The sequence below is a fragment of the Bos javanicus genome, chromosome 19 (assembly GCF_032452875.1).
Source record: "Bos javanicus breed banteng chromosome 19, ARS-OSU_banteng_1.0, whole genome shotgun sequence".
NCBI lineage: Eukaryota > Metazoa > Chordata > Mammalia > Artiodactyla > Bovidae > Bos > Bos javanicus.
The window spans coordinates 20,873,450-21,155,968 of NC_083886.1; the positions used below are offsets into that span (position 1 = coordinate 20,873,450).

The window sequence follows — 282,519 nt, forward strand, 5'->3', positions numbered from 1 at the left end:
CAGCTGTGGCCATCTCCCTCGTCCACCTACAAAATGCACGGTCAAGTTCTGGTTTACTTCACCTAAATAGCTCCTGCCACAGTCTCAGCTTCTTCCCTCTTCTACTTTCTCAGCAGAGGTCATCTTAAAGACTCTCTGAGGACGCCTTGTGAAGCTCTGGCCAGATGATCATTAGTAGGGAATAATCCTCTTTGTCAGGCAAAACAATCTCTGTTCCTTTATAGACCTATCCATCTTCAAACCCTCTAGTCAGAGCACTTTGGTTTAATACTAACAAGCTGATTTTGAAACCTATCTGTTTATGTTTCTATGACATGGAACTTCTTGAAGACAGGCATTTGCTATATTCATCTTTGTGTCGATTCTATTTCTTAAGCATCAAATATGTGCATATAGCCCAGTGTCTGGCACATACTCTGAGCTCATGAAGTTAACTGAATATATAATTGAATCAAGGAAAGGATACACAGATGGAAGAGCAAAATGCCCAGAGTGGTCAACTGAGGGTTGACAGGCTGAGGGTCACCCAGCGATGGCTGGATTGCAAATAACACTGTCCCCAGAAGTCAGCATCCCCTCTTTTCCTTGGCAGGCTACAGCCACACCATAAAACTTCCTGTCTATCCCTTTGAAGAGGTGGGTTTGATTTACATCAGCCATCAGGCAACAAAAATATGGCCTTCAAACTTTTACTGCCTTTTTATTATTCCCGGTGATGCACAGAAACATCATCCAAAACATTAGCAATTACTTTGAAGGTGCATGTTCCAAAGGCTTGGGGCTGAGGGGATTTTCTAATTTGATAAGTCAGGGTATTTCTGCCAGGCAGGCCCAGAGACATCAGCAGAACTGGAGCTGAGTCAAAAGCAGAATTGATCTTTCAAGCCTCATTCTCATTTCCATCAGCACCCCACCAGACACCTTATGCTGTGGCCTGTTCCCATCCATGTATAATTTATACATTTGATTTCAGTAGATCCATCTCTGCTTCATTCACAGGGAGGTGGAACAGGGAGAGCTCCTCTACTTTCCATGGAGAGTGATCATGTATATTTCCATAGACTGCGTTTCTATTTCTGCCTGGAGAATTATTTTTTTAAAGAGTAATTCCAAACTCACTCTCATATTTATTTAGTCTTTAGAAGCAGGTGGAATGGTGTGGACTTGTGTGGTTATTTCTGTTTATGCAGGTGGGAGGCTTGTCCCAGGCCTATCAGAGAGGAGACCAACCTAATGCCTCCCGATGCTGAGGAGTAGCTAGGAGAAGGCTGACGCCACCTTATCTGGAGCCAGAGTCAGTGCCCACTGAACTCTGACCCCAGTGTAGCTCTCCATCAGGCGAGTCGCCAGGGCCTTCCTCAAGTAGCTTAAGTAGCGTCCCCTGGAGGAAGACCAGGCCATAAACGGGAAAACATGAGATGCTCTTTCTTAAACCTAAGTCCTAATGTCAGGCTCTGTTGTTCTTCCTTTCCTCCTTTTCTGCTCCACTGCCCTGTGGGGAAATCTGATCCAATTCTGGAATCCCAGAGTTTCAAGAATTACCTTGGTAGTAATTAAACTGCCCCCCCCCGCACCCTCCCAACCCCACTGATCTTATACTCAAAACCTCTTCTCAAGGGACCTGTGCTTGTCTGTGCACCAGCAACTTCACCCCCGGGAGCCCAGCCACAAGCCTTCCTTCTAAATACCCTTCCTGGTTGGGCAGTGCTGCAGACTGTACCTCCAAGATGACTGCCACAAGATCTCCCATCCCACATGTTCTTACAACTTGAAAGCTGATCATTCCCCTACTGAGAAACAGGGTCTCTAATTCCTCCACTATAATCTAGGCAGACTTGTGACTATGGCAGAAGTAACACTGTTGCTTCCCCCTGGTTCTCTTGGAACCCAGCTGCCATGCTGTGAGGAAGCCCAGACCACATGGAGAGGCAACATTATAGGTGCCTGGGTGACAGCCCCCGCTGAGATCCTAGCCAACAGCCAGGATCAATGCCAGTCATGAGAGTGAGAAAGCCTTTGAAATGACTCCCGATCCTGCTACTATTTGACTGCAGTTGTCCAAGGGATCCTGAGTGAGAACCACCTTTCCAAATCTAGTTCATCTATAGAACCATGAGATGTTATAATAAAATGACTGTTGTTTTAAGCCACTGCTTTGGGGGATGATTCATTTTGCAGCGATAAACAACTGAAGCAGGGACTTCCCTGGTGGTCCAGAAGTTAAGAAAAGCCTTGCAATACAGAAGACACAGGTTTGATCCCTGGCTGGGGAACTAAGATCCCACGTGCCAGGAAGCAAGTAAGCTGAGGCACAACCAGAGAGTCCACGTCCCACCACAAAGGGTCCCAAGTGCCACAGTTAGGACCCGACACAGCCAAAAAAATAAATTAAAAAAAAAAAAGGTAACTGAAACAGACACGGTTAGCAGAGGAAGTAAAGACAAAAGTGAGCCTCTGGCAGCGGTTCTACCGCCCCAGCTAAAAGACATGCCAGATTTATACAAAATCACATGTAAATGAGTGCTGACGGCCTTGGGTGCTCCCTCTCTCAGCAGACATTTGGGAAGGAAGAGGGCGGTAGAGGGAGAAAGAGAGACAATATTTATTGAGTACCTGCCACATACCAGGTAGGTGTCTTCTTACCCATCACACAGCTGAAAAAAAACTGATGGCCAGAGAAGTTGAGTTGGTGAAGGCCACGCTGCTAGTAAGTGCGCTGTTTGTGAAGTGAGGCTTCTATAAGTAGCCTTATGGCCTGAGACACATATGGAGGAAAGAGGTGCTTCATAAATGTTAGTGGAAGGAGTGAATGAATGAATGAATGAATGCATTCCATCTGCCTTTTCTATGTAGCCTTTTTCTTCCCTGGTGGCTCAGGGTGCAAGTTGAACATCTTATGGGATAACGTCACTGATTTGTTTTTTTCCAGGGAAGGAAAGAGAAGGTAGGGAGTGGGCTGAGCCCAGGACCCCACTGCTGGCTGCTGCCCAGGGAACAGGCTGGCCATCCTGCCAGGTGGGGGTCACCATCCTGTCCTCCTCTGGTCTCAGCCCTCTTGAAGGTGCCCGGGGTCCCAGATGTTCTTCAGGCCCCCCTCAGTGCCATTCTGACTGTGTGTAGTCTCTAGTGCCAAGCCTTGGGGCAGAATCCATGCCACGGTGGTTGTGACCACATAAGGGCAGCCAGGCGGGGCCAGTGGGTTTCTGTTTGTACTCTGGTCCTCCCCAAGCACAACTAGGAGCAGAAATCATTTTGTCCTTTGCCATAGGCATCTTTTTAAAAATTATTCATTTATGTATGTATGTATGTATGTATTTGGCTGTGTTGGGTCTTAGTTGCGGCGAGCAGGATCTTTCTTTGTGGTGCGCAGGCTTCTCTAGTTCCAGCAGGAGGGCTCTTCTCTAGCTGTAGCTTGCAAGCTCAGTAGCTGTGGCCCATGGGCTTAGTGGCCCCACCGCACATGGGATCTTAGTTCCCTGACCAGGGATTGAACCTGAGTCCCCTTTATTGGAAGGTGATTCTTAACCTTGGCCCAGCAGGGAAGTCCTGCCATAGGCATTTGAGGAAGACCACAGGCCCTGCAGCTGCACTGCCCTTTTCTTGCCTTTTTTTTTTTTTTTTAACCACAAAGAGCCATATTTTTCCAGGAAAGAGGGAGAAGAAAGCAAGTGTCAGGGTGGGGGGGGGGGAGTACTTACACTAAGCACCTACCATGCCCCAGGCACTGTATAATGTGCATTCATCATCTCATTTAATCTTCATAATAATGCTATGAATAGTTAATCAGCTGCTTGTCCATTTAAAAAATAACACTATGAGGTACATATTACTATCCCTGCTTTACAGATGAGGCTCAGAGAGCTTAAATAACTTTGCCAAAGTCACACAGTTACTACAGTTTAGAGCTGGATTTCAAGCCCAGCCAAGCTGGTACAGTTTTAAAGCCAGGGCTCTTTTCCTCCTTCCCGGGAACTAGAATCCTCTTAGCCATGAAGTGCCTGAGAGCAGGTACAGGACCAGGAGAAAAGCTTACCTCCATCCCCCAAATATCATTCATGAAGCTGGGGCAATACATACTGGCAAAACCAGAGGCAACTTACTCAGTAACATATATCTGAGCTGTTTCTGTGGTTCTTGGCTTCAGTCTGTAAGACCATAGAACTTAAGGTACTCAGCTCTGGCTTGATCTCATTCGTGAGCCAGCTGCCCACCACAACCCTGTCTCCCAGAGCTCAGACCAAGCCAGATGAGGAGAGCATACTTTTTTCCATGCATCTCACCTCACCCACCACTGAATTCCATTTCTGCTGAATCCTATGGGAGTGCGGTGCTTCAGCACCTAAACTCTGGAGCTATACTGGTTGGGTTCACCAATAGGACCTCTAACAAGTGACTCAACATGTCCTTGGCTCAGTTTCTCCATTTGTAAAATTGGGTTTATGAGAAAACCTACCACATAGGGTTATTAGGATTCAGTGAGTCAGTATGTGGAAAGGTTCATCAATGATAGGTTGGCTATTGATGCTATTTCTGGTTTGATTTGAGCACTGCCTGACCCATATCTTGCAACCCAGAAAGAACCCCTTTGAGTATGCCCCTCTGGAGACCAGACTAAACAGCCCAGCCAGCCCCCTCACCTCACCTATTGCCCCTCAGAGAACCAGGCAGGGATTGGCCAGGAAGCCTTTCTATATCAAGGAGGATGCTCTTAGAAATGGGCTGGGTGTGACCTTAATCACTCACTGCCCAGCTCCTCCCCTGATTCCTGTCCTGTAGCTCAAGCAGCTTCACCACGTTCAGGCCTCACCTGAACCCTCAGATCATTTCCTCAAATTACCTGTGCCTGGCCTGGAGGCGATGCCACACACAGAGAGGAGGAGAAGCAGCTGCTTGTCACCTCCCCTCCTCCCCCCATTAGGATGTGAGTCACCTCCGGAGATGGGACTAGACAGCCAGAGGGTGAATAGCTGACCTCATGGTTTGGGTTACTAGGTTCCAGGTATCCTAAAATGCCACTGACATTTTATTTCCCTCTGATGAGTTGATGCCAGCCCTCCAGTGACAGGGACCGCACCCCAATTCCCTAGCCCAGCTGCAGAACCACCCTGGCAAGTCAAGGGATTCTAGACTCCAAATGGCACAGGTCAGAGTGGACTATGTATGTCGATGATTTTCTCCCATCTGTACACTGACCAGTGATAGCAAAGCCAAGTTGAAGCCAGGTCAGCGCAAGTTGCAGAAGCAGAAAGCTAATTCTATACACCTCTCTCCTTCAACTCACCCATCCTGAGTGCACCAAGGTAACTCCATCCAGTCATCCACCCATCAACACTATTCTCTGCCTGCTTCAGTGTACAGCAGTGCACATCCGTTCCCTAGTCCCTTCTGTCAGCGGACTTATTTCTCCCTCTATCAGAACTTTTTATTTATTTATTTTTTGGCTATAGTGGGTCTTCTTTGCTGCACACGGGCTTTCTTTAGTTGTGGCAAGCGGGGGCTACTCTTTGTTGCAGTGGGCGGGCTTCTCATTGCAGTGGTTTCTCTTGTTGCAGAGTATAGGCTTTAGTCGAAAGGGCTTCAGTACTTGCATCGCGTTGTGGATCGTGGGCTCTAGAGTGCAGGTTCAGCAGACGTGGCCCATGGGCTTAGTTGCTTCATGGCCTGTGGGATCTTTCAGGACTGGCAGTCTAATCAGTGTCCCTTACATTGCAAAGCAGATTCTTTAACCACTGGACCACCAGGGAAGCCCAGAACTTTTAAAAAAGACATTGGTTGAGCTCCTGATTTGTAGCTGGTCAGATATTGGTCAGGTACTGTTTCATTTATTCCTTACAAATACCCTGGAAGGTAGATCTATTATTAAACCCGTTTCCCTAGTGGCTCAGTTGGTAAAGAATCTGCCTGCAACGCAGGAGACCCAGGTTCAATCCTTGGATCAGGAAGATCCCCTGGAGAAGGAAGTGGCAACCCACTCCAGTATTCTTGCCTGGAGAATTCCATGGACAGAGGAGCGGGTCAGGCTACAGTCCATGGGATTGCAAAGAGTCGGACATGACTGTGCGACTAAAAAAAAAAAAAAAATATGAAAACAGGTTCAGAATGGTTAAGAAACTTGCATGACTTTCACATCCAGTGAAGACTTGAGCAAGGGTCTGAATGAGGTCTTGCCAACTGTAGAGCCCGGTTTGTTATAGCTACACCTTGCTCCCTCTGACTCTGGCCTGTGACAGTGACTTTGACCTCTCTGCAGGCTCATCTCCACACTGATTCTGCCCTCTCTACTATTCAGGTCAGAGGTTATTGCCACAGAGGCATCCACCACAAACACAGGCAGGCACCTCTTAGCTACTCCTACTGCATGACCTCACCTTCCCAATTGGGAGCTAAGCAGCTTAAAATCTTCAGTCTTGGGGGCAGGGGCAACAATTGCTGTTGTTTTAATGTTTATTTATCTATTTGGCTGCACCTGGTCTTAGTCGCAGCATATGGGCTCTTGAGTTGTGGCATGCGAACTCAGTTGTGGCATGTGGGATCCAGCTCCCTGACCAAGGATCATGTCAAACCTGGGCCCCCTGCACCAGGAGTGCAGAGACTTAGCCATTGGACCACCAGGGAAGTCCCTCTTTAGTCTATTGTTAATGTCAAGAGGTCTGGGTTCCCAAGAGAATCTCTCAGATACATTGATATTGCACAACTGATATTGCAAGAAATACCAAAGTTAAAGGCCTAGAATTGTAGCCCCACCAATAACTGGATTCAAAATCCACCACCCTGGTACCAGGATCTCAGCACCCAGCCTGGTCACATAAACTCAGTATGCAAGGAAAGCATAGGCAGTGTTTCCCAAAGCATGGTCTAGGGAACCCTCCCCACCAAGAGATGCTACAAGAGAATTTTCACAGCCAAACATTTTATACCCTAATCCCTGCCTAAAGGTTTACTCTAGTCTTTAGTAAATTATAAGTTTGAGCAGTTTTTCAGTAAAGAGATTTCCCTTTAACTCAGTGTTTCTTCAATTTATATAATCCCAGAATGCTTTCACCTTTTTTAGGTTATATGAATGTCCAGTGGAATGGGCTTTGAGAATTGATGGTCTGGTACCTCCACCCTCATCTGAATCACACCAGGTTCAGCTGCAGATCACCAGTCTTCCAGCTATAACAGCCCACTTCACAGGCAGGGCCAGTGAGGCAGGGCACGTGGTCTCAGCCCGTGGAGCAGAGTTCACACTCCCGCTGCTGGCAGCACCCTCCAACCCCCTCTCTGACCCCTGGACTCTGGGGCCTGCTGCCAGCCCAGCCCAGAGTTGACCTCCTGTGACTTGATCCCTCGATTCAGGTACTTCTGCATCCCTGGCTCCTGGTGCCAGCGCTATCAGAACAGCCCTCGCCGTCTGCATGCCTGCTCCCTGCCAGAAAGTGCATGATGGAGAGAGAGTCCCAGGGGGGCCAAGCCTGGTTGCAAGGGGCACACTTCCTAAGGCAGCACTTGAGCAGAGCCACATGCTGGGGAATTGGCCTCGGTTGGAGCAGAGGCATCCAACAGCTTGCAAGGCGAAGACACAAACAGCTCCCAAGCACAAAACGCCTTCACAAAAGCTCAGCATGCGAAAGAGCCCACCTGTCTCTCCACCACCCCACCCACCAGGTAACACCCGCACCAGCGGCAGCAGCAGCAGCCACTTCCACCCCCGCCCCAACAGCCCAAGTCATGTGAAGGCTGCCAGCCTTTGCCTGTCGGCTCCTAAGAACAGGGCCGACATCACTAATACATTCTGTCCATATCAAAACCCAGGACAAGAGATTAAGCAATAGTAATCACTACAGGAGTCCCAGACAGAGTGGGGCAGGGGTGTGGGGTGTATGAAATCAATAGTTATCTACTGCCTCCTGAAATTTGCTTCTTCAAGCCGGGTGTCCTCTTTTTCTTTTTATTTTATTCATTTATTTTTTAACTTTTAATTTTGAATTGGGGTATAGCCAGTTAGGGTTTTCCTGGTAGCTTAACCGGTAAAGAATCTGCCCACAATGCAGGAGATCCTGGGTTTGATCTCTGGGTCGGGAAGATCCCTGGAGGAGGGCGTGGCAACCCACTCCAGTATTCTTGACTGGAGAATCCCGATGGACAGAGGAACTTGGTGGGCTATAACCCCAGGAGTTGCCAACAGTCAGATGCGACTGAGTGATTAAGCACAGCACAGCACATAGCCAATTAACAATATTGTGATAGTTTCAGGTGAACAGCAAAGGGACTCAGCCATACATATACATGTATCCATACTTGCCAAACTCCCCTCCCTTCCAGGCTCAGGCAACCTCTTTATAGGACTTGGACTAATAACGTCCAAGTCTACAGACCCTGCGGGCATACAAGCATCTAAAACAATAGCCAGCCCAAGGTTTTGTAGACTGGGTTCTCCCGTGTGGATGCTGGCTGATGGGGACATGTGACTACGTGCAAAGGGAACTGAGAGCACAGGAAGAAGCCAAAATGGAAGGAAGGGTGCTGCTAGACAGCACTGCCTAAAAAAGCGCATATTTTCCAGGATTGATAATTAACCTTGGCATCAATAACTGCTTGCCTTTCCTGCCTCAACCCCACCTCAATATAGGTTCTCCCCACCCCCGCCCGTTATGAAATTTACAGCCCCTCTCTTGGAAGGCTACCCTCTGCAGTAAGCATAGGATGGAAACAATAACTAGAGGGCAAAGCAATTAACCATTTCCCCAGGCTGAAGTTTCAGCCTCTTATTGCCTTGATAATTTACTCTGTAAAGTGGCAGGCACCTTGGCTCAGAGCCACTTTCCAAATCTATTTAAAAGTCCCTGAATTCTGCTGAGTCTGATTTTACTCTATGAACAGGACCAAAAGCAGTAAGGTCTTCAACACCTCATTGTTTGCTGCTAAATATCACCCATGATGCTTATTGAAAAGCCCATAATTATAATACAACTTGGTTTTCCTGCAAAGCTTCCATTTCCTGGTGTACCAGGAGACAGAATTAGTGGTTGTATTGTTTTAGTGAGTCTTTGGAGCAGCGAACCAAGTGTCATCCCTTCTCCAACCAGATCTTCCTATTTCTACAAAGATCTCGGGGCTTTCAGCATCATGGTTCTCGTGGAAAAGTCATGGAGGTTTCAAGCTTTCAGGGCAAGTACAAGAATAGGGAATGCCAAGACCAGAAGGAGCCAAAATTATATCACAATGTGTTTAATTCTGAACCGACGATCTCATCATCTACTCTGATCTCTGCTTGCCCCCAACTACACTTCCTCCTGTCTCCTGTTCAGTGAATGGTTCCACCATCCACCATTGGTTCAGGTCACAAAAGTGGGGGTCACCTGAGTCTTGTCTGTTTCCCTCACCACCACCCTCATCCCACGTGCAACCAGCTCCCTATGTCCCGTCAGGGCCATTCATCCTTCTCCAGCCCCACCAGTTCCACTTTCATTCAGACCACTTTCTCTCCTCTGATTTAACAACAGGCTCCTAAGTGGCCTCTCTGCCTCCAGCCTTGCTCCCTTTTATCTGTTCTATCTATAATCAGAATGAGTTTGCAGGAAGAAAAACAAAATAAGATCATGTCACTGCTCTGTTTAAAGTCCCTCAGACATGACCTGCCTTCTCCAGGACAGAATTCTAACCCCAACCTTGGCACCCAATGCCCTTCTTGTTGGTGCCCCACTCCTCTCACCAGCTTCTTTTCTTGCCATTCCCTTTCTTACCAGATATTGAAGACTTGTAGTTCCCAGAACACAACATGCCTTCTCATGTCTCCAGCCTTTGTGCATACTATTTCCACATTCTGGAATAATTTTCCATCTACCTCCTGGCCAAGTCTTATTCATTCTCTAAGACTCAACATATGCATGCCTTCCTCTGGAAACTTTCTGGAAAGGGAAAAAAGCCCATCTTGCCAAGTGTTTTTATCTTAGTCTTATCCTTCTGATATGCAGCAGAGAGCAATGAAGATCTGAGCTACACCTGACCCACAGCACCTGAGGGACTATCCAGCATCCATTCTCCTCTCCCTCTTTCCTATCAGAGCCCAGATTTGTCCTCATATCCACTCTGCTCCAAGTAGCTCCATGCCTCAGGGAAAGCTGACCATGGGCTCTGACCAAGAGTGGACCTGACTGATCCAAGGTAATTCCATTTCCCTTCACAATAATTGGCTCAAGGATGTCATGTGATCCAGTTCCAGCCAATGAAATGCACTATTTCTTGAGAGAAACACCAGAAAGATAGGAGGAGATGGTCTCATTTCTTCTTCCACAGTAGGGATTCTCCAACTTTAAAAAAAATTTTTGGGTTCCAGGATCCCTTTGGCAGTCAGGTGAATTTTTTGGACCCCTTTTTAGAACAATATTTTTAAATACATAAAATAAATCACATGCAAACAATTATAATGTAATGTTATTAAAATATTAAAACAGTATTTATGATATATGTGATATTTTATTAATATATTCAATATCAAGATCTAGTGATGGGTCTGATGACTACTATAACTTCAAAGTGGGGTTAAAATAAATAACATTTCACAGTATATTCACAACTATATGTGAAAATACATGTGATTTCTATTGATGGCAAAGCCACAGTCCACTATGCTACTATAGTTTGTTGCCTACACTCATAATTGAAGGAAACATCAAATTGCAGTTAGAGGTTAGTGATGTGATTCTTTTCCCACTCAGTTCACGGCTCCCTGGGTTTGTCCATAGAGCCCAGTCAGTAACCCCCGCTCTGGAGTTTGTGCTCTCAGTGTGATGGCTGGAACCACTGCACCCATCTTCCTAACAACCTAAAGGTGGACCGATGTGGAGACTGGCCTGGCAGAGAGAGAAAAAGAACTTGGGTCCATGATGCTGATCCTGAGCCTCTAAACCAACCAATTCCAAAGCCCATGGACTTCAGTTATGAAAAATAAAATTATTTATTGTTTATGTCCACTTCACCCTGGATTTCTGTCACTTCAGCTCATTTACAGGAAAGGAGGAATGTTTAATTTTATATCAGAGTCAGTGTCATGGGACAGCACAAGTGGGGCAGCTACATTAAGCCCCCAGTCAAAGCAGAAAGCCCTGCTCCTAACTAAAAGCAATTTTAAGTGCCCGGGCTTGGGACTTCCCTGGTGGTCCAAAGGTTAAGAATCTGCCTTCCAATGCAGAGGACAGGGATTCAATCCCTGGTTGGGGAACTAAGACCCCCACAAGTGGTGGGCCAACTAAGCCCTGCTGCTACAACTAGAGAAAAGCCCATGTGCTGTAACCAAGAGCCGCTGCGCCATAATGAAGACCCAGCACAGCCATAAATAAACTAATTAATTAAATGAAAATAAACTGCCCCTGCTGTGTTCACAGCACCAGAGAATACTGATCACCGAGATCATGTAAGCACTGAGCCCTGGGGTACAGAAGCTAGAGAAACACCTGTCCCACTGCACCATTTTACAAAGCATATTGGATGGAGGTGTAACCTTGCGTGGGAACCAAGTGACGATAACTCTTTTCATAATCGCTTTGCTTTGAGCACACCAAGAAATAACAAAGGTTCTGAACTGAAAAGCTGAAACTCCATCATCAACAATATGGGGCAAGAATAATGTGGGACACACCAAAGAGCAAGACTCCTCAAACCGTAGTCCCCACTTCCTCCTCCAAGGGATCTTCCCAACCCAGGAGTCGAACCTACATCTCTCACGTCCCCTGCATTGACAGGTGAATTCTTTACCACTGTGCCACCTGGGATTCCCATTGTCCCCAGAAAAGAACATCAAATTGAGGGTACATCAGAAACACCTGGAACTTGCATCTGACACTTCAGGAACAGGTAGCAGGGCAATATCCCCAGAAGCTCTGAGGATAGTTCAGTTCGGTAGGTTGGCAAGGGCCCTGAAAATTTGTATTTCCAAAATGCTTGGGGTTATGCTGAAGCTGCTGATGCAGGGCTGGAAACACTGGCTTGGAGGATGGACAGCTACTCAGAATGACCCCTTCAGCCACATGGCTAATAATATCACCCAGGAAAGCAGAACGGGCCTTAAAAGTTCATCTGGTGTTAGTATGCTGAGCGATTGATCTAGTTCTCTTAACCAAATGTGGTTTGAGCTAGGAGTGTGATCTGCCATTCTCCTTGGCAGTGGGGTGACAGAGCCAGCTTGTATTGGTTCATAAAAGCCAATTGTTAAATTTTCAGGAATTTTGCAAGCTGGTTATTAAATACAGCCATTATTAAAAACTAAAGTATAGGGGACTTCCCTAGAAGTCCAGTGGTTAGGACTCTGCATTCCCACTCCAGGGGGCTCGGATTTGATTCCTGGTTGGGGAACTAAAATCCTGCATACCGTGTGCTGTGGCCAAAAAAAATTTTTTTAATTATATATATTGATAGTGAAACAAATTACATAAAAACAAAGGTAGTATATACTCAAAACTCACCACTTTCTAATTATTTTACTACATTTTATAAGCACCTATGCTCTTGAGGTTACTCATGTCTCTTGAGTCTGTTTGGTGGAAATATACGTAATGTTTTCCTATCTTGCATCCCTTCCCATTCAGTGACTTAAAATTGGAAAATTGAAATCAGCCATGGTGGGAGGATTTATACCGAGGAAACTGTTGATTGTATAGGCAAGAATATGATGGAGAAAATGTTAATAATGCAGATTCAATTTAAACCCATGTTTTATTTATAATCGAGACATTGTGATGAGTACAAAAAGTAGGGGACATACTCATCCAGCATTCAAAAACTACTACCTGATTCAGCAAAGAAGTCTCTATATCACTGATGAACAGAAGTTCTGATATATGTCTTTGTTGTTTCTCTTTTGTCTTACTTCTTAACATAAGTGAAAATATCAACCAACGTTCATAGTGGAATTATACTCACTTGTTTAGAGACATGAGTGCCTTCTTTGCTGAACTGGATAATAACCAAGCATTTATACATAGTCTGATTTTGTCAAATCACGATTGAATTGCAACCATAGTTGGACTATGGACTATGGATACAAGACTTCAACAAAGGTCAATAAAAGCATTGTGAGATTCAACAGACTATATGGAATTTATAAAGAAGCATTGTGTATTTTATTATTTATGAATAGTGTGCTACATACCCTTTCTAGCAATAAAATTTTAGAATAAACTTATACATCAATTATACTAAATTATACCAAATTTATAAGAAGCATATATATATATTTTTTCTGAACAGCCAGTTTTTAAATATGTACCAGCACCACCTTTGAATCACCTTTGTATCCTGAATGGGGTGGACCTAACTCATTATTAGAACTGTGAGGGACTTCCCTGGTGGTTCAGTGGTTAAGACTCCCTGCTCCCACTGCGGGGGGCACAGATTCAATCCCTGGTGGGGGAACTAAGATCCCACATGCCACTCAGTGTTGGGGAAAAAAAAAGCAATGGAATGTGATTTCACCGCCCAGAGTTTCAAAACTGGGTTAGCATCTCCCTGGCAGGATTTTGTCTTACCAGGCTTATTTCTTTTGAATGTGCTGCCTGCAACAAAGCATCTTTCACACTTGCTGAAGCTGTCCTGGAGTGGGGACACTGGCTCTTTCCTCCTATGTGTAGCTTGGTGCACGTCCCTAGGCAGCGAGGTGCAAGGAAAGTAATAAAACTTGCATAACCAGGGCCTCATCGAGCCTCCCAATAGTTCACAGCCTGGCTCTCTTTTCCTATAGGTTTACCATGACCTGAAAAGCACACAACTCCCTGGAAATTCTCTCTATAAGAAACAGGAACAGGGGACTTCCCTGGTGGTCTAGGGGCGAAGACTCTGCACTCCCAAAGCAGGGGGCCCGGGGTTTTTTCAGGAAACTAGATTCTAACTGCCTTGGCTAAGAGTTCAAATGCCACAGCTAAAGATCACACCACAACTAAGACCCAGCACAGCCAAATAATTTTTTTTTTAAGGCATGGAGAAAGGACTTCCCTTCCTCATCAAAGGTGCAGAGCAGTGGGGTAGTACACGCCATGGACTGAGGGAGCTCTAGGCAACACGATGCCCTGATCTGGGGAAGCAGAGGGTCTTTCCAGGAAGCTGGAGATGGTATAAGACTGGGCTTGTTCACAGACACCCTCGAGGACTCCCAGATACACCAGCGAGAGAGGCCCAGTTCTGCAGTTATCTGGGTGGGGCTACCCAGAAGTAACCTTCAGGCTTAATGATTTATGAGATCTCATTTGTACCTCATTTGCCAAGCTTCATTGTGCAGATGAGAAAGCCCATCTCAGGAGGGAGATGACTCAACCAGAAAGGTCACATGGGGAGTCGGAGTCCAGCGCTATGGATATATCTCTGACTGTTTCATCCAGCCTCAGCTCTAGGCAAGATTTTACCTTTACATAAGCAGGGAAAGAAAGCATCAGCTCCTTGCGTAGAAACACACCGAGCCAGCTGGCATGTCTGTGAATCAGCATTTGTGCTTCTCCCAGATCATTTACAGATTCTGGGGAGGAGAGTGTGGAGGGAAAGTGCTCCAGAAGCCCTTGCCCACAGCTTTTACACAATGGCTAAGCTGTCCCCCCATGGCACATCGTCCACCTATTTCATCTGTCTCTGTCTCGTTCCCAACTATGTGCAAGTTCCTGTCTCAGGGAACATGATATACATGGCCTTTGGGGCCAGAAACAGGTTTAAACACTGTCACAGTGTCAAATACTGTGACACTGGGCAAGTCTATTAGATGAAAAAAGAAAAGGAACAAAATATTACTGAATGCCTTAATAAATTAGGATCATTTTAGTTGTAACTGAAACCCAACTCAAACAGTTTAAATTTATTTTATTTTTTTTTTTTAAAGGAATATATCAGTAAAGCAAGCAAACTACTCTGGAACAGATCAAGTGGGCTTCAGGTGTAGCTTGACCCAGGGGAATAATATCTTCAGGACCCATTTTCACTCTCTCCATCTCTGTGTGCACGCGTGCTAAGTCTCTTCAGTCATGTCCAACTCTTTGTGACCTGTGGACTGTAGCCCGCTGGGCTCTGTCTATGGGATTCTCCAGGCAAAGATACTGGAGTGGGTTACCATTTCCTTCTCTAGGGGATCTTCCTGAACCAGGGATCAAGCCCACATCTCTTACGTCTCCTGCATTGAGGATTCTTTACCACTAGTACCACCTGGAAAGCCTGGACTCCACATTCTCTTGTTGGCTCCATTCTCAAACGGACTCTCCACTCAGAGAAGGAAGAGGTATGACTGCCCACACTCCAATCATACACATGGTCAGGCTCTGGGCCTAGCAATAAGGAAAATAATTCTCTTTTCAATAATGCCCACACAAATCCTAGAATCACTTTAATTGGACCAATCAGAGTCACATGGTATAGTCTTGAACCAATTACTGTAGTTAGGTAAATTCAAAGCACTGATTGGCCATGCTTGAGTCACATGCTCCTTCCCTGAAGTGAGAAATAAATCCTGGCACAGAGCACAGGAACTACAAATGCATTAGGGAGTAGAGTTCCCCCCAAAGAAATAAAAAGGTAGTCCTTGGTGGCTCAGATGGTAAAGAATCTGCCTACACTGCAGGAGACCCAGTTTCAATCCCTGGGTTGGGAAGATCCCCTAGAGAAGGGAATAGCTACCCACTCCAGTATTTTTGCCTGGAGAATTGGCTCCTCTGTCCATGGGGTCACAAAGAGTCAGACACAAGTGAGCAAGTAACACTTCCACTAACATTTTACTAAAAGAAATGAAAATGGATTCTGGGTAGCCCAAAAGACCTCAAATGCCCACTGTACCTATATCTGCCAGGCTCTTGGTTCATTATTTTCATTAAACTCTCACAACAATGTAATTTAATCTTTCAGAACTACAGTTTCCTCTTTTAAAATGAGAATAATGATACCTAATAAGAAGAATAGCTGCCACTTATTTAGAACTTACTGTACCAGGCACTGGGCTCAGTGCTTTCATGTATTCCAACTCACTTAATTATTTATGTCGTAAGATTGCTGTTGAACATAAATTGAAACAGATGACATGAAAGGTCCCAGGCATAGTACCTGGTATATGATAGGTGATAAATCTTCAAATGTATTTTATTTGTATCTGCCCCTCATCTACTATAGTATTAAGCCTCTAACAGGTGCTGATTTTAAAGGCCGAATTAATTAATGAAAGCATGAATTATTTTTGCTTTTAATTACTTATATTCTACCTAGTTGTACAAAGGATTTGCTATAACAAACAGGATATCCATTCGGCAACACAGTGCAATTTAGATAGGAAAACAAAAATGAGATAAAGGAAATATGTAAATTAGAATAGAATAACAAGCGAGGTGGAAAAATAAAATGCATTCACAGAGACTGGGGAATTACTTTGCGAATTTGGCTCTGAGCTTCCTGGCCAACAAAGAGAAAAAGGAAACCCCATTCATTACAGTTCTACTATTCAAGAGTGCAGGGGAGGATTCCTCAAGGAAGAGAATTTAATAATACATTGGCTTTTGAGGCAAAGGAATTATTGCTGGGGGTGGCACAGATACCTCTAGATCCTATATTGGGAAAGAACTGGAGCATCTCTAGCACAGAAAATAATTGGCGAGGTAGCACTTTGTCTTTTGTGAGGCAAATACCTGAGGTACTTTTTAAATTATTATCTATTGACTTGGCTGCACCAGGTCTCAGTTGAGGCATGTGGAATCTAGTTTCCTGACCAGGGGTGGAACCCAGGCCCCCTGCATTGGGAGGGCGGAGTCTTAGCCCCTAGATCACCAGGGAAATCCCCCTGAGATACTTTTGATAACAGGATGAGGTGCCTCTGTGGGGCACTGGTAAGAACTCAATTTCTTGAGGCACAAATCCTCCCCCAGGCTTAGGAGGGACTCCCTCTGACAGAGCCCACACTCAGAGGGAAAGTAGGAGCCTTGTGTCTTGGAAGAGGATGACCCTGAGGGCCTGAGCTCCCTCCGCAAGGAAAAACCTAGGAGATGATCTCCAGGAAGCTCAGGAAGGAGAAACCCAGGGGTTCTCACCTAGCTCCTCCCTGAGGCAGGACGCCTCCTCTTGACTCTGAATCTCCACCCTACAGTCCCGAAAGAGTTAATTTGCGGTGACCCAAATCTGCAGTCCCATTTTGGGCACGCTGAAAATTACTTTTTAATCCTGGCTTTCAAGGCTTGCCCGGGGAGCCATCTGCTCTGCCCTCCCCCACCTCAGGCACATGGGATTACTCCCACCTGCCCCGCCTAACTTGCTTCTGTGGGGACTAATTCCACTCCTGCCCATCCAGAGAATAATAATTTGTAGGATGATGGTTTCATGTGTGGGGTGGGAAGAAATCCTAGATTAAAAAAAAACCAAAAACACAAGGTTTTCAGATTAAATAGAAAACAATCTGAAAGGTCAGAATCCATAAACAACTTGTAGGTCTAAGATAATCAGACGTTCCAGCCTCAGTGATACAAGGCCATCTGTTGCAGGCTCCTGGGCTGGACAATATGGAGCTTGGGGGGTTTTCTGGGCTTTAATACTTGGGTGCCAGAGGGTTACGAAAGCAGATTTGCACCCATGACTCTGGGTTTGTTCCACCTAGGAAAAAGCAGAAGTCCCTGAACTCCCACCAGAATAAGACCCAGAGCTTATACCCTAAACTCTCAGTCCTTCAGCACCTCAATGGACCAATTCACGTAGACCACCTACTTACTGCGTGCCTGGGACTACACCCTCAAGGACCTCACTAACAGTGGAGGAGAGAGATGAGTCAGTAATGAGAAACCAGTGTGAAGTGTGATGTGTGTTGCAAAAAGGGGATTTCTGGGAGCACAGGGTGAGCGTCAACCCAAAACCCTGGTAGGGAGCTAAGCTTAGTCATGAACAGGAGTTCATCAGATGGACAAAGTGAGATGGGACATCCACAGACATCCACAGAAAAGGCAATTGCACAGACAGAGGTCTGAGAGGATGGTAATGCTTCTGAGAAGGGGACAGACAAAGTGTTCTCAGCCACATGGCAGATGGAAGTATCCACTGAGTGGGTACCACCTCCATCAAGGATGATCCACCAGTAATCTTTGCAGTTACTAATACATATATCCTTTCACCCCAAAATTCCACTTCCAAGAATTTATCTTGCAAACATACTCCCACATGTGCAAAGTGACATACTTACAAGGTTATTCAATACAGCATTGTTTATTAATATAATGGCAAAAGGTTTGGAGTGATCTAAATGTCCACTATCTGGAAATTGGTTAAATGAATTATACTACAGCCCTACAAAGAATACCCTGCAATGGAAAAAAGAACAAAGCCATTCTTTATGTTCTGGTATGAAATGATCTCCGAGAGTACTGTCAGGTGATAAAAAGCAAGGAGTCAACCAAATACAATGTGTAGACCTTCTCTGAATTTAGATTTGAACAAACAGAGAGAGACCACTAGGGAAACCTGAATACTGATAGATAGTTTGTATTTTTTTACATGACATAGATATTATATTTTAAGTCTTTTCCTTTAGTGATATATGCTGAAGTATTTACAGATGAAATTATATGATGTCAGAGATTTGCTTTAAAATAATCAAGGGGAGAGGGGACAAGGCTGGCATGTGCAATAATTGTTGAAGCGAGCTGCCAGCTATATGGGAGTTCACACTACTTCCTCTGCTTTTATATATGTGTGAAAATTTTCTATGACAAAAAGTTTTCAGAAAGCAAGAAATAGAATACTGTATTCAAAATACTGACACTTAAATAAAAAGATCCCCACTAAATATAGATAGACAGATTAGATAGATGATAGGTGGACAGACAGATAGGTAGATGAATGTTTCCTGAGACCTATTGGGCTATTTGAGAATATAATAGCTTATTTTAAAAAATAATTATAAAAAAGTGTGGGAAATGTGAGGATAAAAGGAAATGAAGAAACTTCAGTGGGGAGAGGGGGTAGTTGAGGAAGGTTTCTCGAGAGATGACGTCTGTGCTGCATCCTGAGAGATACCCAGGAGCTTGCCAGATAAGGAGCATGAGTGAGGAGTCACACATTTGCACTGAGGGAAAAGCAAGAGCAGAGGCAGGGAAATGGAAAGAATATAGCGTGTTTAACTAAAAATATTACTTGGCATTAATATGAGCAAAATCAATACAGTACTGTTGTCATATATATATATATATAACCTTACCAATAGTTCTTCAGTAAAAAACCAAATGAAAGGATTTATGCACTCACAAAAAGAAAAAACCAGGAACAACAGACTTGCCCCTTTGTTTGCATATATATGTATATATATAAAACAAGTCTCTGTAAGACAACACACGGAGCTGGTAACATTTATTGCCTCCAGGAAGGTAGACTCGCTAGCTGGAAGAAAGGGAAAGAAAGAGACTTTTCAGTTTTCTTTTTTTATATCTTTTGAATTTTGAGCCAAGTGATGCATTATCTATGTTTCCCGAAGTTAAATATATATATATATATGTTTGGACTCAAGAAACGAGCCTGTCTAGCTTGGATAAGTTATTTAGCCTTTACCTCTATAGATCTGTTTTCCTCTAGTTGGAACGGGAGCAATAATATTAGAAATCTGCCTCGTGGCAGTGTTGCAAAATTAAGTAAAATAATGGACTAAATGAAATAGTGTAATAAATTAGGTTCTGGATGGAGAATCCCCTTATGAACACCGGCAGACATTGATGGCAAGGCTAGGGTTCAACCCATGAGTATTTGATTCCGCGGTCCGTGCTCTTTCCACTACAAAGTTAATCACCAAGTTGAAGAGGGGCTGTCCATAGAGGGACTGGTCTCCAGGCTGAAGCTAGGAATGGGGTCAGTGGGACCTCTCTGAAGCTTGGACACTATGGCCTCATAGGTCTTTATGATTCGTGATCAGTCCTTCCAGGAAGTACACACAAGTGCTCACCACCTACTCTTAGCTATTTTCACTGCCTTGTCTCCCCCACGGAGGGTCACTGAAGATCAAATGGATGAAAGATGTAGTCTTACCTGTGTGACCAAGACCAAGTCTTCTGGGAGAGAAGTAGTTCTTCTCAGAGTTGCTCACAAATGTCTGAGCCCGACAGCAGAGAACTCCGGAAAGAAGTCTCGAGACCCAGGGTTGGGAGTCAAAGGGTCTTGGACACTGTTGACAAAGCATATAAATTAAATCATATTCCTTCACCTCACTGGGTCTCTGTTTTCTCATCTGTAAAATGGGGGGGGGGGGGGCAGGTAGGAAATAACCTGCCCTAGCTACCTCTTAGGGTTGATATGGATAGTTAATGAAAAGAGATATGAGAAGACTTCCCTGGTGATCTAGTGGTAAAATATCTGTCTGCCATTGCAGGGGACACAGGTTTGACCCCTGGTCCTGGGAGATTCCACATGTCACAGGGCAACAAAGCCTGTAACTGCTGAAGCCCACGTGCTCTACAGCCCGTGCTCTGCAACAAGAGAAGCCACTACAATGAGAAGCACCACAATTAGAGAAAGCCCGCGCTCATCAACGCCCCCAGCACAGCCCCCAATTTTTTTTTTAATTACATTCAAAAAGTTTTTTCAAAAAGAAAAGAGATGAGAAATTATGTCTTCTAAATCAGACACTAAACTATTAGGATCTTCTTCAAGCCTCTTTACCCTGGCAGATTCTGTGGCTCCATAGATATTTTCTACATAAGTTAAAAAGATGATCAAAGGGAAGTTGAAAGGCTGACCCTGAATTAGCAAGCCAGAGCTGTCACCTTGAAGTTCCTAAACCGTCCTTCTCCCCTGTGTCAGAGAGATTACAACACATACACAGGTGGGTGGGAAGGATACTATGCCCCATAAATACACGTGGGCAGTATCCATCTACTTCAGATGTTTGTCCTTGATGAGAGCAGCAGCTGTCTCGATGTGGCTAAACAAAGTCGGGAAAAATCAGAAAAATGCAAATAAGATTCTTATTTTAGGCAAATCAATCTCAGCAAGGCTCATATCTGATCACGCTTATCTTTAGGATGATCATTAGGATAATGGATTAATGCAAATGTTTATTTTTGCCCTGTCTGCTCTCATCACTTTAAAAGCCCTCAGATCACATCTTGACTGTGCCAGACACCCCCAGACCTGTTACAGATCAGTCTGGAGACAGAATCCCCAGCATGAGTGCTGGACGAGAACTGGGTAGTCACAGAATCCAGCTCACCACAAGGTCACCAGCACCACACTGCCCCCACCTCTCATTACATGACACGAGCCACCTGCAGCCGTCCTCAGATGGTGGAGGTTTCCCGTAGGAAGCCCCAGAAAGGGAGGAGGAAGACACATGCGACTTTCTCTATGAGAAGGTCTTTGAGGGAAGGTGCAATGAGGAGGTTAAGAGCAGGAGCTTTGAAATCAGGCAGTCCTGGTTGAACCCAAGCTCTTACATGCTGTGTGACCCGACTTCCATGAGCCTCAGTTTCCTCATCTGTAAAAATGGGGATAAAATGACTTCTACTTCACAGGGCTGTTGTGTGATCCAAATGAGAATTGTGTGTGTAAAGCATTTTGTGAAGTCTCTGATGTGGGGTAAAAATGAGAGCAACTGAGCACTGAGTATATATTTGGCACTGTACTGAGTCCTTCGTGTGTATTGATTAATACCAGCAACAACCCTAAAGGGTTTCCCCAGTGGCTCAGCGCCACTTGCAATGCTGGAGTTACAGGAGATGTGGGTTCGATCCGTGGGTCGGGAAGATCCCTGCAGGAGGGCATGGCAACCCACTGCAGTAATCTTGCCTGGAGAATCCAAGGGATAGAGGAGGCTGGTGGGCTACAATCCATAGAATCGAAAAGAGTCGGACATGACCAAAGCGACTTAGCACACGCACGCACAACCCTAAAATATAAATGTTATTAGCTCTTTCTTAAAAAAAAAGAAAGTAAAAGAAGGAAACTGAAGTCCAGAGGAGGTCAAGTGACAGGGCACCGTAGCTGAACCAAGGTTTGAACCCATGGCTGCAGAGCCCAGTTCTTACTGCTTCCCTTCATCCATTGTCAGCTTACTGTTTGTTTGCTTGTTTGTTTAATATTCATTTATTTATTTTTGGCTGTGGCCACAGCTTCTCTAGTTGTGGCACCCACTCCCCGTGGCATATGGGATCTTAGTTCCCCGTCCAGGGACCAAACCCTCATCTCCTGCATTGGAAGGTGGATTCTTAACCACTGTACTGTCAGGAAATTCCTATCAACTCACTGTTTGAACTGGAAAGATGGAGAAGGGGTCTCCCAGCCTGGCAAGGAGCTGCACCTGTAATGAACCCTTCTAGAATTCTGTATAATGAAGATAAGAGGGCACTGGTCAAGAATGAAGAAGCAGTGAAAGGAGAAGGCACAGGGGTTTCCAATGCAGTGTGGAGAGAGAGAAACAGCAACCTCCCATCCACAGGTAGACACCTTCTGGTGTGAGGGGGCAGTCACCCAGCCAGTGCCCGCACGCCGACCCTGAGCCTGAGGCCTTAGCTGAGGCTTTCTCTCCCCTGGGTGTTGGGGACACAGCTGGAAAAACATCCTAGTCTCTCCGGAGGTGAATTTCACAGCACATTCCCAAAGCCCTTCTGGCTTCTTGCCTTAGATTGCTTTGAGCCAGAGCCACGATGGACTGGAAGGGGGGAGTCAGCCCTGGGGGAAATGGTGTTTGGAAATATCCTCCCTCTGAGTCCAAAAACGTCTGGCTATGAGAAACCCTGAGACCCTGATGCTGGGAAAGATTGACGGCAGAAGGAGAAGAGGGGAACAGAGGATGAGATGGTTGGCTGTCTTCACCAATGCAATGGATTGCAATGTACTTGAACTTGGGCAAACTCCGGGAGATGCTGAGGGACAGGAAAGCCTGGCATGCTGCAGTCCATGGGGTCTCAAAGAGTCAGGCATGACTTGGTGACTGAACAACATGAAAAACCTCAGATTCTTAGAAACACCACAATGATTAAGACTAGAGACTCAGAATTCAGGTCTATTTCAGAGAGCTCTAACATTAACTTGGCCCATGACCTTGGGAGATCTTCTTCACCTGGGGTCTCAGTTTTCTAGTCTGTTCAGTTAAGTTCAGTTCAGTCGCTCAGTCGTGTCTGACTCTTTGCGACCCCATGAATCGCAGCACGCCAGGCCTCCCTGTCCATCACCAACTCCCGGAGTTCACTCAGACTCACATCCATCGAGTCAGTGATGCCATCCAGCCATCTCATCCTCTGTCCTGCCCTCTGTCCTTCTCCTCCTGCCCCAATCCTTCCCAGCATCAGAGTCTTTTCCAATGAGTCAACTCTTCACATGAGGTGGCCAAAGTACTGGAGTTTCAGCTTTAGCATCATTCCCTCCAAAGAAATCCCAGGGCTGATCTCCTTCAGAATGGACTGGTTGGATCTCCTTGCAGTCCAAGGGACTCTCAAGAGTCTTCTCCAACACCACAGTTCAAAAGCATCAATTCTTAGGCACTCAGCTTTCTTCACAGTCCAACTCTCACATCCATACACGACCACTGGAAAAACCATAGCCTTGACTAGACGGACCTTTGTTAGCAAAGTAATGTCTCTGCTTTTCAATGTGCTATCTAGGTTGGTCATAACTTTTCTTCCAAGGAGTAAGTGTCTTTTAATTTCATGGCTGCAGTCACCATCTGCAGTGATTTTGGAGCCCCCCAAAATAAAGTCTGACACTGTTTCCACTCTTTCCCCATCTATTTGCCATGAAGTGATGGGACCAGATGCCATGATCTTCGTTTTCTGAATGTTGAGCTTTAGGCCAACTTTTTCACTCTCCACTTTCACTTTCATCAAGAGGCTTTTTAGTTCCTCTCCACTTTCTGCCATAAGGGTGGTATCATCTGCATATCTGAGGTTATTGATATTTCTCCCAGCAATCTTGATTCCAGCTTGTGTTTCTTCCAGCCCAGCATTTCTCATGATGTACTCTGCATATAAGGTAAATAAGCAGGATGACAATATGCAGCCTTGACGTACTCCTTTTCCTATTTAGAATCGGTCTGTTGTTCCATGTCCAGTTCTAACTGTTGCTTCCTGACCTGCATATAGGTTTCTCAAGAGGCACGTCAGGTGGTCTGGTATTCCCATCTCTTTCAGAATTCTCCACAGTTTATTGTGATCCACACAGTCAAAGGCTTTGGCATAGTCAATAGAGTAGAAATAGATGTTTTTTCTGGAACTCTCTTGCTTTTTCGATGATCCAGCGGATGTTGGCAATTTGATCTCTGGTTCCTCTGCCTTTTCTAAAACCAGCTTGAACATCAAGAAGTTCACGGTTCACATATTGCTGAAGCCTGGCTTGGAGAATTTTGAGCATTACTTTACTAGCGTGTGAGATGAGTGCAATTGTGTGGTAGTTTGAGCATTCTTTGGCATTGCCTTTCTTTGGGATTGGAATGAAAACTGACCTTTTCCAGTCCTGTGGCCACTGCTGAGTTTTCCAAATTTGCTGGCATATTGAGTGCAGCACTTCCACAGCATCATCTTTCTAGTCTGTAAAATGGGACTAATAACATCTACCTTATAGGATTTGAGAATGAAACAAGAGATCCTAGATAGGGTCCGGCATAGGGTAAGTTGTTAAGAAGCAGTAACTAGTTGTTATACATGGTGGGTTTAAATTCCTAAAAGACAAAAATACATACATTTAGTAAATTGACTACAGTTGGAGATGTGTAGACACATGTATTTAAACATGCATTGATACATGTTTCCCTAGACAGGTCACTGAAAAACCAGCACATGTTTGAGTCAACATGAAGTATCTTTCACCTTCTCCTCAGTCCGGTGAGGTGTGGTTATTACCCCCATTTTAGAGATCAGGGAACAAAGGGACTTAGCAGGATCTAAGTAGCTTGCTCAAGGATTCCAGGCTAATCCAGTGTCCTTCCTACCCTTCTCTTAACCTTCATGACAATTTTTGCTGGCCCTTCCCCTCCCACACAGATTCTCTGTCAAGCTACAAGATTATGGATGTCTCCCCAAACACAACCTGATTATAGGAAGGAAAGGCCTGAGAAGAGGTGAGAGGGAAAAGAAAGGAGAGGAGGAAGATGGAGGGGGAGAGATGAAGGGATGGGAGATCCTTGCACCCGCCCACTCTGTCTGCCCCACCCCCAGCCTTGTCTCCGCCCACATTTTCCTGCCTGGTCTTCCAAGCGTTGCTGGGATGCTCCAAATGCTCCCATTACAGTGGGGTCCTTGTGCTCCTGGACTCCTGAGCCCCTGGGACCCCTAAGAGCTTCTGTCCCACCCTGATGCTGGCTCCATGCATGCTTGCCTTAAGGCTGTGGAGTGAAATTCCAGGAGGGAAGCAGCCCTCTCGAGAGCTCACCTTGGCTGGCTTCTGCAGCACCTCTCTCTTTAGTACCCACAGGGGCTTTGGCAGGAAGTGTCGTCTGTTGTGTTTGATTTTCCACCTGAAGGAGTGTGCAGAAGCTGAACTCTGACAGTAAAAGCAAAAGTGAAGGCACTAGATTGGACTTCCCTGGCAGTCCAGTGGTTAAAACTCCACCTTCCAATGCAGGGGATACAGGTTAATCCCTGGTCAGGGAGGTAAGATCCCACATACCTTAGGACCAGAAAACCAAAACTTAAAAAAAGAAGACAGAAGCAATATTGTAACAAATTCAATAAAGACTTTAAAAACGGTCCATGATCAAAAAAAAAAAATCTTAAAAAAAAAAAAAAAAGTGCAGATGCTGGAGCAGAAAGGTCAGTGTGAGGATTTTAAGAAATTGCATGGTGCAAGGGGCCCAGAACAGTGCCTGGCATACAGTAGGGCTCTGCAAGCAAGGACTGTCCTCCCTGACCCTGAGGAGTGCTCAGAGGTACCTCCTACCCCCGCCCCCCACCTACCCCCCTACCCAAAGCTGCATTTCAATTTGTCTCGAACGCTCAGGCTTCACTCCATTACACAGGGAAATTTAGCTTCATTGATATGAAGGGGCTAATTACTACATGAGACATAATTACAAGACAGGAAATGGATTTATAGATGCTGTCAGTGGGAGGGGAAGCTGCTATGGCTGCACAGTGCTTTACAGGACTCAAAGCTGCCCAGAGTCTTGCCCTGGGAATACTTGCCTTTCTGAGAAGCGTCCTCCTAGAGAGGTCAGTGGTGCTACAGATTTCTGGACATCAAATCCATGTTTCCCTCTGAATTTGCTCCAGCAACAGTGATATGCTCCACAGGGTCCCTCAACACAATAAAAATCATACTTAAGAATGTAGTTAGTCTTAAAGGAAACATATGATGAGATGATCTATCTTAAAACTAGTGGAGCTTTCTGACTCTGCTGCCGCCATGGTGACTGTGAGAAAGCTTGTGGAGAAGCTGGGGCAAAAAAAGGAAGCAGTTCCTGAAGTTAACCCTGGACTGTACTCATCTGTAAAAGATGGATAGCACCAATTTTGAGCAGTTTCTTCAGGATAGGATCAAGGTGGATGGAAAAACTGGCAACATGGGTGGTGGTGTCCTAACCATCAAAAGAAACAAGAGTAAGATCTCTGTAACTTCTGAGGTGCCCTTTTCCAAAAGGCATTTGAAATACCTTACCAAAAAATATTTGAAGAAGAATAATCTACATGATTGGTTAGCCGTAGTCACCAACAGCAAAGAAAGTTATGAATTGCATTACTTCCAGATTAATCAAGATGAAAGAGGAGGAAGATGAGGATTAAAATTCAATCTGGAATATTTGTATAAGTTCTTAAATAAAATTTATCAACCAAAAAAAAAAAAAAAAAACCGAGAGGGAAGGAGAGATGCTGTCTAGAAACTCTAGGATGCTAGTGCCTGCTTTTCCTTGGGATTAGATGAATTTTGACAAAGAGTTATCTGTCCAGGGGCTTGCCTGATAAATAAGCACTCTTAGAGTCCCTTATGGCTTAGTTTTCTTCTATCCAAAATAACATATCTTGATGGGAAGGAGGCTCCAGAGAGATGGGATATAAGTATGTGTATAGATGATTGATGATGTTATACAGCGGAAGCTAACACAACATTATAAAGCAATTATTCTTCAATAAAAAGTAGATAAATAAAATAAAATATGTATCTTGGGAATTCCCTGGTGCCCCAGTGGTTAGGACTCTGTGCTTCCAATGCAGAGGTTATGGGTTTGATCCCCAGAGAACTAAGACCCCAAATTCTGTGCAGTGTGGCCCCCCAATTTTTTTAATAAAATAATCAAATACTATATTTTAATGCACACACACAAATATACACATGCACAGAAATATAAACAGATAATGAGCATATGTGGAAATTTCCATCCTTGTTGATAATCAAAGTTAACAAATTAATTCTTGCTAGTATCTGTGGAGGGGTTTCCCAGGTGGCAGTAGTGGTTAAAAAAAAAAAAAAAAAACTGCCTGCCTAAAAGATGCAGATTTGATCTCTGGGTCGGGAAGATCCCCTGGAGGAGGGCATGGCAACCCACCCCAGTATTCCTGCCTGGAGAATCTCATAGACAGAGGAGCCAGGCGGGCTACAGCCCATAGGGTCGAAAAGAGTCAGACTCAACTGAAGCGACTTAGCACACGCACACACACAGTATCTATGGAACACACTCCGTGCCAAGTACTGAGCTTTGCATATATTATTGTTCATCTTCACAATAGCCCATGAATAAATTGCAATCATCCCTAATTTACAGCTAGGAAACCAAGACTTGAAAAGGTCAACCTAGGTACCCGAGTTCACACTGGTTAATGCCAGAGCAAGGATTTGTACTCAGCCTGTCTGAGCCTAGATTCTCAAAAACAAAAAGGAAACCCCCCAAATAGCAATGATACAGACTCAAGACTCTCAGGAGTGTCAGGAATCTCTCTGGGATCTAGTATTCAATTCCTGATCCCCTAGTTAAGGAAATTATCTTAACTATAGAATAGGTTTAATGCACAAAGATCTTCTTTGCAGAATTACTTATGTATGGATGTGAGAGTTGGACTGTGAAGAGAGCTGAGCGCCGAAGAATTGATGCTTTTGAACTGTGTGTTGGAGAAGACTCTTGAGAGTCCCTTGGACTGCAAGGAGATCCAACCAGTCCATTCTGAAGGAGATCAGCCCTGGGATTTCTTTGGAAGGAATGATGCTAAAGCTGAAACTCCAGTACTTTGGCCACCTCATGGGAAGAGTTGACTCATTGGAAAAGACCCTGATGCTGGGAGGGATTGGGGGCAGGAGGAGAAGGGGATGACAGAGGATGAGATGACTGGATGGCATCACCAACTCGATGGACTTGAGTCTGAGTGAACTCTGGGAGTTGGTGATGGACAGGGAGGCCTGGTGTGCTGCGATTCATGGGGTCGCAAAGAGCTGGACACGACTGAGCAACTGAACTGAACTGAACTGAATAAAGAAAAAATTGGAAATTAAATGATCAACAATAGAGGAACCGTTGCATAAATTCTGGTACATCCATAAAATGGAGTATAAGTCAACGACTAAAAGTGAAAGTGAACATTGCTGTTGTGTCTGTCTCTTTGGGACCCCATGGACTATACAGTCCGTGGAATTCTCCAGGCCAGAATACTGGAGTGGGTAGCCTTTCCCTTCTCCAATGGATCTTCCCAACCCAGGGATCAAACCCAGGTCTCTCGCATTGCAAAAACTGATATGTACAGAGTTTATAACAACTCAGAGAAATGTTTATGTTATGTGGGATAAAAAGTAGCAAGATTCAAAAAATAAATATGCGTTACAATAACTCCAAGAAAGAAATATGTGAAAAAAGATAACTGGAATTTCAGTTCAGATCAGTTGCTCAGTTGTGTCTGATTCTTTGAGACCCCATGGACTGTAGCACGCCAGGCTTCCCTGTCCATCAGCAACTCCTGGAGCTTGCTCAAACTCATGTCCATTGAGTTGGTGATGCCGTTCAACCATCTCATCCTCTGTTGTCCCCTTCTCCTCCTGCCTTCAATCTTTCCCAGCATCGGGGTCTTTTCAAATGAGACAGTTCTTTGCATCAGGTGACCAAAGTATTGGAGCTTCAGCTTCAGCATCATTCCCTCCAATGAATATTCAGGACTGATTTCCTTGAGGATTGACTGGTTTGATCTTCTTGCATCCCAAGGGACTCTCAAGAGTCTTCTCCAACACCACAGTTCAAAAGCATCAATTCTTCAGTGCTCATCTTTCTTTATAGTCCAACTCTCACATCCATACATGACTACTGGAAAAACCATAGCTTTGACTAGGCGGACCTTTGTCGGTAAACTAATGTCTCTGTTTTTTAATATGTTGTCTAGGTTGGTCATAGCTTTCTTCCAAGGGGCAAGCATCTTTTAACTTCATGGCTTCAGTCACCATCTGCAATGATTTTGGAGCCCAAGAAAATAAAGTCTGTCACTGTTTCCATTGTTTCTCCATCTATTTGCCATGAAGAGATGAGACTGGATGCCATGATCTTTGTTTTTTGAAAGTTGGGTTTTAACTGGAAGGAAACACACTAAAATGTTTTGTTTTGTTTTTAGCATAATTATGACTGTCAGAAACAATTTTCTGTCTTTTGTGACAGTCCTGCACTGTTCGGATTCTTAAAAGCCTTTCGAAGGCTCTGCCCACAATTGTAAGGCCTTTATTTTGAGGTCTTGCTTATCTTTCCTCACAGATGTCTGGAAAGAACCAACCATCATCACAATTTATTATTCTTAGAACTGTAAGTTTTCACACCAGGGGCTTCCCTTAAGAAGGAAGTATATGTGCCAAAGTTTCCTCGTCTGTCCTGGCTGATGACATCAGGTGCAGAGTACGGCAATTTTTTCTTTTTAAATAATTTAATTAATTTATTTATTTTTGACTGTGCTGCGTCATCACTGCTGCTCAGACTTTTGTCTAGTTGTGGTGACTGGGGCCCCTCCGTAGTTGTGTACCCAGGCCACTTTTTGCGGTGGCTTCTCTTGTGGAGCATGGCTCTAGGGCACACTGCGGCACGGGTCTCAGTGGTTGCAGCTCCTGGCTCTCAAGCACAGGCTCGGTAGTTGTGGTGCACAGGCTTAGTTGTTCTCCAGCATGTGGAGCTCCCCGCATCAGGCATCGAACCCCGTGTCTCTTGCATTGGCAGGCAGATTCTTTACCACTGAGCCACCCGGGAAGCCTCTAGGGAACTTTTTAAGACCAGAAAGGGGGATGCCCAAGGGGGCAGAACGATGGATGCATGAGTCTCCTCCACACCTGGTCATTGGTTCATTCATTCAGGCTGTCAACGAACTTGCCCTGGACGCCTATTGTGTGTCAGGTGTCACACTAGGTTCTGGGAAATAAAAAACAGAAATAAAAAAGGTCTAAAGTTTACATCATGTTGGCTTGAGAAGCATCCCTGCTGATCACATAAGAAAAGGGGAAGAATCTAAGGCCAAAAGAAAGAGCTATCTGGCCAGTGGGTTGCCTGAAAAATGTGCCCTGTTAGAGTCCTTATGGCTTGGTAACTGAGACTGTAACAAGCCATGGGCCGGAGAAAGAACTAGAAACCAAATCATCCAGCACTTTGCATTTACTCCTTTCTTAGTATTAATAGAAGGAGGAGAGTTGTGCAACACGAATTCTCCTTGCTGGTCTGGGATGGCAGCCTCTGTGATAATTTTCTACTCAATTGCTAGTTTCATGTGCCTGCTAGGATGATTGGCTTGTCTTCTGTGGGCCAGGCTTATGTTACTACCTAAGTACTCACAGACTGGGGCAACTTATGCCCCTGACGTGTTTCCTAAGACAGATGCCTATGGCCACCCAAGGTGGTTGGTAGGCTTGGTCTCCCTGTTGGTGCCATCCTGCTCCTGTACTTTCAGTCTAGTAGGACATTCACACCCCCTCTATGCAAGCGTTTTCATACTCAAGTGAGGATCAGACAGACCTGAGCTCTGTTCCCTACTCCACCACTTACTATCTGTGACCTTGGGCAAGTTGCCTTCTCTGCTATTCAGCATATTCAAGATAAGATTTAAGGAAAATTCAGCCTGCCTATGGGTTCCAGGGCTTTTGCGAAAGCCTAGTGAATCAAATCTGTAGGGAGGGGCTCAGAATCTGTATTTAAGTGAGCATCCCAAAGTAGTTCTTATGACCTCAGGGTAAGTATTCAAAACATGGTAGCTTTATACAGTTGTAATTTACATTATCAATATCTACAGTCAGTTTAACAATGAATGACATCACCATTGCCTACAAGAACGATAAGTATAACATTATACATCTAGATAATTAAAGGGCTATTCTGAGATTTCTCTTGAAGCAGCAGTCTTCCCCAAAGGTGAATTAAGGTCTCTAAATCTAAAACACAAAATGATGAACTGTAAATTGCAAATGAGCACTTTTCCTTCTTCTATCTACTAACGTTTCAAAAACTTCAGAGTCTGGTCATATTTAAGCAACTCTATCAAGTCATGTACACTGTAGGACTTTGTATATATTATTTCACCTTCAGAATTATGTTAAATTCACACATGCAACTTCAACACAGGTATACCTTTCTAAATGTAGTAGACTCAGGAACATAACCCCTGCAAACCTTGGGAAGTGATAACATGTTTTTATCACTCAATTTATTCACCCTTTTAAATATTTATATCCAACTGTGATCAATCATGTCTATTTTATAATTATGAATTTTGTATAATCTTTTTCACAAATACTTTGGTGTCATTTCTGAAGCATCACTTCTCTTCTAATATTATCTGGTTTTCCAACTCGTTAAACTGATACTTTCTCCTTAGTATAAAATTGCCGACATCAATGAGGTGTGAATTCACCCTCCTGGGTTTCGCTGCTGTATGAATTCTCTGGAGCACCATGAGTCATGACTTCTAGATGAGAAACTTCCCCATTTTTGTTCATTGATGTCTTAGAACAAGCTGTCCTTAAGAGTTTCTCTGTGTCAAATGAGGGTTGTGCCCCATCTGAAGGCGTGTCCATGTTCCGTAGATTACTGGGCTTCTCCATATGAATTGTCCTGTGTTTTGGTTCCTTTTTGAGGTGGCCTCTTGGTATCGCCATTGGCCTTTTACCCGTGCATTTATTTTTCAGGGAGAGACTCATCACATGGCCTTCCACAACCTTGCTTTGGAAGATCCTGCTTGTCCCTACCATGAGCCCAGGTTCCAGCAGAAACAAGCTAGCCAGGACCCCCAAACTGGGCTCCTTCCAAAGGAATAATAACAATATCAACTATTCACCTGCATTATGTTAAACACTTTGTGTACATTAACCCATTTAATCTTCAAAAGAACCTTTCAAAGTGGGTTATTATAATCTCTATTTTAAACATTTGGTTCAGAGAAGTGAAACAGTTTGTTCAGTGTTACAAACCTCTGGAGTCTAATGACAATGCGTCCGATTTCTATACCCCTGTCTCCATTCCCTGTCACTTTTCATCCCGTTCCTTATGACCCGATGGGAGCCCAAACCTTGCCATGGGGACGTCCACAGTTACTTTCAACACAAGCTTAGCCCTAAGGCCGTCCCCAGCCCAGCTGGACTTGCACCACAGAGAGGCTTTATTCTCCAGCCTCTCTGTTCCTCCATAACCATTCTCTGAGAGATGAGATCATCATGAAATTACTTTCTGCTGCTCCAGGCACTCTCCTGCAACTCCAGTGCCCTCAACACACTACAGTCTCCCAGTTCTAATTATCACCAGGCTGAGCGGGGCTTTGGAAAAGTCCCAAGGCAAAAGATAACTAAATTAAAAGCCACGATAGTAAAGACATATTATCTCTGTATAAAAAAAAAATGCCCAAAGTTTACAAGTTTAAAATAAAAACATTTATTCTATCACAGTTCCTAAGGGTCAGAAATCTGAATGTAGCTTAGCTGAGGGCCTCTGGTTCGAGTTATCTCATGAGGTTGTACTCAAGCTGTTGTCCAGGTATGTGGTCTCATAGGCTTGACTAGAACTGGAGGCTCCAATCCACGCTCGTGCACATGGTTATAGGACTAAAGACCTTAGTTTCTTGCCCTGACATATGGGTCTCATGGCATCTTGCAACCCACACTGCAAGCGATCCAAGAGAAAGAGGAAGAGAGAGCACATTTAAGGTGCAAAACAGTCTTTTTATAACCTAACCTCGAAAGTGCCACTTCTGCTGGATTATTTGCTAGAAATGAATCACTAGTCACTCAAAGAGAGGGAATTACACAAGGGCACGGACACGAGGAGATAGCAAACACCGGTGGCCGTCTGTGAGGTGTACTGGACAGAATCAGTTACTGCCACCAGCCCCCATAAAATCGTACACACTGGGACTTCTCAGTGGTCCAGTGGTTAAGAATCTGCCTTGCAATGCAGGAGACATGAGTTCGATTCCTGTTCAGGAAACTAAGAGGGGCATGCCGAGGAGCAGCTAAGCCAATACACCACAACTACTGAGTCCACGCTCGGTGTGCCTTCAAATAAGACCACATCCCTGGCCAACAGCTCGCCTGCAATCTCATGAGAGGAAGCCCACACCACAGTGAAGACTCAGCACAACAGAAAGAAAACAACAGAAAAAGCCCATACACGCTAACTTTGTTCTCTTCCTGAAGTTTAATTTCCTTCTGGGCAATAACTCTTACTATATCTCCTGATTAACTTTTGGAGTCCCTTACCAACAGGATAGTATAATAGTTGACATCCATCAGTTGCTTAGCCCCTTCTAAATGCTGGGTCAAACACCTCACAAAACTTGAAAGATGCAGAAACTGAAGCTTAGAGAGGAAAAGTAACTTGCCCAAGATCTCATAGCTACTAACAAGCAGGGGTGTGATATAAAGCCAAACCATCTGACTCCAGAACCTGGTTCTCTTTAGCATGTTGACGTGTGCACACTCCTGGTTTCTGTCTCAGCTGTGTCCCACTTTGCAATGACCATGACTCCTGTGACTTGGGAGTGGTGGCAAATGCTTTGGACAAAAGGCAAATATGTTTCATTTTAGGGATTCTCTCCACCTGCTGTGTAAATCGGAGGGAAGACATTACTGGAGACTAGATAAGTGGGTACCTAAACTAGCAGGAAGTTCCACAGAAATTCTAAGTATAAAAACAAATTGAAGATGGAAAAGGAAATAGTCTGTCAAGATCCCTTGCTCCTTCACTTCATTCCTAGCCAGCTGTGGTTAGGCTGGCTCACCTGTTTCCCAGGCTCCCGAACTATGCTTCCTACAAGCTAGATGTACTTGAGATTCCCAGAGCCAATGCTGAACAAATTGATTGATTGCTCCCTATTATCTCAGACACCTTGCAAAAAGCTTTACCTACACTGAGTCATTTAATTCCTACATATTTTTCTGCTCATGTGCACACATCATCTTGAGGTGGCTCACTGGGAATAATCCCTGTAATAAGGGCAACAGGGCTCCTGGAATGACCTTGGTATAAGCTAGAAAGTCTCATTCTTCTCCCCCAGAGAACACACGCAAGATTGACCACCAGGCAAAAGAGGATAAATGGGTCAGGGAAAATCCATCTTGGACCTCATTCAAGTAGACTCAGTCATATAGTGAGCTGAGACCACAGTCACATGACTGGCAAGGAGCTGGTGGAAGTGTGAGCAGGCAGGGACCAAGCTGAGGGAGATGAATCCCTGGAGCGTTCCCTGGAACAATCACATGGCTGGATGCAAAATGATCAGCTCATGCTCATGGTGGTTTAGCTGGTGCAGGCATCAAATCTTCCCAATCTATAGATTAGATCATGGCGGAAGCAATCCAAGTGGGTTCAGCCTTCTTGGCTTCAAATAACTGGTCTCTTCACAGCAAAACTCAGGCCAGAAGGATCTAGTATCTCTTTTCACTATCCCAGAAGAGCAAAAGAGCTGCTAATAATTAAATAAACCCTAGGCAGTTAGGACCTCAGTCACTTAAACTGGACTTAGGGCGGTGCTTGAATTCCCACAGAGAGCTAGAGTCCTCTGTGGGCCCCCCAGGCAGAAGCCTAATCATCAGAATGGTGCCAGCCTAGGGGGGTTGGGAGTGGGAAAAGAAGGGAGGGGAAAGAAAAAGAAGGGAAGAAAAGGGAAATGAAAATGTGTTTTTCTGAGAACTCAGGTTTACCCCTAAGCACGCCATATCCAAGTCTAAAGAAGCAAGACTAATCCCAGGCCGCACTGGCCTCAGACTGCAGATGGAGGAAACCTTGACCAGCAGTATTGGTTTGAGAGTTTGGAGGAACTAAGACTCCACATAGAAAGCATCAGTGAGTCTAATTCAGAGGAGCAAGGGTGAAGGGGCGTAGTCAGAATCTGTTGACCCCACTGTAGGAAAAGCCCTTGTCCCTGTACTTGTATCTCAAGATATCAAGCTCAGAGATCATGAGCTCAGTAACCAAGTCGTACAGAGAAAAATGAAAGGGGATCTTGGTTTCCAGTTATGGGTTTGCCACTACTTGCTCTACAGCTCCTGGCAGATCACTGGTCTGATCCTTGGTTTGCCTGTGAGGAACAAACCCCTAGACTACAAGGGTCTTGTCTGATGTACTCATTCTCTTTATATCAAAGACCTAGCAGAGGGACGTCCCTGGTGGTCCAGTGGTTAAGAATCCACCTTGCAATGCAGGTGACAGGGATTCGATCCCTGGTCACGGAACTAAGATCCCACACGCTGTAACTACCGAGCCTGTGTGCCACAACTACTGAAGCCCACGTGCTCTGAAGCCCACACAGCACAACTAAAGAGTCTTCATACTGCAATTAAAGATCCTGCATGATGCAATGATGATCCTGAAGGGTGCAACAAAGACCCTAGGCAGTCAAATAAATAACACTCTTTAAAAAAAAAAAAAGAAAGACCTAGCACACAGTAAGAGCTTAATAAATATTTGCTGAATTAATTAATTAATTACACTCCTTGGAAAGGCTATGAGAATCAAGCATGAGACTTGAGTGTTATAAGTCACAGAGATCTTAGTTAAGATAATGCTACAGAATCTTAACCACATGGAGGTCCGATCATCAAACTGAAATGGACTAAAGCCTGCCAATGGGCAGGAAGCTACCGTCCTGCCTTCTCTCTGGGTCTGAAGCAACGGATTTGCCTTCCTTCCCCAAGGTGGACATGGCCCTAAATTACCTGTTGTTTGCCATTTGCTGTTTAGTTGTTCAGTCATGTCCAACTCTTTGCAATCCACCAGGCTCCTCTGTCCGTGGGATTTCCCAGACAAGGATACTGGAGCGAGTTGCCATTTCCTTCTCCAGGGGATCTTCCCAACCCAGGGATCGAACTTGGGTCTCCTGCATTGGCAGGCAGATTCTTTACCACTGAGCCACCTAAAACATAGTGAAGGACTTAAGGGTGGTGAAAACCTCTGGAACTGAGAGTAAGCTTAGTGGCGCTCTCTATTGTGAGGAGTCAAAAAGAACATAAGGGCCAACAAGGGCACCATTGGATATCTTTTTTATTACTTTTCATTATGGATTAGAGATTTCTATGCGACAGAAGAGACTGATAAGAGGTGGAAAAAATAATAATAACAATTTCTTTTCTATGGTGTCTTTGTTAAATCTCTTAATCAATGAACTTGAGATGTCACATCACTTGCTCTTGTGGGGCCACTTGGCTTCATGAGGGTAATAAATTTCCCAAGTCTCTGCAAGCTGAATTAATTTCTCGATATGACCTAGAAGTCCATGTCTAAAGGCAAAAGGATCACAACTTCCCTGGAGGTCCAGTGGTTAAGACTCCAGCCAGGCTCCCAATGCAGGGGGCACAAGTTTGATCGCTGGTTAGGGAAATAAGGTCCCACATGCCATGCATGCCATGCCAGCCAAAAATAATAATAAAAATTTTAAAAACAAAGGGAAAGGGATCCTTTGACAAGTAACAGAGATAAGGAAGAGAACATCCATGGAAGCTGTGAAGAAGTGTGTTTGAATGCTTGATCCATAGACCACCTGCACCAGATCACCCAAGGTGCTCATGAAAATGTCAATGGTAAGTCTTCACCCCAGCTCTACTGAATCACACTTTCCAGGGAGAGGATAAAGAAAGAGTAGGAAAGATGTCCAGTGCCCCCTTGGTAGAAAGTCAGGAAAAGGGTCCAGAAAGACCTGTGCATAAGGAAGTTCCAGCCAAATAGAGTGCTATCTAAAACAGACTAGAGATGCAAGCCTCTCTTGAGCCCACTCTAGGTCCAGCAGAGATACTGAAGTGAAGTGAAGAGAAAGTCACTGAGTCGTGTCCAACTCTTTGTGACCCTATAGACTATAGTCTGCCAGGTTCCTCTGTCCATGGGATTCTCCAGACAAGAATGCTGGAGTGGGTTGCCTTGCCCTCCTTCAGGGAATCTTCCCAACCCAGGGATCAAATGCACATCTCTTATGTCTCCTGCAAGTGGTTCTTTATGACTAGTGCCACCTGGGAAGCGCACTGATTTCATAAAGAGGCTTCTTATTCGCCATGTTGATGGGGTCCATGGGTGGGTCTGCTTAGTCGTAAGGTTTTTCTTCAATTGCTACAAACTCAAGAGGAATGCGCTCTGGGCAAGCTTTCCCTTGCTGTCGCTTCCCACAACTCTAACTCAGATTTGCTGAGACTGACAGAGCTGCCGGAGGAGCCAGCCCAGCTGTCTGGTACCTGTAGTTTAAAATAATCTTCAGCGTTTTCCAAGCTGACTTCTGAATATCTGCAGCTCTAATTGATGGGTAATCTCCATGTTGTTATATGAATGTAAAAACAACTACCTCAAGAATGCATTGGGTCTGGGACTTCCCTGGTTTCCCAGTGGATAAGAATCTGCTTGCCAGTGAAGGGGACACAGGTTCAATCCCTGGTCTGGGACGATCCAGCAACCAAGCTCCTATGCCACAACTACTGAAGCCTAGAGCCTGTGCTCCAAAACCAGAGAAGCCATCGCAACAAGAAGCCTGAGCACTGTAACTAGAGAGTAAACCCTGCTTGCCGCAACCAAAGAAAGCCTGAGCACAGCAATGAAGACCCAGCACAACCAAAAATAAATTTAAATAAAGAATATGTTTGGCCTTCCCTGGTAGTCCAGGCGTTAAGACTCTGCACTTCCTCTGCAGGGGGCTCGGGTTCCATCTCTGATCAGTGCACTAAGATCCCTGCAGGCCAACAGGCATAGTTAAAAAATTAAATTAAAAAAAAAAAAAAAGATTATTGCCCCAGCTGCTGTCTGCAAAGCCTGCTCATGTTGTCCTTGTCGCCTGCTGACCCCAGCTCATCCAATCTCTCACCTCCAGGGGCCACAACCTACCTGTGCTTTGAGCCACTAGGTACCACATCTTTGTGTATTTACCAAAAGATACCCTAAAAAACAGTTTGAACCTAGAGAATAACAAGGGGGTTTCATCACAGCTGCTTATTTTCTTTATTTCTTTTTCTTGGGGATTTCTCTGCTTCAGCCACCTCAGGGGGCAGGTACAACAAAATGACAGAAATGAAAACACTGAGCCACATTAAAATGCTGTACCAGCAACTGCCAAATCTTAAGCCTTTGGAGAATAAGCTGATGGAAAGTACAGCTGTCTCTCTGCTAGCGACACGGAGTGTAGGCTCAGATTGATGGTTCTGGGCTTAAGCCCAGGAGTTTAATGATAATGATGATGATAATTATTATAATAATAACTAACTTTTATTGAGTGCTTTCTATGTGCCAGATATAATACCGTGCATCATGTGTGTGTATCTATAGCTATAAAATCTCATTTAGTTCTTTCTGAAGTCCTGTGATGCGGTAATATTATTACCTCCATCTTACAGAGGAGGAAATTGAGGAACAGAGGGTTTCAATAACTTGAAGAGAAACCCAACTCAAACTTGCTTCCTCTAAGGAGATGTGTTGGCGCATAGAACTCAGAAGGATGGAGTGGAGTCATGTTACAGATGGTTTCAAGCACATCTGGAATTAGGGGCTCAAGTGATGTCTCTGAGGAACTTTGTCAACTTCTCTAAGTTCTACTTCCCTCTCAGTATTGACTTCATTCTTTGTCCCTATGGTTGGGCTTCCAGATAAACATGTTGAACTCCAGGTTTACCTAATCCAGAACCGTTGAAGCTATGCCTGACAATAGGCAAAGTACTGACAAACTTAGAAGAACCTGTCCCTTTAATCCTTGCTCTCAAGTCAGAACCACACGCCCAACCATGTCACTTCCTTCCTTCCTTAAAACTCATCCTGTCCTTCTGTTGTATAAAATCGAATCTCTTTAGCAACCTCACCCCCACCTCCCGACCTGGTCTTGTGGGTCTCTTACTTCACTCTCCGTGACCCTCCCGCAGATGCTCTGTGTTCCTGGCAGGCAGTAGTACTGACACCTCCTGGATGTTCTCTTTGTTGGGGGGCAGCTGTGCTGGGTCTTCCTTGCAGGGGGCAGGTTCTCTAGTTTCAGAGCACAAACTCCAGAGCACGTGGGCTCAGTAGTGGTGGCACTCGGGCTTAGTTGTCCCACAGCATGTGGGATCTTAGTTCCCTGACTAGGGATGGAACCTGTGTCCCCTGCTTTGGAAGGCAGATTCTTAACCACTGGACCACCAGGGAAGTCCCTGGATGTCCTTTTACACCTCCATGCCTTTGTTCTTGTTGTTTCATTGACCTGCAGAACTGTATGAAAGTGTTAGTTGCTCAGTCATGTCCAACTCTTTGCAACCCCACAGAGTGTAGTCCATCAGGCTCCTCTGTCCGTGGAATTTCCCAGGCAAGAATAGTGGAGTGGGTTGCCATTTCCTTCTCCAGAATCATATACCTACTTCTGATTCCTCCTGGAAAATGCTTATTCATCTTTAGAAATTCAAATCAAGTCTTTCTTCCTCCATAAAGCTTTTCCTGGAACCCAAGGTATGGGTGGTCTCTTCCTTCATAGCTCCCTCATTGCCCCTTGTTTGTACCATTTTATAGCCGAACTTGTTTAATTGCATTGAAAATGATCTCCTGTTTCTTCTATCAGATTAGAGCCCCTCGAAGGCAGGGATCATGTCCTCCTTATTTACAGAACCCTAGCACCTAGTACACAGCCAGCACACACCATGGTTACATTCAGTGAATGTTTGTTGAATTATTGGATGGATGGGGTAGGTGATTAACATGATATGATTATCAGGGTAACTGCTCTTGTGATACAAGGAGGTTAAATCCTGATCTAAGAGTACAACCCCTCCCAAAAGAAAAGGAAGGAAGGTTAACACATTAGTTAAGAGCATGGGTTTGGGAATAAAAATCTGGATTTGAATTCTGTCTCTGCTGCTTGCTGTGCCTCAGTATTTAACTACATACATGTGTGCTAAGTCCCATCAATTACATCCGACTCTTTGCGACCCCATGGACAATAGTCCGAAAGGCTCTTCTGTCCATGGGATTCTTCAGGTAAGAATACTGCAGTGGATTGCCATGCCCTCCTTCAGGGGATCTTCCCCACCCAGGCATCAAACCCACATGTTCTACATCTCCTGCATTGACAGGTGGGTTCTTTACCACAGCACCGCCTGGGAAGCCCATACTTAACCACGTGAATCTCAGTTTCCAAACGTGGAAACTAAGAGTAGGAATATCTGCCACATGGGTCACTGTGTAGGTTAAGCAAGATAATATACACTTGAAGGAAACTGTGCTATTTAGCTGCCACTAGAAATTCTATTAAGATGAGAATTGTGTTTGCTCAGAAACTCCCCTGACAAGGAGCTTAGGGTAGGAGATGGGACCATGAGAAGTGAAAGTTGCTCAGTTGTGTCCGACTCTTTGCAGCCCCATGGGATTCTCTAGGCCAGAATACTGGAGTGGGTAGCCTTTCCCTTCTCAAGGGGATCTTCCCGACCCAGGGATCGAACCCAGGTCTCCCGCATTGCGGGCGGATTCTTTACCAGCTGAGCCACAAGGGAAGTCCAAGAATACTGAGGTGGGTAGCCTTTCCCTTCTCCAGCGGATCTTTCCGCTCCCGGAAATCGAACTGGGGTCTCCCACATTGCAGGCGGATTCTTTACCAACTGAGCTATAGGAGAAGCCCAGGGACCGTGAGAGGTGTTGCTGAAATATCAGCAAGGAAAAGGAAAATTTTTTTCAAATGAAACTGTGTATTTTGGAATAACTTTAGATTTAGAGAAAAATTGTAAAGACAGTCCAGAGAATCCCTGTACACCCTTCACCCAGTTTCCCCCAGTGTTTACATCTTACACGAGGCATTTGTCAAAACTGAGAAATTAACACAGTACACTATTCACTAAACTTCGGATTTTACTCAGATTTCACCAGTTTTCCACTAATGGCCTTTTTCTGTTCCAGGATCCAGTCCAGGCTACCAGATTGCATTTGGAAATTACTTTTCATACATAGAGGAGAGGAAAATTATGGCAGTTTCACAGCAAGCCAGGATGGGTTGGGGAGGAGAAAGAGAGAGGGGAATGGGAGTGAGAGATGGAGAAGGAGAGAAGAAAGGGGGAGGGAGAGGAGAGAGAGCGCTTCTCCAATCTCACTGTGTGGGCCGCTTGCTCTGAGTCCCTCTGCATCCTACACTCTGACTGTGTGAATGCTGATATGAGAAGTCACAGCTGTGGAAATGGAGGAAGTGCCCTGAATTTCAGGTCTGGGATGATCTAGTGCAAAAGGAAGGACAGAGAAGTCTGAAAGCAGATTTGACCTTGGAAACACACATCTCCAGATGCAGAAATCTGCAGAAGGAGTTCAGATTTCTAGAGGCTGCAGAGTAGGCTGGGTGGGGAGAAACCAATTTTATCTATATCTCGAAGGACAGGAAGACCCCCTCCCTGTTGGCATCTGCCTGATATGGTAGTAACTCAAAATGCTCATTATTAGTATTATTAATCTAATGCTCACATCCCTTCATTTTTTTTTTTTTTAATTTTTGGCCACGCAGCATGTGGGATCTTAGTTCCCCAGGAATCAAACCCAATCCCCCTGTATTGGAAGTATAGAGTCTTTACCACTGGATTGACAGGGAAGTCCCTCAGATCCCTTCTTAAGGAGTGAACCTTAGCTATCAACTCAACCCCTCAAAGCAGACTCTATTAGGTAGGATCTCCACTCTTGATTCAGGCTCTTCCACTTAATATCACCTACTAAGACTTCACGAAGACCACAATGGATTCACCACCAAGAGAAGCCACTTCAAGTTTGAATCATGTCCAGGTTACTGATAATGACCATGAGGATAACTTGTGGGTCCCCAGGGCCCAGCAACAGTGGGAAGGATGAGCTAGTGATGTGGGCAGGGTAACCAAGAACCATGATAAAGACCACAAAACCTGAACTTTCACAGAAAGATCCTGAGTTCCCCTGCCTCCTCCCTCCTCCTAAAAGACATTTTTTTCCCACCCTTCCTACATCCCAAGGTCTTCCCTGATAGCTCAGTTGGTAAAGAATCTGCCTGCAATGCAGGAGACCCTGATTCGATTCCTGGGTTGGAAAGATCTGCTGGAGAGGGCTAGGCTACCCACTCCAGTATTCTTGGGCTTTCCTTGTGATTCAGATGGTAAAGAATTCGCCTGCAATGCAAGAGACCCTGGTCCAGTCCCTGGGTTGGGAAGATCCCCTGAAGAAGTGAAAGGCTACCCACTCCAGTATTCTGGCCTGGAGAATTCCATGGACTGTATAGTCCATGGGGTTGCAAAGAGTCGGACATGACTGAGAAACTTTCACTTTCCTACATCCCCACCCTTGCTCCAGGACCAGGCCCAGGAGTATCCTGAAGGGCTGACTAACTCTCTTCACCACAGTGATGCAAGTGAGGATTTAGGCAAAGGACGCTGCCAAAGAGGCCAATGTAAGAGACTGAATTCCAAGAGCAGGAGCTGAGGGCACCAGCTCTAAATCAATTATTCTTTTTTCTTTCACTGAATTGATCAGTATCCTGAGTATCATGTAAAAATATTAATAATCCTTTGCACTCTGAAGTGCTTTTACATCCATTATTCCAAGAAGTATGCAGGATGTGCCCATTTTACAGATGGAGAAGCCATGTCTCAAAAGGGTAAGGGGGGACTTCCCTGGTGGTTAAGACTCTGCACTTCCACTGAAGGGGGCATGGGTTTGAATCCTGGTCAGGGAACTATTAATAGATCCCATATGTGAAAACTAAGAGTTCACATGCCGAAACTAAAATGATCTTGCATGACTCGATGAAGATGGAAGATCTTAAGTGTCACGACTAAGACCCAGCACAGCCAAATAAATAAGAATTTTTAAAAAGACTGCATTTCCACTGCAGCCACTGTAGGGGGATGGGTTCAATCCCTGGCTGGGCAAGTTCTGCATGCCAAATGGCAAGGTTACAAAATTTTTTAAAAAGGTTAAGAGATTGCTCAAAGATCACCCAGTTTACCGAAGGATTCGAGACCTTCTAGAAGTTGGTCACTCTCTCTTGGACCCAGGTACCCCTGTGAGCTGCCATTCCCCGAAAAGAGTGACTCCTAGTCTCTCAGCAGAAAGCAGGAGAGCTCAGAATCAGAACATAGAAACGTTCACAAATGTCAACATTTTAGCTTTAACAAATTTATTTGAAAGCACATTTCTCCAAAACAATTTATTCCTAAACAGTTAAAGCAACGAAGGGGTGGGGAGAGACAGTTGTCAAAAAATGAATTGAACAGACGGGATAACAGACAGGTTAAGGGGAATAATTAGAGGCTTTTTTTCTTGTTATTCAACAGCTTCTTTTTCAGGCCTGTCAATCACTGTTTATCACACTTGAACCAAAACAATGATTTTTTTTTTTTCCTCTCTGAGGCCAAGAGGACCTACTGGGGAGATAGTCACTAACACTGAGGCAGAACCAGCATGACATATAGGCTGGAGTTGGGCAGCTTAAAAGTGTTCACAGCAACATGGAAACAAGGAGGCCTATGCCAGTGGGAATGGCCCATGCCAGTCGCCAATAATACACCTGGCAGAAGGGGAAGCAGACATTTTTCAAGCTCCTACTATGGGCTGGCATTCTTCATTAAAATTTCTCGGCAACCCCGACAGACAGACATTCTTATTCCCACTTCACAGATAAAAATGCTGAGGCTCAGTGATGTTAAAAAGCACACACACAAAATAAACTGCACAAAGCTAAATGCAAGAAAATGCAATACCAGTGAAACTGCATGTCCATTTTTGCAACTAAGATGAGTGTCAGAATCCCAATAGTAGGCTGTGGGTCAAGCAAGTCCCTGTCCTACTGGGACTCTGGGGACTAAGGCCGAGCAATCAACCTGGTTCCGGATAAGGGATGAGGCAGAGGAAGAGCAACTATTGAACTCAGGGGCTGGGGGCTGGGAAGGGGGCTCACTCTTAGCAAACTAGGTACCTAACTCAGGTGACAACACAACCACATCCAAATCCTGCCAAATGAAGCCCTGGACCTTTGGATGGAGCTTAGCCATTGACCCACCTTGGAAGAACTGAGCATAATAGAGGAAGAGCATAGAGTGTTAAGGGAGCACAGAGGGGAAGAATGTGATCCAAGATGAGCAGAGAAGACTCTCTAGAGGAAGGAATAACTGAGTTGAGTGGTAGCCATGTAAGTGAAAGTGGAGGAGAGGAAAAGAGAAGAGAATCCCCAGCAGGGAAGACAATAAGCAAAGACACATGTGCCAGTAACAGCATGAGGGAGGGAGAAAACTACAGTTGGATGTAACCTGAGTGATAAACTAGAAGAAAGAAATGATCACTCATAGGCAACAGCTTATCACTGTTAACTTTGACGGGATGCTTACCACATGCCTGGTATGTCTAAGATCTTTACATATATTATCCACTCATTTGTTCCACAGATATTTATTGAACATGACAAGCGTGGGCTATATAACATGCAGGGCTCAGTACAGAGTGAGAATGTGGGGGCCTTTGTTCAAAAGCAAGATTTTTACTTTCTTCTGTGGCTTCTCTCTCCACCATAATGGTATCTTTTTTACTTGCTGTTTAATGTTGCATTCTTGAAGCAAAGACGTACTACCAGCGCAAGCATAGATCATTGTAAGTGCCCCACACCCCATCCTGTCGTAATAGAGGCAGCGCGAGCACGCAGCCATTATAGCACTGCCGTTATCTCGAGGTTGGAGGTCCTGCTCTGCCAACAGTGAGCCTGGAAGTGGTCCTCTTGGCAGAGGGTGGGGTGAGAGGTAGATATCAGCCTTCTCCCTTGAGCCCTTCAAGCCCTCTGGTGTCAAGCCAGCCTGTGAACTTCAGGGGCGGGCTACAGGCTAAGGGCTGTATCCTGCAGAGGTCCAGACCTCTCACCACAGCTGCCCCTGGGCAGGCACAGGCCTTGAAGTAACAGTGAACCTCTCCCCCGTCCCCACCTCCAAGACATAATGGTAGCAGTAGCGGCAGTCTCCATGGTTTGCAGTCCATGGAGGCCTCAGTAACTGGAGTATATGGACACTGCCATGAAGGCAAAGCTTCAACCAGCTTCAGTCTCACTGTACAAGTTTCAAAAATTGATCCAACTTAGATCAACTGTGGCCAAGTGCTAAAGAATCCGCCTGCCAATACAGGAGACTCAGAAGACATGGGTTTGATCCCTGGGTAGGGAAGATCCCCTGGAGTAGGAAATGGCAGCCCACTCCAATATTCTTGCCTGGAAAATTCCATGGACAGAGAAGCCTGGCAGGCTATAGTCCACGGAGTCACAAAGAGTTGAATGCAACTGAGGACGCACATGAATTCAAACACTTAAAGTGCAATATTGCTAGACATTAGACAGAAGGTGGCCAGAGGTCAGGGTTAAGTTGCAAGGACATTACACATTGTTTCTTCTGAACCACCTCTGTGGTTGGGGCTAGTCTCAAAGAAGGGCAGTTGTTGTGAGCTGGGAATTCACCTGATTGATATTTGTTTACAACATGTATTCCTATAGATCCCCTACAAATGATTCTCTGCAGTTTAAAAACCTGAGGGCCAGCTATATCCTGGTTACCTGGCTCCCTCAGTGATGACGGCTGGGCAGGATCTGAGAATGGGCTCTGAGGATGTCACCAGCTGAGATCTGCCTCTCTAGCTGGGCCTGGGCACTGCTGGGAGGATCCAGACTGCCTGCTGGACGAACACCCTCAGGCAGGGTAACCAGCCCAAGTTGGGATCTCCCTTCCCTTAGCCAGAGCCTGGACCTCAGAGGGCAAAAGTTGAGCCTCCTCCTTGTCAGAACAGAGAACAACATCTGTCTTGGTGGAGATTTACAGGAATATGGTGAACTGACTGTGACCTGACTTCAAAAGATCTGACACCAGGAACACTGCAACAACTAACCCTGCCCCTCTCTCCCCTTTCCTATAAGAGGGCTTTGCTTTAAGCTTTCAGGGAGTTGGGGGGTTTTTTAAGGCATGAACTGCCCGTCTCCTTGCATGGTTCTGCAATAAACTTTCTCTGCTCCAAACTCTGACATTTTGATATGTTTGGTCTCGCTGTGTCAGGCACACAGACTTGCATTTGATCACACTGAGACTTGGGCCATGGGCACATACCTATTTGACTCTGACCTTCCCTGTATCCATGCCAAAATCTCCTCTGGGGCCCAAGGTGGCAGTAGTTGCTGGGTAGGGGAGGAGGAGCAGGTAGGTAAGAAATCATTCCAAAGACGTGGGGAGCAGCAGAGGTGGGATCACATGTGAATTGGGGTTCCAGACTCCAAGAGCAGGTCCCATAAGACCTGACTTATAAAAAACAAGAATAATTTCAGGACCGCAACCACAGAGCACTAAACTCCAGTTGCACAGGCTCTCCCTTCTGAGAGTGGGCCCTGTGAAACTGTACTGGTTTTAGCCTGTGAAGCCATCCTTGAAGTATTATTATATAGCAGTGTTAGTTGCTCAGTCGTGTCTGACTCTGCAACACCATGGATTGTAGCCCACCAGGTTCCTCTGTCCATGGGATTCTCCAGGCAAGAATATTAGAGTGGATTGCCATTCCCTTCTCCAGAGGATTTTCCCAAACCAGGGACTGAACTCAGGTCTCCTGCGTTGCAGGTAGATTCTTTACTGTCTGAGTGACATATATGTTAGTTCTATTCTTGACTCTAGGATATAGCAGTGGACAGAACAGAATAGATATAAGTTCCACTGTCCTGCAACTTACATTCAAGTGTGTGTTGCGGGGGGTAGAGGGAGGAAACCAGCAAAACAAATGAAGCAAATAGACGGTATGTTCAATGGTGATAAATACAATGGAGGAAGTGATGCAGGAAGAGGGCATAATGGTGCTGGAGAACATGTATTTTTTAAAAGGGAAGTCAGGAATAAGCTCACGAAGAAGGTAACTTTTGAGCAAAGATTTGAAGGAAGTAAGAGAATAAAGCAAGGGCATAGGAAAGAGAACATTCCAAGCAGACAAAAGAGCAAATACAGAGACCTTGAATCAAAAGTGTTCTTGGCTTGTTCAAGAAGGCCGGTGTGATTAGAATAGGACAAATGAGGGGAAGCTGGTAGATGAGGTGAGAGAAGAAACAAGGGATGCAGATCAAGTCGGGCCTCATAAGCAGCTAGAAAGACTTGGGCTTTGGCTTTGAGTATGATGGGAACCTTGGGAGCATTTTGAGGAGAGAAGTAATATGATCTAATGTATTTCATTTCTTTTTTTTTTTTGATCTAATGTATTTTAAAAGGCTCATTGTGGCTGCTTTGTGAAGAAGAGATGACTGAGTTGAGCCTCAAATTTTGAGTGGTAGCCATACAAGTAAAAGTGAAAGATAAGGACTAGAAAGACAGGGACTTCCACATAGTTAAGACTCCACACTTCCAATGTAGGGGATGTGGGTTCGATCTTTGGTCAGGGAATTAAGACCCCACATGCCTTGCAGACAAAAAATTAAATTAAAAATTAAAGAGGACTAGAAGGACAGCATGAACCAGGGACTACTGCAATAATCCAAGGGAAAGATGATGGTTATCTTGGGCCAGAGTGGTAGCAGTGAAAAATTATCTGATCCTGGATATATTTTGAAAGGAGGATCAACATTATTGTTGTTATTTAGTTGCTGAGTCCTGTCCAACTCATGCAACCCCATGCATGGTAGCAGGCCAGGCTCCTCTGTCCTCCACTATCTCCTGGAGTTTGCTCAGATTCATGTCCATTGAGTCAGTGATGCTATCTAATCATCTCATCCTCTGCCACCTCCTTCTTTTGCCTTCAATCTTTCCCAGCATCAGGGTCTTTTCCAATGAGTTAACTTTTTGCATCAAGTGACCAAAGTACTGGAGCTTCAGCAACAGTCCTTCCAATGAATATTCAGAGTTGATTTCCTTTAGGATTGATGAATTTTCTCACAAATTAGATAAAGGTAATTTGTGCAAATGAGCCAAAATGAGGACTCAAAATGTACTCCAAGAATTTTGACCAGAGCAATTGAAAGAATGTTGCCATTAATCGAGATGGGGAATAATATTGATGACGGGGATTTTAAGAAAAATTGGAAGTTCACTTTCAAATAGATTAAGTTAAAGAAGCCTATTAGGCTTCTAAGTAGAGATAACAAGTAGACAGTTGTATATAAGCCTGGAGTTTGAGGACAGTATATGGACTGGAGATATAAATGCAGGAATAGTTAGCATATAAATGAGAAGACTCTTGAGAGTCCCTTGGACTGCAAGGAGATCCAACCAGTCCATTCTGAAGGAGATCAGTCCTGGGTGTTCTTTGGAAGGAATGATGCTAAAGCTGAAACTCCAGTACTTTGGCCACCTCATGCGAAGAGTTGACTCATTGGAAAAGACTCTGATGCTGGGAGGGATTGGGGCAGGAGGAGAAGGGGACGACAGAGGATGAGATGGCTGATTGGCATCACTGACTCGATGGACGTGAGTCTGAGTGAACTCCGGGAGTTGGTGATGGACAGGGAGGCCTGGAGTGCTGCGATTCATGGGGTCGCAAAGAGTCAGACACGACTGAGCGACTGAACTGAACTGAACTGAACTGATATCTTAACATAATGAAACTAGATGAGATCTCCAAGGGAGTTGAGTGTATGTAGAGAGATGAGATTTAAAGACAGCTCTGAGGTACAACAACATAAAAGTTTAGGAGGAATTACCAACAAAGGAGACTGAGAAAGGATGGCCAATGAGATGAGAAGAAAACTGGGAGAGTGTGGTGTCCTCAAAGCCAGGGGAAGAAAGCGTTTCAAGAAGGAGAGGCTGATCCTCAGTGTTAGAGGCTGCTGACAGACCAATAGGAGGAATAAGAACTGACTATCGACATAGAATTGGATTTATCGACATAGAGTTCAGTAGTAACTTCAGTAAGAGTAGATTCAGTGGTGCAGTTGGGGGTGAAATCACGATTAGAGAAGGTTCAGAAAGAAAATGAACCAACTCAGTATTTTGAAAATTAATAAATAAAAGGGGGAAATCTATTATTTATCCTCTTTTTTCTCAGGGTAACCAAATAGTTGTTGAAGAGGAGTTTTATTTTATAGAAATATTCAGCTAGCCAGTAAGGAAGGAATGGTAGAATATTATCATTTTGCAGCCCCTGATGAATGAATGGATCTCGACAATGCTCACCATTAGCTTTACAAAAAGATGTTTTCCTGAATAAAAAGGAACCTGAATCTGATTAAGCCTCTAGATCTAACATCAATTTGTAAAAACTACAGGGAGAGAGGAACCCACTTGGCAACAGCACAGGGAAGCAATCAGGAAACTCTAGGCTATGGGAAAATCTACAGGAAAAATGGTTCATTTCATCAACAACAACAACAAAATCACAAAAATGGGAGGGGGGAAGAGGGGGGAAACTTATAGATTGAAAGAGAGTTAAAGGTAAAATTTTAAAAATTACAGTGACTGACCCTTATTTAGATCTTAATTCAAACAAACTGGAGGGAAAGCATGACATTGGAAATACTTGAAATTTTTAACATTGGTTGGATATCTGATTATATTAAAAATGACTTTTGGGACTTTCCTGGCAGTCCAGTGGTTAAGACTGTACTTCTAATGCAGGGGATGTGAGTTTGATCCCTGGTTGGAGAACTAAGATCCCATATGTTGCACAGCACAGTCAAAAACTGAGGGAAAAAAAAGACTGTTAACTTCATTAGATTTGACATAATATTGAAGTCTGGGTAAGGCGTTTCTGTTTCTTAGAGGCATGTGTTGAAATATTTACAAACAAAATATATGCCTGGATTTGCCGCAAAATAACCCATGAAAAGAGATGGAAAAGAAAATAACACTTGACCAAAAATTAATAATTATTGAAAATTAGGTGATAGGTACATGGGAATATATTAAATAATTTTCTTTCCTGTGTATGTCTGAAATTTTTTACTACAAAAAGTTTTTTAAAAACAGAAAAGATAAAGAAAAGAAACTAGTTACAGTGAGTACAGATACTTCTTTCAAGGAGTTTTGCCATAAAGGGAACGAGAAAAATAAGGCAATGGCCAATACTATTTTATTTGATCCTCAATAAAGATTTTTTTTTAAAGTCGATGGCATGATTACCAACCCTACTTTGCAGATACAGAAACTAGGGTATAAGAAACTAAGAAGGGTAAGTAATTGTGTAGGGATACACAATAAATGTCAGAACTAGAATTCAAACCCAAGTAGTTAGGATCCACAGCTGTCTTAACCACTATGGTCACTACACTAAATGCAGGGGGAAGAACAGTCAGATTCATTTTACTTCGGGCTACTTTCACAGATTAGTGGAGGACAAAATCGGAGGCAAGGAAACAAGTTCAGAGGCTGCTACAAAAGCCTAGGCAGGAGATTCTGATGACCGGAACTAGAACAGTGGCAATAGAAATAGGAGAAATGGAAGAGTAGCAAAGAGCAGCTACTGTTTTGCTAGACATGGAGAAACAACAAAAACAACTGGTAGATTTTGGTGAGGTCTGTAGATTTTTGCGAGAAAGGCATAAACATGGATCATAGATTTGCAGCTTTGTTACCTAAAATAGGTGGGACAGAGAAAGACAAGAGGGAAAGTAGGATAAGGTGAAACATTAGTTCATTTGGGATATATTAAATGCTCCAGTTCTCTTCACAGGGGGAAAGATATCAGAATTGAGACCATCTCCATTTTTTGGCAGAGTTGTTCTTACCAATGCTGCTGCTGCTGCTAAGTTGCTTTAGTCGTGTCCAACTCTGTGCGACCCCATAGACGGCAGCCCACCAGGTTCCCCCATCACTGGGATTCTCCAGGCAATAACACTGGAGTGGGTTGCCATTTCCTTCTCCAATGCATGAAAGTGAAAAGTGAAAGTGAAGTTGCTCAGTCTTGTCTGACTCTTAGCGACCCCATGGACTGCAGCCTACCAGGGTCCTCCGTCCATGGGATTTTCCAGGCAAGAGTACTGAAGAGGGGTGCCATGGCCTTCTCCGATTCTTACCAATAAACCTCTCATTAGTAACTACAAGTGATGGGTTTCTGGTTGAGGAAGAAAACAAGCATTACTTTCACCAAATGTTCCTATCATTCAGAAGAGGCAATGGAGTTAATATTTTGCCTTCAGGTTCTGGCTTGAATATCTGACACCTGAGTTTGATTGGCACTTGTGGTAAAGAAACCACCTGCCAACACAGGAGACATAAGAGACTCGGGTTCGATCCCTGGGTCAGGATGATCCCTTTTAGGAGAGCGTGTCAGCCCACTCCACTATTCTTGCCTGGAGAATACCATAGACAGAGGGCCTGGAAGGCTACAGTCCATAGGGTCGCAAAGAGTTGGACAGAACTGAAGCGACTTAGTACATCCATCCAAATAGGCATAATTCCACCCAGGTTCTTAACTTCAGCCCTAGGTAAATTTCATGTGGCCAAAGCATACATGTTTTAAAGTTAGACAATTTCATATACAGAGGCTGCATTTCAAAGAAAGGGACACACCACCTGATACCTATGTGACACTGGGTAAATTTATCCGGCCTTTCTGAGTCTTAGTTTTCCCAATTGAAAATGAGAGTAATGATATTTGTCTCTTAAAATTAAGATGAGTCATTGGAAGTAAAGAACCTAGTAAAGGCATTTGGGTGCTCAATAAATGTCACTTTCATTACCACTCCCCTTTGTGAGGTTCTGAGGTTGTGATATCCCCATGCCCTTGGTGGTATTTATGTGTCATTATCTATGTCTAGGAAGAGCAATGGCATCAGGCCTTGACAGTCTTATCTGACGCAAGTGCATCCCATCCTGATTTAGGAATACCTCTACCCCCATTTGGAGTGCATAAATTCACTAGGTAAGGCTCTTCTAGGATTGCAAGATTGACTCACTCTGCTTCTGTCTGTTGTTTCACAATGGGTTGGTTCCCTGCTGGGGGTATCAGCACCAAGTGCGTGGACAGCTCCTTCCCTGCCTTCCTTACTCTTAATTCTGGAACCTCCCTCTGCCCATGGTTCTGATCAAGGTTTCCTTGCCTTTCTTGCTCTTCTTACCACAGCTTTAACCGCTTGAGTCAGAGTCCATAGGTTTGGCATTTAGCAAATCTTCAAATTTTTAGGAAATGTTGCCCTGTTATCTACGGACACTGATTCTGATATATAAGCTTATGCTTTGAAAAGAGTGATGTTTTGAAAAGAGTGTAACTTTAAAGTTTTTTAATAGTGATCCCCTACTGGATTGCCCAAGGTAAGAGAAACCCAAGTAAGATGGTAGGTGTTGCAAGAGGGCATCAGAGGGCAGACACACTGAAACCATACTCACAGAAAACTAGTCAATCTAACCACACTAGGACCACAGCCTTGTCTAACTCAATGAAACTAAGCCATGCCCGTGGGGCAACCCAAGACGGGCGGGTCATGGTGGAAAGATCTGACAGAATGTGGTCCACTGGGGAAGAGAATGGCAAACCACTTCAGTATTCTTGCCTTGAGAACCCCATGAACAGTATGAAAAGGCAAAATGATAGGATACTGAAAGAGGAACTCCCCAGGTCAGTAGGTGCCCAATATGCTACTAGAGATCAGTGGAGAAATAACTCCAGAAAGAATGAAGGGATGGAGCTAAAGCAAAAAGAATACCCAGCTGTGGATGTGACTGGTGATAGAAGCAAGGTCCGATGCTGTAAAGAGCAATATTGCATAGGACCTGGAATGTCAGGTCCATGAATCAAGGCAAATTGGAAGTGGTCAAACGAGAGATGGCAGGAGTGAATGTCGACACTCTAGGAATCAGCGAACTAAAATGGACTGGAATAGGTGAATTTAACTCAGATGACCATTATATCTACTACTGCGGGCAGGAATCCCTCAGAAGAAATGGAGTAGCCATCATGGTCAACAAGAGTCCGAAATGCAGTACTTGGATGCAATCTCAAAAACGACAGAATGATCTCTGTTCGTTTCCAAGGCAAACCATTCAATATCACAGTAATCCAAGTCTATGCCCCAACCAGTAACACTGAAGAAACTGAAGTTGAATGGTTCTATGAAGACCTACAAGACCTTTTAGAACTAACACCCAAAAAAGATGTCCTTTTCATTATAGGGGACTGGAATGCAAAAGTAGGAAGTCAAGAAACACCTGGAGTAACAGGCAAATTTGGCCTTGGAATACGGAATGAAGCAGGGCAAAGACTAATAGAGTTTTGCCAAGAAAATGCACTGGTCATAACAAACACCCTCTTCCAACAACGCAAGAGAAGACTCTATACGTGGACATCACCAGATGGTCAACACTGAAATCAGATTGATTATATTCTTTGCAGCCAAAGATGGAGAAGCTCTATACAGTCGACAAAAACAAGACCAGGAGCAGACCGTGGCTCAGATCATGAACTCCTTGTTACCAAATTCAGACTTAAATTGAAGAAAGTAGGGAAAACCACTAGACCATTCAGGTATGACCTATCAAATCCCTTATGATTATACAGTGGAAGTGAGAAATAGATTTAAGGGCCTAGATCTGATAGAGTGTCTGATGAACTATGGATGGAGGTTCGTGACATTGTACAGGAGACAGGGATCAAGACCATTCCTATGGAAAAGAAATGCAAAAAAGCAAAATGGCTGTCTGGGGAGGCCTTACAAATAGCTGTGAAAAGAAGAGAAGTGAAAAGCAAAGGAGAAAAGGAAAGATATAAGCATCTGAATGCAGAGTTCCAAAGAATAGCAAGAAGAGATAAGAAAGCCTTCCTCAGCGATCAATGCAAAGAAATAGAGGAAAACAACAGAATGGGAAAGACTAGAGATCTCTTCAAGAAAATTAGAGATACCAAGGGAACATTTCATGCAAAGATGGGCTCGATAAAGGACAGAAATGGTATGGACCTAACAAAAGCAGAAGATATTAAGAAGAGGTGGCAGGAAAACACAGAAGAACTGCACAAAAAAGATCTTCATGCCCAGATAATCACGATGATGTGATCACTGACCTAGAGCCAGACATCCTGGAATGTGAAGTCAAGTGGGACTTAGAAAGCATCACTATGAACAAAGCTAGTGGAGGTGATGGAATTCCAGTTGAGCTATTTCAAATCCTGAAAGATGATGCTGTGAAAGTGCTGCACTCAATATGCCAGCAAATTTGGAAAACTCAGCAGTGGCCACAGGACTGGAAAAGGTCAGTTTTTATTCCAATCCCAAAGAAAGGCAATGCCAAAGAATGCTCAAACTACCACACAATTGCACTCATCTCACATGCTAGTAAAGTAATGCTCAAAATTCTCCAAGCCAGGCTTCAGCAATATGTGAACTGTGAACTTCTTGATGTTCAAGCTGATTTTAGAAGAGGCAGAGGAACCAGAGATCAAATTGCCAACATCCGCTGGATCATGGAAAAAGCAAGAGAGTTCCAGAAAAACATCTATTTCTGCTTTATTGACTATGCCAAAGCCTTTGACTGGGTGGATCACAGTAAACTGTGGAAAATTCTGAAAGAGATGGGAATACCAGACCACCTGATCTGCCTCTTGAGAAATTTGTATGCAGGTCAGGAAGCAACAGTTAGAACTGGACATGGAACAACAGACTGGTCCAAATAGGAAAAGGAGTACATCAAGGCTGTATATTTTCACCCTGCTTATTTAATTTATATGCAGAGTACATCATGAGAAACGCTGGGCTGGAAGAAGCACAAGCTGGAATCAAGATTGCCGGGAGAAATATCAATAACCTCAGATATGCAGATGACACCACCCTTATGGCAGAAAGTGAAGAGGAACTAAAAAGCCTCTTGATGAAAGTGAAAGAGGAGAGTGAAAAAGTTGGCTTAAAGCTCAACATTCAGAAAACGAAGATCCTGGCATCTGGTCCCATCACTTCATGGCAAATAGATGGGGAAACAGTGGAAACAGTGTCAGACTTTATTTTGGGGGGCTCCAAAATCACTGCAGATGGTGACTGCAGCCATGAAATTAAAAGACGCTTACTCCTTGGAAGGAAAGTTATGACCAACCTAGATAGCATATTCAAAAGCGGAGACATTACTTTGCCAACAAAGGTCCATCTAATCAAGGCTATGGTTTTTCCTGTGGTCATGTATGGATGTGAGAGTTGGACTGTGAAGAAGGCTGAGCGCCGAAGAATTGATGCTTTTGAACTGTGGTGTTGGAGAAGACTCTTGAGAGTCCCTTGGACTGCAAGGAGATCCAACCAGTCCATTCTGAAGGAGATCAGCCCTGGGATTTCTTTGGAAGGAATGATGCTAAAGCTGAAACTCCAGTACTTTGGCCACCTCATGAGAAGAGTTGACTCATTGGAAAAGACTCTGATGCTGGGAGGGATTGTGGCAGGAGGAGAAGGGGATGACAGAGGATGAGATGGCTGGATGGCATCAGTGACTCGATGGACTTGAGTCTGAGTGAACTCCGGGAGTTGGTGATGGACAGGGAGGCCTGGCGTGCTGTGGTTCATGGGGTCGCAAAGAGCCAGACACGACTGAGCGGCTGAACTGAACTGAACTGAACTGATTGTTTGATTCTCTCTGGCTTTGTTTTTCATATCTTGGGAAAATGCTTGTGTAGCTGCCTTCAGTTCAGTTCATTTCAGTTGCTCAGTCATGTCCAACTCTTTGCGACCCCATGAACTGCAGCACGCCAGGCTTCCTAAGTCCATCACCAACTCCTGGAGTCCACCCAAACCCATGTAGCTGCCTTAGCTTTTCACAAATTACTAAGGAGTTAAGGGTGCATTCATTGGGTCTCGATCTTCTGGACTCATACTGAGATTATATAGCTTAAGAGTATAAGCTTAAGAGAGCATATAGCTTCTTTATCTTTTTCCCTAGAGAGAGGCATGGACTACAGAAGTAAGAGAAGAGTAACTGTTGCTATAGGAGATAGTTTTTGTTTTGTTTTAAGAAAACTGAACCGAACCGTATGTATGTTAACAACTAGAGTAGATTCCTAAACATTGAATATTAAGTCAAAACATTAAAACCTGAATGTTATCTTCAGGCCTCCTTTAATTGGGGTCTTAAATCTCTTTACCTGAGTCCTGGACTGACATCAGCACTCTCGTATTGGGGTGCCTGGAGAAAGAGTCCTCCCAATTAGGACTCTCTAAGAGTAATCAGCTGATCCCACTTCTGGAAAGTGCATCCATGTTTACTGTATAACTACTGTAACTGCTGCTGTTGCTGCTAAGTCACTTCAGTCGTGTCCGACTCTGTGCGACCCCATAGACGGCAGCCCACCAGGCTCCCCCATCCCTGGGATTCTCCAGGCAAGAACACTGGAGTGGGTTGCCATTTCCTTCTCCAATGCATGAAAGGGAAAAGTGAAAGTGAAGTCGCTCAGTCGTGTCCAACTCTTCGCAACCCCTATCTTTGCAGCCTATCAGGCTCCTCCGTCCATGGGATTTTCCAGGCAAGAGTACTGGAGTGGGGTGCCATTGCCTTCTCCAACTACTGTAACTACTCAGTCAGATATTTTACACATGTCATCTCATCAAGTCCTCTCAGCATCCCTGGGAGGTAGCATTCATATCCCCTTTACAGATACAGTCAGTCAGTCAGTTCAGTAGCTCAGTCGTGTCCAACTCTTTGTGACCCCATGAACCCCAGCATGCCAGGCCTCCCTATTCAAATTTTTAGGACTCCAACTCCCAGAGTCCACCCAAACCCATGTCCATTGAGTTGGTGATGCCATCCAACCATCTCATCCTCTGTTGTCCCCTTCTCCTCCTGCCCTCAATCTTTCCCAGCATCAGGGTCTTTTCCAGTGAGTCAGCTCTTCACATCAGGTGGCCAAAGTATTGGAGTTTCAGCTTCAACATCAGTCCTTCCAATGAACACCCAGGACTGATCTCCATTAGGATGGACTGGTTGGATCTCCTTGCAGTCCAAGGGACTCTCAAGAGTCTTCTCCAACACCACAGTTCAAAAGCATCAATTCTTCTGCGCTCAGCTTTCTTTATAGTCCAACTCTCACATCCATACATGACCACTGGAAAAACTATAGCCTTGACAGATACAAATGGAAGCTAAAACTTGAGAAGAGATCTTAGCAAATTTTAACAGTCATCTATCTGTGGCCTCAGGTACTCCAGTAAGGCAAATGGCTCTGATGGTATAATAGGGGCTGACTGTGGGACACAGGGTTGCTAGTTTCAGGATAAAAGTTCAGAGGTAGTCTTCACATTTGTGAGCCAGCACAAAGTTTGTCCTAAAAAGCACAAGCTGATGTTAAAACGGCTGCATCAGAATCATTGGTGGGCATGTTAAGAATGCAAATACATAGACCTGGTTCCCAAAGATTCTAATTCAGTAGGTATGGGACACAGCCAAGGAATCTAAATTTTTAAAGATTTCTAGGGGATTCTCGTGCACTGACAGATCTGGGAACCACTGCTCTTGGCAACCTTTATAAGGCTCAGGCTTCCCTCTTCTGCTTATAGTTATAAAATAATCCTCAGGAATTCAGAGCCAAGGCACAATTCTGAAGGAGGAACTACAGTCCCCATGGAAATGATCACACACAGCACTTGGAAATTGGTTAGGGCTAGTGGTTCTCAATCAGAAAACGTGTGTCAATAACAGGAACACTTTCTCAACACCAACACACTTGCTTCAGTTGAGAACTACTGCATATTTGATGAGCCTAGAAATAAACTTGTTGGAGGTAAGAGATAACTGTTTCCTCAGGGATTAACGTAACCTCCTCAGGACTAGTGCAGAGCAGCCACTACATTCTCCACCATCTGGTGTATCTTCTACGAGGGTTTCTAATTTATCTCCAGGGAACTTCCCATGTGTTCCCCCATTACAACTTGAAGGGATTTGCACTTACGTGGAGGCTGGTATGAAAGGCAAAAAGGTATGATACCAGAAGATGAGTTGGGGGGCCCCCAGGTGGGGGGCCAATTTATCCCTCCCTCTACTCAAAGGAGCTTATTGATATGCTGATAGACAAAATTCCACTGCTAAAAACCACTCATAAATTACTATTGTCTATTCAAAAAAATCAAGTGGGCAACTCAACGCTGTTAGGATGCCAGCAGTTACACTGGCTTCTTGTCTTCCTGCATATCCTCCAAATCTCCCATGGAAAAGAATCATCTCCACTCCAATCAGTACCACCCTCTGCAATTGGAACAACCCAAAGTGGGCTTTGCATTGAACAACAGACTGGTTCCAAATAGGTAAAGGAGTATGTCAAGGCTGTATATTGTCACCCTGCTTATTTAACTTCTATGCAGAGTACATCATGAGAAACGCTGGGCTGGAAGAAGCACAGGCTGGAATCAAGACTGCCGGGAGAAATATCAATAACCTCAGATATGCAAATGACACCATCCTTCTGGCAGAAAGTGAAGAGGAACTAAAAAGCCTCTTGATGAAAGTGAAAGTGGAGAGTGAAAAAGTTGGCTTAAAGCTCAACATTCAGAAAACGAAGATCATGGCATCCGGTCCCATCACTTCATGGCAAATAGATGGGGAAACAGTGGAAACAGTGTCAGACTTTATTTTTTTGGGCTCCAAAATCACTGCAGATGGTGACTGCAGCCATGAAATTAAAAGATGCTTACTCCTTGGAAGGAAAGTTATGACCAACCTAGATAGCATATTCAAAAGCAGAGACATTACTTTGCCAACAAAAGTCCATCTAGTCAAGGCTATGGTTTTTCCTGTGGTCATGTATGGATGTGAGAGTTGGACTGTGAGGAAGGCTGAGCGCTGAAGAATTGATGCTTTTGAACTGTGGTGTTGGAGAAGACTCTTGAGAGTCCCTTGGACTGCAAGGAGATCCAACCAGTCCATTCTGAAGGAGATCAGCCCTGGGATTTCTTGGGAAGGAATGATGCTAAAGCTGAAACTCCAGTACTTTGGCCACCTCATGCGAAGAGTTGACTCATTGGAAAAGACTCTGATGCTGGGAGGGATTGGGAGCAGGAGAAGAAGGGGATGACAGAAGATGAGATGGCTGGATGGCATCACTGACTCGATGGATGTGAGTCTGAGTGAACTCCGGGAGTTGGTGATGGACAGGGAGGCCTGGCGTGCTGCGATTCATGGGGTCGCAAAGAGTCGGACACGACTGAGCGACTGAACTGAACTGAACTATCCCACTAATCTCAATTCCAAGTGAGTTGGGGGTATTTGACCACTTGTAAAGGAGATTCAACCTGTCTTTTTATTCTCTATACCACAAGTGTGATTGTGCTCTCATTCTCCTTCCTTCACTTTCTAAAACAGTTTAGTCAGTCTTTCCTGCTGCAAAGAAATAATTATAGGGGGTTGGGAGGAAATCAGTCATCAGGGGACAGATATTCTTCTTGCCTTGCAGCTCTCACTTCCTCCAGTCCTCATCTTTACCACTTTCTGGTGGGTGAGAACTCTGCTGGGTAAATGCCTTTCCTGAGAAAGAAAGCCTCAACTAGGTGGGTGGTTCTGAAACAAAAATAGTGGCAAAGACCTGGCTGATGGAGAAGTATCCAAGGAAGTTTTGTGGGATGGCCCTGTATTTTCAAAAGCAGCTGGGCTCCAGATTCGTGGATTAAAGCCTCAGTTCCTTTTTTAAAAAAAAATATTAATTTGGCTGCATTGGGTCTTTGTTGCAGCACACACGATTTTTGTTGTGGCACATGGACTCTCTAGTTGTGGAGCATGCTTTGCAGCATGTGGAATCCCAGTTTTCCGACAAGGGATTAACACTGCGTCCCCTACATTGCAAGGTGGATTCTTAACCACTGGACCACTAGGTTCCCAAAAGGCATAGTTCCTTTGACACAAGAGTCTGTGTGTTTCAAGTTTCCAGCCACAGTCAGTGGCTCACTTGAGGTGTATGAAAGTTCTCCCAAGTATTTTGGAGGAGGATGAAGATTTTCAGACTATCCTCTGCAGTTTATCCAAAATGCTCATACTTGTCCTCTCCAGCCATTCCAACCCTCTAGTTTATCAGAGTTGGCAGTGGAGTAAGGAGTCAACCATGCACAGTTCAGAAAAATTCCCTAGGTGATTTTTATTCTTGACTCTTTCCTCTCCCATGGTACCCTCACCTCTAGCCCTAATTGAGAACCATTGAACTGAGAATTACCCAGCCCCTTGGGTTACTTTGGAAGTATTGTGGCTACATGAAGTCTATAAATGAGATGCCCATTAACACACACACACACACGCACCCAACTTGGACCTTAAATAAGACAATGATGGGATTAGACATATGCATAGTTACCTGAAGGAGAAGGGTGACTCCACTGAGTAGTTGAAGGTATTAACAGTCCTATGTGAATGAAGTGAAGGTCGCTCGGTCGTGTCCAACTCTTTGCTACCCCATGGTCTATGCAGTCCATGGAATTCTCTAGGCCAGAATACTAGAGCGGTTAGCCTTTCCCTTCTCCAGGGAATCTTCCCAACCCAAGGAGCGAACCCAGGTCTCCCGCATTTCAGGCGGATTCTTTACCAGCTGAGCCACAAGGGAAGCCCAGTCCTAAAGAATGTGTCAAATTGAATGGGGAGGTTGTGCAGAGTAAAGAGAAATTGTCCATCAAGAAAACATAGATGAAAGAAAGTTGCTGAAGCCAGGATTGGTAGTGCCCATCGCCAAGGGAGCCTCAACAATCAGACCTGGTCCATCGTGGGCTATTGATAAAACCATCTCTGTCATGAGAAGGAAGAATCAGGCCACTTATCTATTAGGGCTTGCCCAGTGACTCAGTGGGCAAAGAATCTGCCTGCAAAGCAGGGGCTGCAGGAGATGCAGTTTCGATCCCTGGGTCAGGAAAATCCCCTGGAGGAGGAAATGGTAACCCACTCCGGTATTCTTGCTGGAAAAATCCCATGGACCGAGGAGCCTGGCAGCTACAGTCCTTGGGGTCGCAAAGAGTCGGACACAACTGAGCACACACAACAGCAACCGTCTGTTATCCCCAGAGCTAATTCTTTGCTCTTTCAAGTGATTGTCTGACCTCCTGTGTTATAGGTTGAGAAAGTTCTAGTCTGTATTTCTAGTACGGCTTTTGATTAAACACAACATGACATTCCATGAAGCCTGATTGTAAGGCCCTGCCTGATGTGTCTCAAACTGACTTTTCAACCAACAGTGACGTAATAGTCCTTTTAAAAGGACTATTCTTCTCTAAAAAATGTGAAATTCATATAGCATAAAATGAACCATTGTGAACTGAACAATCAAGTGGCACGTAGCACACTCATAATGTTATACAACGACCATCTCTACCTTCTAAAACATTTTATTGCCCCCCAGAAAGTAACCCTGTACCATTAAGCAATTGTTCCCCACTCTCCCTTCCCCCCACCCCTGGCAACTCCCAACACTCATTCTGTGTCTATGTGTTTACCTATTCTGAAAATTGCATACAAACAGAATTATACAATATATGAACTTTTGGGTCTGGCTTCTATCGTTTAGCGTGTTTTCAAAGTTTATTTACATTGTAACATGGATTGGTACTTCATCTCTTTCTATGGCTGAATGCTATTACCTTGCATATACACATCACAGTTGGTTTATCCATTCACCCACTGGTGGACATTTGGGTTCTTTTCCACTTTTTGGTCATTGTGAATAGCACTGCTATGAACATATATGTTATATGAAAACACACATGTTAAGGAAAAACAAAGAATTCAATTTGGATAAGTTGAGTTTGAGTTGTCTATTAGATTGAGTAATAGTTATCACGTTTTGTCATTACCTATTTACTTCTTTATGTCTTTGTTAACTGCTATATCAGTTAACAATGAACAGTAGACAATAAACTTGACAACACCAAGAACCAGATCTTTCTTATTCAGTGTTGTATCCCCAACATTTCACATGAAACTTGGCACTTAGTAGATGACCATTGAGTATATTTTAATAAATAAGTCAAAATGCAGTCAGGTCCAGCTCATCTTTTCTATGTACTCGGTTTGTAGCACTACTTTCAGATGCACCTTTTTATTATACTTTACTTACCACTGTATTTCCAGCACTTTCTCTATTCCTGTAAGAAGTGGCATTCTTGTATTCAGAGTTTAATAAACCTTGACACGCCTCTCACCCCATCTCCTTACTCTCTCTTTACCTTTCCATTCATGCAGTCTCTGGCACAAATGGCATACTTAATAAATGCTGAGGGGAAAAAAAAGACCTGGTACTTCCCAATAGGGCTTCTCTAGTGGCTCAGTGGTAAAGAATCTTCCTGCCAATGCAGGAAACATGGACTTGATCCCTGGGTCGGGAAGATTCCCTGGAGAAGGAAATGGTAACCCACTCACTCCAGTATTCTTGCCTGGGAAAATCCCAAGGACAGAGGAGCCTGGCGGGCTATAGTTCATGGTGTGGCAAAAGAATTGGACATGACTTAGCAACTAAGCAACAACAACTTCTCAATAACGGTAGTAATATTTATTGAGTGCAAACTATGTGCCAAGTACTGTATAAAATGGTTTTACGTCTCCTCACCTAATGCTTACAACACATGTATCAGCAAAAAGCCTGAAGCATATTTTTTTTTCCAGTGTTAGAATCACATGCTTTGGAATGGGAGCTTGTCTATATAGCCAGAAAGAACAGTTGAGATGGGTATATTAATTTATTTAAGTGAATGTATATCAATATCATGTTTTTTTAAAGTGCTGACTTGTGTCAGCATAATGAAGCGGTGGAGAACCTTGCAATTGGGCAAATGAGTATATTAAGTTAAAAAATTCAGCAGGCAATAAACATTTATAGCCCCACTATAAAGATATTGGGGTAGGGAGAAACACAAGATAAAAGATATGAGCTTAGCTGGGGAGACTTTGATCTAGAACAGGGACATGTCATCAGTAAGCCCTGGAAATCTGTCCATCAGTAGGCTCTCACCCCCTCTATGGATCTCAAGGAGATCACATGAGATCCTCTGCAACTGAGTAGTTTGTAAAGGCACCCTCCAAAAAATTTCAATAGCCAGCCCACAAAAATCTTATAGTGGAGGCTCTAAAACTGAACGCTGTTCTGAAGTCAGGTACCTTGCTAAGGAAGGCAGGAAGCTATGTCGAAACACAATCCCCTTCCACCTCGAGTGTGGGCTGTGCTTGGTGATTTGCTCTCAAAGAATATGGTATGACAGAAGAGGGGTGGGGAGTAACTTTACCATGGAGAAGTCAGGCAAACATACCTCAGCCAGGTGTCCAAGTAAAAATCAACAGTAATATGTCATCTTGATAGCATTTGCCCTTGATATGATGTGATGAAAATGACACTTCACCTCTAAGGCTTTCTTACCAAAAATCCATAGCCCCAGTCTAACTCTGAGAAAAACATCAGACACAAATTGAGGGATGTTCTACAAAATACTTGCCAGAACTCCTCAAAACCTTCAAGATTATCAAGAAAAGAAAAGTCTGAGAAACTGTTACAGACCAGAATAGTTTAAGGAGATATGACACCTAAATATTAGCGGTAATTCTGTAGTTCAAGAGTTCACACTTCTTCAGTGTACTGGTAAAAGTAAAAGCTATAGGGTTAGCGGGCCCTAGGTTTGAATACCAGCTTTCCTCACTTATTAACTATGAGAACTTGGATCAACTTCAACCCTTTGAGACTCGGTTTACTTCCCTGAAAACAGAAATAAAGTCAATACTTCCAACATCATAGAACTGTCATCATGCTTGAATTAGTTAATGCTTGTGACATTCTTAGTATCAGGTCTGGCACATGTGTGCGTGTGTGCTAAGTCACTTCGGTTGTGTCCAGCTCTTTGTGATCCCATGGACTGCAGCCTGCCATGCTCCTCTGTCCATGGGATTCTCCAGCAAGAATAGCGGAGTGGAAATCCCCACTTTCCTACTCCAGGGGATCTTCCCAACCCGGGGATTGAACCTGCACCGCTTAGGTCCTTTGCACTGGAAGATTCTTCACCACTAGTGCCACCTGGGAAGCCCACTGAGGTCTGCACATAGTAAACAATAACACAAGCTACTATGAATTCATCTTTATTTACTTTAGTGAAGAGTATGATGCAGAGATTTACGCTTCATTTTTACTCCTGGTCTTTAACCACTTTGTTCCAGCACTTTCTGAATGATCTATCATTTTCTAGTTGATTGCAAATCACTATCTTCACAAAATAATACATCCATATTTTTGTTAGAGGCTTTCTATTTTGTTGCACTAATTGGCCTACTTATTCTTGTGCAATTAGCACACTACTTTGCAGTATGGTATAGGTTTGTAACATGTTTTATAATTGCAAGTATAAATACTCTCATTGTATTATTCTTTATCTATATATATATTTAGATATATATTCTTTATTTAGATATATATTCTTTATTTTTATATATATATAAAGAAAAATATATATATTTTTTATTTTCTTGGCAACACTGCATGGCATATGGGATCTTTTTCTTTAATGGCTTGTGGGATCTTAGTTCCTTGACCAGGGATTCAGCCTGCACCCCTTGCACTGGAAGCATGGTGTCTCAACCACTGGACAGCTAAGGAAGTCCCTATTCTTTATATTTCTACAGTTGTTCTTATTCAGAATTTATTGAGAAACTTCCATGTGGAGAGCTGTCATAAGTTTAGAGAAAGGGGTACTGGAAGCAGAGGATGTAGTCCCCACACCAAGGTGTAGGTGTGTGTGTGTGTGTGTGTGTGTGAGAGAGAGAGAGAGACAAAGAAACTGATTCTTCCATTAGCCATTAAACATCTTTCATGAATCTTATTTTCATGCCAGGCTCGGTGTTTGGTTCTGGAAATACAGACTGAATAAGGCATGGACTCAGTCCTCAAGGAGCCTTCAATGTGGGAACATGAACAAGTAAAACCATGGTTCTAAGGTTGAATCACTTTAGAGGGTGCTGTGGGAATACAGAAGGGGGTCATGTCAATGAGGAAGCAATAGCTAATAAGAGTTTTGAAGGCTGTAAGTGAGGTGGTAAAGCAGAAGGGAAGTGAGGGCAAGAGGCAGGGGGACAGAGTGGAAGGGCCCTGTAAGACAGGGAACAGAATGTATGAAGGTATGTCAACTTATGGAAAAGGACAATCCTCTCAATGTGACTGGAAGGGATGAGGGAGATTGGGGGAAGGACTGGAGTGTATATGGATATACACCTAGAGCAACACTGGGATATTTAAGTTCTAGCTGATGCTCTTTCTTCTCCCTTAAACTCATTTTACAATGAGTTTATCAGCCCAGATCATCAAGAAAGAGTCATATGGTATTTTGTGACCTCTCTTGTTTATTTTTATTTAATTTTTACTCTGGTGCCTTGAAAGCAGCTACTAAGTAGATTTACTTGATAGGTATTCCTCTAGATACTAGGACACAGCAGTGAATAGAACAAAACCCCTGCCCTCATGGAGTTTATAGTTTTAGCAGGAGACAGATAATAAACAAGCAAATATGTAGTTTGTTAGATGGTGATAAAGGAGTCTATGGAGGGAAACAGATTAGGGGAGAGGGATAAGTATGTCTATTGTAGTACTTACACTTCTCCATAAAGGTTTTGTGGAGTCAAGTCAAGACTATGGTTTTTCCAGTAGTTATGTACAGATGTGAGAGTTGGACCATAAAGAAGGCTGAGTGCCAAAGAATTGATGCTTTCAAACTGTGGTGCTGGAGAAGACTTCTTGAGAGTCCCCTGGACTGCAAGGAGATCAAACCAGTCAATCCCAAAGGAAATCAAGCCTGAATATTCACTGGGAGGACTGTTGCTGAAGCTGAAGCTCCAATACTTTGGCCACCTGACACGAAGAGCCAACTCGTTGGAAAAGAACCTGATATTGGAAAGATTGAGGGCAGGAGGAGAAGGGAGTGACAGAGGATAATGGTTGGATGGCATCACTGACTCACTGGACATGAATTTGAGCGAACTCCAGGAGATAGTAGAGTACAGGGGGGCCTGATGTGCTGCAGTCCCTGGGGTCTCAAAGAGTCAGACTCAACTGAGTGACTGAACAGCAACCTCCCTACTAGGTTGAGTGTTTTCAAGGGCATAGATTGGTTTTTGTTAATCCCTATAGCTTATGGTCCAGTGTCTGGAATAAAGCACATGTAAGATAAAAACAGAAGAATAGTATAGGTTAGACCTGGGAAGAGACCGCCTTGTCCAAATCCAGTCTCCATCACTAATTAAGTCAAGACCTTGGGTAGGGTACTTGCTTGAGTTTCCTCATCTTGAAAATGGAGATATTGATAATACCTTCTTCATAAGTCTGTTGGGAGCATTAAATGAGAATATATTGAAGAACTTAAGAGTCCCCTTAAATAGGTAGCACTTAATAAATCATAACTGTTATTAAAGAACTGACTGTGATATGAGTATATTCTAACAGAACGGACTTTAGGGCAATTAAAATAATTTATTGTTGTTTGAAAAATCTGCTCATGCTAGGTTAGGTCTTCCGATAAAATATCTTCTTAAATTACACTAGCATATTTTTGTAGCCCAAAGGTGTTCTGAGAAGTTTATCCAGAATATGGAAGCATAAGCTGCTGACAGAGACCCTGGTGTTTTTTGTGAGCCTCAGACCCTGGTTTGCACCCAGCATCTCACCAGAGCTGAGCCTCTCTGCCTAGTTACTAGGTTTGTGAGCATGGCATTAAAAATACGATTGTCCATATTTATTTGGTGATAACACGTTCTGACAGTATTTAGCCTACAGGCCATGTACATTTCCATCATCTCTTCTCAGTAAAGCGTTTGCTTGGAGCTATCTCATATGTCTAGAAATATTGCCTTTTCAATTGTCAACAAAGTAAGAGAGAGTCATTTCTTAAATTTGTCTGGGACGTTGTAGTTTGCAAAGCACTCTCCTATCCATTATCATTCAATCCACAAGCAAACACTCCAGAGAGACAAGGCAGGGTGATCATTTCCACTTAGCAGCTATGGAAACAGAGGCTTATAAGGTTAAGCCTCAGCCAAGTTGGCTGAGCTTCTTCTTACTCGTGATTCTTCTCTCTGCCCTATAGCAGGCTCCCCATGAATTCTGGGTTCCCCCCAGATAGTCAACATGTCATTGCGGGCCCTTTCTCTTGACATTTCTTCATTTTTTTTTCAACTTATCCAGTATATCTACCTGTTTAGAGACACAAAATAGACAGTTACACTTTTTTCAGGTCAGGCAAGGCTGACCTCAATCCAGTAGAGCATCACAGGCCCTCTGCATCCAGCCCCTCTCAGTTTTGCCACTGGGGTGGACACTCTTGGTTAGAGGATAGAGGCTGGAATTCTAAGTGACTCCAAGCGAGTCCATAGTTTCCCTAAGTAAAAATGGTGATATATAATCTGTTATCATGATACAATCTAGGCATACTGAGATTCTCCCGGAAAATATACTCTGCTATTTCTCAGGCAGACCAGTAACTTATGTTTTTAATTGGTGGTGTGCAATAGATTCAGAGAAGGTAATGGCACCCCACTCCAGTACTCTTGCCTGGAAAATCCCATGGACGGAGGAGCCTGGTAGGCTGCAGTCCATGGGGTCGCTAAGAGTTGGACACGGCTGAGTGACTTCACTTTCACTTTTCACTTTCATGCATTGGAGAAGGAAATGGCAACCCACTGCAATGTTCTTGCCTGGAGAATCCCAGGGTTGGGGGAGCCTGGTGGGCTGCCGTCTATGGGGTCGCATAGAGTTGGACACGACTGAAGTGACTTAGCAGCAGCAGCAGCACAATTTATTAAGATAATTTTGCTAACTTATTTTACCAAATAAGGATAATAAACAACAATCATCATAAAACAACAAATAAGAATAATAAATAACTATCATCCTTTTCACACCAAAAAGATAGGAGAGAGAGAATATCAGAATAAGGAACAGTACATTTAGTTCTATGAAGAACTCAGAAATCAACCTTGTATCTCTTGTTCTACAGAGGTCTGTGTGAAACACTTCATCAGGCATTTGCTCTGGGACTGGCATTTGGAATCACAGCTCTGGGAGTTATAACACTTTTTGCCCTAGTATCCTTGGCTCGTGCTGTGTTCAGAGCAGGAGAATTCCAGGCCAGAAAGGCATGTGTATGGACTAACAGTAAAGTTTCCCTGTACATCTGAATTGGAGCCAAGACTTGTGAATCATCCTTTCTGGATATTCTATTAAAAGAAGTGAACACGATATAATTAGGTAGCATTTGCAACAGTATGTTTGTTTTTGTAGTGGTTGGGACAACATGTTAATCCCAGAAAGTCTTAGCTTGGGAATAATTATGGACTCTGCAGTCAGCAGAAGGAAGCACCTGATTTGATGTCACATGTTATGGTGAACCATGAAATTGTCATTCACTGATGAGATCTTGACCTTCCTCTGTGACCAATACTCATTTTTAAAAACCCTACTGTGAAATTTAGGTAGACATAAATGTCATTATAAAGTCAAAAGTATATAACTAAAAGAAGGCAAGGGAATAAGAGAGGGTAATAAAGTTTTTGAGTGTCTACTTTGTGCCAGATATATGCAAAGAAACCAAACATCATTCACAATAAACTTGGAAAATTAATCAGCCATCTTTATTATACAAGTGAGGAGATTGAGATGAAGATAGAAAACTTAAATAAGGTCATATAGCTGGAAAGTGGCAGAGTTCAAATCTATCTGATTCCAAAACCATACTCTCTACATAATACTACCAGAGAAAACAGAACCAAGACCTAGAGTTCTGACATCTTTTAGCATGGTGAAATGTAAACAATGAAATTAAAAATACTCACTGGTTAAAACTAGAGGGGAACTTCTTGGACTTAACAAAGAGCATCTATTAAAAAACCTACTTATAACATCATACTTAATGCTGAAAAACTGAATGTTAGAAGATTGCTTCCGAAGACTGAGAACAAGACAAGGAAATTTATTCTCACTGCTTCTATTAAACAGTTCATTGGAGGTCCTTGCTAGTGCAATAAGGCAAGAAAAATAAACAAAAGGCTGACATATTAGAAAGGAAGAGATAAAACCGCTTTTATTTGTAGATTAATAAGATTAGAGAATCTTCAAGGATCTAGAACAAAAATCTACTACAACTAATAAATGAATTTAGCAAGGCCAAAGACTACAAAGTCATTATAAAAAATCAATTATGTTTCTATATAGCAGAAATGAACCAGTGGAAAATGAAATTAAAAAACCAATGCCATTTACAATAATACTGAAAATGTTGAAATACTATCGGATAAATTTAAAATAATATGTTAATGACCTATACACTGAAAAGTATAAAACACTGGTTGGGAAAATTAAAAAAAACCTAAAAAGACAAAGAGATATACTGTGTTCATGAGTTGGAAGACTCAATTTGTTAAGATGTCAATTTTCCTCAAATTATCTATGAACTCAATGAAATACCAATCAAAATACTTGAAGGCTCTAATTTTTTTTTGGCTAGAATTTGACAAGGTGATTTCAAAATCTATGTGAATATGCAAATGTCCAAGAATAAACAAAATAATTTTGGAAAAAAAGAACCAAATTGGAAGATTTAAATTACCTGATTTCAAGATGTAAATTTAAATCTATATTAATCAAGACAATATGGTATTGGCATAAGGACAGACACACAGTTCTGTGAAATAGAATACTTTCCAGAAATAGACCTACACATATTTGGTACAATTATCTTTTAACAAAGGTACTATGGTAATTCACTCATCTCACATGCTAGTAAAGTAATGCTCAAAATTCTCCAAGCCAGGCTTCAGCAATACGTGAACCGTGAACTTCCTAATGTTCAAGCTGGTTTTAGAAAAGGCAGAGGAACCAGAGATCAAATTGCCAACATCTGCTGGATCATGGAAAAAGCAAAAGAGTTCCAGAAAAACATCTATTTCTGCTTTATTGACTATGCCAAAGCCTTTGACTGTGTGGATCACAATAAACTGTGGAAAATTCTGAAAGAGATGGGAATACCAGACCACCTGACCTGCCTCTTGAGAAATCTGTATGCAGGTCAGGAAGCAACAGTTAGAACTGGACATGGAACAATAGACTGGTTCCAAATAGGAAAAGGAGTACGTCAAGGCTGTATATTGTCACCCTGCTTATTTAACTTATATACAGAGTACATCATGAGAAACGCTGAACTGGAAGAAACACAGGCTGGAATCAAGGTTGCCGGGAGAAATATCAATAACCTCAGATATGCAGATGACACCACCCTTATGGCAGAAAGTGAAGAGGAACTAAAAAGCCTCTTGATGAAAGTGAAAGAGGAGAGTGAAAAAGTTGGCTTAAAGCTCAACATTCAGAAAACAAAGATCATAGCATCCGGTCCCATCACTTCATGGCAAACAGATGGGGAAACAGTGGAAACAGTGTCAGGCTTTATTTTGGGGGGCTCCAAAATCACTGCAGATGGTGACTGCAGCCATGAAATTAAAAGACGCTTCCTCCTTGGAAGGAAAGTTATGACCAACCTAGATAACATATTCAAAAGCAGAGACATTATTTTGCCAACAAAGGTCCGTCTAGTCAAGGCTATGGTTTTTCCTGTGGTCATGTATGGATGTGAGAGTTGGACTGTGAAGAAGGCTGAGCGCCGAAGAATTGATGCTTTTGAACTGTGGTGTTGGAGAAGACTCTTGAGAGTCCCTTGGACTGCAAGGAGATGCAACCAGTCCATTCTGAAGGAGATCAGCCCTGGGATTTCTTTGGAGGGAATGATGCTAAAGCTGAAACTCCAGTACTTTGGCCACCTCATGCAAAGAGTTGACTCATTGGAAAAGACTCTGATGCTGGGAGGGATTGTGGGCAGGAGGAGAAGGGGACGACAGAGGATGAGATGGCTGGATGGCATCACTGACTTGATGGACTTGAGTCTGAGTGAACTCTGGGAGTTGGTGATGGACAGGGAGGCCTGGCGTGCTGCAATTCATGGGGTCGCAAAGAGTCGGACACAACTGAGTGACTGAACTGAACTGAACTGAAGGTAATTCAATGGAGAAAAGATAATCTTTACAACAAATGATGCTGCAATGATCAGATATCCAAAAAAGGGGGACCACTCCCCCCAAAACACTTGACCTTTACCTCACATCACATGCAAAAATAAACTCTAAGTGAATCATAGACTTAAATGTAAATGATAAAAATATAAGAAAAAATCCTATGGCCCTAAGGTAGGCAAAAATCTTAAGATTTTTGGCATCCAGAGAGGATGCCAAAACCCAAACCATACAAGAAAAAAATGGATGAACTGAACTTTATCAAAATTTAAAACTACTATTCATCAAAAACACTGTTAAGAAAAGTTGAAAGGAAATCTGTAGACTGGGGTAAAAGATTCACAATACATATATACAACAAAAGACTTGAATACAGAATATATAAAGGATATCTACCCTCAACTTTTCAAATGGGCACTTCACCAAAAAAGTTATATACAAGTAACCAATGAGAATATGAAAACATGTTTACCGTCACTAGTAAGAAGGGAAATACAAATTAAGACCACAAGATGATATCACCATGCATCCATTAGAATGGCTAAAATTAAGAAGATTATGGTCCCAAGTGTTGGTGAGGATGAGCAACTGGAACTGTCATTTTTTGTTGGTGAAAAAGTAAAATGTTACAATAACTTAGAAAATAGTTGACTGTTTCTTATAAAAGTAAACATGCACTTACATTATGATCCAGAAATCCTATTTCTAGGTCTTCACTCAACAGAAATGAAAAAAATATGTCTACACAAAAATCTATACACAGAAACTTTTAGCAGCTTTATTTATAATTGTCCAAAGCTGGGAATAACCCCAAAGTTCATCAGCTGATGAAATAAACTGATAAGCAAATTGTGTGATCCACCAATGCAATGGAATATTACTCAATAATAATAATAAAAGGATCTACTCATACATGCAACAACATGGTGAATCTCAAAAACATTTTGAGTGAGAAAATACTTATATGTGACTAAGTTCTGTATAATTCAATTTATATGAAATTGTAGAACAGGCAAAATTAATCTATAGGGATGAGAAGCAAAAAAAAAAAAAGAAAAGCGTCTTCTTGGGTCAAGGGTGGAAGGATTGACTGGAAAGGGACAAAGATAGAAATGTTCTGTATTTTGACTGGGGTAGTGATTACATGGTGTCACTATGTATGTTTGTCAAAATTCATTGAAGTTAAAATATTTATTGCATGTACACTACAGATCAATAATGGGTATGAGAAGTAAAAATCTAAATTGATTTTTAGAACTGAAAATTTTTATTAAGTCCTAAGTGTGACTTTGTGTTGCTGCTGCTGCTGCTAAGTCGCTTCAGTCATGTCCGACTCTGTGCGACCCCATAGACGGCAGCCCACCAGGCTCCCCCATCCCTGGGATTCTCCAGGCAAGAACATTGCAGTGGGTTGCCATTTCCTTCTCCAATGCATGAAAGTGAAAAGTGAAAGTGAAGTCGCTCAGTCGTGTCTGACTCTTCGAGACCCCATGGACTGCAGCCTACCAGGCTCCTCCGTCCATGGGATTTTCCAGGCAAGAGTACTGGAGTGGGGTGCCATCGCCTTCTCTAGATACTGTATAAAAAGGATTGCCCAGATGCTGTCTCAGGTTGTAAACAAGTGCTCTTTATATGGAAATGATGGCCTGCCTAGGCAGGTAAATAGAGGAGAAGTATCAGACCAAATAGAAGCATTTGCTCCAAAATTTGATTTTTATTACTAGAGGACAACTTACAATCTTAAATATACCAGAAGCAATAGGTTTTGGAGGCAGAAGACAAGAGTAAAGTCATAGGGATGCCTGTGGAGGAAAAAGGCGAGGCTACAGGAATACCAACCAGTGCTCTAGGAAAGTCATCAGATGCCCCCATCACTTCAGTCATGGGAAAATTCCTGAAAGGGCAGATTGAAAGATATGGTAGAGAGGACATTCACACTCTGGCAGCCTGGTGTTCAGAGTGGATCACAGTAGGCTTTCTCTCACCTGGGAAAGTAAAAATAGAAACATTGTATGATGGATGGACCTACTTGTAGGCATCTACCCTAAAGAAACATTTGTATGTGTGTAAGCAGCATGAATCGGAGAAGGCAATGGCACCCCACTCCAGTACTCTTGCCTGGAGAATCTCAGGGACGGGGGAGCCTGGTGGGCTGCCGTCTATGGGGTCGCACAGAGTCGGACACGACTGAAGCGACTTAGCAGCAGCAGCAGCAAGCAGCATGAATGGGAACACTTGTGGAAGCCTTGTTTATAGAAGATAAAAAAAGTAACAACTTAAATGGGGAATGAGATAATAAAGTAAGGCACCCCTGCTCTATAGCAGACCTTTCAGTGCTCTATCCACCTATGTTGTCCTGTCCAACTCTTTGTTACCCCTTGGACTGTGGCCCACCAGACTGCTCTGTCCATGGGATTTTTCAGGCAAGAATACCGGAGTGGGTTGACCATTTCCTCCTGCAGAGGATCTTCCTGACCCACGGATCGAACCCACATCTCCTGCATTGGCAGGCAGATTCTTTACCACTGAGCCACTCTTTACCACAGAAGCCCACTCTATCTGTAGAACCTGGGATTTATGATGTTTCTGTTATGCCCACAGACTTTCAACTGCTAGCACCCGCCCCAGTTGTCTAAGGACTTTGGCCACCAGAGCACTCTCTGCCCAGGTGCATGACAAAACAAAAGTATGGAGAAATTAATCCCTTTCTAAAACAGCTCTCAACCAATAGTAAATGGGAGGTGATGGATAAATGCCCCAGCTCTCTTTGGTTAGAGGGTTCCACACCCACGTCACACACCGATTCCCAGAGTTCCCCCTGGATTTGAACTCTGATTACCTACAGTGATCACTTGTTTGATAAAACACCTTTCATTGGTTTCTTTCCCTTCCTTGTCTCACTTCTCTATCCCTCTACTGCTATTTTCTGAGATCACCTCTCACATAAAGTACTTGTGCTTAAATCCTTGTTTCAGGGTCTCCTTTTGAACACATGTTGAAAGAACAAAACAGAACAATAAATAGATAATTATGAAAAGATATCCAAAACATATTGTTAAGTGAGAAAGTATGTCGTAAAGACTAGACGTGTAGTATAATAGCACATATTTTTAAATTTTTTTTAATTTCTTTTTTTATTTTATTATTGGCTCTTCTGGGTCTTCATTGCTACATGGGCTTTTCTCTAGTTGAGGAGAGCCAGGGCTACCCTCCAGTTGCCATGTTCCGGCTTTTTATCTCAGTGGTATCTCTTGTGGAGCACGGGCTCTAGGTGTGAGCTTCAGTAGTTGCGGCTCCCGGGCTTTAGAGCACAGGCTCAATAGTCGTGGCGCATGGGCTTAGCTGCTTCTTGGCATGTGGGATCTTCCAGATCAGAGACTGAACCTTCGTCTCCTGCATTGGCAGGCAGATTCTTTACCACTGAGCCAGCAGGGAAGCCCAGCATGTATTTTTAAAACACACAAAAATAAAACCATACATTTATAATTGTGTGTGTGTGTGTGTGTGTAAACGTCCATAAAATAGTCTAGTTGGCACGCATACTTAACGGAGAATAGTGGTGACCTCTGAGGAGAGCAGGACTAGACAACAGGGTTAAGGGAGAATTTTCTTAAGTAGAAAACTGAAAAGTTTAAAACAAGACTCTATTTGTGAATTGTTTGTGTTTTTTAAAAATAAAATAAAAAACACTTCTTAATGTGATGGATGAGTTCATTTCACTTCAGCTTAAGAACCAACTCTGGGCACTGGGGATGTGGAGAAAAATAGGAACACAGTCTCCGCCCTTAGGGAGCTCCCAGAGCATCAGACAAGTAAACATCTGTAATGCTGTGTGATAAGCGCCATGATGGAAATAAGCAGAAGGGGCTATGGGAAGCCAGTGGGGCCCAGTCAGCTATCTCTAGAAGAAAACACCATTCCTGCCTTACCTCCCCTGTGGAGTGTTAGGTACACGTCAACCGAAATGACTAGGGTCCAGTTAGCACAGCTGAAAGTGGGACAATTGAGAATTAAGCTTGCCACCCAGTCAGAATAAAGATGGTTTTAATAGAAGACTTATGACATCCCTGGAGGCGTGTCGTATAGGGAGACTTTCAGTGTTGCCAGCACCACCAGGAATCTCCAGTCAGACAATTATATTGGTGAAAGGACCTTGGCCCTTGGAGGGCCACCAGCCAGAGGTCCCACCAGCCTCCCCCCACACGTCCACCCTGTGCCCTGAGACCATGCCCACTGAGCGACCTTCTGCCAATGATTTAGTTTCCTGTGGAACATTGCCTAGAGGAAGAAAATGTACTGACATGAGGAGGCAACTGTTACAATTGAGTTGTCAGTTACATTTTTTACTAAAAGACAGTCCTATGGGGTCACACAGAGTCCGACACGACTGAAGTGACTTAGCAGCAGCAGCAGCAGCAGTCAAGTGGCCTATTTCTTGCCTCTGGGTCTTTAATTTGGGGCCCCTTAGCCCAGTGGTTCTAAGCTTTCTGCACACACATTAAAATCTCCTGGGAAGCTTTTAAAAATACTGATACCCAGGCCAGATCCCATATCGGTTAAATGAGAGTGAAGACCAGGCAGTGGTCAGCTGCCACCCAGGTCCACCTTCAGCAAACTCATTTTGGTAGCTTGAAACCAACCATGGTGGAAGTTTTTATACCATGGAAATGGGTTAAAAAATCACTTTATTTCCCTCTTCCTTTCCCAAGACCTGAGTGGTAAACATTTACCACCATGCCACTGAAGCCAGGCATCAGTAATTTTTAAAGATCCTCAGTTCAGTTCAGTTCAGTCGCTCAGTCGTGTCCGACTCTTTGCGACCCCATGAATCGCAGCACGCCAGGCCTCCCTGTCCATCACCAACTCCCGGAGTTCACTCAGACCCACTTCCATCGAGTCGGTGATGCCATCCAGCCATCTCATCCTCTGTCGTCCCCTTCTCCTCCTGCCCACAATCCCTCCCAGCATCAGAGTCTTTTCCAATGAGTCAACTCTTCGCATGAGGTGGCCAAAGTGCTGCAGTTTCAGCTTCAGCATCATTCCCTCCAAAGAAATCCCAGGGCTGATCTCCTTCAGAATGGACTGGTTGGATCTCCTTGCAGTCCAAGGGACTCTCAAGAGTCTTCTCCAACACCACAGTTCAAAAGCATCAATTCTTCGGCGCTCAGCCTTCCTCACAGTCCAACTCTCACATCCATACATGACCACAGGAAAAACCATAGCCTTGACTAGACGGACCTTTGTTGGCAAAATAATGTCTCTGCTTTTGAATATGCTATCTAGGTTGGTCATCACTTTCCTTCCAAGGAGTAAGCATCTTTTAATTTCATGGCTGCAGTCACCATCTGCAGTGATTTTGGAGCCCCCAAAAATAAAGTCGGACACTGTTTCCACTGTTTCCCCATCTGTTTGCCATGAAGTGATGGGACCGGATGCCATGATCTTCGTTTTCTGAATGTTGAGCTTTAAGCCAACTTTTTCACTCTCCACTTTCACTTTCATCAAGAGGCTTTTTAGTTCCTCTTCACCTTCTGCCATAAGGGTGGTGTCATCTGCATATCTGAGGTTATTGATATTTCTCCCGGCAACCTTGATTCCAGCCTGTGTTTCTTCCAGTCCAGCGTTTCTCATGATGTACTCTGCATATAAGTTAAATAAGCAGGGTGACAATATACAGCCTTGACGTACTCCTTTTCCTATTTGGAACCAGTCTATTGTTCCATGTCCAGTTCTAACTGTTGCTTCCTGACCTGCATACAGATTTCTCAAGAGGCAGGTCAGGTGGTCTGGTATTCCCATCTCTTTTAGAATTTTCCACAGTTTATTGTGATCCACACAGTCAAAGGCTTTGGCATAGTCAATAAAGATCCTCAGATGATTCTAATTTGCAGCAAGGCCTGGAAATCAGTCTTAGCCTTGGTCTACACAGTGCTCATTGTGGTTCTTGAAGAACTTGGTTTCACCTGCTATTCTAGGAATGGGTATTTAAGGCTGCAGCTCTCTTTCTAACCTGGAACCACCACTTTAAGGGTTTTTTGTTGTTGTTGTATAGTCACTAAGTCGTGTCTGACTCTTTGCAACCCACCAGACTCCTCTGTTCATAGCAGTTCCTGGGCAAGAATACTGGAGTGGGTTGCCATTTTCTTCTCCATGGAATCTTCCTGAACCAGGGATCAAACCTGCATCTCCTGCATTGCAAGTGGATTCTTTACTGTTGAGCCATCAGGAAAGCTCAGTTATGGGCTTTTAGGGAGAACAACTTTTATTCTATTCTGGAGACTGATCTCTGCAACTTGATATCTTGGGAGTGGGAAGGTAAAAGTTTTGTACAAGGCTCATTATTGTCCTTTTAGTGAAAAGTATCTTGTCACATGTGGAGTCCAAGCTGAAAATGAATTCACAGGATATTTCCTATACAACATTATGAAATATGCTTTTTTATTGTATGTCCAGTGCATGTGAGTTATACTTTCATTTATTGATTTAAGAAGTCAGAATGACCAAAGGCACCTACAACTGTTAAACATTGCAATTTTATCACATAGTTTTAAACTTTTTAATAAAACTAACTTTAAGAGAAAATGTTCATCACTTAGTAACCTGGGAAGGAGAAAATTGTTGGACATTGCCTGGTTCTCTTGGCCAAGGACATGAGTCGGGGCTAAGGTATGGTCCTCAGGTTTGGAGTTGGGATGAGCATTTCACCTCAGGCCTAAAAGATGGAGAGGGGTAAGATGAGACCAGAGTTCTCAGATTCGTGCAAAGGGAGCAGGAGCTCTCGTGGGGTTTAAGCTATGTTGTTAACTTGAGTGGGAGCCTGGCTCTGGGGGAAAAAGGCCCAAGGCTTCAGGGGGCCTGGACAACACATGAACTTGGATTTGTCTGGCCTTACCTAGTCCCAGCTTCTTACCATACCCCATTTCTCTGGAAACCACTGGAAATGAAGACACCAAGGGAAAAAAAATTGATGAGTAACCAAAACATAGAAGGAAGGAAGCTACCTAATTGAGCTGCTCATCTATGTTAGGCACTGTGCTTGGTCTTTCATATGTTAATACATGGCCCTATTTAATGCTCTCAATATCTCTTCGAAGTAGATATTATTTTCTACTTCAAAACAGATGAAGAAACTAAAGCTCAAAAATGTTAAGTACCCAAAGTCGCATAGCCTCCTCAGACAACTCATGAGGGGAGCCAGTTCTTGGAAGAAAGGGAAGATCACCTCCCACTTCCTGCACATTCTATTCCTGCTTATGCATTCTGATGTCCTGCTTGCTTTTTTAGGCGTTAAGTGCTATCCTGCTGAGTCACTTCCGACTTCTTGTTCATCATGCTCAGCTCCTGAAAATGGAATGGATGGAAAGGGCTGGATATTGTACTGTCTGGTGATGCGTTTAAGGAGAACTGAGTGTCTGTCAGGCTGGCTCCCCATGGACGGAATGCTGGGGATGTGAACTGAGCAGCGCCTGAAGTGTGTTTCTCATCTGACACATAGGACACTTTGCCTTGGATTGTAATGCTAATAATAACCACTCCACTTACTGCCACCCATGAGGAGCCAGGCAGGCCCTGGGCTTGTGCTTTCCATGACTGTCTATTTGAATCATCACAACAGTTGGAGAAGTCAGGGATCCTGTATTTTATGGACAAGGAAATTCAGACTAAGACAGGTTAGGGAATTTGCCCTAGATCATAACAGCTAGTAGGTGGCAGAGCAGGGATTCAAATCCATAATCTAGATCTGTGCTGTTTCATAAGATAACCACTAGCCACATGAGGCTGTGTGTGTGCGTTCTGTTACTCAGTCGTGTCCAACTCTTTGTGACCCCATGGACTGCAGCCTGCCATGCTCCTCTGTCCATGGGATTCTCCAGCAAGAATAGTGGAGTAGGTTGCCCTTTCCAGGGGATCTTCCCAATGCAGGGATCAAACCTGCGTCTCCTGCATTGGCAGGCAAATTCTTCATCACTGCGCCACCTGGGAAGCCCCACATGAGGCTATTCAGTTCAGTTCACTCGCTCAGTCATGTCCAACTCTTTGCAACCCCATGAATCGCAGCACACCAGGCCTCCCTGTCCATCACCAACTCCCGGAGTTCACCCAGACTCACGTCCATTGAGACAGTGATGCCATCCAGCCATCTCATCCTCTGTCCTCCCCTTCTCCTCCTGCCCCCAATCCCTCCCAGCATCAGAGTCTTTTCCAATGAGTCAACTCTTCGCATGAGGTGGCCAAAGTACTGGAGTTTCAGCTTCAGCATCATTCCCTCCAAAGAAATCCCAGGGCTGATCTCCTTCAGAATGGACTGGTTGGATCTCCTTGCAGTCCAAGGGACTCTCAAGAGTCTTCTCCAACACCACAGTTCAAAAGCATCAATTCTTCGGCGCTCAGCCTTCTTCACAGTCCAACTCTCACATCCATACATGACCACAGGAAAAACCATAGCCTTGACTAGATGAACCTTTGTTGGCAAAGTAATGTCTCTGCTTTTCAATGTGCTATCTAGGTTGGTCATCACTTTCCTTCCAAGGAGTAAGCGTCTTTTAATTTCATGGCTGCAGTCACCATCTGCAGTGATTTTGGAGCCCCCGAAATAAAGTCTGACACTGTTTCCACTGTTTCTCCATCTATTTCCCATGAAGTGATGGGACCAGATGCCACGATCTTCGTTTTCTGAATGTTGAGCTTTAAGCCAACTTTTTCACTCTCCTCTTTCACTTTCATCAAGAGGCTTTTTAGTTCCTCTTCACTTTCTGCCATAAGGGTGGTGTCATGAGGCTATAGAGCACTTGAAATGTAAACAGTATGACAGAAGAAATTGAATTTTTAATTCAGTTGAGATGTGCTATTAATGCAAAATATGTACCAGATTCCAAAGACTTAGTATCTATATCAATATCTATATTTATATATACACAATCTTTTTTTACATTGATTATATACTTAACATGACAAATTTTGCATGTTAGATAAAAAGTATTAAATTACAAATAGAATTAGTTTTTTTAACTTTTTAAAAATTAATTGTTATTGGAGTACAGTTGTTTTACAATGTTGTGTTAGTTTCTACTATATAGCAAACTGAATGAGCTATACATATTATACATCCCCTTTTTTTGGATTTCCTTCCCATTTAAGTCATCACAGAGCATTCTTTTTAATGTGACTACTAGAACATTAAAAATTTTTTACGTTACTCATTATATTTCTACTGGACAGAGCTGACCTAAATGACCTAATGGTCACTAGACTAGTGATTTCCCAATACTTTTGATAAATTTTTGGAGCACAAATCTCCAATTCACATAGTTTTATTTATACATAATATACATGAACACTACTCTGTATATTATGTACATTATAAAACATTGACCAAATGGATGCTTTAAAAAGATGAAATAAAAAGAGAGAAGAAATAGAAGTTGTACTAATTTCTTTCTGGAGGCCAGACAGTGGTGCATTTTGTGCACCACTTAGAGTCCGCACACATCATTTTGGAAACTCTTGCATCAGACACTGAGAGCTCCTTCCTGAAAGAGTCTATTAATTTGCATCTCCCTGGGGTTCCCTGGTTGTTCAGACAGTGAAGAATCTGACTGTGGTGCAGGAGACCCAGGTTAAATCCCTGGGTCGGGAAGATACCCTGAAAATGGAATGGTTACCCACTCCAGTATTCTTGCCTGGAGAATCCCATGGACAGAGAAGACGAGGGGGCTACAGTCCATGGGGTCGAAGAGTCAGACACGACTGAGTGATTAACACTTCACTTTTTATTTCTGTATTGTTGAACCTAGTGCAATATCTAGATATAGTTGGTGTTCAGTAAATATTTGTGGCAGGAATAAATAGCTCTTCATATGCAATAACTTTCTGGTGGTTTGGATGTATTTATTTCACATGCATTGAGCCCTTTCTAGGTCCCAGGTACTATACTAGAAAGTCAAGAGTAAAAGTTTCAGTCAGTCAGTCAATTCAGTTGCTCAGTTGTGTCTGACTCTTTTCGACCCCATGAATCGCAGCACGCCAGGCCTCCCTGTCCATCACCAACTCCCAGAGTTCACCCAAACTCATGTACATCGAGTAGGTGATGCCGTCCAGCCATCTCATCCTCTGTTGTCCCCTTCTCCTCCTGACCCCAATCCCTCCCAGGATCAGAGTCTTTTCCAAAGAGTCAACTCTTTGCATGAGGTGGCCAAAGTATTGGAGTTTCAGCTTTAGCATCAGTCCTTCTAAAGAAATCCCAGGACTGATCTCCTTTAGAATGGATTGGTTGGATCTCCTTGCAGTCCAAGGGAGTCTCAAGAGTCTTCTCCAACACCTTAGGAAGACTCAAAAAAAAAAAAAAAAAAGAATACAGTCCCTTTGCTCTAGGCCAGTGCTTCCCAAACTTCAGTGCATGTAAGAATCACCTGGAGGGCTTATTAAACAGATCCCTGCCCCTCCCACCCCAAGATTCTGATTGAAAGAGAATGAACATATATTGTCAGGAACTTTAAAGTTAGTTAAATTGCCTTAATCATACAGCTAGTGAATAGCAGAGCTTGGATTGGCACCCACTTCTGCTCTCAGAAATACATACAAATCTTTATTGCCTTCACCTTTTAGACACGGCTCAAGGAACCAGACTCAAGGAACACTGAGTGGAACAGAGAAGCTTCCTGTCCTGGTCAAACTCAGTAAACAATGAAAATTAAGAGTTCTCAAAATAAATAAATAAACAGTTCTCAGTGCTATGAGGGATGTAGTGCCATGGAAATATTTAAGAGAAACACGTATTCTACCATAGGATTAGGGAAATCTTTTCAGAAAGAGAAGTGAAGACCAGAAGTATAAGTTAGAATGGGAGTTGGGAGTGTTTGGAGCTGATGATATGCATGAAGGCAACAAACCATTTGAGAAACTGAAAGAAATGCAGAATGTCTGGAGTATATAAGGCTGTGAAGGGAGGCAGGAACCAGATCCAGCTGGGCTATTTAGACTTATTGACTTTTTCAAGGATAGGGGTGTGGTCAGACTTGTGTTTTTAAAAGATTTTAATGCTCTCAGTGGATGAGAGATTAGAGGAGAGCTATCCTATAGGTAGGGAAAGTGAAAGTTGCTCATTTGTATCTGACTCTTTGCGACCCAGGCCAGAGTACTGGAGTGTGTAGCCATTCTCTTCTCCAGGGGATCTTCCCAAACCAGGGATGGAACTCAGGTTCCTGCAATCTCCCGCATTGCAGGCAGATTCTGTACCAGCTGAGCCACCAAGGAAGCCCTGTAGACAGGGAGATCGTAATTAAAGATGCTACAATGGCACCCCACTCCAGTACTCTTGCCTGGAAAATCCCATGGACGGAGGAGCCTGGTAGGCTGCAGTCCAATGGGGTCACTAAGAGTCAGACATGACTAAGCGATTTCATTTTCACTTTTCACTTTCATGCATTGGAGAAGGAAATAGCAAACCACTCCAGTATTCTTGCCTGGAGAATCCCAGGGACAGAGGAGCCTAGTGGGCTGCCGTCTATGGGGCTGCACAGAGTCGGACACGACTGAAGCGACTTAGCAGCAGCAGCAGCAGCAGAGGCATGCATTTAGGTAATACTGTGGTAACTGCGGAGAAGGGTGTGTGTGTGTGTGTGTGTTTGATAGAAAGTGATGCTGTTAGTCGCTCCGTTGTGTCTGACTCTTTGGGACCCCGTGAACTCTAGCCCGCCAGAGCTGATTTCTCAAGGCAAGAATACTGGAGTGGGTTGTCATTGCCTTCTCCAGGGGATCTTCCTGAGCCAGGGGTCGAACCTGAGTCTCCCACATTTCGGGCACAGTCTTCACCATCTAAGCCATGAGGGAAGCCCATGTGTTTAAGTGTTCAGAAGTGTTTAAGACTTGATGATTGATTAGAAGGGAAGGAGTGGGCAGGCAGGAGAGAAATCAATGATAATTTCCAGGGTTCTGAGTGCACAGTTTTCGTAAGGGTAAGGTCTGTAAGCTTATTATTTCGTATTTTTAAAGAAAAGTAGATTTAGGTAAGTGAGGTTATGTGAAAGTAAACTTTATTTTAGTAAACTTTCAATGACTAGAATTTATTAGAAAGTATGGGATAGAATTTATTAGAAAGTATGGGATAAAATTACAGTCTTTGTGGTTAGGTTTATTATTTTTGTTGTTTTAATTATATCTATAGGCCTATTGTTCCATGAGCGTGTTAGTTGTGAAAACTGGAAATAATGTCTTTTTGCCACTAAGAGGATTAGCCATGGAAGACCAGCTGTAGGTTATGAACCATCAGTCTTTGAGTTTCTTTTGTGATCGCCCTGATGAATAACCTTGATTGAGTTTCTGAAGCTCGACATCCCCTCTTGGCGCCACCTATTTCTCCACACCTGAAGTCTCTAAAAGGGATAGTAGATGGTTCCTATCAATGGATGATTTGGACTCCGCCTTCTTCCTCTAGGTCCCGCCCTCTTCCCTGAAACCACACCCCCTTTCAGTTGGCCCGCCCCTTGAGGAGGTCGTCGCTGATATGACAGCGATTCTCCACAATCCTGACCTATAGGAGATCGGAAGGGTGGGACCGAAATCAATTTCCTTTTTCATTTGTCAAATCAAATGTCTATCTGGTTCCAGTCTCAGCCCACTTCCTCTTCAAGCCAATGATTGGTTGCTCTGTTCTTGCTCCCCGGCTCACGATTGGTTCTTTCGTTCCAACCCTCTCTTCCAGCTTTTGCAGGCGGGATTAGCACGCAGCTTCCTGCTCCTGCCAAAAAAATAAAAGAAGAAAAAGAAAAGAGGAGAGAGGCGAAAGAAAATGTCACGGAGATCTTTGGTGTTTAATTCGCTTTTGGCCTTGTCGGTCAGGCCCAACTCTGCCTTTTGATTGGTTTTTCTATCTGCCCATCCTGGGTCGGGGGCGGGATTTCCCCAGGAGACCCACATCTTGTCGCCACTGGCCGAACAGTGCGCCTGTCTGAAGCTGCCGGCCCAGGATTGGAGGCGGACGCGGACAGGTGGGCGTGGATTGGCTAGGGCAGCCGGTCAGTGTGAGGCGGGGGCGGGGCCTCGGCGGCTGGTTGCGCGTGTCCGCCGCTGGCTCCGCTCTATCCGGCTTTGCTAGGGGAGGTGAGTCCGGCCGCGGCGGCACCGGCGGCTGAGGAGGCGGCGGCTGAGGAGAAAGCGGCCACAGCGGCTGAGGAGAAAGCGGCCGCGGGGACGGAAGCCGGGTGGGGGGGAGGGGGGGAGACGGAGCAGCCTTGAGCCCTGCGGGGGCCGTCGCGCGGGGGGACCCACCCGCTCTCCCCCCCAACCCTCCTCAGCAGAAGCAGCCGGCGGCGGGGGCAGGAGTCAGTCCGCTTCCGACTGCACCCCGCCCGCCTCCCGGGGCTCCCATTCTTTGGCCCCGGGACCCTAACCTCCTCCCGGGGCGGTTCCCTCTGTCTCGGCGTCCGAGTGCTGCCCACCTCTCTTTCATTCCTCCCCGCACCTCCTTACCTTCACTTTGCCCCGGTTCTCTTTCTCCTCTCTGTCCTGCCCTGTCGCCTCCTCTGCTCACTCTGTCCCTCCTGCCTCCTTCCCTGGCTCTTTTCTGTTCGGGAAAGTTTAGTTCCCCCCCCCCCCCCCCCGCTCCAATCAGGTCAACCTGACGAGGAGTAGGGGGAGATGTAGGAAGGCCTGAGAGTTCGAGGGGGGGGCAGCTGGTTTCCCTGAACATTTCCCCCCATCTTTTCACTTTGGGGTGGTGGAATTTTTTTCAGTTGCATTTTTGAGGAGGTGGTAGGTGTTTAGAAAAGGATGTGGGAATGGAAGGGGTAGATGAGTCAAGCCTCTTACAAGATTCCAAGGGTGGTGTGTTACCTGATCCTTTTCGCGTGTGGAGTTCAGGAGGTCGGGAGGTTTGGCCTTCATTCCCACATTCAAAGTTGGAACCTCCCCCGAATTAAGCATGGAGTTTTAGTATCCACTTGTGGCAGGAAACCTGGGGGGAAGGGGTCCCTTTTTCCTTTTTCTTTTTCTTTTATTTTTTTGGGGGGGCAACCCACACCCTTCCACACACGCTCACCCCCAACTTAAACACCAAGATCCTCTAACTTGTCTGGATTGACTGATGAAGACATAAAGCCAGTTCCGCTCCATGTTTTTTGGAGGTGGAGTGAGTGGTTTTTTCCTTCATTTTTAAATGGCCAAATGACAGCTTGACCCAGTTTGCTTTCCAATCAAAGGGCATTTTTTTTTTTGAATGTCTCTTTGTGGCGCAAGAGCCAACGCAAAAATGATGGCGGCTTACAATGGCGGTACATCTGCGGCAGCAGCAGGGCACCACCACCACCATCACCACCACCTTCCACACCTCCCTCCTCCTCACCTTCACCACCACCACCACCCTCAGCACCATCTTCATCCCGGGTCGGCTGCTGCGGTCCACCCCGTGCAGCAGCATACTTCCTCGGCAGCTGCGGCAGCCGCCGCCGCAGCCGCAGCTGCAGCCATGTTAAACCCTGGGCAACAGCAGCCTTACTTCCCATCACCGGCACCGGGTCAGGCTCCGGGACCAGCTGCAGCAGCCCCAGCTCAGGTACAGGCTGCCGCAGCTGCCACAGTTAAGGCGCACCATCATCAGCACTCGCATCATCCACAACAGCAGCTGGATATTGAGCCGGATAGACCTATTGGATATGGAGCCTTTGGTGTCGTCTGGTGAGTATCCAAGGAAGAATCACGACTTCTGGTTTCTTCTCAAGGTTGCTGGGCAAGGCCTTTTCTCATGGTTTTTCTCCATGTCGACCCAAGTGGAACAAGCTGCTCAACTATAGGAAGTCACCCTTCATTACCTGGTAAAAGGGGCCTGATGGCATTGGCTGTCTAGGCTTAAGCTTTGAAGTCCTGGCCAGTTTTGGTGGAGCACCCTCTGTTGAACTCACAGAAGTTTGTTGTCTACCAGACTTACAGCGTAGGACCTAAGGAAGCCACTGAATGGAGAATCAGTAAATAGGTGAATGCATGGAACGCTTATTCCTCTACAGACCTTGGCTGTCCCTCATGTTTGATTGAGTTTGAATCAGTTGCCCAGTTGGAGCAGATGTCACAACTGACCCAAACTGGATTCCGTACCATTGTCTGGTCGTTGGGGTATACTTTCCACAACTATTTTGCTCTTTCTCTCTCTTCATTCCTTAATTTGTGATCGCGATCCCCAAAGAAAGATAGGGTTCATATTTGAACCAGTTAAGTCGTTTCGTGAGTGAGTGGTTTATTTTAAACCATAAAGCTACAGTTGGGAAGTATGTAGCTTTAGCCTTTTGATAAGAATGCATTAAATATAGCATCACACATGAGTACCACAATTGAGGTCAGTAGACTGTAACTATGCAGTGGCCCACATTCAGTGTAATGTTTTAGTGTCATTTAGTGGCTTGTAAGTTGCTCTTATCCCTTGGTTGGTTGCTGTAGTAGGGAGTGTGCTTTTAAAACATGAAACTGGTCTATTCTTGCTGCGGCTAGTATAAATTTTTTTGAAGTCTGAGGGCTTCTTAAATGCAACATTTTGTCATTTTGTCTATTCTTTTTAGGAAGATTAGTAGTTTATAGTAAAATGTGTTTATCATTGTAGGGTCCTGTTTCTATCAAAACTAGAGTGAACTGAGTTTTTCTCCCCAAGGAGTAAGTATTCTGGTGTGAATAGATGAATTGATGTTTTCAGTGCTTCAAAAATAGATTCCTTCAACTATATCCTGATTTAAAAAAAAAAGATTCTTGTTAATGTCTAGAAAAGCCCCCATCACCTAGAGAAAATGAACTCTTTGGAACTAGCCTGGTAAGCGTCTCCTTTGATCATTGCTTTTCAGGCTGTAATTGATATGAATTTCATTTTTGCATTACATCTGGCCATCTTTATTTACATTTCAGATTTTATAAACTAGGCTACTAAGTGATCCAATCTATCTTTTTTTAACCTGGTAAAGTCCAGTGTTTTCCCAGTGAGCTCTCCAAGGAGGTTGCTGCTGCAGTGCTCTGTTCTCCAAGGTGTGTGGGATTCCTGGTGGGAAAGAGGGTAGCCGGTAATGGTGCCTCTTCAGTCTCTGCTCAGGGACCTGCCTGTTCTTGCCTTCCTGTCTTCCCTTCCATATCCTATCCTCAGGGACTACACGGTGAACTGCTGTTCCTTGTCTAACCCTGGAGGATTTCAAAGCTGAGGGGAGGAAAAAGATTGTAATTTTGTCATTGATTTACTGAGAATTTGTTTGAATTTTCTTAGACCTGGATGCTCTTTAGTTTTAGTGCTTTGCATACAGTGCTAAGAACTGGAGATGTGCTGACAAGGAAATGGGTTGCAGGATTCTGGACTGTGTTCTAAAGGTGTTATTTGCTCTTCATTTCTATCAACTGGTGATGGGGTTTGTAGAAGTTTTAACTTAAAGTTGGTGCTAAGGGAATTTCTTTTTTCTTTTTTTTCAAGGGAAGGGAGATAAGGAACTGGAGTGCTGAAACATATCCCACAGCAAACATCCTGGTAGTGGTGTTCTAAATTACCAGTACATGAAAATCCAAATGCTTGATTTGAATCCATTCTAGATTCTTTCCTTGACTGACCCCTTCTACCACCCATGGAGTTCATTCTGTGCACTTGAAGCGCCTCCATTTGTGACCGTCTTCCACTGTGCACCAGTGGTTTTGTACTTGCCCTGTCTGATCACATTTGTGAGCCCAATGAGGGTAGTGACTGGGCCTGCTAGAGTACTTTTTTTCTCCGCAGCACAGTGCTGTGGCATCTTTGCTGCTTGGTTACTTGATCTCCTGGTCAGGCCTTCTTTGTTCTTTAACCAAGTTTTTTTACTTAGCTGCATTGAATGTTTTTATCAGCTGTTACAGGTGAAATACAATTCGGTATGAAAAAAAAGGAAAAGAGTTCCAGGTGTGTGTTTTAGTATGCAAATACTTTTCTATTTTTGTATTTACATATTTATAACTTCCTGTCTGAATTGCTTATTATATTTGAAATTTAATTGCTGTATGACCCAAGTAAGATTGTTAAAACTAGAAATTTGAATGACAGACCACAGTGAATTGCCCTAGTATTTTCAAACCCAAGCTGAAGATGTTAGTGAGCTTTTTTTACTTTTTAACTAACTGTGAAGATTTTTCTTTTTAATTTAGAAGGCACTTAATGACTCTGAAACAACTATTTTCTAAAGTGGTTAAAGTAGAACGTAAAAATATTCTCCTAATGACACATCATTTAATTCAAAGCACCACATAACTACTTGGGCATTATAAGATTCACTTAGACTCAAATATGTTTAATGCATTTTGCAAGTATTTTCCTTCTGTCATGGCATATGAGCGGAAACTGTATGCGCTCTCGTTTCTTTTTCTGGACGTGTACCCAGTGGTACTGAACTGATAGCTAAGTGTTGCTTATAATTTTGAGGGATATTGTTGTTCCTCCATGTACACAAGGAGAGATATTTGTAGAGGTGATGCAGCATTTTACCATTCTGATTTCTCACTGAACAATTTAGTCTACCAGGCTTGATTTATCTTTCTGCTGAATTTAACTATTGGAATAACTTATCAGTATTGGACAGTTGTGTAAAAGTAGTGAATTACCTATTAGCTTGCTGGTAAAGGTGGTGCTTTGACAGTTCAATTAAGGTTTCATTAACAACTGTCTGCTGTGCTTTATCTTAAAGTAAAGATTCCAGTTTACCTAGTAATATGATCATGGAGTAGCCTGAGATACATTCATTGCCAGCGATAGAATATTGTTCATGGGTTATCAAAGCATCATATATAATTTGACCTTCTTTATCAGATAACAAGGCTTCCAAATGCCCTTATGGATATTTTCACAATGCAAAACCAAAGCACAAAACAACTCACAGACAGAAACCTGACTTGTTCTGTGAGAATGTCAATATCTTTTTGTCTGTAGTTAACATTTGCCAGATGGAAAGTAAGTTAGGTTGTTCTTAAAGATGTAACAACTTTGGGACAAAGAGTATTACAACATAAAGCCTTCAGGGGCTCTTGAAGTGTATACTTTTGAGAATTGGAGGAAACTGACCGCATGAGAAAGGTTTGAGAACTGCAGAACCCAAGCAGTTTTGACTTTGGCAGCCAAAAATACCAGACTGAATTAATGGTACATATTGCTACCTTGATGATTTATGAAATCAGCATTTTTTACTGTCTGGGATTGCATTCAGTTTGTTGCCTTTGTTCTCCAAGTTAAATTGGAGAACTTTGAATTGTATTACTCTAATACTTTCAGCAGGTTACTTTTATATGAACTTTGAAACTCAAGCATCACTGTAGTGATACTTACTAGCTGTGTGATCTTGATACATTGTTTAACCTCTCTGTTTCTCATCTATAAAGTAAGGATAATAATAGCATTCATTTCATTCCATTGGTTTGAGGATTAAATGAAGGTAATCCTTGTAAACCATTGAGTATATTGTTTAGCACACAGTAAGCACTCAATAAATGTTAGCTGTTTTTTATTGTGGTTATTATTGGTAGGAAAATCAAACTTGTGTAAATGTTCATAGATGTGGCTTCACATATGGTCAGATTTATCAGGTAGAATCAAAATGCAGGCTATGAAATTCTCCAGGCAAGAAGACTGGAGTGGGTAGCCATTCCCTGTTTCCAGGGGAGTCTTCCAGACCCAGGGATCGAACCCAGTTCTGCACTGCAGGCAGTGTCTTTACCGTTTGAGCCACCAGAGAAGCCCACTGTTTTTAGAGGCATGACTTTAAATACCTAGAGTGTCCTCTTAGTTCTGCTATATGCCAAGGGGTTGAATTTAGAGTTAGGGTAAAGTATTCTGTTGTCTCAATTAATTAAAAGCAAATGCATTTTTTAAAAGCACAATATGTATGTTTACATGGACTTGTTACATAAAGTCCATATGTTACATGGACTTTACATGTTCTAGCCAGATCATCTGTACTCGTTTAGGCAGTATTATAGATTTCCATACCTGGAAGGAAATTAATTTTTTTTTTCCCTCAGAATGTAACAAATGAAGGACATCCTTGTTGTCAAAGTTCACCTTTAGTGGAGATTCATTTTACTTGTGTATGGATGAACAGGTGTGAATTGTTAAAGACTATCCCAGTGAGGTGGGGGAAATATGTATGGTTTAATGAAAAATTACTCAGTGTAAATCCTTTTGCGTGGCAGGGATTGTCTAGCTTCCTCATCTTGTGAAAATTAGAGGCATCATGTATTTTCTGATGTTTTCTCCAGTCCTCTTACTCCCCAAGTAGCAAACTGAAATTTGGAAAATTGAGGAATGCTTTTGGGGATAATTTTGGGAAAATGCTGGCGTTAGTTGCATCAGAAAGAGTAGTAGACTAAAGTGTATTTTGTTATTAGCTGCCTTTTCCAGGTTAGGAATCTGTAGCATTGAGAAGTTGCTCTATCAGCCAAGATTAACAGCCACAGCTGGATTCTTTGGGGCGGGGGGCTGCTTTGTGAAAAGAGCTTTGAAGAACCAGAGCCTGCACCATAAAAAGGAAACGGTTGCTCTTCTAGACATAACAAAGCAGCCGTGTGAAACTAGAAATGTGGAAATCTATATTGTTAGTTTTAAGTACAAACGAACTTACTTTTAGAAACTGCAGGTTCATGGTCATAAAGTCGAGGAGGCAGAGAGAGAGAATAAAAGGAACACAGTCTAATGACAGTGAACTGGTTTCTTGGTCACTGAAAGTCCATAACCTGTAACATTGGAAGTCATGTTGTAGTTGGGCTCCTGGACAAGATTATGCAAATATTATTCAAAAACCCAAAATGAAACAAAACCTAAACACAACAAAAGAAATTTGGCTTATCCTTAGGGGAAATTTTTATGTTCTATTGACTATCAGCTTAGAAGAAAAAATTTTTTTCCTAAAAAAAATACATTTCAGAAGGAATTGCCTTTTCAAACAAGCTAAAACAACAGTCTCCCTCAGAACTGCTTGCAACTTCTTTTAGCTATCAGTTGTTACCACTGGTGCATGTCCTGAAAAAGAAATAGTGGTATATATAGTTCTCTTTTATATGCTGTGCTAGGAGAATATTTGCAAAATACATTAACTGAATATTTGAATTCTGGAATTTAACCCTCAAAGCATCGGCAATTGTAGTGGTGTTGTTCCTTATACAAAAGGCTGTCTTCTAATGGAATACTAGAATATTTTATTATCTTCACAACTTGGAGCATTAGGGTTTCACTGACTTCTATATGTAGAATTGAGTCTATTCTTGGTGGTTCTTATTAGATTTGTTGCTGTCCTAGCATTTCAAGCATCAACTGTTTATATAATATGCTGATTTGATTTCTTTGATGCAAATTGTCAAGGCCAAAGAAACTTTTCCATTTGTCATCCAACCAAACAGAAAAAAGTCATTGAGTAGAAGTTCTTTACATTATATTTGGGTTTTACTTGCAATTCCCTGTGCTTCCGTAATACTCAGGTGCATTATTTGTTGATTGGGTCATCTAATGCAGATCAACAATGATTGTCTAACTAAAATAGCTTGTCAGTTTGATCCTTTTGTTGCTTGGGGGTAACACACAGAGTGCCTTAGGCAATAGTTGTAATACTGTCAATAAGCACGTGACAAACCATCATAGACCTAGCTGGTAGTTCTGAGGTACCTAGCTCAGAACTTTTTCAGAAAAAAATCTGGCACTCTGACATTTCGAAAAGATGAACTCTCAGGAAACTGTAGTGAGTTCAGATTTAATAGTTAATTGTAGTGGTGTGAATAGAGAGACTCTGTACAGGGATGTCTGCCTTTAAAGATGATTGGTGATCTTTACCTAAACCATTTCACATCTTGTGCTTTGAATAAGTTTGGCTAATTGAATCATACAGAAGGTTTTGGCATGGCTGGAGGTCACTGGTCTTGTCAACCTGCTACAGAGCAGCACTATTGTAGGCTTTAATGAGGATATTTAGTTGTATAAATAATTTCACAGACTTCTTTCAAGTTTCTGCTGTGCTTGGGATATAAAGATGTTTAAGTCATGATATTGCCCTGAAGGTGTTTACAGTTAAAGAAACAGTACGAACTGATACATCCTTGCTCTCAAGAGAGTCTTGATGGAGAATTGAAACCAAATTTGAAACCGTCAAATAAAAATGTAAGGACAGATTATTTTCACTTGTTCTTATAATACTCATTGACTATGTGTTGACTGTTTGCCAGGCACTGTGCTGGATGATAAAGATTTAAAGGCGATTATGATCTAGTGGGGGAGAGGGATTTGTAAATGGTTAGTTACAATTCACTGCCGTAGGTGCAGCAATAGAGACACTCCCTGGGAATACAGAGGAGGGATTTCTTTGAAAGGTACGGATGCTTCCTCGAAGAGATAAATACCTCAACAGAGTTTTAAGAATAAAAGTTTTAAAAAAAGTCAACTAACGGGGAAGGGAATTATTGGTGGATGGGCCCTTATAAGGGAGACTTACAGGGCTGGAGCTGCTGAATATCAATTGCAGTGCAGGTGACAGGAGATGAGGGTGGAGATGCAAATCCTGAAGAGGTTGGAGCATCCTGCTGAAGAGATAAGACACCATTGGTACTTGGGAGAGGGGAAAAAGAAAACTTTTTTTTTTTTTTAATTTAAAGCCCCTTTATAACATGCAGTACATAAACAGATATGCAGCATATCTGTGGTATTAAAATTTCATTGAGGGGAGAGCAATTGGAAAATGTCTGAAAACGCTCCTGGGGGCAGGAAATAATGAAAAAGGTTGAAACATTAGGAATGGCAACCACTGGAAGTTTTTAAGTAAGAGTGACCGTTTAGATAGGATTTTTTTTTTTTTCAAGGCTATGTAAGTGGAAGTAGAGATAGCTGAGGTCTGGGCCTTAGGGAATGTTCTCAGTTGTAGATGGAAGAAATTATTGGAGATGGAACTAAGGGTAATCAGATAGGAAAATATTAGTGATTGACAACCTGCACATGGGAAAAGATTGTTAGGAAGATGGGAGTAATCTTTGATGCAGATAAAGTCAAAGAAAATGAGGATGGAAAAAGGTCATTAAATTTTGCAAGTAGATCACAGGAGAGAATGTGTATGATTCCCGCCCCCCACCCCCGACATATATATATATATATATATTTGGTTCTAAAGAATGTCTCCAGTATTAACAGCACGTTTATTGTTAATAAAATTCTCCCAAATCCCAAGTTGTTATTTCTAGTTTATTAAACCAGAAAATTTGATGTTTATCATAGTCAAGGTACCATTTCCTTGGCAAGATTATTTCTTTTTAATGACAAGGTAGTAAAGTACTAACTAAACTTGTTAGGAGACAAGGTTCTGGTCCCTGCTGCCAACAGCTCTATGACCTTGATTAAGTTATTTGACTTTTCTGAGTCTTGGTTCCCTCATTTATAAAATCCTGTGTTGCCTCAATACACAGTTGACCCTTGAACAACATGGGTTTGAACTGTGTAGATCTACTTAATATGCAGATTTTCAAAAATAAATATATTGGAAACTTGAGATTTGTGACAGTTTGAAAAACTCACAGATGAAGCCTGTAGTCTAGAAATATCAAAAGAATTAAGTAAAAGGTATGTCATGAAGGCGTAAGATAGGTATAGATACTAGTCTTTTCCTTATACAGGCGTAAGGTGAATGATATTAATATAGAATTACTAGTGTATTAGTTTTCTTATTGTTTTAACTTTGTTTTCAAAGAATTAATTACCATACAGTATGCCCCACCTCCTTTCACTCATAGTTGGAGAAACAGTATCAGCCTAGCATCACAGGTAAGTGTCTTTTTAAAACATGTGTTTCCAGCACTCATATTGGTTAAACTAGTCTGCCGTAAAGCTACCATATTACTGCTTCTTTGTTATCAATGCATGAATAGTTATACCTGTAAAGAAATGTTTCTTTTTCACATTATCTTTTCATTTTGGATGTCTAGTGTTAGTGATACGTGTAATACATACAGTGTTTTGTATCATATAAGACAATATTGATGAAGGTGCTGACAGATGATTAATCTTGTAAATAGCACTAAAAATATATTTTCTCTTCTTTATGATTTTCTTAACATTTTCTTTAATTTGCTTTGTGGTAAGAATTCAGTATATTGTATGTATAACAAACAAAAAGTGTTAATCGATTTTTTAGATTATCAGTAAGGCTTCCTTTCAGTCAGCCATAGGCTACTAGAAGTTAAGTCTAGGGGGAATCAGAAGTTAATACATAGATTTTTTACTGCACTGGGCAGGGATCAGCACCCTTAACCTTCACATTGTTCAAGGGCCAACTATATAATGCAAACCACGTAACACAGTGTTAAATTTTCTACGTTAAAAATGTAAAAAGAAACAAATGAAATTAATTTTAGTAATCTATTTTATTTAACTCAATATATCCAAAATATTATCATTTTAACATGTTACTACTATAAAAATCATTAGATATTTTACATTTTTTTCCCATAGAAAATATACTAGACCCAGTGTTTATGTTAGCACTTAGAACACTTCTCAGTTTGGACTGACCAAATTTCAAGCGTTCAGTAGCCCAGTGACTATTGACTGGCTTATTGACCAGCCCAGTTCTAGAATGTCTTTAGCCTCTGTTGAATTGTATGCTCATCTCTGGACCCGTCACTGTCAGTGTGGATAAGGTTACTTTAAAGCAGTCAGGTCCGCTCCTGGAGATGGAGTCAGTTATAAGTGGGACGGATGAATTCCAGCAACGGATGCTGGGAAAATAGTCATTAAATGAGCAAGAACACATTCATCTAACTTATGTCAGACTCAGAAGAACTTGACTCAGTGTGTTTATAGAGCAAAGTGGAGTAATGTTCTTTGTAGAGAAGTTGTCCTGCCTGCCCTGAATTATTTGGAGTGATTTCCTTTTCTGAAGCCCTGTTTGCTTAAAGTAGCAGAAGGTAAAATTGGTACCTGATCCTTGTCATGTTTGCTTTCTTTGCCAGTTAGATCAGATATCCTCCATTGATTTCTTTTCTTTCCTCTCAGTGTTGTGGTTTTGTTATCTAAAGTTCTCAGTCTTGTCTTCAGTTTAAGTAATATAGAGCTCAGTATTGTCAGGCAGTAAACTTACAGGAGAATGGACAACACAGATACTTTTTTGTTTATCCATTCCTTGACCTAAAATTCTTGCTCTGAGCTACAGAGAAAAGGTGAAGGGGGAGACCTTTGAACAAATAGATAAAATTAGTCATTTGACCCAGATTGCAGCTATTTTGTTTTTTTTTTCTGTCTGCATAGGTAAAAACCATCCTCCAATTTACATAAGCAGGTGATTTTTCTTACATGCTAATTTTCTTAATCTACCATGGCAGAGAGCTACAGATTTGCAAATTGTGTAAGTAAATTGAAATAAAGGTGACTTATTTCACTTTATTATCTTACCAGTACAGAATTACCCCAAGGGTGCAATTATCAGGTGATTGTCAGATTGCACATCTAAGCTAACAGGCAACCCAGTGCAAAGTTTTTTTTCTCACTTCTCTTCCTTCTCTCTTTAATTTTTAAAATAGGAAACTATTGATTTCTGTATTTACTTTGACAGAGCTAGATATTTAGTAACACAGATGTGAGGAAATTTGAGCTTTTATTAAAAATAACCCAGAAACCATAAAAATTGACAGGTAATGGTACTGGCCAGAAAAAGCATACTTGGTTTGGATTTGAATTGCCCAGGAATTAGGTGAGAACCTTCAACTGTATTTAATTGGTAGCTTCCTTTGTGTTCCTTGTCCCAGGTTCTGCATGTTAATAGTATTTGAGGTTATTGTGAAGATAGCTGGGTGTGTACTAAGGCCAGTGTTCAAAATAAATATTGATGCATTCTTTTAAAAACCAAACCATGTTAATTACAACATGGTTTAAAATGGCATTTCAGTAAGATTGAAATTTTAGAAAGGTTTTAGGGGCTCTTTTCACAGATGATTCATGAGGACAAATTAACGTCAATCAATAGTGTCTTCTTTTATTAAGATATTCCAATTTTAACTTAGTAATTAATGCTACATATTTAATCCCTCAGATGTTACTGTATTGTTTACTTGTGATATGTGTGGAGATTAAATTATACTTCCTGTACCTTTGAAGTAATGACTTAAAAATGAATCATAATTTTCAGCTAGCAGCTAGTTAAAAGGTTGGCCAATCTTTTTATCCCAGTACTTAAATATTATTATTTCTTTGCAGGTTAAAGAAAAGTAGTTTAGATGAAATGAACTTTGAGAACAAAAGGCAGTTAAAGAATGACCTGAGCAGAACATTTAAGTACAAAAGGACAGGATGGTTAAATAGTTAAGAGCCTGTACTCTGATGACTGCCTGGATATAAATCTTAACTCTGCCCCTTATTAGTTGTGGGCAAATTATTTAACCTCTGGTTGTCATGTGTAAAATGGAGATAGTAAATAATGGTATATCTGTTGCATAGGGTTGTGTGAGGATTCAGTGAATCGATGTATATGTAAAGCCTTAGAACTGTGCTTGGCACTTAGGTACACATTAGCTGTCATTATTATCAGTTTCAGTACTCATGAAAAAATGCAGTACCTCCTTAAGTTTACTAACCTAGGGCAGGTAACCAACAGCTTTTGAACGATTATGATAGGTATCAAGTTAATGACTATACCAGAGATTTTTTTTCTGATTAACACCCAACTGTTTTCAAAAAATTCTTTCCATTTCTAGAATGCCTTCCAAAGGTAAAATTTCCTTTAGCACATAAGAGGAGGGTTTTTCCTTGCTTATCAACTCCCTCCTTTCACTCTATTATCAAAATAATAATATGTTTGTTGTAGGAAACTTGGAGAATACAGAAAAGCTATATTTAACCTGTAGCTCAGAGATAGCCACTAATAGTATTTTGGTATAATTTTTTTCAATTTTTAAAATCTGGAATGTGTGCATTTATAATAAAGTTTTAAACTTTGGGATCATGATTATTGTGTGCTTACAATGTGGTATCCTATTTGTTTCACCAACATTACAAAGGTAGATTTTGGCCATTTTTTTCCTCTTTGAGGGCTAGTTTTTTCTTTCTCACAAACCTAGAGCCCTATCTGAACGGAATTACAGAGTTGGGAGATACTTTAGAATGCATCTAGTGTAACTGCCTCATTTTATGTGGGAAAATTGAGACGCAGAGAAGCTAAGAGGTTTGTTCAAGGTCATACAACTGGTAGGAGGCTGAGCCAGAACCTTTGCGCCTTTGCTGTTTTACCAGTAATACCTGTCCAAGTTAATGCCCATTGAAAGTGGAGGAAGTGTTCTTCGAAAAGCAAACAAACAAAAAGAATAAAAAACAGAAATCCTATAAATGAAACCAAGAACAATGCTTCTGAAAGAAAAAACGACAATATTTAGAATACTCTGTTGGGCAGTTTTTGTGTGCCAGTGACTAAGGTTTCTGGTAAAAGTTTGATGTTACGAGCTACAGGGCTTTTGAAAATAGCTCACTCTTCATGTATGTATTACACACACGTTCTGTATCTGCTTTGAGGCTATCATGCCTCTCCCCCTTTTATTTTTTGAAAAATTTTAAGTCTCAGAAAACTTGAAAGAAATGTACAGTGATACTCCCATAAACCTTTCTTCTAGATTAACATTTTGTGACTTTTTGCTTTATCTACTTCAAGGCTGTTTTTACGGAACTTTGAGATTGGGTTTCGATTAAATTTAGACTTAGTGTTAAGAAATTTATGGTCACTGCATCAACTCACTGTTCCATGTAATAAGTTTTGTAAGATCTCCAACTAGAGAAGGAACTGGAAGTTTTCAAGCTTGTGACTTTTTGGAATGCTATTTATTCTCTTAATACTTAAAACAAAATTCAGTGTGAATCAAATGTGCAACTGAAACATACCAGTCAAAACTAGGCTTCAGGCAGAATAGAAATATTCCATTCGGCAGAGTTTTTCTTTTTTTGTGGTATTTATCTCAAATTGAGAATTAAAGGGACATTTTCAAATTAAGAACCTAAGATCTGGTTTCACAATTTTATGACAGAGGACATGATTGAGGATATTAGATTGTTGAAGCTAAATTTTAAGTTACTGTATTTTTTTTCTTTTTTAAGGAAATTACCCTAATACAGTCACATGAGCTGATGATGTTGTGATTTGTGTCACCCAATTCACTGCTCTGTATTTTTCAGTACCAAATAATTCCTTTGTTAAATTCATTTTCAGTAAATGAGCCATTGTTTCCCAAAGGGTAATGATTATTTCTATATATAGCACAAATCCCTAAGAGAGATTTTAAAGTTTAAAATATTAACAATTAGAAATGGTTGAAATCATCACTGTGTATATGAAAAGGGCTGCTGCTGTGTTTGCTCCTTGGGCTACAATGAAATATTTTGTTAACCAGAAACCCCAACTGGACAGCAAGTCTTTGAAAGTATTTTGGCTTATGTGCAAAAGTGAGTTGTTTTATTGCATCCACCCAACTTTTACATTGCATAGTTTCATAACATAAACACCTAGAATGAGTCTAAATCTAAACGACCTGAGACCGGTCAGGAAGATCAATGCAACTGACACTGGTTTACTTGATGGTACTTGGTAGTAGTATCTGCAAATAAACCACTGACTTCTTAAAGTACCTCAGCGGGAAAGACATTAAAATAGGGACACTGTGGTGTTTTAACTGGTGTAAGATACTGAAGATGTTACCAACACACATCAGGTTGTCTCTGTAGGTGGGCAGATTTTTTTTTTTTTAATTTTGATTTTCTTTTAAGTGAAAATCAATCTGTTTCTGTCTCTCCTTCTCAGTATTAATCAAAGCAAATGCTTATAATCACTTATGATACATTCTGTACCCACTAATCCACTAAAAATGATGAGAGCTTCAAAGGCTGGGGCCATGTCTCTTTTGTGTCTCCAGAACCTATTGTGGTCATTGGTGGGTACTTACTACGTGCTTGTTGTTGAAAGTGGCTAATGCTAAGTTTGTACATGATGGTGACTGTCAAAGAAGAGTAGTATCGCTGGCTGTTGCCATTATGTAGATCCCTACTTCCTCATGAAATGAATTTTTATGAGAAAACAGTGATGTTTAGACTGTCTCGTAGTGACTTTTGTATTCTTATGTTTGGATTTTTTTTTCTTAAGAGTAAAGAGCCCTAATCTAAAAATAATATACAATAACCAACTATTTACCAAAATAGCCCTTTATTTTTATAATCTACATTAAAGTAAGAATGCTGTTAAATTGTTTAGGAAAAATAACAATTCTCAGTGCAGTACTGTCATCTTATGTTGAGAAATAGAAACTGTATTTCAAGTGTCACTTAATACATCAAAACATTCGAAAGCAGTCTGTGATGCTAACACCGCCCCCCCCCACAAATACTAAGCTCCTTATTCTGTTCTATAAATTTATGAATAAATTGCAGATTAGTGTGTACTAGAGATCTTCTTAAAGTTAGTGAGAAAGAATGGCTTATTTCTGTGTTGTGCTGGTTTATGCTTAACAGCAGGGTCTCTGAAAAATTAAAAAACTCTAGTTTGTAGGGCTTGCCAGTTCCTGTGGTCCTATAATGGCCGGTTTCAGGCTACCAAGCTGAAGTCACTAAATGCTGAATTGGAAAAACAGAGTAGCACACCATCGTAAACAGTTTTCACCATAAATCATTCTGAAATAATTAGGACTTGTTATTTCTGAGTATTTATTACCTTTATTTTAATTATAATTTGTTTCCTTATTAGTTTATATAATTTAATTTTTTATAATTTTTCACAGTCAGCTTTGCAGAATTCCAGAAAATGTGACTGTCTCTCAGGAGCCATTCTGAGCCAGCTCCAGTGAACCCCTGATTTATTTCATGTGTTTGTTGGGGTGTTTAGCTGGTGTTGGGGAGTGAGGAAGTTACATCCTTACTCATCATGAACAAAAATAAAGTCCAAGTGGATTAAAAATTTAAATGGAAAAAAACAAAGCCAAAAAGTAAGAAGAAAGTAATATATAATTATTTATCATCTTGGAAGGAAAAGATGTATTGCCTTGATTTCAAAGCAAGAAAAAGAACATCAGGTTTGTCTGTGTAGAAATTTAAGATGTGTGTTTGGTAAAATACATTATTAAGAAAGTCTGAAAGAAAAGACAAAAAGACCTCCAGAAAAACCTCCCAGATTGAAAGCAACCTAAATGTCTCTGAATGGTGAAGTGGTTAACTTTGAAAAATGCTCATAATTTATTACGTGAAAATCAATGTCAAAGATCATCCCCTTTAAAAAAAAATTCGCTTCTATGTTCAAGGAAAGTCTGAAAAGATTTCTGCCAGCAATGGTTATTACAGTGAGGTGGCAGTAAAGTGGATTTTCACTTTGGATTTTATAGTAATAGGGCTTCAATGGTGGCTCAGACAGTAAAGAATCTGCCTGCAGTAGAGAAGACCTGGGTTCAATTCCTGGGTCAGGAAGATCACCTGGAGAAGGGAATGGCAACCCACTCCAGTATTACTGCCTGGGAAATCCCATGGACAGAGGAGCCTGGCAGGCTGCAGCCCATGGGATCACAAAGAGTCAGACTTAAAAGAAACACTAAGAATTTCTTTATTGTAAACATGAAGTACAAGAAGTACAATAATAGCATCCCTCTTTTTAGAGGAGGAAGCTATAGCTCAGAAAGGTCTGACTTGTCTCAGTGTTCATAGCTAACAAAATGATAAAAAAGGCCTCACCCAGGCCTGTGCTCTTTAAACAGACAAACAAATGTAATATTGATATATATAAAAGATACATGATAGAAGTTAAAAGAATAATTAAAAAGTGTACATGAACCCACAACCTAGCCTAAGAAATAGAACATAAAATCAACCCTGTTGAGGCTGCCCTTAAAACATATCCACCCCATCACTCTGCCTTACTTCCCCTGCCAAGGGGAAACCACTATTCTGAGTTTTGTGTTTATTATTACTTGCTTTTTTTAAAATGGCTTTCTTGAGATATAATTCACATTAAGCAACTTGCCTAAACTAGACAATTTAATGTTTTTTTAAAGCATATTTATAGTAAATTAAGTTTAGACCATTTTTATCACCACTACAAGAAACCTCATACCTATTAGCAAATTGCTTCCATTACCCCTTCCCCTGCAACTGTTAACCTCTCTGTCTCTCTAGATTTGCCTATTCTGAACATTTGAAGTTAAGTTCTTTGTGTATTCTAGATACCTTTATCAAATATTTGATTTGTAAATATATTCTCCTATTCTTGTCTTTAACTTTCTTGATGGTGTCCTTTGAAGCATAGAAGTGTTTTTTGTTTTTTTTTTTTTAATTTTTATGAAGTCCAATTTATTTGTCTTTTGCTCTTTTGGTGTCATATTTAAGAAGGTTTTGCATAATCCAGGTCATGAAGATTTATACTTCTGTTTTCTTCTAAGAGTTTTATAGTTCTAGCTCTTATATAGTTAGGTTTGTGATCCATTTTGAATTAATTTCTGTATGGTGTGAGGTAGGGAGTACAACTTCATTGTTTTGCATGTGGGTATCTACTTGTCTCATTGCCATTTGTTGAAAAGACTAATTATTTCCTAATTGAATGCCCTTGGCCTTCTTGTTGAAAATTAGTTGACCATAAGACACTCCCAACTTTGATTGTTTTAAGATTGTCTTGACTTACTCTAGGTCTCTACACTTTCATATGAATTTTAGGATCAGCTTGCTACTTGCTACAAAAGAGAGAGAGATGGCATTTTGTTGGGGATTACATTGAACTGTAAATCAGCTTGGGGAATTTTGTCATTTTAGCAGTATTAAGTCTTCTAATCCAGAACATGGGATGTTTTTCTATTTGTTTAGATCTTCTTTAATTTCTTCAACAATTTTGCTTTCAGAGTATGTTTTACACTTTGTTAAATTTATTCTTCAGGTGTTTTTTGTTTTTTTTTTCATTGTTTTCAGTGATATTGTAATTGCTTTCTTAATTTCATTTAATCTTGCCCTGCAACCTGGTGGAACATGTTTTTGTTAGTGTTAATGGTTTATAAATATATTTCTCATGATTTCCTATATACAGTGTCATGTCACCTGCGAAGTTTTACTTTTTCTTTCCAGTTTTGCTGCTTTATTTTCTTGCCTAATTTCTAGGGCAAGAGTAGACTTCCTTGTTTGTTCCTGATCTTAAGGAGAACTCATTCAGTTTTTCTCTGCTGAGTGTGTTAGCTGTGGGTTTTTCCAGATGCTCCATATCAGATTGAGAAAGTTCTCTTTTATCCCTCATTTAAGTGTTTTTTATCATGAATGGGTGTTAAACATTAATTAAAAAAAATTTTTTTAGAATGTAGTTGATTTACAATGTCGTGTTAGTTTCTCCTATACTGCAAAGTATATCAGTTATACATATATCCACTCTTTTTTAGACTGTTTTCCCATATAGGTCATTGTTGTGCTAAGTTACTCAGTCATGTCCAACTCCTTGCAACCCCATGGACTGTAGCCCGCCAGGCTCCTCTGTCCATGAGGATTCTCCAGGCAAAAATACTGGAGTGGATTGCCATGCCCTCCTGCAGGGGAATCTTCCCAACCCAGGGGTTGAACCCAGGTCTCCCACATTGCAGGTGGATTCTTTATCTTCTGAGCCACCAGGGAAACCCATGAATACTAGAGTGGGTAGCTTATCCCTTCTCCAGGCATTCTTCCCTACACAGCAATCGAACTGGGATCTCCTGCATTGCAGGCAGATTCTTCACCAGCTGAGCTACCAGGAAAGCCCCATGTAGGTCATTACAGAATTTTAAGAAGTGTTCCCTGTGCTATGCAGTAGGTCCTTATTAGTTATCTGTATTATGTACGCTATGCTATGCTATGCTAAGTCACTTCAGTCATGTCCGACTCTGTGCGACCCCATAGACGGCAGCCCACCAGGATCCCCTGTCCCTGGGATTCTCCAGGCAACAACACTGGAGTGGGTTGCCATTTCCTTCTCCAATGCAGGAAAGTGAAAAGTGAAAGTGAAGTCGCTCAGTCGTGTCCGACTCTTAGCAACCCCATGGATTGCAGCCTAACAGGCTCCTCCATCCATGGGATTTTCCAAGGAAGAGTCCTGGAGTGGGGTGCCATTGGCTTCTCCGGTATTATGTATAATGAACATTAATTGATTTTTAAATATTGATTCAACCTCACTTTCCTGAGATAAGTCCCAGTTAATCACCGTATATAATCTGCTTTAGCTTTTTGTTTGTTTTAAATAGACTTTAGTTTTTAGGTTTTAGTTTAAAACCTAAACCTTGACTTTGACTGAAAAGTTAAACAAAAAATACAGAGAGTTTCTGTAAACTCACTGATCCTGGTCATGCACAGCCTCCTCCACTAAGAACATCCTGAACCAGAGTGATACATTTGTTACAGTCGATGAACCCACACTGACACATCATCATCCCCCAAAGTGTGTATTTTTTTACATTAGGTACTACTTACTCTTGGTAAGGTACTACTCTTGGTAGTACAGTGAATGGGTTTTGACAAATGTATTCAGCATTGTAGTATCATGCAGAATAGTTTCACTGCCCTAAAAATCCTCTATGCTGCATGCATTCATTATCCCTCCCTCCGAATCCCCAGCAACTGCTGATCTTTTACTGCCTCCATAGTTTTCCTTTTTCGTGTCATGTAGTTCGAATCATGTAATATGAAGCCTTTTCAGACTGACTTCTTTCACTTCCTGATATGCATCTAAGGTTCTTCCATGTCTATGGCTTGATAGCTCATTTCTTTGAGTGCTAAATAATATTCTGTTTAGTCCCTGGCCAAGGAACTAAAATCTCGCATACTGCAATAAATAAATAAATTGCTTTAAATTCCATAAAGAAAGATATGAATAGAGAATGCAGTATAAGTAAATTTGGTTCCCTTTTCTAATTTAAAAATATGACAAAGAATTGAGATGAATTTGTTTTATTCTTTTTCAGTATTTTAGTGAATCTTTGAGGGAACTGATGATAAAAGTTTATGCAGAGTCTTTATACTTTAGAGCATGTTGTCCCATTTATTCAGGCTCCTCAAGCCAGAGGAAACTTTGAACAGGGTTTAATATAAAAATGATTCTTTGCAGTATGCTTTTAAAATTCTTCTCTAGCTAACTTTATGGTGTCCATGGTAGATTCAAAGATATTTACATAAGTTTAACCACTTTATTTACATTACCAAATACAAATGATTCTTTTCTATTAAATGTTTTTCTCTTAATTTAAACTGTAATTATTCTGAACCTGAGTTTTCTGAACCTGAATTCTGAGAAATTTCATTTTAGGGAATAACCCCTGACTCTTAATACTGAGCACCTGCTGTTATTTAAAAGCTGCATCCTCAGATAACTAATTCTTAATAAACATGGTCTGTAAGAGATGGTGGTAGAAATAGTTTTATATAGATTTCTCCAGTGGTTCCATCTGTTGAGAGTTGGATGTTTGAAGTACTAGTTTTTCCAGTTTTAGCATTTTACTGTTCTGTAATTCTATGGTATATTTATAGTTAGAAGAAACTTGAAAAAAGACATTTTAAAAATAATGGTTTTGAATGATCCCGGAGATAATTTTTCTGACGCCTTAGTTTTGATGAAAGCGGCAGCAGCTAATTTGTATGAAATTTCTGTATCACCTGAGTCCCTAACCTACATGCATGCATGGTTAGACGTGTTTGACTCTTTGCAATCCCCTGGACAGCAGCCTGCAAGGCCCCTCTGTCCATGGGATTTTTCCAGGCAAGAATACTGGAGTGGATTGCCAGTTCCTCCTCCAGAGGATCTTCCCAACCCAGGGATCGAACGCATGTCTCCTGCATTGGCAGGTGGATTCTTTACCACTGAGTTACCTGGGAGACTGTCCTAACTTAAACGAGAGTAGTACAAGTTCAGGTGGCTTATGGGGGTCTCTGTACTTCATATAACTATCTAATGAGGATCCATTCTTCCTCAAAACTAGAAAAGCTTCTTTCCTTAGAAGCTTTATTTTTTAGCTGTAGATGTAGAAGAGGCAGAAAGGTCACTTACCCAGCACACTCAGTTAATGCTCCAGTAGTTGATGATGTGTTCTTTCGGTTTGGCTGTACAGGGCATATTTTGGATTTCTCAGCTTGTTTTAAAATTAATCCTTTAGAAAATAATCCCATGTGATTTGGTGGGGAAGATTTGAGGGGTAATGCCTATTGAAACTGCTTAAATAAGAATAGGGTATTGAACTCCCAGAAAGAGAGAGAGAAAGAGATGGGGTGAGTTATTGGCATTTTTTCCTTAGAATCCCTGCAGTAATGACTCTATAGTCTTCATTTAGTGGCTTAATTCTAAGTTTTATTGCCCTCTTGCCCTTTCAGTCAAAAGTTCTGTGTCTAATACTACTAACTTTATTCTCATCTCCTTTCATTTGGTTCTCTTTCACAGAATGTAAGTACCATTGTTAAGCTTCCTATAACACTTAGATCTTGGGGGTGGAGGGGTGAGGGTGACTGGGGATTCTTTAAGTGAATAGATTTTTTAAAAAACCTTACTTATTAGAAAGTGAAAAACTTGGAATTGTATAATGTTTTAGGTAAACATTTTAAATTTTACTAAAATGAACTATGGTATCTCTGGATAATGATGAAAAGTTTAATATTAAAGCCACATGTGTTGAATAATTAGCATAATAAACCATGGGATAAACACTTTTAGCAAAAATTGTTAAATTATGACACGTTGATGACTGTTTTGTTAAGACAATAATCAATTCACCCCTTATCTTTTTTTCCTGTTACGTTGCCAGTTTTGTAACACAACTGGCACACTTTACACCCAAACAAACCTCATGCGTGAGTAGTATTCATGTCTGATGCTAGCATACTTAAATTATAAAGCTTAATACAGTCTCCAAGAGAAAAAATAATTTAAAATTGAAGATTTATATATGTATCCAATTTTTTTCCTGTCTAATCATTTTCTTATTTTGTTTCTCAGGGTTTGGGTTTTAAAAGCAAATTGGTTTATTGTATCTTTCTTAGTGAACTTATTATTTTAAAACATTCCCTAAAATGCTTTCCTGAAAGAAGAGATAACTTTACACGCTGAAAGTCCTTTTATATTTTATCTGTATTTGTCTGTATAAAGAAAACTACTGATTCTTTTCTTCAGAGATGTTTGTAGAGTCCAACTTGTGGAAGATTTATCCCTTCACCCTCATAAAAGTTCAGTTAGTAATAGGGAATATCTTATTTCCTACTGCTGCTTCTCGAGCTTTTACGACAGAGAGGGAGTTAGCAAAAAGGAATCATGACAAAATGAGGAGCCCTGAGAAGTGCATTTGAAAACTAATATTTAATTAAACTGAATCAAATGAGAAAAGAGTGTTCATTTACCCGTTGAAAGACTGCACCATGAGAAAGGTCAAGGCAGAATAATGTTTTAGCTCTTTGTATCTCAGTCTTCTCTTCGATATAGTAGGCATTATTAAAGCTCAGCATTCAGAAAATGAAGATCATGGCATCTGGTCCCATTACTTCATGGGAAATAGATGGAGAAACAGTGGAAACAGTGTCAGACTTTATTTTTTTGGGCTCCAAAATCACTGCAGATGGTGACTGCGGCCATGAAATTAAAAGATGCTTACTCCTTGGAAGGAAAGTGATGACCAACCTAGATAGGATATTCAAAAGCAGAGACATTACTTTGCCAACAAAGGTCTGTCTAGTCAAGGCTATGGTTTTTCCAGTGGTCATGTATGGATGTGAGAGTTGGACTGTGAAGAAAGCTGAGCGCCGAAGAATTGATGCTTTTGAACTGTGGTGTTGGAGAAGACTCTTGAGAGTCCCTTGGACTGCAAGGAGATCCAGCCAGTCCGTTCTAAAGGAGATCAGCCCTGGGTGTTCTTTGGAAGGACTGATGATGCTAAAGCTGAAACTCCAGTATTTTGGCCACCTCATGCAAAGAGTTGACTCATTGGAAAAGACTCTGATGCTGGGAGGGATTGGGGGCAGGAGGAGAAGGGGATGACAGGATGAGATGGCTGGATGGCATCACCGACTCGATGGATATGAGTTTGAGTGAACTCCAGGAGTTGGTGATGGACAGGGAGGCCTGGTGTGCTGCAGTTCATGGGGTCACAAAGAGTCGGACACGACTGAGTGAGTGGACTGGATTGGAACTGGATGATGGTACCTATCTCAGGTTCCTGCAAGAATTTGAATGAGATAGTACATGTAGAAGGCTGAGTATAGTACTTTGCCCATAGGAAACACTCAATAAATATTAGTTTTTTATTGTTATCTATTAGTACTTAACATCTTTGTTTTATGGAGGAAAACAGAGTGATTATAGTACCTAGTCCAATTTGTGAGGCCAAGGAGGCTTCCCTAACACAATTCTTACTTTGAAGAAGCTTGTACTTGAATCTTGGTTAACAAATTATGGTTAAGGTATACATACAAACAGGTCTAGGATGCTGACAGTGGGAAGTTAGGTGCGTTACCCAGGGAGTTGGTGATGGACAGGGAGGCCTGGCGTGCTGCGATTCATGGGGTCGCAAAGAGTCGGACACGACTGAGCGACTGATCTGATCTGAAGGGGATGGTTCTTAGAGCATTATATTGTGAATGGTAGCTTGTGTCATTATGCAGTGCATTTTTTGTAGTACGCCTAATTAGGGAAGTGACAACTGAGTTAAATTTTGATGGTGAAAAGTCAAAGGATGAAGGGGGAAGGAGAGCACAACAGAATTTCATGTACTAAGTCATAGGGACATAAGAGACCATAGTACTTTTGGGGAGCTAGAATTACTTTAAGTGAAAGATGAGATAGATGAGAGAGTGATTACTAAGAAATAAGATTAAGAAGGACCTTGCTTGTATTTTAATACCTTCAGATTTTATTTGAATCTAGGAAGCTGTGGAGTAAACTGATGATTAAAATGATCAGATTTCTTTTTATGAGGTTCAGAGGCAGTACTGAGGAGAATGGTTTGCAGTAGCAACAGAAGTTGGGAGAAGGCAATTGTAGTACAAGGTCAATACTTCTTACGTGGACCACAAACTTTATGACAAGACATCAGTGATGAAAGTACCATTCTCTACTTGCTTGAGGCTCATCCCTTGACATTCAGAAACTTTTATATGGCAGTTTAACATAGTACATGGTTTATAACTTTTGTTGGCCTTTCAGTGTTCTCAAGTCTTACACAGGTCAGTTTTTTCCTCCACTTCCCACAACTGCTATTTCAAATCTCTTTCACTCTTCTTAAGTTTCTACTCCACCTCTTCCTCACTTTCCACAGATGACATCATTCTATGTTTCACAGGGAACATAAAACCAAAGGATGGATGACTTCCTGCTCTACCCACAGACAAACGTGTGTCAACATTATTCAGCTTTCTTCTACTTTTCTGTCCCTGGATCCTATTCTCTTCCAGTTTTTCCAGGGGCTTTGTTCCATGTATTATCTTCTCTCAGATTTTCAGTCATTGTCTCTTTGTCGTACGTTTCCCCATAGCCTATAAACTTGTTCAAAACTCACCCCGAAATTCAATCCTTACCGTCTTTCTAAGTTACAAACATAATCTTGTTTCTCTTCACAGCCAAGCTCCTTGAAAGATTGGTCTCCAGTTATTTTCTCTGCTTCTTCACTTCGCATTTACTCCCAGTCCACTATACGCATCTTTCTTACACTTAACACAACTCAAACTGCTCTGACAAGTAAATGACCAGTGAGCTATTAAATATTAACTAGCAGCTAGGTACCAAATCCAGTGCGCACATTTCAGTCCTTAAGATTTATGTTGCATGGGTCAATAGTTTGTTCCTTTTTTCTGTTGAATAGTATTGCACTGTATTTATATAGCACAATTTTTTAATCCATTCTCATGTTAATGGACGTTCGGGTTTCCAGTTCTTGTCTATTATAAATGAAACTGCAGTGAACATTTGTAGGCAAATCTTTGTGTGGATGTATGCTTTCATTTCTCTTCAGAAAATGCTTAGGAGAAAGTACTGGGTCAGATAATAAGTGTATGTTTAGCTTTATAATAAACACCAAACTTTTTAACAAAGTGATTGCAATTTTGTGTTCCTGTAAGCAGTGTTTGAGAGTTCCAGTGGCTCCACATGCTTATGAGCATTTGGTATTGTCTGCCACCACCCTTGTCTGGATAGACATCTTCTTTCAAATATGTGACTTACAAATATTTTCTCCTATAGTTCTTTTTTTTTTTTAATTCTCAACAGTGTCTTTTGTGCTACAAACATTATGATTTTGATGAAGCCAGTTGATCATTTTTTTCTTTTATGGATCATACTTTTCTCCCTGTTTCTTCAAGCATATTAAAAAACTTATTTCATGTTGTGCATCTGATAAATGAATTATCCGCAGTCTTTGTTGGTCTAATTCTGTAGTTTGCTCTTCATTGACTGTGACTCATAAGTCTTGTTTCTTCCTGTGATTTTTTTAAACAGTGAGCTCACTGTGAGCTCATGGTCTTTGAAACTTGTAATTTTTTGAGGCTATAAATCAGAATTTTTTTCAGAGATAATTTGAGTGACTAGGAGTACACCTATTTCTAAGTAAATTTTTTACCTTAGTTGTTCAAGCCACACAACCAGTTGGAAGTCTCTAGCCCCACAGCAGTGAAGACTGGCTAAGAATTATAATGGAGATATATTTCCATTTAACTGTTACCATGAGCCAAAGCCAGTAAAGATTTTGATTCCCGTCATCTCCCTCTGCAGGATGAGTTTTCTCCTGTTTGACCCACTAAGGATGTAGCCGTCTGGGACGTCTTGGCATCTTTATAGATGTGCTGTTAACTCAGTCTGTCTCTATGGTAGGACCCAGGTGGCCCCTGTCATCTCAGCAAGTAGCCCATTAAAACCTAAGACTTTTGTCCCCCAAGGATTGGCCAGTAACTCCAGAGAAAGCTTTGGCTACAGTGTTCCTCACTCTTGTGAATTTATGCTTTCTCCTTGTTTCTGCCTTCAGGAACTCCTTTGCTTTCCCCTCAAGGTTCCATAGTCATTTTGTGGCTCTTACTTGTCCTACAATAGGAAAAAAATAAAGGAGTCTATTGGAGAAGCTATTTTGTAAACACATATCCCTTCTGCCTAGCATTCTTTCTCATTTTTGAAGATGTTCAGATGAGGAAAAGAATTAAGTAGTAGTTTGAAAAAGAGATGGGAGAGTAGAGAGTGGAGATTAGTGAGTACAGACAGGTTGGCAAGAAGACCAACTAGAGCAGAAGTGGGGATGACAACAATAGAGAAAGGCCCAGGTCAGAGAAGGCAAGAGGAAGTGCTGATAACAGTGGACGGACAGCAAGCTGACTCGTGTTGCTCAAAGGAGCATGGCTAACATGTAAACATTCTTCTAATATCCACTTATACTGTAACATCTCCACAATCAGGATGTTTCTTACAGTCAGTCATATCCCACAACTTAATAAGCAGCGTGTGTGGTTTTCCTTTTTGATGGTACATCAAATAATGGCACGTTTACTATTGATGGCATCTTACTGTTAATGAAATATGGTATAATTTACATTGCTCATAAGGGGGAGTATTGGCTGTATTAGCCTGTGAGTTTACGTTACGTGATCTGGCAGATGCATCAGTTTTTTTTTAAATGTTAAGAAACAGACTCTGCATTAAAGCTCATCCAGACAACTGACTCTTGATGTTATTCCAATAGAAGTCTCCTCTATCTAAGGTGATTTATGTGAAACTAGCAGTTCTTTTAAAAGGTCTGCCACTGAACTGGTTTGCAATTGCCAGAAATTGTGAATCAAATGTAAGTAATTACTAGAAATGAAAGTAACCTTTCCCCACCTCAATATATAGGCAAGAACAACTTGTATGGCAGCGTCTAAGCACTGCTTAAACGACAGCATCTCTACAGTTTGTGACTCAAGTTCATCTCTGTTTTATATTCTTGAGTCTCTTGGAACTTTTGACAGAACTGTCACGCTCACAGATTTGTTTGACAAAATTGGGCATTTGAGTGAAAATACCTTTGGTTTTCTTCTTCTTTTTCTTTTTTACTGCTCTTAAGGGTCACAGCCAATGGACAGCCTCCTTGGTTAAGAAATGTAGACTAATTTACCTTATGTTTTGTGTACACACCATCTTCTAGCCGCCCCCCCATCCTTCATAACTTTCCTATTTTTTTACCCCTTTCCCAGACTCTTATTTCTTCTCTTTTTCAAAAAAAATATATTTTTTTCCTTGGATATTTCTCATTTGTTTTGGAATGAGGTGGATATAAATACAGACTAAAGCAATCAGCAAACAAAATCTATCTTTTAAAAACTTTTTCTCAGGTAGCAATAACAACAAATTATTGTTATTCTATTATTTTAATTTATTATTATTTTAAAATTAAATATGGGTAATATTTCCACGTATATATGTGGAAAGTTCATTTTTGTTTTCCTCCTTCATATGTGTCATAAATCAAGTGAGTTGTTTTGAGGAAAGAAGAATTTTGTTTTGCTGACATTTGTGATAGTTCCAGTGTTTGGGAGCTAAAAAGGATAGTGAGTCCTTTCAGGTTATTTCTGATTTAGAGACTGGGTTTTTAAAGAAAATGATAACTTAAAATTTGAATACTTTTAAAGTTAGTGTGATTCACTTAAATAATTAGGAGAGACCTATATTCTTTTCTAACAGAAAAGGGGCTTTTTTTCCTAGTATTCTGCCTGAGAATGGAGAAGATGCACAAAAATGAAGAGTACCCTCGTTTTTGTGCATCTGTGTATATGTGTTTTAAGTTGAAAGTTAATTAAATACAGAGAACCTGGGGTTTATAGAGCAATGGAAGGAAAGAACTAGGGCTGAATAGGGTTGGTAGTCACTGCATTTTAGTTAAATATTTGTCCTGTATCTTACCAAATTGAGTCCAAAGTGGTAATTGAACTCACTCATCATTGACATATTTTATTCTCTCCCCTTATTTCTTCTGCCTCTGAACTAAAAATGTAGCTTGAAAGATTGAGAATTATAGTCAGAGATATACATAGAATTACACTGATTTAATACCGTGTGTCATGCCTGCCCTTTTTCTGTTGTTTCCTCTTCTTGGTGCTTTCTTTTGTTAGCATTACACCCCCTTTCCTTCCTTTTCCTATTCTTGCTTTTCTTTGCTTTGCACTTTTCTTTTTGAGATGAATTCTTTCTAACAAATAGAGTCACAGAAAATTCCAGTCTTTCTCTAGCATTGGATTTATGAAACAGTTCTTACCAGGATGTTCTATCTTAAAGTGTACATTTGTTATTTAAACACTGAAAATAATAAGCAAATAAAATGGTATTAAATACAAACCTCCTTTCCCTTCCTTTCCCTGTTTGCCAATGCTTGGGGACAAAAGTCATTCTGGTGAATTGTCTTGAAATACTTAAATTATAACTGCTTCTAAGCCTATTAGGCATCTGGCACTGTAAATTAATCTAAAACATTAATCTAGAGATTAAAATTGGGCGTCTTAATCAATTTGATGCAGAGAATACTGTTACATTAAACCTTGCATTAGTATGGAGGGGAGTAATAAGATAATGTTTGGAAACTTCACCTTCTTCTTGTCAGTGATGTGTTATTATTCATTCATACCAGAGACGATAAATGAATTCTAGATTTTCATGTTTTTTAGCATTAACCTTACATTATGTTACTAGCATAGTTCTCTTCCTGTAAGCTTTGAAAGGAGATTCTTTTTAATAAATAGAGTCACAAAATTCCAGTCTTTCTCTAGCATCTTGTAATTTAGCTTTATGAAACAGTTCTTACCGGGATGTTCTACCTTAAAGTGTGCATTTATTATTTAAACACTGAAAAGAATAAGCAACTGAAGTGGTAGTGAATGAAACATATTAATACTTCTGTTTATTCAGTCAGCTAAAATTATGAAAGGACTGCTTCAATCCAAGAGGTATTATTTTTTTTTTCTCCTGTAAAGCATATGTAATTATTTTTGGTGAAGATAGCTAAATGGAAGTTTACATCATTGTATACCCAACAGAAGAAAATAAAAATGTGTGTGTGTCTGTGACTTTTTAAGAAGATGATCCATTAACTGTCATCTGATTCTGAAAGTATCCCCAATACCCCACCCCCAATCCCACAAAGCTAGGGCTGTGACTGTCTGAAAGAAGTCATTATTTACGTTGAAATTTATCATTTAGTCTGGCTAGGGAAAAATGACTTCACTTTCGCTTTTCACTTCCCTGCATTGGAGAAGGAAATGGCAACCCACTCCAGTGTTCTTGCTTGGAGAATCCCAGGGATGGGGAAGCCTGGTGGGCTGCTGTCTCTGGGCTCGTACAGAGTCGGACATGACTGAAGCGACTTAGCAGCTTATTAGCAGGGAAAATTATGGTTATTATTGGACCGTAGTACAGTTATGAATGCAGGGTAAGTTCATGGTGCTAATGTTTTAATAGTAGAGAACCCCTGTGAGCAGCACTGTGAGGAGAGTACCAAGTGTAGCATCTGCGGGTATGTTAATTCTTCTTTTAGTTCGAATTACCTCATGAACCATATTGGTAGATCCGCATAGTATATATCTTGCTCTATATTTTGGCAGTTTGTTGAAAACAGAAAACCACGCATCCAAATGTTGGAACTAGTTGCTTTTTCTTTCATTTTATTTATGTTTTTAATTGTGTGCTTTTTATTCAATGGACTTGATTCCTTGAAGTAATCAGTTTTAGATCCGGATTTTTAAAGAAAAAGTGATGATTATTATACTTGCTTGTGGTAGATAATTATGATACAACATTAAATGAATTTTAAAAATTAGAATATCCACCCTACCCCCAAAAGTAATAAATATAAACCACAGAGAACAGGCGGAAAGTCTTTTCCATTGTGGGGCAAGATTGAATAAAGCTTACCTTTGAGCTTTATCTTAAAGCCTCTCTTGTTAATCCTTCACATAGACTGATGATGTATATATACTGTGAAAGCAAAGACTTTTACGTTGATTTGAAAGTTTCTTGTTAACCGGGTTTAATTTGATACTGACATCTCCAAGCAAATTCTGAGTCCCTAAGCAAATTGCTTAGTCAAAGCTATAGCTTTTTCATTAGTCATGTATAAATGTGAGAGTTGGACCGTGAAGAAGGCTGAGAAGAATTGATGCTTTCAAATTGTGCTGGAGAAGACTCTTAAGAGTCCCTGGGACTGCATGGAGATCAAACCAGTCAATCCTAAAGGAAATCAACTGTGGATATTCATTGGAAGGACTGATGCTGAAGCTCCAGTACTTTGGCCACCTGATGCAAAGAACTGACTCATTGGAAAAGACCCTGATGCTGAGAAGGATTGAAGACTGAAGGAGATGGGGGCAGCAGAGGATGAGATGGTTAGATAGCATAGCATCACCAACTCATTGGACATGAATTTGAGCAAACTCCAGGAGATAGTGAAGGACAGGGAAGCCTGACATGCTGCAGTTCATGGGGTCGCAAAGAGTCGGACATGAGTTAATGACTGAGCAACAGCAAAGCAAATCACCATTCAAGAGCATGTGTTAGGGATGCTTTTATATCCTTCATCACTGAAAGCTTGTCAGCCACGCAAGAGGAAATGTCCCCCTTCACCCAGAATTCATACTGTATTTAAGGGAAAGGGAGGGAAGTCGCTCAGTCATGTCCGACTCTTAGAGACCCCATGGACTACAGCCTGCCAGGCTCCTCCATCCATGGGATTTTCCAGGCAAGAGTACTGGAGTGGGGTGCCATTGCCTTCTCCAATACTGTATTTAAGGTAACTTTTTAAGCAGAAATAGTGCATCTGCAATATATTATAATTGGCTTTTTCTGAGAGGCTCAGCCAAAGAAAATAGTTCTCTAAGCAGTCTTGTATTTTTTAAACATTATTAGGTGTTAAAGGGTGCTGGCATAGCAGATTAATATTCATTTGGATTACCTGGATTGTAAGAAGATACTTTAGCAAAATGCACCTTTACAAGGCCAGATGCCTAATTGTAAGTTTCTGCTAGTATGTTCATCCAATTTTTATCAGTTCCTTTTGTGTGCAACTGGGATACCTCCCTATCCTTGTGAATAGGAAGCTGGGGAAAAATGTAGGTGGGGTGAAACGGGAAGCACAGTCCCCTGGGTTTCCTGCGGCTTTTCTTATTGCGGGATCAGTTTGGATTGTGAGATGAAATTGAAGAGCAGAATTTAATGTTGACCTCTACAGTTGATGGTCCAAAAGGGTTTATTTGTCTTCCCTAAAGCCTGTCAGTTTTTGAATTGAGTAGAGTGCTTTTGGCTGTAAAAGCTTTAAAATGTAAACATTGAGGAAATAGCATGTTTGTAATGACTAAGTAACATAACATATGCAGGTGCACATTTCAGAGTTTTCTCATTTATCCTAAAAGTTACACCTAAATAGTCATCTAGAAGGAAATTTTTAACCATTAAGATCGGTTATACTGTGTAATTAAATGCAGTGGTTTCTGTGGTGGCCCTTCCTAAAAGGATTTTGGTTGATCATAATAACTATATGCAGAGAACTGTTTGAAATAATAGTCACATGGTTTAGAAATAAATGGAGGAAAAGAACATCTATATGTTGTATGTTAAATCTGCTTTTCCCCATTTATATACTATCCTTTGTACTGTTTGATATGGAGAAAATTGTCTTGTGTTAGTAAGTCTAACATTTGTTTTCAGAATTGTGTGTACCAATGAAGAGGCTTGATTTATAGAGTCAAGTCTGAAAGTCTGAGTGATAAGAGTTGGGAACAGAAAGGACTCAACCACTTAACTGCTAATCCAGAAAGAGGGCAGTGGTGTTCAGAGTCTTTCAGGCTTCTGAACTGTCTAGGCTGTGACTTGTCAACAGGACTAAATGTTGTGTATCATTGCTCTTCATATCTTTCGCAGTATCGTGACTGCTACACAAATTTCAGGGCATAGAGTTCAAAAATGACTGATCAGAAATGTGTTGCTAGGAAGATTACTTTATTTCAACTGTTCAAAATTTTAATTTATCTGATTCAGTAAGAAGTTCACATGTTTTCTGTTTTTTTTATCCTTTGACATATCCTCTTAGCAAGTTTCTGACTGATATTCTTGGAATAAATAAAGTTAACCTCAACCTGAAAAAGGGGAGTTTTGAATACTCCCTTCCCCCATCAAAAAAAGGACATTTTCAGAGCATCATTCACAAATAAAGAAATACATTTAAACTTAAACGGTAGGGGGTAGGTTTTTTTTAATCATGTTCTGAGCTCAGATATACTAATTTGGAATATATTTTTGTAATGTAAGATTTTTTTTCACTAAACAAGTTTTTTAATAGCTTTTAAAAGTCACTATAGTTTTTTAAAATTAACATGTTTTGTTTTTTTTCCCCAAGATGTTTATGGTTTAAGATTCAAAAGCTACAAAAGGGCTTACAAGATTTTTTCTTTTATCTGTTTCCCTAGTCACTCAGTTATACCCCTCTTAGAGGCAAAGAAAAACATATTACTAGTTTGCTTTTAAGGATCCTTCCTGGAAGTCACACAATTCCATCTATATTTTATTGGACAAAATCAAATCACCTGACCACAGTAGCTGCAGAAAAGAAACGTAGCCTTTTAGGTGAACAATGCTGCATTGACCGTAAAGAAGGCTGAATGCCGAAGAATGGATTCTTTTGAATTGCGGTGTTGGAGTCCCTTGGACTGCAAGGAGATAAAACCAGTCCATCCTAAAGGAAATCAGTCCTGAATATTCATTGGAAGGACTGATGCTTTGGCCACCTGATGTGAAGAACTGACTCATTGAAAAAGACCCTGATGCTGGGAAAGATTGAAGGCAGGAGGGTAAGATGATCGGATGGCATCACCGATTCAATGGACATGAGTTTGAATACACTCCAGGAGTTGGTGATGGACAGAGAAGCCGGGTGTGCTGCAGTCCATGGGGTCACGAAGAGTCGGACACAACTGAGCAACTGAACTGAATTGAATTGCTGCCTTGAAGAAAAAATGGTTCTATTTCTCAGGAAAAGGAGAATTACCATTATGTAAAAGTTACTACCCCACTTCTAGCATGCCTAAAACTTATAACTTCAGAAATTATCTGATTTGATTTTTTAACCTTTATATAAGTTTGTACCAAATGAGAGTTTGGAAAATTTGGAACAGAGATTAATTAGAGCATTAACAATTGGTATTTGATTTAAACTTGGAAAGAAAGATTTGGTTATATCTTGGTCCTTTTGTGTGTTTTATACTGACTCTGTGCGACCCCATAGACGGCAGCCTGCCAGGCTCCCCCATCCCTGGGGTTCTCCAGGCAAGAACACTGGAGTGGGTTGCCATTTCCTTCTCCAGTGCATGAAAGTGAAAAGTGAAAGTGAAGTCACTCAGTCATGCCTGACTCTTATCGGCCCCATGGACTGCAGCCTACCAGGCTCCTCCACCCTTGGGATTTTCCAAGTAAGAGTACTGGAGTGGGGTGCCATGGCCTTCTCTGTTATTGTTGTACAGAAGAATGTAAATCAGAAAAGAAAATCATTCATGGTCCCATGAATGGGACTCTTTCAGCTAATGAAAGTAGTAGTTGGGGTTGTAGTAGGGAAACAGATGAGATAAGGGCATATAAACATATTTGAATAACTGTTGCCTAGTTTGGCAGTAGAATAGGATATTTGGAGAGACGAGAGAAAACCAGAAACAGAGATCAGACTTTGAATGTTAAGAAATTTGGATTTTATTCATTTTTGTTTTGTTTGCTTTAGGTGAATACATTAGATGGTTAGACTGGATGATATCTAAGATTTTGTTTTAGTACTATAATCTGTGATGAGGCCATGTCATGACTGTGGTGTCAGCTCTAAGAGATTTAGTCATCAGTTCTCAGGTTTATAGCTTAATACAGTGGATGAAGTCATCAAGGAGAAAAGGTTAGAATACTTTGAGAATGCCCCACATCAAGGGGGTGATTACCTCTCTGTATTTCTCTCTTTTTTCTTATAATTTAATTTTAAGGAGTCTAGATGGTTTTTTTCCTTAGTTTACTGAGATTTACTGGTTGCATCCTTGTGGTTTAGCATGTTATTCTGTTGTGCTTTCTGTTCATTAGTAGTTGGATCTGGAGACTTTGAATTTTTTTTTCTTATTTCCATGGGTGGGCATGACTACTTTACTAGGTAGTGGTTTGTACTTAAGCAGGAGACACATAATATGGGTTGACTCTCCTCTTGGGGTATTAGTAGGCATTGATGATTAAAGCTGAGATACATTGATTTGTTAAGGTTTACAAAATGGTAATATTCTAATTCTACCATTTCCTCTTCATTTATTAGCTGAAATATTACTGTAAAGTAAAACTTCCTCTTCTCTTTGATTACCTGTTGGTAGTATAGATGGTATAGGTTTAAATGCATGATTTGCCCCCATTATCTGTTTTCAGAATAATGAATTGGTTCACTGCCGTCCTCCAACAGTGACCAATTAATATTATTAACGTATGGTTTTATGGTAAGCGAACCATGGCGATAGTGGTAAAGAACCAGCCTACAAATGTAGGAGACATTAGAGATTTTGGGATTTCCTACCCTAAATTTGGAATCAGCCATTTATTCAGTCTCCTGGGCAGTAGAGATAGTCATTCTTTTGGGGTTGGTCATTGTTTCTAAGGCTTTTTGAGTGGACAGTCTTTTTAAGATAAAATAACACCAGGAGTTTATACTAATACTTCAAGATTAATTATTAACATTCTGATCTTATATTTGTATCTCCCTCTGACATTGACATATAATCTTCAATGGCATATGAAATGATAGAAGTAAAACATAAGTGTGCAAAGTGATGGTTTAATATATGTTTACTTCGTGGAGGGCTTTCTTGGTAGCTCAACTGGTAAAGAACCCACCTGCAAGGCAGGAGACCCCAGTTTGATTCCTGGGTTGGGAATATCCCATGGAGAAGGGATAGGCTACCCACTCCAGTATTCTTGAACTTCCCTGGTTGCTCAGATGGTAAAGAATTCTCCTGCAACACGGGAGACCTGGATTTGATTCCTGGGTTGGGAAGATCCCCTGGAGGAGGGCATGGCAACCCAGTCTAGTATTCTTGCCTGGAGAATCCCCATGGACAGAGGAGCCTGGTGGGCTTCAGTCCATGGGGTTCCAAAGAGTCAGACCTGATTGGGTGACCTAGCACAGCATAGTGCATACTTTGTGGAAGGATTACGACAATTGAGTTAACACGTCTATCACCTCATATATTTACTCTTTTTTTTTTTTTTTTTGGTGAAAATATTAGAGTTTTTTAGAAAAATTTAATTATATAATACAGTATTATCAACTGTAGTCCACACTTTATATATTAGATCCTCAGAATTATTTATCTTAAAATAGCAAGTTTGTAACTTTTTTAGAAAACAGGTTAAGATTACTTTTTGACATACAAAAAACTACATATTTAAATTGTATAGTATGATAAGTTTGGAGAAGGCAATGGCACCCCACTCCAGTACCCTTGCCTGGAAAATCCCATGGACGGAGGAGCCAGGTAGGCTGCAGTCCATGGGGTCACGAAGAGTCGGACACGACTGAGTGACTTCCCTTTCACTTTTCACTTTCATGCATTGGAGAAGGAAATAGCAACCCACTCCAGTGTTCTTGCCTGGAGAATCCCAAGGACAGGGGAATCTGGTGGGCTTCTGTCTATGGGGTCGCATAGAGTTGGACACCACTGAAGTGACTTGGCAGTAGCAGCATGATAAGTTTGACGTATGTTTACACTCAGGAAACTATCACCTCAGTCAAGATTCTGAACATATTCATCACCACGAAAAGATTCCTTTACCTCTCTGTAATCTTTACTTTCCATGCCTCCCTATCTCACCCACCCCACCTCCAGGCTTTTGATCACTATAAATTAGTTTGCATTTAGAAAATCTATTTATATAAAGTAGAATTTTATATAAATAGAATCATAGAATGTGCTGTATTTCATATATTTATAGTCATATATTTTACTTATACATAGACTTTTTTGTTTTTTTCTTTGTTTTATATAGATGTTTTAAATCCTGCACCACAGTGTTCTTATTTTGTTTTATATGTTGATTATCTTTTAAGGAGGTTTAAATAATACTAACAGATCTTTGTATTTACCTAGGTTATTATTCCTGTGCTCTTTATTCCTTTGAGTAGATCCAGGTTTTCATCTGGTTATCATTTTCCTTCTGCTTAAGGACTTCCTTTGTCCTTTCTTATAGTGCAAGTCTTCTGGTGATGAATTCTTTCAGCTTTTGCCTGCCTGAAAATGTTTTTATTTCACCTTTGGTTTTGAAAGTTATGTTTGTTGGATATGAAATTCTAGGGTGACTTTTTTTCATTTAAGTACTTTTAAGATGATGTTCCAGTGTCGTCTTCATGTCGTCGTTTTCATTGAGAAATAGGCTGTAATCCTTACTTTTGTTCTTCTGTATGTAGTGTGTCTTTATTTTCTTACTGCTCTTAAGATTTTCTCTTTATCAATAGTTTTAAGCAGTTCTCCCCCCATCCTAGTTTTATTGAGATATAATTGGCATACAGGACTGTATAAGTTTAAGGTGTGCAGTATGATAAAATTTTTTTCCCCATAATGCGAACTTTAAGGATCTCCTCTCTTAGCAGTGTTCAAACATATGATACATCAGGATTAACTGTAGTCATCGTGTACGTTACATCTTCAGTATTTATTTATTTGCAGTTTATGCCTTTTGACCATACTTGAATCCAGTTTCCCCCCATGCTCCTCCGGTTTTAAGCAGTTTGATTATTATCTATCTTGATATTGTTTTCTCCTGCTTGGGGTTCAGTGAATTTCTCAGTTATGTGGGCTTACAGTTTATTCATATAATAGAATACTATGCTGCACATAAAATGAGTGAGCTCTATCTAGATGGACTGACATGGATAAATTTTAAAAATAAGACTGATTATGGAGGAAAAGCAATTTGTATGTGAAAGCTTGGGCCAGTGTGATACCATTTACATAAAATTTTAGGACAGTAATTATATCTGTTTTTATGGAGGTAGTCACATATATCAAAAATTTTAAAGTATGAATATCAAGGATTCACAACATAGTCAGGATGTTGCTTAACTCAGAGAGAGAGAAAGTAAGAGACAGGCAGTCTTTTGATATATCTGTATAACATTTAATATTTTAACAAAAGTATCTGAAGCAGATGTGGCAAGCATTTTATCTGGGCAGTGAGTAATGTCTAATTTCTGTTTATATTTATGTCTAATATATAAGGTCAGGATAGTTCTTAGAGTTTCTGTGGCTTCCATTTTATTAAATATAAGTGCACACATGTAAATCTCATCCACATCATTAGCTGCATTCTGGTAATCTACCAAATAAAATTATTCCCTTAGATTTAAGACCTATTTCCAGTTAGTATTCTTTAAAAAGTAATGATCAAAGTTTTCATACCACTCTGTAAAATGAGTGTTTTGTGGGACCATTCTTTTTCCTCTTAGGAGACCCTTGTTGATTATCCTTTGCGGTATCCCAAAGACACATTGCAAGTTTTATGGCATTTAATCCAAGTAAAATAGATCATACAGGGCAGTGTCCCCTTCTTAACCTTTTTTTTTTTTTTTTTAAAGTAATGCACTTGTTACATATCTTCCAAAATAAAAAGCCTTTGTCGTGCTAGGATCAGATTTTTTTATTTTTTTGACAGCTAGCCTATCTTCTGTGTCCTGAATGTCATTTTATCATCTCTTGAAATATTGCCAGTAGGTGCCCCTTGTTGAACAAGACTTAGAAATCATTATTAATAACTAACAGTATACACGTTTTTCTTAAATGTGCTGCCAAAGAGCAAACCTCTTTGGATTGGTGACATATAGCACCTGCACAGCAGCTTTTCCTTCCCATTTCTAAAGTAAAATGTACCTCTGTGAGGATCAGCTTTTTTTTGTTCTTATGCTTCTGGTCTTATTATGTTAAGTTTGGTGTGTCGTTTATAGCTTTAAAAAAAAAGGAGGTGGGGAAGGGGTGGATGAAGGGGAAGAGAAGGCTTGTCAGGATGTTTGTCTTGAAAAATAGAAATTTAGATAATCGAAATGTAACATTTAATATGTTAATTTCAGAAAATTTATAGATATACATGTTTCTTTACAATGAAATGAAAACCAGACTAGAACATTTTCTTAGTGTGTGGTAATTCTTCCGTTTTGGTGATACTTATTTTTCTCTTTGGAGGAAACCATAGAAGGAAATGGCACCCCACTCCAGTATTCTTGCCTGGAAAATCCCATGGATGGAGGAGCCTGGTGGGCTGCCATCTATGGGGTTGCACAGAGTTGGACATGACTGAAGTGACTTAGCTTAGCAGCATAGTTTGCAAAGGAATTTTCTTGTTCACATTAACTACATCAATATTTTGGAACAGTATTTTAGGATTTATCTTTTTTTTTAATTTATTTTTGTCTTGAATTATATATATATTTTTTTTAATTTTATTTTATTTTTAAACTTTACATAATTGTATTAGTTTTACCAAATATCAAAATGAATCCACCACAGGTATACATGTGTTCCCCATCCTGAACCCTCCTCCCTCCTCCCTCCCCATACCATCCCTCTGGGTCGTCCCAGTGCACTAGCCCCAAGCATCCAGTATCGTGCATCGAACCTGGACTGGCATCTCGTTTCATACATGATATTATCTTTCCATTACTAAGGTTTTTGTATTCACAAGCTCAGTAAACAATATTCTATAAAACTCCTTTTTTCTAACCTTGTGTACATTAGTAGAGCCGTCCATTTCGACAAACACCTACTGTGTTTGTTGAAAGTGGTAGAGAGATAAAGGTGAAACAGGTTGTCCTGTCCTTGGGTAGAATCAGCTAAGAAACTAAATGATTTGATTTTTGTTAGAAAGTTTTCCTAATCTTCATTTCTGAGAAATGCTGTCTCCCAACTAATAACTGTCTGGGAAGGGAGTTGAGGGGGAGGTGGGGACATACAATAATAAAACAAAGGACTTTGATTTCTTTGAAATATTCTTGTGACCAGATGCTGGAAAAGTATACAATGCGTTTCTTAAATATAGTTCTGGCTCTGAAATACATACATACTTAATGAAACCAAAATTGAGCACTCCTAAAGTAGGCTGATCTATATATAATAACATTTCCAAAAGTAGAGCTTTTGTGGGCGGTCCCCATTAACTCTCCCTCCCTGTCCTCACTGCATATTCCCTCAACTTCCTCTGTAAGCATATCAAGAAGAGTGATTTATAATAAAAAAATTTTGTGAAATGTGATTGTGATCAGAGGTGTCCTTAGAAGGTGTAGAGGAACAGCTTTGGAATTGCTGCCTCATAGACCTTCAGAGTTCAGAGAAAGCAGCCTGGTGTAGAAAACAGAACACATATGGTCTGAGTTTAACAGACTTTAATCCAGTCTCAGTACTGCCATTTATTCTCTGTGACCCAAGGCAAATTTCTTAACCTCTCTGTGCATCAACTCTCCCTTTTGTAAAATGAAGGTAACAGTCTTCCCCGTGAAAATTGCACATCAAAGGCTCTCACTATTCATTGATTTCATTTGCTTGGCTAATTTATTGATGTTGCACTAGACTCTTTAGTGGTTCCTGCTAGTGTTAATAATTGATGAGCATTGTGCCAGGCCTTATTCAGCTGTCAGACTACCTAAGTCAGGGTATGGTCTGCACCAAAACACATTAGAATTTTAACTTGACATCTCTAAAAAGAGAATGACAAGAAAGATTTTTAAAAAATGACTATTGCTCAGTAACAAGGATAGCAGAAAGAAGCTGTAATATTTTTACTAGAACATGATAGATTCACAAGTTTTGCCAGTAGCAGTTATATCCTCATCAGATGATACTTAATAACCTCTGAACAAGTAAAATGATTTGTTTTTATTTATGTGAAGTGAAATTAAGCTCTCTGAAAAGACTATAATTTTCCACGAGTTTCTAGGATTTGCTATATGGGGAATGGTTACAGTCTTTCTTCAGATTTCTAAACAAATAACACCAGGAAAACAAATCCAAAAGTAGTTTGCAGCCTAAGTAGTTTGAAAGTTGATGTCAAATTGTTCCTGTCCTGAATCTAAGAACAAGAACACATTTCAAAAAGGCTGCTTTTCTCTTTTGCACCTTTGAAATGACTGTCATGGGTATATTTATAAATTGTGCATAATTAACCCAGCTACAGCCACTTGTCCTTTGCTAGCTGAGTCCAAGGCTTACATACCAGAAATGGAAGTAGTTTGGGGAGAAATCTGGGGAGTTGACAAAGAAGGTACTGATTTGCATCCATGATAGTATATAATGGGAGTCATAAAGAGATTAAATATCTGAAAAAAATTATTTTAGACAGTGACATCTAGGGGTTTGCTGGAGGGGCAAATTACAATGTTTATGATCTGTGAGGGGAAGGAGAGACAAAAGCTGATATTTTTATACAGGTGAAAATGAGCATCTAGTAAAAGTTGGTGTAAGAGCTGAGTCTTTTGGATTATAAAAGTTCAACTTAAAATAATGAAAAAGATTTGTTGGTTCACATAACCAGACCTCAGGATGGATAGAAGTAGAACTGCTGCTGCTGCTGCTAAGTTGCTTCAGTCGTGTCCGACTCTGTGCGACCCCATAGACGGCAGCCCACCAGGCCTCCCCCTCCCTGGGATTCTCCAGGCAAGAACACTGGAGTGGGTTGCCATTTCCTTCTCCAGTGCATGAAAGTGGAAAGTAAAAGTGAAGTCGCTCAGTCGTGTCCGACTCTTCGCGACCCCATATACTGCAGCCCACCAGGCTCCATCTGTGGGATTTTCCAGGCAAGCGTACTGGAGTGGGGTAGAAGTAGAACTAGTCTTAGATAAAAACGAAATTTTAGAGTAGAAAATCATCAGATTCTTGTCTCCTTTCTCTTTCTCTTCATATTGTGATTAGTTTCTTGATTTGGTTTCTCTGTGTGGTAAAGGAAGCTCTCAGTACACACCCTTACAGCTCTTTAATGAAAGAGGAAAGGAACCTCTCCTAACTCTGCTTTTTCAGTTTCCTAAGAAGTCTTTTTGGGTGGTGGGGAATGTAATCTGCTATCAGAATAAGATGAGAAAGAACATTGAGAAGACACAAGTAATAGCCATCCGCCACCTCAAGTGGAAATTGTTGCTATGTGCACCGAGAGGACTGTCTTCTTGGGAGAAGAGACTTGAGTTATATCTGGTGCTGTTAAATGTCACACTACACTGCTGTTACTGCCTCCAGGTCCGCGTTCTTCTGTTTATCTCCCTCTCTCCCCTAGCATTACCTTCAAACTAGAAGGATAGTCAACTTACACCTGGACCTTAGGAAAGAGCCCGCTGACCATTCTACATGGCAGTATATCCAATTCATTCCATTTCTAACACAGATTAGTAGCTTCTACTAGTGATGGGATTATTTTAGTTTTTTCTTTCTTCCCCAGACTATAACCCACAAAGTTAAAGAGATTTTTAGAGTTCTTTGGAAAATGTGCATCTCTCTATCCAAGGCTCACTTCTAGAGACAAAGATCCTACTGCTATTGTGTAATTCCTTAATCTTCAAGGGCTTTATTATAAAGCAAGGTGTCCATAAAATTCACTTCATCAGGATATTAAGTATCAAATGATGCCAAATCTGCAGTTGAAATAAATATCATTGAAGTGATTATGCCATAGGCTTTCCCTCCCCTCTACTTCCCCCTGGATTGCATCAGTCCTTAAAAGTTACATTTAAAAATTACATCAATAGTACAGCCAGATGGTATTCTGACACTCACTGTAAGTATTCTAGGATTTTCTAAAATAGCTGGCTCAAACAGAAAAGTCATCTTCCCTCAAGTATGTTCCTGTGCTTTTCTCTTCGTTGTGTGTTGTAACTCTTGCTCTTTTCTTAAAATCATAAAACCAGAATGGAGAATTTACTTTTCAAAAATTTCCCTTGTTTTTCCATCTAAGTCTCTCTCATAGATGAAACATAATTGCATATTCATGGTGATGCTTTACTTATTAAATGCAGATATTCAAGCAGTTGTCAGCACACGCATTCTTTTATAGGTAAGAATATATCAATACTTCTTCAGAAAAAGTTGAAAAAGAACGATAGCTACTTAACTGGTTTCAGAAGAATTTAGTTTAAACAGCATTCTGTGACATGAACATGCTAGCCGCTGTACTAGAAACAAGGCTCAAAGAGCATTCTGAACTTCATACTGACTCACTGAAAATAGCAATTGTTTTTGAAGAGGATCACAAAATGTGTAAGTTCTTGATTCTACTGTGTAAAATTATAATTTCACATATGAGAAAAAAGTATAATATATAATAGTTTACTTTTGCCCTACTTTACATAATTAAGCGTACTTTACAAAATGTGCTGTCCAATAACAGAACTATTATTATTGTGCCTTACTTGGAATAGACTTGAGTTTTTAAAATGTTCTTAAATATTTAAAAATCCTTCTACAGTATATCCTCAGATCTCTGGACCTAAGGAGATACAATCAAAGAAGTCCTGAAGGAGAATGTGTTTGTCAGCCATTGCATCTGGACTGAGAGGTTGCCTTAACTTTAATGTTAGAATCCTGACAGCTGGGCATCAAAAGACACACTTTCAATGGGCCCCTGATATGTCAGTCAAAAGCCCCTCTAGATCTTGAAGACAGTTCTCTAGTTCCACACTCCTACTTCTATTTCCAAACAGCAGAGAGAAAAGGAAAAAAAAAAAAAATTTGTCTTCTTTGATAAAGAAATTAGACCCTAATAAAAATTTACTTTTACAAATCACTAATGTCAGGAAAGGGCCTCCCAAGTGGCACTAGTGGTAAAGAGCTTGCCTACCAATGCAGGAGACTTTAGAGACTCAGGTTCGATACCTGGGTCAGGAAGATCCCCTGGAGGAGGGCATGACAACCCACTCCAGTATTCTTGCCAGGAGAATCCCCCATGGACAGAGGACCCTGGTGGGCTACTGTCCATAGGGTCGCTAAGAGTTGGACATGACTGAACCAACTTAGCACAGCACAATACAATGTCAGGAAAATAAATCCCTTACTATTGACAGATAAATCATTTCCTTTTCTGTTGGAAAATAAGAGGTGCATTCTTCTCCCAGTAGTTGCCTTGTAGAACGCATAAATGAGACAGTACGGGGTCTAAACGGTGTTAGGATGGCACCTTTCCCTTGTTTATGCTTTGTTTTGTCTGGCTGTGTCATATGTTGCAGCATGACATCCCTTCATCACCATCCACGGCCACACTTAATGATAGTTTTATTCTTTTTCCACCTGATAGAACTTTGCTTGAGCCAACTGCTTGTATTTCACTTTGGGTTTTTTTATTTTCCTTGTTTAATTTTTATTTTATGTTGGAGTATAGTTTATTTACAGTGTTATATTAGTTTCAGGTATACAGTAAAGTGATTCAGTTATACATATATCTATTCTTTTTCAGATTCCTTTCCCATATAAGTTGTTAAAGAATACTGAGTAGAGTTCCCCGTGCTATACAGTAGATCCTTATTATCTATATATAGTAGTGTGTATATGCTGATCCCAAACTCCTAATTTATCCCTCCACCCTCCACCTTTCCCCTTTGATAACCAAAGTTTTCAAAGTCTGTGAGTCTGTTTCTGTTTTATAAATAAGTTTACTTGTATCATCATCTTAGATTGCACATTTGGGAATTCTCTGGTGGTCCAATGGTTAGGGCTCTGCAAGGTGTGGGCCCCCCCCCAAAAAAAAATTCCACATTGTATTTCACTTTGGTTTGGAATGTATTAATAATTTAACTTAAAATTGAGGCACCAAAGTAAAAGGACCTTGCTACAAGGTATTTTTATCATATAATTTCTGAAGGCAACTGCACATACACACAGAAATGCTCATATTGCAAAGATAGTTCAGATAGTTGATTGATTATGGAAAAATTAATGTATAATATTTATACTTAGTTGTAATTATTAAGGTTTAATAAATGAGTTTCATTTCTTGTGTATTTGTATATTTAAACTTGGTTTGGCATTAAATGAATGAAATTCAAATCTATCTTTACAGTCAGATTTATATTCTCCATAGGTTATTTACTGTCTTCTTTGAGTTACACTGAGTTGCAGGGCAGATTTGTTACACATGTTACTATTTGTTAGGTAGAAGTCCAAGCTGTGTTACCATTTTTATAAATTAATTATCCTTACTTTGAATGCTTGAATATATACTTGAATGTATGAACCTCATTGAATTGGGAAACATAAAGCAGGCAAAATAAATTATTAGGCTTGAATAACTATTAGTATATTCTTTTCTGTTTGAAATTACCTGTTAACAATAATTGAGGGACTATTTGACATCTTATTTCCTGATGCTGATGTGGTTATAATGACAGATGTTATACATTTACACTGTCTTCAAGTAAGATAATTGACTTTATTTTAGCAACTAGGAAACCATTGAGGATATATCACTTTTTAGTTGGGACTCCTGCCTTTGTTACTCTCTTTGACAGATTGATAGTGAATGTTCCCTGGGTTTAAATTCACCAGGATTTAATAAGGATCTTATTTTTTCTTTTTCTTCCCCACCTCTAAATGAATGTTTACAGGATATTCCAGACTAGTTGACAAAGCTTTCTTTCTTGGCACTTTGCATTTGCTGATTCTGTAATTTTTTAAAGCATGGACTGAGTTTTAGTTTATTAGTCTTCCTTAGAACTAGAAATGACCTAATCCCACACCTTGCGATTTTTCCTTAATAGATAAGGACCTGAGGCCCAAGTAATACAAACCTAAAAAGTGTGTACTAGAACCTTCTGTTACTCCTTTATCTTTTACAGAGCAAACTGTAAGTAAATTATTAAAATAACTAATTAAATGTGTGGATCAGAGCTCTTTTGAAATGAAATAGTTGCTCATATCACATCTTTTGTGACAATACAGAGTAAAGTCCAAAGGTTCTTTTTTTCTTTTCATTAATCATCATAAGAATTAAACAGAAAATATAGTCTCATATGCCCAAACTGGGGTAAAAGAGGACAGGAATGATTAGTTTTCTTCTAATGTTAGAAATCTGACTGTTGTGATAGTTTCTGAATCATAACTCACACAGGTAGAGGATAAACATTTTTGTGAAAGATACCAACATAGAAGCAATTAAGAAGTGTATTTTCGTATATCAGTCAGGACATGTATATTATTGGGCACATCATTTTAATTGAATGGATGTCTTCTCATTTATCCGATCACCTATTACTGGACATACAAGACTTTTCCCAGTTATTTGTCGTCATTATGAAAAATTTTGTAGTACCATGTAGACCATACCAAATAGTCTTACATTTTTCTGATAATTTCTTTAGTAAAAAAAATTCCTAGAAATAGAATTACTGAGTCAAAAGGTCTACTCGTTTTTAAAGAATTTAGGTATACAGTGCCAAATTACTCTCAAGAAAGATGCTAATTAATGCCCTTCATCATAGGGTAATTTTTGTAAAGTCAGTTTGAGAAAAAATAATAGCTCCTAGTTTCAATATCATTTTTTGTACTAGTGGAGTACTGTATCTTTTGTTTTCTGGTAGCGTGTTCTTTTTCTTAAAGTTTATTTATATACAATAAAATTCACTCATTTTAATGGTAGACTTTGATGAACTTTGTAATTGTGTTTGTGCAACCACAATCAAGACATTAGAATGGGTCTCTAACCTGAGAAGTTTTTTCCCATTGCTCTGTAGTTGGTCCCCTCTCCCACGTGCAGCCTCAGGCAACCATTGGTCTCCGTTCTGTCGCTGTGGTCTTGTTTCTTCTAGAGTTCCAACCAGGTGGACTCAAATAGTACATCATCTTTTGTGTTTGACTTCTTTTACTTAGCGTAATGTTTTGAGATTCAACATGTTTATTAATATTTCATTTGTTTGTAATATTGAGTTGTATTATATATACTATGAATGTACTAAAATTTACCATTCATCACTTGATAGACATTTGGAGGGCACTGAATTTTTGGTTATTATGAATCATGCTGTTATGAATTTTTGTATGCATGTCTCTATGTGGATGTATATTCTAACTGTTCTTGGGTAAATACCTAGAAGTGGAATTGTTCAGTCATGTGTTAAGTATATGCTTATTTGTAAGACACTGCTGTACTGCTTTTCCAAATGTCTGTATATTCTACATTTCCACCAGCCATGTATGAGAGTTCAAGTTGCTCCAAGTCCTCACCACCCCTCTTGTCAGTCCTTGTTTTCCCCACTCCCTTATGAGCTTACATTTTATTGGAATAGAGAAACATGTCCATAATCACAATGTGGTGTGGTTAGTGCTAAAATGTCAGTCTTGTTACGCTTTTGCCATTCTAGTGCGGGTGTGTAGTAGACTCTCACTGTGGCTTTAATTTGCGTTTCTTTGACTACTAATGTTGAATATTTTTTTCTTGTGCATCTCCATCTGCATATCTTCTTTTATAAAGTATGTAACTCTTTTGCACATTTTAAATTGTTAATCTTTTTACTATTGAAAGAGATATGTGTATTCTGCATACAAGCCTTTCGTCAGGTGTTTTAAAAATATTTTCTCCCATTTAGTAACTTGCCTTTTCATTTTCTCAGCAGTGTCTTTAGAAGAGGAAAAGTTTTTTGGTTTTGGTTTGTTTTTCTTTTCCATATGGTTTATTATTGTGGCCATTTTTGGAAAATACAGCCTGCTACACTTCTTTTTCAGGAACATGGTTTATTCTGTTTGTTGAAGTTATCTTTTGTGTTTTTCAGTAAAATTGGCATTTTTATCCATCTATACCCATTATGTATCCTCACCCATTATTAGATTTATTCCTGCATATCTTGAATCATTGAGGATCTTTTTTCCCTATTATATTTTTTTCATTTTTTATATGATTTTGACATTGAAAAAGGTTTTGTCCTTGCAAAGCAGATTAGTAGAACATTTCCAGTGTTATATAAGTTTATTCTACCTTCCTTATATACTATAGTACCTCTTTAGAAGACTTTAAGAACAGCCATTTCAAGAGGCAAGTAGCACTTTTAGTTTTTTGGTCCAGTTTAAGAAAGTTTAGAAGTTGTCTTTCTGTTCTAAACAACCATGCTGAAGTAGAAGGAAGTTTTATTTTGTATCATTCTTGCAACTTTATATATAGTGTTAAAAATGTTGTGAGAGTGACAGGTCCTGTAGCTTTCTCTCCAGAAGTTTAGACATAGAGATTATGCATGGCATGCCTTTTTACTGAGTTAAAATCTTTCTGCACTCACTTTTTAAAGTTATGCTTTACTCTCTTTTCTGAAGTTTGAAACTTTGTTTTATGAAAACTTTTGTTTGAAAGTTAATTTGTATTCAGCCATATATTAAATTATTTTAAGTCCTAGAGATTTAATTAAGGAAATTTTTATATTTGCAGGTGATATAATAATAGATTTGGAAATATGCTTACATTTTAAATTTTGTCTGTTTATCACAGTGGTAGCAAACTAAAGTCATTGCACTTTTGAAACTAAGTTCTGAATGAATACTTTAGAAAACAGGCAAAAAAATCTACTCTCTTCCTGAACTTACTAGTGTTCCAAGGGAGATAGTTTTGGTTTGTAAAATTTATTTCTTTGGCTACATCGGGTGTTCCTTGGGTCACGCAGAATCTTTAGTTGTGGTGCACAGACTCTCTAGTTGTGGCACATGGGCTCTGGAGTGTGCGGGCTCACTCGTTGCAGCTCGGGGGGCTTAGTTTTTCCAAGGCCCATGGGATGTTAGTTCCCTGACCAGGAATTGAGCCCACGTCTCTTGCATTGCAAGACAGATTCTTAACCATTGGAGTAGTTGTAAAGCTGCTTTTCTAACTTCTTTCTGAGAGCAGGCCTTGGGTAGTTCTTATTTCTCTGGTTTGTTTCTCCTGGGGATTTGTGTGACCTGATAACAAACTGCTATATATAAACAATCATTTCTACTTTATCAAAGCGGGGCCAGTCATTGGAAGATGGGGGCTAGGTTTTAGTTATCATTATTAGATGTTGTAAGTGGTAGTTTTCAGATAGACTTTTTTTTGGCAAACGAACTTGACATTTCTCATCCTCATGACTTTGATGGTTAGTTTCATCTTTCCTGAAGTGAAACTGACAACAAGCAGAGCAAGGCTCTCAAGGAACGACTCAGGATTCATGCAGAAGTAATTTGCAGTTATTTGATAGGCAGTGGTAGTTAGTAATAGTCTTGAAATCTTTTTACATGGAATCTCATAGTTTTAGGATAGCCTTTCTTTTCCCTGGGGTACCATTTGGATATGAGTAGCAAAAGAAACTCTTTTAAAACAAACTCTTGTTGTCCTTGTTCTAAATTCATTTTATGATTTTCTGTGGTCACCTTCCCTGACCTCCCACTACTAAAACTGTTGCACCATTGAATCCCAGTTTAGTTCTGCTAGGCTTCTGTTCTTCAGGTGTTTTTTTAAAGGTGTTCTCAGTAAAATGCCAGGCAGCAGACCATTTTCCTTTATTCAGCTGCATTCTGCATGACTGTCTCTTAATTGCTATACTGAATCTTCACCTTGGTTCAAAGTTTTCTGTCTTAGCTGAATGGAAAGGAAACAGGTACCTCCTTTCACCCAATGCTGTCTTTCAAATTCATATCCCAGAGGAGGATTGAAAATCTTCCTACCACGTAATAATATACACCTGATATTCTAGCTGTGGTGTAACAGGTGGCTTTCAAACATGGCTAATGAGCTGTGGCTGAAGCAAATACATTCCTCTTATCTGAGATTTTATAGTTTGTAATAGTATAATTTATATATTATAAATATATATATATGTATATAAACTGGCAACATAAAATTTTAAAATCATTTTTTGGTCCAAAGGCTAGAATGCTTTCAGATCTAAATCTAGGATGGTGTTTTCTTCCCTCCTCCTGTCTTTTCAAGTGGGAGAAAATATGGATTACTCTTCAAAGGGTACAGGTGTCATTTGCTGGTGAAAAATAGATTTGGGAAAAAGTAAGGAGTCAGTCATCAGTTACACCCCTGCCAGGTGTCTGGGCAGCCAAATCCTCCCCCTGCCCTCTCTTGAGTGAGTGATAAAGAAGACCTGGTGATTTACCCATCCATTGGCCATAGAAGAAAGCCCTTGTTATCTGTTACTAGCAACATTTGATTCTACCCTCAATTCCCCAGGTGCATCTGGGGTAGACATTGATAGCTAATAATTACAATCATCCTGCTCATTTAGAGCCGGTTTGCTCCCTGCATCATGCCAGCAGGTTTTACTGCCCAGAGCCAAGGCTGAATTTAGCCCTATATTAGAACACCAAGATAGGAAAAATGTTAGTTTGCAATGTTGATGTTTCTGTGGGGGTGATTTATTTCGTTTCCTTTATTGCACTATTTATCACAGTTAAAAACAAAAAATAGAATATATTATAGTCTTTACAACTTTTTCAAATACAATATGTTTTCTAAAAATTATCCTGCATCTAAAGCATCCATATTATAGTTGAAGAACCTAGCATAACATACATCAAATTATGATTTGTGTACCTCATTATATCTAGTTTATTGAAAACGTACCTCAAATTACTTATTTCTTAAATTGTCTTAGTTTGGGAATTCCCAAGCAGTGCAGTGGTTAGGACTCTGTGTTTTTACTGCCAAGGGTATGGGTTCAACCCCTGGTCGGGGAACTAAGATCCCACAAGCCGCTCTGTGCAGCATCCTCAAAAATTATCTTAGTTTTTATTATAATTCTGCATATTCAGAGCTTATTATCCTCAACTAAATTGTTTGTTATGCAGTGTGCTTTATATGAACAAAAGTGTTTCCATGTACATTACTGTTTTTAAATCATTTTTAATTCATATATAATGAAAATACATAAAGTGGTTGTCTCAAAATTTCCTTTGTAAAATTGGGATGTCTTATACACCATTCTTAAATGTCAGCAGATGCTTTCTAGGCTACATACAGGAAACAACGGGAAACAAAATCTGATAAATGCAAGCGCTATATACCAGAGTGCTCAATTAGGACACAGCATCTCCCCATTAGAATTCCAAATCAAATAAAACAAAAGTTGTTCTCAGTAATATAATAAGATAAATTTTTGAGAGAATGAAATGGAAATATCAATAGTAGGCATATGTGCTTTAGTGTACAGATTTGAATACACGACTGAGCGACTGAACTGAATTTTTTAGTAAATACTTTTAGCATAAAATTTAAATACAGCATCTTCAGATTATGGTACAATAAACTAAGAAGTAGCAAAGCATAGCAGGTTTTCAGCTAGATGAAAAGGAGAAATGCTTACTACAAAAGGTTATGTACTACTTGGTAAACATAAAAACCCCCCTCACCAGTTATTCAGCTCATAAGACTGGCAAAGCTAAACTTATTTGTTCGATTCTACCTGTTTATTTCGATAAGAAAAAAAAAATCTGTATATAATAGTTAATCTCAAAAGGATCTAAGAAAACAACAGAGCAATAAGGTAGACAAAATTAAGATAACTAGGGAAATGGATGAAAGTGAAAGTGAAGTCGCTTAGTCGTGTCCGGCTCTTTGCGGCCCCTTGGATTATAGTCTACCACACTTCTCCATCCATGGGATTTCCAGGCAAGAGCACCAGAGTGGGTTGCCATTTCCTTCTCCAAGGGATCTTCCTGACCCAGGGATCGAACCCAGGTCTCCCACATTGCAGGCAGACGCTTTACGCTCTGAGCCACCAGGGAAATGGATAGCGTTTATAAAACTTAGAAACTAGGCTTTAAATTTTTTTTTTTTTTATTTTTTTTAGGCTTTAAATTTTTAGAACACTATACAGCTAGATATTTTGAATAACTCAATAGGAAACACAGGATAAGTTACTAGGATCACTAGTGAGTATTTTATAATACATAATACCTACATCATATAAATAGCTACCAAACACTGAAGGCTACTAATTTATTTTGTGAGGCAGACAGATGTGGTGCCTGATAAGGACAGAATATAAAAACGAAGGCCAGTCTTCCAACAGGAACATGAAATAATGCTCAGCATCACTAATTTTTAGAGAAATGCAAATCAGAACTACAGTGAGGTACCGTCTCAAGCTGGTCAGAATGGCCATCATTTAAAAAAACCAAAAATCTACAAATAACAGATGCTATAGAGAAAGGGGAACGCTCCTACATTGTTGGTGGGAAAGTAAATTGATGCAGCCACTGTGGAAAACCGTATGATGGTTCCTCAAAAAAAAACAAGAGTTGCCAGATGATCCAGTGGTCCCACTCCTGGGCATATATCCAGACACAACTATAATTTAAAAAGATGCATGTACCCCGTATGTTCACAGCAGCACTATTTGTAACAGCTAAGACATGTGCTCGTGTGTGCATATTCTTTGGCTTCAGTCATGTCCAACTCTTTGCAAGTCTATGGACTATAGCCCATCAGGAGCCTCTGTCCATGGCTTCTCCAGGCAAGAATACTGGAGTGAGTTGCCATGCCCTTCTCCCAGGGGTCTTCCCAACCCAGGGATCGAACCCACATCTCCACTGCAGGTGGATTCTTGACCGCTGAGCTACCGGGGAAGCCCAGCCAAGGTATGAAAACAACCTAAGTGCCCATCAACATGGAGAAGGCAATGGCACCCCACTCCAGTACTCTTGCCTGGGAAATCCCAAGGATGGAGGAGCCTGGTAGGCTACAGTCCATGGGGTCGTGAAGAGTCGGACACGACTGAGCAACTTCACTTTCACTTTTCACTTTCCTGCAGTGGAGAAGGAAATGGCAACCCACTCCAGTATGCTTGTCTGGAGAATCCCAGGGATGGGAGCCTGGTGGGCCACTGTCTATGGGGTCGCACAGAATCGGACACAACTGACATGACTTAGCAGCAGCAGCCCATCAACAAATGAATGAATAAAGAAGATGTCCATATATACAATGGAATACCACAGAAAGAATGAAATAATGCCATTTGCAGCAACATGAATGGACCTAGAGATTATAGTAAAGTAAGTCAGAAAGACAAATACCATATGATATCACTTATATGTGAAATCTAAAATATGACACAAATGAACATATATACAAAACAGAAACAGACCCAGAGACATAGAGAACAGACTTGTGGTTGCTAAGAGGGAGGGTGGGTAAGTGAGGGATGGATTGGGAGTTCAGGATTACCTGATGCAAATTATTATATATGGAATGGATAAACAAGATCCTGCATATAGCAGGGAATTATGTTCAATATTCTGTGATAAGCCATAGTGAAAAACAATATGAAAATGTGTGTGTATATATATATGTATAACTCACTTGACTTTACAGCAGAAATTAACACAACACTGTAATTCAACTATACTTAAAATGTTTTTTAAAAAGGCCAGTCTTGATGAATGAAAAAAATGTAGTAAAATAATGTAAATAGAATGCATATCAAAAGGTATTCAACATTTTAAACAATTACCAAGATCAAGTGAGATTTAGTATGGAAATTCACGATTGCTTTAGTGTAAGAAAAACTGTTATCTTAGTTCATTTCATTATTGGGAGAAATGGTAAAAGCAGTTAAACCAACATTCAGGATATAATATTCTAGGCACTGAGCAGATACAATAAAACGTTTAGTAGAATCCTTGCTCTCAAGGATTTTATAACCTGGTAACTTAAAAGTGAAAATTAGTGGAAATGATTATGCCTCCAAAATATTTTTAAGAGATTCTAAAAATATTTTATAAAAATCACTCACTTCCAACAACTCTAAAATACCAACAACTCTAAAATATATAAAGGAAATAAGTTTTCTTTGTATTAAAAAGTTTTCCCTATGTATTTTGTTACTAAAACTTGACATCAGCCCAAATGGAAAAGTAGAGGCATCTTCCATTAAAAAACAAAACAAAAATCTCGTATCAATTGTCAGCCAGTTATGTGTTTAAAAAAAAATGATGTAAAGATAAACACAGGAAGGAAATTAAATGATCACAATGCATATAATAATTACATACCTAGAAAATTTAAAGAATTCAACAGCATAGTGATTCAATTTAGTGAAGTAGCAGTTTTTCAATTAATGTATATTACTGTATTTTAACAATAGATTATATAACAATAAACATACACTTATTTACAATGTTACATACTAAATACTTTTTTTGGCAATGCATTTCTAGTGTTTTTAAAAAATAAGTTACATAGTTACCACTGCAGATGGTAACTGCAGCCATGAAATTAAAAGACGCTTACTCCTTGGAAGGAAAGTTATGACCAACCTATGCTATGCTATGCTAAGTCACTTCAGTCGTGTCTGACTCTGTGTGACCCCAGAGACAGCAGCCCACCAGGCTCCCCCATCCCTGAGATTCTCCAGGCAAGAACACTGGAGTGGGTTGCCATTTCCTTCTCCAATGAGTGAAAAGTGAAAGTGAAGTCGCTTAGTCGTGTCCGACTCTTAGTGACCCCATGGACTGCAGCCTACCAGGCTCCTCCGTCCATGGCAAGAGTACTGGAGTGGGGTGCCATTGCCTTCTCCGATGACCAACCTAGACAGCATATTAAAAAGCAGAGACATTACTTTGCCAACAAAGGTCTGTCTAGTCAAGGCTATGGTTTTTCCAGTAGTCATGTATGGATGTGAGAGTTGGACTATAAAGAAAGCTGGGCACCGAAGAATTGATGCTTTTGACCTGTGGTATTGGAGAAGACTCTTGAGAGTCCCTTGGACTGCAAGGAGATCCAACCAGTCCATCCTAAAGGAGATCCGTCCTGGGTATTCATTGGAAGGACTGACGTTGAAGCTGAAACACTCCGATACTTTGGCCACCCAATGTGAAGAGCTGACTCATTTGAAAAGACCCTGATGCTGGGGTAAGATTGAAGGCAGGAGGCAAAGGGGATGACAGAGGATGAGATGGTTGGATGGCATCACCAACTCAATAGACATGGGTTTGGGTAAACACCGAGAGATGGTGATGGACAGGGAGGCCTGGCGTGCTACAGTCCATGGGGTCTCAGAGTTGGACACGACTGAGCAACTGAACTGAACTTTGTTTTATTTATCTATTTTATATATTCTCATATAAGAAGGATTATACAGTGTTCATCTTTCTTTGCAAGTTTAATTGGCCAGGTGAGGTAGAGGTGTCCCCAGCAGCAGTAACAAAAATCAAAGCACTAGATGGAGTGTGAGTTTCTTTCTAGATGACACCACCCCTTGACACAAAATCCCTTGGCCCCCAGAGTCAGTTGAAACATTCCCTATTTGGCAGTCATGAAGATCAGGGCACTAGACATAATACTTTAGCCTAATGTGTATGTGTGAACAACAAAACTTCAATGGCAAACATCAAAGAATTTAGAATAAATAAAGTCTTAAACCCTGACTCATGGGAGGGCCAAATATACTAAGATCCCATGTTTACCTGAGGTATTTAATATTTAACCAAATAAGATACATATCTTAAAATCTTGCCACCAGCAACATCAGTATCACATGGAAGCTTGTTATAAATGCAGAACCTCATTTCACCACCCCAGACATAGCAAATCAATCTTCACTCTAAGACTTTAAGAATTCTGGGTAATTCTTACATACCTTAAATTACAAAAGCACTGTGATTAAAGCAATAGTTCTTGAATCTGGGTAAAAGTCAAAGTCAGCTGGTATTCTTTGAATTGACGTATGAAATCTATGTGGGTAAATGGAAAAACTGTATAAATATCAAGAGGGAAAAGTATATAGCATGAAATCACAGTAGGGCCTAAAATATTGTAAACAGTATTCTGAGTTGATGATTTGTTTTAACAGTGTTAGGCATAATTTACATACTATAACATTCACCCATCATGAGTATGTAATTCTGTAATTTTTAGTAAATTTCCACCGTTATGCAATTTTGGAACATTTTCATCACCCCCAAAAGTTAACCATTTTGTAGTCAGTCACTCATTCCATTTCCCAACCCTGAGCAACCACTGATATGCTTTCTGTCTCTCTGAAAGTCTCATCCAAAAATTTCTTATAAGTGATATCATATATTGTGTGGTCTTTTGTGTTTGGCTTCTCTCAGTAGCATAATGCTTGAGGTTAGCCATTTGAGTGGTAGTTTATAAGGAAGTAGTAGTTTGTTCCTTTTTATTCTGTTGTATAGATGTAGCATAGTTTGTTTATCCATTCACTAGTTGATGGATTTGACTCCAGTTTTTTAGGCTATAAAACTGCTATGAATATTCACATAGAAATCATTGTGTGAACATATATTTTCATTTCCCTTATGTAAATATATGAGTAGATTTGCTGGATCATATGGTAAGTTTATTTTATCTTTTTCAGAAACAACCAAACTGCTTTCCAAAGTGGATGCTTTCCAAAGTGGATTTTACATTTCCACCAGTCACATGTGAGGGTTCCAGTTTTGATTGGAATTACACTGAATCTGTAGATCACTATGGAAAGATTGCAGTCTTAACATTGAGTTTCCCAATTCATGAATATGAAGTGTTCTGTCTTTTTAAATCTTGTGTAATTTATTTCAGCAGTATTTTGTAGTTTGCAGTATGTACATCTTAACATTTCTTTTGTCAAACTTCTTCCATTAAGTATTTTATTTGATTCTGTTGTGAATGGAATTGTTTTCTTAATTTCATTTTAAGACTGTTCATTGCTGGCATGTAGAAAAAAATGGGTTTTGTATAACAATCTTGTATCCTGCAACCTTGAAAAACCTGTTTGTTCAAGTACTGTTTTTGTGTATTTGTGAGGATTTTTTACATAAAGGATCATGTCATCTGCAAATAAAACCAGTTTTATTTCTTCCATTCCAATTCAGATTTTTTTTTTTTAATGGAGGTGTGCTTTTTCCACTGAGGAGAACCTCCAGTAAAATTCAGATAGACATGGCTAGAGCAGAGACCTTTGCCTTGTTCCTTGACCTTAGGGTGAAGCATTCAGTATCAATTTGAAGAAAGGTATTAGCTCTGTTTTTCACGTGCCCTTTATCAGGTTGAAGAATTTTTCTCTTTTTAGTTTGTTGAATGTTTGTTTTTATCATGAATAGAGGTTGGATTTTATGTTACTGGATTGGATTTCCTACTTGTGGACAAAATGATGTCTCTGTTTTTTAATACACTGTCTAGGTTTGTCATAGCTTTCCTCAAAGGAGTAAGCATCACACCTTTTAATTCTGTCTTTGAGAGTAGATATTGAAACTTCCAGTTCAATTCAGTCTCTCAGTTGTGTCTGACTCTTTGGGACCCCCATGGACTGCAGCACGCCAGGCCTCCCTGTCCATCACCAACTCCCGGAGTTTACTCAAACTCATGTCCATTGAGTCAGTGATGCCATCCAACCATCTCATCCTCTGTCGTCCCCTTCTCCTCCTGCCTTCAGTCTTTCCCAGCATCAGGGTCTTTTCCAGTGAATCAGTTCTTCGCATCAGGTGGCCAAAGTATTGGAGTTTGAACTTTATCATCAGTCCTTCCAATGAATATTCAAGACTGATTTCCTTTAGGATGGACTGGATCTCCTTGCAGTCCAAGGGACTCTCAGGAGTCTTCTCCAACACCACAGTTCAAAAGCATCAATTCTTTGGCCTTCAGCTTTCTTTATAGTCCAACTCTCACATCCATACATGACTACTGGAAAAACCATAGCTTTGACTAGATGGACCTTTGTTGGCAAAGTAATGTCTCTGCTTTTTAATATGCTGTCATAGCATTTCTTCCAAGGAACAAGCGTCTTTTAAATTTCATGGCTGCAGTCACCATCTGCAGTGATTTTGGAGCCCCGAATAAAGTCTCTCACTGTTTCCATTGTTTCCGCATCTGTTTGTGATGGAACCTGATGCCATGATCTTAGTTTTCTGAATGCTGAGTTTTAAGCCAACTTTTTCACTCTCCTCTTTCACTTTCATCAAGAGGCTCTTTAATTCCTCTGCTTTCTGCCATAAGGGTGGTGTCATCTGCATATCTGAGGTTATTGATATTTCTCCCAGCAATCTTGATTCCAGCTTGTGCTTCATTCACCCTGGCACTTCACATGATGTACTCTGCGTAAAAGTTAAATAACCAGGGTGACAGTACAGCCTTGATGTACTCCTTTCCCAATTTGGACCAGTCTGTTGTTCCATGTCCAGTTCTAACTGTTGCTTCCTGACCTGCATACAAATTTCTCAGGAGGCAGGTAAGGTGGTCCCATATCTTGAAGAATTTTCCACAGTTTGTTGTGATTCACACAGTCAAAGGCTTTGGCATAGTCAATAAAGCAGAAGTAGATGTTTTTCTGGAACTCTTTTGCTTTTTTGATGATCCAGCAGATGTTGGCAATTTGATTTCTGGTTCCTCTGCCTTTTCTAAATCCATCTTGAACATACTGGAAGTTCACGGTTCGCATACTGTTGAAGCCTGGCTTGGAGTATTTTGAGTATTATTTTTCTAGCATGTGAGATGAGTGTAATTGTGTGGTAGTTTGAGCATTCTTTGGCATTGCTTTTCTTTGGGATTGGAATGAAAACTGACTTTTTCCATTCCTGTGGCCACTGCTGAGTTTTCCAAATTCTCTGGCATGTTGAGTGCAGCACTTTAACAGCATCATCTTTTAGGATTTGAAATAGCTCAACTGGAATTCCATCAGCTCCACTAACTTTGTTCATAGTGATGCTTCCAAATATAATTAATTGATTGGTTGATTGAATTTGTATTTGCCTCTTTGCTATGGTATTTGTCGTCTACGTATCTCATGTTTCTTTTGTTGCTATAATCTTCCTTTATATCTTTTGTCTTAAACAAGTTCATATTTCAAAAATGTATGCTTGTGTTAACTGTTTTTCATTTCACTATTAACTCTTGATTTTTTTTTTTAATCCTCTTTTGGTTTTTTAGTTATTTTCTTATTGATTGTTCCAGGAATTGCAGTATGCATCTTAATTTCTGAACTGTCAGTATCAGATTAATACCCTTTTAATTCTGGTAAAATGCAACAACTTTGCTCCATTATAGCTCAGTTTCCTCCCCAATTGTATTGTTATAGATATATTACATCTATGTTTATTAGAACCAACAGTTGTTCTCTTTATGCACATGTTTGCTATTTTGCCACCCCCCCACTGCAGTTACAGTGTTCCACTGCTGTCTTGTCTCTTTTATATCTAATGAAAAGTCAATCATTAATTGTCTTTTTTTTTTATCATTATTTTCTTTGTATTTCAATTACTAACCTTTGTCTTTACCTTGATCTGTAGTTGACTGTGAAGTGTCTGGATACAGAACTCTTACGTCTATCCTACTTGGGAGTGTTTGAACTTTGTATATTGTTCTTCATCAGATTTGGACATTTTTAAACCATTATTTCTTCAATTTTTTTTTTCTGCCCCTTCCTCTCTCATTAGATGTATGTTGGTACATTCACTTTTACCACATAGGTCTCTGAGTCTCTGTTCATTTTTTTTTTTTTTTCCAAACTTTTTCATCTCTTGAGACGAATAGTTCTTGAGATTGTGTAATTTCTATGGATCTGTCTTTTATGTTCACTATTTTGTTGTTTTTTTTCTTTCTTCTGTTATCTCAAATCTGCTTTGGGTCCATATAGTAATTTTTTCGTTCCTAATATTGTACTTTTCAACTTTTAGAGTTTGATTTCCTTTTTTGTAACTTTCTATTTCTGTATTGAGATTTTCTGTCATTGTCATCATATTTTTCTTTAATTCTTTGAACATGTTTGTAATTGCTTTTGAAATTTTTCTGAGTACAGTATCTGGACCCACTCAGAAGTAGTTTCTTTTGGGGCTTTTCCCTCTGAGTGGGTCACATTGTCCTCTGTGTTTGTGGGTTTTAACATGTCTTGTAGTTTGCTTTGTTAAAACTGGACATATTTGATAATATATTGTAACAACCCTGGATCTGATTTCTTTTCAGCCCTCTTCCCTCCTCTCTCTGAAGGTTGTCATTATTGCTGTTATTATATTTGTTTGCTTAATATCTAAGTAACTTGACTTAATATGCCAGATCTTTTTATTTTTTACCCTAGCCTTCTTGGGGTCCCATAGCTTAGCAGTCAGCTAAGTTAAAAGTTGTGTTCAAAACATATTGTTCCAGTAAGGCTTCTACCCTATGCTGAGCATCTGTGAGTGTCTTAGGGTGTTCATCAGGTTTTCATGTATGCCTCAGTTTTTACTTTTTGCTAAGCTTCCCATTTTCCCCTTTATATGTAGGAAGCCTCCTAGTCAGCCCTCAATAGGTAGTTTAGGACCTCTGCAGTCCACCTGCAGAGTTTACCAAGCCTTCTGTGGCTCTCATTTCTAGAATCTCCTTATTAAATTTCTGGATTTCTGTTAGTCTGTACCTCTTCCCAACTGAGACAGCAGGCTCAGGCTAGCAGAGCAGTAAACTTTATCTGTTCTCTTCTAGTTGGGTTTAATAGTTTTACTGTCAGTGCCACTGGGTGTGAGGTTTTGCCTTCCATTTTAGATTACTTCAGCAATCTCAGACAGTGAAGCCACTGGTTTCTGTGGCCAGCCCTGCTCAGGTACAACTGCTGCATAGAGTGTCTTGGGGGGGGGGTGGGTAAGGAATAACCCCAAACAGTAACACCTCTGACTCCCTCTGTTCTTACCCAAAGCTCCACGTTTTTCATAAACACTTAAGTTTGTCACTTGACTTTAGTTATTTTCTGGAGCCTGGTAATGGTTGTTTCTGGCACACTTGTCCAGTTTTGTAGTAGTTTTGTAAGAAGATTTGCTGATTTCTTCAGTTTGCCACAGCTGGGAATCTTGCCTCCTGTTTTGTATTTGCAGTATTTTGGGGTTTGGTTATTTTTAAAAGGCCAACTAATTAAAAACCTGAAGCACATCTATATATTGTAGCTGCTTCAGCATTTTGCTTCACAATAGAAGTTAGGAGATTGTGATTAGATTAGGGGTGGGACTGTAGTTCTGCTATAATTCTGCTGACAGCATTCTGTGGAATGCTCCTTAATAGCATATTCTTGTGTAATGATGAAGAAAACGTTTGTTTTTTTTTTTTAAAGCAAGCAAATTCTTTTGGAATTCTATCAAAACATAAGGAAGATATTATGTATACTCCTCTCTTCAGAATGAACCAGTGGCACAAAGAAAGGTATGACAGAATCTGCTGGGCTAGTGTAGATGTGCATCTTTATGGGGGGGAGAAAGAATCAACCTCTTTAAAAACTACTCATTATATAGATTTCGATCTAAAATGCTTTTTTAATGCCCAAATTTAATGGGGAGGTTAGCCTTTACCTTTTTACTTATAACACACAGAAAGAATACAAAACAAAACATACAACTCAGTGATTTATCGCAGAGCACACACCTCTAGCCAGCATCCATATGAGAAATAGGACATTAGCAGCACCCAGAAGTCCTCTCTGCTCCGCCCCCATCATTAAGTAACCCCCTTCAAGATAACCATTGTCCTTACTTTTTTGGTAACCACTTCCTTTTTTAATAGTTTCTATTGCCTAAGTATGTATCCCTAAACCTTTAGAGTTTAACTTTGCTTGTACTTTTTATATAGAAATCTTACTGTTCATTTGTGACTGTTTTCTTTGGCTCAAAATTGTGTTTGTGAGATTTGTCTATGTTGCTGCATATAGCAGTAGTTCATTTCAGTTGCTGTAAAATATTCCATTATGTGAATATACAACAATTTGTTTATCTCTTTTACTGTGCATGGGTATTTGCATTATTTCCATTTTTAAGGGTATTACAAATATGGCTGCAAACACAAACACACACACTTGTTTGCGTTTTAGTGTATAGGTACACACATTACTTTTGGGTGTATACCTAAGAGTCAAATTGCTGGGTTCCACTATGGATTTATTTTCATTTTAGTATATAAAACCAACCTGTTTCCCAGAGTGATTCTATAAATTTACACTTCAACTAGCAATGTATTAGGATTGACATTGCATCACATCTTCACCAAACATTTGGTATTATCAGACTTTTAAATATTAGCCATTTTGGTGGTTAAGTCATACTTTCTCTTTGGCTTTAATTTTCATTTCCCAAATGACTAATGAGGTTAAGCTCCTTTTCATATGTTTATTGGCCATTTGAATTAATCCTTTTTTGTGGTGAAATGCCTTTCCAAGCCTTTTTTAAAAATTGATTCTTAAGAGGTCTGTATGTAACTGGCTAAGAGCCCTTTGTTCCTTTTTTGCTACCCTAGCCTTGCTCCTATGGAGAAGGCAATGGCGACCCACTCCAGTACTCTTGCCTAGAAAATCCCATGGACAGAGGAGCCTGGTAGGCTGCAGTCCATGGGATTGCTAAGAGTCGGACACGACTGAGTGACTTCACTTTGACTTTTCACTTTCATGCACTGGAGAAGGAAATGGCAACCCACTCCAGTGTTCTTGTCTGGAGAATCCCAGGGACGGGGGAGCCGTCTATGGGATCACACAGAGTCGGACACGACTGAAGCGACTTAGCAGTAGCAGCAGCAGCAGCCTTGCTCCTAAAAGGCTCCTAAAGCCCTTTATTAGCAGAGTCTTAACATGGATCTAGTTGGAAAAACCAAAACATGGTTTGCAGACTCTGAGCCTCGGTATTACAGAGCAATGTTTAGTTTAGAAGCTGAGAAGCACTTGCTTAAGATGGCTGTTCTGTCTGCATAGCCAGCTTTATGATAAGCCAAATGTCTATATATGGGAGAATCTGTTTCTGTGCCATGTTTCTGTTTCATTGGACTGTTAGACTGGCTAAATTACCATGGCTTTATAGTAAGTCTTCATATCTGGGAGAGCAATTTTCCCTTCTCATTCTTTTTCAAGAGTGTCTTTCCTCTTAGCTTTCCTTGGCATATTTTCATTTTCATAAAAACTCTTATACTAATTTGTCTAGTTTTACAAAATGAAAACCATTTTATGTTTTCAATTTCACTTGAGTCTATAAATCAATTTGGGGAGAATTGAAATTTTCACAGTATCAAATAGCTTTCTAATTCATGAATATGGTATATCTCGTCATTATTTATGTCTTTAATTTCTCTCAGTGATGTGTTTTCAGTACTTTTATGTGGAAGTCTTGCATAAATTTTCTTTAATCCCAGTTTTGGCTATTTCTAACATTATTATAAAATTTAAATATTTTTTTCATTTTAATTTTTTTATTTTGCAATTTTGCAAACATACTTTTTCTTTACTTATGAATAATTAGATCCCATTAGCCAGGCTTCCCAGGTGGCTCAGTGGTAAAGAATCTGCCTGCCAGTGTAGGAGATGCAGATTCAATCCCTGTGTCAGGAAGATCCCCTGGAAAGGGAAATGGCAACCCACTCCAGTATTCTTGCCTGGGAAACCCTATGGGCAGAGAAGCTTGGTGGGCTACGTCCACAGGGTCCTAAAAGAGTAGAACTTGACTCAGTGACTAAACAACGACAACCTACCACTCAGGTTCAGTAACTTTAAGATTTGCTTCAACAGTCTTTATTGCTGAAGTATTTTAAAACAAATCCTAGATCTCATATCATTTCACTTATGTATACATAAGAATATACATCTCTAGAAAATAGGGAAATTTAATTTATAATCATAATTTTAAACCATATTCAAGTTTTCCTTTTTATTCCAAAAAAGACTTTATTGTTGGTGTGTTCAGTTTGCTTTTAACTAATAGCATATTGAGACTTATAGTTTATGTTATTAAAATATTAGTTTAACCACTAAAATATTAATATCAAATGGTAAAGCATTCTCTTTGGCAATTTAAAACAAAACTTTTTCTGATGATGTGCACAATTTATTACAGTTTCTGACATTGGTAAAGCCATAATCCTGTAAACATACCATGTGAATAAAACTGTCCTTTTCTTTCATTTTACGTCTTCTACATTTATAAAACTAATGTGCAACAAAAATTGCCATTCCTTAATTTAAAAAAATCTTTATATTCATCATTGATCCTGTTACTGAATACATATCTTTCATGAAGTCATCAATGGGATTAAAAGCAAGTACATTTTTGTATAACGTAGTTTTAGTTTTGGTTACCCTTTGTGATCTCCTCTTGCCCAAAGTTTTTAAAATACAAGAAGGAGTTGCAGTTGTGGATTATTTTCCTTTGTGGCTTTGTACAGATACCTTTCCTTCATTGCAACTGGTTTCCTCCCCATACGATATTCACAGGTCTGTTTCTAGGAGAAATGGTAGCTAGTGGATCCTGAAAATTTCCTAGACTTGGCAGACTAGGATGTGTCATGATCACCCTCTAACATTGAAAAGACAATGTGGCAGCTTTTGTGCAGGCAGGTCAGACTCTTACAGAGACATTTTGACGGTGACTGAGAGGGAAAGAGTCTATATGTCTTTTAGAATCTACAGTAAGGATGGAACTAATTAATTCATAATCTCAGGCACCATAAAATATTCCCAAGACAATAATTAGCATTAGATAATTTTTCACCTATAGTTTAACTTATTCAGTGATTATTGGAATGGGGAGTTGAGGAGGCCTTAAAGTTAGATCTTACAATAACAAGTATTTGAAAGTAAATACGACTGCTTGGTATTGGATGGCTTCAGTTCAGTTCAGTTCAGTCACTCAGTCGTGTCCGACTCTTTGCGACCCCATGAATCGCAGCACGCCAGGCCTCCCTGTCCATCACCAACTCCCAGAGTTTACTCAAACTCATCTCCATCTAGTCGGTGATGGCATCCAGCCATCTCATCCTCTGTCATCCCCTTCTCCTCCTGCCTCCAATCCCTCCCAGCATCAGAAACTCTTCCAATGAGTCAACTCTTGGCATGAGGTAGCCAAAGTACTGGAGTTTCAGCTTTAGCATCATTCCTTCCAAAGGACACCCAGGACTGATCTCCTTTAGAATGGACTGGTTGGATCTCCTTGCAGTCCAAGGGACTCTCAAGAGTCTTCTCCAACACCACAGTTCAAAAGCATCAATTCTTCGGCGCTCAGCCTTCTTCACAGTCCAACTCTCACATCCATACCTGACAACTGGAAAAACCGTAGCCTTGACTAGATGGACCTTTGTTGGCAAAGTAATGTCTCTGCTTGGATGGCTTACCTATTCTTTATTCTTCCTCCCTTATTAGCGCCCCCGGGTGTCTCACTACAGATCAGAATGGCTCAGTGCTCGCTCTCATCTGCTGGGATCATTGCTATTTATACTTACTTAAGCACAGAGTTAGAGGATGTTTAAATTCCTCTTTAACTCTTTCTGTTAAATGTAGCTATTTTGCTTCTCCCAATCAGTAATATTAGGATATGAGAAAAAAGAATGAACTGTTTCACTGCTTGGTTTGGCTATTGTATAATACCTTTTTTCCTTGTAATTTTCAGATTAACAAATTGGGGGATCGTTTATTTTATAAGTATGTTGAATAAAATGAAGAAGATTGCTTTCTCATGTATAGAGCTAACTCAGCAAATACCAAATTTGGTATTTAAAAGAAAAACCAACATCAGAAAAACCCGGCTGATGGAACAGATTATCTAAATATGAAAGATGAGAAACCTTTTTAATATGTTTTTGGGTGGGGGCAGGAAAGCTTAGGAGATTTGTTCTTCTAAATACTATAGTTTGCAACTCTGTAAATTATGTCAGAGTGCACACAGACTAGAGCTTGTTGAAGATCTGGTTAGAAAAACAAAAGAATCATATAAATGATATTCCATATTCTTTAACCTGTAGTGTCCATGAACATATAATAAGTACTGAGGACAACTAAACATTTTCTAGACTTATTTGTTGTCAAAAATTTTGTCTCATAGTTTTTGCTATTGTTTTCTCAACAGACTTCATCTAAATACAAGTAAAAATAACTTTTAAGGAAGTGAATCCCGTGAATGTGAAGGCAATAATCTAAACATTTAGAGTGTAGTTAGGAAGTTCTCCTGAAGAGAAGGATTGGCTGTCCACTCCAGTATTCCTGCCTGGAGAGTTCCATAGACAGAGTAGCCTGGGGGGCTACAGTGTAGGGGGTTGCAAAGAGTCGAACACGGCTGAGCGACTAACACTTAGGAGGTTCTGTTACTGAGATGTGTATTGTATTGGTACAGTTGACATAGTAATTGTAGTATATAACAAAAAATAGAGGATTGCTGATTACAAGTTAATGTGGCCAGAATTAGAAGAAAAATTTCTTAATCCAAATTGAACATTCTCATTATAAATTATTATTATTTTTGTTGGATAGTTAAAAACCTGTATCAGAGCCATGAACTTTAAAACAGCTAAAATATATAAAGGGGAAAGATTCTTCACATAAAGTGAATGAGGAGCATTAATTTCTGGGAGATTCTTGCTGATTAGTTATACTAATTAAAAGATGTTGTAATGTAACATTCTAATACCTGAAAAGTATCCCCAATAATAGCTTTTACTCTTGTTTCATTTCAACCCTTCTGCTTGTCAGTAATACAAGTAGATTTGTGGTACTGGTCTCAGCTTCCTGGGATTAAGAAAACTCTACAACAAAACAACCATACCAAATCTAAAAGACTTCCTGTTTTGGTAGTGTACTCTTTTGACTGTCTCTCTCTCTCTCTGAAGAATGGCTCGTGGATTCTTCTGGCTGTTTAAAAAACAGTTGAACTTATATTCTAAGTTCAGAGAAGGATTGATGAACCCGAGAAGATATAAGAAAGGATTCTTTCTCACAACCCTTAAAACTTTGTTTTTGTTTTTCTCTTTTGAAAACTTCTAAGTGTTTACAGAATCAAATGTTAATTTAAAACTGAGGAAGTGCCTGTTAGTATAACTGGAATGCCTGTGAAGGTAAGCAGATGAAAGGACAGATGCACTGTTTTATTTAGAGCATATAGTATTTTAGAGAAAGTAACTGGTCATAACTGAATTGTAGGGCGAAGGATAACTCCTTTTTTCTGAAAGGAGGAAAGTTGCCTAAACGTTGTTCATTATCTCTACAGCAGGAGCTTCTTGAACAAGTGCAGTCGAAATAACCAGGGTATTGCAGCAGCAGAGAAACTAAGCACAGCAAGCCATTCAGTAACAAAGAAAATAAAAGAATTCCTGTATAACAGGCTTCCACACTTATCTGTGTTCTGTGGTACTGTTTGTGCTGAATTAAAGCATCTGCTACCTCAAGTTAAGAGAGAACAAACTCAACATGGCGTGAAATTACTGCACTGCCATTCACATTCATTAGAGTTACATTGTTACCAGCCACAGGCATGACTGGCTTTTGCATGAATAATAACATAAAATGCTGCTTTGTGAATTTTACCTTAAAACATTAGAAGGAATGGTAGTAACCCTGAGCCAAGAATGGGTTTATCTTAGAACAGCTTTCCTCACCATGGTAGGGTCAAGACCAGTGAAGTCAGAAGTTGCAAAGAATTTTTGCCGCATGAGGCCTTTGGAAAGGGTATTATGTTAAATCAATTTACTCATTTTTTAAAATTAATATCGTGCAGGCTAGCTATCATTAGACATTAAAAATTACTAATGTGCCATTTGGCAACATCGTAGTGATCATTGATTCAGGCAATAAAGCCGTCAATGGGTGCTAAATGTAGTGAGTCAGAGTTTGATGAGGAATATTTACAGTTAGACAAAAGGAAAAAATAAATTTACAGTGTAGAAGCCTGAAAGAACACTTCATCCAAATGATCACAGTTACCATCAGTCATGGGAAAAACTGACTTCATGTGCCTACTAAAGTGATGCACTGAGAAGACATCTGGGTCATTCCCGTTAAAAAATACATTCCCTAGTGGCTCAGATGGTAAAGAATCTGCCTGCAATGCAGGAGACCCCAGTTAGATCCCAGAGTCAGGAAGATCCCCTGGAGAAGGGAATGGCTTCCCACTCCAGTATTCTTGCCTGGAAAATGCCGTGGACAGAGGAGCCTGGTGGGCTACAGCCCATGGGGTTGCAGAGTCAACACAACAGCAGCTAACAGCATCAGCTTGAATCTAATCTTAAGAAAATGTCAGACGCAAATTGAGGAGCGGTCTACAAAATGACTGGCCTGTACTCTTCCAAAATAGCAATGTCATAAAAGACAAAAAAATGCTAATTAACTGTCCTCCATTAAAGAAGACTCAAGAGGCAGTGACTACTATGCAGTGTGTGATCCAGAATTTCCTTTCCTTGCTGTTTCATTGACTTTTTATCTTCTGGTATCCAGGTACCAGATATTTAAATATGAAAAAAATGTAATAGTCAATATAATATTATATTTGGTTGCCTTCGTATTTTGCTTTCCTGGATTATGTGGATTCTAAGCAGTGTTGTGGATTTTGCTTGGTACTTTTTTAAACAACAGTCAAAAATGTTAGGTCTCTTAGTGTAGTTGAATTACATTTCAAGGTATTGAAGAGTTAAAAATGATAATACTTGTTTTACCAAATTTTCTATCAGTGGGAGAAAGTAGAGTCCTCATGCTGTTTTAAAAATACTAGGATGCACCATTTAAGAGTAACGAGAACTCAGGAAAGGAAGTAGCAATCACTAGGATAAATTTGTAAAGAAGTGATGATATTCATAAAGAAGTTTGGTATGGTGTTTAGACAGTTAACAGAAAAGTAATTTGATAAGTGTCTTATTTCCTCCTGGACAAGAGGAAGACATAAACTGAGTAATTGTAGTTAAGTAAATAATTGAATAAAGATGCCTTCTAGTATTATATCTGTTGAAGAGCTTTGTCCTCAGACCTGTTCTAAACTTTAATTAATAACTTAGATAAAGGCATTGGTGACATACAGACCAAATTTCAAAACGATAGAAATCTGGGAAGAGGAGCCAAATCATCGAATGACTGAAAGAGAAAGTGAAAGATAACGGTAGCCGAGAGTGATAATTATCTAGCAAAATAAATCTGACAGGAATGAATTCTACAAAGACAACCAGTCATCCATGATGGATAGAAGGCAAAAAAAGCTTTAGATTAATTCATGGAAGCTCAGTTAGCCAAATGGCCAATTGGCCATAATTACCAAAAACTTTGACTTAATATGTATCAGTTGGGTCCCGTCAGAAAAATGGAAAACACGTTAGTACTTCAAACACAGGGAACTGTAACGCAAGGAATTGGCAATATAGATGTTAGAAGGCTAAAAGAAATTTCTAGGCAGACACTGAGTTATTAAAGAGAGAGTAACTGCAGGAGGCAGCTATCATACCAAGAACTGAGAAAAGGGAAGACGTTATCATGATAACCAAGATGCCACAGCCCTAAACTCCCACTCAGACTTACGAGGGGACACGCTGGTGTCCTGAAATGTCCTAGAAACCGTATTACTAAAAGATGTTCATTTACATAAGAAATACTGCAGTTGTAGTCTCTACACTGAATTAAAAGTGACCACGTTTGGTTCTGAAAATAAAGCATAAAACTAATTTGACTTCAATCATGTTAATGTTCTATACTTTTCCCCTCCTGTCTAAAATAGCTTTACCGTTAATAGCCTTTCTACCTCAGATGTATCGCTAAGTGACCTCTCCGGAAGATTAAAGTTTTTATAGAAATTTAGGGATTTAAAAAAAAGAAGCAGCATGGCAAATGAGTTGGGTGGGCTAAACATTCTGTTTGGTTATACTTTTTTTTAATCTTTCTCACTGATACCTTAAGCATTATTAAGTGGATTTAATATTGAGTGTTTCGGTATAAAGGTATCTGTCATATGATGAAACATTGAAGAGCAAAGTTTGGAATTGATTTCTCTTTTTTTCCTCTCCCCCTAAATATTGTGTCTTTAGGTCAGTAACAGATCCAAGAGATGGAAAGAGAGTAGCACTCAAAAAGATGCCCAACGTCTTCCAGAATCTGGTCTCTTGCAAAAGGGTCTTCCGGGAATTGAAGATGTTGTGTTTTTTTAAACATGATAATGTAAGTGAAGTTGGTGTTTGGGATAACTATTTCCAAAGCATGTTTAATTATGTTAGTAAAGAGCAGAAGAGACTTAAAAAGGGTACATTACCGTACGTATTAAGGGATTTGGAAACCTGAGACAAAATAGACCTTTTTTGTGAATGAGCAAATTTAAATGAATTCTAGGATTTATTGATTGACAAATATTAATTGATATAAAGCAAACGTTAAAACTTAGCTTGGGAACAGTGCTAATACTTGACGTAAAGATAGAGTATAATATGTAGTCTGAGTGATTTAAATAGAAGTAACTGGCCCCTGATTTTAAATGCCTTATTTTTATCTTTTAGTATTTTAAATCAGAGTTGAGTTAAAGATATACGAAAAAGTTTTTCCTCTGGAAAAAAAAAAAATACAGCTCTTAAAGATAATATGGGTTATCTTATTTTTTGCTCTGTGTAGAAATGTCAGGACTCATGGGGAAAGAGAATCATAGTGGTTTGAGAGAGCTTCTCTTCAACTAATCCTGAATTAAAAGTTTGATATATGTAAAATTTCCCTGGCGGATGTTAGTGTTAGACTGTTAGTTTTCAATTTCATATGAAAAGAAAAACTGCCTGAAATTCTGCATTTGGTTCTCAACCTGTGCTGTTTTAATTGCTGAAATAAAAGTCAGAAAAATAATAATTGCTTGTGAATCTGACTGCTGGTTTGCACAGGAACTTTAAGAACTTTGGCCAAAGTGTGAATCACACTTTAAGAGAAAAATTTATAGAAGTTTGAAGTATTTGGTAAAACTGGGAATATCAGACTTATAATGTGTTTTTATTTGAAGCTCCTTGGTTTGACATATTTCATTTTACTGATTCCCCCGCCCCCAATCCATTTTCCTTAAACTTTTTTAGAAAGTTATTGTTTTGTCTTTTATTCAGTTGGAACTGCTTAACAATGTGTGTTTGTTTCAGTAACTTTCAAAACATCATTCCAGTTGCTATTTCATGACTAGTTCCTGAAATTTTGGAAATGATTTTAGATAGATGTCTAGTGCTCACTTTGTTACTTATTTCTCAAATTTGCCTTGTGAATACCAACCCAGCATCAAAGAGTTACACACCGTATATATACATTGTCAGAGACTCAAGTAAAGGGATCCATGGGAAATAAATATTTTTCAGGTGGCATCAGAAATTCACTTACTACAGGTTTCAATGGTTTATTATATTTGGACCTATCTTGGCTTCTTTTATAAAGGAGGGGTGGTGTAATAGGCCACTATCTGTATATATTACTATCTTTGCTCATGACTCATTCCTATAGAGTAGCTAATTAAGTTACAAAGATAGTGTCAGAGTGAGTAGTGTAAGAAAAGAAACAAACTGCGTTTTTGAAAATCACACATATTAACACACAGCAACTACTGTTCGGAGCTCCTGAGCTCTGTCATAAAAGAGTGCTTGTGACTTCTTTGGGAATGTTCGAAAGTGAGGCAGATAGTTGGAGCTGAAGACATCATGGCACCACTATTTTATACATAATGAATTTATGCCGTGCTCTGAAATCTACAGAAGTATCTCTGGGCCAGCATACCTGGTATGTTTGGAATGCCAATCTAAGAGGCAACTGGTATTTGATGTAGTTAAGGCAACAGATGTTTATTAATTGTGTCCTGTGTACAGAGTGTAGTGCTAGGTCATATGGAGAATACCAAAAAAAAAAAAAAAAGTTTAAACTATGGTCCTTTTTTAAAGGAAGTAGACCAGATGCTTGAGCATTTGTTACTGTCAGGAAGTATGTAGATGCTTTATGTATATTAATATGTAAAAATCTTGTCAGGTAGGGCTTGCTATCCCTACTCTGCAGAGAAGGAAACCAAAGCTTAGAGTTAAGTAACTTGCCCAAGGTCAAGGTGGCACAAGATTGGAATTTAAATCTGTCTTGCTTCAGAGCCCATATTCATTACTTCAGTAAACATTTATTGTGCGCATCCTATATCCCTAAACTCCATCAGCTTCTAGGGGTTGCTACCCTCGGGGAGTTTAGTAATGTGATAAATACTGTGGTAACAGTGCTGGCGGAGGACTACCTGCATGGTTAAACATTAATACAGGACACTTTGCTCTGTGCAGAGTGAAAAGCTGGGCAACCAAACCTCAAAGTATGTAAGTCTTAAAAAATGCAAATTCATGGGTTTCATCCTAGACCTACTAAATTGTAATCTCTGGGGTTGAGATTACAGGTAGCAGTACTTTTTTTTAAAGCTTCTCAGGTGAAAGATGACAGATAAGTATTATACTATTAAGAAAAAGAGAATAATTGTCCTGGACTTAGACTCTCAAAGATGATTTTAACAGGGAGAAGGTAAACCTTAAGATGAGCCTTTTGAGATTAATATTCGATTGACTAGAAGAAGAAGAAAGGAATATCATGATGAAAATGGCATTTAGAAAGATTCACCTGGCTGTTGCAGGAAGGCTGGGTTTTAATTTGGATGACTTTGTATGTGTCAGAGAATAGCTGCAGAGTCCTGGAAGACTTTGGATTTTCTTTTGAACAGAACCTTCAAAGTCATTGTATCATATTCATTGATTTCAGGTGATCTGACTGATTGAGATACACACACACACACATTGTTTTTCCCTTAAAGTTTGTTCATCTTATAGGATAAGTTCACTGCGATGTAGTAACTTAGGGTGCCAGAAATGGGTTTAACTTTCTAAAGATCGATGTTGTTTAGTAGTTTAGTAGCATCTCTGTAGTATCTAGTCAGAATTTGAGCTGTGACTTTATATTCTCTACTTCACAGACATGGTTGTCATTTTAACAGTATGGAAAAGGGGTGATTGAAGGTTTTTTCAGTCTTTGAGAACCTGATGAATGCTGGGTACCCTCTTGGAAAAATACATATGCACACAATTTTTATTTCATTTTAGACATTAACTAGCCCTCTAAAGCCCATCCAGAGCCTCCTTCGGACCCACTGATTCCTGCCACGAGCCCTTGTTATACAGTTCTTGGGTTTTTCTTGTCCTTAGGTAATAACACTAAGCACACAGTAGGTAGACAGTCTATTGAAGAGTAAGTGAGTGAGTGAAAGTGACAGGAAAAAGATATGAAATCTTGAAGTCTAGAATGATAGCCTCAGTGATCTTTCTTGGAGTTACTTCTTCCCAACCTTTTAGTTCTGGAGTAGAGGAGGCCAAAGAGGAGGTAGAGAAAGCAAAGAAGAATCATTTGTTTTCCTTTGTATAGTCTGACTAAACTCAAACAAGGCCTTTCTGGGTTCATAAGTAGGAAAAAGAATCATACCAATAGGACCCTTCTCTGAATGCCGACAAGCTGTTTGGCTACAGACATTATTAATGCTAATGGTTCTGCTGCTAAGGAGTATGAAAGGGCAAAGGATAATTAGAATAGGTTACTTATCAGTGGATTTGGTTTTGTTTGCTCTGTGCCTAAATCTTGTGGTACTCTTGATGCATTTCTAATAATACAGTAGCTTATATTCATGGACTGAAATACTCACTGTAGTTAATATGCATGCTTTACCCAAGTTCAGCTATATATTCAAGGTAATCCCAGTGAGCATCCCAGCAGGGTTTTATGTGTATGTATGTTTGGAAATTGACAAACATTGTAAAGTTTATGGAAATGGAAAAGACCTAAACTAAACTAGTCAAGACAATCTTGAAGAAGTTAAACAAATTTGGAGATTCAGACATCCAGGTATTGAAACACATGAAGCTATAATAATCAAGGCAGTACAAAGATAGACAGATAAATGGAATAGAGTCTATAAACTGACATACACATATGTATTCACCTGATTTATAAGATAGGTGCCACTGCAATCCAGAGGGGAGTGGGTGGCCATTTCAGTAAATCAAAATCAATTAGATACCCATTTGAAAAAATCTGGGTTTCCCTGGTGGGTCAGTGGTAAAGAACACCTGCCAATGTAGGAGACAAGGGTTTGATCCCTGGGTGGGGAAGATCCCCTGGAGAATGAAATGGCAACCCACTCCAATATTCTGGCCTGGGAAATCCCATGGACAAAGAAGCCTGATGGGCTATAGTCCATAGGGTCGCGAAAGAGTCAGACACGACCTAGCAACTGAACCATAACAACAAGAACAATGAAAGAGGTCTATTTCATGACATATACATAAGTTAATTCAAAATGGATCAGACTTAAATGTGAAAGGTAAAATAACAAAGCTTCTGGAATGAAACACAGGAAAATTGAGATAAGCAAAGATTTCTTAACTAGACAAGTAAAGCTTTGACCATTTTTTTTGAAAATGTTAACTAGGACACCATTGACATTAAAAATTGATGCTCATCAGAAGTTTAAGGGACTTCCCTGGTGGCTCAGATGGTAAAGAATCTGCCTGCAGTGTAGGAAACCTGGGTTCGATCCCTGGGTGGGGAAGATTCCCTGGAGGAGGGCATGGCAACTCACTCCAGTATTCTTGGACAGAATTCCATGGACAGAGGAGCCTGGCGGGCAAGGATCGCAAAGAGTTGGACGACTGAAGCAACTAAGTATGTGCAACACAGAAGTTTAAGAGAAAGAAAAGACAGACCTCAGACATCATCCAGCAAAAAAACTTGTTTCCAGAATTTATTATGTAATAGAACAATTTTTTAAATAAATGTTTAGCATTTGAGGAAAACCATTAGAAATAAATATTTTACTTGATGTTTTTTCAGACTGTAAATTCTGTATCCAAACATTATATATCTTATAAAGAGCTCCTCCAAATCAAAAATTTTTGCCCATCAGTAAAAGACTTAAGAATTTCACCAAAAGTAGGATAACCAAATGGCTAATAAGCCTATGACAGATTGCTCAAAGTTGTTAGTCATTGGGGAAATGTAAATTAAGATTAGTGAGATACTGGGAAATAGATGGGGAAACAGTGGAAACAGTGTCAGACTTTATTTTTCTGGGCTCCAAAATCACTACAGATGGTGACTGCAGCCATGAAATTAAAAGACGCTCACTCCTTGGAAGGAAAGTGATGACCAACCTAGATAGCATATTCAAAAGCAGAGACATTACTTTGCCAACAAAGGTTCGTCTAGTCAAGGCTATGGTTTTTCCTGTGGTCATGTATGGATGTAAGAGTTGGACTGTGAAGAAGGCTGAGCACCAAAGAATTGATGCTTTTGAACTGTGGTATTGGAGAAGACTCTTGAGAGTCCCTTGGACTGTAAGGAGATCCAGCCAGTCCATTCTGAAGGAGATCAGCCCTGGGATTTCTTTGGAAGGAATGATGCTAATGGAGAAGGCAATGGCACCCCACTCCAGTACTCTTGCCTGGAAAATCCCATGGATGGAGGAGTCTGGTAGGCTGCAGTCCATGGGGTCGCTAAGAGTTGGACACAACTGAGCGACTTCACTTTCACTTTTCACTTTCATGCATTGGAGAAGGAAATAGCAACCCACTCCAGTGTTCTTGCCTGGAGAATCCCAGGGACAGGGGAGCCTGGTGGGCTGCCATCTCTGGGGTCACACAGAAATGATGCTAAAGCTGAAACTCCGGTACTTTGGCCACCTCATGTGAAGAGTTGACTCATTGGAAAAGACTCTGATGCTGGGAGGGATTGGGGGCAGGAGGAGAAGGGGACGGCAGAGGATGAGATGGCTGGATGGCATCACTGACTCGATGGACGTGAGTCTCAGTGAACTCCAGGAGTTGGTGATGGACAGGGAGGCCTGGCGTGCTGTGATTCATGGGGTCACAAAGAGTTGGACATGACTGAGCGACTGATCTGATCTGATCTGACTATATACCCACCAGAATGGTTGAAGTGAAAGACTGACAATACCTACTGTGGATGAGAATGTGAATCAACTGAAGATTACTGTTGCTGGTAAGAACGTAGATTTGTAAAACCACTTAGGAAAACTGGTTATTTGTTACCTAGTCCAAGCTTGCTCTGCTCCTCACACTACAGATCAATGAATCAGAGACAAGGTGCTGAGGCAAGGAATATGGCTTTAAGCCAACTGACCGAAAAGATGGCAGACTAATGTCTCAAAGTAACCATCTTGTTGGGATCTAGATGCCAGATTGTTTTATAGAACCAGAGAGAAAAGTGCTGAGGAACTAAAGTCAAAAGGCAGAACAGAGAGGGAGAGGGAGTGAGGGAGTAAAGTGAATCTTGTAAAACATCTACTGGAATGGCCTGCCTGTGGAAGAGATGTGTTAATCTCTTGCAACCATTCACAGTGGGCAGAGTCAGATTATCTCTGTGAGCTGAACAAAGGCACTTCAGTTTAACAGTCAGGCAGAAGGCCAGGGTCCTCTGAGACAGGTCTTTTATGTATGATTATAATAACAACAGCAACGCACAGCAAGTCAAAGAAACAGTCAACACGAAGTCAGAATTGGTTGTTCTCTGCCACAGTTTCTGTTAAAGCTAAATATACACCTGCCCGGCGACCCAGCAGTTCTCCTCTTTGGTATACCCAAGGCAAATGATTGCATATGTATACCAAAGGACATGTACAAAAATGTTCATAGCAGCTTTATTCGTAATAACATTTAGAAACAACCCCCAAGTTTGCCAGCAGTACTCTGGATAAATACTTTGTGTTATATTCCTTTGATACAATGTTATCCTACACATCATTAAAAAGGGTGAAGATTCACACATGGGTGAATCTCACAGGCATAACAGTAAATGAGAGAAACCATATACAAAGACTTGATTTTTTATGATTCAATTTACGTAAAGTTCAAGGACAGGCAAAAGGAATCCATGGTGATGGAAGTGAGATCAGTGGTAACCTCTGGGCAGGTATGGGTTCTGACTAGAAAGGAGCAAAGGGGGACTTCTGGGATGTTGAAATCCTTAAATTTCTTGATCTAGCTTTTAACCATGGAATAAAAATTTATCATGTTGTATACTTTATGTGTATAAAAATTATTCAGATTATACACTACAATCTGTATATTTTACTGTATGTTACAGCTCAAAAAAGTAACATTCTCTACCTTAAACAACTTAAAATCTATTGGGGGTAGGGGTACGTGAGAGAATGGAGAGGTGGTGGGACCTCCTTTGCTTAAATTTGGGATTTGAATTAATTAAATTTGAATTCCACAAACAGTTAAATTTTTAGTCTTTACATTTAGGATTGAGATTATTTACAGCAATTGTTTTATTGATAAAGGGTTAACTTAAAAACCCACTACGCCACTTACTAATGTAACCAATTTTAGTGAATCTTCTAACATCACAGAGGTTAAAATTCTGAAAAGCAGCTACCACAATGAGCTTTTGTTCAACTCTTAAAAGATTTGAGAAATGTGCTGAGACACTGGTAATGACCATTATTTCAGGACGGAGCTTTAGTTCATTTTTAAATTAGACAAATCAGCTTGCTTTTTGTGTGTTTGAGATCCTCAGAGTTTTGAGTCTGTGGTATTTTGGGATACTTTGACTCTTTACAGGTGACCTCCTATTTACATCATAAGGCTAATCTCATATACTTTATTCCCATAAATAATAGAAGGGTTACAGAAGTACTTGGACTATTTAAATAGTCAGGCATTAAGTCTGGGGTTTGAAACTCTGCTAATGTTCCTTCTCACTTAACTCATTTACATCGCTTCTGAGATTCCTGAATCATCTCTAAGCACTGTTTTTGCCACCTGGAAACACTGAATGCTGTCATCTGATAAACATTTTGAGGTAGAAGAAACAGGAATATAAGACAATGGGCATTTAAAAAATTCCAGACAGAATTTAAAGTATTATACCTTCAAAGCTAAGAATCACAGCTAACTGCTTTGGCGCAAATGTCTAACCCTATTTTATATGGCTGTTCTGCAGAAAGCCTCATAAAATTTGGAGTAAGAAAGCCTCATTCTTCTCTATCAAGGTTTAAAATGTATGGCTGTCACTTTCCTTTAGATAACCTCTAATTATAGCAGATAGATTTGAAGTGTAAAATAGCTTTGTCTAATGGACGCTGTCACTCACTGCATTCTGTTTCCTCCCAAGACAGGATGTATGTTGTTCAGATACAGAGCTTAGAGTCCGAAAGATGTCAAGTAAAACACTAATTTCTAACTGCCTTCCTCAAAGCATCAAATATTCATGTTAAAAATTTTTCTATCACATAATGAGAAATGAATTTATGTGAATTTGTGACACCAGCTAATTATAGGTGTTTAAAAATATAGAAATGAAGTAATTTATCTTTCATATGGTAAAAATTATTCTTTGAAGAAACTGGAAAATCTGTTATTTTCCATTTATACCAAGATTTCCGAGTATAAACATTTTAATTCAGAAAGAAAATACAGATATTCTTTATAAACTAAGGATACTCTTTATAAACATCTAAACTATTTTAAAACCTTTATACTTAACTGGTATTAAAGTGAGTGAAAGTGAAAGTCGCTCAGTCGTGTCCAACTCTTTGGGACCCCATGGACTATATATATAGTCCATGGAATTCTCCAGGCCAGAATACTGGCGGGGGTAGCCTTTCCCTTCTCCAAGAGGATCTTCCCAACCCAGGGATCGAACCCAAGTCTCCTGCATTGCAGGTGGATTCTTTACCAGCTACCAGCTGAGCCACAAAGGAAGCCCAAGAATACTGAAATGGGTACTCTATCCCTTCTCCAGCAGATATTCCCAACCCAGGAATTGAACCGGGGTCTCCTGCATTGCAGGCAGATTCTTTACCAACTGAGCTATGAGGGAAGCTCTAAGTGAGTGAAGGCTTTTTCAATAAAGGTTTCATTTAATTAAAAACTTTATAAAGTAACAAATTATTGGCTAAAAAAATAATAATAATAACCTTTAAAATGAACAAGGGACTTCCCTGGTGGTCCAGTGGCTAAGATTCTGTGCTCCCAATGCAGAAGGCCTGGCTTAATTCCTGGTCAGGGAACTAGATCCCACATGCCACTGCTCGGAGTTCACACACTAAAGATCGAAGATCCTGTGTACCACAACTAAGACCCCAAACAGCCAAATAAATAAAAATAGTAAAATAAAATGAACAAGGTTTCTTCCATACATAAATCACAAGGGGAAAAGAGAAAGAAATAGAGGAGAAATTTATAGGTAAAACTTGCTAGATGTGCATCAACCATAATATGTAAATCCTCTTTAGCTCCTAATTTAGATTAACACTTCCCCCCCCCCACCAAAAAAATAAGAAACTTAGAAACTTGAGCACTGGGTATTTGATGGTGTTGAAAAACATTAAATTTTTAGATTTGTTCATTGTACTTTTTAAAAGTTTTTAGCTTTTAGAGATATTTACTGATGTATAGCTGATAATTTCCTCAAAATTATACAGGGAGAGTGGAGGGTATAGATGAATGGAGAAAGGTCATGTAGATAACTACTAAGGCCAAGTCTTGATTACATGAGTGTTCTTTTATATCATTCTGCCCACTTTTATATGTTTGAAGTTCTCCAGAATACATTTTTTCTTGAAAAACTAAGCTAAAGATCACGAAATATGAACTTGTACTACTAAATAAATAAACTTATACTAAATAAATAAAAATTTATTTTCTGTTAAATACCTTCTTCTGTATCCTTTGAGTCTGATATTTCTCATTAGCAAGATAGGTTTCAATTCTTAGGTGTGACATCATAGATGGGGCTTAAAGGAGTTGGTAGACAGTTGGTAGGGGAAGAAGGCCTATTTGTTATATTTCTATGGCAGAAGTCACATTGGTAGTGTACAGCTTTTATAAAGGACTTGAATTTCAGATACCTTAAAGTCTTTTTTTTTCCACCCTAGTGACTTCTTTTTCTGTACTTGGAATAAAATCCAAAACCCTTACCGTAATGTAAAGAGATTTTGTGTGATATACTCCTGCCTTTCTCTTCCCCAGTCTGTTTTCCTCCCACCCTCTGTGTTCCATAAGCACTGGCATTTCTGTTTCTAGACTCCTCCAGGTTCTCTCTTGCCTCAATGCTTTTACACTGCCTGACCAACTCCTATTCACCCTGCAACTCTTAGTGTTCCTTCAGGGAAGCTTTTTCTTCCACTGCTCTGTACTTTTTCCCTTCATAATAATAAATGTCACAGCTCCATTTTTGTTAACTATTTAATGCCTTCCTCTCCCCTAGTCAAGAGCGGGGTGGTTATTTTTATTCATCAGTTTTACCGAAGAGCCTTCCAAAATGCCTACCAGATAAAATACACATAGTAAACATTTTTGAACAGAGGAATATAGGGTGAATGGTAGATAGAGCTCTCAGGCTCTTGGAGCGAATCCGACTGTTAGAAATAGGACATTTCTTTCCAGCATTCTCCTGTGCAGGGGTTCTGGTAGCATGTGGTATATCCCAGTTGCCTCTCTCGTATTGCTGTAGCTAAAATTGTCTTTGATAGTAATTTTACAAAGCCTATCTTAATGTTTCAGTGTTTCTTGATTGATAAATTTAGTTCATCTCAGTGGGCAGTTATAATGAAGCCTGAAATCATTAATGAGTTAAGAGTACTTTTTTGCATTTATGTCATATTTTGGTTCTTTTTTTTTTTTCCTCTAAATTTTGCTTTTTTTTTTCCTTTTCCCAGGTACTCTCTGCCCTTGACATACTCCAACCTCCACACATTGACTATTTTGAAGAAATGTATCCTAACCCGGGAATGTGAAAGAAGGGAACAACTTTTTAATTAATTTGTTCCTCTAGCACCTTCTGGGGTTCATGCCTTGAAGTATATTAAATCTCATCCTTGCAGAAGTGTTGAGTACCTAGAACCAGGTAATTTTGAAATCTCAAGTATCTGAAAAAGCTCAACGTTATCAATATATCCTGAGTGGTGATACCACAAAATAAGACTTCTGAATAGATGTTTCACTTCATCCCCACATCCTTGTGAGATAGGTTATCGCTATTCCTTTTTTGCTGATGAAACCATTGTGGCAGCTGTGTTGTAACAGAATTTGGTAAAGTCCTTTGTCACTATACAACAACTGCCAATCAGTCAAGATGATAATACTGATCTCTCTTTATTTTTTTTTTAACCACTTGGGTAAGGTGAAAATTAAAGAGAGCTCTTGAATACTATAATTCTTGGTGATACTTCAACCTACTAGTCCTTTATGGAACTCATCCCTCTGTGCAGTAAAGGGTTAACTCAGTGAACTTGGGGCGTCCTACTCCTACACATTCTCAAGAAATGACTGACCTTTGACCAGCTCCTGGCTGATGGAGTGTCTTTGTATACCTCTTAGTGTTCAAAAATGAGTTCTTGGGCCAGGCAAGATGGTTCTGACACACCTTTTCTTTAAACGTATATAAACAATTAGGGGTTTCTCTGGTGGTCCCTTGGTTAAGAAACAATGCAGGGGACACCAATTCAGTACCACATGCTGCAAGAAATCTTTTTTTTTAAGTATATAAAATTAACCTAAGGCTGGAAGGATTGAGAAAGTTTTTTTTCTTCTCAGCTATAGGTTAGTAGTAGCAACTGATGTAAGAGCATTAATGATTCCATTTCCTAGACTTTCTGGCAGTAACATGGCTCCTGACTGAAGAAAAGAAGGAAGCTGGTAGGAGCGGGGCAGTACTTGTTTCAATCAGCACAAGTAACTTTCTACGTTTGGCCAGAAGCCACCACCTTTATTTATCCTTTCTGTTGGTGGGAAGGGAATCCATATATTAGAAGGCATTCCTATGAGTGTGTAAAATCATTTCTGCCTCTTTGGAAATGAAGAAATTTTCTTTATTAAATAAGAATTTTACTGGATTTACAGGTGTGTCAGGGGTCCCCAAGATTACTCTCAGGTTTGATGATTTGATGAAAGGCTCAAGGACCCAGGAAAGCTGTTCTACTCATGGTTACAGTTTATTACTGCAGAAGGATACATATTAAAATCAGCGAAGGAGAAAGCTACATGAGGCAGAGTCCAAGAGAAACCAGACACAAAGTTCCAGTTGTGCTCTCCTAATGAAACTGCACAGATAGTGCCTCCCAGCAAAAGTGTGTGACAACAGGAGTAAAATGTTATCAACCAGCGAAGCTCACCTCAGCCTTGGTGTCCAGGGTTTTTGTTGGAGGTCAGGGAGCCTTCAGGACTGACCTTAGCTACTCTAGCCCTCCTCCCTTCTCACCCAGAGGTTGAACTAATACAGCTGGCCCAGGGCCCCAGGTGAACGAAAACAGGTGTTCACCATAAATCACATTGTTAGCAGAAGCCATCTGGTGTGGCCAAAGCATCAGGTATGCTAAGACATTCTTATGAGGCAGGATATTGCAAGAGTTCAAAGGTTATTTCTCAGGGGCCAGTCCTAAAGACTTCTGGAATGTGTAAGTTTGGGGCAACCCAGAGCTGCTGTTAACCCTTTATTGCACTTAGGCCATCTGTGGGGAAAGAATGTGTTCATATAAGATAATTGGTGAATATGGGTATTTTTAATAAATATCAAGTATTTGTAGATTTTCTTCACTGAATACGTAGCTAATTCATTTTATTCTGGGCTGTTTTGTCTTACAGTTCAAGCATGAATTCTTTACATCAGGCATTAATTTTTTGTACTTGGGTTTGTTATTCCTTTAAAATGTTTACTATCATAAGGTAGGAATTCTCAATGCTTATTATTGTTGTTGTTCATAATTTGAGTCTGGGAGATCCTAGATTCATTATTATTTCAAATACTTGCAGAGCAGTGAAAATTTAGCACCATTACGATTTACAACCATGGGTGGCATAGGTGATGTAATAGCTCTTGGTAGCTGATTCCAACCATTTCATTAGCTAGCAGAATGTTTCTATGAAATTCCTTTCCCTGAAATTGTTCATGAATGTTTGTATTAAAAGCCTTTGTCATGAAATGTTCGTGGAACCATTTACTTAAATGTTTTACTTTATTTACCTTTAGGTTAAAAGATTGACACCTGTGCTTTCATAGTTATTAGCTGGCTACAGATGGAAAAACCTTCAAATCTAAAACCTCAGCATTCTTTTTTCTGTTGTACAATTTTTAGCTGTATGTAGAATGATACACAGAAAAAAGGGTGCTTTTCAGTGGTTTTGCCATTTGGGAAAAAAACAAATCCTGTTAACATAAAAAGAGTTAAACCATAGCTGCCACAGGATTATAAAGACTTTTTTTTAACAAAGAAGACATGGTGAAGCTTGGGGTACAAAAATACTGAAATTACGTGTTTTAGAACAGCTAAATGGAAACCTAAGAAATGCCTTAGTTGCATATGTGCTCTGCCTGATTTTTCTAATATCCTAAATAGAACATTTTCTGTGTCCAGTGCTTTTTAATACAAATAAATTTGTTGTAGCCAAAGCAAAAAAAAAAAAAAAGATTTCCCTCAGTTTCCCTCTGAAAAATAAGAAAACTTCTGCCTAAAACACAAAAGTATTGAATGATTAATAGGATCTCAAGTTCCTATTTGATTTCAATGTAATACATTATCCATCTGTGCCAGCAGCTCCTTCTGTAGTATCTCAGAATCATGGCATATACATTAAACATGGTTTTAGACAGTGCTTTTTTTTTTTTTTTTTTAAGTTGAAGGCTTTTAGAATAGATATTTTGAATTTTAAATGTGTGATCTTGGAATTGTGCTTTGAAGAAACTATTTTGGAGGCTCTGTTGTTTTAGGTAAGTTCTAAATATATATATTGCTAGGCATCTAATGGATGTCTGATATTTCATTGATAAAAGAGCCCATTTATGGAGTCAAAAATATATATAAAGGGAAAGAAATAATCTTTAGTAATCTTAAATGTAGAGTACCATACCATTACACTTTTTTCTAAGACTAGAAAATTGGGATGTTACAGTGCATATGTAAGTTTCAGCAGGCAATATTTTAAACCAGAAGATCTTTTTAAAACTAATAGAATAGTTAATATCATTTTAGAATACCTGAGGTCTGTGAACATTTTGATGTAATCAAGTGTACAATAAGTGTCAACGTGTATATCATGCAGTTAATCATCCGTTTTTCACTAAAACTGTAATAAAATGACTATATCAGTGCCCACCAAAAATTTAGCTTGGGTTTTGAAAGACCATGCATCTTTAAATAACTCCTTATGCAGCTTTTAAAAAGGCAGTATCTAGATTATAACTGTTTACAAATCTTCCTACAGTAGAGTTCAGCAGATGAATCAGGTATGGAAAGAGCAATAAGTTCCACCCTGACCTCTGTATCTTTTAGCTTTTGTGTTTTCATAGTTTTAAAGTCTAATATATCCACCAAAAAATATATTCTCTAATAATTAAGAAAAATTATTTTTTAACTTGAAACACAATCAACATTTTATGGAGAAGAATATGCATGGTCTAAGTCTTCTGTGCTAGAAACAATTACAGCCTAAAATCAGTAGAAATGAGAAGTCTAACTAGATGACGGTGTGCTGCAGTTGCCAGGACTCCTGGATTTTACCTGATGTCCTGGTATTAATAAGTTTCTCCTTTTACTTTCTGAAGTGTCCCTATTTGAATAATAGGTTTGGCTTGTGCAGGCAATGTTTAAACAGGAATTTCTTGTCATAAAGGCAGCGAGGGAACCTACATTTCAGCCAGTTAAAGTCTTTGGTAGGCAGTAATGTAATACTATCAAATAAACTACTCCCAGATGCAGCAGTTTAATTGATAGTATGAGTAGACTGTATTTTATATACACAATATGTAATTCCCTAGTGCTATGAAAGAGCTCTCTAACCTCAGGGAACCTTAGGAGCCAGTGAAAAGCTAAGAACAAGCAAAATAAAATGTGTAAATGCAGATATAAGTGCACTCTTTCTGCAGCAAAAGTACCAGCGAAGACCGGAAATCTCCATCCTAAGAATTTTGAAGATTTCCATATTGTTAGAATTTCCTCTTCATTTATTCCATAAACATAAGCATCAACTATGTTCCTAGAACCAAGAATTTTTATCTGTTTTGCTCACTGTTGTGTTCCCAGCACTTAGAACAGTACCTAACATATAGTAGGTGCTAAATAGATATTTGTTGAATAAGATAGTGTCTGACTTAACATGTTTGTAATCTAGTGGATGATATAATCATATAAATAATATAGATTAGAAAGTACAGTGATAGAAAAAAATCTACATATCCTGAGAGCACTGAGGATCTGATTTTCACTCTTTCCCGTTTTAGTTTCCAAGCTGATTACTTGAAAAGCATTTGATGTTTTTAAACAAAAACTTTGATTTACCCACCATCACCAGTTCTGGCTCCTTAGCACCGAAGCCTAAGACAAACACTTAGAAAGGCAAAACAGAAGAAAAGTTAGGTACAACAGTCCAAGAGCAGCAAAATTCTTAACTTTACCCACCTTAGTCAGTATCTCCTCAGCTTTATTTATTCATGTGGCCAAACATTTAGCACTGTTATATATTTAACATTGTATTAATACTAATCCCTGTGGAGGTTATAGAGATGAATTGTTTTTTTAAATTTAGTGTGTCAGGAATTATTCTCAATACTTCACTCTTATTTTAAAGATGAAGAAACTATAGCTCAGAGAGGTAGATAACTTGATCAAGGGGTTTGAATCCATGTGGACTGGTCTGATGGGTAAAGAAGGCTCTTAACCCACTACTGCCTCTTAATGTTTTCCCTCAAGAAAAATGTTCTCCCTCGAGTCAGTGGGGTGAGATAAGAACTAAAGAATAACTATTATGTATGGTAGATTGTGTCAGAAGATTTAAAAGAAGAAATTGCCTCACAGAAAAAACTGTAAGAAGATTTCATGTAGGAAAAGACATTTTAGCTGAGTATTGAAGGATGAGAAGGATTTGGATTGGTAACATTGAGGAGGATGGATATTCCAAATGGATGGAGTAAGTATTAACATCTTCTAGGGAATGACTAGAGTTTAGAATGTGTAAATAGTGAGAAATTAAGCTAGTTGGAGCCAAGTCATGGAGGGCCTTGAATGCTGAACTAAGGAAATTCATCTTTATTCAGGAGGCATTTTAGAATCCAGCGAAGGATTTTTGTGGTGAGGAATGACAGAATCAGAAGTGTATTCTATAAACTTAACAAAGAGTTTCTGTTGGGGTGTTGAGAAAGTTCTAGAAACAGAAGTGGTGAAAGTGGTGATAGTTGCATAACGTTGTGAATGTGCTTAATACCACTGAATTTAGAGGTTTTTGAGCATAGCAGTGGGACCAACCATAGTCTAGAAAAGGTAGGAGAAAAGGCAGCTTACTCCTCCACTTACCAGCTCTTTAAATGGAGACCATGTTACCCAAATCATGTTGATGCTCTTCATATTAATCCATTATAAATGTTTTTTGATGGCCAAATTAATTAAATCTTAAAAATGTCAACACCTAATTCATTTGCTGTTAAACTTTAGAAAATGAGAATATATTTTTTAGGTCTAAAATTCCAATGTTATTTTCATGCTGACACATTAGCAGTGGAAAAAGCAGAATTCAAAGTCAGGTGTGAGAAGTTTAAAGATATTTTCCTTTGATTCTGCCTTGAGCTAATTACCCAAAATCTCTGCATCATTCATTCTCTGAACAGTGAGTTTTTGAACTTATGGTGGAGTCACAGTCCTACATTTAAACTGAAACATATGCAACACGGATTTTTGAATTTAATGTGGTTAAAAGAGAGAGAATTTAGTTTGTGCCCAATTCCACTCATTTACCTTCTTTTCCAGAATGAGTATGAGACAGAAATCAAGATGTACTGTGCCCTCAGTTAGTTTCAGCTCCCATAGGCTTCCCACAGTGGGAGCATTTCACCAAACTGAGTGTGATACTGGTGTTAAGAGAGGTACTTTTGTGTGGCATGACCCCTTAACACAAGCCATCTGTTTCATATGGGGCTCAATCAAAGAAAACAGCTCTCTGTTCCAATGCCAGAGAATACAATACTGTTGAATTTAATGAGAGTTTGATATGTGGGTCTCCAACATGGTATCTTCCCAGGTGACTTTTTTTTGTGATACTTGGTGTTCATTTTATGCCTTAACTTTAGAACTTCACCCTCAGGAAAGAGGTACCAGCAGGTATTATCAAGTATAATGGCTATTGCTGTTACCCTTAAGGAGTTCATGGTTCAAAAGAGATGATTGACGATTGTGAAATAATTATAATACCAGAGTAATCAAGTTTACAATAGAAATATTAACCACATTTTGTTACTTATGAAAACTTCCCTGCCCTCCTTCCCTCTCCCACAAAAGAAGAGTTTGGAGGACTTACCTGGAACTTAAAATTTTTGTAGAATAAAACATTTTCCTACATCAATTCATATGAGATCAATTGCATATTAGTAGGATAGATATGGGGCTTTCCTGATAGCTGATAAAAAATCTGCCTGCAGTGTGGGAGACCTGGGTTCAATCCTTGGGTTGGGAAGATCCTCTGGAGAAGGGAACAGCTACCCGCTCCAGTATTCTGGCCTAGAGAATTCCATGGACTGTGTAGTCCATGGGGTTGCGAAGAGTCGGACATGACAGCAACTTTTGCTTCTCTTCAGGATAGATATATTTTCCATATTTTCTCACAAAATTTTAGGTGGTTTCTGGTCTCTATTTGTGGGTCCATATAACCCTTTTTGTATAGCTATTCTAATGAAATAGCAGTATGGAACAGCGCTGAAGGTGGTACATCTAATTGCATGATAGAGTATTTGTTCCATAAATGTTAGAAAGTAGGTACTGTGAACAAGTGGATAAGGTACTCATATCTTTTTTTCCCCAAATTCATTAAAATATAATTTGATACATAGCAGATCTTATATCTTGACAGAGGAGGCAGATCCCTTTAAATGGACCATTGTTTTAACTTTCGTCTCTTCCCAGTTGCCATAGAAAATACTCAGAAACAGACTTTTGATATACCTCTCAGATGATTCTAGGTTTTTGTTCTCTGTATATTTTGAATCCTCTCTGCCCTATTCCTTTTAATAACTTAGCTTTTTAAAATCTTCAACCAAAAATGAATTTCACTGTGATGGGTGGCACTGGGCAGGTGTACTAAGGAAGTATCTGTAGTTTGGCATATTGAGAAGCTTGTCTTCCCTTCAGAATGCTGTTTGTGGTTGTTTATACTGCTGATAGCAATCTACTTTCAGGTTTTAATGACATCATTCTTGCAGCTTTACAATAGATCAGACTGGAGTAAGTTGCTCTCAAATTCTGTTGGGTGCAGGACATTTGAAACCAGATCATCTGGACATAGAAGTAAGTTTTTCAGACCCGTTACGAAAGGGTATGTGTGCTTAGTTGCTCAATCGTGTCTTACTCTTTGCAACCCGTGGACTGCAGCCCACCAGGCTTCTCTGTCCATGGGGATTCTCCAGGCAAGAATACTGGAGTGGATTGCCATGCCCTCTTCCGGACCATCTTCTCAACCCAGGGATCGAAGCCAGGTCTCCTGCATTGCGGGTGGATTCTTTACCATCTGAGCCACCAGGGAAGCCCTAAGAAAGGGTGGATAGGTCTAATTTGAGGACCCATTGACAGTAAGAAGCATGAGGCAGTTTATATGACTGATATGTGTCTTTACCCTCTGAATGGGGTTAAGTGGGGATTGAAGAATTTGTCCCTTCTCTTCATTAATTAAAAAAAAAATTGAAGAAGTAAAATGTTTCTCATCTTGGGGAGAGACTCTTCTCTCAAATATATATATATTACATCCAGAAAAAGTAGTAACTATTTTGGTCATTAATTCTGCTTCTGTTCCATGCTCTTAATGTCTGGGTTTGTGTATCTCTGCATTTATTTGCTTTGGGGGGCTATGATGACAAAAGATTAGTAATCCCAGACTCTACTACCAGCCTTTGACAGATACAGAAACTTAACTTTGCCTTCTGTAGGGCACTTTGAAAAGATAAGACTGAGGTTTGAAATAATATCACATATTCTAGGATGCTTTTTCTGTCATTGCATATGTGGTTATAGCTTTAGTGACAAGGACTCAGCGAACAGAATCTTCTGGAACAGGATATAGAATGACAGCTTTCCAGTTTTCTGTTTTTGGTGGTGGTGGTTGTTTTTTTCTTTTTTCATATGGTAGAATTGACTCTTTTTTTTTAGTTAATTTAAAATTGTGAATTAAAGGTGGTTTTAATTTTTTTGATTTTTGACATTCTATACAACAAATTAGTTACCTTAAAAAGAAGAGGAATTTGCCTTAGCCTGGGAAAGAGGTTGTTATATTCAAGCATTTTAACACCATGACCTTTTATTCCATTGATTTCTATAGAGAAGCACAGGCATGCTTCAGAAAAGGTCAGTGATTCTAATTGAAGCACACACCAATTTTTTTCTAGTTGCAAAGGCGCCCATGCTTTTTGTTGCAAAAAAAGATGATGAGATTTAGAGCTGACCATTTGTTACGAGAAAGCAATTTTCTCTGTGATGCATTGCTGTTTTTCTTTCACGTGGAAAGCATTGTTTGAAATCAACAATATCCAAAAACCAGATTTTTCCTTATTCATGCTATTTAATACCCCTCATTTTTATTTCTGAGGCTGTACATATTTGAGATCTCAATTGAAATTTCCCTCTGTGGACCTGATTTTGAAAGAAAAAAAATGTGAGGAAAATGATACCTATTAAGTCTCACATATTTATGGTTAAAAGATTTTCCTTCCAACAAGAATGGCAGGATTTCAGAGTTAGTGCTTAACATGAGTTTAAGCACGTTATAACTGTCGTCATTGGACTTTTCATAGAAGAGAATCTGTGGCTTTAGGAACTAAACTTGGCTATCTACATACTATAGTTGAACCAAAAATTCACTGTGTCCTTTTGGAAAAGTCACCTGATCTTCATATTTGTTCTAACTTACATTGCATGAAGATGGAAGACTTTGTTTTTTAAATGGTTGTTAAATTGTTGGCCAACATGTCTCCTACTTGATATTTAACATTGCAAGAGTTATTTTTTATAATCTGGTTTAGTGTTGGTCTTTGTCCAATGTGAAGTGGAAGAAAGAATTGCCCGCGTTTTAATATCTGAAGTCAGGGCTTAAAATTGTGTTTTCAAAGCTTTCTGTCTATATTCATTCTGGAGGAAATAATTTGTGTTCTCCATTTTCTTCTCCCAACTCAGCTAAACCAGCTAAATACCCTTACTTTGCTTTCGGAAGCTTTTAACACATCATTAATAGTTTGTCACACAACCTCAGTTGCTCATTGCACATAGAACATTAAATGTGTTCTCAGACTTCAGTTAAGCAGCTAGGTCAACCCACTATAGTTCTGAACTTTAGATGGTGAGAGTTTTTGAACCTGATAGGGTAGTTTTTAACATAAGACCACATCACAGATTTTCACACATATGCACACCTTGAGCTGTCCAGAATGGTTAACTCTCTATTATTAAAGTGCTTATATAGTAGTGCTTTCTTATGACATTTGCATAACCTTTATCTATAGCAATCATTTATTTGTAATAGTTTATAAACTCCCCTGGTTCTTACTGACTCTAGGAGCTGGGTAATGAATTTATTCTTACCTTTATTCTCTTTTGTCTGAGAGGTGGAAACAATCTAAGTCATAGACTGATAGGCAGGCTCAAACGTAGGAATATGGAAAATTGACCATCATTGCAGGATTATTATATTACGAAATTGACAAGCAAGTATCTCCTTTTCTTATCCTTCAAAGCCTTGGTGGCTCCTCCAATATCTGTTCTTGGTTAGAGCCTAAATAACAGCACTCTAAAATCAGTCCCATTCTCTGCTCCTTCTCCTTACCATGCTCTCATCATCCGTTAGTTCTCCTGCCTGACAAAAGCGATCTTGAGCTCAGTGACTGTCATGTCATGAAATGGGAACAAGCTCCCTATCTTCTGTTTATTTCAAAATCTTTTGATCAGTCCAGGGCCAACCTTGTCAGCATTCTTGCTAGCTTGAGGTAATAGAAAATCTATCATAGTGGCAAAGAGCATGGAACCAGACAACCTAGATTTGAATCCCAGCTTTGCCTTTTACTTGTGTTTTCTTGGACAAGTTACTTAACCTCTCTGTGCCTCAATTTCCTGGTTAATAAAATGAAAATATTTAGTAGTGCCATAAAAAAGGCTGAGTGCCGAAGAATTGATGCTTTTGAGCTGTGGTATTGGAGAAGACTCTTCAGAGTCCCTTGAACTGCAAGATCAAACCAGTCAATCTAAAGGAAATCAATACTGAATATTCATTAGAAGGATTGATACTGAAGCTCCAGTACTTTGGCCATCTGATGCGAAGAGCCAACTCATTGGAAAAGACCCTGATGCTGGGAAAGATTGAAAGCAGGAGGAGAAGGGGACGACAGAGGATGAGATGGTTGGATGGCATCACTGACTCAATTGACATGAGTTTGAGCAAGCTCCGGGAAATGTAGAAGGACAAGGAAGCCTGGCGTGCTGCAATCCATGGGGTTGCAAAGAGTTGGACATGACTGAGCAAATGAGCAACAGCCACCCCATAGAGTTATTTTGAGGAATAAATTGGGATAGTTAGAACAGTACTTAACAAGTGCAAAAAAGTAGTAAGGAAAGGCCTTATAGATGAAGTAGAACTTAGTGAAGTTGGAAGACAGTAGAAACTCCTATGGACTTTGTGATGCAAAGTGTCCCAAGCCAGCTATGAACAGATGGTATAAGCAAGTCCTCATCACAAATGGACTTCCGTAATGGCTGATCACTAACTACCTAACTCATTTATAGAGAGGTGTGTTTTTTTTGTTTTTTGTTTTTTTAATGTTAACTGTTAATGAAGAGTGGGTTGTCAACCTCAGTACCTCATATTCTCTTACCTGGTCTCCTCTTCTAGCTTTAGTTTTTTTTTGGCATTTAGTTTTTTTTCAGCTCTTTGAAACACCTGTGTTTCAGGATGTATACAGAAAATATATTCTGTATACATCTCGCTGGCACCTCCAAGCCTTCCATCCAGACTGCATCCACATTATAGCTTTCTAACTACTTTTTCCATTACCTTAACCAAACTCTTCTTATTAATTAGACATAATTTCCTCCTTCAACCTATCATCCCACAACCACTCGCCTTGGGTCTTCCCTGGTGGTCCAGTGGCTAAGACTCTGCACAAAGACTACTCCCCTTTTATGCCCTAAAGTAGTAGTCACATCTCCTAGTAGTAGTCCCTTCATGGCTACATAAAGATTACTTTGGCCTTACGTATTTTAGGGCTTCCCCCATGGCTCAGTGGTAAAGAATCCACCTGCAATGCAGGAGCTGTGGGTTCAATTCCTGAGTGGGGAGAAAATGGCAACCCACTCCAGTATTCTTGCCTGGGAAATTCCATGGACAGAGGAACCTGGTGGGCTACAGTCCATAGGGTCACAAAGCATTGGACACAACTCAGACGACTTAGCAGCAGTAGTGTATCATGTACAAATCCTGAGGTTGTTTTAAAAGAACTGTTTCAAGTTCCAACTCCCAGTTGGAATTTTTTTCCCTCTGCTTTGAAGAGAGTTGCTATAGTAAGAACAACTTATTCACACCAGCTCTTTGAAACACCTGTTTCAGGTGATGCCAAAAAAAAAAACTAAAGCTAGAATGTAGTCTTTTCACCTCTATTACAAAATAAATATACCTCTAAAACTTCCCAGCTGGTGGGGAATGAAATGCTGCCAGCCTTCCCAACTATTAGAGGGTAATAATGAATAACAACAAAGCCATACCTCATTTGAGCCCCTGAAAAGCCTCATAACCCCATTATCATTCTCTTGAACTGCTTAACCTTCTGGTTAACCTTCTGATTATTAGCCTCTTTAATCCAGGTGTGAGGATTTGGGGATGCTCATAGGGCTATTTATTTCATCTTTTTATCCTATTCCACTGTTCTGACTTTATTTTTTAAGGTTGGTAGACACCAGGGAGATACGTGTTACATAGAGACCCAGAGGTTTCAGAAGTCACTAAATTTATCAGACCTGCCTTAATTGGAGGATATAGGGAAGCAGTGGGGCTTTTAGCCACTTCATAGACCAGCTGAGTCTCCCGCTACCAACTCAATTTATTTGAGAGCAATACTTCAGGGAACTTAATAAACCTGTAGCACACTAGCACAAATCTGTATTTTAACCAGAGTACAATTTATGTACTACTTAATAATACATTGGTTTGCTCTGTGTATAATATATAATGCCATTATTAAAAGTTAAGTGCACTGAATTGTTGGTGTGGGTTTAATAATTACATGTTTAATTGACAGTTTTCCTCTTATTGATACATCACTCAGGGGTGGCAAGAGAACTCAGATGGTAGGTAATAGAATTAGGTTGAAGTGGCCTTTTTCCAAAGGAAATATGATATGCACAAGCCCAGCAGAGTTTTGTTTTGTGTGTGTGGTTCTGGATATGTGGTATACTAACCAGTTAGGGGATGCCAACCTAATAGTTAATTTTTGCCACCCTAAGGTCAAGTCTGAGAAACTCCAGGTGACTAGAAGTTCTTTACTGAAACCAGGAGTCCCATGGGTGGAGGTCTCACAGTGATTAACACTTTTAATTGCTCCCTTGAGTTTCCAGTCCTTCCAGAACCAACCCTCTCTCAAAAGTAGTATGCAATATGCCAAGAAAACTGCATGAGACCTGTTAATAAGAAGTGAATATAATTTTCCTTTTCAGCAGTGATATCCTTTTAAGATTCTGATCTTCTTAAGATCAGTACCTTAAAGGAACTTTTTTAATTGGTTGCCTGTTTTGTTTTGTTTTTTCTTTTTAACTTAGATTCTTTTGGCTTTCCCTTGCGTAGGGAGAGGGAAATGTTAGGAGGAGATAAGAATAAAGTTACATGTTCTTCCCATAACAGTGATGATGGTGGCAGCAGCTATGTGTCAGACATTTATATGTGATTCACATACAGCATCTGGACCCAGCAATAACCCAGCAGTGTAGTAGATGTCGTTGTGTTTCTTTTGTAAATGCAGAAACAAACTCGAGAGGTTATTTAACTTGTCTGATGTTACCAAGCCAGTAAGTGACCAAGTCGAGATTCTAACCTGGTCTTTTAATTCCAAAGCCTACACCACACTGCCTCCCACTACCTAAATCTGTTTTAACTCTTCATTCTAAAAATCTGCCCTCTTCTCAAGTAGAATTATTTTGTTCACCTTTTTTGATGTTTCATCTATTGAGAGACAAAGCACAGGTTAAGAACAAAAGCTGGGGTTTAGCACCAACTCTCCTGTGTACTAGCTATGACTTCTGGCTAGTTTCTTCACCTTTCTAAACCTCTTTGCTTATTTGTATAATGGGAATGTTAATAGGACTTAGAGTAATTATGAATAGATGAGACAAATTAAATTTAAGCTGGAGGTCTGACACATAGAAAACTAAATAGCAGTTTTTTAAAATCAAGTTTCTGTGGCCATGTACATTAAAATCTTTTTGCTTCCTTCTTACTTTTTCTACCTTTTACTTGTCAGTCTTAACGCTTTTCTAATCTCTTGAATGTTGCTTTGCATTCATTCATCTTTTTTCTCTGTTTTGTCATTGAGTTAGCATGCTCTCTACACCCCTCGGTACCCGGTCAGTGTTTATTGATGCTAATGATAATGGTTAAACAATGATGGTGTTGGCACCAGTCCTGCAGCCTCTGAGACTGCTTGAGTAATCATGACTTCCTAAAAACAGAGACACACTCAATCATCTTTCTCATAATTGAAGGTCAGAATTTAATGTCAGCATTTGTTTCTGTGGTGATTATGTAGCTTTTTCTGTGGAATTACCTTTGACAGTTGGAGTAGTCGGGCTTTCTGGCATGAGACTGATTGTCATGCATTCTTAAATTACTTTCTAAAATAGATGCAGCATCATAAAGGTAGGTTAAACAAATATTGATCGTGGTACAGATTTGTTTTACTTGAAGCAAGAGGTCAGGGGAGGCCTACCATTGAGGGGCAGTTGACGACCAGACTCTATCTACATTAGTTCCCTAGTTTTCTTTCCATAATCCTTTTTGGCATCAAACAACATTGTACAAAACTGTGTTTAATCCTAAACATGCCTCTCTTTTCTCTGCCTTTCTGGTATCTCTAATATATTCCTACCTCATTTCTTTGATTCTCAGAAGATTTCTTATTTTTGCTTTTTCTGCTTCAAACTGTGTCCTCATAAACACATTTTATTCCACAGCAATCCTTTGTGGGTGTCCAGCAGGATGTCCTGCATGTTATATTGATATTTGGGCCCTATGCAGTAACAACTCAGCTGCTAACACTGATGGGCATTATTCTAAAGGCTGAATTTTATGATTCAATAATGATAACATGCTTCCATAATTTAGAAATCCAGATTTTTTTAATAACAAAAGGAAAGAAATAGAAAAAAATTTAATAAAAAAAAGAAAAACTTTGTGCAAGAAAAAGAAGATTGTAAGCAGAAGCAAAATTAATACCCTGTCTGTGGCAGATTTCATTTAGTAGTAATTACTTGTTACCATGTCTAATGTAATATAATATATAAACTTATATTTTTAATTTAATCTCCCACTAAAATCTGTCCTATATTTCCAGCAATCTATAGTTCAGACTTGTTTTCTTCCTCATTTTCTTCTCAAGGGATACCATTGACATGCATATGCTAATTTTTTTGTGTTTTCCTTATCCATTTAAAGAAATAGAGAATATGAAGCTATTCAAGTAAGTGTGTATGGTTCATTGGTATAAGAAAGTGTTAATTGTCAATTTTAGTTTTGAAGCTTAAGAAAGGTGAAATAAGGAGTTCCCTGGCAGTCCAGTGGTTAGGACTCTGCTCTTCCAATGCAGGGGGTGAGGGTTCAATCCCCACTCAGGGAACTAAGATCCCACATGCGACATGGCATGGCCAAAATATAAATTTTTTTTAAAAGAGAAAGAAGAAAGAAGTGTGAAAGGAATAAGATTTGAATGAAGTAACGTGGGAGAGAGAGTATGAGGTAGAAAAACTTGTGTCCATCATTTTTTTTTAACCTTTGTTTTATTTTTCAGTTGCTGGCAAAAGGAGTATCATGATTTAGCTTGTCAACCTGACATTCGTTCACCCCCAACGTAGATCTGTTGCACGGGAGTGGTACGAGGTTGTTAGGAGGATTAAATGAGGTGATCTGTATTAAGAGTAGCACATAGTAGACTCAAGGGTGCTTTATTTGAGATTCTGACCTGTTAGTGACAGAACCAAGACTACAGTTCAGGTAGTAGAGGAAATGAGTAAGAGTGTGGCAGTTACTTCAGACACCTTTGGATTCAGTTCCTTCCAAAAGGAAAGCCTAAAACTCAAAAAGAGAACAGTTAGTTCTGTAGAATAACCTAACTTGTGCTGTGAGAAATCAAAGAGATAATTCATAGCAAGTGCTTCCAAAGTGCCTCACATATAGAGGGAACTCAATAAATGTTCATTGCTTTTATTTTTGCTATTTCTCATGTATTTTTATTTATTTATTTATTTTTAATTCTTAAGGTGAACCATTTTAGGAAACCTAATGCATGACTTCCCTGGTGGTTCAGTGGCAAAGAATCCACCTGCCAGTGCGGGAGTTGCAAGAGACACAGGTTCCATCCCTGGGTTGGGAAGATCCCCTGGAGTAGGAAATGGCAACCCACTCCAGTATTCTTGCCTGAAAAATCCCATGGACAGAGGAGCCTGGGGGCTACAATCCATGGGGTCTCAAAGAGTTGGACGCAGCTGAGCACAATGCATGTATGTGTGTTTTTATAGATATAGGTAAATTGCCAATTAGAATGTGCATCTAATTAGAAGTTTAGTATGAGCCGAAGAAACCTGGATGGTTTCTCACATGTTTCTCTGAAGGTGTAAATCTCTGTAGTTATTGGCATTTAGCAATTCTAATAATTTAGAGGTTTATCTTTTTAGAAGAATGTGTCTTAGTTGTGCTGCTTTGCTTCTCTTAACTCCTCTTGGCCCTGTGGTGGCAGATCTGCCTTATTCAGTCCCAGAGCAGTGCCTAAGGGGCTTTACGAGATCAACAGCCATGACATTGTTGTGATCTTTGAGTGAATCTGTTGTAATTGCTTGTTTGATTGTCCACCTGCCTTGGTAGGCTATGAACTCAGTTTTGGCAGTGATGCTCTTACACTCCATCACATTTTCAGTGCCTAGAATGGAGCCCATGTCTGGCACATGCTGCTATGCTGGGTATTTGTTGGAGAACAAGAAGAGTGACTTCTCATTTGAAAACACATAGGGAGGGATTCTAAAAGCTCCATCATGTAACCCAGTCCTGAATTTGATTTTTTTTTTGGAATCTGGTTTTTTTCGAGGTGCAAAGTAGGTCCGTCTTAGGAATTTAATTTTCTCTCTTGACAGTAAACAGAGTGAGGCAGAATTTAACAGAAAGGGTCCGACTTAGGGATCATTACAATCTAGGTGTGAATCCAAGCTCTGTGTCAGCAGCTTAACCTCTCCCAGCCTCGATGTGCTCATATCTTAATAGAAATAGTTACAAATTAGGTATCATACACAGGGATTAAATGAGGTGATAAAGTGGCACATAAGTAGCTTCAACAGGAAGTTAGCTTCCTTCCTCCTTTTCTTCTCCTCATAGCACTTAATTAAAAGTAATTCAGCTTTTCTTTATTGCAAAGTAGTGTGCATGCTGTGTGACCTGTGGTTAAGAAATGGGAATAGTAGGCAAGCAGGAAGCAGCTTTGTGGGATAGAGCGCACGCTGGGCTGGGAGTCGGGAAGCATAAGGTAGTAAGGCTTTTTGCAAACTTGGCATGTGACCTTGGGTAAATCCCATAACCTCTCTGTGACTAAGTTTGTGTTTCTGTTAACTGATGTTCTCCATTGACTAGTAATATTTGAGAAGGCAGTGAAGGGACTGTTTTCTATCCCGTTATATATAAAGAAGTTTCTGAAATGTCAGTATTACAAAAAAAACCTACACAAAATTAACTCTTTAAAACAACACAGGTATACATGTATACCTGTGGCGGATTCATTTTGATATTTGGCAAAACTAATACAATTATGTAAAGTTTAAAAATAAAATAAAATTGGAAGAAAAAAAAAAAAATAAATAAAACAACACAGAAACACTTGTGCCTCTTGGGCACCTTTAGGTATCAAAAGCTGCTACCGTCCCCCGCCTTGCATTTCTAATTGTTAATTTGCATCATTCGTTTTTCTGAAGCAAATCAGTACATTTTGAAATCCATATTTCATGGAGCTACTTAACTAATTGCTGCAATCAGCAGCAATTTATTTTATATCAGGGCTGTTCAAATCACTGTGAGGTTGGCATACCATGCACAGTGTGTTTTTTACAACCATATTTTTAATGATGAGTTTTAATAAGGGAGAATGGTTAATCTGCTAATATTCGCCTGAAAGTCCTAACTTTGGTCCTGTGGTGTACCTTTACCCAGTGCTAACTTTAAAGGCCATAGCAAAGTCAGTGACCCAGTGGGTGCACCAGCTGTTGGAGAGGCTGTCCCATTTAGAAGGACAGAGAGAGGGAAAGAGCACCCTGTTTTTCTTCTTATTTGGAGACCCTCATTAAATTACTCAGAAACAATAATCAGATAGCTGCTGTTCAAGTTAATGGCACCTCCGAGTCCCTGTCAAGAGAGCTTTATTTAATGTGCGACAGACCTGGAGTGGTGCAGGTGCCTTTTCAGGCCCTCATTTAATTTAAGCTGCTTTAGTTGGCATGGCAACTAGTTGAGACATCTGGGAGACATTATGTTGGGGATTGAGACTTTAGAGGATTTCTGCTAGAGCAAAGCAGAAACCTTATCATAAAGTGGTGTGTGTTGCTTCTAAATTTCTGCAGCTCTGTTGTTCAGTCGCCAATTCAGGAATTGTATTTTTCCAGAGAAGTAAAATTTTTAAAGGTTGGCCTGGCCATTGGCTTGTTTTCTGTGAAGAAAAAATTTGCTTTGTCCCTGAGGTGAAACATTTATTTCAACCCTGAAGAATTTATTTTGCCAAACTAAAGCTTGACAAAACTTACTCTATGCAGAGTGGCTATTTTCATCACTTTGTAAAAAGTATACTTTCAAAATTTCTCAAACTTTTATGTTTAAAAGATATTAGAGGAAAGGAAATATTTCTGCGCAAAGGTAAATGAAATTGTCAAGGTAGACTGGGCTATATGTGGTTTTCCCTGGATTTTCTGATTAAATTAAGAGATTATTAAACACTACCCTCATTTTTTTTTTTAACACTGTCATCTTCTCAAGAAGCAGAGATATAAAAGTAACACTCATTTAAACTCTTTTTTAAATATTATAACAGGAGATTGAATGAAAGGTTTTTTAAATTCACAGATCCTGAGGACAAGAAACATGATAATCTGGTCATTTGTGTTTAGCAGAGGGAGTACCTGCTGGTTTATATTTTGTAAGAAATTATGCACATAATGTGCTCTTAGTATAGAAGAATTGACTTACTATTTGAAGTCATCCTTTATATTCATTTTGAACACCTTGTCTTTCAGGCTCATTTTGGTTTGGGAGGGTTTGTTTTGTTTTTGCTGTCTGTTAATACTTTGCTCTGTATTAGGTTGAACCATGTGAAATAATTATTTTTGTTGGTCAAAATGGTTCAACATTATCAATTCAGATCTAGTAGGTCTAGGGTGGGAACAACACCCTGATCTGGAAGTACTTGTTTCATAATGCTAAGTTAAACATTAGAGTGTTTTCTAAAATTAGTAATTATTTGTAAAATATCCAGTTAGAATAGTACCCATTCCAGCCAGACAATGTTTTCCTTTTCCCTTTTCTTTGAAAATGTAGTCACCATTAGAAGAAAGCATATGATATTATTTCATGCTTATTCTGTTTTTGGCTTTTGTATCAGTTTGTTCCTTTTATAAGTCAAAGCAATATTTTTCAAGTGCCAGCACCATGATTTCAATCAACCTGATAACTTGAAAATTAAGATGTTTTCTCTCTGCTGTTTGCATGCATACCAACTGTCACCAGTAACAGTAAAGATTCTGGCATCGCAGCTTGGCTGCCTGTTTTGTAGATATGTGAGACAGAATAGAATATAACCTGCTCTTCACTTCCATGCAAGAACTTTTCAATCCTGGCAGGAAGAAGAAAATTGTCAGTAAACTCAGAAGACATGACTGACATCCCATACAGATAAGTACTCTGTTCAGGAGTTTTCTTTTCCTGAGTAAAACCACAAGTTGACGATACAGGGATGTCAGTTGTGAAGTTTTTCTGTGTTTGCTCTGTTGTTCTGTTTTTTCCCTGTGTAATGTTCCTTTGTTTTCATCCCTTGAGATTTCTGGAACCAACTCAGGAATATGAGAACCTCCGATTAAGGCTTAATGGTGCAAATAGAACATTTTTTCCCCTGTCTCTATCCTATGATTAAGATTTCCCAGTGCGGCAGGGAAGAAACTTTTTAGTATATACAAGAGGGTTAATATCCTTAATATGTAAGGCACTTCTATAAATAAAATTATCACCCCAGTATAAAACTGAGTTAAAAAAAGAAACACTTCTCTCTTCACTCCTCTCTTTTTTCTCCTCTCATACTCACACATATATGTGGCCAATAAACATGTAAACAATTTCCATCTGAAAACAACATTTGATAAAACACAGATCTTTATTACTAAAATCCTTCCTATAGTCCCCAAGAATTCATACTGGAAGAGGCAGAAACTTCTACCGGCAGTAATGAGAACCCAGAAGCAGGTTACTTCTTGCTCAGAACATCAGAGCAGCTAAGGAACTGGAGGCATCAGGTATCTTAGAAAGTAGGGATGCACGTGGGTCTAAACCCAGAGTTGCTTTCAGGCCTTCGTTAGAAGTAGTAAAGATTTAGTTCAGGTGTCTTTTCCTATCCCACGGGAGACAAGTAAAGCCTTACTCCCTGGTGACAGCAGGAGCTAAGCTATGGTGTCTTTGGCTCTTCCCCTGCTCTTACAGGATATCTTGGACGTGTTATTTTGAGCTGTCAGTGAGTCATCCATTGGAGATGATGAGTAGACAGTTAAATATACAAGGCTGGACTTAAGGCAAGAAAATTACTAGAGATGTAAAGTTGAGAGTTGTCAGGATGGATGTTTATTTAAAGTCATGGGACTCTCTTCGATTACCCTAGAGAGTGAGTATCTGAAGAGAAGAGGACCAAGCCCTGGGGCATTTCAACAGTAAATGGTTGGGCAGGAGCACCAACAAAGGGAATGAGAGGAAACAGAAAGGGAGAAGGAAAGTCAGAGCTGAATGTTCCAGAAGCCATTTGGAGAAAATGCCTCACAAAAGAGGGGTTGGCCAACTGTGTTTGTCAGCTGTTACCAATTTTTCATTCTCCCTATGCCCAAGTTGTCCCTTTTCCTACTTGTTTGCGCTGAAAAATTAGAAGTGTTTTTAAGTCCCCAAATAATAATCACTTACTACAAGAGACTTTTTAAAGCTCAGAAAGGTAAGATACAAAACCTCATGTCACTTTTTTGAAAATGTAAGTTATGTCCAGCACTTACCCTTCCAATGAGCATGCCAGTGGTGAAACAAGAGCCCCTGCCCTGGATCCTTTTAGTTTTTTATAGCTAATGGTGAGCACCCAAAGACTCCAGCCTCCATAATATCTTTCTCATAGAAGAATTTTAGGATCTGAGGAAATACGTAAGAAAGCAGACTAACTCTGCTGTCTTTTGTCTTGCTTTTCCCTGCTTTCAGGTGCACAGGGCCAGGGAGGAAGCCTTAGTGTTTTACTCAGAATGTGAAACTTTTACAAGGTGTCAAAAGAATTTGTTTGGGTTCTTTTTCTTGTTTATTCATTTGTCTTCATTAAGTTTTATTGGAATACAGTTGATTTACAATGTTGTGTTAATTTCTGCTATATAGCAAAGTGAATCATTCATAATATACCCACCCTTTTTTAGATTCTTTTCACATATAGAATGTGTCAAAAGAATTTAAATCCTGTAAGAGCCTCCTAAACTCAAAGGCCCTCTTCCTTTGTCTGAAGGAAGCTTTTAAATCATAAAACTTGCCTAAAATTTTAAGGAGTTGTTACTGAAGGCAGGGGTAAGTCATGAATCTGTCCTTTCTAGATAAGCAAAAGACGGTGTCTTTACCAAGAGAATTCCACATCTCCATTACTCCCTGGGCCCTAGCCTTCGATCTTCTACCTCATATTGATTGTGCAAAACCCTGAGGAAATACTGAGTACAAAGCATAGGAAGCTTAAAATTAAGTACAGGAGGTATACATGTATAACAAGTTAAATAATAAAAGTTCAGTTGTGAAGACTGTAGAGACTGAGATATGAACTAACGATTTTGCATGTTTTTCGGAGTACCATGCTTTACAAAGTAACCAAAGCCACTGTTAATGGATGGATTACATCTTTTGCTTTGGTGCCATGGTGGCCTAATGTGGGACCAGCACTCTTTCTTGTTTGGATTCAGAGGACACTCCAGGAACATGTCTGAATAGACCCTGAGACTGTGAGAAATGTGAAACGAGTCTTCACATTTCTCCTGATCTGGCTGTCTTTGAAAATATTTACCCTTATTTTTCTCTTTTATAGTGCTAATTTTAGTCACTTGATTGTTAACTTCTAACTTTTTACAATTATTTCATTTTGGCAGTGTTTTCATCTTAGGAGGGCTAGAATTGTCATCTCTTTTCATGCTGTCCTAAAGCTTTCTTTCCTTAAAGCTCTTTCCAGCCTTAAAAAGAGAAGTTATTTATTTAGAGTTGGTACCTAATTTATAGGGTTTGGGGGCTGAATTCTCTGAACTCTCCTTAACTAAAAACCTCAAGATATGTTGTCACAGAACTGATGCAGAGTGACCTGCATAAAATTATCGTCTCTCCTCAACCACTCAGCTCAGATCATGTCAAAGTTTTTCTTTATCAGATTTTGCGAGGTAAGACTTTCTCTGTGAAGAAAAAGGTAGTGTCACTGTATAAATGAAATGTTTTGCTTTTCATTTGAACTGATCTGACCTTCCAAGGCTAACTTCTTGCCTAACAACTTTTTTTCTTCTGACCAAAGTATATTTAATACTCTCTATCCTTGATGTTAAATAAGAAGCTTTTAAGGGTAGCCAGGTGGTTCTTATTTTCAGTGATGGAAGAGAAGATCCTTTCTAATTCATTAGGTAGTCAAGGGGGTTAATCTCGGGGGGTACATAAGCAGGATGTTTTGCCACAAAGCTTCCACTGAACAGCCATTAGTAGGAGTATGTGGCTGGCATCAGATGATTAACTGAAAAGGAACTGTGTTTCCTATGGATGACATACATTCTTTAAGCTGGCAGTAGGTGGGCCTGGTCTGAGAGTTGGCAGGCATGCCTGAGTTCCACTCTAGAAAAGCAAAATGACTTTTAAAGTCAAAGCATGGAGAAGACTGACAGAAACAGCCAACTAACTCACTCTCCAGCCTGGCTCATTAAAGAGCGCTGACATGATGGAGAAACAGTTTGGGCTGGCATTGTTGGAGCTTCCTCTGGCCATCAGGTGTATCCTTCAGAATTTTGGCATTACACCTGTTTAAAGCTGACACAGTTTTCTTACCTAGTAAAAGTTTTTCTCCCATAGGATTCAAAGAAGTATGGGGAGGGAGGAGGGAGGAGGGTTCAGGATGGGGAACACAGGTATACCTGTGGCAGATTCATTTCGATATTTGGCAAAACTAATACAATATTGTAAAGTTTAAAAATAAAATTAAAAAAAAAAGACATTCCTTATAAAAATTGAAAAGCATCTGCCAAAGGAATTAAAACACATACACAGCGTTAAAACTAGAAAGTTCACCTTCTGTAGATTTGTTGATATTGGGAGTGGGGGAGGTGGCAGAGGGAAGATACTGGATAGAGGATCTTCTTTAATATTGTAGAAAATGTGATTTGCTTTATTTTATTCAGAAGTCTCAGCCTTGAAGCTGTGCCTTTTATCTAGCACTGCTAAAGCCCACAGACTTTATAAAGATAGCAAAAATATTTTTAAAGTAATTAATTACTTTCCTGATTCTCAGTGGTGGAGAGTACTACCAACAGACCTGGGCAAGTTTCTGAATTTTGTCTCATCAGTGAAAATCTGTCCTGGAAAAGGCTTGCTGTTGGTTAATGGGAACTATTTTGTGGCAGCAGCTCACAATCAGCTTGAGAGTGTCCAGAATATCCAGAGCTCCAGGAGCCACACTTAGAAACTGTTCAAGGTTATTGGTCTGGTCAGCCTTAACTCCAGGGTTTGGAATGCTTATCTGTACTTAAACCTACATAATCTTTCAAATTATAGACATTATCTCTAGACTGTGCAAACCTTTGATGACATTTTCTTTTACTGTAGCAAAATTACAGTTTTTTGAGGTAGGACTAAGTCAAGCTTTTAATAATGTTCATTATGCAGTTATTTAGAGAACAATTTAAAATCCTGTACTCTTGTTTCTATGGTTTTCCCCCAAATCATTGGTTGAGTAAAAGGAATTAAATATCTGCAGTTAAATTCTGTTTGTTATTTCAGGTTTGAAATATCTCCATTCAGCTGGCATTTTACATCGAGACATTAAGCCAGGGAATCTCCTTGTGAACAGCAACTGTGTTCTAAAGGTAGCTTTTCATTTTATTTAAACATCTAGGAAACAAGTGGAATGTCAGAGTGTGTTTAAGAACACGTTTTTGTGAAAGAAATGGTTAAATTTGTTTTCATCACTTTACCAGAAATTAAAGAACCCAGTGTTCTCCACCAGTATCACTAGTCATGGACAAAATAGTAACTTAATTTGTAGTCTTGGCTCATGGTTTCTTCATGATATTTTGCACATATTTTGGTAACATTGGAATTGGAATTGCAATGTGACTAGAAAGACTAGAGAAGGTGATTTCTTTTCAGCTTGTTCCATTACAAAGAAAGTGTATATCAGAAAAAAGATTGGAAGACTAGTAAGCATCTACTTACATGACAATCAAGTATGGTTTTTAAGAAGACTGTATGTTTTTGCACAGCTGATGTTTTTATATGCTGTTTGCCTGAGGCAGCAAAGTAGGGAAATAGAAACATTTAAAAGTGAGAATACTAAGCCAGAAAAGGGTCAAAGATATTTCCACAGTATGTAGTGGCCAATCCTCAGTTACTCCTCTGAAGGGGTATTGATTTCAGGGTTTATTATGGTTAGCAGCCCCCATATCTCAAGACATCAATTTCAGTTTTACTCTCGCTGCAGTACCACCCCCGTTGTCTTTTGTTAGAGTGGCTCGCAAATAGCAAAATCCACATGTGTGCATTGCCCTCTCCCTAACAGAAATGTGTCTTAACAGACCTCCTAAATAGTGAAGGGCCCACCATATCTTTCCTATGGTAAGGTAAGGGCCTTAAGAGGTAAGGGCCTTCCTAGAGCTGAGTCATCTCTGTGAAAGCAAATTAAAATTCCACTTATTTTATGAGCGGCTGCAGTATTATATGGTGCTTCAGTCTACAGTAAATATTCTTAACATTTCAATTGATATATTTGAAAAAGAAAAGAACTATTTATAAACGTTGCCTACTTTAAATGTAATCAACTGTCATTAGTACTTATCCTGTTGGCAGTTAAACTAAACCTTAAAACCAAGCATATAAATGAATTTCATTTTTTATTTTAAATGCTTTCTTTAAACTGTGGGCCAGTTTTCTTTAAAAGCTAGTGTGTTAAACTGCTTTTGAATAAAAAAAAATCTCCCTTCACTCTATATATGAAGAACTCTGCTCCTGTTTTAAGTCTAGAAAGATTAAAAACACCTATTTTTCATATTTTCCTTGAAAACATCTAATATTATACTTAATTCTTTTGTTTCCACAGATAATTAATTATCCCAAAAACCATTAAAGTAAAAACTACCAAAGTAAATTTTCCTTCTATAGGTCATTGAGTTCACTCCCCTGCTGCTTTTCACTGTGGGACTGCCCTGGTGGTCCAGTGGCTAAGACTGTGAACTTTCAATGCAGGGGGCCCAGGTTCAATCTGTAGTCAGGAAACTAGATCCCATTTGCCACAGCTAAGACCCAGCGCAGCCCAATAAATTAATTAAAAAATAAATAAATAAAAAGAGCTGTAACCAGGCTTCCCGGGTGGCTCAGTGGTATAGAATCCACCTGCCAATGCAGAAGACACGGGTTTGATCCCTGCTCTGGGAAGATCCCATGTGCTATGGAGCAACTCAGACTGTATGCCACAACTGTTGAGCCTATAACTCTGGAGCCCCGGAGCCACACCTTCTGAGCCCATGTGCTGCAACTGCTAAAGCCCACACACCCTAGAGCCCATGCTCTGCACCAAGAGAAACCAACGTAATGAGAAACCCAGGAAGCACAGCTATAGAGTAGCCCCTGGTCACCTCAAGTAGAGAAAGCCCACACAGCAACGAAGTCCCAGCACAGCCAAAAACAAATAAGTAGAGTAGTAGCAAACTGTTAAAATACAGTGTAATAAACATCTTCAGACCTTATCTCCATAACCCATTTTAATTCTTTTTTTTTAATAATCAAAAACCTTAGAGTCAGAAATTCTTTGACTTATGCAGACCAAGTCACTTATATGACAGTTTAAACCAGTTTCTGCTTATTTCAGTTTCTGGTTGGAAAACTTCACAAAGCGTTTGTGTAGAGCCTGTCATGCTTGATGCCATTAACTACTTGCAGTCCATTTTCTAAATTGTCTTTTATGGTATTGTAACCTCCAGCTACATGAAAGAGTAACTAAAAGAAAATGTCATTTATGAATAAACAACATACAGGTCAGAACAAATTGAAATTTTGCTCTGCTCCTTTAACTTGTCTTAGCAGCCTACTTTTAAAAGCCAGAGTAGATTGCCAATCTACTGATGCTAATTCTGTCTTCTCAAATGTAAAAATGTAGAAAATAATAATGACAAAACATTTTTAAAAATCATCCTTTCATATTGAGAATCTATTTTGTTTACTGTTAGGCACAAAGCAGATAATTTTGCTGGAAATTGCAATATCTTTTTGGTTACCTGATCATTTAAGCTTCTTACTTTGGATTTAGCCTGTCTTCAAGATAAATTGCCAAAAAATGAATCCAGATCTTTTTTTTTTTTTTTAAAGGCTGGCTTTATAAGAGAAAACATTTTCTGTTGGGTAAGGTGGTGTTTTGTTTTGTTTTAATACCAGAGAAATAAAGTGGATTTTTAGGTTTTTTTGTTTTGTTTTAAAAGATAGCCTAAAAATTTTTGGTCAAGTAATAGAGTTTTAAAATATTATATGTTATTTGAACACCAGTCTTTGGGAGGATTTGATAAACAACATATGCCTGTTTTCCTTTTTGGTATAGTTTTTCTGTGTGGTCTGAAAATGTACTTTCATTTTAAGTTTTAAAGATGCTGGTTTCATACTGATTTGTCCCCACATACAGACATGCATTCATTTGATGTGACCAGACATAGTAGATTCAAGATAAAAAGAGAAGATTGCAAAAAATTCGGGGTAAAATATGATTTCTTTAAAGCAGTAGTTTTCCAATGTTTTTATAAGCTATGAGATCCTTTTTTCAAATAAAATATTATGGTAGGACCTCAACTTAGAATGCAGATAAGTATTATTTTGTCAGTTATATTAATAATATTGACTCAGACTTAATCAATGAGAACGCTGGAGCTTAGATGGTCATTCCTCTCTTATCTCTTCCTCAGTGCTGCCAGTTTCTGTTTTGGTTGCCCAGTATCAAGAAAGCCTCAATTCCTGAAAATAAGCAGAATTTGCTGATGGTGGCACTGCTGCCGTTTACTAACAGCTCACCTTGCAGCCTCCAAAAACTTTTCACTTAAACAGAAAGGGCAAGACTTGCCTGGTGGTCCAGTGGTTAAGAATCTGCCTGCCAGTGCAGGCATGGCTTCGATCCCTGGTCCCTGGTCCCAGAACTAAGATACCACGTGCTGCAGGAGAACCAAGCCCGTGTGCCATAACTAGAGCCTGCGCTCTGCAGCAGGAGAGGCCAGTGCAGTGAGAAGCCTACACACTGCCACGGGAGAGTAACCCTCACTCTCCGCAACTAGAGAAAAAAAAAAGCCTGTGTGCTGCAACAAAGACCCAGCGCAGCCAAAAATAAACAGAAAGCGCAAGAAAAGATTTATTCCTAGGTTTGTAGGACTAACCAGTCTTTCTCATTTACCATTATGTCTCCAAGTTCTAGCACTGCCTAAAATATAATAGGCATTCAATTAATTAAATGTTTATGGCATGAAGAATTGAAGGGACCTATTAGCATTGGTATTCTACAGTATGCTACTTTTTGACATATTCACACATTGGATTGTGAATTAGTATTTTAAATATTTATAGATTCATGTGAAATTTAGGTAAAATATTCATGGAACTCCTGAAGTACCTCAGGATTCAGCAGAACTCTGTTCGAAACCCATAGCTTTGAAGAAAGTTTACTGTGTATATTCCATAAAGATAGTGAACATATGGGAATTCCCTGGTGGTCTAAGTGGCTGGGACTTGATGGCTTCACTGCCAAGGCCTGGGGTTCATCTCTGATCAGGGAGCAAAGATCCCACAAGCCATGCAGTGCAGCCAAAACCAAACAAAAAAATAGTGAACCTAGCTCAGGAGGTCTTTTTTTTCCCTTATGATATCTTCCTCCATAAGCAGCCTTGAAAATAAATTAGCTTGGTTTCTTCATTAAACCTAAAAGTATACATTCATTAAAAACAAATGAAAAGTGAAAAGCTTGTCTTTACGATAATTCTGTATAGAAATATGGAAGTTTGAGACTTTCTTCCCTCTCATCCAAATAATATCAAAATACACTGACACAAATGTACTCCACCTGTATCACTGAAAACTTTGCAAAGTTCCGAGGTCTGTCGGGTTTTAGTTTTTTATTATTTTGTTCTCCTATTCCACTTGTAAATATATTTGTCTATTTGACAACATTCTGATAATCTATTCTGTTTAGATTTGTGATTTTGGATTGGCCAGAGTGGAAGAATTAGATGAATCCCGTCATATGACTCAGGAAGTTGTTACTCAGTATTATCGGGCTCCAGAAATCCTGATGGGCAGCCGTCATTACAGCAATGCTATTGACATCTGGTCTGTCGGATGTATCTTTGCAGAACTACTAGGACGAAGAATACTGTTTCAGGCACAGAGTCCCATTCAGCAGGTATGATTTCACTTTAGGCTTTAGGAACTTTCAATTCTATTACAGATTTAAAGGAAAAACCATCTTGCGCACATCTTGGGCTTATTCACTGTACTGTCTAAATTGCTTTTAGCAAATTCAAGTTCTCTTAAAATCAGAAAGTTATGAAGATTACAGAGAGATTGACTTTGCAGCTTACGAGCCTCTTAGAGGGAACGTTGACTTTATTACATGCACTGATGCATGGCAGCAGACTCCGCTGTAACAGTTTGCACAGGTGTGATCTTCAGTGGTTCAAGAGCCTCTGTTCTAACTGAATGGATCTGACTTGAAAATGTATTTGGTGACTTAATGTACTTACACTTTGTGCTTAGAATACAAATTTTGAGTGTTGACTTCTTTAAATATGAACATTTAGAGCCCTTTCCAACCTTTATTGGACTAAATTATTTAAATATGGCAGAGAATATCAGAACCTGATTAAAATGTTGGAAACCATTTGTGGTATTTTAACTGTCTGCCTTTATAAACTAATTTGTTACTACCCACATTTTCTTTGGTCTAATTCTTGAGTACTTTTTATTCATAAAAATGTTAACAATCTTGTTTGCATGAGAAGAATGTAACAATGGTGAGTCAGGCTGTACAATCCAGTTGGTGGATTCAAATCCTACTCTGCCACTTGCTATCAGTCAAATCCTGGACAAGTTAAACTGTTCTGAGGATTGTTGTGCAGAATAAATGAAATAGTAGAGCCAAAACTAAGGCCTGGAGTCTGGTAAGCACTCCATAAATGTTAGCAGTTATGATGGTGGTGGCGACGGTGTGCCAGGGTATGAAGGATACAGCTGTAAATAAGACAAAGCTTTCTGAAACTTTCATGTGAGACAGAAAATAAATAAGTATGGGGGGCTTCCCTGATGGTCCAGTGGTTAAGGCTCTGCACTTCCAGTGCAAGGGACGTGGATTTGATCCCTGGCCGGGGAACTAGGGTCCACATGCCTCAGAGCATCTAAGCCTGTGAGCCACAGCTGCTGAGCTCATGACCCACAACTAGAGAGCTTGTGGGCCACAGTGAAAGATCCCAGATGATACAAACCAAGACCTGATGTGTTCAAACAAATATCTTTTTAAAGAAAATAAATATCATCCCAAGTAATGATAAGTACTACCAAAAAGAATTAAACCAGGTTAGGGATAGAGAATGATGATGGAGCCAGAGCAGTGCTAAAAAGCCGTCTGAGGGAGTAACATTCGAGGAGAGACTCAAGTGAAATGAGGGACCAAGATGTTAGGGACAAATATTCCCGGCTCAGGGACAGCCAGAAGGTGCCTGCATGGAGGCGACACCAGGGGCACACCAGGGACAAAAGGGACGACCAGCATAATAGAACCTGCTGAGGCAGGAACAAGTGTGGGTGTGCTGGAGTGGTGGCTTGATGAAGAGTGTGTAGGAGATGAGGTCGCAGAAAAAGAGCCTGCCTGACCTTGGCTACCTGATACGGACTTTGGGTTCTGTTCTGTCCAAAGTGTGATGGAAAGCTGTCTGTTTTTGAGCAAGAGAGTGTTAAGATTTGATTGATCACATTTGAAAAGATCACCCTACCTACTGTGTATCTTTGTAAATAATTCACGCACTTGATGAAAAATGAAGCCGTCTCCTTTAGGCTCTGTCTACCAAGAATTGTTAACTGATACATTAGAAACTATATGCTCTGATCAACATTTAAATTTATTTCTCTGCTATACATCTAGTCATTTTTGTTTAAGTCTGCATCTTTTAAAATTGATCGTGGTGATAAAAAAATTAATCATATATAAATCCAATGTTGGGTACTATTGATAATATCCACTTGATTACTCAATTTCTTTAGAAAGTAGAGTTTAACAGCCTTACCTATAAGATGACATTCATATATGGACATAAGCTGCCATACAGAAGAGCTTAAGTAGGGACTTACTTCCCTGGTGGTACAGAGGGTAAGAATCCATCTGCTAATGCAGGGGACACAGGTTTGATCACTGATCCAGGAAGATTCCACATGCCTCAGAGCAACAAAGTCCATGCACTACAACTACTGAGCCCACAGTCTAGAACCCAAGAGGTACAGCTACTGAAGCCCATGCACCTAGAGCCTGTGCTCTGCAACAAGAGAATCCTGAGCTAGGGAGCAGCCCCCACTCTGCACAGCTGGAGAAAACCCATGCACAGCAACAAAGACCCAGTGCTGAAAAGAATGTACAAAGGAAAATGTGAAGCAACTGGAACGGGATTCAGATATCTCATTTGCTAGAGAAATAACATAGGTCTTGAGTTTTTCAGTCTGATGTAGCCACTGAAGGAGAACTCACATCTATCTGTCACCATTGTATTTTGGAGTGAGAAATCAAGATCTATAATGAGAACAGAGTCTAACTTATAAATGGAAGTATTAATAGATATTTTTTGTAGCATTTTCTCTTTGAGAAATAAATATCCTATGCACTGTAGTATCAGCAGACTTCATTGAAATGTTCCTTATCCATAGATCTGAGCCATTTAAATAATTTTATTTATTTTTGGCTGTGCTGGGTCTTCATTGCTGCATGGGCTTTTTTCTAGTTGTGGCGAGCAGGGGCTTCTCTTTGCGGTGACTTCTCTTGTTGCAGAGCCCAGGCTCTAGAGCACAGACTCAACAGTTGTGCACACAAACTTAGGTGTTTCAAGGCATATGGGATCTTCCTGAATCAGGGATAAAACCTGTGTCTCATGCATTAGCAGCTGGATTCTTTACCACTGAGCCATCAGGGAAGCCTGGATCTGACCCATTTTATACAACTTTCTCAATATTTCCCGTTGTTTTCATGAACTGCTCATTTCCTTTTGTGTTTCTTAGAGGTCCAAACGTATGGCCAAGTCACTTTTCCCAGAAAGCTTTTGCACAGAGATGTTTAATTCTGTGCAAAACAAGCCACTTGAGAAACTCCATTATCCTGGAGGGCAGTGATACTGAGGGCCACCCCATGGGTTAGTTAAGTGCAGGAAATAGTGCTTTGTATTTGCAAATCCCAGAACCAGAAGAAGTATTCTCTAGGTAAGAATTTTCCATCCTGAAAGTATTAGAATGAGACGTTACTGCTAATAGGGTTAGAATAATCATAGCACTTACAGAAAATTGTTAAGGCAGTTTGCTGTCTACAAGGGCATATTTGTGAGAAGACCATTTTTTTGGTCTCTTTTATTGAGCCCAGCTAACTAGACGTGGCCTTACACAGTGTCACAGTTTTCTGGGCACCACAGCTTTTCACCAGTGTGAAAGATTATGTGTGGTGTGAAGACACACAGCAGGCACATGCAGACTCATAAATTACTGTCACCTTGGAATGCCTTGGTGGCCAAAACCGTTTTCTTTATTTCTATCATATAGATCCCAAGTGAACATTTTTCTGTCTTGTTTTGTTTTTTTATAGTCCAGAAAGTGAAAATAGAGGCTCCTACCAGTTAATCTGGAACTTTCCTTAAGTTTTCTGCTCCCCTCCATATTTGGTCCTCATCTCTCAGGCTGTGACATAAGAGTAATGAAAGGTTGTTTCCATGAGCTTACTAACCCTCTGTATTTCCTGTTTGTTCATAGTTGGATTTGATCACAGATCTCTTGGGCACTCCATCACTGGAAGCAATGAGGACGGCTTGTGAAGGCGCTAAGGCACACATACTCAGGGGTCCTCATAAACAGGTGAGGCCCTGTATTTGGTCACCATCTGGCAGAGTTTCCCTCCCACAGAATAACGAGATGAAAATTTTTAAACAAAAACATTACATGTAGGTTTTATTCATTTTTTTTATGTCATGGCCATAGGTAAAATGTTAAAATATTTGTCAAACCCAATAGGATATAGTAATTCCCAGTGCTGTAGGAGAAAGTATTTTTGTAGCACCTTTGCTAGTAAATGACCTCTGGCTTTGGTCTCCTGGTTTTTGCGTTGTTGGGGACAAGTTACAGGGGGTGGATCCTTGACCTCAGTACCATAACCTCATATATGTGTATCAAGCTGTCATTTTTACATACTGAGCCGAAATACCCGGTATCTCTCACTCCAGCCAGGAATGTGAAGCTGTTTCTATTGCACTCTTGCCACTAACACAGAATTAGATGTGAATGTTATTAGAAAAGAAGTATGAAGAGAGATTGCCAGATTTGCACTGATCAATATTACTTGCAACCAGCCAAGTCACTGCTGAGAAAGATGAGATGGTTATTATCTCCACCCTGTTGATTGAGCAGCATTTTTTGAAGCACTTTCCTAATCTCCTTGGCAAAACAGCTTAATGATGTGAAGTGAGTAAGGGGAATACTTTTCCTAGGAACAACAAACCGAGACAGAAGGGAGAAGGCTTGAGCAGGGAGCGTCGGCAACTCTTCCCTGGGCTTCGCCTTGCTTTCTTTTACAGTGGGCATTGAGATGATCTGATTGATCGTTAGAAGATCTGGTTGATGTAATTGATAGACCAAGTGACAGACGGAGTTTGGCAGTCCTCAGATTACCTGCCAGACATTTGATCGAGGCGTTGGCTTTTTTTTGGAGTTCCCTGTCTATGATTCTGGTGTGAATCTGGAGCTTCCATTTCCACAGGCGAAAAAGGCAATGGGTAAAGCATGTTATCTTCTAAAACCAGCCTGAACTAGTCGTTGTAGATTTACTACTAGAGATGGTGTTTTAAATAGCCCCCTGCTGGTTACATCTTTCTGAAATGATGGGGGCGCTGACTCCCTTAGAAGAGCATAGTCTCAACCTAGAGGAAGGTTCTATTTTCAAAGACAGATCTAACAAGATCTGTTATGTTCAATTTACTGGCCAGTATCAGGGATATTAAACTAGTTTATCAATACCTGGCATATATACCTTCAAAGCAGATTTTTAAAAAATTTTGTTTGTGTATTTGCAAGTAAATATGGGTACATGTAAAATAAAAATTTTACAGTTAGTCGTTCTCAGCTACCCCCATGTCATCCTAGTCTCCTCTAGATTAATTTGAGAATATCTTTCCAGACATTTTTCTATGCATTTACATATATTTGTACAAACAGAAATATATCCTATTGTTCGTTGGGACTTTTTAAAAAATACACATATACAGAAGGAAAACCTAATTGGCTATCTTCTTAAAGTCACAGATTACTGCTTCAAATTAATATACTTGTGTTGGTTGATTAATATACATCCTTCCAAGTGGTTTATCAGTCAGGATTCTTTCCACTGAAACTCAGTTAAAGCTGACTGAAGCCAAAAAGGATACTTAACTTAGGGCTCATGTAACCGAAAAGTCTTGAGCTACCACTGACTTTGGGCTCTGCTGGATTCAGGTAGTCAAATAATATTTCATACCAGGAATTTGCCTCTCTTCTGTTCTGTTTTCCTGTATTTTGGCTTCATTTTCAGAACAGGCTTTCCCCCATGAGTTGGCCAAAATGGAGCCAATAATCTAGGCCTACATTCTATTAGCAGATCAGTCCTTCGGGAAAGAGCTTTCCCAACTAGATTCATAAAAATATTTGGAGGGTCTCTGATTCTGTTAGGAATGTACTTGGTCATGAGGAATAGAAAACCTTGCTTGTGTGTTAGTCGCTTAGTCGTGTCCCAACTCTTTGCAACCCCATAGACTGAATCCTGTCAGGCTCCTCTGGCTATGGAAGTCTCCAGGCAAGAATACTGGAGTGGGCTGCCATTTTCCTCTCCAGGGGATCTTCTGACCCAGGGATTGAACCTGAGTCTCCTGCATTGCAGGCAGATTCCTTAGCACCTGAGCTACAGGGAAATCCCAAAAACCTTGCTTATAATGGTCTAAAGAAATAGAAGTTTATTTTTTCCTCATATCAAAAAGTCCCAGAGGTAGGCAGTCTGGTGATGGCATCGCAGCATGTCATCGATTATGTCTATTTTTTTTTCTTTCTTTTTTCACCTTTAGCATGTGACTTCATACTCTCTTGCCTATTGCCTCGTAGTCACAAAATGACAATAGCTTGTCCACAAATCATGTCCATATTCAAAGCAAGAAAATGGAGCAAAGAGGGAGCACTAGCAGGATCTGTTCCTTTTCTCAGGAAAGCAAACATTTTCCCAGAAGCCTGCCTAGCAAACCTCTGCTTATGTGTTACTGTCCAGAACTGTATGGCATGTGGCCTCCCTGAAGGCAAGAAAGGCTTTTTTTTTTAAGTGTCTTTTCTATCCCAGTTAATAACGATAGAGATAAAGGATAAAAGGATTGGGAGGGTGTGTTAGGTTAGCCAGCCATTGACTGTTCCCAACCTGTTTTAATTATGTACATCATCCTGGCACCAGAGGTGGTGCTCAGAAGACATCATTTGATTGGCCAAGCCCTCTGCTCATTTTTGCAGTTGGGAGACTGAAATTAAGCCCCACTGAATCACTTGATCTGAGAGTGAGAAAGGGAGTTGGGTCCTTTAAGGTCAGGAAATAACGGACAGACAAAAACACTGGTATTTTCTATGTATTGTCTCTTTTCTACAGCTCATTACATGAGTTTGAGTAGGCTCTGGGAGTTGGTGATGGACAGGGAAGGCTGGCATGCTGCAGTCCATGGGGTCGCAAAGAGTCAGATGTGACTGAACTACAACTCAAGATCTTGGATGAAGGGAATCTTAGCTGCCACGGCCCAGGAATCTATTAAGGCAGATACTTGTTGAGGCTCTGCCATGTTGATAGGATTGAGAAGTTTTCTACCAGCCCTTAGTCCCTTTGTTCATCTCATAAGGTTTAGAGCTTCATTTTTCCTCAGACTGTTCTCAGCTAATTGTGTCAGAAATAAGTAAAATTCTGAAATTTTTCAGAAATAAGTGAAATTCAGTTAATTTCACTGAGGTGAAAATAGTTCCATCTCCTGTCAGGTACTTTATCTTCCAGTTAAGAGAATCAGAGTACTCTAGAGAGTTTACGCAGTTCAGACTTACTTTTCAGATGGGGGTTTCTTTTGTATAACCCCAAAGTGCTTACCATGGTGCACTGCACATGGTGCAGTTCAGTTCATGCTGCCGACTGATGGGCGCGGCTTCTCTGCTGCCAGGTAAAGACTATCAGGAATCTCCAACAGGCCTTGCACAGCCTGGCCGACTCTGCTGCGGTGACCACACTCTGAAGTTGGCTCTTGATAACTGTGGCATCTATCACCTAGGGCCTCTCGCTCAAGCCAGAGTCTCATCCTTGCTTCATTTCACTGGCAATTACTTAGTCATTACTGGGGCACTCTTCATAACCCTTCCTGTGCTCGTGACTCAGCATGGCACCCGCTCACTCCTACATGGCCTGAGTGACTTACCTTGAAGAACAACAGAAAATGGACCCGTATATAATGGATCCATATATTTTAGAGGGAGAAAAGTAATATGTGTGAGTATTGGGGGAATTGGCAGAACCTTTTTTCCAAAGGAGATGTTTAAGCCGTATTTCTAAGCATTCTGGGCTTCCTCATGGTTCAGCAGTAAAGACTCCGCCCACAATGCAGGAGATGCGGGTCGAGAAGATCCTCTAGAGCAGGGCATGGCCACCCACTCCAGTATTCTTGCCTGGAGAATCCCATGGACAGAGGAGCCTGTTGGGCTACACTCCATGGGGTTACAAAGAGTTGGACACGACTGAAGCAACTGAGCAGCAGCAGCTGAACTTCTACTTTTTCTCTTATTCAAATTGATTCTGTTGCACTTGAGGAGAAATATAAACTTCTTAGCATTGGCTCCACAGAGTGCAGAAAAAAAAAAAAAAGAAATGCAGCATTTGTAGTATTGCATTTTTCCTGTGGAGCCAAAGCTAAGTTATTGATAGTTATCGTTCAGGAAAGGTACTGGCATGACTGAACTGACTCTTTTTCTCTGGGGCTCTTTTTAACATGCATATATAAACACAGAAAAGGAGAAAGCATACCAAATGACTGTTAAGGCTGAAATGAAACAGGATTATTTTTAATGTATCTGTTGGGGTGTACTTCTATAAAGAAAAATAATATTGGGGGGAGGGTGGATTTGTAATATTTCAGGTAGCCTTAAACATCCACTCTTGATTTTTACAAATTCCCCATCCCATATCCATTTGTCCTCCATTCATAAATTTTGCTTTCTAATTTGTCTTAGATCCTCTATTTAGTGGCCTCTAGAACTGCATGTTCATGTTTTCCTTGCCCACCAGAGAGGTGTTAGTCATCTTTGTTGTCTCAGGACCTGGCACTTCGTGGATGTCAGGATTAGCAGTGATGTTGGTAGGTAGGCAGGTCTGTACTGGAGTAGTCTAATGGATAAGAGAGCCAAAGCAAGTCACTTACCTGAGTCTGGTGATGGCAGAGTTAGAATTTGAAGCCACATCTTCTAGTACTTATTCCAGTATTTAGTATTCCCTTCCTTAAGCTATAACCTGCCTCCACCACAAAAATGGGATGAGGGGTAGATTCACTTTGAGAGTGGAAGGAAAAGAATTACTTATGGGGAGACATTTTGGTCAGTAAAGACTGACTGGAATTTGGCTGCCAGCCTACACAAATCAGTGAAAAAGAGGACAACTATTCAGTTAAACCAAGAATCAGAATCTTTCAAGAATATCAAATGACTTCATTTTACACAATAAAAAAATTCTTATAGAAAATATGTGTAAGTTAAATCATAAGTTAAAACCTCTTCCCCACACTCTCCACAACCCCCCTCCCTTCTCCTGACTAATACAAATAATTTTAGAGCTGCCATAGACGTGCATATTAACTCCTTGGTAAATGCACCAAGGAGTAGTAGACTGGCCTACAAATATCTGAATGCCAGCTAAACGTGAGTTCTGTGAGCACAGTGCTCTTTATCTGTAGTAATCCTACCAAGTATTGTACAGTTAGAGCTCAACTTGAGAGAGTGTTTAGTCCAGCCTCCTCATTTTAGGGAACTGAGATTCAGACATGTTGATCTAGTTAGCGAAGTAGAACTCCCATCTCCTTTTATCTGCTGTTAACTCGTGATCCTAAAGAAAACATCTGTAAGGTGAATAATTACCCCCTGATGATTCTGAGGTGTCTTCTTGTTCTTGTTGGATTTTCATACATGGCTTAACTGTTGCAAGGAGGCAGATACATAGAATACTTGATCCTAGTAGTTGTCACAGCAGGATTCTAAGGCTGTGATCAAGACACAAGGGACCTTTCAGTGTTACTTGCGTAAGAGACAGAGCAGTGACACCATTCATCTGCCAAGCAGCAAAATAACAGCTTCATAAGCTCTGTGGCTTATAGGCTCGTTAGAATCATCTCCCTGCCTCAGTGCAAAAGGGTTAGATATGGGTGTGTGGATATGCCTGCCACTTATTAATACAAAAGACAATTATTGAGTGAGTAATCAATGCTAAAGGCAGTATGGCTGGAACCAGCAAAAGCAGTGTCATACTTTCTTAGAAGACTCCGTAAATCCCTGAGTGTCCTAAAGCTCCTTCAGCGTTGTGGCAACTTCATGGTAATGTTGACATAAGACATCGTTCACATGCTTGCACAGTTTACTTGCAAGTGGCCAAGGTTGTAAATCTTTTCTCCCATCCCTCGGCATGTTTGGTCTTCCCTTGCCAAAGCGTGTATAATATAAGGCTAATGGGGTTTCATATTTGCAGGATTACCTTTCAGTTTTCATAGGCTCTTTTGTGCTGTGACCTTCAATGGGTAATCATGCAATATAAAATATGCACTGAAAGTCAGTTATTGCTTTTGAAGACTGATTAATGAGGGGAATACTCATCTCCTTTGAGTTGAGATTTCTCTGCACACATCTTTAGAGCTGGGTACTTGTCATAAATTGGCTGTATTCCACATCTACTTACACAAAGACTCACTCACATATTTGAATTCTTTATTTTTTTGCAGCCATCTCTTCCTGTACTTTATACCCTGTCTAGCCAGGCTACACATGAAGCTGTTCATCTCCTTTGTAGGATGTTGGTCTTTGATCCAGTAAGTAGTGTTTGTTTTTATGTTATTTTAATGAATTAAAAATGTGTTCTAAGAAAAACATCCTGGCTTTGAATAGATGGGCAATGTAAATAATGACTTTTTAAAAGATAACTCATGTAATTGGGGCCTGAAGTTTATCATGCTCCCCCATCACAAAGAAGTTTGAGTAGTAACACATAATACTAGGTGAAGAGAGATAAGGAAGGGCATCATCCTTATTTATCTCAATATTTGTAAAAGGAGTTTGACACCAGTCTGAATTAGGGGGAAAATTTTTAACATTATTTGAAAAAAATCTGCCCATTGTATTGCATAAGGAAGTGTTTACTCTGGGTTTTCAGTTCAGTCGCTCAGTTGTGTCCAATTCTTTGCGACCCCGTGGACAGCTTGCCAGGCTTCCCTGTCCTTCACCAACTCCCAGAGCTTGCTCAAACTCATGTCCTTCGAGTTGGTGATGCCATCCAATCATCTTATCCTCTGTCATCCCCTTCTCCTCCTGCCTTCAGTCTTTCCCAGCATCAGGGTCTTTTCCAGTGAGTCAGTTATTTGCATCAGGTGGCCAACGTATTGGAGCTTCAGCTTCAGCATCAGTCCTTCCAGTGAATATTCAGGGCTGATTTCCTTTAGGATGGACTGGTTGGGTCTCCTTGCAGTCCAAGGGACTCTCAAGAGTCTTCTCCAACACCACAGTTCAAAAGCATCAATTCTTTGGCACTCAGCTTTCTTTATGGTCCAATTCTCACATCCATACATGACTACTGGAAAAACTATAGCTTTGACTAGACAGACCTTTGTTGGCAAAGTAGTATCTCTGCATTTTAATATGCTGTCTAGGTTTATCATAGCATTTCAAATGGTGGCTTTTCTAAATGCCATTTCTAGACTTGACTCCTCTGGGACAAAGTTCAGTTCTTCATTTATTCATTCATCTGAAGAATATTGATCACATCTGTGCCAATAACTGTTGTCAAAGAAGACTTTTTTAAATGAAAGCATTTAGAAAATTTTACTTGCCAAGAGTACATGGAAGTCAACAAATAAAAAACACAACAGATATTTGAAGGGAAAAAATACCCACAAAATTACCAGTTAGGTTTACACTGGTTTGTTCACAGTGAGAAATAGCAACTTTGTCACCTGATTATTAAATCCGCAAAGGTTAGAACAAAGATTAGGGATAAAAATGATTTGTTAGTCCAAGTCTGTAGGAAACAGAGTTCTTTTATTTGGAGAACCAGAATGCTAGCAAGGTCATGCTCAAAATCCTCCAAGCCAGGCTTCAACAGTATGTGAACTGAGAACTTCCAGATGTTCAAGCCAGATTTAGAAAAGGCAGAGGAACCAGAGGTCAAATTGCCAACATCTGTTGGATCATAGAAAAAGCATGAGAATTCCCAAAAACATCTACTTTGTTTCACTGACTACACTAAAGCCTTTGACTATGTGGATCACAACAAACTGGAAAATTCTTCAAGTGATGAGAATACCAGACCACCTTACCTGCCTCCTGAGAAACCTGTATGCAGGTCAAGAAGCAACAGTTAGAATTGGACATGGAACAGCAGACTGATTCCAAATTGGGAAAGGAATACATAAAGGTTGTATATTATCACCCTGCTTATTTAACTTATATGCAGAGTACATCATGCAAAATGCTGGACTAGATGAAGCACAAGCTGGAATCAAGATTGCTGGGAAGAATATCAACAGCCTCAGATATGCAGATAACATGACCCTTAGAGCAGAAAGTGAAGAGAAACTAAAAGAGCCTCTTGATGAAGGTGAAAGAGGAGGAGAGTGAAAAAGCTGCCTCAAAACTCAACATTCAAAAAACAAAGATCATGGCATCTGGTCCCATCACTTCATGGCAAATACATGGGGAAACAATGGAAACAGTAAAAGACTTTTACTTTCTTGGGCTCCAGAATCACTGCAGATGGTGACTGCAGCCATGAAATTAAAAGATGCTTGCTCCTTGGAAGCTATGACAGACGTGGACAGTGTACTAAAAAGCAGAGACGTCATTTTACCAACAAAGGTCTGTCTAGTCAAAGCTATGGTTTTTCCAGTAGTTATAAATGGATGTAAGAGTTGGTCCACAAAGAAGGCTGAGCACCAGAGAACTGATACATTTGATCCGTGGTGTTGGAGAAGACTCTTGAGAGTCCCTTGGACAGCAAGGAGATCGAACCAGTCAATCCTAAAGCAAATCAATGCTGAATAATTATTGAAGGACTGATGCTGAAACTCCAATACTTTGGCCACCTGATGCAAAGAACTGACTCATTGGAAAAGACCCTGATGCTGGGAAAGATTGAAGGTAGGAGGAGAAGGGGACAACAGAGGATGAGATGGTTGGATGGCATCACCAATTCAATAGGCATGAATTTGAGCAAACTCTGGGAGATGGTGAAGGACAGGGAAGCCTGGCGTGCTGCAGTCCTTGTGGTCGCAGAGTCAGGCACAACTGAGTGGCTGAACAAGAACCAATCACGGAGTGGTCAAGTTATTTCTATCACATCTCCTGGTACAAAGTGGGTTTTTGTTGGGTGTTTTCCTTTTGTTTACTTTGGTATGTGAGGTTCTTAGTGATCAGGAAGCAAGACAAAGTGGCAGTTCTTTCGCACAGTCCCTCCTTGTGGTCAAATTCCTGCCATTGAGGACAGTTTCAGCCACATAACTTGCTGAATGAGCTGGTGATTTAGTGTCATTAGTTTGATATTTTATTTGGCAAGTTTATGTGTATAGCTTTCACAGGAGATTTTGATTAATACATAAAGACCTTTTGTATGGTTAACAAAACTAGAGGCACATGGATTTCAGGTTTCCGAGGTAATTTTTGTCGTCCATAGAGGATTTTCTAAAGGCCCTGAGGTTAAATTTACTTTTATTTGTCAAGCATATGTTACTCTATTCTACTTAGATTAGGAATGAGGAACCCTGTAATTCACCTGTCCCAGGTTTTACCTGCAGTTCTTGTAGCTGTAGGGTATCCTCTTTCTCTGAGATCCCACGTTTATTAATGACTGTGACCTGCTGAGAGCTCGTAGTCTTTACAGCCCTTAGGGTCCTTTTCCTAAGCCACAGAGTGGATGCCATGCTCATCTCCCCAGAGGCCTTTCAGATACCAGTTCTGCATGTGAAATGTAGTCCTTATTCTTCAACAGTGGGATTGTCACACTTAATTAAATGAAACTTCTGGTGTGGTCATAGTTACAAATTAGATTTATCTACAATAAGGAGGTTTGATTTATCTAATAAGGAGGACAGGGTCTTACTGAATTTAGTTTATGAATGATTTATTAGGGATTCTTTTCTTTCTAGTTATGAGAGTTCTGTATCTAGCTTAAAGAATGTTTCATTCTGATTTTATCCTGTTAAATTTGAGAGTTAATGATACATTAGAAAGAAAGAAATGAGATTTAAAAAAAGCCATTAAAATAGAACATTAACCATAATTAAATAAGTTTATTTAATCCATTTAGTCTGAAGTAGTTAATTCTTATTTTGTTGATCTTGGGTTAAGCAGTCTATTACCTCACTTCTGCTCCTTATGGCTGTCTGTAGTGATGATAAGCAGCTGTACCCATGAGTTTGTACCCCAGAGATGACAGTCAGGAGTACCTGATGACATTTCTTTACGGAGATCCTTGTGATGGTTCATATGGAAGACTCAACTCCTGATCTTTATCTTGTAGCAGGAGCCTTTAGGCAAATATAAGGAAAAAGCAGAAACAACCAGGGGATGATAAGATGAAAAGGTGCTGGTTCTTTTATTATAATAATACCAACAATACTGAAAAGGATGGAGTATAATAAATAATTTTTAAAGATGTAATTAACTATTACCTCAAAATAGTGAAGACATTAAACAAATCTCCAGAGACCTTAATTTATCTAAAGACAATAAACAGTTATAAGCAATATTTTTAAAGTATAACAATAATTATTAGGAATTTAGACAATTATTCACTTTTTTCTCTTGATGAACAAAAGCATATCTGTTATCTTAACACACACATCTTTCTTTCATCACACATTCTTCCATGCTTTTTAAATACATATGTACTTTAACCCAAAGGTATTTGCCATCTTTTTTTAACTTTGTCGATGGCTGCTTAATAATATTAAGAGCCTAAGTATATTAAAATTATGTTGCCCATATATCCAAAGACCACATATTAACTCAATATTAGTAAGGTCTTAATGTTAACTAAGAATTAGGAGTTTAAATTTTAAGTTGACTCATTAAGTCTTTAGAATTTTTAGCATACAAAAAACTAATTTCTTTTTAGAAACACATTACCTATTATCATTTATCTAATTTAGTTGAACACATAATTTTTCCAGTAAGAAAAAAATTCAAAATGATTAGGCTTTTTATGAGGGAAAAAAACCTAAGATTTATATAAACCAGAATATTGTATTAGCATTATTTGTACATGACAGTAAAATCAGAAAGAAAACAGGTGGGTGTTTTAAAATTTTTATTAACTATTAACTCATACTGATTTGTCCAAAGAGTCATCTTGTATACAATTATTAAAACCTTTAAGTTGTTTATGAGAAGTATTTTGCTTACTTTGTGGTCTAGGAATTAAGTAATAGTATTATTTTAAATAATTAAAATAATAAGCTCACAATTAAAGCTTTTTTAATCTTTGAGTTACAACTTGAGCAAGAAAAAATTTCTAAAGAGCCAAAATACTTCATTCATAGGGAAGAATAATGTTTTTATATCTTTCCGTTTCTTTTTATAGTCTTTAATATTGTTATTGTTTCTAAAAGCCAGTTGCAATAGGAGTTTGCTCCATTTGATTTTAAGAGATCTCATAATATGATGTATTAACTCCTCTCAGAAGTATACAAAGTACATCCATTTATATTTGTAAAATGGAAAATTTTATCACTCTTATTCAAAACTTAGAAGAGCCAATTTTGATAAAGCAACAGAATCTCATAAAAACAAGTATCCATACCTATTACAAATGTTGATCAAGAAACAAGATGTAATTACAACATAGAGGACATAATTATGCAACATCAGATACTTCAAAAGAACATCACTATTAAATCTGAGAAGTTTTGTGATTTTTTTTTTTCACTTCAGTTTTACAGGATAGTTTTTCAGTGTTCATACCCCTTACAAAGTGACAGTCTCCTTTCTTTAACTTTGTTCCAGAAGTCCCAAAGAGACTTTAATTTGTTTAGAGAAATGAAAATTGATCATTGCATGCTAGGGATTTGATTTACTTTTTGTTCAAAGGCTTTTCTTTTGTAAGATGAGACACTTCAGAGGACCCGAGCCTAGTGCACACAGAACATACAACACAGAGAGCATGCCATCCATAGTTAGAACATACAACACAGAGAGCATGCCATCCATAGTTAGAACATACAACACAGAGAGCATGCCATCCATAGTTAGGAAAACACCAGAATCTCTCCAGGTATGCATCTGAAATTTTAGGAATACCAGAATCCCCAGACAGACAAGACTAACAGTGAAACCAGATTCCATCTGCTGGTTCACAGCTGACAGGGACCCAGTTTCTGACATCTGCCACCTGACAGAAATGGTTGTATGATAAAACCCAGATTCAGTCACTGCTGCCAGCAGTTTGGACATGATCAGCCATGCTCACTCAGAAACAGAAATAGACTTGGCCAGTAACCAGTGGGCAAAAGCCAAAGAGCTCTCAACCCTGCACGTGAGCCTGGCTGGAGCCTGAGTCCTGGTGGACTCAGAGGGGTCCAGGCAAGGTGTACTGGCCTGTATTTTTTGGTTCTGACAGTAGACCTTGATCCCAGCGGAGCCTCTGGGAATAGTTGGACTCATTTAGGAAAAAAGAAAAGGTTTAGTTGCTAAGCATGTTAGTGTGTCAGACTTCAGAAGGGCTGTCACCAAATAACAAAACACAAGCAGCAGCAAAAGGAACAAAACTGGGTTGTAAAGCTCACCTTCAGCTCTTCTTGGTGGAGCAACGGCCGATTTCTGCTGTTAGCATATCCGAAAAGGTCATGACATGGCTTTTTAATGTTAGCATAGCAAAAAATCAGAGATAACGTGTTTTTCTAGGGAATCCAGGTTTAGGGAAATATTTAATGTTCTGTTATTTGAGGGACCAGAATCAGTTGGAGGATCCAGTTATTTTGGGTTTGAATGCAAATGGTTTTCTCTTTCTCAGTTGTGTTGTGTGGAAGCAGGGCCAAGGGTCAGTTTGTGTTCTCCTCTCTACTACTGAGTCATCCTTAAATCCTTTAAAATCTACTTTGTCTCAGTAGTACTGACATATCCACTGAGCTATAAGAAGGGACAGCTTTATTCTTTTTTCATGGAGAAGCAAGTTTAAAAGTTTATGGTGTATGTAACTGGAAACCAATACACTCAGTATTCTGATCTGAAGTGCCAGAAAACCCCAGGCTGCTGATACGCACACTGGGATGGATATCAAAACATGGCATGCAGGCTATTAGCTGCTGCCTAACCCCAGCAGCTTTCAGTCAGGCTTTTGCTCAAGTTGATTGGGTGTCCAGGAGGATAAAAGTTTCAAGCAGCTTTGTAAAACTGCCACCATGATCACATCTCTTCTAAGTGCTGAAACATATTTAGAAAATACAACTGTTACTTAAAATGTAAATGTATCCCTTCCAAAGCATTGCATATTTAAATATCATGATATTTTTCATTTTTGACCCTGCACACATCCATTTAAAGGTAGGAAACTTTTCAGGATTTTAGCAGAAAGTCATTTCTAAGTGTTTTCTGGCAGAATGTGGTGGTTTATAACAGTAGCTTCTTGTCTTACATCAAAAACTCCCTCTACTGCTATATTACCTGCCTCTAAATTCAGCTGTCCTCTTACCCTCAACCATCTGCAGCCACCCCTCTATGCAGGATGTACTGTAAATTAAGTGTAAGTGGTATAAAGCAGCCACTGTGGCTCATGAAAGATCCTGTATGGACAGTTGTGTTTATCTGTAGTGTTGATGTGCTGGTCTCTCAATTTGATTTCAGTCCAAAAGAATATCCGCTAAGGATGCCTTAGCCCACCCCTACCTAGATGAAGGGCGACTACGATATCACACGTGTATGTGTAAATGTTGCTTTTCCACCTCTACTGGAAGAGTTTATACCAGTGACTTTGAGCCCGTCACCAACCCCAAATTCGATGACACTTTTGAGAAGAACCTCAGTTCTGTTCGACAGGTTAAAGGTAAGTGTGTTTTTTGGCTTTCCGCCAGGTGGGATGACTATAACATTTTCTGTTATGTGACTGTGGAAAGCTGAGGTCTGGATGGCGATCAAAGCTCCTTTATATGTTTATTTTTAAAAACTTGCATATAGCCGTTTGTCCAGAGTATATAAGCCAAGAAAGCTATGTGTGTTATAAAAACATTGATTTTATATCCAAGGGAAGGTCTGGCAGAGGAATGAACATTTTGTTCTTGTTTTTAGAGCTGACTTACTATGACTCAATATATTTAATATGTATTCACTCAGTGTGATTGCATGGAATGAAACATATTGGACTTTTTTATATAACATGCAGAGCTTTAAAAAGAATAAACAGCCACTGAGGGAATCATTCCTTAGATGATGACAAGAAGAGGATTTCTGATAGTCTAGTCATAAAATATCCTGACACGATCTCCTACCGGGGTGGGGGTTAATGACATCCAAAATTCTGAGTGGTTTTAAGTGTCTGCTCTAGGACATTTTAGAAAAGAATTGTCCCCAAAGTGACCAGCCTGAAACTATGTACCTAAATACCAACTCAAGTTTTTTAAGTGATTTTCAAAAAGGCAGTAATTACCAGCAGTTTAGAAGAGCTCATTTATAATGCTAACCCAGCAGAGGCACTCTCAAATTTATACACTATTTTGCACCTCCCACGGGTGGGATTTCCAGCCCCTGTAACGCCACTTGGGAGGGTTGGCCCGCATTCAGCAGCACCTGTCGTCTCGGTTTCAGGAAAGTTCCACTGAACTCTGCCTGAGAGATGACGTGTGTGTGTTTGATTTAACTAAACCACTAGGAAATGCTGTTCAGATGCTGACTAGAGTTAACCCATGAATCCACTGCTCCCAGGCCTGCGAATTGGCATGGGTTGTATGATGTTTGTTTTCTCCACAGAAATCATTCACCAGTTCATTTTGGAACAGCAGAAAGGAAACCGAGTGCCTCTCTGCATCAACCCTCAGTCCGCTGCTTTTAAGAGCTTTATTAGGTAACTGTGTGTAACTCTAACTTCCTTGTTAGGATTGAAAGGGTGCCATTGTGAGTTTATTATTCAGCATATTTCTTGTTTTATTTAGATTAGTAACATGAATAAAAGGTCCAACAGAAAGTTTCTGAGTTTTGGCTTTAGTCAAAAGCACATGTAAAATGTGAAGAACATGTGTTTCCACTCTCGCTTCAGCTCACTGTGGTTGCCTTGGCAGTTTTTCCCCAGATGACCATTATGCTGCCTGATCAAGTGCATGGGGATCGTCCTTCTGCAGCAGCCACTGTCCTGCAGTTGGACGTGGTCACCTCAGTTCCCACTACCATCCCCACCACCCTAATGATAACTGCAAGCAAGAAAATCATGTTTTATAGGTGGACTGCTGATATATCCTCTTTAGAAGAGAAGCCAACAGTCTGATTGGCTCAAGAGCTATAAGCCTCCTTTAGAACCTAGCAAGCCTCATTCTCTTTCTGTTTGTCCTTTCCTTCTTCTTTTCCTTGAGTCCTTGTATCAATCATGGTCCATCAAGAGAAAGAAACCCACCTAGTAATACGAACAGGGAAAATTTAATAACAAGCATTAACTAGGAAAAGATGGCTAACAACTCAAAGGCATGGAAGAGGATGCTGAGGAGTCCGAAGTAGCAAATGCAGAAAAGCAAGGACTCCCTCTGGACCAAGGGAGAGCGAACCGAGAGAAACTGAGAACTCAGAGGAAGCCCCTCCACCCCAGGCTATTAAGATTTGGACCTCTTTGGAGAGTAGCTAGCTGCCACAGGAACACAGCATGGAGGATGGTGAAGAAACTTTTCAAAAGGGGTGGGCTGAGCTAGTGCATCACAGAGCCTGCTGGGAGCAGAGAAAGTTTGGGTAGACCAAAGCCTCCCCCGCCCCCCACCCCAGAAGAAAGGCACACCGGAACCTGGAAGGAAAGCAGCTTCCTAACGCCGTGGCCTTGCAGCGCCCCTCTAGCGCCCTCTGTTGACAAAGGCTCACATCAGGCCGGGCGGCAAAGGAAAAAGGTGCACAGGTCTGGCTGGGGTATCACAGAGCGGTGTGTCTTTGATCTGAGAGGCCATGCTCTTCCTGCCCTTCTCCCACTCCTTTTTCCTCTCCTCCTCGCTTTTCTTTCCCTTCCCCTCACACTTCCTCCTTTTAAGTGGCCTGGATATAGTGTTGAAGGGGATTGAATTTACTGAACCAAGGTCAAGAATTTTTTAAGTCCTCTCTCATTCTTTCCATGTATGCTTCCGTAGAAAGAAGGAATGAAGTTGCATTTTTACTTCTCTATGGTTTTAAATTACTTTGTTTTAAATTTTTCCCTAAGAGTCAGTGACCGAGTCAGTCAGGTGTTTTAATGCCTTTCAGGTGCAAGTTATTCATTATCCTGGCCCCAAGGAAGCAGGGTGACACCAGCTGCCTCGAGTCTATAATCTTAGTTGGCAACATTAGACAGACCTGTGAAATAACCGACAAAACAGATCTGCAGATAACAAGTGCTAAATGATTATCAATTAAAACTTGATAAAAGAATGCTTATGAGGCTCATTCAAAATAGGTCCCTGCTTAAAGTCACCTTATTTTGAGAAGCTACTTTTAAATGGATAATTCTGTATCCTTTAATGTTATTTTCCCAGTTGATTATAGGATTATTTATAATAGCTTCCATTCGTATTATGAAGTAGGCACCGTGGAAAGCACTTTACACAGACTGTCTCATTTGTTCACCCCCATATCCTCTGGAGGTGGACAGATGCACTGTTAAAGAAGTGAAACAAAACCCCAGAAGTGGACTTGATCCTTTTTTTTTTTTTTTAAGAGGAAAAGGGGGAAACAGGCAGCAGTGACTGCCCTTTTGTGGTGCTTACAGCCGGCTCACCGTATCTCTGTTCTCTTCCAGTTCCACTGTTGCTCAGCCATCTGAGATGCCCCCATCTCCTCTGGTGTGGGAGTGACGGTGGAAGATAATGTACTACTGAAGATGTTATGTAGCTCTCCACTGGAGTCTGGGATTTGCAATTCTGGAGGTTAATCATGCTTGTACTGTAATTTTACTAATGAAGTTTTAAATTAACAACCACTACTTGTATGATAGGAATAATATTTAGAAATGTTACTAGACTTTTAATCTTGTAAAGTGGTTGTGCTTTTAGAAGAAAAAATATTTTACCCAGAGTTGCACATGTTTTATGAATTTAGTGCAGCTGTTATGGCTCACCTCAGAACAAAAGAGAATTGAACCAAATTTGGGAGTTTGGGGTTTTTGTGTTTGTTTTTTCTTTTTTAAAAATATGAAGTGAGATTGTTCACACACACACACAAAGGACAGTCATACATTTTGATATTTGAGCCATTCCTGAAAATTTGGGGTTTTCTAAAACAAAAGAATCTAGAAACCTTGCCTGCGACCAATCATGGAGCCACGTGAGCTGATCGTGGCTGCACCTGGGGGGGTGGGGGAGGGGGGCATGCCACCTAATGATCAAGCCCTATAATTAGCTTCTCATTAGCGCCGTGCCGGTGATGTGTGCTGTCTAAAATCCAATGTTGTGGGTAGAGAGAATGAGTTTGTGACTAGGAGAGACTAAAACTTCTGTTTTCCTTACCCAGTATAAATATATATATATATATTTAATCTATTTTTATTAGAAGTTTTTCTGCTCTTTCTTACATAAAAGAATCCCCAAGCATGCATCTTTCATGTGTGTAAATAATTCATTTCTGGGCTAATTTCAAAAGAATCCCAACATTGCTGTATAGAGAGAGAACTAGCTTGCACATTTTAGGTCTGTGAAATTTTGTGAGACTTTTCCTGCACTGGACAGTAAAAAAAATAAAGATAAAAACAAATTAAAAAAAAATTTTAAGCCACAAAAAAAGGCACATAGGGAATTATGTCAAATGTGTTTGTGTCCTTAGGCAAAGCTGTGGGAGTCTTGAAATGTCACAGTAGTAAATAACTTATTACTTTTTGACAAATTCTTGTTTCTGTTGGAACACTGAATTCCTCTGTGCATATGTATATATGAATACAAATTGAAGGCCTCTACCTCCTGGAGTTATACAACTTGGCTTGTTTACCTCCACATGCTGATGATGACTATTTTTTTTTTTTTAAGTTCAATGTGGAGACTTGAAACTTGAATGTCCCTTCCAACTTTTATATTAAAAATAAAAAGACAAGAAAATTGAAGATCGTTTTTCACCTGTACAAGGAATACTAATGGATCGTCTTAAAATTGGTCTAGGAAAAAACCTTGGTGTGTGTTATGGACAATTAACTGTTAAAGTTATTGTAAGTTATCTGTATTTAGCAGAGTATTTTCATCTTGAGTGATTTGAGCTGAATTTGAAGACTATTAATAAGTTATGTTTGGAAGTTTTAACTTCAATGAAGTAATTATTTGCTGTGAAAGAAACAAACATTGAATTACTAAACAAAGATGGTGCAATATCTTTGTTTTCTTTTTACGAGGCTCCTGAGAATCAACCCAACTGAAGCATTTCAATTCACTTGAATGAGAAACGTGTTTAGTATCAAAAGAGCCCAAGAAGACACTGGTGTGAAAGGTACAATCTCAGAGGTTGGTCAATTACCGTGGCACACTTACTGGTCACTTTGTACAATGTAGATTTGAAGTACAGTGGTGAAAACATTAAATGTGACATTTGAAAAAGATGTGTCAGCCATTTTATTTCAGTTCCTTTATTTTCTCTTCAGTATAGTCTGCAGCCTGCATTTGCAAAGTTTTGAGACGTTACCTGTTTATATTTCCATTTCAATTTTTGAGAAAATTAGTTGTGGGGTTTTTTTTTTTAACCTCAGAGACTTTAGATTGCCAAAAACATAACTGAAAACTTATTAACTGATTTCAGAGATACTGTTTATATGCAATTTGAACATCTTTCCAGACCTTAGAGTCTATCTAACCCAGTGGTTTTTGAACTTTTCTTAATCCTATTTTCATGTGAAATCAAACTCCAATATAGTAGAGTCCATTATATTAAACAAAAGTGGACTGCTCAGGGGGCTTGACCCCTCCCTCCGCTTCCTTTCTGCCTCCTGCCCCTGGCATCCCAGCGGTACTTCTGGCTAAAGAAGTCCCAGCTGGGTGGTGGTGTGATCAAGACTCAATGCCAGACTGCCTGTCTGGTACCAGCCTATCGTGTTAGACCGCGTAACTTCAGAATACTTTGCCTGAGGCTGGATAAAGCAAGAATACTCGGGGTTGTAGGTACCATGTGCACTTCTTCATAGGTAAGTATTAGAGGAAACTTGTTTGACCTGTTCCCACCAAAACCTGTTCATCTCACCAGGGGATTTGTGCCCTATTCTCTAATTTTACATTGTTGATAATTGCAAAAGCATGCAGTGTGTACAGCCAGTAGTCAGTATGGACAGGTAAGTCAGGGCTGGAAGCAGCTGCAGTTTGTTTGCAATTTAAGTTATAAGAACCTGGAATATGGAGATAATCTATTGAGCTAGCTCATAAGATTTGGAATTTTAATTTTTTCTGTATGGTAAGTAATTTTAAATATTACTTATATTAAAGTACATTAATAGGATGCGTAACTCACATGGATTTTAAATTAAGACAGCTGCGGTGGGGGCTGTCGTCCAGACAGCACAGCAGAAAATGGGCACGTTTAGTGTCTTCCCTGCAATGCCTCTTCCACCTCTTCTTGGCTTCTGAAACACAGCTCTTTTCTTCTCTTAGGGGCCATAACTCTCCCTTACAGGCTCCTTCCTTTATCCTAACGTGTTGTGTTCTCTGGGCTATGGATCAATCCTGGGTTTTCATCCTAAGGTCAAAGGTTCTTGACTTGGTTACTTGGTAGAATCACCCGCAGAGCTTTCAGGAATTCCACAGCTGCACCCCAGAATCTGAGGCAAGGTCAGGCCAGTCTGTTGTGGTGCGGTTCTGTTTGTTTAAGTCCTTCCCGTGTGCAGCCAAGATCCACTGCCGGACACGCTCTCCTTGTGACCTCATCTACCCTCCTGCCTTCGTTGGCTATAAGAGAATGACCCCAGATCTCATCTCTATACCCAGATTCTTCTAGGTAGCTACTAGAAATTTCTACTTGGGTATCTTATAGGTCCTCACCCATGTCAAAAATGAAATTAAGGGACTTCCCTGGAGGTCCAGTGGCTAAGATCCCGTGCTCCCAGTGCAGGGGGCTTGGGTTCAGTCCCTGGTCGGGGAACCTATATCCCACATGCCACAACTAAGATGCAGCACAGCCAAATCAGTTATTTTTTTAAATGAAATGAACATTTCTTCCCCGATCATTCTTATTGCCCCATTAGCTCTTTTTCCCACCTCCTCGACTAGCAAAATAGTTGCGGCTTAACAAGCTAGGGCCATCCTGAGCACTTCATGAGGAATTGTGGAAGGGAAGCGACTTGCTGGGGGCGAAGGGGGCAGAGTCGTGCCCCGAGTCAGCCTATTCACGTTCAGAGGGGACCAGTGCCAGGGTAGTGCTCCTGACAGCACAGCAGCAGGCCTTCTTTTTTGGCAGGTGAGAGGGAAGCGAATGACTCCAGTCACCGTGCTGTCTGCGCCCTACCCCTCAACCCTGGGCTTCACCATCCACCCACTTACATAAGTCCAAAATCAGAGTCCTCCTCACTCCCATCTCAGCTCCAGAATTCATGCACATTGTGCATTCCATTCTTTGATATACTTTTATCTTAATGTTTTAAATGACACACCATTAGGGAAAAAAATAGTAAATTTCCAGTGAATAAGCTAAATGCTGTTCAATCTTGTTTTCCATTTTGGGACCAGGGCTGCATTGAAGAGCCTGATACTACTCACTGATTTAACATCCAGTTTTTGTCTCTCAGGTTTAAAATATTTTGAGAATCAAACACCTAAGTGATAACATTTTCTTGTGACCTTTGCCAGTGAGTGGACAATGCCCAGATACTTGGAAAGAAGTGGTAAATTACGTTTTCAGGTTGCTGTTGGTAGAATGTTTAACACACAGATCTTGCTAAGAGTTCAGTGTTTATCTTAAGCAGCCGACTTCAACAGATTCAGACAGTGGTCAGCCTCCTGCTGTCTCAGGGAAATACTCAAAGATCTCTAAGTAATAAAAATGGGTTTATTTTTACTTATGTTTTGATAATACTCATTTTCACAGCTCTTCATTGCCACAGCCAACTATTTTTATCCATTTCTTAATTATAGCAATTACACTTTTTTTTTTTTTAATGAGCGGCTTTACCTTAGAGTTTCTGAGAATGCTTATCCTTGAGAAGAAAAATCTTAATAAAGACAATATTGTGATTTCTTTTTAAAAACTATATTGTGGGGGCTTCCCTGGTGACTCAGTGGTAAAGAATCTGCCTGCTACTGCAGGAGACACAGGTTTTGATCCCTTGTCCAGGAGGATCCCACATGCCCCAGAGCAGCTAAGCCCATGAGTCACAGCTACTGAAGCCTGTGCACCTGGAACCCGTGCTCCACAACAGAAGCAACAGCAATGAGAAGCCCACCCGCCGGAACGAGAGCGCAGGCTCCGCTTGCCTCCTGTCCTGCGCCTGCCCTGTCCTGTCCACTGGACTGCTGTGGAAGGTGGTTCCACATGAACACAGAGCTAAAACTTTTAATTTGAGCCCCTTCCTTGTGATGAAAGCAAACAATGAGTAACTTCAATTTATTACCTCTTATCTATATTTTTATCCTTTGTCATGACTTTTCCATGAAGAAAAATAACTCAAGGTAGAACCAACTAACCAAATTTCCCCAGATAAGCCATTGCTCGTATGTGTAGTAGTAGTACAGGATTTCTAAATCATGTTTCACTTTACTACACGTATTTTAAAAGCAAGATATTCAAAATACATTTTAAATAACTAACCATTTTTTTCCATCCACTAGACACACTGAAAAAAATCAAGAGGTACTTAGCCTATACAAGCTTCCTCACTTTTACCAGATTCAGATGTGGCCCAGTCTATTCGTTCATGAACCTTTTTTCATTCTATACTATTTACCAAAGCTCATCATTCAATTATTTTTACCAACAACAGTCTTAAAAGTTAACATGTCATATACATCAGAGCTTTCCTGGTGGCTCAGATGGTAAAGAACCCACCTGAAATCCAGGAGACCTGGGTTGGCAAGATCCCCTGGAGGAGGGCATGGTAACCCACTCCAGTATTCTTGCCTGGAGAATCCCCATGGACAGAACCCTGGTGGACTACAGTCCATGGGGTGGCAAACAGACATGACTGAGCAGCTAAACAGCAGACATCATCCTACAGATTGCAAATAAAGACCAGCAGAATGACCAAACCATTAACACCCGTGCTTTTTCATCTAACTATCAAGAATCAGGTTAAGCTGAGTTTTGCGTCTGGTTGTGTTCAGACCTTTTTAAGTGCAGCAAAAATACTTGAACTTTTATTTCAAGCAATATAGATATTTACAAACAACTATACAGAAAACATGTGGAGGTTCCTTAAACTATAAATAGTTACCATATGATTCAGCAATCCCACTCCTGGGCATACATCCAGAAAAGACAAAAGCTCTAATTCACACAGATACAAGCACCCCAGTGTTCACAGCAGCACTGTTTACAACAGCCAAGACATGGAAGCAACCTAAGTGTCCATCAACTGATGGATGGATAAAGAAGGTGTGGTACATATACACAATGGAATATTACTTAGTCATAAGTGAAATACCATTTGCAGCAGCATGGATCTACAGATTAGCATACAGTGAAATAAGTCAAAAATAATACAGTATCACTTATATGTAGAGTCTAACAAAATGTACAAATGTACTTATTTACAAAACAGATTCACCGACAAACTTACGGTAAGGAGAATGGGGGGGGGATAAATTGGGAGTGTGGGATTAATAGATGTACATTACCATATAAAAATAAAAGATTTACTGTACTACATGGGGAACTATATTCACTATATTCTAATAAACCATATATATATGGATGCGTGTATATAACTGAGTCAGTTTGCTGTACACCTGAAACTAACACTATTATAAATCAGCTATACATCACCAACAATAAAAAATTACATAAACACCCAGGATTTCTTGATGATTATAACAAACATTAAATAAATAGCTGAGCTTACAGAAAGAGGGGATTCTTTAAAGACCTAAAAGATCACAAGCCACTACTTCCCTAAGGCCTTTTGCCAACTGGTAAAAATAACAGCTAACACTAATAGTCAATGTTTATTGACTAATTACTATATGCCAGACCCTGCTCCAAGTACTTTACAACAACCCTGTAACGTGGGTACTATTAGCTCCATCTTTCAGAGACTGAGGCACAAAGAAGTCAAAATCTTGGCTAATAGCTACAAGGAAGACAGGATATGTGGCCTTGAGCAAGATACGGAATTAAAACAGGCTCCCACATGTAGTTGAGACGTTAACAGGGCTATACCTTCAGTAAAAGCTCTGTCGGGGCCGGGGGTGGGGGGGGGGGTGGCGCAGAAATCCTACCTGCCACAGTGAAATGTGTCTGTTACAACCGCAGCTTCCGGTGGGGAAAAAGTCCTCCACAGAAATTTAAACCACAAATGTGCCCTTACATGTCATCAGATTTCAGATTTATGCTGCCATCAAGGCTTAGGAAACTCAAATCAAGATATTAACCTAAAACGCCCTCAGTTGGTAGTGCCCTGGGGTATCTGGCAAAAGCAAACACAGATGCTCTTTTGAGGGAAATGCATCCTTAACTAAGGCTCCAGAGATTCTGGTAGAGCACCTCCAAACAGGAACTCACAACCCAAATTACAAAGCACGGGGAAATAAGCCACTATACGTAAGAGCTTCCCTGGTGGCTCAACTGGTGAAGAATCCACCTCCAATGCAGGTTCAATCCCTGGGTTGGGAAGATTCCCTGAAGGAAGGCAAGGCAACCCGCTCCAGTATTCTTGCCTGGAGAATCCCCTTGGACAGAGGAGCCTGGCGGGCCACATCCATGGGGTGTGCAAAGAGTCAGACACAACTGAGCTACTAAGCACAGCATGACTAAGCACATACATAAAAGACAATTACAAACCAAGTACTTCAGATACTGGAAGTACTGGATGCAGAATACAAATGGATTATGCTTAAAGAGTATTTAGAGGGTTTCCCTGGTGACTCAGTGGTAAAGAATCCGCATGCCAATGCAGGAACACAGGTTTGATCCCTGATCTGGGAAGACCCTACATGCCTCGGAGCAACTAAGCCTGTACACCACGACTTCTGGGCCTGTGCTCTAGAGCCGGGGAGCCGCAGCTACTGAAGCCCACGCCCTAGAGCCTGTGCTCTGCAGCAAGAGAAGCCACAATTAGAAGCCCATGCGCTGAAACTAGAGAGCAGCCTCCACCCACCACAACTAGAGAAAAGCTCACCCAGCAATGAAGACCCAGTACAGCCAAAATTAAATTAAAAAGTCCTAATGAGGTGGATGGACCTAGAGCCTATTGTACAGAGTGACGTAAGTCAGAGAAAAACAAATATCGTATATTAATCATACAGGCAGAATCTAGAAAGATGGTACCAATGAACCTATTGGCAGGACAGCAGTGGAGATGCAGGCACAGAGGAGAGACTTGTGGACACAGTTGGGGAAGGATGGACTGGGAGAACAGTGTGGAAACATACACACCACCGTATGTGAAATAGACAGCCAGTGGGAATTTGCTACCTGACACAGGGGGCTCAAGTCAGGTGCTCTGTGACAACCTAGAGGGGTGGGATGGGGTGGGAGGTCAGGGGGAGGTTCAAGAGGGAGGGGCCATATGTATACCTATGGCTGATTCACATCGATGTACGGCAGAAACCAACACAATATTGTAAAGCAATTATCCTCCAATTAAAAATCAATAATTTTTTTTTAAATGAAGGTATCCAAAAGCCAATCAAGGACTAAAATCACTGAAATATCACCAGGCAAATCTGAAAGGAAATCAACTCACACAAATGAAAAATAAAGTCATTGAAAGTAAAAATAAACAGCAGATAGAACACAATCAAAGAAAAACTTGTGAAAATTTACCCGGTATACACTGTCTCGTATACAGCAGAAATAACAAAAATGCACAGAAAATAAAAGACATTGACACTGGAGGGGCAGAGTGAAAAAGGTCTATATAAAATTGGAGTTCCAAAGATAAAAGGATACAAGTGGGGCAATGTTAAATAATAGCTGAAATTGGCTTACATTTGATCATAGTTAGGAATCATTGAATCTAGGAAGCACAACTAATCATAAGCAGGATAGACAGTTCACGGCAGCTTTATTGACAACAGCCAAGATATAGAAGCCACTAACGTGTCCATCAGTTGGCAAACCAGGCAAAGCAAGAAGACTGGCCAAAGGAAACCCAAAAAGTGCCCCGTAAAAGTGACTCAGACCACCACACGGATGCCCATGGGTCTATCCACACATGCTCTTTTGCCTCCTAATAAACACTTTGCTTCACTACTTTCCATCTCTATGTGGAAATTCATTTCTACACGGCTCACTGGCCCCTAGTGGTCTAGAAGCTAGGATTCTGCGCTCTCACTGCCATGGCCAGACTTCAATCTCTGCCCGGGAACCAAAATCCTGCTTCAAGCTGAGACCATCTGAGGTCAGTCTTAGCCTTGAGCACACAAGCATGTGCTGAGCCTGGTGAGCCTTCCTCGTAGCAAGTCCGCTCCTTCCCTCCAGCAGTAGGTAGAAGAACCACTTCTTTTTGCCATTCTAGGCAAGGTCCTGGGGTTTCGCAGCCTGGGCCCCTGTCTATATCCTCAGTCCCTGACAACAGCACCCAGAACAAGCTGTTTGCCCTGCTGCCTGAGTGCCCTTCAATGTTCTCAGCAAAGAACTCAGGTTTTCCCGGCAGCATTTGCACCCACACCGAGAGCTTTCCCTGACCTCATGCCGCCTCCGCATGCCGGCTCCAGGCCCCACGTGTCAGACCGACCATGTGTCCATCTATAAGGGACGATGGTCTCTGCAGGTGGCATGAGCGGCGGGCACACCTACAGCCACAGCACTGGCTCTGTGGACGGCTGATCCCTCGGGGGGCTGGACCACTTGCTCTCCTCCCCCACACCTGACCAATGGTCATGACAAGGTGACACTGCCGGCCGGGCAGGAGGGGGCCCAGAGGCCAGCACCGGGCACAAATCGAATGTGCCTTTCCACCGGCCGTGGATACACAGGATGTTGGGACTTTGGGTCTACAAAATACTCCAAGCCCGCTAGAAGCGGAACCCCACGTGCAGGATGAGAGCTCCCTCTGGACACAGGCTCGAAGCTTGTGCACAGGCGCTGGCCACACCAGCGCTTCCTGCCCACTCCCTCCAGCCTCCCTGGTGGGCACAGCTGTACCGGCTCTCCATGGGCTTCCCCCCAAGAGCCTGAGGAACCAACCCTGGCAGGCCCTGGGCACAAAAGTTGTCATTCCACCAACGCCCATCAGTGCCCCTTTCCCAGTGACCAGGAGAAGGAAGGCCAGCAAAGTTTGAGGTCCAGCATCAGCGAAGCTCGACCCACCCCCACCACGGGACCCCCCCAAGCCTGCTCACTCAGGCCCACCAGCTGCATCTCCTGGCGCCCAAGTACCCCCACACGGACCCACATTCCTGGTGTGGACGTCCACGTACACAAGCAGCCCCATCATGTCCTCTTCCCACGTGGGATGCCCCCTCCACCCCCACCCTCCCTGACAACAGCCTGGACCTCACACATCCTGGGGAGGAAGGAGGCGGCAAGCCTGTCCTACCTGCCCCCTGGGGGTCCAGACACAGGCCTCAGGGGCTGCTGGGCCTTAGGGTCCAGATGATTCCGAGGTGGGCTGAACCTGCCACTGCCCACTGGGGCTTCCCCATCTCCGATTCAGGAAAAAGGAAGGACCCGCCAAACCAAGCCCATCCCTGGGCTCCTCTGCAAAGCTGCTTCGATTCCCTGATTCCCTCTTCCTGACCCTGCAGATCCCCACAAGACCTGTGAGATCCCCACAAGACCCTCTCTACCCTGTTCTGAGCAACTCACTAGTCAATCCACACTGCCACCACCCCTCGAACAGACCGGGAAGGCGCAGCTCCGAGAAGGCAAGTAACCTGTTCAGAAGCACAGACATGGGGCCACAGAACACGGTCTGCACCCCCAACCCCCGACCAGGGCCCACTCCCTGCAGCTTCCACGTCCCCACTCTGAGGGGACGAGCTCACAGAGCCTCCTCTTAGGGGGATTAGCTTTGCAAAACCTCCTCCTCAGCGGGACTCATGTTACAAGACCTTCTTTTAACAGGATTTGTCTTACAATCCTGTTTGGGGGGGGTCACCTGGGAGATTTGTCATCCAGAAGGGGGTTCAGCCTCATGTCATCAGGGAGGCTTTTTTGGGTCACGCTCACCACTGCTAGTCCACTCCCAGCTCACACCTAAGGAGACCCCATGGGGCCCTGAGCCCTGTGGCTCTGCCTGGGTGCCCACTCCCCTCCTGCCTGGTCCCTCCTTCCAATGTCCCCTGCAGGGTCATCAGGAGCTCTTACCCACCTACGGCAGGCTGGCCCCTCTGTCCTGGGCGGGGAGCTGCCCGGTGTCAGTGGAAAAAAACAAGAGGTAGCCGTGGGGCCTCCCTCACGCAGCTCAACAGCCAGCGTGCACCTGCTGACCTCGTCGCTCTCGCCCAGGCCCAGGCGGGGTTCAGGGACTTGCAACCTCCCCTTGTTTCATCTCACCCCGGTGGTGTCCATGGGGGAGTTGCTGGCAGCTCCATGCCGGCTGCAAAGAGAGAACATTAGTTCACACACCCCTCCCAGGGCGTGGGGCTCTCTCAGGCAGGCACCTTCAGGATTTTGGAGCTCACCTGGGCAGGCACCCAGTAGCCCATGCAGCTCACATGGGCAGACACATTCGAGAGCATAGACTCACCTGGGCAGCCCATGGTGCTCCCCTGGGGATACTCCTCCCAGGGCACGGGCCCACCTGGGCAGGTACCCCAGCAGGGCTGGGCACACAGGAACCCCATGCAGAGCCCTGGTTGCAGGGCACCCCCTGCCACACCTGTTGGTCAGAGCTGACCCTGAGCACCTTAGAGAAGGACCTGAACAAACAGCAGCCCCTGGACATGTCAGTGACCCTGGGTGGCCTCCCTCCACTGGCTCTTCTAGAAGCTTCCACCGCACCCAGGCATCAGGCCTTGTCTCCGGCCCTCCTTGACCCCTCCTCGTCCTGACTCCTAGATCCTGGGCAGGCACCCAGCAGCCCATGGGGCTCTCATGGGTAGCCCCCTCCAGGGCACAGGGTCCATCTGGGCAGGCACCTCAACAGAGCACAGAGCCCTCATGGCAGAGGATCCCAGCCCACCTGTTGATCAGACCTGACCATGAGCACCTCAGAGCAGGATTTCAACTAACAAACAGCAGTTCCTGGACAGGTCTGTGATCTGGGCTTCACTCTGTGCGACCTCCCTCCATTGGGTCTTCCAAAGGCTTCCACAGCACCCAGGGTACCAGGCCCCTGCCTCCACTGCTACCTCTCCTCTCCCTGACACTCAGATCCCTGTCAGGAGGAGAGGGTCTTCTTGAAATTGTCTCCCACTCGTGGGCCAGTTAAAATGATTAGTAAACAAGCCAGAGCTGCAGTCCCATATCCATCCTGACCCTGAGGACCTACACCTGTTCCTTGGACCTGGCTGGCGTAGCAAGCTCCATTTTTCTGCAACTATGAGCTGGTGGCTCAGTTTTAAAGAAGCCACCTGCAATGCAGGAGACCGGGGTTTGACCCCTGGGTTGGGAAGATCCCGTGGAGAAGGGAATAGTTACCCACTCCAGTATTCTTGCCTGGAGAATCCCATGGACAGAGGAGACTGGTGGGCTACAATTCATTTTCAGTTTCTTAAGGAACTTCCACACTGTTTTCCATTTAGCTTATTTAAGAAAAAAAAAAAATCTAATTACCTAAATCGCCTGTCTACATAGGACCTCAGTCATCTCCTAAAATGAGAGGACCATTTTATACAAACATAATGGGTTGAATGGTGGCCCCAAAAGATGTGTCCCCTAGAGTGCGTGCAGGGACGTTACCTGAAAAAAGGGTCTTTGCAGAATGAGTGACGGATCTGAGATAAGGTCATCCCGGACCAGGGTGGAGGAAAGGGCTTGGAAACACACCCGTGGCAACATGCACGCAGAGCTGCAGGCCGCAGGGGATGGCCCTGGTCTGGGTGTTTCCATTCACCTGTCTGCGCTATCCCTCCTTTCGTGGCTCCCACTGTCTTTTTTCTTGCTTCCTCACTTCTGCCTGGACAGAACTGACAGCAGCAGGCGACAGCTCCTCTTCGTTAGCAGGTGTCATTCCCCAACTCCTGCACAAAGTCCAGCGCAGGCCCGCTCAGACCGGGCCACACCCTCGGCCATGGCCCCTCCTCCCACCCGCCAGCCCCGGCCGGCCCCGCCCACCCGCAGCCGCGGGCAGGACTGGGGCGTGGCCTGAGGAGCACCTGCATCGCCTGCAGCTTACTGTGTTAGCTCGCTCAATCGTGTCCCACTCTGTGCGACCCCATGGACTGCAGCCCGCCAGGCTCCTCCGTCCATGCGATTTCCCAGGCAAGAATACGGGAGTGGATTGCCATTTTCCTCCCTCTCCCGGGGATCTTCCCGACCCAGGGACTGACCCTCATTGCAGGCAGACTCTTTACGCCTGAGCCACTAGACGGAGGGGTTGGAGGGGGTTTCCAGACCTCGATCCAGTACACCCGGGAAGGGCTGACTGGCTGAGTCAGACTGCCCAGGTTGGCCAATTCTCGCCCATCAGGGGCTCCGGAAAAGTGAAAGTCGCTCAGTCGTGTGGGACTCTGCGACCCCACGGACTGTAGCCTACCAAGGAAGCCCTACAAATCCTGGCTTTCCTTTGTTAAATTTATTTCCAGTGATTTTGATGAAATTGTTTTCAGATTTTTCACTGCTAATATATAAATTACAACTGATTTTTGTATATTATTATCCTAAAATCTGGATGAACTCATTAATTAGTCATAATAGTTTTTAAAACGTATTCCACTTAGGATCTTATAGTAAAGTTTAATGGCCTCTGGAAAAACACAGTTATCAAATTTTTATATAGTTTTCATGTTTTTCTTGAGGGAAAATAATGAATTTCATTATTCCTGAGGCAATAAAGAAAAGTTTTCAGTTATTTTTTTTTAATTGATGATGCCATTTAATAAGGAAAACTTTTTTGGGGGGGCAGTTAGGCTTGGCTACCTGTGTCGTGGCAAAAACTTCTGAAAAAATGTCAAATCTACTGAAAAACTGAGGAAGCAGAGGTGGTCCAGTGGCCAAGATTCCAAGCTCCCAGTGCAAGTTGCCTGCTTTCCATCCCTGGTCAGAGAACTAGATCCCATGTGCTACAACTAAGACCTGGTGCAACCAAATAAATAAGGGAAGCAAGGAAATATGCGTAAATAAAAAAGTAGAAAGGGTATATCCATACATGCTTCATCTAGGCTCATCAGTTTTAAACCCTTGCCACATTTGCTTTACTGCTTATATACTTTTTGCTAAAACGTAACATTTCATTCCTAATGTATCTCCTGCTGCTAAGTCACTTCAGTCCTGTCCCTGGGATTCTCCAGGCAAGAACACTGGAGTGAGTTGCCATTTCCTTCTCCAATGCATGAAAGTGAAAAGTGAAAGTGAAGCCGCTCAGTCGTGTCTGACTCTTCGAGACCCCATGGACTGCAGCCTACCAGGCTCCTCCACCCATGGAATTTTCCAGGCAAGAGTACTGGAGTGGGGTGCCATCACCTTCTCCGAATGTATCTCCTAATAACATAATTACAATTATCATACTTAAGAAATTTAACAATTAGTATATTACCTAATGTACAAGACATACTCAAATTTCTCCCGCTGTCCCCAAAATTTTAAATTTTCACTTTTAGCTTTTCTTTTTCCAGTTCAGAATCTAGCCATGATGTCTTGGCACTTGCTTCTCATGTCTTTTTAGCAACCTTTAATATAGAAGTGTCTTTCTGCCTTCTCTTTCATGGCATTTGGCATTTATGGATGTGCAAGGCCAATTACCATGTAGAATTTTCCCTACAAAGATTTGTATTTTTGTGACTGTTTCCTCATGATTCAGTTCAGTTCAGTTCAGTCTCTCAGTCGTGTCCAACTTTTTGTGACCCCATGAATCGCAGCACGCCAGGCCTCCCTGTCCATCACCAACTCCCGGAGTTCACTCAAATTCATGTCCATCGAGTCGGTGATGCCATCCAGCCATCTCATCCTCTGTTGTCCCCTTCTCCTCCTGCCCCCAATCCCTCCCAGTATCAGGGTCTTTTCCAATGAGTCAACTCTTCGCATGAAGTGGCCAAAGTATTGGAGTTTCAGCTTTAGCATCAGTCCTTCCAAAGAACACCCAGGATTGATCTCCTTTAGAATGGACTGGTTGGATCTCCTTGCAGTCCAAGGGACTCTCAAGAGTCTTCTCCAACACCACAGTTCAAAAGCATCAATTCTTCAGCGCTCAGCCTTCTTCACAGTCCAACTCTCACATCCATACATAACCACAGGAAAAACCATAGCCTTGACTAGACGGACCTTAGTTGGCAAAGTAATGTCTCTGCTTTTGAATATGCTATCTAGGTTGGTCATAAACTTCCTTCCAAGGAGTAAGCATCTTTTAATTTCATGGCTGCAATCACCATCTGCAGTGATTTTGGAGCCCAAGAAAATAAAGTCTGACACTGTTTCCACTGTTTTCCCATCTATTTCCCAAGAAGTGACAGCACCAGATCCTCATGATTAGATTTAGGTTAAACATTTCTGGAAAGATTTATTACAGAGATGATGTATTCCATCAAACCTGGAGACAAAAATGTTTGTCACACTTTTGATGATACTAAATTTGATCATGATCAAAGTTGTAGTCGCCAGACTGCTCTGTGGTGAAGATACCGTTTCTCTTTGTAATTAAGTGATCTATGGAGAGAGATCAGCCCTGGGATTTCTTTGGAAAGAATGATGCTAAAGCTGAAACTCCAGTACTTTGGCCACCTCATGCGAAGAGTTGACTCATTGGAAAAGACTCTGATGCTGGGAGGGATTGGGAGCAGCAGGAGAAGGGGATGACAGAGGATGAGATGGCTGGATGGTATCACTGACTCAATGGACGTGAGTCTGAGTGAACTCCGGGAGTTGGTGAGGGACACGGAGGCCTGGTGTGCTGCGATTCATGGGGTCGCAAAGAGTCGGACACGACTGAGCGACTGGTCTGATCTCTGATGCAGAGAGATGCTGAGACCACATCTTGTTCCTCAGTAAATTTCATCCAGTGCCATCTATTGATGATCTCTGCCAATTATTTATTACATTAGTGGTTGGATAATAGTGATTCCCTAATTCTATCCTTCCTTCTACACTATGCTTGCTTAATCTTTTGAGTCATGTCCAACTCTTTGTGACATGGACTGTAGCCCGCCAGTCTCCTCTATTCATGGGATTTCCCAGGCAAGAATACTACAATGGGTTGCCATTTCCTTCTCCACTTCTACATTATAGATTCGGACATAGAGTGAAGGATTCATCAGAATTTCTGAGAATGTGGACATATCTTCCAAAAAGATTCTGAAAATGCCCCTAACGGAGCTGTGGTAATGTTGCAGGAAGGGGGACCCTTTCCAGGGCCCGAAACCGGGCTGTTGTCTAACATTTGAAAATGAATTGTCCAAGGAGACACATGTGCTGACAAAGCAAGAGACTTTATTGGGAACGGGCACCCAGGTGGAGAGCAGTAGGGTAAGGGAACCCAGGAGAACTGCTCTGCCGCGTGGCTCGCAGTCTCGGGTTTTACGGTGATGGGATTAGTTTCTGGGTTATCTTTGGCCAATCATTCTAATTCAGAGTCTTTCCTGGTGGCGCATGCAATGCTCAGCCAAGATGGATGCTAGCGAGAGGGATTCTGGGAAGTGGACAGACACGCGGTGTCTCCTTTCGACCTTTCCCAAACTCTTCGATTGGTGGTGGCTTATTAGTTCGTATTCCTTACCAGGATCTCCTGTCATAAAACAACTCATGTGAATGGTTACTAAAGGGCCTGACCAGGGTGGGCGGTTTCAGTCAGTGTGCTTCCCCTAACAACTCTCTCTTGAGAGACTTTATACTCAAGATACTTCTTGGGAATTGGGGCGGAGGTCTCTTTCTTTTGTAACTTCTTTTTGTTGTGCATGGGCATAGGCCTGTCTAGTAGAGCAGAAGTCTCTTTTTACCTGATCTAAGTCAAGGTATTTTTTTGCCTGAAACCAGCATTCACCCTTGTAATAACAGCAAGTTAGTTTGAAACTGTTGGCCCCCCTCAGAGATGAAATAGAGAGGGGCCAAACGGGAGACATAACAGGATGGTCATCTCTGGTCCCCGGAAACAGAAGGCAACATTTGGGGTGAGGGTTGCAGGGTTTGTGACCCTTTTTGATTGGTTGGTGGTGAGGCAACAGAGCTGTGCTCCAGGAATCTTGTGTTCAGTCTGAAGTTACCATCTTTTACCTGGATGGGGGCTCCAGTTCTGTAGAAGAACTCAAAGACATTGTTATGTATATTTTTTGAGTAGGAACCAGGACCCTGTCTGGAGGCTGTACCAACCTTTGATTGTTTTTTCTGTTTCTGTATCCCCTCCCTTTCCTGATTAGCAATTGTTTGAATCCACCCTTTGGAGCTCAGGGAAGGTCAAGGAGGCTGAATGAAGCCCATATCCTACAGACAAGAAATGGAGAACACAGAACAGGTCTGTACTCCCGAGCTCCATAGAGTCCTGCTCAGTTTTATTTAGGGAACTGGGGAACTGTGACTGTGATAACTTCCTGTCAAAATGGGGCATAGGACTGTCTCAGCTTGGAGAAGAGACACTAAATTGGAAGTATTCCTGAGTTCCAAGTCCTAGATCTGAGCCTTGTATGATTAAAATCTGAATCCCTTAGTCTGCCATTTTGTTGTAACAGACCCAATTAGAAGTAGCTGGAGGAGGGATAACTGGAATTTTAATAGACAAAATAAATCTCATTTTTTTAAGAAGAATAGGCCTGAAACCCAGTCTGGACCTGGCACTTTGGGGAGACTTGCAGCCAGGTAGCCAGGTAGCCATTTGCCTAGTTTTATAAAAAGTAAGGTTGCAGTTACTAGCTTTCAGCAGACATTGTTTTGAGAATGGTGGCATTTAAGCCTGACACAACTCAGAAAACTCAAGTTTTAGCAATACAATGTCTAATCTGAAATTACACCACAGTGTCACCTAGTTATTTTCCAAGATGTCTGAACCACAGCCACTCTGTTTTGACTTTTTAACTGTAAAAAAATTTTTAATAGCCAAAGTAGATGTCACCATTAATGACGTCAGTGTTCCTCTAGGTATGAGAAGATGTAAGAATTGGAACTCATAAAACATTTTCTTGAAAGGATCTATCTGAAGGCCTGTTCTGCCAGTTTTTTCCAGAGCAGAGTGCCTCATTCTTGATTTTTACCCTGAACTCTTTTTAGGGGCGTTGAAAGTCAGCAGTTGCAGTGGCCATGATTTAATCTTTGTAGACGTTAGATAGCAAGTGTCAGTTTTCAGCTGGCAGAGCCCCTTTTTGTTCATAAACTTGACCATGATTTTGAGGGGGACATTTCATGACCATTTTATCTCATGGTGCTGAGAATGTCCATTTTCAGGTTTGGCAAAGATTTTGTTGATAAGCCACTCAATGTGTTGTTACTGGACTAGGCCATAAAACAGTATCCACAATTTTCTGGACAACCTGTCTTACTAGCCTCTTGGTCCAGGAAAATATTTCCTCTTGTTGCTTTTTTCCATATCTAGAGTTACACTGTTACCATCATTGATCTCATATGTAGCTATATATTATTTTATCAGAGGCCTCAGTCACACATTTGGCAGCGTAAGAAACAGCAATTTTGTAAAACAGGTGAAATACAAATAACATAGCCAGCAGTATTAGTAAAGTCACAAGGAAGACTTAGGAGCTTTCATTAGATGTGGCCCAGTATATCTCAGGTCATCTGACTTAGTCTGCTCTGTAGAGTCTTTATCTTTTAGGGAAATTATATATTGGCACCGTCTATAAGGCACATAGTCCAGTTTTTTAGTGTTACTAGACTATCTTTAGTATGATTTAATTGTTTTCAACACAGAGGAGACTTTAAACCTAAATTACCATAGCCTGGTGTTATCTATATAAATCTATCTCATAATTGTGGGAGATTTTTTGTTGTTGTTGTTGAAACTTTTCTTGTTGCTCTGATTGAGCTTGAGTAATAGAAGAAAGCTCAAATTTATGGCCCGAGTCAGAGAAGGCATTATTAATTGGCCCGATGAAGGGATCCCATCTAGTAATATCATAGTGACCTGAATATGACTATAATTTTTTTTTTAAGTAAATTTTTTCAGGGCTAACCAGTTAGAGTCTTGTAGTAGAGAAATTTACAAAGGTAACCCAGAACTAGACACAGGTAATTGGACACAAACCCAACAATTGGATTGATTTTTAAAACTAGCATAGGATCAGGCCTATGATAGAAAAGCATTTGATTTATATGCAAAAGTCTAAGAAGTCAAGGAAACATTATAAATGATCATACAAATCAGGTCCAGCATCTTGGGCAAGCTGTCTACCTCTGATGTCATTGTGTTCTCATCCTGGTGTAGTGTAGTTTCTCCTCTGTTTGAGCATCATTTTAAGGGGAGATCAGGTCAGCTATCTTCTCTATAGACCAATCCAGTGTAGGGGCCTTTGGAAGTGGGAATTAGTCTAAGAGTTAATTTTTCTTTAGTTTCATTGTGCATGAGCTAGTTAAGAGTACCTGATAAAAAAGTCCTTCCATCCAGGTTGGAGACAGTCCCTTAAACCCTGTCTTTTTTTAGTCCTGGTTGCAGGTCATGAGGTATCTGATCCTCATCCAAAGATAGATTACTGAGATAAGCTTCAGAAACAAACTTAGGGTATTCTTTAAGAATTTAATTAAATTTTACATTAATATCACATAACAGCAAAGAACTATCTAAGAAATGAGTTTTACTATATGCAGACCTCCATTAACAAACTGGGATTTAACATTTATTGAAACATCTTTTTCTCCCTAAAATTACCCTCATTTTTATCAAATATAACCAAATTAAGCCTAGTTTGTTTGCAAAATAGGTCTGTTTTCACTAATTTTGGTCTGATGATTTATATAACCATAATTGATCAAAGATTTTTTATTTTGCTGAAACATTTATAGAATCTCAGACTGAATTTTTAAAATAAAACAGGGCTGGGAAACTCACACCAAAGGCTTATCACAGATTTTGCCTAACTAATCTAAGTGATTTTTTTCTTTTTTAAGGTCTCAAAATTTCTTGAGATTTTTGTACCTGTTAGATAACCTTCCTAATTCATTTGATAAACTTACTGGAAACCTAAGAGTTTCCAGTTTTTGGAGGTGTCAGAGAGAAAATATAATTGTTTTGTTTATAATGTATAATTTTACCAAAGTATTGTCATAATTAGTTTGAGAGGAAGGTTTTCTCTACTCCCGGAGAACATAAGATTTAAACCCATAATTTTTCAGACAGAAACCATAAAAGTTATAAGCATATTCTCTGGTTTATTCAGTCCTTTTGTTAACTTTTGTAAGTCGTCAGGTTTTCCATTAGAATACCAGGACATATCAGAAAGTTAAGAACTCCATATAATTTCTAGGATATCTGTATTAGTAATTTTACCATACATTATAACATGAGTGGATTTATTACTCATTTGATAATCTTTTTCATGTAATTTAACCAAATAAACACAGTTTAATATCTCTCTTTGGGATGTTTCAGGGGGCCTCTGAAGCACCTCAAAGTTGGCTAGAGGTCAAAAGGACTTTAAAAGGATTCGATTTAGGAAGTTTTATGGAAAAGATCAATTAAAAGGGTTTAGAACATTTGGTCAGATTTAGTTGATGGGTGTATCATTTAGCTTGTTGATACCACAATGGGTATAAATACCAAGGCTCAAGGTCTAGTGAAAGTCAGCTCCGCCATCTTGGACCTAGTTGGCTCTAACTAGTTTTCTTATGGCTGTGTCATTCTTAACAAAATCCATTTATCTAACTAATTGTAATCCAATTTTAGAAAATCCTGATCATGCATAACTCTTTTTAGTATTTTTCATATCTTCTTTTTTTAAACTGAAAACACACTTTTTACTTTCCTTTAGCAATCAAGAACTAACTTTTATATTAGCATTTTATAGATTGGTGAGCATAAATACCAGTGATAACTTCTAAAACCCTTACTTTCTTAGAACATTTTAGGATGGCACCTCTAAAACCCTTGCTTTCTTAGAACATTTTAGGATGGCACCAAACATTATTTACTTACAGTCCCAAATCTCTTTGTTTCTCTGTAAATGGAAATTAGTGTTTAGTAGTAAATGTTTCAAAATCTTATTTTATTTGGAAATGGCCTAACTATTCAATTGACTTCTAACACTTAGCATACTTAGCACAACCCTTAGAAATTCAAGTTACACCAATCTGGAGAGACTATTTTAGACATATTTTTAAAGAATAATTATTTTTAATAGAATTTATATAAAAGCTCATATCTCATTTACATTTTTTTAGAAGTTTTTTCAGTCGAGGTAATTTTCTTGTTGACAAATTTGTAACAGATATGATAATATTTAACTTATATTAAACCTAGGTACAATGAAAATATTTTACTTAATGCTAATTACTCTAAGACATGTCTATATTAGATAGGTCAACAAACAAACATTAATATCAGGTATTTAATACTGAATACTTAACGGTTCACATGAACCTGGAATTTATTGTTTAATTTAGAATTATTTGATTTGTAAGCACTTACCTTTTTTTAAGCCAATTAAATAGAGCTCATTTACAAATTAATCTCATAAATATTATCCAGAGATAAAGACACACATTTAGACAGATACAATGCAAGATCTAGCTTCATTTTCTAAGTTTAGTCATGAATTAGATATTATAATACAAATTTTACTAGTTTATAAAAAAGTTGGAATAAATAAAACTTTTAAAGGCTTTTTCCCATTTTTCCTCAGTGTCAGGGGTTAGAGATGGTCTAGATAAGTGTTCCTGAGAGCCCTGGTCTCAAGGCACAGGGAAAGAAAATCAAGTTCTAACAAAATGGTGGCAGGTCTAAACCAAATGGTGGCCAAAGCAAAATGGCCATCAAAAATCACAACACAGAACGGAGTTAAAACACACACATATAAACCTGGCAGTCCTCATCAGACACTCCCTTAAATACAAGAATACAGTCTCTCAGAAAACCTCCTATAGAGACACAGAACTTCAGACAAAGGAAAATATCTCAGGTCTTCAAAAATTTCAAAGGGAGGAAAGGAAGCCAGGTTGAAAGAAGGGGGAGGAAGCGGGAGAGGGGAGCAAAAGGGGTGGCCTTACAGACGTCTCCTGCCACCTGCAGATACCCAGGTATTATGAGACTTTACCCTGGGCCTCCAGAGAAGGGAGGCCTGGAACTTGGCCCTATCAGAAATCAGACCAGAACAGAACCAGAATTCGAGTTCTCTGCCAAGAGGAAGTGATCAGTCTCCAATCCTCAGCTCAGGCTGAGGCCCTTCGACCAGATTCCTGTGTCCAGGAGCAGGGGACTAGGAAAAAAGGGGAGGATAGGAAGGGTTAAGGAGAGGAAAGAGAGAGAGAAGGGAGAGAGGTCAATAAAGTCTCTTGTTCCTTACCAGTTGGGGCACTCTGGCCAGTTGTCCACGTCAGGCAGAGATCAGGGACAAAAGGGTCCCAGTTGCAGCCACTGGGTCTGGTCCATTAGCAGCCAAGCTGGCCCCTGAGTACCCCAAGTGGTCAGGATGTCAGTTGCAGCGAAGAGTCCCACCAGAGTCGCCATTGGTTGCAAGAAGGGGGACCCCTTCCAGGGCCCGAAACTGGGCTCTTGTCTAACACTCGGAAATGAATTGTCTGAGGAGACACATGTGCTGACAAAGCAAGAGACTTTATTGGGAAAGGGCACCCGGGTGGAGAGCAGTAGGGTAAGGGAATCCAGGAGAACTGCTCTGCCGTGTGGCTCCCAGTCTCGGGTTTTATGGTGATGGGATTAGTTTCCAGGTGGTCTTTGGCCAATCATTCTAATTCAGAGTCTTTCCTGGTGGCGCATGCATCGCTCAGCCAAGATGGATGCTAACCAGAGGGATTCTGGGAAGTGGATGGACACGCAGTGTCTCCTTTTGACCTTTCCCAAACTCTTCTGGTTGGGGGTGGCTTATTAGTTCTGTATTCCTTACCAGGATCTCCTGTCACAAAACAACTCATGCAAATGGTTACTAAAGGGCCTGGCCAGGGTGGGCGGTTTCAGTCAGTGTGCTTCCCCTAACAGTAAAGACGGCTCATGGACCCTGAACTCTCCTCTTCCTCCTTCCCTGGCACAAGGCCAGAGTATATCCCCAGGCCCCTGGTGGGAAGATGTGGGCACCTGTCTAAATCCTCTCTGATGGAATGTGACGGGAAGAGCTGTGTACACTTCCAGGCCTTAGGGTGTGTGTACATTAGGCCTCAGGGTGACCCATACACCCCCTGATGCTTCCTTTCCTCACTCACTAGAACCCACAGCTACCTGGCCTTGACCACAAAGGTGGCAATGCCTTAGAGCAGGAGTCAATACAACAGCCACAAGGCAAATCAGGCCCAATGCCTGCTTTCGTAAATAAAGGTTTACTGGAACACACCCAGGCTCGCTCATGTACACGTGGCCTATCGCTGTTCCCATACAACAAATGGCGGAGTTGAGTACCTGAGACAGAGATGAGCCCACAGACACTAAAATACGGTCTGCTCTGTTTATAGCAAACATTTGCCAACCATTGCTCTAATGTATACAGTAGGCACTCCATAAGTGAGAAATATTAACTTTCATTAAATGGACTCCACTACTTCCACCACCAAATGTACTTGAGACACATCTCTCTTGACAAAAGCCTGACATACTTCTAACCCTTTCCTTTGTTAACTACTAAAGTTCTAGAAATACATGATATAGTGACAAACATTAATATCTTGCTTCCAGCCTCCCCAGCTCCCGACCCCCACATCAGTCCACCTTGCACACACGGGGGCCAAAGGCATCCTCCTGGAACACTATTGTAATCCCACCTACCAGTCTCCCTGCTGCCTTGATACCAAACAAAAAGACTTACTACACTTAGCTTGCCAGCCCCAGTAACCTGACACTCTCTCCCCCAAATCAAACTTAACCCCAGTCCTACCTGAGAGCCAGGGCTGGGACCGGGTGAGGTGAGTGAGACACCTCAGGCACACAATTTGGATGGGCACCCAAAGTCAGTCATCGGAACAGATAATATTTTAATGCAGTATTTTTTAAAAATCAACATGAATGCAAAAAGAGTTACAAACAACAAAAGACCCAAATTTTAAACAAGTCTTTCAGAATTAACCCCCACCTGCTCTGCATGAGTTGTTTCTCTGACACAAAAAGGAGGTAATCACTCAAATCAGGGGGCCAGCTGCCCTCTGGTAAAACCCACGGATCTGCAGAGAGATCCTTCTGAATCTCACTCCCCAACCCCATAACCCAGCGTCCTTGCTCTGCTTCCAGCACTGACAGAATCTTAGCTCTTACTAATGAAGACATGTTTTAGCTTTGAGGTGTGGAGCCCCCTGCTGACTCTAGAGCCAGGTCTAATCGCTTTCCATTAGCAGCAGAACCTCTTGACATTTGTTGTATCTACATCTTGCCATCGGTGGGCTGTTCTTACACCCAGTGATCCATCCCCTCACAGTTACACTGGGTGACCGTCGCTGTCTCCGTGGATAGAGGAGCCTCATTGTCACGTGTAGTTCACTCAACAATGACCCCGGCTTTGTTTTAGTAAAATAAAGATGCGGGTGGCACAGTCTTTGTGGTCCAGGAACCCAGACTCTAGCAGGAAAGGTGCAGACAGGTACTCAGATCGGTGAAAACAATCAGTGAAAAGGGTAAACGTGTCAGAGGCAGTGCTGCAGAAGCTCAGAGACAGCAGTGATCTGCACACAGAGGCAGTCAGGACAGGGGGCCATTGGGCCTTAAAACTAGGGATGGAGGCTGGGTCGGGGTGAAGAGGGTGGGAGCATTTTGAGAGAGAAGAGTGAAACAAAAGCAGAGAGGGGAGTGTCAACTACAAATTGGCACTTGCCATGGGCACTTGCCATTTGCTTCTAAGGATTAAATCACGTGCTGCTATAGCTGATTTCAACACCCATGAAAAGGAGTCCAGGGTGGAGAGCAGAAAGGAGGCACTCTGTGCTGGGGAAGAGAAACTGGCAGGACAGGTCTTCAGATATTTTCAGGAGTCAACTTTATGAGCCCAATCCTATGAGCTATCTCCTCCTCATATCTAGAAAAGCACTAAAATCATTTGTGGTGAGGACTGTTCCTCATGACTAGCAAAAGCTTCACAAAACTAGAAGTAAGTTTCTGGAAAAATGTGTTTCATTGCATGTATTCCTTCTTCACCAAAATCATATACAGACTGACCTGCCTCTTTGGAGCAGTTTTCTCAGGAGCTGTCTGAGGTGCTGTCTCCCAGGCTGCAGTCCTCATTTTGCATTTTCCAATAAAACTTCACTCACAGCTCTCACACTGCACATTTCAGTCGACAAGAGGAAAGGGCCTTGCATAGTTGCTGCTCAGGAGGCAGGTGGTGGGTCTAGCTCGGACCTTCTCTAAGTGCCTTCCAGCTGGAGTTATAAGACTAGAATTCTCTTCCCACCACTGTGGGGGTCCATTGTCCAGCTAGTGGTGTTTGTCTTATCACAATATGAATAATTTCCAAAAGGCGCTAAACATCACCTCTTCTCACTCACAACAGGGAAGCTGCTCAGAACTTTCTTTCTTTCTTTTTTTTTTTTAAAGTCATTCTTTTACTCAACATTTGCTTTGGGTAAGAATCTGTTGATTAGCTGTGTCCTCCTCCCCAGGGCCATTTACCTTCTATGACTTCTCTGACCGTCTCAAGCTTTGGCTCCCCTACTACAGGAATTTCAAGCTGAAGACAGCAGCTGGACAGCGATTTTGCTGGATGCAGGGCCTTTCAAAAGTGCCTGGCCTTGAAAATCTTTATCTACAGATAAGAAGCTTGGCTGAGATGTTTTCAGAGGAACAGTGACTTCAACAGCTGTACACTTACCACATTCCCTGGGCAAACAGCAGCCGCGCCACCCCCCCCCCCCGCCCCCTTTCCCCAGCGGGTAGTTCGTCTGCTTGGAGTACAGCTTAACAGGTGTTAGCCATTCCCGCCGGTGGAGGGTAGGGGGGTCTGTTGCCAGGGCCCCTCCTGAGTGCAGCTGTGCAAGAGGGCTCCTGCCTGCCCCCTAGAGGCCCCAGGAACGACAGAACCTTGTGTTCTGCTAATGTTTATCCCCTGTTCACCACCAAGGAGGAAATTTCCACTCCTCTCCTGCTGGGCCCTCTCCTCCACCCAGCTCTGTTTCTCCTCCCCAGTAAACACCCACTCCTCACCAGAGCCCAAACCCCTCTACCATGAGGTTCACAAAGCCCTCCACACCCTCAGCCCTCGCCTCCCGCAGTAACTGACACCTGGCTCCCCCGACCGAGGTCTGGGCTCTCCCACAGCCCGCCCCAGCACAGGTTGTTCACTTTCTCACACTCCACAGAGTTCAAGGTCAGGAGGTGGGGTCACCAGTTTCCCTACTCCCCAAGGCCACATCCACACCATTTCCTCTCCACTCTCCGAGGTTCAAGCCAGACCTCGGCCCATGCTCACCTCCCTCCTGGCCACTCCCCTTACACGCTGAGCCTATGGCCATGGGCTCACAGTGGCCTCTGTGGTCGATCCACCCCACACTCTGGGATCTCTGTTCCGTGATCTCCAAATACCTTCTCCTCCACTCCATTTCAGCCAGATTCCCAGGGGCAGAACCTCCTCCTGATACCCAGAACCCAGACATTGTATCCACTTGTTCTACTCGCCCATCCTTCCGGGCCCATTCGTCCAGTTTCTCCCACCGCATCAGCAGTCATGCCTCTGCAAGGCCTCAAATCTGTGCACTTCTCCAGTTTCTCCCAGTCTACCAGTCCCTTCTGGCCTTACATCACCTACTCCCTATCCTGTTCAAACTGCGTGCTCCATCTCTTCAATCACTCTCTCGTTCAACTTCTCAACATCAATGCTGTCTTTCCTAACTTTCACCCCAACGGCCTTTTTCTGTGTAGCCCTCACAATGGAGCAAAGCCCACAGCCTGGGAGACGCCACACATCTCAGCTGGGTCCTCGACGCTGACCACTGTTTCTCTGTCCTAGTGCTCCACCCTGGGGAGCACAGTGCACCGCTGACCTAACCCTGATCCATTCTCTCCAACTCCTCAGCGGTCTTGAGCCACATTCCCTGCTTTCCTTCTCCTGTCTGGACAACCTCTCCCCCGACCCAGAAACTTTAAGCAGCATCTAGACATGTGAAAGTGCTCTGGTCTCTCTTCTCTGAAAAGAAGATAAATCAGCCTTCTCTTGAGCACATTTCCCTCCACCTCCTGCCCTGGCTCTCTCCTCCCGTTCATAATCATGTCTAACTCCCTACCTCCATTTCCCCACCTCCTTGCTCCTTGCCGGCCTGTCATCATCCGGCTCCTGCCTCCAACAACCACAGCTGCTCTCACAAGTCACAGGTGGGTACCACTTAGTGTGGTTCTGACACAGTAGAACTCCCTCCTTCCCTGTGTTTCTGAGACATCACACTCCTGCTGTCTACCTGTATATCTCAGCCCCCTCCTCCCCTGACCCCTGACGTCGTCCAAGATCTCTCACAAGCCTTGTGCTCTCAAAATTTCCACGTCCAACAAACACGGATGCCTGACAAATCCACATCTTCAGACGTGTTCATCTAACTGCCTCCTTGACTTTTCCACTCATGCTGCAGAGACTGCTCAGTAACATGGCCAGAACCAAATTATCTTTCTCTTCGACTCACTTCTCCGCTATGTCCCTCTTCTCAGTGAATGGGTGCCCCACCCGTCCTGTTCCAGGGCAGACCCAGGTCCAGTATGTAATTAAAGATCAATATTTGCGCGGCCTGAAAACGAACCCTTGAGCCTCCCTTATTCTCTACAGCGAATCACCAAGACCTGGCAATTTTACCTCCTCCTATATCACCGTGCTTCTTTCTGAACTGAGGCTGGCTGCCTCCTACACCTCCTTCGGAAAGCTTCCGGGACTCTCAACTCCGGCGGGCCAGGGATCTTGCCCGCTGTTCCCACGCCCGGGACTGCTGCCACGGCACGGACCACCACCACGCAATGTCCAGCCGGCCCTGGTGGGTGAGACCCCACTGCACTAGGCGCTCCATCTCCGTTAAGTCCCCACGGCCGGGCACAAAGGAGCCGCCCGGCAAGCACTAAACGGATGGAGTGAAGGAACGGAAGAGTAATAATGAGTGAAAGGGCCACGGAAGGCAAACGCCGCGAAGCCCAGCGCGCACGCGGTCGTGGCGAGAAGGACGGCGGGTAGCGCTGCGGCGCCCTGAGAAGCCCCGGGCAGCCCCGGGAAGCTCCGCCCTCGCCTCACGCGGCGCTCCTCGCAACCAATAGGAACTGTCCCCGGGCCGCCTCTGCGGACGCTCCCGGCCCGCGCGCGGCTTCTCAGCCAATGGGAGCAGCCGGCGTCGCCCTCGCGGCGGGGCGGGACGGGGCGGGGCGCGGGGGTCCCGGGACAGCTCAGGCGCGGCGCTTTCCCCACGTCGTGTTCCGGTGAGCGTAGTCTCGGCTCCCGCTCAGCCCAACCGACGGACGATGGGGACTCTGGGCGCCCGGCGCGGCCTGGAGTGGTTTCTGGGCTTCTACTTCCTCTCCCACATCCCCATCACTCTGCTCATGGACCTGCAGGGGGTGCTGCCACGCGATCTCTACCCCGTCGAGGTGAGGGCGCCTTCGCTCCCGATCGCCGAGGTTGGGGCCCCTCGTCGTAGCGGTTGCCCCGGCGTCCCCATCGCGTCCCCTCCTCGGGCCTCGCCCACTCCGGGTTCCCTCCCACTTTCCTTGGGTCCCGCCGGCGCTCTTTACCTCGACATCTTGGGCTTTTCTTTGTTTATCCCTGCGTCTTCTCCCAGGCTTCCGGGAGTGGGGGGGGGGGGGTGAACACCTTGCCCCCTTTGAAGACAGTTCTCTCTCTCTCTCTTTTTTTAAAGACTCCCATACCCCAGCTCTAGTCAGTTGTCCGTATTTGAGGGAAAGGGTCTGGATGAATGGGCTTCCCAGGTTGGCTCAGTGGGTAAAGAATCCGCCTGCCAATGCAAGAGATGCAGGAGACACGGGTTTGATCCCTGGGTCGGGAACGTCCTCTGGAGGAGGAAATGGCAATCCACTCCAGTATTCTCGCCTGGAAAATCCCGTGGACAGGGGAACTTGGTGGACTACAGTTGATAGGGTCGCAAAGAGTCCGAAGCCACTGGGCACACACACACACACAGTGGATGAACCAGTGTCTAAATTACGAATTGGTTTTAAAGTTGTGTTTCCTGGGAGGGCTTTAAAAATATCGACTAATCGCAAAGAAATATCGTGCACGTAGAATTAGATGCGTCTATAAAGAAATTGGCAGAGAACGTCTTGATTTCAAGATTAGGATCCTGCAACTTCAAAATCTCGGAAGTAAATTAAGGATACCTTGCAAATAGGGCCTTTTTAAAAATTGTGTTTGAATAGGAATGATCGTTTGAGTAGAAATACAGGCAAAGGCCCCATTTCCTGGTTGTTGGAGAACATTCTTTACACTAAACTTTGCTTTAAATGCTTTTGATTTTTTCAGGTTTATTTTCATGCCTGGACTCTATAACCTGCTATCGTGGAATTCCAGTCCTCAGTTCTACCCTTCTCCAGTTTGTCAGCAGAACTATAGGCAAGCCTGACTTGTCTACCTAAAGATTTGATTTTGCCTCTGTTTGTCCTTAAATGCTTTTTCTCTGCAAAGCAGGGGTTCTTAACCTGAGGCCCATGAACCCCTCGTGGGGTATGCAGAATTGTGTGTGCCCTGTGTTTTACATAGCTTCCATCAACTTTTTCAGGGGTCTGACCTTACCAAAAAGGTTAAGAGCCACTGCTCAACAATATACCCCCACTCCATAGTCTGGTTTGTTTCTAGCTCCAAGCGTAACTAGGAAGATCTCTGACCTACCTTTTCCTGGGATAAGTGTAGGCTGTGTGTGGCAAGAGCATTGGACTGAAGTCTGGGGATTTGGTTCTTCCAAAAACCTCTTGAGCGCCTTGGGCAAGTCAGGGCTCTTCAACTGTTAAGAAAGAGAGAGTTGAGTTAAATCACAAGCTCAAACATATACTAGGTATATTAGTTTCCTCTTGCTTCTGCAGCAAGTTACAAAAATAAAGTGGCTTAAAACAACACGAATTTGTTCTCTTTCAGTTTGCGAGGTCAGAAGTTTGAAATGAGTCTTGCAGGCCTGATTGCTTCTGAACGTCCTGGTGGAAGATCTGTTCCTGGCCTCTTCCAGTTTCTGGTGGCTGCAGGTGTTCTTGGCTTGTGGCCACGTCACATCAGTCTCCGCTTCTGTCCTTACTTTGCTTTGTTTTCTTTAGTTCAATCTCCTGCTGCCCAACGTTTATAAGAACACTTGTCATTACATTTAGGGCTCGCCAGATAACCAGGATAGTCTTCCCATTTCATGATCCTGAACTTTAACCACATCTGCCAAGTCACTTTTGCCAAATGGGTTACATTCATACATGCTGGTATGATTAAGACTATTCAGCCTACTGCCTACGTCCAGGCGGTACATGATCTTGGCCAACAGAACTCAGGCAGGCTGACTGTTTACAGTCTCTCGTGTTTTGAGTCCCTTTACTCCTGGCCAGCTCGGTGACTCCAGGTAGCCAGCCTTTCTGGACTGAACAGCTGTTAGTTTCTCTCTCTCTTTTTTTAAAATTGGATGTGGACTGTTTTTGAAGTCTTTATTGGATTTGTTACAGTACTGCTCCTGTTGTATACTTTTGGTTTTTTGGCCTTGAGGCATGTGAGGTCTTGGCTCCCTGACCAGTGTTTAAACCCACATCCCCTGCATTGAAAGGCGAGGTCTTAACCACTGGACTGTGCCAGGGAAATCCCTTCCATATTTTTTCTGAATGTGCCATTCCCACAAGTCCTTGCTCACAAAATACAATTAAAATTTGTTCAAAATCATAAAGACCCCATTTAAACTTACATATTTGATTTGGTAAAGTTTTCTTAGCTTTAGTTTTTTAAGTTGACTTATTGTCGAAAGTGGGAGAAGGCAATGGCAACCCACTCCAGTACTCTTGCCTGGAAAATCCCATGGATGGAGGAGCCTGGTAGGCTGCAGTCCATGGGGTCGCTAAGAGTCAGACACGACTGAGCAACTTCACTTTCACTTTACACTTTCCTGCATTGGAGAAGGAAATGGCAACCCACTCCAGTGTTCTTGCCTGGAGAATCCCATGGACGGAGAAGCCTGGTAGGCTGCAGTCCATGGGGTCACCCAGAGTCGGACACGACTGAAGCGACTTGGCAGCAGCATTGTCGAAGGTCAAGGGCCAAAGCAGGCCATATCTGACCAGAAACTGTGTGTGTGTCTATCTTCGGTGCTATTTAAAGGCCTTAGCTGTGCCCGGGTGTCTCAGCTTTGAAGGCCTGTGTCTCTAATCACTTTTGTTGCTTTGGGGTGGGCAATGATGAGTGTGTTGCTTCCATATGGGGAAATAATAATAATAAAAGCCTTGAGTTATTTTCAGATTCTCCTTGAAAAAATGCCGAATTTTAACATCTGTTGTGTTTTTCCTCCCTAAAGAGAAGAAATTTTCTCCTCGAACTAAAAAGCTTGTAGAGATCACATAATGGTTAGGCTGAAATTTGCAAATATCTTTCTTGGTTTGAACCAGATCAACTCTTGGGGAAAAACTCTGAAACAGTAAGAATTCAGTTTGGATTAGGACACGGAGAGGATGGAAGCATTTTGTGATATCATTTGCATCTGGGTAGCATTGCTTCTATTAAAATAAGGAAAAACAGGTGAGCATCTAGGCCTGAAATCAGCCTGTGTGCTCACTCTAAGTTTAGAGGAGTGCAGGACCGTTCAGTAGCAGCTCTGGTCTAGAAATCCATGTGCATAGGCCAGGTGAATATTTTAATGGATAACAGTGCTAAGTTGAGTCAAGTGTGAGTCAGGTATAAATGGAAACAGTTTTATTACCTTTTTGGGGAATAATCAATGACTAGTTGCATGCTGAGATTGTATTAAGATTAAACTGAACTCCAAGTCCGTATTAATTATATTCAAGTAATCTTAGCATTTACTGTGTGCTAGCCATTGTTCTAGGACTCTAAGTATTAACTGATTTTATCTTACCAACAATGAGGTGGGTACTATAATTAGGTAACCAGCTTAGTGAGATTTAAGTGCTTTGCTCAGCGGCAGGCACTCTGCCCCCAGGTACCATGCTCTTCACTCTGCTTGGGGTTTAAGGGTGTTGACCCTCCAAACAGTTGAAAATCCACTTATAACTTATAGTCAGCCCTTGGTACTCACGTTCCTCCCTATCCTCAGATTCAGCCAGCCACTGACTGACCATGTAGTATTTACCGTTGGAAAAAAATCCGTGTATACGTGGACCTGCACAATTCAAACCCATGTTGTTCGAGGGTCAACTGTATTTTAAATTTTGCTATTATCATTCTGAACCTCTTAGAAATTACACATTTCTTGTACAAATCTTCTTGGATTTATGAAATAAGTGGATCTGAGAGCATGAATAATAATTAGAAGGTGAAGTTCAAATGAACCAGAATGCCTTTTAAATTTTGTTGTAAATCTTTTAAAATAGGTCTGTCCCTCCAATTTTTTTTTTTTTTTTAAGTAAATCTAGAAAGCAAAAGAGGATCTTAAAAAACATTTAGTCCAAGTTGCTTGCTTTACAGATGAGAAAACAGAGTCCAGGAGAGATGCAGGGATTTAACCTTGATGAATATTTTCTACCACATTACCATCCTGAAAAGTGCTTAGAAAGAAGCTAAGGATATTTCCATAAATTTAAGTTTCAAGTCAAATACAAATTCAAGATCATTTGGTCAATAAATTGGCTATCTAGCTGAGGCCCTTCTGTCATTAATTATACTAACTGTGTGTTCCTGGATATTTGCTTAAAGGTCACTCTCAGCAAAGAGCCCTCTTATTTCACAATAGTGAGTCTTTAGATTAAAAATTAACAGGAAAAGTATCTTTGGATTTTCCGTTGTAAGCCAGATTCCTAGCTTGGAAGTTGTCTTATAATATCAAGGCGCCATCCAGGAGGTTGAATGCCACAGACCTTCAGTAGTCTATCTGGGGAGAGCCCTAGGCTTCTCCTGGGAGCACAGAAGGGGCAACCTCAGACCCCCTCCTTCCTCCCCCTGCCTCCCCAACCCCCCGGCAACATGGATCTGCATCTTTCGTTTTGACAGTGTTATCTCGAAGCTGGGGTCCATGCTAGCACTGAGACCACTCAAAAAGCTATACAGTCTGTTCCTCTACAAATATCCCACTGATCTCCTAAAAAAAAAAAAAACAACTTTTGAACTAGGGGAGTTAAGAATGAAGAGGAATTTGAGATTTGGAGATTATTTAAATTGTCTAAAATTGCATCTTCACAGAAGTTAGATTTACCTTCTTTCCATTCACCCCCCTACCCCACCAAAAAAAAAACAAAAAAAATTCATATCTGTACTTGAGGAAATCTGGCCCTTGGAGGTTGGTGTTGCTGTTGTGAAAAGACAAACCTCAGGATGGTTTTCATATCATTTCTTTATAAAGAAGGATACTGTTGGCCAATACACCCGTTTGTGTGTTCAGCAAACTAAGAGCCTGTTAAGTGCCACTCGTTGTTCTTGACAGGCAACACACCTGGATGTGTGTTATCACAGATAAATTCTGGGCAGCACACAGGGGCTGGAAGAGCTGAGAAAAGCTGCTGGGTGAAGGTAACATTTGAGTTAGAGCTTGTGTGTGTGTGCTAAGTCACTTCGATTGTGTCCGACTCCCATGGACTGTAGCCCACCGGGCTCCTCTGTCTATATCGAATTCCCCAGGCAAGAGTACTGGAGTATGTTGCCATTTCTCACTCGGGATCTTCCTGACCCAGGGAGTGAACCTGTCTTACATCTCCTGCATTGGCAGGTGGGTTCTTTACCACTAGTGCCACCTGGGAGAGCTTGTGAGATTTGATTAAATGACCGTCCAGGCTGCACCACTAAAGCCAGCTGTGAGTGCTTTTGGCCCACCAGCTGTGAGTCCGCTGCCCAGGGGCTGTGTGATGAGAGGCACGTCCACAGGGTTGGAGCTGCAGAAGCCAGTCCTGCCAGCTGGCTGTACTCACCGTGTTCCTCGTCTTTTCCCAGCTGAGAAACCTGCAGCAGTGGTATATCGAGGAGTTCAAAGACCCTCTGCTCCAGACCCCCCCGGCGTGGTTCAAGTCCTTCCTGTTCTGCGAGCTTGTGTTTCAGCTGCCTTTCTTTCCCATCGCAGCATATGCCTTCTTCAAAGGTGAGTAAGTGAGAAATCCCATTTTTGCCCTGAGACCAGGTCTCAGAAATCTTTGGGGAAAGTTCCACCAAGGAAGGGGAGTGGTCCCTGAAGGATGTGTGAGGGTGATACAGGAGTGGGAATGGTCAGGATCAATCTTGGGAAGGGACATCAGTGTGGCTCAGGATAGTGGTCTAGGGTCAGTGGGGCTGCAGGACTGCCTCAGTCAACTGGAAATCTCGCACACATGCCACCTGAAGCTACTTTACAGATTGAACTTGTTCTCTTTTGTTTTCCTAGAATTTTTTGTTTTGGCTTTTATTTTTCAGCTGTGGGTAGTATCATACTGGCTTATAAGCAGTAGCAGCAAGTTATCTCTAAGTGGCCTGACTTCTCACTTAAAGATTATTCTTCCAGTGTCCCCATATGACTATTGTTTTTAAAAAGAAGGCGGCCATACCAGTGTTCATTGTAAATAAACTTATACAGGTTATTTCCCACTGGAGCCCTCAAATCCATCTCTTAGCAGAATCTGTTGATTCTTCTCATCCATATATACTTACTTAGCAGAGAGATGCTGCTGGCAGAGCTGCCCTGCTCCTCACCTCCCTCCCCACCCACTGTATTTGAGACCAACTGAGTTTACCTTATAATGGCCACTTTACTGCCCTAGAGTTTTTCTGAATTTCAACTCCACCCGTGTTCTCTGGCAGTCAGTGCTAGGGCTCCATCTGTCACATAAGGACTGCACGTTGGACGCTATTATATCATTTGTTTCCACTTGGAAAAGGAGGTAGAATGACTGAACTGAAGGGAGCAGGCAGAGACAGGGTGGAGGGTATGGCGGGCTCCCCTGGAGCCATGAGCAGGTCTCACCCGACTTTCTCTCCTCGCTGACCTCAGGAGGCTGCAAGTGGATCCGCACCCCTGCCATCATCTACTCGGTTCACACCATGACAACTCTGATTCCCATCCTCTCCACGTTGCTACTCGACGATTTCTCCAAAGCCAGTCATTTCAGAGGACAAGGACCTAAGACTTTCCAGGAACGACTATTCCTGATATCTGTCTATATCCCCTACTTTCTCATCCCTCTTATACTTCTGCTTTTCATGGTGCGGAACCCCTACTACAAGTCTGAGGAGAAAAGAAAGAAAAAATGAAAGAAATGCCCCCAAGGCCAGGGGAGAGGTGACCACTGGGCTGTTTCCTGTTGGACCCAGTACCAGGAACAGTGCTCAGAACCCATGTTTTCAGTAGTATCTGAACCACAGCAGCAGCAACACACATGAGCAAGACCCTGGCAGGAGGCATACCAAACCCTCACTTTCCAAGGGCTTTGACACAGACAGACTGACCACCTGAGGACGGGCACAGAGGTGTGGGCTAGGTGATTGGAAGTGGTGCCAAAGGTCTCCTCAGCATGTCCCCAGGTGCCACTGCAGGATTACTAAAAGCAGAACCAGACCAGAAATCAGATAAACCTCCAAGAAACATGGCCTGCTTGGCATATTCGTGAGTCATTTGACTCACAGGATACATGAGACTAAAACTGACTCATGAGTCTCTACAGAGTATCACTGATGAGCAAAATTGTTTGAAATTATACCTAATATTCATTAAAAATTGTTTCCTTGCCCCTACCCCTAGGTAGGGGTGAAATATTCTGTAAGAGGTTATAAATTTAGTTTTAAGATTCAACCTTGGCATGACTTTCAGTTGGAAATGGGTCAGACTGGAAGGTATATTGTTTCTGTCCTAAAACAGGTCATCCCAGGAGAAGAGAATTTTTAGAGTCTCCTTGTTCATTCTCTTTCTAAACCTTAGTCTTCTGTTAGTTTTTACAGACCACATGAGTTCCTTTACTCTGAGGTCTGGTGTCTCAAACCTGAGCTGGAGGAATGCTTCCTACTGGATAACTTCCTCCTACCAAACAGTTTCATAATTCTTTGTCCTGTACCCACTTGGGGTAGGGGTGGGGGGCTGGCCATGACAGGTCCAGTGTGTGCATATAAGGTCTCTTTATTTGGTATCCTGCTAGCTTTAAGTTCATACTCGAGGCCGACTCAAAAAGGCTTGTGAACGCACATGAAAAATGGTAGATGCTGGTCCTGGTTAGTCCCCCCTTTTTGCCTGTTTTGCTTACAAGCCCTAATGGTCTGATTTTGGGGAATCTGACTCGTGTGTCTGGTCAAAATAAAGGTAGCTGCTGACTACTGCCTGGTTTTGTTCTGTGGAGTCCAGGGTTCTTACAATGGGTTAATAAATGTACACTTCAAGGGCACGGAAAAGAGGTAGATCAAGCCATTTGAAAATAATAATTTATTGCTTTTCCTTCCAAAGCTTTGTGAATTTACAAAAAAACAAGTTGACAGGCTGCTCAGTTGAGACTGAGAATGCAAGAGGTGAGAACCTGGACCACGATGGCCACTGGATGTTCGCCTGCAGATGTGCACTGACATCTGTAACGGACTCCCCCAGGTTTGCTACTGCCTTCAGCGGGGCTGCAGTTCCTCACACAGCTTCTCACGTGACACACTTGGGTCACTGGCCAAGTCATGGAATGGTACAGAGGTTTTTTTGGTTTGGGGGTTGTGGGGGTTTTTTCCTTTTTTTGCCCTCCTGCTAGAAAATGAAAATTTCAGTTCATTTCTGAAAAATAAATTGGTCAATAAATTCATTTTGTTCTGCTTCTACTTTACACAAAGCTTCATATTCAACCCGATACCTGAAAAACAAAATTGTTTGAGGTTCTCAAAATGGAGAAAATAAACCATGAACTTAATTCTTCCAGAGAAGAATAGAAGTGATTTAGATGATTCCAAGAAATGGTGTGAGTTCAAAATGAAGTTAGTGAGGGCAAGAGAGAGAAATGAGGCAAAGCTCTGCCTAGGCCCACCCCTGAGAAGTCTGCAGCCCTGAAGAGCTTCCTTGCAGAGAGCCGGCCAGCTCCAGACACTCAAGTGTGTGCCCTCAAGCTATGAGAGGTCTGTCTGACATTAACAAATTTTCTTCCCATCAAATTAATTTTTAAAATCTTCAAATCAGGATGATAAGACACTATTCCTGGGAGAACAATGATGAAGAGCAAGGGTAACAGGTGACCATTCAAGAGGAAAAACAGAATTGCAGTTGAGTAAAGAACTTGCTTTACGACAAAGCTTACCTTTCAAGCTGCATTTTCTTTTCTGCTATTAGTGCCTGAAGTTGCTGCTGTTGGGCTTCTCTCTGTTTTGCTATAGATTTGAGCAAGTTCCGAGCACCAATGGCCTAGAAAAACATGATATTGCCAAAGAACGTCATTACTTCATTAAAGTTCTCAGTTGGGGAAGGAACCATGGGGCTATGGAGTGGGGAAAGGTCGAGCTTCAGAGTTTTAGGAGTAAGTCAGAAGAAGGCTTAACCTCCTGATCCCAAAGTGCCTGGTGAGAACAGAGCTGCGGCTGAGCATCTGCAGACCTAGGAATCGAGGGCCTGGCACACAGTGGCCCATCTGGTGCGCCACTTAGCCTTGTGGCCTTTGCTAAGTCATCTATACTCTGCACGCCTTCATTTCTTCATTTATAAAATGAGGGTCAGGTCAGTTCAGTTGCTCAGTCATAAATGAGGGTAAACTACCTATTCATCGTATCTCAGTGATGATGTGAAGATTGAAGGAAACAAAGTATACTGGCATGTAAGTTCAATAGTGGGTTAACTGGACCAGGAATTACTTATTTTTAAATTGCAGTATAATTGATATATATTAGTTTCAGGTATACAACATAATCATTCAATATTTGCACAGGCATTCTTATTTAAAATCCTGTTTTAATTAAAGAACCCCCCATCACCTAGCCCCCCCCGCCACCAAAAAAAATAAAAGGGGACTTCCCTGATGGTCCAGTGGTTAAGAATCTGCCTGCCAATGCAGGGGACATGGGTTCAATTCTTGCCGAGAAGATCCCACAGGCAACAGGGCAACTAAGGCTGCGCGCAGCAACTATTGCCACAGCCACTGAGCCTGCACACCCGAGAGCCTGTGCTCCGCAACGAGAAGCCGCTACAGTGAGAAGCCACACACCACAGCAAAGAACGGCCCCGGCTCGCCACGACTAGAGAGCCCACACAGCAGCAACGAAGACCCAGCACAGCCAAAAGTAATTTTTTTAAGAACCAGATTAAAAAAAAAAAAAAAAAGGAGGGGGGTGGCCAGAAGGATGAGAGACTAGTGAACCAGGCCAAAAGTTAGACAAAATACTTGCTGATCTTACCTTCATCTTCTCATTTTCTGCTTCCTTTGCAAGCTGGTCAACAAGCTCAATTAAGCCACCAACTATTTTCTGAAATTGGCCAATTTCTTTTGTGGAAAGAAGAACAAAAACAAATGTTTTATTTTTCAGCCTTCCCACTCTCCCTCAGCATTTCCTTGTGGCGAGAGGGCAGAGCTAACCACCTCTTCTAATTTGTGTGAAAAGCCATTTGGTGTCTGACAGCCTTGATCTGAACCTAGAGAAGGGTGGCTGTGAGCCCAGAGCTGGGTTGGGGTGTATTGGGATCTTGAGTCCCCACTGAACCAGCCAGAAGCTGTAGCTTGGGCTGTGAGGCTCCTGATGGGCGCACCTTCGGATGGACCGCATCCTGCTGTCCTAGGAATGACAGGAAGCACAAAGGGCTGACCTCACTAAAGGACCGCCTCAGCATCCGAACGCTGCCTCTGGACAAGCCACAGGTAAGACTAGATTTGACTTGATGAGGACTGAGGGCTTTCCACCTGTGACCAGAGCTAATAAAAAGCTCAAAGCATTTAAGGAGTTAATCTCATTTGTTCTCCAGTGTATAGTGGAACCCGTGTTACTGAGGAGTAAACTAAGACCCAGAGGGTAGGACAGCGTGCACACAGCGTTCAGAAGACGTGCGAGAGGACCCACCACCTTCCGCCAGTCAAGCTCTCTCCAGAGCCGATGGACTCCCCAGAAGGCTCAGATACAGGCTACATCTGCTCTGTTTGCTGCTACTGGGCTTGTGTGGCTGCTGGGACAGGAAGCATCCTGGCTATCACTAGCTTAAACCAAAAAAAAATGACTTCATTGAGTCTTTTGAACTGCCTCTCCAAACTCCAGGTGATCAACTCTCCAAACAATGGCAAGTCTGCCACTGAGAACACTATTTCTCCCAAGAAATCAAATCCTAACTCTCTTTCCCACCCCCAAGTCATGGTTCTGAAGTTGAAGGTTCCTGGGATGGCCTACCTAAACAAACACCCTCCTGTCTCCACTACAGTGTTTGATCGGTGCCCTGGGACTACCCGAGAGCACAGGAGGGCTTGCAGACAAGGTGGGTAGCACATGGGAATTCAGGAGGGCCGGGTTCAACCTCCTGGGAGACAGCAGCTCCATTTGGGCAGGGCCCAGAGCTACAGTCAAGGGGTGGGGGCAAGACACAAAGCTGAGTGGCACCATGTCCCCCCAGATGACACTCACTGTCCACAAAGTCCTTGCACTCCTCCTTGAGCTCTATGGTCTGCTGGGTAACCTCTGGGTCCAACACCCGCAGCTTGTTCAGCTCATCAAAGTGCAGCCCTGCTTCAGCCAGGATGTCCTTGGCCATGGCTGTAAAGAAACCAGCCCCAGTCCCCGATCACTTCGCAGCCCCTCAAGGAGAAGCCAGCTTCCAGCCCAGCCCCACTCCTGGTCCCAGACACCAAGGACAAAAGCCCAGATGTTCCAAAGGCTCCCCCTTCCCTCTGCCTCCGCCTCTCTGAGCCTCACCTGTTTGCCTTCCAGCTTCCCCAGAGAAGAGAGGTTCTCTGACAGGGTCAGCCAGGGAGAGGTGTGTCATAGGAGCAAGGGTCAGGAAAGAATAAAGTCCAGTTGCTTGTCACAGGCATCGTTCATTCAACACACATTCCTGGAGTGCCAACTAAATGCCAGCACTGCTAGATGCTGGGGGTAAAGGTGCGTGCAACATGGTGCCTGCCCTGGAGGAGCACAGAGTGTAGCTGGAGGAAGACAGACATGGACACTGCAAAGTTACACTGTGTTAAGTGCTTTTACAGAAATATCACTAAAGAGCTGGAGGAGAAGAGAACAGTTAACTTGGGGTGAGGGAGTGACATGTGAACTAAGCTGGGAGCCATAAGCATATTTCTTTATCCCCAGTTATGTACCCAAAAGGACATAAAAGAGCTTTTCAAATATAGTGCTCGAACATGAAAGACAAGTAAAAGAGAAAATTGGAGGGAATTAAAAATTAGGGTTAAAAATAAACAGGAAAAAAAACCACAAGAAGCCAGGGGTAAGAATATTACCCATAATGTATGCCACAGGTACACCTGCCTCAACTGGGACCCAAAGCTGGGTCAGTCTCTTTCTAGCGGAAAACACAAAAAGGAATGAAATATCAGCGAGAACATGCCAAGTAAGGAGGTCAGAGAAAGGCATTCCAAGCAGAGAAAACAGCCTGGACAGGAGCATAAAGCCATTGAAAGGGCCTATTCCTGACTAGAAGTTGAAAGGACATGAGAGAGGGAAAGCCGGATGGAGCCAGATCAGAAACACCCTGTGGGCCAAGCTAAGGAGTTTGGCTTTTTTTCCATAGACAAGAACCAACAGAGGTATCTTCTCCCTTCCCAGGCCACCTCGCATTCCTGGTCCAAAGGATGCCTCAGTTCTGGGAAGGAAACACTGAAAACTCACCCTCATTCTGGCTTAAACACACATACAAAATAAAAATAAGAGAGCACATGCCCTGTCTAAAAAGGGAGGCAATGCTACTTAGGTCTAGCTCTTGGCTGCTACACCAACTTGGAAACCCCCGGTGTTCCAAAGGCTACCACAGCCTGGCCCTGCACCAGTCCTTCCCTCCCATCTCTCCCAGCCTCCCCTGTTTCCCTTCCCAATACGTTAGAGAAGTTCTGTTCTGAATGGGGTGATTCTGGGAGCAACTTGCCGGGGTAGGTATACCATATAAAGAGCAATGGTTAAAAAGAATTAAGTTCCACTGTTCCCAGAACCGATTTTCAAGAGGACCAGAAATCCAGATTTACGTATGCAATCTGACTTTTAAAGAACAGTATCTCCTTTAATTCAAAAATTTTAAGAAAAAAAAACACCCAAAACCCACATCCAAGATTGTGTGGGCCAACTAATGCATGTCTAGCTGTGTATGGCCCAGGGCCTTTGGCCTCACTGCAGTCCATTCAAGTAAGTCAGCTAGCATCTTCCTTTTGAAACACTTTAATCATTCAGAGTTCCCTTGTAATTGGGCCTTTTAAAAAGATCTGTCTTCCTATTTGTTCTGTTTGCACATATAGTCTAAGTCAGGGGCCCCCAACCTCCGAGATCTAATGCCTGATGATCTGAGGTAGAGCTGATGTAATAATAATAGAAATAAAGTGCACAATGAATGTAATGCACTTGAATCATCCCAAAATCATCACCCCCGCCCTGCCTCTGCCCCCTGACCATGGGAAAACTGTCTTCCATGAATCTGGTCCCTGGCGCCTAAAAGGTTGAAGACTGCTTGTCTGAGCATTTAGCACCTACCAGGTGAGTGGTAAAGAATCCACCTGCCAAAGCAGGAGACACAAGAGACACAGGTTCAATACCTGCGTCGGGAAGGTCCCCTCGAGGAGGAAATGGCAACCCACTCCAGTATTCTTGCCTAGAAAATTCCATGGATAGAGGAGCCTGATGGGCCGCAAAAGAGTCATACACAACAAGCTACTGAGCGCACACACAAGTAACTAACCAAACTGCTTCAAATAACCAGAGGGCACAAAGATCTGCTTCAATTTGCACTCCCTTCCCAGAGAGCTTGTATTTATTCACAAACATCTACTGTCCCGGGGATAAAGTAGTCAAGAAAATGCTTCAGTGCTTCAAGTTCCTGACCTCTGGACAGACAGTAAACAAATAATCACAAATTGTGATAAAAGTATGAGGAAAAGCACATGGTGCTACATGAAGCTGTAGCAGAAGGATAAAATTCATGTGGACACAAAATTACCCCCCAAAATTGCAAACAAAAGTCTTCTGAAAAAGTGACACGCTGAGAACTAAAGGCTGTCCAGAAGTTTGTCAAGTGAGGGGAGGAGGCAGAAGGAAAAGCATGTGTGAAGATGCTGAGGCTGAGAAATGGAACCTGTAACAAGAGCCAAGACGCTAGTGTGGTTGAAAGGCTGAGCAAGGGAAAAAGAGAAACGGGATGAGGTGAGATGGGAAGGCTAGGGCTGGATGGCGGAGGGCTCTGAAAGCTGCAGTAATAAGCCTGATTTTCTCATAAGCGTTTAATGGGCAACCAGTGAATTCTCAGCAGAGTGGCATAGTCAGATATGCCCTTTAGAGAGATCACTCAGACCCAGGATAGAGAATGGGTTGGAGGAAGAAAGAGGAGGGAGCTACAACTATCTTGCTCATCACTGTTAACCTAGCATCTAACATGATGCCTGCACAGAAACTGGCACTCAGCGAATGTATGTGGTATGAATGACTGTGAAAACAGAGCAGGCTATTTCAGTAACCAAGGCTTGGAGCTGAAGAAAAGTGTTCCGATTTGAGATGTTTTGTAAGTCGAGTTGATAGGACTTAGTAAAGGATGACTGAGGCAGGGGTTTGGGGAGGAGTGAAAGAGAGTCAGGCAAGATTCCCGCGTACCTGGCCTGAGCCAGCTGCACGGCTGGAAGAGATGTTGAATGAGAAGGGTCAGACCGGAGAAGAAGCAGAGAACGTTCAAAGTCGATTACCGGATTCTCTCCCAACTCCCACCACACGCGCATCTGAGGAACACCGGGCACAAGAGCCGGACTGAGCTCTAGGAAGATGAGAGTGGTGACGCGCTCTCCTCCAAACCCACCCCCGGGCTCTCCCCGGACTCACGCTGGGCGCTCCGAGCAGGCTCCACCCGTGGGGTGTGGGGAAAATTAGGAAGACCTGGGTGTGGAGCTCGCGTCTTCACTATGTAAACTCTTTGAACTTAATCTGAGACGCAGTTTCCTCCTAAGATAGTTGCGAGCAGCAGCGCGTAAAGCTCCAGGCCCTAGCCGGGGGTAAAACCGCTCCCAGAGCCTGGCGGAACTCCCACGTTTCTTTCGCCCCGGGATTGCTTTTTCTCGGGGTGCAGGCCTGTTAGGCTCATCTCACCCCGGGCCTGCCCCAAGCCCGCCAACCCAGGGTCACGGCCTACCTGTTCACTCCGCAGCGACAGCGCCGGCGACCCAGGCTAACGTCGGAAGTCAGCGCCTCTCTCCAGTCCGCTGCAGCCGACACCCTGCCCAGCAGCCTCAGCCGCTGCCACGGTGACAGAACCTGTTTACCTCTAACGTCACTTCCCGACCCCGGAAGCACTTAGACCCATCAAGCCCGCAGGGCCTGCTGGGAAACAGAGGCCTGAGAGGAAGGATAACTGCCTACGAGCCCCAGAGCCTTTGCGTCGGAAAGGCTACCGGAAGTAGCTATGCTCTCAGCGCAAAATACTCTCAGGGGCCCCTCCCTCCACCCTGATTGGGTGCTGGGTCTGCCCCGCCTTCTAGTCTCAGGCTCCAGCCGGCTTGGGGCGGAGTCCTCGGGTGGAGGATGTGAGTTTCGGCCCGGGATTGCTGGAGCTCTAGGGGCCACAGTTCGGGGGCGGCACGGTGTCGACTTGCAATCCGGCTGAGGGGAGAGGCGCCACCGGGAAGGGTGAGAGCCGAGCCGGTCCATGCCCTAGGGGAAGGGATGGTTGGGTCCTGGGCTGAGCAAACAGAGCCCCACGCGGTCTTGGGGAAAAGGCGTGGGACGGCGAAAGGGGGGTGGAGAGCTCAAATCCTCCCCTGGGAATGGGTGTCAGAACCGGTTTCTGTTTCTCAATAGTGAGAAGGGGTACGAGTTGGGAAAGACTCTACACTGTCATGGAGAGGTTGGGTCTGTTTTAATTTCCCCACGCCTTTTGGATGTAGCAGTAGGATTACACCTTGGATTTTCTGCTAGATCCGCCCTCTCTGACCAAGATCGGCTCCTCCCCTCGCCATCCCTGGTGTGACGAATTTCTGGGACCTTCTTTCCTTAGGACCCCATCTTCTAACACCGCCGTGATTGTTTGCCCGTTATTCCGCTTAGGTTCCCATTCGCTTTGCCTAGTGTGACACAGATAGGCCCCGAGCATCCCCAAATACCCACACACAAAGTCCGGAAGGAAGAGCTTTCAGTGGAAACTTCATTTTCACTGGAATTACCTTCTGGGGCGTCACCTGCCACAGGATTCCTGGAACCTATTGGCCTGGGCAGAATCTGAGCAACTGAAATCTCAGCCGACGTCGTCCAGGGGCTCAAAGCAATTGCTTTGTTGGAAAAGAATAGATTAGTTTGGATTTGTCTTCCTTTGTGGGCAGCCGCCTAACCTTTGGTGAGCTCCTTTTCTTTGATCTTGGGGAAATTGGGGCTAGACACAAAATGCATAGAGAACTTGTTAAAACCTGTTAAGGGGTGGATTTATTCCTTCCGGGTGGGCAGAGTTTGGTAAAGTAATCTCATACCATTCAAGATTACTTACTGATTGGGCAGTCTGCTGGGGCGGGGCGCTCATCTCATCCATACTGTACAAACCACCAAAGGAGTTCAGCATTTCATACAGCACCTGTCCTGGCCCTTCCTTGGACATTCTTCCCAGGTTGGTCAGTCACTCAGTCATATCCAACGCTTTGCAACCGCATGGGCTGTAGCCCCCCAGACTCCTCTGTCCATGGGATTTCCTGGGACAAGAATACTGGAGCAGGTTGCCATTTCCTTCTCCAGGGGATGATCCCGATCCAGGGATCAAACCTGCATTTCCTGTGTTTGCAGGTAGGTTCTTTACCACTGGCGCCACTGGGGACCTACTTAAATCTTTTCGGGAACAATTTCAGTCTAACAGATTGACGAATACTTACAAATGTGCATGGCATTGTGTTAAGCACTGCTTGGAGAGTGGAGTAGTAAGTGTGGGAAAACCAGTGCACTTCTTCTGGGTTACACTTAGAAGAGATAATGATGTAAACTTCAGCATGCTATGATGATGAAGTGAGGTCATTTCACTTTTTTTTCTGACTCCCATTACCAGCACTGTAGTCCAAGCCTTCCATCATCTCTTGCTTAGACTTCTGGTCTTCACACTTGCTCTCTTGCATTCAGAGTCCACTCTCTACACAGTAGTCAGGGTGATCTTAGGTCATATTGCTTCCCTGCTCTAAACCCTACAGTCGATCTTCATTGCAATTAATATAAAATCCACTCTTCAGTGTGATCCGTCCCTGCCTTCCCTGACTTCGCATCCAGCCATGTTCCCCCTTCTTTCTTTGCACCGGCCACCTTGGCCTTATTTCTGCTTCTAAAACTTGCGTCTGACCGAGGAACTTTGCACCTACTCTTCCATCTGTCTGGAATGCTTTTAAGAGCTTAGCTGGAATATCACCTTCCCAAAGAGCCTTACCCTGACTCCCCATCTAAATGAGTCCGTCTTCCTAGTCACTCACTTTACTAAGTACATTTTTCGCTTCTTAAATTGCCTTCTTTTTTCATTTTCTTGTTGTATGTGTCTTCCCACTATGAGGTTAGCTTCACGGGACTGACTCTCTTGTTCTCATCTGTATCCCCAGCACCTGGCACAAAGCAGGGACACGATAAATACTCTTATTATTTTTATTCTCGTTAATGAACAAGAATATTCATGTTTCTTTGAATTCCTGAAGTCAAGGACAGTATCATTTCATCTCTTCCTCCTGCTTAACTTGGTAGGCACTCAATATTGTTTTATTGACAAATGAGTTAAATGAGCTGATGATATATATGCCTTGGGTAGTACCTGGAACAGAGTAAACATGCAAAGAATGTTGGCTTTTTGTTTTCTCTTGGTGAATGAATTCTACCAATTCTTCATGTAGAACCTAGATCACAAAGGGTGGTCTGGCTTCGCCTTCCTCTGCTCTCCTTGCTTCTCTGTCCTGTAAACTCCTGTCAGTGTTTCAGTTTTCAAATCACTTAATTGTTCTTAGACTGATTATTTGGTTCTTTTTCCCCATTCGTGTTGGGCGGGAAGAGAGGAGGAGATAGGGCTGGGTCCCCTCTCAGGAAAAAAGAAGCAAAAATAGCCATCCTGTAGTTGTTCTAGCCTGAAAAATGGTGACAATTTCAGGAACTCAGGGCAGGGCTGATGCCAAAAAAGAGGAAGGTCAGGAAACCTCAGCGGGAACCAGGATAACCTCTGCCAGGAACACTGGCCAGCTCCCTCCAGCCTGGCTCAATCTGTGTTCTCCTGAAGTTGCTGTTACTTGCCTTCCTGAAGCCAGACTCTGGGTGGTGCTCAAAGGAAGCACTGGTGCAGGCTGCCCCGAGCCTGGAGTCATTAGAAAGGAAGTGCATCCTGTCCCTCGGACTCCTGGGAAACTCCTAGGCTGGCTGGATTCCCAGGTTTGGCTGGAAATCTTGGATCCTGGGAACCTCGAGAGGGAAACAACTGGAGTCTAACTGGTGGATCCCCAGGGTGAGGTCTTCTGCTCTGCCTAGTCTGTTCCTGGAGCTATCTCTAATTAGCTGCAAGTGTTTGCTTGACCTCTTTGTTACCCAGAGCTGGGAGGAGTCTCAGGGACACTGATGAGGTGACCAGCACTGGGTTCTGGGAAACTCTGCTCCCAGACCTGGTAACTGGTACCATGAAGAACAGCAGGAATGTCTTTTTTGTCGTTGCCTAAGGCTCAGCTTCTGTCAGGGAGTCTTGGGCTCAGAAGGAGAGAATGACTGGATGGTCAGTGTTTGTCTTCCTGTCCCCTCCCAGCTGCGGGCTCTCCTCCACTGACTCCTGTCTTCTCTCCCATGTCCTGCTCACAGCGCTGAGAGTATGAGGCTCTGGCCTCCACTGGCCACTCACTCGTGACCCTTCCACCACGGCGGAGCCTTCCAAGCCAACCTCCTGCCGTGTGGTGATCTACTTGCAGCGGGAGATGTCGGGGGATACCTGTCTGTGCCCAGCCTCGGGGGCCAAGCCCAAGCTCGGAGGCTTCAAGGGAGGAGGCCTGGGCAACAAATACGTCCAGCTCAATGTGGGCGGTTCCCTGTACTACACCACTGTGCGGGCACTAACCCGGCACGACACCATGCTCAAGGCCATGTTCAGTGGGCGCATGGAGGTGCTGACCGACAAAGAAGGTGAGGCGCGGGGGCCTGTTGGGCGGGGTTGGGGTGGGGGGTGGGAGGAGGAAGTGACTTCAGAGCATGGCCTAAGCCTGGCAGATCTGGAATCTAGATTCACTTTTCTTCTTCATGTAGTACAGGACTCCTTCACCTGGAGTTCTTATGCAGCTTCAGAATTCTCTGAAACTGTACATGGAATGTTGTGTGTGTACATATTTTTCAGGGAGAAGAGCTGTACTTTTTAAAAAGTTCACACGGGACTAGATTCTCATAAGAACCATCACCAGAGTGCCTGAGCAGTGGGCAGAAAGCAGGCAGGGCTGGGTGGGAGTGTTGCCAGGAGGTGGGCCTGGAGGGGCTGTGTCTTCTTGGTTTCAGGGAGGAGGGGTGGAGAGCAGCCATGGACCTCAGAGCCGGAGGTTCCTCCTGTTACCCTGTGCCATGGGCTCTGTGCTCCTTATCACCTGCCACCAGGCTCGTCAGGTGGTTTTTGCCTGCTGTCTGCCCTGAGGTACCTGGAGACAAACAGTAACCCTCAGGGGCCTGTCTGAATCCCTAGGCTGGATCCTCATAGACCGATGCGGAAAGCACTTTGGCACCATCCTGAATTACCTCCGAGATGACACGATCGTCCTCCCTCAAAACCGGCAAGAGATCAAGGAACTGATGGCTGAAGCGAAATATTACCTCATTCAGGGTCTGGTGAACATGTGCCAGTCTGCCCTGCAGGTGCGGAGGCAGAGGCAGGGCGGGCTGATGAGGTTGGGGTTGGCTCCCTCCTTCAGGGACGTAGGGTGCAGTTCCTGGAAGGCCACATGGCACATATGAAATGATTCCAAAACTAGTTAGACACACCGTGTTGCTCAGGCCAAGCAAGCTGGCAAAGTGAGTGAAAGTCGCGCAGTCGTGTCTGACTTTGCGACCCCATGGACTATACAGTCCATGGAATTCTCCAGGTCAGAATACTGGAGTGGGTAGCTTATCCCTTCTCCAGGGGATCTTCCAACTCAAGGATCAAACCCAGGTCTCCCACATTGCAGGCGGATTCTTTACCAGCTGAGCCACAAGGGAAGCCCCAGCAAGCTGGCAGCCAGTCAGTTTATAAGGTGATGGACTCAGGCGGAGTGACAGGACCCTGCTTCTAGTTTATATGCCTAGGTATCTGGAGTTTAGGTTTCTGGAAATGGGGATCTGCTTGCCAGTTGGCAGTTTCTCCTGCCAGAGCCTCCTGTCTCTATCTGATGCCTCAACAAGCAGGGGGGTGGCCATGGCAGAGGGGCTCTGACAGCTCCTGGGAAAAGCCTGGCAAACAGAAGATCTGGAAAAAAAAGGCTTGTTTGCTGTGTGTCACCCAGGACAAGAAGGACTCCTACCAGCCTGTGTGCAACATCCCCATCATCACCTCCCTGAAGGAAGAGGAGAGGCTCATCGAATCCTCCACCAAGGTACTGGGACCTCCAAAGGGTGGCCAGGGGCGGCAGGCTGGGGGTGCCAGGTCCCCAACCCTCACGCTCTCTCCCCTCACAGCCCGTTGTGAAGCTGCTGTACAACAGGAGCAACAACAAGTATTCCTACACCAGGTAGGGGGCACCCTGGCGAGGGTGGGGGATGGTGCCCAGGCAAGAGCTGAGTGGACAAACTGGGCAGCAGACTCAAGGGAAGCCACCTGCACGCCTGGCACAGTTGGCATGAGTCTGGGTCTCGGGAGAACAGAGCAGAAGGGGAATCAGAGCCAAGGCATCTGGAACTCAATGCGGGGCCCTGGCCGGGATGGAGACAAGACGGAACATGAACGTGTAACTCAACATGCATCACGTCAGGCAGTGGGCCAGGGGTTTTCCCCGCATTCTCTTACAGGGGTGGGAGGCCAGGCGGCTGGAACTCCTCTTGAGGCAGCCTTTGTTCTTTGCATCCGGGCCAGTGGCCTCCTCGTCCTGCAGTGTCCTCTCAACAGGCCATAGCTAGGTACAGCTGAGGCTGCAGGCCCTCAGTGATTCCCCGGGGCAGACATATTGCCAGGGTCACCCCTGCAGCAAGGGAAGGAAGCTGACTGCCGTCTTAACAGGAAGACCTGTTGAGATGGCAGTCAGCCTCCTTTTTGGGCCTGCTGAGAGGAGGCCCTCCCTCAGCTCTCTCTGTTGTAACTTAAGTCCAATTCACCTCCTTCCCCTCAGAGGCCCCCAGATTCACAGGGGACCCTGTGACCCTTTCTCACCGTCCCTCTGGCGTCCTGACTTTCCCTCGTTTTGTGAGCACGACAGGGGAGGGGAGGGCTGGGGAGGGCCCAGCCTGCACCACCCTTGTGCTGGGCCCTCACTCCCAGGCCGGTGGGCTCTCACCGGTTTTTCAGCAACTCCGATGACCACCTGCTGAAAAACATCGAGCTGTTCGACAAGCTCTCCCTGCGCTTCAACGGTCGCGTGCTCTTCATCAAGGACGTCATCGGTGATGAGATCTGCTGCTGGTCCTTCTACGGGCAGGGTCGGAAGCTGGCAGAGGTGTGCTGCACCTCCATCGTGTACGCCACCGAGAAGAAGCAGACCAAGGTACAGGGCTTCCGCCTGCCTGTGTGCGGCTGCACCTTTCACCACCGGGCTCACATCCTGCTGTTTCCCACACTCACCGCAGCGGTATCGCTCAAGGACAAAAGCCAATGCAGGGAGTTCAGGGAATGCACAGAAGGTCAGCTGAGAGGCAGGGCTGTTGACCAGCGGGGGTAATTGGAGTTGGCCCAATTCAGATCTGAATCCTGGTCCCAAAGTCAGTTTTCTGATTTTGGATAAGACATTTAGACCATCTGGGCCTCAGTTTCCTCATTTGAAGATATGAGAATGGAAGTATGAATTTAACAGAACTGTTATGAAAATGAGACAGTTCTGAGGAGAAGCAGTGCAGGGCAGGAGAAATAGCTGTTCAGTCCTCCAGCCCTTGCTGGTTGGGCGTTCCTGGTCAGTCAGCTTGTCTCTGCAGTGACAACACACTGCCAGGCACGAGTAAGGGATTTAATAGGAGATGACAAATTCAATTTTTATAATCTGTAAAATGGAGACTAGGGCTGTTAGAAATTTAATTCTCTATATATACCCACATATATATATTCTATATATATATACATATATTCTATGTATATACACACATATTTTATATATATATATATATATATATATATATATATAAAGGATCTTGGGGCTTCCCAGATGGTGCCAGTGGCAATGCAGGAGACACAAGAGATGCAAGTCCGATCCCTGGGTTGGGAAGATCCCCTAGAGGAGGAAATGGCAACCCACTCCAATATTCTTGCCTAGAGAATCCCATGGACACAGGAGCCTGGTGGTGTGTGTCCACGGGGTCGCAGAGTCGGACATGACTGAGCGCACATGCACAACAAACCCAGCTAACTCTCCCCAGGCTGCCAGCAGATGGTGCCTCCCCAGAGAACAGCTGCCCCAGTGTGTTCAGGAGACGACAGACTGCCAGGGTGGAAGGGCGGCTTGTCTCAGGGGAGAGCTGTGTGCATGTGAAGGGCTCAAAGCAAGAAGGCTTTTTTGTTTTCTGTGTGCCCGGCTGTCTGCTCAACACTTTACAATCTTCATATAACATTCACAACAGTCTCTTAGGTCAGTGTTAACATTTGGAAACTCAGGCACCACAAAGTTAAGCCTGAGACCCCACAGCTAGTAAGTGGGGGAGCTGTTTGTACCTAGGCCTGACCACAGAGCCAAGGCCCTGACCTCTCCACATACTAGTCCACTGGTCTGGGATTGGGTGGGGCAGGGTACTAGTCTTCTGCATCTTTATGTCCATAGAATACATCTCCTCATGCCTCCTTCAGAGGACACCTCCACCCACCCTCGCAAGACAGAAAGTCATGTCTCTTGATAGACTTCTGGAGGCCTCATGGAGTTAGCAGGGCCAACGGCCCTGACATGCTGTGCCCTCTTTGGGATGAAACCTCATGCTGTTCTCTCGTCCCAGGTGGAATTCCCAGAGGCCCGAATCTATGAGGAGACACTCAACGTCTTACTCTATGAGACCCCCCGAGTCCCTGACAACTCCCTCTTGGAGGCCACAAGCCGGAACCGCAGCCAGGCTTCCCCCAGTGAAGATGAGGAAACCTTGGAACTGCGGGACCGTGTCCGCCGAATCCACGTCAAGCGCTACAGCACTTACGATGACCGGCAGCTCGGCCACCAGTCCTCCCATCGTGATTAATGAGACCCTCCTGGAGTCAGGGCACGGGACGCCCCATTGCCCCTCTTGTGGAGACCCGCCCCCTCGGCCACCCCACTCTGCTGCTGGCTGGGTCTCTGCCCCAGCACCCAGAGGCACAACAGGACCTGCCCAGGAGGTCAGAGGGCCTGAGCAGCGGAGGGCTCGAATTTCTCTGCCCGGCTCCCTCAGCACTTCAGGAGGACTGGCCCCTTTGCTCAGCCCCTCCCTTTCTGGCCCTGGGCTGAATGGACTGACCTGTCCACCTCCCATTGGGAGCATTCCCCTCCTCCCTTGGCTGAGCACACCTTTGCTCTGCTGAAGGCTACTTTAGGCCTCAGGGGAGGCCCACGGGGAACGGGTTTCTCTCTGAGGAAGGTGGCTTCTGGTGCTTTGGAGGCCCAGTTTCTTACAGGAGGTGGGGCTCCTTTTTTCCTAAGCACAGGCTTGATGAGTTACGTTTTTAACAAATAATCTAGGAAATGACTAGTTTTTAGTTTTAGTTGAATAATGAGGGGACTGGGTATTTCTGCTACCCCTCCAGGGTTCCAAGATCCGTGGTAAAGCAGAACCCTTGGCCCTTTTGCTACCTTTGGGATCTGTTTCTTTAAGCACTTTGTACTTTTATTCAGGAGATTTGTAATCTGCCCTGACCCACGTCATCTTCTGATCGAATCCCCTTTTCCCTGTAGAGTCAATCTAAGGGAGGGGAAAGAAGCAATAAAAAAACTGACCAGCTCTAGCTTTGCCACAGTGGCCAAGCAGCCAACCCAAAGAGCACTGACGGGGTGAGTTTGTGTAAGTTAGGACCTGTGGTCCTAATAACACCCCTAGAAGAAAGGATCGTTTACCCCCACATCTTCAGAGTCACATATGCACTGACTTTTAGGGTCTTACATGACTGTTCTCTTTGATTCTCTCGCCCTTGGCTCTGAAGCAAGCTGTCCTCACTTACTGTAAGCTCAGAGGGCCGTTGTGGTGGCAGGGGGCAGGAGCTGCAGCAGGCAGGCTGGAGCCCATGGGCCCCACACCCACCTGCCCATCATCCGAGGACAGCAAACACAGCCCTGCATTCCCGGGGGCCCCACTGAGGTGGTTATGCTTGGCCATCCATCCTCCCGCCCCCATCCATGTTGTTGGTTTTGGGGATGGTGGTTCTGCCCAGTGGTGAGTTCCTGAACACAGGAGAATGTGTGTAGCCTAAAAGCCTTGAAAGGGTTCTTCATTTCTTTCTTGTTGGGTAAATTTGGCTCTAGAGATGCCGCACCCTTGGGTAAGGGTGCAAGTTCCAAGCTCCTCTTCAGGGCTTCGGTTTTCATTCCCTTCTGTTTGGCTTGGCCCGCGGGCAGCTGCTTATCTGAATTCTTTTCTAAAGGAATGCCACCAGGAAGGAGCTGTTCAGCCAACCTAACAAACCAGCACTGCACTCAGCAGTACCCACTCAGTCAGGAAAGGACATAGCTGATCAAGTTCATGTCTCTTGACTACTCTGACCATAGCTAAGTGGCTGCTTACAGTTGAGCCTATGGGCAAATGTCAGGCCAGGATTAGTAGACACGAAGACCTGTGCTAGGGCAGGAGAAAGGTGACTCTAATCAGGCGTTTCACGCTAGTCGTACTCTTGAATGTATAGACTTTCAGGTGAGGCACCTTGATGGTCAGCTATGAACGGTTCTTCAAGCCTTCACTGGAGTAATAAGATGAAGACAAATCCATTTCTTTGGCCAGATTCCAACTCTGGGTTTCCCACAGTGACTGGAATGCTTCTGCTTGAGGCCACCAGTCTGTTTCCTCAGCTGCCTTCCCAAAGCCCGTTAATACTCAAAGTCCCAGCTCCCCACTGAGGTATTTTAATGCTTGTCCCTTAACCTTCCCAGTCCCTGGGCCTCTCTTCACTGCTGGGACTTTGAGATCCTCAGCTGTCTCAGTGGTGAGCAGTCTTTTCTTCCTGAGACAGCACAACAGTCTGGGACTCTGGGCACTTATCTCTTCCAGTTGAAAATCGCTCTTTGGTTTTAAAATACTAACATTGAACTCACTGAAGTAATCTTAGCTTTTAAAGTCAGACTGTGTTGTAAGGGTTTGGGGAATTTTGAGTTTCCCAGCCCCATTCAGAAAATGCTCTTGGCTGTGTAAATTTTTCAATTCTGAGCAGCCCTGGGGAATGTACACAAAAAGTGTGGATCAAAGTTAAACCTTGTCAGTGTCTAAGAAAACTGGAAGCCTGCTGTTAACCACACGGGCCAGCATTAGGTTCTATTACCTGACCAGGGTCTGCTGAAGGATGGCACAGGTCCTGGCATGAAAGAACTTCTTTATCATGTAACTACAATTCCCTGTTGCTCGGCATAGGTGATGGAAGCAAACACTAATTTCTAATAAACCTGTGTTACACTGCGGTGCTTCAGAGCCGTGCTTACAGGGAGTAGAGCTTGGTCACTCACTGCTGTGTGGCCATAATTCATGTATTTCTGTTTACCACCTGACCTGACCTTCTCACTGGGGCCTATGCCCCATTGCACTCAGTTGCCCTGCAACCCAGGCTCCCCCTGGTGGAGGATTAGTGAAAATTGGTCAGTCATGTCTGACTTTTTACGACCCCAGACTATACAGTCCATGGAATTCTCCAGGCCAGAATACTGGAGTGGGTAGCCTTTCCCTTCTACAGGGGATCTTCCCAACCCAGGGATCGAACCCAGGTCTCCCATACAGCAGGTGGATTCTTTACCAGCTGAGCCACCAGGGAGGCCCAAGAATACTGGAGTGGGTAGCCTATCCCTTCTCCAGCAGATCTTCCCGACCCAGGAATCGTACCGGAGTCTCCTGCAGTGCAGGCGGATTCTTTGCCAGCTGAGCTAAGGTGGAGGATTAAGGACAACACTATAAAGGGCTGGAACTGAAATTTAATATTAAGAAAATGGTAGTCAGGGAGCAAGCAAGAATCCTAAGAATCGGGGCAAAAATGCAGCACATTTTTATCTCTGGCTCTTGGAGATCTTCAAGAAGCTCAGAAAGTAGCTTGGCTTAGTCACTGTCCATACCTAACGCTCCCTGGCTGAGTTTCTGCATTTCTGAACTGGAGGCCTGACAGACTCGTGCCCGTGGCTGGCAGGCCCACTGCTCCAGGAAACCCAACAGGCTTGCCTTACTCCTTTGACCTTGCTGCTGCCCTCCAGCTCTGCACTTGGCAGAGGGTAAAGAAAACAGAGTCCAGCCCATCCCCCACTTCACTGGCTGAGTGACCTGGGAGACATCAGGCAAACCCCTGCCCCACGATGGAGACAGACACCCTAGCTGAAGGGGCAGCTTCCTGAAGGGCAGTTAAGGACAGTAACCAAGGGCCCCCGCCAGGTCAGAAAGGGAGCCTGAGACGTCGGGGGGCAGAAACGGCGAGGGTGGCCAAGCGCGCACTGGTTTATTGCCCAAACCTCGCATTCTAACAACTGTGTGACAGTCTAGGGAACCCCCACACCTATGGCCGCTGAACACAGTTCCTGATGGAAAGGTTTACTGGAACACAGCGTAGGCAGGGCATACGGGGAAGGCCAGCCTTGGAGGAGGCCCACGTGAGTCTTCTGGAGAAGTCATACTCCACCCGCCAAAGTAAGAACGCCGAAGTCAAATGGCACAAACGATTAAGAGACCCACTGTGGCCGTGACAGAGTTCTGCAGCAACTCTCATGGGATGTGGGCTGTTGTTTGGGGCGGAGCCTGGGTGCTCAGGGCCTCTGCTGGCCTACCAATGAAGGCCTGAGGGCGGTGTCTTCTCATCTTTATTGCTTTCCAGGGAGAAGGGAGGGATCCGGACGTCAAAGTGGGAACCATCAGGCCTCTCGAAGCGGAAAGTGCCCCTGGGAGTCAGAGAGAAACTGGTTTAGAGGTCTGGAGAGCCCTGTGCCCTCAGCACCACAACTGAGGCAGAATAATGCAGGCCTGGGCTCTTCTGCCTGGCTCATGCCAGGATAACACTGGTCCAGGGACCCAAGAGCCCATCCTGGCCCTTCATGAAAAGAAGAAATGAAGTTGTCCTGAATTCAGCCCTTCGATGCACCCTGGATAAGCCACCCAACTATGCTTTCAGGATACAGAATTAAACACCAAGGGAAAAAACCAACTCATTGGCAGCTCTGTAGCAAAAAGTCACCAGACTGCTTTGACCTAAGTCCTCATCCCACAGGGGCCTCCCCAGATGGCACAGTGGTAAAGAATCCACCTGCCAATGCAGGAGATGCAACAGACACAGTTCAATCCCTGACTAAGGAAAATCCCCTGGAGAAAGAAATCTCCAGTATTCTTGCCCGGAAAATTCCATGGACAGAGGAGCCTGTCGGGCTATAGTCCATGGAATTGCAATTAGACATGACTGAGCAACTGAGCACACACACACACACACAAATTCCACAAAATCACGGAGAACTGGCAAAGTCATAAATCAGGCAAGACTCACACAACAATGAATGGCAGATACACCACCTCAGGACTTCACTGGGTCCAGAGTGAACTGCACGCTATGAGCTCTCCCTTTCTGACCTGCAGTGTCCGTGGACCTAAGCTGCCCCCACACCCACTTACTCACCACATGTGCCCACTGGAGGCCTGCAGGGAGACGTGGCTGCTGTACTGGAAGGCGGGCTGCTCCTTGGATAACACTGGTTCCTGTGAGGGTTCAGGCAAAATAGGTCAGACCAGACAAGCTCCCTGTACCCCAGGGCCACATGCTGACCATCACCGAGTCAGGACCAGATGCCCTCTCATGCCTCCCACCATAACGGCCGGCCAGCACCTCCTCTCACAGCACCGCCATTGACCTGGGCCTTTTACTCTGGCCCTGAGAAAGATAATCTCAGACTAAACATCTGAGGTTTCCAGACAAAGATGACAAGCCCAAGATCTCTGCAAATACCCCTTTCAGCGTCTATTCACTAAGTGCCTTATGATCAGCAAACATCTGCTAACTTAAGTCCTGGTCATCATAAGGTAATAGATGTTATCCTAAAAAACTGAGACTCTGGTTAAATAACCTGGCCAAAGTTATGCAGCCAGTAAACAACACAGTGGGCGTCTGAAAAGAGATGAGCTCCAAAGCCCTGTTCTTTCTATCCCACGCTGCCTCCCCAAGTCCCTGCTAATGTGTATAACTGCTTACTGAATGCGGCCCCTTCTCTTGACTATTTCTCAGGAGAGTGGGTGGGGTAGCGCAGGAATTGCAAAGTCAGATCTCTTCAAGGGCCAGCAGAGGATGTATGTGTGTAAAGAGGCAGAGGAAGGACAACTGGGAGTGCTGGAGGGTGTGTACCACACCCAAAGGCTTCCCAATTCAGATTTTTAAAAAGGGTGGCCACCAACGTCACTTACTTGGCTCCAAATCCAGGACCTGCTGCTACGAGTTATAAGGACCATGGGCCAGTTAAATAACAGTCCCTCACAGTGAGGTTTCTCACTCTGAACAGTCCTGTGCTTTCACACACTGACCCCCTGCCCCTAACCACAGAGGAGGAGACCGTGCACTAAGCTCCCAGGCCTGCTGGGTGCGACCAGAAACCAAGACTGTTAGCCCAAAGATGCTCACCCTGCCCACCACCCCTCGGCCTCGCACTGTCTCCAAGGTGCCGGACAGACTGAATATCCTCCAGTGTCGCTCCCGGAGCTGAACCACGTCACTGTCGAGGTTCTCCAGGCGGATGCAGTAGCGCCACTGTGGGAGCAGGGGAGAGACTTCACGTCTGAGAAGGAACAGAACCTGGGCTAGCCCCCTGGCAATTCTACGAGAGAAAAGGGCAACGAAGGCCAACACCTGCCCTGCACGGGTCTCATCTCCCGCCCTGGAGGTGAAGCCCCCACCTCCCACCTGCCCCCACAGGCACGCCTCCTGGGCTCCCCTCCTCCCGAGATTAGACACTCACCCAGTAGACGTGGGAATTCTGGGCTTCCTGGGGAAAACAAAACACAAAGAATTTCAGTCCCCGAGGGTAGAAAACGTCTATTCCAACCAACATCACTCCAGTGGAGCAGATGTATTCCAGGACGGATGCAAAGACAGAAGAAAGCCATAAGTATCTTGATGACGTGCTAACTATGGCCAACATGCCCAGAGGGAGGCAGGCTCCCTGGGCCCTTCCCTGGCCTCCTTCCTCTTCATCCTATCAAGATCACAGAGCTGGATGAGAACAGAAGAGAGGGCCCTTCCCTCTCACCACTCTCCCCATCAGCCTCCACCCCTTTGCCCACCACTGCTGCCCAGGCTGCTGTCTTCCTCCTCTGCCTTCCCACATCTCAGCAGGATTACAAGACTTAGAAAGATGTAGGCTGGCCTCCCCCACTACCGTGAGCTCCTGGAAGGCAGGTACAGTGTTTCATTTTTGTCACCCTAAGACCCAGGTTACGGCCAAGCAAGAAACAGCTCAATAAATGTATAAAACGTGGGAAGAGGAGCCTACAGTGATTTAAACAAGTATGTGTATGTTCTTCATAATCATGGCTCCCTTTGAGCCAGAAGAGAAGAGAGAGTCAACCTGGAGGCCTCCTTCCTGGGATCTGAGTGTTTCCTTGCTCTAGGTCTTGATGTCAGCTCTTGCCAAGAGGGTGCTCGACCCCAGCCAATACATGCAGCACTGGAAACCAGAACCTCAGGCACATGGTTTAAATGTGGGACCCACACCAGCAGTCACACTGGGGACCCCACACAGAACCCGGGGGCCCGGCCCTGAGGGAAGGTACCAAGGCTCGGCACCTACCCTCATGCCCATGTAGAAGGGGATGACGGTGACACGGATATTCTCAGTTGTTTCCCGGTGGACATCAGAGAGCTCCAGCCAGGGGTGATTCTTCTCCTGCCAGGCCCGTAGTGTCTCCCGAGCCACAAAAGGGGGTGCTGGGGCAAGAGATGACTGGTTAGACCAGGCCAGCGGCCAACTGCTTCTCTTATAAAATCCTTCCCAGTGATGGCCAAGGTATAGAAGACACATGAGCAAAAGCAGCACAGGCTGGAAGAAGGCACAGGGCTGCCTACCAAGAATAAGCCCCAAGGAGGAATATGACGTCAGGGGAAGAGAAGTGGCCTGGGAGTTAGGGGCCCTGGCTCTCAGATCTCACTCTGCCACTACCTAGCAACCTTGAGTCGCTCTCATCATCCCTGAGCCTGTTTCCCTATCTGTGAGGAGGAGATAAAGGCCATCTACCCGACAGGTCTAAAGGGAGGTTAAATCAAGTTGTAGAAACAGAGCTTTGAAACTGCTTCTGTGACACTGTTTTTGAAGAAAGGGCCCTCCCATTACAGCTTCCCTTTATGAAAGAGGGTACCTTTTGTCTGGTCATACAGGAGAAATCTTTCAAAGAGCTCATGCTGGATAGGAACCTGATCAGTGGAGGTGTAGGGGAGGATGTCTTCGTGGCTGACATAATCCAGGCCTGGCAGAGAGACAAAGACAGAAAACTCACAGAGGAACGGGGAAGAGTGGGGCTGAAAAGAAACTCAATTTTTGGGCCTTGTCCCAGGGTGGGACGAAGCTGGCACCAAGGCGCTCAGCATCTACACGCCCTCCAAAGCAGATTTAAGGACAGCAGAAAGGCACTGGAATTCTCTTCCTGAGACACACCAGACCCCTCACCGATGGGCACCACTCAGATGCTCATAACTCACCTGGAATGGCATAGAGGGCCCGGCTGTCATCGTGATTAGCCAAGAAAGTCACAGCTTCTGTCTGAGATCTCTGAGACTAAGGCAAGAAGCAAGTCATAGGTTTTCTGGTCACTATCCAGTCCTGAGGACTTGGGGCCCAGTGCAGTATGGAACTGCTGGATCCCTCTCCTTCTCTTGGTCCCCATCAGGGTCCAGGCCTTCCCCATGGAAAGGAACCCCAGGCGCAGCCACCTTGCTTACTTACTATATGTGGACAGTCTCGGGCATCAATCAGCACCTGATAGTAAGTGTGAGTTTTGCCTTTCACCTCCTTCGAGCCGTGGCCGGCAGGGTTCTCTGCTCTACGGGGCAGGAGGAAAAGCCCAAGATCAACCTGAGAAACGGAAGCGGGGCCTGCCCCAGCTCCCTGCCACCCCTCACCTAAACAGACCAGTGCCTGAACCGAAGGGCTTAGCAGAAGCTGAGCCGATGCTCAGCACGCCATGGCCAACGCTCCCCAGGCAGGAGCAAGCAATAGGGTGTGGTGAAGAGTCATCGTTTATCTTCCTCTCTGGATGCCTCTTTAAAAAAGGGGCCAAGCTGAGAAAATCAAACTGCTGCTTCAGTCCCTGGAGCCCAGAGCACCCCACTCTTCTCACATCCCAGGGGCTCTCTGCAATCACTTAATGGAGCCTTTCTTTTTTTAATGTACTCTAGGAGAAAGATTCTAACTGAACATCAAGAAATCAAGAAGCCTAGTTCCCCAAATGCCCTCTGGGGTACTTATAATGCAAACTAAGAATGCCTGGGGTGAGCATCCTGGGGAGGTCTGAAGGGACCCTTTGGCTTAAGACTCAGCACTTTTGTCTCCATGGGCATCAGTGTCAAGGGAGTGTTTGGGGACTGTTCCTAAGGCCCAGAAGGAGGCTGTCTTGACCGCTGGGACTCCAATTACGTATGTCTGCCATGGGTTGGGCCTCCTCCAGAGGATACTGCGAGGCATAGTGAGAGGGAAACTTACTTTTCTGGGGCTGCAGACGCCACATCCCGGTCATAGAGTCTGGCCTGCCAGGGAAACAGGACGACACCTCGGTAGCCAAAAACACTGTGAAGGAAAAGCTGGGAGAAAAGAAAGGTTCAGTGAGTCTGCAGCCGAGCAGGTACATCCAGGTGGGGCCCAGACCACTAAGTGGCACGGGTGGTGGCAACTCCAGCACAAGGTCTTGCTGTTCTTTCCCTTGGACTCTGAGATCCACCCAGACCAACTGTGGCGCACGCTTACTGTCCCTTCACCTGGCTGACTTCTACTCAGCCGTCAGGCCATAGCCGAGGCCTCGAGGAAGCCTTCCCTTCCCTCCCTTCCACTTAGCCGGTGTACAGCCGTGAGCCATGTGCATGCTGTAATTCTTTTCTTAGACTGTCAACTCCATGAAGGAACTGCTTTCTGATTTCATACCAATGCATAAAGCCCATTCTATTGGAGGCATACAGGGGGAAAAAGCTGAATAAACAAAAAGTTCTCCTTATCTACAAGGGGCCTAAATCTATCTCAGTAGATCTGGCATAAAACTGACTCAGAAAAAGAGCCTCACACCCAGAGCTTAATTCACTGCACTCAATTCAACTAGAACAAAGCATCAAAAAGCAGGCCCTCCACTGGCTTCCCACCAACCACTATGTTAGATGACTCTTTAGCAATAGGACTTTCTCCTCAATATAGTTCAAACCATCTCTGTCCACACTAACTTGGAAACAAAACCCGATGACACATGAAGTGCATTCAAATCCAGGAAAACAGGGACAAAAAAACATGTTAAAACAACAACAACAACAACAAAACTTTTGATTCTGGTCTGGCACCAAACACCAAGGCAGAAAATCATAATGTTCAGGCCTGTGACCAAATTTCAGCCTTTCAGAAGCAGAGCACACCCTGAAAACCAAAGATGATGCCGCCCAGCACTCACCTGTCCAGTCTCGTATTTTCCATTCTGTTTTGGCACCTCGAACACACCAACTGTCTCCAAAACTTTGCCCTCTGGTCGGTTTCTGATTAGGAAGGAAAAGGAACAAGCAACTGAAAAGCTAAGAAGTGAAGGGTACTAATCCATCAGAAAAAGCTGCTAGGATACTGGGGGGGCCGGGGCCATGACAGCGGAGAAGGGTCGCAGCAGTGGGGCCAGCTGAAGCAGGGAAGGGTCCTGCCAAGCTACCCCTCCACAGAGATTCTGCTGCTCCTCCTCTGAGGACCAGCTGCAGATGCCCGCTTGGTTTCCATGAGATCTGACAGCTCCCAGATCACTTCTCTCTTGATCTTAGCATTCCTCGTATCACGCCCTCAGACCCTGCTTCATCGTATCCCTTGCCTCCATTTCTTCCCTGACCCATCCTCCTGACCTCCCACAGCAGTGACTGCCTTTCCCACCTTGCATTTCAGTTATTTGTGTCACTGTCTTATCTCCATTAGAGACTGTAAGTTCCCCGGGAGCAATGCTTGTGTCTGATTAGCCTGTGCTTCCTCTCAGAGCCTAGCGTATAAGGGGTGCTCAAAAGAAAACTTTTGTGTCATCATGCCATGTTCATTTCCACCTCTAAACTGCAGTCCTCATCCTGGCATTGCACCAATGTTATTCTATCTAGTTTTTGTTCAGATTTACATCAATTTTCAGAAGAGTCTTAAATTGCAAATAGCTATCATCTCTCCCCCATGTCCGTGTCTCATCTCAGCCACTAAAAGGTCAGCTGTCACAGTGACTTCTGGACCCGACTGCTTTTTCTGGGGGCCCTTCAAAGCACCGCTTTCTTACTGTTGTGGAGAGGTGAACTCCGTGTCTCCTTCCACTTGGTTCACCTGCCCCAATTTGATCTCTCTGGTCTCATCCCTAGGCACATTGTTCACACCATCCCTGTGGCTTCAAACCCCCTTCCTCAAGTCACATAAAGAGAGTATGTGCCCTCAAGGTCACACTGAAGCCTGGGACCCACGCAGGGCGCAGACTCGGGTCCTGTTTCCCATTTCCAGCATCTTTCTGAGAGAGGCCTTGACCCGCAGTCATGGGCTGAGGGTTCAAATCAAAAGCCCTAGCACTTAATTGAAGGACTTCCCACTAACAGTGGCGCTCGGATGCCCGCATTCGAGGAAGCAGGCTTTGCTCCGAGAGGGTTATTAGTTCCCCCTCGGAGCCAGTCCGGCACAATCCAGGACTCTGGGCCGCGCTCCCTTCCTCGCTCCTGGCACGCGTCCCAGGCAGCGCAGGTCGGCTCTCGGCCGGAACTCTCCCCTGGGTCGAACTCCTATCACCCTCTGCCGCTGGGCCCTCTGGCCGGGGACACGCTCCCTAGGCTCCGGGCCCGACCCCCGCGCTCCGTCCCTCACCGGGACGAGAGGTGCCTCCGCGTCGTCGTGGTCGCCACGGGTGGGAAGGCCCCAGCTCCACCCGCCGCACAGAGCGGCCTCGGCCCCCGGGTCCCAGTCAGCGACCGGGACCACCAACGACTGCCCACGGTCAGGGCCCGCCGGGCCACACAGCCCGCCATGTCTCGCCCGAGCTCCCGCTGGGCTGCTGACACACCACCCGACCCGCGGCCGGGCGGCGTTCCGCCCCCGCCCCACACTGCCCCGCGCCGTTGCCCCGCCCCTTTGGCTCTCTGCCCCGCCCCGCGAGCTTCGCGCTTCTTCCGGCGCAGGCGGACGGAAGTCTCGGTTCTGGGTCACCTGACCGTAAAGTCGGCTAGTAATGGCGTCTAGCTTGTTAGCTGGCGAGCGATTTGTACGCGCTCTGGGTCCTGGTGGGGAGCTGGAGCCAGAGCAACTGCCCGGGAAGCTGCGGGCAGAGCTTGAGGCCGCGCTAGGAAAGAAGCACAAGGGCGGCAATCGCCCGGCTCGCCTGGTTTCTTTCCGCCTGATCCGGGATCTGCATCAATACTTGAGAGAAAGGGGTGAGCCCCAGTCTCCGGTTCAGAGTCGCCTCTTTTTTCCCCAGAGTTTAGGCCCTCCTGAGGTGTTTTTTCCTGAGGGGGTGTATCTGTTGCTGAACCAAACTCGCGGCTTCTTTCATGACTCCCAGCAAAGCCAATATACTGAGGCAGGGTTATGGTGAAGGAAAGTACAGTATTTAATGCAGGGTGCCAAGCAAGGGAACGGGAAACAAGGCTCAAATCCACTCTAGCTTGGAATTTGAGTTAAGGAACTTTCGTTTAAAGGAGAAGAACAAAGAGGCTAGGAATAATAGTCGTGTGACTTTTCCTAACTGTGGTTTCAGGAGTCAGAATGTCTCTGATTTACGATTCTCAGGTCACGTGGTCCTTGGCTCCGGTGTCTGTTAGCTCACTTTGCCCTGGAGAAGCAACCAGAGTTTTCAGGTTAATGATGATATTTATAACACTACATTAAAGATGTTATCAACAATAGCAGTTTGAGTCATCTGACTCTGGTTCATTAGTATTCTGTTAACACAGCATAGAAGTTAGAGGGGACAGGAAAAGGAATAAAGTTTTGGATAGAGAGATGAATTGTAAGGTCAGTAAGGAAATTTCAGTTTGAGGGGGACTGGGTTTCGAATGCGTCACTCTCTTTCACCCATGGAATGATAATCTGGCCAACCCAAGAGTAACCTCACAAACCCTGGGGAGCCAGCCCACTCTCTTCATAATTTCCATGGGAATTTTTCATGGATGACAAAATTCACTTGTGCAGTTTCTGTTCTCTTGAGTCTCATCTTTACATCCAGGCCCACGTGACCCTTGAGGAAATACAAATTCTAACTCAAAAGCACAGCACAGGTTCAGTTTCTTCCTTTTGAGCCACATTAAAAAAAAAAAAAAAAAGGCAACATAGTGGGCTCACCCTGTGTGTGAATCTAGATTTCTTTCCATCTTAAAAGCAAGAGTGGTCACATCTGATAGAGTTGGTTGGTTTTTGTTTTTGGATATAGAATGATGGGAAGTTCTGTTGAAATATCTGGACTGGGAGTGACATTTGAATTGTAGTCCTAATTCTGCTACTGACTCTTCATGGAGGAGTCATTTCTCTTCCTTGAGCCTCTGTTCCCTTATATGTAAAGGGGTCCAGTATGGCAAACTGGCATGTAAGGTCTTTTGCCAGAATTAACAGCCCGCCCAGAAGTGTGAGGGGTAGATTATTCAATTATTAGAACTAAAAAGGACCTTAGAGGGCATCTAGCACAGTGTCCTCTAAGTATTCACCATCACTAGGCCTTAAACCTATTTAGGGCAAGTTCTTTTGTGGCCACAGAAGTGACCTAACTTAAAGGCAAATATAAATGACCTACGAGCTGTGACATTGGTTGGGTAATTGAGAGCCAACAATTAAAGTCACCATGTAGCACTAGTATATGGGATTATCTATGTTTCTTTCCAGTTGAAAATGAACCTGGAGATGAACTGATATAAGAGTAGCCATGTTTTATTTTGGTAGAAAGAATTGGCGGGCTGGGGACTTCTTTGGCAGTCCGGTGGTTAAGATGCCGTGCTTTCAATGCAGAGGGTGCAGGTTTAAGAATTGGGCTAGATCTTTCTCTGATCCTTCAACCTCACCTCTACGCATTTTTCCTCAGGTTCCAAACTGTACCTTCATGAGCTCCTAGAAGGCAGTGAAATCTATCTTCCAGAGGTTGTGAAGCCTCCTCGGGTACGTAAGGGATATATTTGTGAGAATGGATGTTGACTCAGTTGGGTTTATTCATTTTACTTCCAAATTTATGAATCTTTGCGCTCAAAATTTGTTCTTTGAATCCTTGAGAGCTGGGGTGGAGGAAACCAGATATTGTCCTCCCAGTCTGACAGCTTGAAAAACTGATACCCCCCAAAAAAAGTTTCCAAAGCACTGGAGGCAGGACTGGTGCCTGGGTCTTCTTAGCAGTACTTTGCCCCCTGAAACCAGTGACTGTGACGTGTTTTCTAGCAAGCTGGAAATACCATTCTTCTTCTTTGATTTTTCTGCCTCAGAATCCAGAGCTAGTTGCTCGTCTGGAAAAGATTAAGATACAGCTGGCCAATGAGGAATATAAGCGGATCACCCGCAATGTCACCTGTCAGGTAAGAGCCCACTCTTCAATATGTGGACCCTGTAGCCCCTGAAAGCAGGGCCCTGCACTGGGAAGACACACAGATGAAAGAAAGTGTGGAAACCTGGTTTGTATACTATTAATATTAAGGGACTGTAGAAGCTCTGTGCTGCGTACAAGCCAAATACAGTTCCCATCCTATTTACTGAGACTGTCGGCTCAGATGGTGACTGATTTTTAAAGGTTGTAGAGGTGGAGATGAGCCGGGAGCCATTCTTTTGACAGAGCACCCTACTTTTCTCTGGCATGCACCTGGCCCAGAGGAGGAGAGGGATACACGGGTACTGGAAATATACGTCTCTTCTCTGAAATGCTTGATCCAGAGTAGACTCCCAACTGGTCCTAGACAAAATCCAGGGAGAAGACAGAACTAGTGTGTTGGGTATAAAGAGGGCTGAGCCCAGACTGACAAATGAATACTCTCTGGGCTGCTTCCATTCTGAAATCCTTTGCTTTTTCTTTTTCCAAGGATCCAAGGCATGGTGGAACTCTCAGTGACCTGGGAAAGCAAGGTGAGGTACTAGGAAATCAGGCTGCGAAAGCCTCTCACTGGGATGGGTCAGCCGTGGTCCTCCTTCTCACTCCATTGCTCAGGATTTAAGCCTGAGCTGTTCAGGCTTGCTGTTTGAGGGAAGCCTGGCTGATGGGGGAGGCAACTGTGAGATAAAAGGGCCTCATGGAGGATGCTGACCTAAAAGTTTCTTGCCCGGGCTCCTCCCCAAAGTGAGGTCAGTGAAGGCTCTGGTCATCACCATCTTCAACTTCATTGTCACGGTGGCGGCTGCCTTCGTCTGCACTTACCTTGGAAGCCAGTATATCTTCACAGAAATGACCTCGGTGAGTAGGTTCTGGGCAGGGCAGGGTGCCTCAGTTGGGAGTGTTGGTGGGATAGGGAGGAGGTATGCAAAAATGCCTTGAACAGGTTATGTATTTATGTGATAAACAAAGGGAGCATTTGATCTGTCCAACAGTCATGGAGGTAGATAATAACCTCAAGAGAATCAGGATCCAGTTTCCTTCCCTTCCCCCCAACTTATGGGCTGGGTTGAGGTCCTCTCCATACTTGTTAGGTGCTAGAGGCTCCAGAGCTGGAAGCTGGTCTGCATCCCATAAGCCTGATTCTCTCCCTTCCCAGCGAGTACTGGCTGCCTTGATCGTGGCCTCTGTGGTGGGTCTGGCCGAGCTATACGTCATGGTGCGGGCGATGGAAGGCGAATTGGGAGAACTGTAACTGTGCTTCCTCATCGAAGTCCGGAGACTCCAGGGTCTCAGCTGCCAATTGCTGATTCTCAGTCAGTGATTTGTACTCAGCCAAGCCAAGGCCACGTGCTCTTCCTGTGGGACAGTCCCATCCTGTCGGTTAACAGAGGGGGCCATAGAGGAGACTCAGACAACAACAGGAAAGAACTGGTCTGTCCGTACATTTTCCCGAAGCCAGTGCCCATCTGCCTTCTACTGTCCATTCTGGGCATTGCTGGGGCTGGGTTTTTCCCCCACTGGAATCAAAGAGAATCCAGGCCTTTCCAGAAATAGACCATACTGCCTTGAACTTGCCCAGGTGCACAAGTCAGTGGTTGTCCTTGCTCCACACATCTTGATGCAGACCTGTGATTTATATCAGAAGACTCCAGTAAAACAGAGGGATTCGCTTTCTTCAGTTTGTGCTGGAAGAGGAACTGATCAGAGGACATCAAATAAGAGAAAGCCAGTTGGTACAGGATGGTGCAATTGTACACAAGGCAACTTTGGAATCTTAGTTTCTGCCTTCATCTTCTTCCTTCTGCTGGCCTTGTTCAGATTTCCTATGTTTCTGCCTGTCTTCAGTATTCATCAGCCCTCCTTCAACTTCCACCTTCTGGTCACCCTTTGCTCTGCTTCCAAAAATGAAAACAGTTCAGATAGCAAAGCAGTATGTCTGCTTTTAATTGCAAAATCCCTTGTACTTGTTTGTATTTGTAAGGAGAGTATGCCTACTGTGAATTGTCTCAGCTAATGAAGGGAGAGATTCTTCGTAGACTGGTGACTGTTTCTAGATTGAACTGTATGTGTAATTTATATGAGTATACACATAACAAAAATATATGGTATGTGTACATATTGTTATACATAAGCCTGTTACAGGTTATTTTATGCGGATTCTTAAACATATCTGGGTAAGTGCAAAAAATAGTATGTAAAATTGTTTTACATGATTGCTTTTGGTCTTCAAAACCATTCCAGAGGTTAGAAAAGGAAGCGGTTTTAGGTCCCTTTTCCAGAAGACAAAACTGAGGCTGAGAGAGGTCAAATGATCCTCAGCAGTCCTTTTTCTGTTAAAAGGAGCCAAAGACTCCTGAGTTATCTTGAAGTCTCTGTAATGTTACACTTTTAAGAACTTAGATTAGTGGTGTGTTGATGGAATCTGTATAAGACTTTTAGAAATTACAGTAGCATTATTATTTATCCAATAAATATTTATCAAATCCAGCATATTCTGTTTGTTTGTTTGTTTGTTTTTATAACTTTGGCCATGCCACACAGCATGCAAGGTCTTAGTTCCCTGACCAGGGATTGAATCCGAGCTCCCTACAGTGGACGTGTAGCATCCTAACCACTGAACCGCCAGGGAATTCCCTCCAGGGTGTTCTTATTTCAAATCTTATGACAACAGAGAAGTCCAAAAGTTTCCATAGTTGGTGAGACTTAATTCAGGTCTGCTCCTAATGGTAGACTCTTTCTTTCTGTTTGTTCAGTGTATGAGCTCCTAAGGCCTTTTTTTTTCCCAGGACCCTCTTCTGTTCTTAGAAATTATACACTCATTGACTCAATAGACGTTTCCTCTACAGTATTGCCGGTTTCTTGAATTACAGCAAGTCAGCCTCTAAAGAAAATATTCTGCTTGAGTGAGAAGGAGGGTGTAGGCCCTTCTGTTATACCACAGATCATTTTGTTGAGAAATCAGGATTTCTGTTGTTGACTGGAAGAAATACCAACTTGAGAAAAAATACAGTTGGCATTTTACAGTGTTTTTAGCATCCCTGACTGTTTGAGTTAAAAAGCTACACTGAATCACTCTTTGCTCCTGATGAGCAAAGCCAAGTCAGATTTTTAGAATTAAGTAGATATCATCTCTTTTCAAGTGGCTGAGTCTTGCAAGTGGAAAGAGCTTTAGCCTTCAGACTAATATCTGTGCTACGTGCCTAAAAAATCTATTTGAACTATTTGTTTTGGTCTATACTCCATTCTCCTCCTTTGACAATATCTCTGGGATATATGGGCAGAGAACAGTAAGAAAAATGAGGAAAAATCTACAGATTTTATCCTGATACATATAAATCAGAGAACCAGAGAATTTTAAAACGCTACTGAAACTTAGAGAAGTTAATTTTTCCATCCAAGTAGTTCACAAACACACTAATATTCCAGAGGATCATCTGACTTGTCCCAAGGCTACAGAGCTTAGTTATAGCCAAAGCTCCAACCCCTGGCTCTTGGCTCTCATGTCATACCTCTTTCCACATAACGCTATTCACTCTCTTCTTAAAATTAGAAAATTGGTCAAGTGAACGTACGTTTGAAGTACTAACATGAGTGGGAACTTATTCTCACCATGTACTTAATAACTGTTAGCTGCTGCTTCTCTCCCTGACCTTCATGAGTCTTGAGGTTGAAGTTTTCATTGTGTCTGATGCAGTTCCTAATTTTCTGTTTTCTCTCCTGCTTATTTTCCTTCATACTTAAAATGCTTGAGGGAAGAGTGGAGAATACTGCCTATTTGTGTAGGGTCTCTATTAAGCTTTGGTATTAGGGAGCCTGACAACACATGTGCCTTCAGACAAACTTGTGGGGGTTAGGCTGATCATCACTTTGCTTTTGGCATTAGTCAGTCATATAGAACTACCCTCCATTTCCACTCTCATTAAAGAAAACATATTTCATACACTGACCTAAAGATGTCTGGGCAGTTCTGATGATCTGCATCAGGGATCAGCAAAAAAAGAGGTATTTAAAAAAATATGTATCTTAAGCATACCAACAACCCTTTTAGAAAGCAACTTGTCTCAGCCATAAAAAAGAGTGAAATAATGCCATTTGCACCAACATGGATGGACCTAGAGATTATCATACTAAGTGAATTCAGAGGAAGACAAATGTCATACAATAATCACTTATCTGTGGAATCTAAAAAAATCATACAAGTGAACTTAATGACAAAACAGATTCACAGGCTTAGATAATAAACTTACGGTTATCAAAGGGGAAACGTGGTGGTGGGGAGGGATAAATTAGGTTGAGATTAATATATACATACTAAAGGAAATCAGTCCTGAATATTCATTTGAAGGACTGATGCTGAAGCTGAAACTCCAATACTTTGGCCACCTGATGCAAAGAACTGACTCATTGGAAAAGACCCTGATGCTGGGAAAGATTGAAGGCAGGAAGAGAAGGGGACGACAGAGGATGAGAGGGTTGGATGGCATCACCGACTCGATGGACATGAGTTTGAGTAAGCTCTGGGAGTTGGTGATGGACAGAGAAGCCTGGTGTGCTGTAGTCCATGGGGTCGAAAAGAGTCAGACACGACTGAGCGACTGAACAGAACTGATAAATAAAATAGTCAACTAGGACCTATTGTATAGCACAGGAGAATCAATATTTTGCCATAACCTAAATGGGAAAAGAATCTGAAAAAGTGTGTAGGTATAACTGAAGCCCTTGGTTGTGCACATAAGACTAGCAACATTGCAAACCAACTATGAAGTGTGAGTTGCTACAGTCTCTCGGTCATGTCTGACTCTGCGACCCCATGGACTTTATATTCCAGTATAAAGTAATTTTTTTAAAGGTAAAGGCAAAGGAGAAAAGGAAAGATAATACCCATCTGAATGCAGAGTTCCAAAGAATACTAAGGCGAGATAAAGCCTTCCTCAGTGATCAATGCAAAGAAATAGAGGAAAACAATAGAATGGGAAAGATTAGAGATCTCTTCAAGAAAATTAGAGATACCAAGGGAACATTTCATGCAAAGATGGGCACAATAAAGGGCAGAAATGGTATGGACCTAACAGAAGCAGAAGATATTAAGAAGAGGTGGCAAGAATACACAGAAGAACTGTACAAAAAAGATCTTCATGACCCAGATAACCACGATGGTGTGATCAACTCACCTAGAACCAGACATCCTGGAATGTTAAGTGGGCCTTAGGAAGCATCACTATGAACAAAGCTAGTGGAGGTGATAGAATTCCAGTTGAGCTATTTCAAATCCTGAAAGATGATGCTGTGAAAGTACTGCACTCAATATGCCAGCAAATTTGGAAAACTCAGCAGTGGCCACAGAACTGGAAAATGTCAGTTTTCATTCCAGTCCCAAAGAAAGGCAATGCCAAAGAATGTTCAAACTAGTACACAATTGCACTTATCTCACATGCTAGCAAAGTAATGCTCAAAATTCTCCAAGCCAGGCTTTAGCAATATGTGAACCGTGAACTTCCAGATGTTTAAGCTGGGTTTAGAAAAGGCAGAGGAACCAGAGATCAAATTGCCAACATCCATTGGATTATTGAAAAAGCAAGAGAGTTCCAGGAAAACATCTACTTTTGCTTTATTGACTACACCAAAGCCTTTTTGTGGATCACAACAAACTGGAAAATTCTTAAGAGACGGGAATACCAGACCACCTTACCTGCCTCCTGAGAAATCTGTGTGCAGGTCAAGAAGCAACAGTTAGAACTGGACATGGAACAGACTGGTTCCAAATCGGGAAAGGAGTATGTATGTCAAAGCTGTATATTGTCACCCTGCTTATTTAACTTATATGCAGAATGCATCATGCAAAATGCCGG

At 41.9% G+C, this 282,519-nt stretch overlaps 6 protein-coding genes, 2 long non-coding RNA genes, 1 other non-coding gene and 1 pseudogene across 20 annotated transcripts; 7 read left to right on the forward strand and 3 right to left on the reverse strand.

Annotated features, from left to right (window-relative positions):
* The first annotated feature begins 26,292 nt into the window (after positions 1–26,292).
* On the forward strand, positions 26,293–26,736 carry LOC133231573 (large ribosomal subunit protein eL22-like; annotated as a pseudogene).
* A 53,704-nt stretch (positions 26,737–80,440) lies between these two features.
* On the reverse strand, positions 80,441–84,171 carry LOC133231849 (uncharacterized). Its single transcript, XR_009731259.1, has 3 exons — positions 84,086–84,171; positions 83,702–83,908; positions 80,441–83,543 (listed from the first exon to the last, which is right to left on the reverse strand). It is a non-coding gene; the product is annotated as an uncharacterized LOC133231849 (long non-coding RNA).
* Positions 84,172–84,210: 39 nt separating this feature from the next.
* NLK (nemo like kinase) lies at positions 84,211–213,787 on the forward strand. 2 transcript variants are annotated; one of them, XM_061390492.1, is made up of 11 exons: positions 84,211–85,842; positions 152,805–152,934; positions 163,481–163,536; positions 185,592–185,698; positions 187,296–187,381; positions 191,731–191,940; positions 195,534–195,635; positions 201,794–201,880; positions 208,899–209,097; positions 210,018–210,111; positions 212,011–213,787. In XM_061390492.1, exons 1-11 carry the CDS (start codon positions 85,385–85,387, stop codon positions 212,063–212,065), a joined length of 1,584 nt encoding a protein of 527 aa, XP_061246476.1. In that variant the 5' UTR covers positions 84,211–85,384; the 3' UTR covers positions 212,066–213,787. The 2 variants fall into 2 exon arrangements, with proteins under 2 accessions (XP_061246476.1, XP_061246477.1); XM_061390493.1 differs by lacking the exon at positions 84,211–85,842 and adding an exon at positions 143,490–144,209.
* LOC133231850 (uncharacterized) lies at positions 168,729–184,869 on the forward strand. The gene is made up of 2 exons (XR_009731260.1): positions 168,729–180,768; positions 180,889–184,869. It is a non-coding gene; the product is annotated as an uncharacterized LOC133231850 (long non-coding RNA).
* TRNAG-UCC (transfer RNA glycine (anticodon UCC)) lies at positions 178,581–178,653 on the forward strand. The gene has a single exon. It is a non-coding gene; the product is annotated as a tRNA-Gly (tRNA).
* Positions 213,788–239,816: 26,029 nt separating the features above from the next.
* TMEM97 (transmembrane protein 97) lies at positions 239,817–247,873 on the forward strand. The gene is made up of 3 exons (XM_061390504.1): positions 239,817–240,054; positions 245,534–245,678; positions 246,561–247,873. The coding sequence occupies exons 1-3, from the start codon at positions 239,929–239,931 to the stop codon at positions 246,818–246,820; spliced, it is 531 nt and encodes a 176-aa protein (XP_061246488.1). The 5' UTR covers positions 239,817–239,928; the 3' UTR covers positions 246,821–247,873.
* Positions 247,874–247,964: 91 nt separating this feature from the next.
* Positions 247,965–254,969, reverse strand: IFT20 (intraflagellar transport 20). 5 transcript variants are annotated; one of them, XM_061390509.1, is made up of 7 exons: positions 254,823–254,966; positions 254,294–254,415; positions 251,408–251,637; positions 251,120–251,248; positions 249,911–249,996; positions 248,824–248,927; positions 247,965–248,385 (listed from the first exon to the last, which is right to left on the reverse strand). In XM_061390509.1, the coding sequence occupies exons 3-7, from the start codon at positions 251,475–251,477 to the stop codon at positions 248,304–248,306; spliced, it is 471 nt and encodes a 156-aa protein (XP_061246493.1). In that variant the 5' UTR covers positions 251,478–251,637; positions 254,294–254,415; positions 254,823–254,966; the 3' UTR covers positions 247,965–248,303. The 5 variants fall into 5 exon arrangements, with proteins under 5 accessions (XP_061246493.1, XP_061246492.1, XP_061246491.1 ...); XM_061390508.1 differs by having other exon boundaries at positions 254,294–254,450; XM_061390507.1 differs by lacking the exon at positions 254,294–254,415 and having other exon boundaries at positions 254,823–254,969.
* A 105-nt stretch (positions 254,970–255,074) lies between these two features.
* TNFAIP1 (TNF alpha induced protein 1) lies at positions 255,075–265,385 on the forward strand. 6 transcript variants are annotated; one of them, XM_061390500.1, is made up of 9 exons: positions 255,075–255,316; positions 255,734–256,019; positions 256,284–256,456; positions 258,476–258,793; positions 259,338–259,507; positions 260,134–260,223; positions 260,306–260,358; positions 261,129–261,324; positions 262,754–265,385. In XM_061390500.1, the coding sequence occupies exons 4-9, from the start codon at positions 258,589–258,591 to the stop codon at positions 262,988–262,990; spliced, it is 951 nt and encodes a 316-aa protein (XP_061246484.1). In that variant the 5' UTR covers positions 255,075–255,316; positions 255,734–256,019; positions 256,284–256,456; positions 258,476–258,588; the 3' UTR covers positions 262,991–265,385. The 6 variants fall into 6 exon arrangements, with proteins under 6 accessions (XP_061246484.1, XP_061246485.1, XP_061246482.1 ...); XM_061390501.1 differs by having other exon boundaries at positions 255,874–256,019; XM_061390498.1 differs by having other exon boundaries at positions 255,075–256,019.
* Positions 265,386–266,387: 1,002 nt separating this feature from the next.
* Positions 266,388–274,242, reverse strand: POLDIP2 (DNA polymerase delta interacting protein 2). The gene is made up of 11 exons (XM_061390494.1): positions 273,982–274,242; positions 272,573–272,654; positions 271,627–271,724; positions 270,871–270,967; positions 270,627–270,702; positions 270,287–270,394; positions 269,722–269,858; positions 268,891–268,917; positions 268,557–268,682; positions 267,564–267,643; positions 266,388–266,838 (listed from the first exon to the last, which is right to left on the reverse strand). The coding sequence occupies exons 1-11, from the start codon at positions 274,140–274,142 to the stop codon at positions 266,724–266,726; spliced, it is 1,107 nt and encodes a 368-aa protein (XP_061246478.1). The 5' UTR covers positions 274,143–274,242; the 3' UTR covers positions 266,388–266,723.
* A 53-nt stretch (positions 274,243–274,295) lies between these two features.
* Positions 274,296–279,157, forward strand: TMEM199 (transmembrane protein 199). 2 transcript variants are annotated; one of them, XM_061390503.1, is made up of 6 exons: positions 274,296–274,544; positions 276,182–276,255; positions 276,573–276,662; positions 277,161–277,203; positions 277,416–277,528; positions 277,762–277,947. In XM_061390503.1, exons 1-6 carry the CDS (start codon positions 274,343–274,345, stop codon positions 277,843–277,845), a joined length of 606 nt encoding a protein of 201 aa, XP_061246487.1. In that variant the 5' UTR covers positions 274,296–274,342; the 3' UTR covers positions 277,846–277,947. The 2 variants fall into 2 exon arrangements, with proteins under 2 accessions (XP_061246487.1, XP_061246486.1); XM_061390502.1 differs by having other exon boundaries at positions 274,297–274,544; positions 277,827–279,157.
* The last annotated feature ends 3,362 nt before the right edge of the window (positions 279,158–282,519 follow it).

Excerpts from the sequence above, each read along its gene's own strand:
- NLK (XM_061390492.1), top strand. The coding sequence starts at position 85,385 with ATGTCTCTTTGTGGCGCAAGAGCCAACGCAAAAATGATGGCGGCTTAC. Across the intron at positions 195,636-201,793 it reads TCAGGGGTCCTCATAAACAG|CCATCTCTTCCTGTACTTTA; the intron begins GTGAGGCCCTGT and ends ATTTTTTTGCAG. Across the intron at positions 210,112-212,010 it reads GCTTTTAAGAGCTTTATTAG|TTCCACTGTTGCTCAGCCAT; the intron begins GTAACTGTGTGT and ends GTTCTCTTCCAG.
- TMEM97 (XM_061390504.1), top strand. The coding sequence starts at position 239,929 with ATGGGGACTCTGGGCGCCCGGCGCGGCCTGGAGTGGTTTCTGGGCTTC. Across the intron at positions 240,055-245,533 it reads GCGATCTCTACCCCGTCGAG|CTGAGAAACCTGCAGCAGTG; the intron begins GTGAGGGCGCCT and ends GTCTTTTCCCAG. Across the intron at positions 245,679-246,560 it reads AGCATATGCCTTCTTCAAAG|GAGGCTGCAAGTGGATCCGC; the intron begins GTGAGTAAGTGA and ends CGCTGACCTCAG.
- IFT20 (XM_061390507.1), bottom strand. The coding sequence starts at position 251,477 with ATGACACACCTCTCCCTGGCTGACCCTGTCAGAGAACCTCTCTTCTCT. Across the intron at positions 251,249-251,407 it reads GGAAGCTGGAAGGCAAACAG|CCATGGCCAAGGACATCCTG; the intron begins GTGAGGCTCAGA and ends GTTTCTTTACAG. Across the intron at positions 248,928-249,910 it reads CAGAAAATGAGAAGATGAAG|GCCATTGGTGCTCGGAACTT; the intron begins GTAAGATCAGCA and ends ATGTTTTTCTAG.
- TNFAIP1 (XM_061390497.1), top strand. The coding sequence starts at position 258,589 with ATGTCGGGGGATACCTGTCTGTGCCCAGCCTCGGGGGCCAAGCCCAAG. Across the intron at positions 259,508-260,133 it reads TGTGCCAGTCTGCCCTGCAG|GACAAGAAGGACTCCTACCA; the intron begins GTGCGGAGGCAG and ends TGTGTCACCCAG. Across the intron at positions 260,359-261,128 it reads AACAAGTATTCCTACACCAG|CAACTCCGATGACCACCTGC; the intron begins GTAGGGGGCACC and ends CCGGTTTTTCAG.
- POLDIP2 (XM_061390494.1), bottom strand. The coding sequence starts at position 274,142 with ATGGCGGGCTGTGTGGCCCGGCGGGCCCTGACCGTGGGCAGTCGTTGG. Across the intron at positions 272,655-273,981 it reads CGGAGGCACCTCTCGTCCCG|AAACCGACCAGAGGGCAAAG; the intron begins GTGAGGGACGGA and ends CTTCCTAATCAG. Across the intron at positions 271,725-272,572 it reads GAAAATACGAGACTGGACAG|CTTTTCCTTCACAGTGTTTT; the intron begins GTGAGTGCTGGG and ends CTTTTCTCCCAG.
- TMEM199 (XM_061390502.1), top strand. The coding sequence starts at position 274,343 with ATGGCGTCTAGCTTGTTAGCTGGCGAGCGATTTGTACGCGCTCTGGGT. Across the intron at positions 276,256-276,572 it reads AGGTTGTGAAGCCTCCTCGG|AATCCAGAGCTAGTTGCTCG; the intron begins GTACGTAAGGGA and ends TTTCTGCCTCAG. Across the intron at positions 277,204-277,415 it reads CAGTGACCTGGGAAAGCAAG|TGAGGTCAGTGAAGGCTCTG; the intron begins GTGAGGTACTAG and ends TCCTCCCCAAAG.